Source organism: Mauremys reevesii, linkage group 4 (genome assembly GCF_016161935.1).
Source record: "Mauremys reevesii isolate NIE-2019 linkage group 4, ASM1616193v1, whole genome shotgun sequence".
NCBI lineage: Eukaryota > Metazoa > Chordata > Testudines > Geoemydidae > Mauremys > Mauremys reevesii.
The window spans coordinates 72,470,986-72,724,609 of record NC_052626.1 but is presented as its reverse complement, the minus strand read 5'-3'; the positions used below and the strand labels follow the sequence as shown (position 1 = coordinate 72,724,609).

General features: G+C 46.9%; 1 protein-coding gene across 3 annotated transcripts; it reads right to left on the bottom strand.

Moving 5' to 3' along the window:
• Positions 1–63,074: 63,074 nt before the first annotated feature.
• Positions 63,075–249,677, bottom strand: AMBRA1 (autophagy and beclin 1 regulator 1). 3 transcript variants are annotated; one of them, XM_039536587.1, is made up of 19 exons: positions 249,388–249,677; positions 228,314–228,565; positions 227,979–228,037; positions 226,819–227,002; positions 225,875–226,047; positions 224,881–224,947; positions 219,943–221,405; positions 195,385–195,471; positions 184,320–184,502; positions 167,666–167,749; positions 166,518–166,598; positions 165,745–165,845; positions 126,562–126,672; positions 116,349–116,537; positions 115,731–115,885; positions 101,733–101,872; positions 80,629–80,721; positions 78,486–78,679; positions 63,075–64,758 (listed from the first exon to the last, which is right to left on the bottom strand). In XM_039536587.1, exons 2-19 carry the CDS (start codon positions 228,446–228,448, stop codon positions 64,268–64,270), a joined length of 3,990 nt encoding a protein of 1,329 aa, XP_039392521.1. In that variant the 5' UTR covers positions 228,449–228,565; positions 249,388–249,677; the 3' UTR covers positions 63,075–64,267. The 3 variants fall into 3 exon arrangements, with proteins under 3 accessions (XP_039392521.1, XP_039392522.1, XP_039392523.1); XM_039536588.1 differs by lacking the exon at positions 167,666–167,749 and having other exon boundaries at positions 64,268–64,758; positions 166,518–166,601; XM_039536589.1 differs by lacking the exon at positions 167,666–167,749 and having other exon boundaries at positions 64,268–64,758; positions 249,388–249,676.
• Positions 249,678–253,624: the final 3,947 nt, after the last annotated feature.

Genomic DNA, 253,624 nt, shown 5'->3' with positions numbered 1-253,624 from the left:
AGCTGACCGGCCGGCACAGGGCGCCCAGAGAGCAGCGGCTCAGGGCCCAGGATCTGCCTAGCCCCGCTGGGGAGGGAGGCAGCCCGGACTCCGGCGGGAGCGGCTCTCCCGGATCCGGACAGAGACAGCCTTGCCTCACCCCCCGGCAGAGGGCTTGGGCTCCATTACGGAGACATCTGCCAAGGGCTAATGAGATTAGCTCCCTAACTAAAGATTAATTGAGTCTTGGCCGCCCGCTTCCTAAACCCCGTGCCCCCGGCTCCCCCTTGGGACAGTGAGCTCGGACTCCCGCTGCGCAGCTCACTGGACAGGAATGGGGACCCAGAGCGCAGGCCCGTGCTCAGGTAGACTCCGCTCCAGGGCACTTTCAGGGGCTAACCCCTCCCCCGGTGATCTCCCAGCGGCCGGGAACGGGCTAGGTGTGTGATCGCCTCCGCTCTGGGGTGGGTAGTGTCCGGTTTACATGGCCTAGTTAGATCCCCAGACTGCCGGGCCCACGGAGCCGGAGGGGGCTGCGGGGCGTGGGCAGGGTGGTTAGGGGAGCGGACTCTGATGGCAGGGCGATTCTCAGCGCCCTGGGACAGGAAGCCGCTCCAGGGGAAGCCTCTGTCCTGCCTGCTCTCCCCTGCCCCGCACCCGACGTTCAGCCCACAGCGCATTGACGGGGGACGGAGGTAACCTCGCCAGTGGCTGGCTTTCCATGAATGCAGTGACTCCTGGCAGACTCCGCAGTCTGCTCGGGGATCGCTCTCCCCGAGCCAGAGGCGCCGAGATGCACAAACTGGCGGCACACAATAAGAAGTCGATGAGTTGAACATCTCGTTTTATGTCACCGCTCCCCCAACGCCCATTCTGCTCTAATCGCTGGGAAGCGTTCTCGGCTGATTGGACTTGACTGCGCCTCCAGATCAAGGGGTTTAGGGAATGGAAACCCGCCTGTTACACAGTTTAGAGCCACCAACCTGCCTCTTCAGGCCAGGAGAGGGTTTTCTAATTTCTCTACCATCTCCCCTTCTCTAGCCAACCACCCCGGCTCTCTGCTAGAATATGCAGATGGAATATGCAGGTGGAGAAGAGAGGGGAAGATTCAGAACAACTCCCAGCACAGTTTAATTGAGCAACAAAGGTGGAGAGATCATCTCCCAAGCTGAAGTGTACCCCTGCGCTTGAGGATGCGATGGAATCCCACTGGAACAGAACCCCTGCACTGCGACCGGACCCTATAGAGAAAACAAGCCCCGCAAGGGAGCCCCGTAGAGAACATTTGCGCCCCAAGAGAATCCTGCATTAGAACATCTGCGCCGCAACAGAACCTGCACAGAACTCTTGCACCGCAAGACAACCTGCACAGCGCCCTTGCAATGCAAAATAAACTCACGTAGAACCCTTGCACTGCAATAGAACCCAAATCCTGTAAAAGAACCTCCCGTAGAAACCGACCACTGCAACAGAGCCCCACGCAAGACCCAAGCACTGCAACAGAACTGCAGGAGATCCCTGCGCTACACCAGAACCCCCGTGTTCCAACGGAACCCAGCACAGCAGCCTTGCCCTGCACCAAAACCCCACCACTGCAACAGAACCTCTCAAAATATCCCTGCCCTGCACCAGAACCCCACACTGCAACAGAACCTCTCAAAATATCCCTGCCCTGCACCAGAACCCCACCACTGCAACAGAACCTCTCAAAATATCCCTGCCCTGCACCAGAACCCCACCACTGCAACAGAACCTCTCAAAATATCCCTGCCCTGCACCAGAACCCCACCACTGCAACAGAACCTCTCAAAATATCCCTGCCCTGCACCAGAACCCCACCACTGCAACAGAACCTCTCAAAATATCCCTGCACTGCACCAGAACCCCACCACTGCAACAGAACCTCTCAAAATATCCCCGCCCTGCACCAGAACCCCTCTCCAAGAACGTTCTTTTTTAATCATGGCCTCCCTCGCTTTTCTCAGGTTATGCACTCCTGTGCTGATTCCTCAAATGCTCCGTCAGTGTAACAGATCAGGGAGGAGAGAGATCAGTGATGCCATAATAATCATAAAAAAGCACAGAAAAAAAGAAAAGAAATCACAAAAGAAGCAGCTGTTCACATTTCAGCAGCTGACACATTGATCTGAAACCCTGTTATTTCACCTGACGTTAATTTCAAATATTTATGGGAAATTTTTTCCTCCCCACGCCCCACTTTGCCTTCTATTTCAGAAAATATCGGTGGGGATTCCACCCCCCCAAAATATTTCTATTCTAAAGTCAAAAGTTTTCCTGGATGTTTCAAATAAGTTATTCAGAGGTCTCCAAGGTCACTACTGCATCTCCCCTCTAGTCTGGCTGAAAAGCTACCGCTCTCAGTTCAGCACCAAGGACAGAGGTACGCACTGGAGGTAGGTGGGGGCGCTGAGCTTGTATGGCTCAGGGACCGACACGTGGGATCACTGCGGACAGGCATTTCTAGAATTTTGAATGCCGGGGATCGGTAGGAAAGTTGCTAGCAGAAAAGCCTAGGGAAGCGGTTCTATGGGAAGAGGCCTCGCGATCACAGACAACCCTATGCTCCCCAGTTTAGCCACTGGGAGACGGTCCTTCTTGGAAATCCACTCCAATCCCTGAAGCCTGCAGCTCTTTAAAAAGAGCTTCATACAATCTAACTGATCGATGTAGTTCATTTACATCTAGCGCTAGTGTTCTGCATCCTCTGCTGCATGTGAGAAAGGAGACCATGGCTCTTTCTCCCATGTAGGATTAGGGATAGGCTACAGCGGACGCCTGGAAGTCCCCGATTCATATCCCGCCACTATAGGGTGGGCAGGGCTGGGTAGGTTTCTTGCCTCTGCTGGAGTCCATTTTCCTCGCTTCATACTGATGAACCAGCATTGCCACAAAGGATTTATCCAAATCCAGTGAGCAAGGTGTTTGCTTTTGAAATGGAGCAGGCTGCCCACGAGGGCAGGGATTTTTCAAAGACAAGACTCCCCTCAAAAAATGTTAAACAATAACTCCTTTCTTGCCCCCTCATACACTCGCTTTCAAACACTCGGTATAGTTTCCCAGGGACAAAGCATCAAAACACAGTTTCATAACATCTGATTTACCCCATAGTGCTGCCTTCTCTCCTGTAGCTATGAGAGCGGTTTTGTTAGGGAGGAAAAACAAATAAAAAGATTTCTCAATCCCTCCCTCTCCGCACATACCCTTCCCCGCTGGAGCACACACGCACACATACCCATCAACCCACACCCCTTTCTCCCTCCTCTTTGTCTCCACATACACGTACACACACTGTCTGCATACAGCCACCCTTTTCTGCACCCTTTGTCTCTCCCCCGCATCATGCACAACCCCCACTCCCACCACCTACCTTTGGGACAGAGGAGTTATCACAGGCTAAGGGAGACAATCTGTGGAAGCCCTTTGTTAAAATATTGGCAGTATTTCATAGTCTCAGGATTGCAGGAGAAACAGGGGCCCAGCCTGCAGTGCCCCCTCCTTGGAATCTCCTGCCCTGAGAATGGGGGAGATTTCTGAGTCACAGCAAAGATAATGTTGCATTGTAATTTAGACAATTTTCTTTGCTGACACAGTTCCAAGGCTGGAAGTTTCAGTGCATCACTCGGCACCCTGAAAAGGTCAAGCAGGCAAGTCACGTGCATAAATTCCCATTGTGCTGTTCCCCATCAGCACCAAGAGGATCCTCCTCCTCTGGCTACTGCAGGGGCCACAGAAAAGCTCACCACCAGCCAGTTCCTGGAACTTCTCAGTTAGTGCCAGTTGCAAGGCTGTTTGCAGGTACCTTCTCTCCTGCCTCATCTGGAATTATCAGAATGGAATTATTTCCTAGTGCCAGGGCCAGGTTCTCAGCTGGTGCAAACCAGCATAGCCCCATTGACTTCAGTGGAGTTATGCTGATCTATATGATAAAGATCTGGCCCACAGTTTTTAAGCTTGTGTCAGAAAGCTACCGCCTCCCCTCCCTCCCCCCCAATAACCCACACCCAGCTAAGGGGACATGCTGCATATTAGCCTGTTGTAGTGATTGGTGGGATGGCTAAAAGGAAGCCAAACAGTCAGGGTCTGTGTTGCCAGGCCTTGTCCAGCAGGATCTCAGACCACATCTACATTACAAACTTTGGTCAATGCAAGTTTTGTTGGCATAAAGCCACTGCAGTTAGTACATTGCTTGTGCGCATGTGCACTTGGCTCCTTGTGTGGGCATTGCACATGCTCACCAGGCATGCCTGGGTTGATGCACAATGCAGTGAAACATGGGCAACCTGCCACCATCCAGTGCACTAGCTTTTGAGAAGTTTTGGCAATTGCATGGTGGGGCTGAAGCGAGTTGTGCAGGGGTGACTGGTAGTAAGGGGTCAACTTGCTTGTGTGCAACTGTCTCCATCCCATAATGTCATCTATCCCACATAATTTTCACACCTTTTCTCAAAATTCCACAAACCCACACAGTCCACCTCACTGTCTGCCACCTCTGACAGAAGTATGGAGCCTGCACAGCTCTGCGCTGTTGTCAAAAACATTATAAGCACAGGATGCACAATCCTCCTGTATTTGCAGAACCAAATCAGTGGGGAACATGGCAATTTCTTGGTGGACTAATTGCTGTGGGTCATAGCAAGAACCAGTTCAAGCTTTTGGGGGGCACTGATGAAGGAGCTGCAGATGGTGGAGTGCCACTTTTGAGTCCAAGAAACGAGCACTGACTGAAGGAACTGCATTGTAATGCAGGCTTGGGATGATGAGCAGGGGCTGCAAAACTTTTGGATACACAAAGCCACATTCCTGGATCTGTGTGCCAAGCTCACCCCAGCCCTCTAGCACAGGGACACCAAAATGAGAGCTGCACTGACAGTGGAGAAATTAGTGGCAATCCACTGTGGAAAGCATTTTTGAGTTGGAAAATCCACTGCAAGGGCCATCATCATGAAACTGTGCAAAAATGTGAAAGTGAAAATGCTTCCTGGTACACAGGATTGTGACTTTCGGCAATATGCAGGATCTAGTGGATGTATTTGCAGAAATGGGGTTCCTGAATGGCACTGGGATGATAGACAACACACATACCTCTATTTTGGCACTAGACCACCTTGCCACAGAGTACATCAACAGAGTGGGCTACTTTTCTATGGTTTTGCAAGCACTGGTGGATCACCGGGGATGCTTCACCAACATCAGTGTGGATTGGTCAATGGAGGTGCCTGACAAGTGCATCTTTAAAAACACAGGACTGTTCAGAAAGCTACACGTAGGGGTTTTCTTTCCCAGCTGGCAGATTACCACTGGAAATGTTGAAATGCCAATGGTGATCCATGGGACCCAGGCTATCCCCTGTTCCCCCAGCTCAAGAAGCCGTACGCTGGCCAACTTTACAGCACCAAGGAAAGATTCAGCTACCCACTCAGCAGGTGCAGAATGATATTTGAATGTGCTTTTGGTCAATTGGAGGGATGCTGGCATTGTTGACTCACAAGATTGGATCTGAATGAGCAAAATATCCCAATGGTTATAGTTGCCTGTTGTGTCCTGCATAATATCTGTGAAGCAAATGGAGGAAAAATTCTGCTGGGACGGAGGGCAGAGGTGGAGTGGCTGTCTGCTCAGTTTGAACAGCCAGACACATGGGATATTAGAAGAGCTCAACATGGAGCTATACAGTTTAGGGAGGGGCTTGCCAAGAGCACTTTAACCATGAGTCACAGTAATGCATTGTGGTGCACTGTGCTCTACTTGCCCCTGATGTTTTGGGGTCTCTTTGGAATTGTGTGGTGTTTGGTGTACATCTATGATGATAGCACTGTCAATGCAACTCTTAATTTTGCAATGCTTGCTGTACATTTATGGTGATTTCACCGTTTGTTACTGCTCCTATGAGCTATGTTACATTGTACAGTACCAAGTAATGGGTTGCTTTCAAAACTGCTAGGCACTCTGAAGCATATGTTGTGAACTAATAAAGATTAATTATGTTCCAAATAATAGAATTTTATTTAGTAGCAAAACTGGTGAAAAGAAAAAAATCCTGGCAATTTTAAAGCAAATAAATTAAAAACTTAATAAATTAATATAAACTTTTGAAGGGGAAAGAACATTCATATCCATTTTAGCTACCCCTACACTAACCATGGCTTTCACGGGTCCATGCATGTGAAGCTGTAGTTGCCTTTAATGTCCCCAGGGTGGAGTGGTAGGGGGAGGTCAGCAACCCCTGATGCCACATGGAATATTGCATGGGGGGTAGGGAGGTGCTTCAATGGAGTCCCTCATGGACTGCAGAGGGAGGTGAGCCCAAGATTGTTGAACCTGTAGGTCCCCAAGAGTTAGCAGCATCTCTGTCTGCTGCCAGAGAAGCCCTATTATGTCCTGGTGCATCTCCCGCTCCTTTTTCTGCTGGGACTCTGGGGTTTTCTCTTCTCCACTCTTTCCTTCTCCAAGCTGTCTGCAACATTCACCTGCCAGGCCCTATGCTCATGGTCTAAGTCAGCACTGGCTTGCAGGATCTCATTAACCATGTTATCCGAGTCCTCTTCTTTCTCCTCCTTGTCTGGCCCAGGCATTCCACGGGTGTGGAGGTGGACCCCCTCAAGGCTGCAGTGGCAGCAGCTGCAGATAAAACACACAGAGGTACCATTATCATTCTACTCACAATGTAAAGCAAAACTTAAGATTCAGAACTCCCTTCCCTTGCTTTCTATAACTTTTAAACAAGATGTGTTCATTGACACTTCTGCTTGGGAGAGCTTGTGCACAACACCACTCACAGCACCAGCTCTGGTGAGTGAGGGCTGCCTGGGTGAGGGAAATGAGGAGAGAATTGCTTGGTTGCATGAAACTATGAGAGTAGGCCAATGGCACTGAGTACTGGCACCATTTTCTGCAGGCAGTGGTGATTGTATCTGATATCGCACTCCTGAGAGTAACAACAGCACAGATGCTGGTGGTGTCCCAAAGCCTCCTTATGCTGCGTGTCTGTGTGCTGCATGGTGCCTGCCAAAGTTATCACTGACTGGTGTGCAAAACTGTCCTACTGCAGAGGAAGAAATAAGGCTGCCATCCTTAGAAACCTCCAGGAGAGCATTGCAGAGTACCTCCATGACAGTTTCATCAAGATCTCTCAAGAGGATTCAAGAGACATCCCTGTGTACATAAACAAACTGCTCTGCATGGCCCCCCCTTGCCTAACTCTACCAGGGAATGAAAAGCAGAGAACAGCTCTACCTCTCTTTGTTGTAACATTATCTCTGCTAGTATAAGTAAATTAATGAAAAGTCAATCACTGAGTCCTGCTGAAGTTGGGGATGCCATCACTGTAATGGGAAATACATTTACACACGTACCAGAGGATGCTTCCCCTGCGTTGGGCTCATCCATGCTCGACTGCCAAGACTGATTGGCCTGCAGTGAAATCTCACAAAGGTCCTGGCTCGCAGCACAGCTGGACCTCCTGGTTGCATGTCTCCCATCCTCCTTCTCTTTCTCCTCCACCTTCACCTCATCCTCACTGTTCAAGCCAGGGGCCTGTGGCTCAGGTTCCTTGGAGGTATCAACAATGGTTTGTCGGGTGGTGGTCGGGTCTCTGCCAAGTATGGCATGCAGCTCTTTTTGAAAGCAGCAGATCTCAGGGTCAGCACCAGACTGAGTGTTGACCTCCCTCGCCTTCTGATACGTCTTCCCTACCACATGGCACTGCTGCTGCTACCTGCCTCCCCCATGCAATCTGTTCCTAGATGTCAACGTTTCTACAGCTGGTCTATAGCTGTGCCTGTACAGCCTCTTCTCCACAGAGGCCCTGGAGATCCAATATCTTCTCTCTACTCCAAGCCAAAGTGCAGCTGGAACGTGTAGCCAGCATGGGCACTTGGGCAGTTGCGCACAACGATGGGAGCTGCTAGGTGTGCTCGCCAAGTTGGACAATCAGGAAAGAGCACTTCAAAAATTCACAGGGCTTTAAGGGGGTGGGTAGTGGGCCTTGCAGTCTACATAACCCCTGAGCACTGGAGTTCACAACTGTGACCAGAGCCAGGGCCAGCTCCAGCGTTTTTGCCACCCCAAGCAGTGAAAAAAAAAAATAAGCCGTGATTGGCGGCACTTCGGTGGGAGCTCTATTGCCGCCACTTCATCCTTTGGCAGCAATTCGGCGGTGGGTCCTTCCCTCCAAGAGGGACTGAGGGCAGGGGCAGCTCCAGGGCCCAGCATGCCAAGCACGTGCTTGGGGCGGCAAGCCGCGGGGGGTGCTCTGCCGGTCGCCACGAGGGCAGCAGGCAGGCTACCTCCAGTGGCTTGCCTGCGGAGGGTCCGCTGGTCCCACGGCTTCGGTGGACCTCCAGCAGGCGTGCCGCCGAATCCGCGGGACCGGGAACCTCTCACAGGCAAGCCACCGATGCAGCCTGCCTGCCGTGCTTGGGGCAGCAAAATACCTAGAGCCGCCCCTGACTGAGGGACCTGCCGCTGAATTGCCGCCAAAGAGCTGGACGTGCTGCCCCTTTCCGTTGGCCTCCCCAAGCACCTGCTTGCTGCGCTGGTACCTGGAGCCAGCCCTGACCAGAGTGCTTAGTGTCAGGCATTGTGGGACAGCTGCTGGAGGACTGTTAGGGTTGACAGAGGTAATGCAGTGTCTATACATGTGCTGTGTCAACTTCATTACACTGACCATGGCTCAGTGCTGCTTGGAGATGTGGTGTTACTATGTTGGCATAACAGGGCACTTACATTGGGGGCGGGGGGAGAGAATTTTAAAGTGTAGACAAATGCACAGTTAGTTTGACTCAAATCAGATTATGTTAACCTAACTTTGTAGTGTAGACCAGGCCTCAGGCTCAGCAATGCATACATGGTTAGATTAACATGAGCAAATTACAAGAGCTAAACACCTCTGGGAAGAAAGATCTATCATGAGCTACCTAAGAGAAGAGAAGACATTCTGTCTCTGAAGATGGATTGTTTGTGGGATGAGGTGAGGACAAGAGATCCAGTCAAGGCAGGTCACTGGGGAAGCCAACCAAGTGGCAGACAGCATGCCCTTTTTACCTGCATAGGCCAGGTCTGGTTGTAGTATAGGCTGGGCTACTGTCCTTTTGGACTGGGGTTAATATAGGTTTGCATGGCAAAAGACAAAATCCACTGACTAACAGTTGCATTATCCTGACACTCCACCACCCCTTAACAGGTCACCAAAGTCTTCAGTCAATCAATTTCCTCCTCCACATCAACAGAAACTCCAGAGAAAACTTTAAGAAGTTTAGGAGGAAGGCAGCAGGCTGAGGAACTAGCTCAACATGTTCTGCTTCAAAGACAATTAGATTACACAGTAGTTGTCTTATTTGACCGGGCTCCTGTTTAAAGCCTGGGCTCCCCATGGATAGACATCAGACTGTAATGAACAGCAAGGAATCTTCTTCCAGGGCTGATCAATCACCAAGATCAAAAAGTTTAATCAGATTAGAAGGAAAAGCCTGTACTTTTAAACCTTTAACTCTCATCCTAGTTTTATTCAACCTCATTAGTCAAAAAAGCTCAGGTTTGCAAAAGTAAAAGTCTCCCCATGTGTAATCTTAGGAGAAATGGCTGTTGCTTCACTTACTTTGGAATGTTAATGTACTTGTTGCTGTTGCACCACCTGTTACTAAGTTACACTGGTCACATTCTTCTTCACTCAGAATAGAAACTGACATTTCTTTCTCTCATAAGCTATTTGGATGGATGAACTGGCCAACAAGAAGTGGTGATTAGCTACATCTCTCTCTCCCAAGCTCCTGGCAATCTGGATTGTTGCCACTCAGCCCCACCACTTGCAGATGTCCCCGAGATGCTAAGACATTCCTGAAACATTCATATTTTGCCACATCCTGGGGATGGAATCTTCCACTGACTTAAGTAGAACTGAATCCTAAATCCAAGAAAACTCCATGGAAATGTAATGGCTACACAGGCCCATTAAATGATGGACTTTGTAGACCCACCAGTGTTAAATGTGGAACAGTGACTTACCTGCATCTTTTCTGTAGTAATTTATTACTCTTTTCCAGTACAGAATAGACTCTTCTTACAATTATCAAGACCACACTCATCTTCTGAGTTTGTAGATCTACTGGGTGGGACCATTTTTTGTGTTGTAAATTGGAATGGGAGTATATAAGAAGTTTTATTTAGTCCATTTTTGTTGTCAGTTGCATAGGGCATTAAAGTCTAATCTTCTTAAGACAGGGTTCTTGGCACCTTATTACTTTGTAGTTCAGTGCTATATAAACAATATAACAAATACCAGTAATTATCTTTACAACTCCCAGACTCCACTTGTACTCAGCCTCTGGGGCCTTGTTCTGAACTTGCCAATTTTCTCCCTGTACTTGTGTGTATTAGAATATATCTAACAGTTTATCAACGACTGGTTTCACTGCAGACTTAATACCTCTCTGAAAAGAGGGTACTCTGCCTTGAAAACAAAGGCCTGTAACATGTCCAGCCACTGGCCATCCTGGGTGAGTTACACAACCATGCCTGACAGTTCATCCAGCTGCAGTTAAAGGAAGAACATTTAATGTCATAAGGAAGAAAGAGTAGAAAGTAGCCATGGAGCTGGCTGTGTTTCATGTAACTGTGTGTCTCTGTTCTGTTTCTTCATCGTCACATTTCTATCATCTATTTTCAGATGACTTTCCCATAAGCTTCACTATTACTCTGTCTGACCAGTAATTTCTTCTTCTCCATTATCTGTTGGCAAGAATCCACCAAGAGCCTCTTGCTCTAAATCTCCTCTGTTCCCAAATCATTTTATACTCCTGGAAATCTACAAATCCACTTTGCCCTTTGAACACTTAATCCAGTGGTGTATAGGCTCCTGAAGATCCTGAGGTTAAGTGGGCTAAAAGGCAGATGACCATTTTTTATGCTGTTTCTTCATTGCCACTTGCCATCCATAATCATCTCTCCAGAAGATGAATGGTCTTGTGGTTAAGGCATTGAACTGGGATTTATCAAGAGATTAATAGAGACCATTATGATCATTTAGTTGGACCTCCAGCATAACACAGGCCATTGAATTTCACCCAGTAATTCCTGCATAAATCCCACTGATTGTATTAGCAGGTAGCTTTTAGAAAGCCAGGCAGCCTGGGTTCAGTTCCCAGAGCTAGTGCACTTTCCCTGTGTGACCTTAAGCCTGTCTGTGCCTTAGTTCCTCATGTGTGAAATGAAGAGACACCTTCCTTTCTCATGCCCTGTCTTTCTGATTGCCAGGGACTGTCTCTCACTATGGGTCTGTAACCCACATAACACAGTGGCCGGTGGACCCCGATCATGGCTGGGGTCTCTAGATACTACCATAATACACACATAAACAAGGGTCACATAACCAGATACCAGCCCTCAGCTGATGGTGAATTACAAAGAGATTCTGGTGACAACGGTCCTCAGCCTGCTTCCCTTGGCATGGTAACTTCACGCAGGTGGCATGGCTGCCTCCTACTACCAGCCCTTTCAACCTGAAGAAACATCATCCATCGCTCTCCTGATTTAAACCCCCAAAGCCATAAATGAGCGCGTAATTCGTGGTGCCACCTGCCTGAGATAGCCTTGCCTCCCCGCTCCTGTCTGGGGAGCATCTTTCTCACCGCCTTTGCATGCAGCCCCATAGCCCCCCCCCACCATACCCCAGGCTCTTTGCCCCTCACCAAGCGCCCCAGCTCCTTTCTCCGCAGTGAAATCTCCTTGGCTCGCTCCCCCCCCCCCCACAGTGCGCTGGGCTGGGGGGCAGCGCGGCAGCGCCTATCTGGGAAGAGCCTGGTTCCGCCCCGAGGTGTCCGGCGCAGGAGGTGGCTGGGAGGAGGCATGAGGGGGCACGAGTGCAGCCCAGGGAAGGAGATAATGGGGGAAGCTGGAGGTCCAGCTCCCCTCCCCCCCCCACACCCGGCTGGAGCAAGATGCCGAGCTTTATTATTCAGACCTGGCCGGGCTGACGAGGCGGGTATTTCCATTGCAAACGGCTCGTAATAACCCGCCCCCCCCCCGTCAGCCCGGCGCGAAATGCTCGTCCCGCCAGCAGCCGCAAAATTGGGGGGTGGGGGAAGCCAGAGACTCCAGCCCGTCCCGGCGCCCCCCGAAGGGCAGGGCCGGCTCTAGGGGTTTTGCCGCCCCAAGCAGCCAAACAAACAAAAAAGAAAAGAAAGCCGCGAAGAGGATCTGGGGCAATTCAGCGGGAGGTCCTTCCCTCGGAGCAGGAGTGAGGGACCCTCCCCCGAATTGCCGCGGAATCCTTGAAAGTGCCGCGCTAAGCACCTGCTTGATAAACTGGTGCCTGGAGCCAGCCCTGATCGCCCAGCTGGGGCCCCTTCTCCGCACCCAGCCTGGCCCCGAGCAATGGGGGGAGGGGCTGTGATCCGCCACAGCTGTAACCAGAGCTGCGGGGGCCAGGGGAGCCCCAGGCCCCGGCACGCTGCCCTGCGATCACCAGCTGCGGGCTCCTCTCCCCGGGCGGAGCCCGTGATCCCATCAGCCGCCCCTTCCCGGCTGGCTCCGGGGTGACCGCCCGGACTCTGGGGTGTTGCTGAGGCTGCCCCAAACTGGTCTCCCCGCAGACCCATTCCCTTGGCACCGGGATCCGTCCCCCCCCCCCCCACGGGGACCGGGGCCCTCGCCCATTGTGGGAGCCGGGCCGCAGCCCTGCTTGTGGCTCTGGGTGGGCCGGGGGAGGGAACTGGCAAATCGCCTCCCAGGGCAACACCCGCCTCCCTCCGGATAAAGCCCGAGCGGAACATTGACACGGGGATTAGCCCGGGAGCGCGGCTGAGCAGCTGTTCACACTTCCGAGCAGGACACGGGCTGCTGCCTTCCCCAGCCAGGAGGCGCGGCCAGGTGTGAGCGCAAAGCCCCGGCTTCCCCCCCCTCACCCCGCATGGGCACCTGACATCTCTGGCTCTCCCCGTCCCCCGGTGCCGCCGCCCCCTCATTAGCGCTTAGGAAACGAGCCCTGGCCTGAGTGGGGACCCACTTACGTGGGTGTAAAGCAGGGAGTGGTGCCCGCGCCCGGGAGAGGAGAATCCGACCCCCCCGCGAACCCAGCCCAGGGAGGGAGGGCGGTGGGAGCAGGGCGGCTGCACGGCTAGAGGAGAGGGAAGGGTTAAAACGCTCGGCCTGGCCCCTGCAGCGCTGTCCGGGCACCCGAGGGTGGTGCTCCGGGCACAGCCACACGCCGGTGGTTTGATCACAGAGCGCAGAGACCCAACGATTCAGCTCAGCTGCCCGCCCCCCCCGCCTCCCGGGCTGCTCGGAAGGACAAGACAGTGGATGCGGGGGTTTAATGCGTTTGTAATACAGCGCCAGGGAAAGCTGCCAGCCGGAGCGCTCCGGGGAACTGACTCCTGCGTGTAGCCACGGAGCAGGTGCAACCCCAACACCAGGCGTGTACACCGGCCCCCCAAGGGTCCGCCCCAGCCTGGCCTGAGAGACCACGGGCTGGAGAGGGGAGAGAGTTCAGTCTCCGTGGCCCATTCAGTCCTTGACTTCTCTGCCGAGGAGTGTTGAGAGAGCTGTGGAAATGCATCCACTAGTACAATTCACACAAGCCCCTGAGCAGCCATAACAAGGGACCAAGGCTTGTCTGATGTTTATCGTAGGGCTACATGAATAGTGGGCAGAAGCCCCTCCCTGTTGTAAAACATTGTACAGGGAGCCCCAGAGTTGTGCACTCTAGGGGCCCAGCTGACAAACTTGGCTGTCTAAAGTCAGAGGCTTAATTATCCCATTTCAAGCTCTGAGCTGATTTAGGTGCCTGTACAGAGACTTAGGTGCTTAGTGCTAGGCGCCCACGTTTGGAAATTAGGCCTGGCTTGTAATGTTAGCGTTTGTCAATATTAGACAACTAGCAGCTATTCATCAGTCAGACAAAGGAACACTGAAACATTTTTAGAGCACCGACTGGGGAATTTTGTAGACAACAGCTCTCTAAGCAAAACAGCAGATGAACTGTTATGCTACATTTAAACTGCCCTTCTCCAATATTGTTTAGAGGAGTTACCATTTCTGGATTCAGCCAGAAAGAGAAAAATAGCTGAGTCTTTCTTGATCTGATTTAGAAGCTTTTAGAGAGACAGTCTGAATCCAATTCAGAATGGTGCAGCCATAGCTCTTCCCTGATCTGTTAGCAACTAGTATGATCGAATCAGCCTGTTCATTCCCTGAGCAGTGCCTCAGAAAAGGGCCAAAAGTGGCTTTTCACTGAGCCCCAGGATCGTGCAAGCATTTCCTCCTTGCCAAAGTAGACTGGTGGCCATGAATTCATGAAGAATAAGTGAGCTACAAAGAGGATTTATCCCTCCTGTTAGAATTAAATACAATATTCCACCCCCCATCCTGGTGCACTTCACTCTCTTCAAGTCAATACTCATCTGCTTTGGGGATTTTAAAAGACTGCTGCTGCTATTTTAAGGTTGCACTCAATTTTGTCACATTTACCATATAAGCACGACTTGGAATATTTCAATATAATTGTTTTGCTGCAGTCTCCATTTTTGCAACTCTTATTTTTTTCTGGTTAATGGAGGGGTTAAGTGTCTCTGAATCACTCCTTTTATACTTATTGTTCAACAAACCCCAACACCTCAAAATGTATGCTGGGGCTGCTTTATTGGTATGCCATTAATGTGTAGCTTCCCATACTGCAGCAGAGGAATCAGAACTCCCTAGTAATCTATGAAATATTGGGTCAATTACAGCCTCAATTAGGGACATTAATGCCCACCCACATTGGAGGAAACACCAGTTCTAACAGTGATCTCCAACTTTCCCAGTCAACTCTACCAGTCCAGCAGATTAAGACCTTGACTGCACCAGCCAGTGCCTGCCCTTAAGTTCCAAACCCCAGTCCAGCGATCATAAGACCTATTGAGGGTTAGGAGCATACACAGGTGAATGGTCACTGGACCCCAGTGGAGCCCTGCATGGAGGCTTATCACTAAAGCAGGGAGTGGAACATACAGCAACAGTCACAGAAACCAGAGAATCACTGTTCTAGAGCCTATGTGAACTGAGCTGGGGAGACAAAAATATTACTTAGGCTACAGTGACAACAAATTCTCATTCGCAACCCCAATCAGGCAACAACAGTCTTGGCACAGCTCCCGCTTTCAGCATCAGCCAAAGAGTCTGGACTCTGCTGATTTGAGGCAGTGTGAGCATAATTACAATGTACACAGTAATGTCAATAGAGGCAAAAGCAGGTCCTTATGGGAGAGTTACTCAGAAATCTAATCAAGTAATCAGCTGCACAGTGCTTGGGAACCAGGGCACTGTAGGGGAGTGAATGAAGAACAGAATTCACCTTGGGAAAAAAACTGCACATTTCCATAATGTTCCATGTCTGATGACAATGAAGAACAAGTGGTTACACAAGTTTCTAACTACAAACCAAACCTTGGGAATGTGCTTGGAATGTGACCTCCTCTCTTTAGTGATTTTCAGCCAAATCGTGTCCCACGTCTTGGGAAACTCTGGAAGGAAAGAGGAAGTAGAGGAAAATCTCACTTGTGCTAGGGAAAGGGCACACAGATCCTATACAGCTGTGCCATAGTTATTGTCTGGCCAGAAGTAACACGCAACTCAATGACAGGACTAAACTAAAGGGCCAGATCCTCAGCTGGTCTAAATTGGCCTAGTTCCATTGAAGTCAGTGAACTGAAGTCAATAGAGTGGCAGCAATGTGCACCAGCTGAGCATTTTCCCAAAATGTTGTTTGATAGTAAAAGCCACCAGTGGGGATCTGTGGGTGCGGAGACAAAAATAAGCTTCGAATGACCCAGAGCGGGGGTCCCAAACTTCACAGGCAATTGTCCCTCAGACTGAGAGCTCAGCTGCACCAGCCAAGACCTGCTAGCTCATAGTCAGTAGCACACACACTGTCCCATTTGTGCTGCTTCAAGCCCAAATCTTAATGTCAAGAGGCCCAAGTTCCTTTGGGGGCAGGATGCGGTTTAGAGAACAAGCAATTACATGAGGCAGGCAGTGGCAGTGTAACAGGGCCCAGCTCAGAGGCTTATCATTCAGGTAGAAAAGGGGAATCTAGAGTATCCGTCACTCAAGCCTTCAATACCAGTGCTATGCATGAACCAGCAGCTAGGCCCCATTTACCCAGAGAACCACGGAGCAAGCTGCTGTGTCCTGTGGGGGAAATGCACCCCAGGCAGGGGGCTAGCACAAACCATATGCACTACCTGAGTCCCACTCAAGCTCTGTTTTGAAGGCATAAATGGGACCTAAGTTGTGCATAGGCATTGCACTAGCCCTCTGCACAGGAGGTGAATTTCCAAGTCATGCCATTAGCTGTTACATTTGCTTGCAGCACCCTGGACAGAGCATTTACAAGCATCACCTGTAATTAGGAAGAATTAATAAATGAACCAGCAGTCATGTCTCTTTTCCACCTCTCTTGTTCATATTTAATTCACTAGGAAGTTTGGTGAAGCCTGGCTTGTAATAAGAATGCAGCCTAATAAATATTTGCCTTAATGCACTCACTGTTAAATGTTTCTATTAACAAGAAGAGGAAAGGCTCTCTGCTTGAGATAATCGCCATTGCTGCTTGGGGACAATGAATGGTGCATGTGTCACCCCAGGCAGCTCTCCTCAACCCTGGCTTTGGACAGGATTGCAGCCACCCACGCACATATTTACCTAAGTTAGATACCTCATTAATATTAATGCCATCCACAGACCTGTTCAAAGGGAATCAAACCAGGGGGAACGCTGCTGCTTAAAGCCCATGAAGCATTAACCTGGCCTTTTGTGCAAGTGTGCAAAAACCACAGCAGTTAAACATCAGTAGGCAATTGCTATATCAATATAGAATTTAATACAGCCAGAATACAGCTTGTAATTCCTTCCCTTGAGGAAATGCATGCTCTAGCATTTAGCCCCTTTGTGGGAGTGTTTGTATGAACTGATAACTGTAAACCAGCCATGTGATTCTCCCCCCTGCCCCATCTGTCCCCTTGCAAAGGGAATGGCTCCTCCTGAAGTCAGCTCCATAGCTTAGAGCAACAAAACGTAGCAAACCATCATTTTCTGATTCCAAGGCTGGGCTCTGCTAGCCTGCAGGAGAGACTCCCACTGCTCTAGCCACAGGATAGTAGGATGTTAGTGAGCAGGCCCTACACAGTCAGACATTGAGTCTACTTGCCAATGGCTGGGTGGCATAAGCTTGCCAATGGCTGGGTCACATAAGCTTCTCCAGGACAATTATTGCTAGAAATGTAAGGAGCTACTAGGATTTGGGCCTGGGTTCAGTGAACAGCTCAAGATTTTTTGGCCAGCTGAGGGCCTCTGCCAATTTACTATGAACCTGAAGGCTGCCTCTAAAAAATGGAGCCACCCTCATCTGCAGTATAAAGATGCAGCTCAAAGAGACTACAGGTCCCAGCATACAATGCAGCAAGGCATAGAGATCCTGATGGGGCACCGCACACTGCAACCTGTCCTCTCTGTGATCTGCATCTCTCTATAATGACGAGAGGAGCCTCACTGGCCAACATTAGCTTACCCGAGTACAAATTAGAGCCCCTAAATTATTTTTCTAGAAGTTGACACTTGCTACCTTGTCAATCACTTTCTCCCAGTTCCATTCACAGTGGACTGGGTTAGATTAAAGCATCTGCTCCTACTGCTGGTCTCAGAGGCTGGGTGTTGGAATCCAGATTTTAGGAAAGGGATGAAGACCACATCTGGTGGCCCCTGAAGGTACTCCTCTGCCCCTCCCCCAAGCCTCATTAGAATTGTTTTTTTTCTACACAAATGCATGCAATGTCTGTAACTGAGGCCAGGGTGACTGGGATAGAGGAAGAGGAGAACAGGGCTGGCTTCAGGCCCACAATGCTCAGCTCGTTCACACTCATCATTGTATGTGGTGGCATGTACCAGAGAAGAGAAGAGCTGAACTCTGTCTCTGGCTCCCTGTGAAGGCCCCTGCAGTCTGTAGCATTGGCCCTCTGGAGCGAGACTGGATCAAATGCATGCACTTGTCCTGGATCTGTTGCAGAGGTTGGGGAGGCTGCAGTGGAAACCCCCCTGAGCCAGTGAACCCCAGACACTGCGCTAGTCTGCCCTGCCCCCAGGAGGACAACATGCTTCCAAACTTCCAGTCACTCCAGTTTTGCATCTCCGGTTTGCTAACAAAGTGCACTAAGAGAAGGAGCTTCTCTCCTCTCCTTGGCAGATGCTGGAAGTGCTAGATCCAGGCAAAGCAGTTAGTTGGTGAAGGCGCTTTCCCTTTTCAGCCCAGCTCCTCAGGCTCATCTGCAACAGGATTAACACAGCAAAGATACATTGTTTCCTGTGATCTGCTGCTTCTCCTCTAAAGCGGCACCTGCTTGAACTAAAGGGAGATGAAGAAAGTGGAGATCCTGAGCATGCAGGTGTTATAATGAGGAATCTTCTCCCCTGCTCTCCGCTCCCCCGTGTAGCCTTACTACGCTTACCTGGTACTTGGGTTCATTATACTGACACTGTGCTCGTGGCTATTGTATTTCAGCCACTACCATAGCACTGGTTGGCTAGCCCAGGCTGCTGTAGCCAGCTAGATGAAGAGTGGTAGGACCAGGCCAAAGATCCTCCACCTGGCATGTGGGTGTGTGAGAACCAGAGAATCAGAAAGAAAAAGGCAGAAAAGATCCAGCTGGCCCCAGTCAACCCATCCTCCTCCCAGTCAGGACAGGTTTGTTCCTGTCTATTCATCTGGACTGTGACCAGTCGACTTTTACAAGACTCCAGTGGTGGGTCTCCCCTCAGGCCAAGGCTCCAGTCTCACAGAGCTGATTGTTTGGGAGGTTTTAGTAGCTACCCGGCCTAAATTTTCCTTTGCTCAGTTTCAGACCAGAGTTCGGGATTGGCACAAAGACTTCACTAAACCAAAAAGCTTCCTGGATTTATTTCCTCTTCGCTTCCATTTCCATCTCTCCTTTTCCTTCCCACCCTCCCTCTAGTTCTGGTACTTTTCTCCTCCTCTCCCCTCTTTCTGCCCATCTCTCTCTCACTTCCATTCCTATTCACATCTCTCTCTCTCCTCTTCCTGACTCTGCCTTTTCTCTTCCAACCTCTCCCTGGCCCCTTCCTCTCCCTTTCCAATTCTCCCCTTACTCTGCTGCAGTTTCCTTTTCCTCTCCCCCTTCCCAAGAGTTCCATTTTCCCTTTTCACTCTCTTCCAAGCACCATTGGCTCTCTCCACAGGACCACCCACCTCTCCCTTCCCCTCTGGACTCCTATCCCTGGCATGCTCTAGCCTGGCTCTTGCCTCTACATACACCTTGGGAGGCCCACTGAGGTGGGGTGCTGGAGTACAGGGGCTAGGGGGCAGCACACAAAGGGGTGACAGCAGCAGCAGTGAGGAGGAGCCAGCAGCCATGCTCAGCCGGTCAGACCCAAGCCTGTGCATGGGTCTGGGCTTCATGGATGAGGAGCAGTTTCCTGAGCACCCACATATGCTGCAAGAGACTCAGACCAGCTCTGCAGCCAGTGTAACCTGGACCCCTGAAGTGCCACAGGTGCCATTTGCTATTAGCTTACTTGCTCAATGCTTAGTCCTGACCTACTGTTATGCTCAGAGCACCCTGTGCTGCAACTGGCCCTCCCCATCCCCCCAACCCAGCAAGCTGCATGCAAGGACCACTGCTGTGCAAAGACAGAGCCGAGAATAAGCATTACTAAGGAGCTACTGCGAGAAGCAAGAGCCCATTTCTCAAGGAGGAGCCAGGGAGTGTGGAGACTCAGGCAGCAGAATGAGCGGGCTCTGTTCTCTGCCAGCCAGGCTAATAACCCTCTATTCAATTACCGGCTGGGTTTTTTTATCGGCTGTCTCATTAGCTTTATCAGCATAATTCCTGATCCTGCCTTGTCGGGGAGCATTATGATAATCTCCATACTGTATCCTTGGGGGCATAGTGGGGAAAGCGAGGGGCAGGCCTGGGAGCTGGGGAGAAGCAGCAGCACTGTCCCCCTCTCAGACCCAGCTCCAGTTCTGAGCTGGTGAGGGTGTCAGAGCTGCAGAACTTTTCTCTCTGGAGGAATAGATCAATGTGGATGAAAGAGGGAAGTGTGTGTATGTGGATTATTCTACAGGCCCTTTCACTATAAAGGATCCTAAGGCACTTTGCTGAAATGTGGCCACCTCTGCCATGCAGAGCAACAGCCAACATACAGTACAAAAGAAGCACCAGGGAAAGGGGAGATTTGGGTCTGTGGGTTTCAAACCTGAGGCTGAGACCATAAAGCCACCTCCCTTGTCTGCCCCATAGAGCCAATGGCAATCCCTGCCCTGCTCCTTGGGCTCTGGGAGCTTACTGATGGATACTGCGATGCATTTTCAGCAAGGCACTGCAAGAAAGCGAGCCGTATTGGGGAATGTTAGTGGGGACCAGGAAGTCATTGAGGAAGGTGCGCCCAGGAAAGGGTGTTCTCTGTCAGTTGGTGTTCTCCACAGCACCCCTGTATGACACACAACCCCTTTGTGCTCTTCTAAACAATCCCTTCCTCTGCTGGGTAAGAAACATAAAGGGGGCTTAGAAGACGTCACGTCAAAAGTATTAACTGTACAGTGCCCACGAGCTACAGCTGAGCAATGAAGAGTAGGAGAAGAAAGCCATTAGCAGTGGCAGCAGCACCCCATTTCAGAGTGGACTGGGGCAGAGACAGTCATTCTTTTCCTCTCCCCCCTGAATCACGCACCAGCCCCATACCTTGTAGCGGCGAGTTTTCAGCTGCACTAAAGCAGTTAATGCCTCGCCCTGTGCTTGCCAGGAGCCCACGTGGCATAATTTTAGTACACTGGGCTGTGTGTCAGCAGCACGTTTTCCTCATCCAGCCGTTAGAAAGCTTATGAGGCAAAGGCAGGATGGCTCAGTGCTCAGGGCACTAGCCTAGGCCTTGGGAGACTTGCATCTCCACAGACATCCTGGCTGACCATGGTCTAGTCACTTATTAATGTTGGTCCTGGGTTTCCCCTCTGTCAAATGGGGATAACAGCACTTCCCGCCAAGGGAGCGTGGTGAGGATAGAGGTTGTGAGGTGCTGTAATGGAGGCCTATAAGCACATTATGTAGATAAAGCAAACAGCAGCCTGTGCTGAGAAGAGCCCCATCATGGAGCCAGAGGAGAGGCATCCAAGTTGCTTTGCCCAGTGTCTGTGTGCTACATTACTGATAAATGCCAATACAGGTACCAAGCTGAAAACAAGACTAATCCTGGCAGGATGGCTAAATACTAAAAATCAGCCATCAAAGTCACCCGAGGGACCTCAGCAATTCTATGGGGCAGGGCCAGATTAGGGACGTTCAGCTATTTTAATAGGCACAGGGAGGCAATATTCCCCTCCAGGGCTCCCCAAAGTTCCAAGAACCCCTCTTCCTCTCATCTGTTTGTTGCAAGTTTAGTGTCCCTGGCTAGGAGAGATTTAATATCAGCTCTTGTTCTGGCCCCTTCAGCAGGTGGCTCTAGTGGGAATGAGAAAGCAGGAGTGGATGTGGGGAGAGCTCCCAGCTACTGCAGTTCTCTATCTCTCAGCAGGAGGCGCTGCAGGGAAGGACAGGGCCAGTGGCTGAAAGGCACTCCCAGATACTCTAGTCCTGGACTCTTTCAGCTAGGTGCACTGCAGAGGCAGGACTAGAGGGGCAACAGTGGGGAGTTCACAGTTACTCAAACACTGGTGTCTCCCTGAAGGAGGCTTTGTGGAATGGTGCAGGAGCACTGGCTCGGGCTCCCAGCTTCTCCAATCCCAGCTTCTTCCAGCAGGAGGTGCTATGGGGAACAGTGCAGGAGCATCAGCCCCAGGGGCTCTCCCAGGCCTGAGATCCCTCACAAGATTGCACGAGGAAAATTGTTTTTAAAATGAGTGAAGGCAAATCCTGAGGATCCAGTGAAGCTGATAATCGGAAGCCTTTGTGCTGGCGCCAATCCCCTACCTCCCCTTAATTCCCAATAATGGCATCATTTATTTAAATAGGCTCAAAGCACAAAGTGTAGTGAGGGGAGGCCAGCCTCGCCCAGCCAGCCATCCCTAACACTTGTTTTCTCATGTCAGCCTGAGAGCGGAGATCCATAGGGCTGATTCTTTCAAGCTACAAGTCTCTATCACCCCCCGCCCACACACACACATACACTTCCCCTACTTCACTCCTAATTGCAACAGCTGCAGCTGGGCAGCTCTGCTCTTCACCCCACACAGTGGGACACACCAGGCCAAGACATGGAATCTGTTTCATATCCCTGCCCTGCTTGTTCTGTTTATAAAACACTTGCTTGGCAGAATGCAAAGCACAGGCTGTTTTGTTCCCCAGTCTTTCAGTGGTGACTTTGCATGGAAAACCCTTTACCCTAACAAGCACTAGCCCACAGCTGTGCCTGGTGGCTGCCACCCATGTCACAGTGGGAGGGGAACAGTGCCTCTCGGATCAGTTTGCAACAATGTCAGTGGTACTCACTGTCAGTGGGTCTGCTCCTCAGCTGTACCACAAGAGGGATGCAGGCAAGGAGTCCAGCAAGGGCTTCTGGCAGCATTCCTCTCTCCACAGACAGGGCTTGCATCACCAGACAGGCAACTCACATCCATCAAGGCTAAATTCCGAGCCCTCCCTGCTCTCTGATACTCAGTCCCCCCTCAGCCAACAGAAGCGTGGAATGCAAAGCCCCAATGGGCCCAGCCAGTAGCCTCCCCCCTGCATCCAGGTGAATGCCTGCGCTCCGTCTCCCAGGATTCAGGAGGTGTGGAAGGGAACAGCATCTGCCTCTCTGTGATTGCAATCGCTTTCCAACCCCAAGCAGAGCTGGAGTCACCAGCAACCCTCAATTCCACAGTGCCCCTTGGCATGGCCGTCAGCTCCTAACAGTGCGTGAGGGGCTTGAGTCTGACTCCACCCAACTCCTGCACTATTGATTTTATTGATTCCCATGGAGTTTGTTATATTCTCCCATCCCGCTCTGGGCTCATGGACTCGAAACACAGCAACAAACCTTATGGATAAACCAGCAGCACTGGGTGAGCTCTTCTCTCCCCTGCAGCCTGTCTGGAGACAGAAACATCAATGGCCTGAGCCCCGCATCCCCCTTCCTAGCCCAGGAGAACAGACAGACCCTGCAGCAGGTCACCAGGCTCAGGTTCTGCCAGACCAAGGGGCAAGTGCAGGTTCCATGCCCATATTCCCCTCATGGTTAAACTCGGGGACTGTCAGCTCCCATGCCTTGGGTGTCACATCAGGTGCAGCTCTGAGGTAACTAGTCAGGGCTTTCTAGGCTGGAATCAAAGCTTTCAATTGCACCTGGAAATGATCTGTCTGCCAGTGCAGCTGCCAGAGCCCCAGGTAATGTAAGCCCTTGGGGGTTCGCCCCAGCCCCGTTCTGCACCAGCTGATGTACACATTGAGCAGATCCAAACTTGAGACCTGGGGAACTGTAGCAGAGGCCTCACATCCACAAAATAAGAACAGATGACAAAGGTGTATGCTTGGCCATTGCTGCTGCCTGTGGGTCCAGAGGTAGCTGGGGATCCACTCCAACACCCAGGCAGGGAGACAGTACGTCCTTGGTCAAATCTCCCCATCACTTCCCCCATCCAACAGCTCACCTCAATCTTGGCTGGGTTGCATCTGAGACAGCGCACCTCCATCCAGGAGCCCTGTTGGTGGCTGGGAACATGACTCCACTGCACCAGGTCAGACCGAGGGGCTTAAATACAATGGGAGAGAATGTGGGGAAAAGAAAGGAATTCAGGGGAATGGAGAGAATGAGGGGGAGGAGAAAAACTGATGGAAGAGAGGAAGAGGAGGAAGACAAACAGCAGTGGAAAGAGAGAAGAGAATGAGAACCAGGAGCTCTGACCTAGGGGCCTTGTCACACCCACTGAGATAGTGCCGGTACACTCTGGGGGCTCTGCCCCCCCACCAGGGACTGTTCAGCTACTGAGAGGCATCAGCGCCACCAATGTCCCTGTCAGAACCCCAGCTGCATTCACACAGCTAGCAGCAGCCACCAGCTGGGTATCCCCACCCAGTGGGCTGGCTTGGCCAGAGCAGAGAGGGAGAGGGAGACAAACACAGCAGAAAAATAAAAACCTTCTGATGGTTTTACTAAATAAAAAGAGCCTCTGATAGAACTTAACTTCCAGCCTTTCAGAGACTAGGAGCAGTGCTGGGATCTAGCCCAAGAACCTGGAGACAATGAGCAGAGAACAGAAGTGACAGGACTGGAGGGGAATGAATGAGAACCACCAGGGCCAGCTAGAGAAAGGCTCAGACCATGTGAGTGAGAGCTGAGGGCCCTGTTTGAAATGGCAAAGGAATTCAGGTGCTGCTCTGCAATCAGTAAGAGAAAAGAGAGAAGCAGCCAATATGACTAATGCAAAATCAAACACATGTAATTGCCTCACTCAAAACAGGGCACTTGAAGTAGCAGCATTATTAACCCCAGGGATCAATTAAGGGGATGCTTTGGCCAAGGGAAAGGGAACCCAAAACTAGTTTGAGACCCTGCATTTAGGTGACAATCCTGCAAATATTTATGCCCAAGAGTAATTTTACACACATCCCATTTTATACATGTCCCATTAACTCTATGGGAACCCCCACATGCCTAAAGTTACTCTCCTGTATCGATGTTTATGAGATCAAGGCCTTCAGTTTTAGCAGCCCCAGTAAATCACAGCCAGGTGAGTCGGGTTATCTACAGGTACCAAACCGATCACCTCCGTGCTAACATTACTACCACGGTGCCTGTCTGACAGCTGAGGGGCATGCAGCTCCTGGGCTGAATATGCTCCTGAGTCCTGACTATGAAGGGCAGGGCTTCTGCTACAAGCCCCCTGTTTTGCCATGCATGTTTAGGGAGCCACCTGAGTGTGATGGAGTCAGAGCAGCTTCCCTTACACCCTCTCTCTGTGCACAGAACCCCAGAGCTGCAGGTGTGCTGCTGTTGCTCAGTATTTATTCACAGTGGATGTGTCCATCGAAGGAAGTGGTTTTCTAAGGAGGGACAAATTATTATGAGACCCACGTCAAATCTGAGAGCTCACTGCAGCCCTATGGGAAGTCATACAGCCCAGCCCATGACTCCCCCAGCCAGAAGGAAGGAGTGGCTGAGTGTTCATGGCTCCCCAGATCATATGCACAGTGAGCATTCCTTAGCACCCTGACCCTCAGAGCTAGGCGAGATATTGTCACTCCCACTGTGGCCTTTCCCAGCCACAGGATTGTCTCTCACATGGCCATTCGCCCGATGCTTTGCCCAGGCACATCTCAAAGCCCCTCTCTTGCCCTACATCTCACTGTCAGGAGTGGTCTTTTGCTCAGAGGTGCTGGAGCTAAGGGTGCTGGGGGTGGGCAGTACATCCTGACTTGAAGATGTTTCCATCATATACAGGATTTACAGTTTGTTTGCTGGTTCTCAGCACCCCCACTATACAAATTCTTCCAGCCCCCCTGGTCCTGCCAGTGTACCTACATCTGCCCTTTCCCATGCCTGCTCCTCCCAGCTCTAATGCGCCATCCTCAGCAAGCCCTCTCCCTGCTGGGTGTTTACATCCTTCCATACACACAGGCATTTCTTACCTCTCCCCTTTGTTATGGCTTCCCAAGCTGTGCATATTTAGCTCTTTTAATCTCCCCTCAGAAATCAATCCCTCCAGTTGTTCGTTATTTGTGTTGCTTTTCTCTGAACTCCCTCCAGTTTGCATCTGGCAGGTGTTGGTTTCCCTGCCTTTGAAATGGGAGCTGCGGGCACTTTGATAAATGGATTGAAAGATTGTCTAGTTTCACTCTTGTTACTGCAAAGTGCTTCTGTCTCCTCTGCTGAAATGCTGCTCAGTAACTTTCTGCAGTGATACCCGTCAGTGAGCCACAGCCCAGATCCCCTGCAGCAGCCATAGCATGGGGGAGGCATGTTTCCTCTTCCCTCCCCAGCAGTAGGAGCGCAGCACCATTCCAGGGGGCTCTGCTCCCTGCCCCTTACAACACAGAGGCCTACAGGGTCTGGCTGGAAACTGCAGCCCCAAACAAATCAGCATTCTGGAAAAATAGCGCTAAAGAGGTGTGTGTGCGCCCCCAGGATGGTTTGTTACCAACTGGCAGGGAGGGAATGTGCAAAACATTCAGTCAGCACGCAGCCCATGGCAACCTCCATCCAGCCCCTTGGATGGGCAGAACAGCACAGGAATCATTAGAGTCTGAGATCAGGGCAGCGGAGCATGAAGCACCGAGCCTAGGAATCTGCCTGGCCATATGAAACTGTCCCAGATTCCTGGGAAGCAGCAGCCCCAGCCCAGTCTCACACACTGCACAAAGATGGCTGAGGGTGGAGTAACTAGTGGCTGGGTTTCAGAGTCTGTCCTTTTGGATGGGCCAGACGGTCCCTTAGCAGCTGGGCTCAACTCCTTAATGAGCGTGGAGTAAACAACAAACATTTGCAAACCTTCCTCCTCCTCACAGCTGTATCAGAGAGACCACTGTGTCTGAATGCATCAAACCCCACAGACAGCTGGGGGGAGGAGGGACTGGAGACAGCCCAACCCTCAAAAGCCAGAGCAATAGGAGAGCAAAGCACTGAGCCCCCAAGGCAGATTTACACAGTAACCAGTATAGGGGAGCCCCAAGAGGGAAGGGTTCACCCCACAGAGAGGAAGGGCCCGATCCTGCACAGTGCTCAGCTCCCCCGACCACTAAGCACTTCCCCAGGTAGGTTCAGCACCCCTAGCAGAGCAAAGGGGGGGCCTTTAGCTCCTGGCTAGGCTCTCTGGGGCAGAGGCTGTCACTCAGTATATGCCTGCACAGCACCTAGCACAACGGGGCTGGCCTGGTTGAGGCCTTAGGGCTACAGCAATGTAAATGTTAAATAACAACACTAAACCCGAGGCAGGGCTATTGCTCTGGTCCCTTTCATGACTCCATCCTCTAAGCTCCAATTCATCAGCATCTCCAGAGGTGCTGGGAAGAGAGATTTCAGGGTAAGTCTTGGTGGCTCCAATATCGCCCCTCCCCACATCCTGCCGTTGGCATAGAGACGGGATTATCATCATTATATACAGAGCGCTGACAACACACCTGGCCTTGTACAAACACAGCCAAAGGGCTGCCTGCCCCAAGGTGCTTGCACAGTGCCGGGGCTGCATCACAAGGTGATGCTGGTACGGTGAGGTGACCGCTCCACACTTCACTGCCTCAGGAGGCCGCAATGGCAGGTGGCTCTGGGCCTGGCCCAACAGGACACCCTGCCGGCAGCACAGTGCCTGTTGCAGGTTCAAGTCACAGCGCCAGGCACTGTCGTGTGTGGAGATTTCACCTGCGCAGCAGCAGCCTAATGCCCATGTAATTTAAGCAGGAAACTCCTCATTAGGGCTCCCTCTCATGCAGCCTTGCAGGGAGCAGAGCTCAGCTCAGCCGCTAAGGATGCTATTTGTCTGACAGCCAACTCTGTGCGCATTAGCAACTCCCCTGACAGCAGTGGCTTCTAAACCCCAGCGCACAGAGCTAGCAGGGCTGGCAGCAAATCTGGCTCTGGGAGCTTACTGGGGCACTTTGGCATTATGGTTCCCTGGGCAGCAAATGGAGGCCCCACAGAGGTCAAGGAAAATGGCAGAAGTAGGAAAACAACAAAGCCTCCTCACCCTTTATCTCCATTTTCTCCTTCCACCTGCCTCTCCCCTGCTCAGTAGCTGGGAGACAAGAAAGCCTGCTCATAGAAGGACCTCATGCTCACCAGAGCTGTTTGGGCAGGGCTGACCTCAGGTGTTACACAGGGGCCGTTGGAGTTAACACTTCCTTTGTGCTAAATGGTGTCTCTAGCAGTCCAGCATCCTTCTGGGCCAGACACTGCTCTAGCTATAGGAAAACTAGACAGCTGCCTTAGGTGGCAGATTCTGCCTAGGGCAGTTGGGCAAAACTTGAGAGAGTGGCACTGCAACCTGAAGCTTGGTTCCCCCATTTCTACTACAACCACTGAACCATCATAAGGCTCCCCACCTCCCCCACCAAAAGTACACCCCCCACCCAAAAACCTCTGTTGGGGGTTAAGAGCACACTGAAGTTTTGCCAAGAGCAGCAGATTGTCTTGAGCAGCCTCTGTTCTGGGCTCTAATACCAGGCTGGGAGGCTGAGATTTGAACCTGTGAGCTTTAAACTCAAATGCATGGTAGCTAGTTTAGTGATGTCTGTGTGTCCAGAAAAAGCCAAGGCGAGAACACGTTCACTACCGCAAACCAACTGTGCTCAGCAAAGAAAGAATGGAAGAGCTGCAGAAAAACAAACAGCTTCACAGTGCATGGTGCCCCTCGGGTTTCCACTCTGCCAAGGGCTAGCTGAGCTCAGACACAATGACAGCAGCAGGAGTATGGGACCCATCCCTAGGCAGCTGGTCCACATTAACCAGACTCACAGCTTAGCTGCCCCAGACAATGCCCACGGCTTCCTGCTGTGTGGTGCTGCACCGACCTGTCACAGAGACCAGGCCGGTTAGTGCACACACCCTGAATGGGACAGAATATGGGCAGCAGCAGCAATACACTGGGGCCCAGCAGAGATCCCCCTTGCTAAGGCTGGGAGAGGGGAGCTTAGAGTAACTGCCTCCCAGCCTGAAATGAGGGCTCTGAAGTGCCAGCACGGAGCCAGATGGCCCAGTGGGATCGTATCAGCTATTGCCATTCGGCTGTAACTTTCTAAGGGGGAACCCAAAGCCAGCTCACCTTTCCGCTGACCTTTCTCACATCCGCAGAGCTGGGTGAAATTTTTTGGACAAATAGTAATGAGCCAGAAAATGCAGTTTTGGTTGACCTGAGACTATTTGCAGGTTTGACACAAATTGGCCAAATAGTTTTGCCCAGAAAAAAAAATCAGGCTAGATTTACAAACCAGCTGCTGTCGGGGAGGTGATCACATTATAACTTTTAGCCCAGCGGTTAGCACTCTGGGATGTGGGGAACACAGGTCTGACTGCTCACTCTGGAGCAAGGACTCAAACCCAGGTCTCTCCCTTTCAATGTGTGTGCTGTAACCATGGTGCTAAATTAAGTGATACGGTGAGCAATCAGCCCTCTCCTCCCACCCACATTGTGTTTGTGAATCTAGTCCTTTAAAAATAGCCAGAGACAAAACAGTTCAGATCTAACTACACGTTTTCTTTGACCCAAAACAAATGTTTCCTATTCACCAAAAAAAAAAAAAATCTTCCAGATTCGGGTTGGACCCAGTTCTTTTCCAATTCTTCAGAACTTCCAGGGAGCTGAAAAATTAGTTATTTACCCAGCTCTGCCCACCACGTGCTCCATGGCTCCAGGTGTGCTTTCTGATCTGCTCAAGGGGGGACAGGGGATTTACAGGGGATTGGATGAAAAAATTTAAATCATCTGCTTCACCCCCATCCAAACGCTGCAAGGACCAGACAAGTTGTTTCCAAGCTCGTAGGATCCGTGTGGGCGTGGCTCAAGCAGGGCAGAGACTAGAGGACAAAGGAATGTGTGTGTGACAGGTCCAGAAGGGAGAGAAGAAACCGAAGCCTGTGGCAGCCCAGCCTCTGATTTGTTATCCTGAGGCACAAGTGCTGCTGGCTGAGAAGGAAGGATTACTGAGGTTTCTTGCTTTCTCTTATGTCCTGGGCAATGGGCACATCCCTCCGTCTGGCTGGAGGAGAGTGATCTGTCAGAGACTGATCTGATCCAGAGTGGCTTGTTCAGAACCCTCATGGAGTGTGTCCCCTGCTCTTCCCTTCCCAGCCTGTGCACCAGTGACACCAGCCTTTTGTTCTTCCTCTCCATGCTCACCCTGGTGAAAGCAGCTTTGTCACTATCCGGTGGATGCAGGCCCTGGTAAGCGGGAGGCTCACGCACAAAGCAGTGCCTTGCTTTGCTAGGAATTAGGCCTGAGAGCTGCCCCAGAACCTTTCCTCTGGGGGCTGCTGCTGGCTGACAGAGCCTGAAAGAGAACTGTCATGCACCAAAACATCTTGGTGAGCTCAGGGGAGCTGCCGGGCAGGCACCCAGCTAGTGGGAGGGTGAGGGGCTCTCGCAAAGACTTGGGCTGCCGCTCAGAGCAGCTCTTTCCCAAGCGATGGGAACATGTGGTGGCAAACGTTAGGAGTAAGACACCTTCCCTCTGCACTAAGACAGCCACAGGTCTGGGAGTAGGGGGTGCATCCCAGTGAGCATTCTTACAAATGGTTTACAAGCATTTCTCTGGCCTCCATTAGTGGCATGTCTGAGCCCCTCACTGTCACTCTTGAATCCATCCTCGCAGCACCTCAGGGGACAGGAAGTACCACCATCCCCATTTCACAGACAGGGAGCTCGGCCCAGAGAAATTGAGGCCAACATTTTCAACAGAGGCTTCAAGAGTTTGGTGCCTGACTTGAGCCCCCATTTTCAGAAGTGCTGAGTACCCTACCGTGAGCCCCTGGCTGGCTTCCATTGGGCACCCCAAATCAGGGGCCACTTCTGAAAATCTTGACCAAAGTGATTTGCCCAAGTCACAGCTGGAGTCTGTGACCGAGCTGGCTATTGAGCCCAGAGCTCCTGATTCCAAGCCCAGTGCCTTAACGTTCAGGCCAGCCTTCCTCCCTGACATGGCAGGACCACACGGAGCTGCCTAAATGTCAGTCTGTCAGCATCTGATCTCCCCTCAGTGCAAGACTTAAACCAAGCGCTGGCACTTCTGGCGCTTAGCGGTTGGTGTCTAGCTGCTGTATTGATGGGTACACCAGATGGGCTCAGGGCTAATTGAGACCAGGCCCTGCCATCTCACTTAGCTTAGCACACTCTGGAAACACGTCAGCACAGCAAGTGCTGGTGGTCCAGCCTTCATTAGGAGAGAACAATGCACATATATGCCAGAAAAATGGGCTCCTTGGTGCCAAGTCAACATGGCATTTCTTTCAGGCCATGGCAGAGGCAAGGGCAGCACAGCCTCTGACCCACTGCAGGATGCTCTCAGGTCTGCGTTAGGCATCACAACAGAGTCTGGCAAAGCCATTGTTTTAATCTATGCAAAACTGAAAGCCCATTCTGCTGCACCAGGCTTGGGCATGCCAGGATTTCCTGAGCCTGGAGCTCCTTCCCCAGCAGCAACTGCAGGGGCTCTTTGCCTTCACTCCCCTGAGAGAGCAGAACCCATAGGTGATGCAACACAGCAATCACCTTCCTCTGGAGCAAGAGCCACAGTAACTGTGGTGTTTAGGAAGCAGCTTCCCTCACCGATGACTGAACCCAGAGGAACTCACTTTGTCAAACTGTCTCTGGGGCAATTCCTGGAAAACTAGGATCTGAGCATGTCATCAGCTTTGCCAGGCCAGCAGGAGACAATATAGGGAATGTCATGGGAGCACCAGCTACGAGGTCGCACCCTGCTACCCCAGTCCCTGACCCTGCCAGCAGCAGGTGCCTTAGGGAAAGATGCATGCAGGATTACTGGCTGTTACCAGGAGTCTCTGCTGTTGCAATCTCAGCATCTCCAAGTGGAAAGCAGCCTGCACAGGGCAGGATGGCATTGTAACCTGGTTGGAGAAGCAGAACTGTGAGGTGTGGAGGGAATGCAGGTGGAACAGCTGTCTGCATTGGGGCTGTGTGTCTGAAAGGGCTTGGGAGACTTCTGTGCTCCAGCTGTTTCCTAAAGGATATGACTTGGTGCAAACCCAACTCCAGCGGCAGCAGCTGTTCCCCCAAAGGCTTGGGAAATAAGTCACCACGGCACCACCACAATGGGATCTGAACAGTGACAGCCTGCAGCAGGGGAATAGGCCTCCCTGCAGGAACCCCCTGCCTGCCTCAGCATTCCCGGTCAGGAGTCCCTCTGTTATTCATCTTCCTGATCAATAGAGATGGATGTGTGACAGGTACAGCTGAAATGTTCATTATCGAGCTGGGATTCTTCAAACAGCTCTGAACTGTGACACAAATTGTACTTTTATGAGGCCCATTAGACCATCTGGATGGACTTAAACAGCCTTAATTGAGATGGAGCAGGGGCTGCTTAAAGGAAAAAGAATCTCAGCAGCTTCAGCTCCTTTGCCATCCTAAACTAAACATTTGAATTGAGCGATCTGGGGATAGGGACTTGTGTCAGCAGCTGGGAAGGGCCTAGCAGTGGCAGGATGTGGTCAGCTGCCTCCCTCCCCCACTTATTGTGAGAACAGAGGGGCCTTCAGCAGGGGTGCCTGCCTACCCCCCCTGTACTCTGCCCTCCCTGCTTTCAGATTGCAAGTCCCCCTCCCCGCATCCTCTGGGCAACCAGGACTGCCCAGGTGCTGTCCTTCCCAGGGGACATCTTCAGCTGAAACAGGGGGAGCATGTTAAAGGGGAAGGAACCTTTGTGTGTAAGGGGCCTTCCCCCTGTGTTTCCTTTGGGCTCCCCAAGTAGCTGCACTCAGGCAGCACTTAGTGCTCTCTGCTGGCCCTGGGGAGCCCTGGGTTCAGTTCTCACGCGGCCCAGAACCAAGAGGCAAGGAACAGGGCGCACGAGGCTGGAAGTGCGGGAGAAGAGGCTTGTGGAGGTGAAGTGCTGGAGATGGCTAGAGCATGTGTGCCAGTTTCTAAGCTCACAGAGCACAGCCCCAAGACCCTTTCCCCAGGCTCAGGCCAGGCTAGAGTGTACCGGAACTGTAACCGGTGAGAGGCTCGGTTAGGGTCCCCATCATCCCTTCAGGAGCAGGTCTCCTCTGCAGACTGCCTATTGGACCACAAGCCAGCCCTAACCCAGGCCTATTCCAGGCTCGAGCCGCACAGAAAGCTGCTTCCCCTGCTAGGAGGTACTTGGTGTGAGGCTGACTCACTGCCCAAGCCTGGCACTGACAAACTCTTCTTCCTGCCCACACAAGGGGCCGCCCGCTTCTCCCCTCCACCCCCGGAAAGATAAAGCCAGGGGGAGGGAAGCTGCTCTGCTCCCTCTCTGGTAACCCAGCAGAATCTGCAGCCAGTGCTGTGGAACTGGCAGCTCTGAGCAAAGGGTGGCGTTCCTGGCACTCCACACCTGGAAGTGCTCCTCAGGGGCAGGAGTTCAGTGCTGCTGCACAGAGCCCAAGCCTCACACAACCATCATCCCCTCCCCTTGACAGCAGGAGGGTGGGGGAATCAGGAGGGTTGGATTTTTTTCTAATTCAGATGCCAGAGTGATGAATGACTGTGAAGTTAGGGAAGGGGCTCACGAGGTGAGCCAGCCAAGTTAAAGCCTTACTAGTTCAAGCCTTAATTCCCTCCTAGCACACCAGTGTGCCAACAGCCCAGGCACCTGCCGTCTGCACCCCCGTGCTGGGCTGGCAGAGGCAGCATTACAGTAGGCATTTCGCGAGCTGAAAAGAAAGCAAAGGAGCTGCGTGAAACAATTGAAATCTAAATAGATTCGAGTTCCACTCAGGCATTGTCGAGCCAGAACAAAAACCAAAGCAAAAAACCAGAAGGGAGGGGATGGCTGTGTAGGCAGTGACTGGATAATATGCTATCAGCTGCATTAAGAGGAATTTGTTAGAAGGGCTTTCCCTAGGGGAGAGCTAATTTATTCTCTAGTTTATTATACCTCAAACAAGAGTCTGCAATCCCTCCAGGAAGGAAAAATACAGAGGCTGCAAAAACCATTTGCAAAGGATCAGCAGGACGGGCCGAAGGTGGAGGACGGGCAAACAGCTCTCAGCCCTTGGGGGGACCTGCCCCAGTTTATGCAAACGAAGAGTTCGGCTTCCCCCACCAGCTGTGCCAGTGACCCACCTCTTAGCCCCAACCGCTCAAAACACCAATCTCTCCCTCATGGCACAGCGGACAGACGGAGGCGCTAAACAGAACAGCCTGTACGTCCTTCACCAACCAACGGTACATGCTGTGACCTTGGTACCAGGATTAGACATAAATAAGAGAGCACAAGGGCAGTATGGCAGAACACTGCCCAGCGTGTCAAGAAGGGAGAGACAACCTATGCTTTCACTATGCATACATCCACTACATGAGCTGCCCAGGAGGCAGTGTTGTCCATTCATTAGAGCCCCGAAGACCTGGGTTCTGTTCCTGCATCACCATGTGACTTTGAGCAAGTCCCATGAACTCTCTGGACCTCAGTTTTCCTATCTGGTTAAGCAACAATAACAGAAAATTATTGCACCTGTCATTCTGCTTCTCTGGGGGTGTTGTCTGTGCAGGATCCTCTCCCGTGGCTTGAGTCCTTTCATTTTGAAGGGGATTTGACCCTTCAGGGCAGCAGCAGTAGCTGGGTAGCAAGCCAAGTCTCCTATTGGCCATCACACTCCTTCCCTGCTGAGTATAAATGCTGTCTCAGAACGGTCCCCTTCCATCGGTTCCCTGTGCTGTGTGGGATGCAGGGCTCCCGGGAAGAAAAGACAATTCAAATTGATCAGCATAAGACAAATAATGTGCCTGAGAGAAAAACCAACAACAAAGTGCAAGAGAAAGAAAGGTGGGGCTGAAGGGTTAAAGCAGCCCAGGGGGGGCTGCACAGGAGATGGCCAATTAGGAAAGGGCTTGCAGAGACAGCCAATTGGGAGAAGGTTTAGAGAGAGAGCCAATCAGGGCCAGGCTGGGCCATATAAGAAGGGCTGCTGAACAGAGCAGTGGCAGTCACTCCCTGGAGTTTGAGAAGGGAGGACTGGCTACTCTGAAGGAGGGAGAAAAGACAGCCCCATGGCTAGAGCAGTGCTGGGCACATGAGTGAGCGCCCGGCTGACTGCTGCCAGACTGAGGCCCTGATACAAGGCTGGAAAAGGTGCTAGGGCTGCAGGGAAGTGGGGAGTGGCTAGACTATGGGCTGCAGTTTGCCACTGATGCAGGTGGCTAGACTCTGGACTACAGCTGCCCCTGAGGCAAGTGGCTGGACAGAGGACTGCTGGCCCCCTGGAAGGGGGGGAGAGAACCGAGTGGGGCACAGCTGGAGGGCTGTGTCCAGAAGAGGACACTATGGTTCTGAGAGTGACACGGGTCCTGACAACAGAAGTGATGGCACCAAAACGCCACTCAGTGAGGGCGCACCGGCAAACCAGAGCTAATTCCCAGGATGGCCACCAGGAGGTGCCGAAGTGGAGAGTAGTGCCCTGTCACAAAGAGGTAACCTCCAGAAGGAGGGGAGGTGGTGGAAGAGTGATAACTCCGCAAGATGAGCTCTTTGGAGAAGCACAAGAAGGCAAGGAATTTCCCCTTCTCTGCAGATTCCAAGAGTGCAGGGTTCTCACAGCCGGGGAGTTAGCCGCTCCAGAAGTGTCCCAAAGGAAAAAGGAGCACAAAGCTTCAAACAGGCAGCTGTGACAAGGCCAACGCCAACAGTGTGAATGGGAAGAGAGAGGAGGGAGAGAGCACTGAGGTGCTTCTCAAACTCAACCTCAGGGGCAACTCAAGGCAGGAGAATGAGCTCTCAACCACTCAAGGGACTCGAGAGATCTGGGTTAGATTCCTTGCTCTGCCACAGAGTTCCTGTGTGACCCTGGGCAAGTCACTTCATCTGCCCTCTGCCTCCCCTGCCATTTGCACATGGGGATAACAACACTTGCCTACTTCAGAGGTGCTGAGAATAAAGTCCATTAACAATTGCGAGGCGCTCAGATACTATGTTGCTGAGGGCCAGAAAAATACAGCGAGAGAGCAAGAGAACCCAAAGAAAAAGAATACTTAAAGAAAGAGGCCAACTGAAAAAGAGGCTCTTTCTGAAATAAAACAAACTTCTTTGGAGAGTTTCCCACATAGGGCTGCTAAACAGGTTCTAGAGCAGGGAGAATCTAGAAAGGGGATCCCTCTTGGAGGGTGAAGCTAAGCAGTAATGCAGGGCAAGCGTGCATAGCGGGGGCGTTGTAGCTGCTTTACAGATGTCTGTAGTGTCAGCATTGCCTCTGATTTGGCCTTTTCATTTTGGGCCACTCAGACCATAGCAAAAGGAGATGCAGTTATCCAAAAGCCTCAATCAATGCCAGACAACCAGCTGAACCCGATGAGAAGGCTGGGTAGAGAGATGGAAGAATCCTGGACTAGGTGTCACTGGCACAACTGTTGGTGAGGTGCCATCACCTGCAGGGAACTCCTTCACTGACCACAGTTTTGAGCAGAACACCTACACCCAGCAGGGATTGACATATGGTAGCCAAGAGAGAGAGTTCATGCTTCACCCTTCGACTACTTTCCAGACTCACTAAACTTTAAGAGTTCAGAGTTCTTCTTGTCTCATGCTAAGAAGCCAAGACTCAGGTGTGAGAATCCTGTATAGATGGTGTCTTCAGAGAATATTTACTCAACTTACAGGACAGCTGACATGTGAAATTAATATTTGCCAAGTGGTTTGAGATCCAGCAGTAGATAAAATTACAGTTAAGGAACATCAGCCATTGTGGTGACCAGTCTAGATGGGTACAGCTCCAACACCAGCTGACCAGACGGTTGCATTGATCTTCCATTACATGCTGCTCTCATGCCTGGTAAAATGGAAGGAACAACAATGTTCATGTGTCTGACCTGGCAGGGAAAGCCACCTGCTCTTGGAGTGTCAGCTTAATCACAGTGACATTCAGGGCATTCTCTCTCCCTACCCGTCCAAAGAGGATTAGGGTGGCACTCCAGATGTTGCCCCCTGGATCTTTTCCCTTCAGTTCCATGTTGACAAACTCACACCCTTTTTCTGATCCAGACTTGTTTTCTGCCTTTCTTCTAACTGGTTGGCATATATTCATAGATTTTAGGGCCAGAAAGCACCACTATAATCATCTTGTCTGATGTTTTGCATAACAAGCCATAGAATCTCACCAGCAACTCCTATCAAGCTCATACCTTCTATTTTGAGTTATGCATATCACTTAGAGAATCAGTCATGATTTAGAGACTTCAAGTGATGGAGAATCCATCATATCTGTAGCATAAATTGTTCCAATGGTTAATGAACCTCACTATTAAAACATTTCCCTTTGTTTCTAGTTTGGGTTTGTCTAGTTTCAGCTTCCAACCACTGTTTCTCATGATACCCGTGTCTGTAAAATTAACAAATGCTCTGCCATAAGAACACTTCTGCCCACGTGGACCATGATCAAGTCACTAGTCACACTCTGTCAGGCAGGATTTCCAGATCTTAAATCATTCTTGTGGCTCTTTTCTTAACCCTTACCAGTTTGTCAGCATCCTTGTTAAAGTGCAGACACCAGACCTGGACACAGTATTCAGCCATGGCCTCACTAATGCCACATACAGTGGCAAAACATCCCTACTTCTAATCAATATTCTCCTGTTTATGCATGCTAGGGTCACATCAGCGGCTTTTAGTCACATCATCACACTCGGGGCTCATGTTTACTTGGTATCCACCATGATTCCCAAGTCCTTTTCTGAGTCTAAAATACAGTTCCCCACCCTACTAATGTGACCTACACATTCATAGTTCTTAAATGTCTGACCTTGCATCTAGCTGTAGTAAAATAGTCTAATGCTGCATAGTGCTATTTATTTTTAATCAATGTCATGCGGTAAGTTTAAATATGTTATGCCAACACTGTTACCGTTCACCAAACCGTTCACAAAATGATATCATGTTGGTCTTTCCCAGCTTTTTTTGTAACAAATCCATCTTCAGGGCTCTCACTTGGTCATTATCCCAGGGTTCTTAGCCTGTCACTTTGGACAGAATGTGCATTTAGAACCAGTAGCTCCAAGCTCCTGAAAGACTGCTAGAATATTAGTTCAAGGGAGAACAGCTTGGGAATTGGGAGGGGGGATTTAAAAGGAATAACATCTTTGTCCTTTGATTCCTGAGCTGGAATTCATTACAAACATTGGCAGAGTCCAGTGGTGTCTTAGGAGAAGGTGTATGTGATCTTGAAATGAAATACACACAGGATATCCCTATTCCCAGTCCAAGAAAGGGTAGACTCTGTGCTCCACCAAGCATAGCTCTAGTTGAGCCTAGAAGAGATGTGTAACCTGGGATGGACCTGGAGACTGAGCCCAGGTCACATGCCAGGATAGAGTGTAACCCCAGTATATGGCTGGAGAGTGCAAAAGTGTGGCCCAAAAGCTGAATGAACTTGGAGGACACAGTCCCAATGGACATACATTGGTGTAGCACTGAGGGAAACCAAGGGCAATAAAATGAAGAAAAGCCCAGGACTGAATGAACACAAAGACTGAAATCTCTCTGCAGAAGAACACCTTGGGATGCCATGTTGGTGTCCCCTGGGCAAGCAGCATGGGAGATACAATGGGCTTAATGAACAACACTGAATTCTCATCTCCTACTGAGCATGGTGGTCTTCTCAGCTCAGGCTGCTGCCAGAGGCACACTGCAGCATGACCAGAGAACACAGCAACTCTGAGGCCTGGTCTACACTAGGACTTTAATTCGAATTTATCAGCGTTAATTCGAACTAACCGCTCAACCGTCCACACCAGGAAGCCATTTAATTCGAACTAGAGGGCTCTTTAGTTCGAATTTGGTACTCCACCCCGGCAGGTGGAGTAACGCTAAATTCGCACTTGCTAGCTCGAATTAGGCTTGGTGTGGATGCTAATCGAACTTAGCAGCTCCGGGAGCTATCCCACAGTGCACCACTCTGTTGACGCTCTGGACAGCAGTCCGAGCTTGGATTCTCTGGCCAGCCACACGAAATGACCGCGAAAATTTGAATTCATTTTCCTGTCTGGGCGGTTTGAATCTGACGTTCTGGTTGCACATCGGGGCGAGCTCCGCAGCACCTGCAACGATGCAGAGCTCTCCATCAGAGGAGTCCGGGCAATCCCAGAATAGAAAGAGGTCCCCAGCATGGACTGACCGGGAAGTCCAGGATCTGATCGCTGTGTGGGGTGAGGAGTCTGTGCTCTCGGAGCTGCGCTCCAACAAGCGGAACGTGAAGACCTTCGAGAAGGTCTCTAAAGCCATGAAAGACAAAGGATACAGCCGGGATGCGATGCAGTGCCACGTGAAAGTGAAGGACCTAAGACAAGGGTATCAAAAAGTCAGAGCGGCAAACGGACGCTCGGGCCCAGCCCCAGACATGCCGCTTCTACGAGGCACTGCATGCCATTCTAGGTGGGTCTGCCACCAGTGCCCCACCAGTGACGGTGGACTCCGAGGACGGAATAGTGTACCGGGACAGTTCCTCCTCCCTGTTCGCCGATGGGGAAGATGAGGAAGGGTCTTTTGAGGACGGCGCAGGCGACATCGAACCCACTCCCGCTTTCCCTGACAGCCAGGATCTCTTCATCACCCTCACAGAGATCCCCTACCAACCGTCCCGCCCGTTAACCCGGACTCGGAATCAGGGAAGGATCAGGCGGTAAGTGCTACAAACAAGGAAACATTTATTTTTTTAAGAAACAGGGATATATATAAAAAATAGAAATACTATATAAAATTTTTTAAATATGAAACTATACAAACAGCAGGTCTACAGATATAGGAATGGAGCAATAGTCCTCTGGGGATAGTTCAAAAAAGCTCTCAGAGAGCAGCTGGAAAAGCCTCAGCAAGAGGTTTCTTGGGAGAGGTGCTTTATTGGGTGCTCCGTTGAAGCACACTCTTCCGCGCCATGCCATCCTCAGGTACAGGGGGACCATCGCCTCTACGAGCATGGCAGCGTAGGGTCCTGGTCTGTGCAGGGCTTCTGTTAACATCCGCTCTCTCTGTGTGCGCCTGACACGCCTCAGGGTGATGTCGTTGTGGAAGTGCTGCATCTAATTAGTGGAATTAGTGTACTGTTACTATTGTGCATGGTAGACTTTTACTTTGCATAAGAATGACCCTCGCTTAACAGCCACGTGTTGCAGGCCTCAGAGGAAAAGCATACAGGGGTCTTTCCCGTTCACTGGCGGGAGATGCCGCATAACGCTCATCTTTTCTGCTTTGCACATTGCCTCCAGCAGGAGAGCACAGCTAAGCACTAACTGATAAGCACTCTGTACTGTAAGGCTTACCAGGACTTTGTGCAAGAGGGATGCAGCTGTCTCTCCTCGCTTGTGCGCTATCCAGTGCAATCGCGCCGCCAATGAGAGCGTATTCCGAAATCTCGGACTAGTTCCGAGATCTCCTGAGACTTGGTTCCCTGTTTGGTCTTCTTAACTGAAAATGACTAGACTGTGTTTACTGTTGGCAAACATGTATTTGTTCAAGGAAATCACCTACTTTTTCGCATCACACAGCTTCGGCTCCTTCCCGGACTGCCCCGCCATCCCCCTCGCAGAGGCTGGCTCAGATTAGACGCCGAAAGAAAAAGACAAGGGACGACATGTTCCAGGAACTGATGGCCAGCTCCAGAGCGGAGGCGGCAGAGCAGAGACAGTCGAGGGAGAGCCTGTGTCAGCAGCATCGCACACACCTGGACCGGGAGGATAGGTGGCGGCAGGAAGACCAGCAGGCGACTCAAACGCTGCTTGGTCTAATGAGGAGCAACCGGAGACGCTCCGGCGCCTTGTAGATGTTCTGCAAGACCGCAGTCAGGAGGAGAGAGCCCCCCTGCAGTGCATCTGCAACCGCCCTCCAACGCCAAGAAGTCCTGTCCCCCCCTCACCCAAAGTGACAAGACGGAGGGGCGGTAGGGGCCGTGAGAACTGTCCCTGCACCGCAGCACACCGATAATGTTCGAGACAACTGTCGCGCTGTAAATTTGTACAAGCTCTTTCCTTACAGCATCAACCAGTCCCAACTCCAAGTTCAAACCCCCCACTGTGTATTACATTATTAAAAGCGGTTTGGTGTTACTGACTGTTTCCGTCACGTTTCTGGTGTCAGAAGACTTTCTGTTGTTCTGTGGGGGGGGGGGATTGTAATGTCAGTGCATAGCCCACAGTGCCATGCTACAGACTTGGCTGCAGGGTCAACTGCAGGGCACACACAGACTGCAGTCACTAGGCACCAGGGACAGTCTGTGTGGTGTATGCTGCCCCGGGTCTTTCCTTGATGTGTATGCTTGTGCAGGGTCCTGGTGCCTGACATCCCCGAATGTAAAGGCAGGCTTCCCTTCACATGCACTTGGATCCTCACGATCCTCCCCGGTGCCCTGAGCCCCAAAAAGAGACCTCATCCAGGGGCAGCTACTCACCCTTCCCCCACACCCCTCACCCCTTCCAACGCCCAAACCCACAGCCGTCATGGTAACCCCTATCCAAAGACGGCACCCCTCGCCCCTTCCTGCAAACCCACCCATCAGTGCACACCTTAACCAGCACAGAATGCTTCCATGTTTCAACGAAGAAACAGAAATGCAAAGTCAACGAAAGATTTATTATTAATTACTAAAACATGTCCTTAGTTTTAAAACGTCCTTGGGAAGTGGGGGAAACTTGGTTTATGATCAGGCTCTCTTAAAATCAAGTGGACAGTCACAGGTTACCCTGCTCTGCGAGGAAACTCGCTTTCAAAGCCTCCCTGATGCGAGCAGCGGCACAGGAGGCAGCAAACAGGGCTGCCAACAGGGGAGTTAGCGTGGGAGTTGCCATTGGAGGAGCAGAGGCCCAGAGGGGCAGGCTGCTGAAGGGGCAGCTGAGCCAGGATTGGCTGAGCCCTGAGTAGGGGGAGGAGCCAGGCCAGGAGGGGCCTATAAAAGCGGCCGCCCAGCCAGGCAGCGGCACAGCTGCGAGCAGCGGCACAGGAGGCAGCAAACAGGGCTGCCAACAGGGGAGTTAGCGTGGGAGTTGCCATTGGAGGAGCAGGTGAGTGTCTTTGCGTCTGTTTGTGTAGTGTTTGTATCTCGCTGTAGAGGCCCAGAGGGGCAGGCTGCTGAAGGGGCAGCTGAGCCAGGATTGGCTGAGCCCTGAGTAGGGGGAGGAGCCAGGCCAGGAGGGGCCTATAAAAGCGGCCGCCCAGCCAGGCAGCGGCACAGGAGGCAGCAAACAGGGCTGCCAACAGGGGAGTTAGCGTGGGAGTTGGCAGGGGGAGGTGGAAGGGGAGGTCCCGCGCCCCCCAGGGAAGAACACCAAGCGGAGCCAAGACAGCAGCAGCCAGCAGCCATGAGCCAAGCTGTGGAGGACACACCAAGGATGAGAGCATGCAGCAGCTGCGGTATGTACCTGGTCCTAGCGGGGGACCCAGAACAGTACTATATATGCATGAAGTGTCGCCTAATAGAGCTGCTGGAGGAAAAGATCCAGGGCCTAGAGCTGCAGGTAGAAACCCTGATAGAGAATAGAAGGGGGTTTGAGAGGCTGATGGAGCAATGGCAAGCAGTAACTGAGGGGGAACGCCCAGGGGCACAGGGGGGAGCAGGGGCTGAGGCCAAGGAAGGGGGACCACCAGAGGAGGAAGATGGGCGGTGGAAGCATGTGACCGTGAGAAGCAGGCCAAGGAAAAGGAGAGCCAGTGAGGGGGAAATTGAGCTAAGGAACAGGTTTGAAGGCTTGGAGAATGAGGAAGGGGTACAGCAAGTGGTAACTGACAGTGAGAGGCCAAAGAAAAGAGGCGGCGGCCAGTCCCATAGATAAAGGGAGGAGTCGATGGAAGTAGCACCGAGTTTGGGCCCAGGAAGATACAGGATGGCTTAAGGGAACCACAAGGGACGATAGGAATGGAAGGAGCTTGCGACCAGGGGAACGGGGATAGGTTAGAGGACCGTGCTGTCCCCAGGCGAAGGCAGGTCTCGTGATTGGGGATTCCATACTGCGAAGGTTGGACAGGCCTGTGACCAGGGCGATCCGGAGAACAGAAGGGTGTGCTGTCTACCGGGTGCTAAAATACGGGATGTGGACCTGAGGTTGAAAAGGATCCTAAGAGGAGCGGGTAAGAACCCTTTGATCATCCTTCATGTGGGAACGAATGACACGGCTAGATTCTCGCTAGAGAGGATCAAAGGAGACTATGCCAGGTTGGGTAAGACGCTCAAGGAAATTGAGGCTCAGGTGATCTTCAGTGGGATTCTACCTGTCCCTAGGGAAGGGCGCCAAAGGGGTGAGAGGATCGTGATGGTTAATAGTTGGCTGAGGGAGTGGTGTTACAAGGAGGGCTTTGGGATGTATGGGCACTGGGAGGCTTTTGGGGACAGACAACTGTTCTCAAGGGATGGGCTACACCTAAGTAGGGAAGGAAGTAGACTTCTAGGAGGGAGGCTGGCTCATCTGATTAAAAGAGCTTTAAACTAGACACTGGGGGGAGACGGTCGGGAGAGGTCCTGGTGCTCTCCACGCCAAATTTTCACATTGGGAGTGAGGACAACAAGATAACAGATATAGCCAGAGGGGGGCAGTTACGTGTAAGGAAGAGTGGGGGGACAGATTCTAGATCTACAAGTCATATTGGAAGTACTGTGTCCCTACCGAGTTGGGTAAAAAGAGTGAGAGGAGCCCAACGGGACAAATGAGGATGTTTGTTCACCAATGCGAAGCTTAGGTAACAAAATGGAGGAACTGGAGCTCCTGGTCCGGGAATTGAAACCGGATATCGTAGGAATAACAGAAACATGGTGGAGCAGTAGCCATGACTGGAGTACAGGTATGGAAGGGTATGTGCTGTTTAGGAAAGACCGATGCAAAGGTAAAGGTGGGGAGTAGCACTGTATATCAATAATGAGGTAAAAAGTAATGAGATAACTAGCGCTGCAATGGACAATACAGAGTCTGTTTGGGCAATGGTCACATTGGGGAAGAAAACTACCAGAGCCTCATCCAGGATAGTGATTGGGGTGTGCTATAGACCGCCGGGATCTAGCTTAGAGATGGATAGGGAGCTCTTTAATGTTTTTAAGGAGGTAAACACTAATAGGAACTGCTTGATCATGGGGGACTTTAACTTCCCGGATATAGATTGGGAAACAAATGCTAGTAATAATAATAGGGCTCAGCTTTTCCTAGACGTGATAGCTAATGAATTCCTTCATCAAGTGGTTGCTGAACCGACGAGGGGGGATGCCATCTTAGATTTGATTTTGGTGAGTAACGAGGACCTTGTTGAGGACATTGTTGTAGGGGACAACCTTGGCTCAGTGATCATGAGCTAATTCGTTTCCAAATAAATGGGAGGATAATCAATAGTGCATCTGAGACTAGGGTGTATGATTTCAAAGGGCTAATTTTACTAAATTAAGGCGACTAGTTAGGGAAGTGGACTGGGCTAACATATTTAGGGATCTAAGGGCAGATGGCGCCTGGGGTTACTTCAAGTTGAAGTTGCAGGAGTTGTCAGAGGCATGTATCCGAGAAGGGAAAGCGGCTCGTAGGTAGCAGTTTTAGACCGAGCTGGATGAGCAAGCGTCTTAGAGGGTCATTAAGAAAAAGCAGAAAGCGTACCAGGAGTGGAAAATGGGAGGGATCAGCAAGGAAACCTACCTTATTGAGGTCAGAGGGTGCAGGAAGCTGTGAGAAAGGCAAGCGACAGTGGAGATGGATCTAGCGAAGGGGATTAAAACCAATAGCAAACGGTTTTTAGCCATATAAATAGGAAGAAAACCAAGAAAGAAGAAGTGGGACCGCTTAAAACTTTAAATGGAGTGGAGATTAGGGATAATCTTGGAATGGCACAATATCTGAACGAATACTTTTCCTCGGTCTTTAATGAGGCTAATGAATGGCTAAGGAATAGTGATAGAGGACCGATGGGAATGTAGATATGGGGGTAGACATTACGGTAGCTGAGGTAGAAGCCAAACTGGAACAGCTTAACGGAAGTAAATCGGGGGGCCCGGATAATCTTCATCCTAGAATATTAAGGAATTGGCGAGGATATTGCTAGCCCGTTAGCGATAATCTTTAATAAATCCTAAATTCGGAATTGTACCGACTGACTGGAGATTAGCTAATGTAGTTCCTATATTCAAGAAGGGGAAAAAAAGTGACCCGGGGAATTATAGGCCTGTTAGTCTCACATCTGTAGTATGCAAAGTCATGGAAAAAATCTTAAAAGAGAGAGTGGTTCGGAGCATGAGGCCGATGGCAACTGGGATAGATTACAGCATGGATTTACGAAGGTAGATCGTGCCAAACCAACTTGATCTCCTTCTTTGAGAGAGTAACAGATTTTTTAGACAAGGGAAATGCGGTGGATCTCATATATCTGGATTTCAGTAAGGCGTTTGATACGGTACCGCATGAAGAATTACTGGTTAAATTGGAAAAGATGGGGATCGGAGTGAAAATCCAGAGGTGGATAAGGAGCTGGTTAAAGGGGAGACTGCAGAGGGTAGTATTGAAGGGGGAACTGTCCGGTTGGAGGGGGGTTACCAGTGGAGTTCCTCAAGGCTCGGTTTTGGGTCCGATTTTATTCAATCTATTTATTGCTGACCTGGGAACCAAGAGCAGGAGTGGGCTGATAAAGTTTGCGGATGACACCAAGTTGGGGGGTATTGTCAATTCGGAAGAGGATCGGGATATTCTCCAGGGAGATTTAGATGACCTTGTAAACTGGAGTATTAGTAACAGGATGAAATTCAATAGTGAGAAGTGTAAGGTTATGCATTTAGGGATGTCTAACAAGAACTTTAGTTATAAGCTGGGGCGCACCAGTTGGAAGTAACGGAGGAGGAGAAGGACCTAGGAGTCCTGGTTGATCGCAAGATGACTATGAGTAGGCAATGTGATGTGGCCGTTAAAAAAGCTAATGCGGTCTTGGGTTGCATTAGGCGAGGTATTTCTAGTAGGGATAAGGAGGTGCTAGTCCCGTTATATAAGGCGCTGGTGAGACCTCATTTGGAGTATTGTGTGCAGTTTTGGTCTCCCATGTTTAAGAAGGATGAATTCAAACTAGAACAGGTACAAAGAAGGGCCACTAGAATGATCCGAGGAATGGAAGGCCTTTCGTATGAAAGGAGACTTGAGGAGCTCGGTTTGTTTTCCTTAACCAAAAGAAGGATGAGAGGAGATATGATTACACTCTTTAAATATATCAGAGGGATAAATACCAGGGAAGGAGAAGAATTATTTCAGCTCAGTGCTAATGTGGACACGAGGACGAACGGATATAAACTGTCAGTCAGGAAATTCAGGCTTGAAATTAGACGAAGGTTTCTAACCATCAGGGGAGTGCAATACTGGAACAGTCTACCGAGGGAAACAGTGGGGGCGAAGGACCTCCACGACTTTAAGATTAAGCTAGATAAGTTTATGGAGGGGATGGTATGATAGGATAACGGGCTTAGTCAATAGGTCAATTATGTGCCTGGTATGATGTAACCTTTTCCAGAGGGTTTGGCTGTAGAGTCTTGCCCGCATGCTCGGGGTTCAGCTGACCGCCATATTTGGGGTCGGGAAGGAATTTTCCTCCAGGGAAGATTGGCTATGGCCCTGGAGGTTTTTCGCCTTCCTCCGAAGCATGGGGCAGGGTTCACTTGCTAAGGAGTGGGTGGATCGGCTTATGTGGCCTGCATCTTGCAGGAGGTCAGACTAGATGATCATAATGGTCCCTTCTGATCTTGAATTCTATGATTCTATGATTCTATGATATCGCTTCCCGCTGGGATATTCTCTCAGCACGGGTGTCTGGCTGATCGTAAACAGCAGCCAGGCGATTTGCCTCAACCTCCCAAGCGGGCAAAAAGGTCTCGCCCTTGCTCTCACAGAGATTGTGGAGCACACAGCAAGCAGCAATAACTACGGGGATATTCTTTTCGCTGATGTCCGAGCGAGTCAGTAAGGTCCGCCATCTCCCCTTGAGACGTCCGAAAGCACACTCCACCACCATTCTGCACTTGCTCAGCCGGTAGTTGAAGAGTTCCTTTTCAGTGTCCAAGGCGCCTGTATAGGGCTTCATGAGCCAGGTCATTAGTGGGTAGGCCGGGTCCCCGAGGATCACTGTAGGCATCTGCACATCCCCAACCGTTATTTTGTGGTCCGGGAAGAAAGTGCCTGCCTGGAGGCGTCTAAACAGACCAGAGTTCCTGAACACACGCGCGTCATGAACCTTGCCCGCCCACCCGACGTTGATGTTGGTAAAATGTCCCCTATGGTCCACCACAGCTTGCAGCACCATTGAAAAGTAGCCCTTTCAGTTAATGTACTCGCTGGCCTGGTGGGCTGGTGCCAGGATAGGGATGTGAGTCCCATCTATAGCCCCACTGCAGTTTGGGAATCCCATCGCGGCGAAGCCATCTATGATGACCTGGACATTTCCGACAGTCACTATCTTTGAGAGCAGTTGCTCAACGATTGCGTGGGCTACTTGAATGACAGCAATCCCCACGGTAGATTTGCCCACGCCAAAGTGGTTCGCTACTGACCGGTAGCTGTCTGGCGTGGCAAGTTTCCAGAGGGCTATGGCCACTCGCTTCTGCACAGTCAGGGCTGTTCGCATCCTTGTGTCCTGGCGCTTCAGGGCAGGGAACAGCAAGTCACACAGTTCAAGGAAAGTGCCCTTACGCATCCTGAAGTTTCGCAGCCACTCTGTGTCATCCCAGACCTGCAGCACTATGCGGTCCCACCAGTCTGTGCTTGTTTCCCGGGCCCAGAATCGCCGTTCCACACCATGAACTTGACCCATTGCCACCATGATCTCCACTGCCCGGCGTACCCTGCTTTGTGAGAGGTCTGCGCCACTCTCCTCACCGTGCTGCCGGAGCCTCCTCGCCCGGTTTCTCAGCATCTGACTGTGGAAGAGGTGGACGATAACGTGCGAGGAGTTGACAACGGCCATAAGTGCAGCGATGATCGCAGCGGGCTCCATGCTCGCAGTGCTGTGGCGTCCGCGCTGTACCCGACCAGAGAAGGGCGCGAACAGATTTCCCGCCAGCGCTTTCAAGGAAGACAGGAGGCGGGATTGACGGTTCAATGGCGACACATTTTTCCCCAGCATGCATTGGGGAAATCCACGATTCCAATGGGCAGCGGGGAGTGCGGGAACTGTGGGATAGCTTCCCACAGTGCACCGCTTCCAAAGTCGAAGCTGGCCCCGTGAATGTGGACTCAGAAGTTCGAATTTGTGTATTTAGTATGGATACACAAATTCGACTTATTAAGGTCGAATCCACAAATTCGACTTAAGTAGATTCGAAATAGTCCTGTAGTGTAGACAAGCCCTGAGTGAGAGTGAACCAATGGAGGAAGGTTATTGCTGCTGCTGCTCTTATTGCAAATCCTGGTCTCAAGTTTGCATGTCAGTCCACTCCGCACAGGGCAGGTTCCTTCAGCCGGAGCACTGAGCTCACATTATAAACATAGAATCGTCCTTGTAATTCTGCTTGTCATGGTGGTTACACCACTTCCCAGTGCCTGAACGCTGCTACTTAGTGGCTGAGTTTGGCCACTCAGAAAAACAAAAAACCCCAACCAGCCTTGTTTCCTCCATGAATAATGGTTTTAATTAGCATTTGCTTTGATGCAGAGGATTAGCACGGGGCTGCTAGCAGAGTTTCCGTGGAAACTTTTGCGGTGGGCAGACAGATAAGTGCAGCCCTTTGTACTGCCATAGCATTTAAACACTTTAATGTCACCTCCCTCAGAGCTGCCAGTCACTCTTCATTAGGCCATTGGAGTCTCGTCTAATTACGTCTGTGATTGAACCATTAGATGCAGAGGCGGAGGTGGCTGCATGGAGGCCTTAACTGTTTCAACAAGATCAAGTTCATGAGCAAAATCATGGACTTCCTGACAGAAAAACACTCCAGTTCCCTCTCTAATCACCTGCACTCTCCAGCTACCAGCTACCACTGAACAAGAGCTGCCTCTCTCCTGCTGTGGAGGGAAAGTGTGTGTGGAAGAATGGCTATTCTAGCATTACTGACACTGCCATAGCACCCAGAGGCCCCGGTCAGGATCATTGTGTGGGGCCCTGCACAGCCACAAGGTAAGAGCATTCCTTGCTCTGAAGAGCGTAGCAAACAGCAGGGAAGGGGCTGATGGTGTCTAACAAGGTCATGCAGTTACACAGGTTAGCAACACAGCCAACTTGAGGGTTCCAACACAGCCAGTATTTTCCTGCTCCCAATAAGTAAAGTCAGCTGATCCGGTCAGTCCCTTAGCCACCGCTGGTGGGGTGATTTCATGAAAGGATTCAGATCACAGCACAAATGAGTCTTGAGAAGGCAGGTGGCGAGAGCTCTGGCTTTAGGGGGTTACTTCTGTGTCTTACCTACAGTTACGCTGCTTCACGAGGGTCGTTCCAATCCATACTCTTGCTCGTTTGAAGGAGCATTTTCCCACGCTTAACCTTTACCTCTTTGTTGGTTGAGCCACTTTGCTGATTTCAGCACCCAGGACAGGGGACACCTCCTTTTCAGCTGGGCCCCAACCTGGGACGAACTTAGAAAATCCATGAGCAATGGTGACTGCTCATCCTTCACAAAGGTGTCTATTGCAAAGTACCAAGCATCTTCTCTGCAAGGCTCTTATTAACTGGTAGAGTCCCTGCCCAGGGAATTATATTAGCAGAGATGAAAACTTTGCTAGGGTGAATGGAAGAGCAGAAAGATGGGTTTTAGAAGCCACATGTCAAAGTGCTTTGGAGCCTGTTAGGCTGCTCTGAATTGGCTGGTCAGCATTCTGTGTGCCGATAACAGGAACTCGCTTAGCCCCCAATTGGGTCTGAAGTCAGCCACAAAAATAAATAATCTCCAATTAAAATTTCCCTGTAATAGGGCCGCTTTGCCCTGTGCTCTGCTCTGAAGGAGAGATTAGAGCCAATTTGATCAGAGCCAATCCATGATCCTATCAGGGTATTGCAGTACTATTGAACTGGGAATTGAGAAAACTATTTTAATAGCTATGATCTTATCAGAAGTCTAGCATTAAACTCCAGGAGAGGCCATGACTCCTAGTGCTTTCTCTGCTGCAAGCCAATAATTGCAAGACACAGAATTCTTGAGGGTAAAAGTATTTTCACCTCTGCCCCCACATTTCTACACAAACCCCATCAATTGGAGCCAATAAAATTGTATTATTGATCAGTCACTGACTGTGTGTTGGTAGCATTACAAACATCCCAGGAGACTGATCCTGCCTCAGGGAGTCTGCATTCTAGTTCAGACACCGAGTGCCTGGTGTCGGTGGAGTGGGGGGAGGCTGAGCTGGAGGTGGGAGTTGGCCACTCACTTTCTGACCAACTGATATTTACAGGACTGTGTCCTAGAAAGTGGTGATTCTGAGAAGGATTTAGGGGGTCATAATGGACAAGCAACTCCATCTGAGCTCCCAGTGCAATGCTTTGACATGCCAATGTGCTTCTTGGCCGTATAAACAGGAGAGGAGCAAGTAAGAGTAGGGAGTAGTTTTACCTCTGGATACAGCATTGGTGAGCCCATTACTGGAATACTGTGTCCAGTTCTGGTGTCCACATTTAAAAAAAGCTGTTGAAAAGGTGGAGAGGGTGCAGGAAAGAGCCACCAAATTGACTGAGGCTGGAGAAGATGCCTTACAGGGAGATTTGAGGAACTCATTGTCTTTAGTTTAGTAAAAAGAAGACTGAGGTGACTAGATTAGTGTATAAGTACCTTCATGGGAGAAAATACCCAGTATTAATGGGCTCTTTCACTTAGGGGAGAAAGGTATTATAAGAACCAATGGCTAGGGGATGTGCTGGATTCTCCATCTCTTGATGTCATCTAATCAAGACTGGCTGCCTTCTGGAAACTATGCTTTAGCCCAGGAGTCAGCAACCTTTCAGAAGCGGTGTGCTGAGTCTTCATTTATTCACTCTAATTTAAGGTTTTGCCTGCTGGTAATACATTTTAATGTTTTTAGAAAGTCTCTTTCTATAAGTCTATAATATATAACTAAACTATTGTTGTGTGTAAAGTAAATAAGGCTTTAAAAATGTTTAGGAAGCTTCATTTAAGATTAAATTAAAATGCAGATCCCCCCAGACCGGTGGCCAGGACCTGGGCAGTGTGAGTGCCACTGAAAATCAGCTCGTGTGCTGCCTTTGGCACGCGTGCCATAGGTTGCCTACCCCTGCTTTAGCCAATCACAAGTTATTGGGCTCCATACAGGGGTAGGTGGGGGAAAGGTAACAGTCTGCGATGTGCAGGAGGTCAGACTCGATGGTTTAATGGTCCCTTCTGGCTTGAAACTCGCCGACTCTCAGAATTTATCCAACCTCTGCAGTTTCTACCACCTATGAAAGCTCATCCTCCTCTCGCCTCACCCAGCTAATTGTTAGTCCTCCATTGGCAGGGAGTCTGGGTTAGTCCATCTGACAGGAGGAGCTTGAGGAGCTGCCTCAGGAGAATGGCACAGGGACAGTCACAGCAGGCAGAGCCCCTCTTATCTCAGCTCTTCACTATGGCATTGCCCCAAGCTGGTCCGTTTATACCACTCAAATAGTAGTAAGGAGAAGTCAGCATTGCAGGGGAGGGAAAAATGGAGGTGCTCCCAGTGGGGGCACTGCAAGGCCCATCCACATTGTCAGCCTTCCCTCCCTTCATGAAGATTTTCTCCCCTCAGCCTCTGGCAAGGAGTGTCACCCCCTGATGGGCACCGTGGGCTGGGTACTATGCCTGGTTGTGTGCACTTGTGTGGAGTATTTTATTGGGTGGCACAGGACTGGCAGAGTTTCCTTGGGAACTTTTGCAGTGGGCAGAAAGGGTCAGACCCTATGATACAAACACAGGGAAGACTGGAGAGAGGGTCTGTGGCAGGGTGTATTAGGCCCAGAGGCCCCCTGCTGGAGGTCTTGTGGTCTGACCACACCCATTCCAGAAGGGAGCAGCAGAGGTGAATCCTTCAAGCTGCCCAGAGTGGCTACGTGAGAAGCAGCCAATTGGAATGTAGGGCCATATGGAAAGAGCTGCAGTCGGTATGACCCGATCAGTCTCTGGAGCTGCAGGAGTGAGGAGTGTTCCTGGCTGGCTGAAGGAGTGGCAGGACCACAGACACATCAGTTGCTGGCTGGGACTGGAGGAAGCAAGAGGGAGCTCCTGGCTGGCTGCTGGAACTGAGGAAAAGACGTCAGCCCTATGGTATGGGTCAAGCCATGGGGAAGTGACCTATGGAACTGTAGCAGCATAGTGACTAGCTAAAGGGGATGCAGCGGCCGTGGCTGCTATTCAAAGGGTCCCCGGGCTGGGACCCAGAGTAGTGGGCAGGACTGGGTCCCCCACCAGCCAGTAGGGAAGTGGCTTAAGCCCTGGGGAAGGGAGTTGAGAAGGTCCAGAGAAAGGGCTGCATATTGAACTGTGAAACACTCCCAGAAGGGCATCAGATGGTTTAGTGGCCCAGCTGGAGAGCTGGGGTGAGTGAAAGGCCCAGAGTGGATGAAGACAGTGTCTCCAGGGAGGAAGCCCTGCGGTTATAGCCCCATACCAGGGCCAGGACAATTTAAAGATTGAGCCCGGGAGAGCTACAGACATACCAATGGAGTGGTACTAGGATTGTATGTCCTGGAAGGGGTCTGTTTTGTTTCACATGCAGACTGTGTGAGAGACTCGGCCGGAGGGCTGAGTTGAAAACTCACCTGAGAAACCACTGACAGAGGTCACAGCAGACTGAGTGCAGGCACACGCACCTGGCCAGCGGGCGCTCATGAGAGGTGGGTGCCACCCCGTTACAGGGTCCCTTACCAATCAGCATTGATCCCCATTGCTCACGCTGCCCTTGATTTCTTTCACTGTCGATGGTGACTTAAAGGGATGAAACCCCCTCTCTAGAAAAGGATCCTGCTGCTAATTCCATAGAGCAGCCACCTTCATCTGCTCTTATGTTCTTGCTTATACTCCAGACAGAAGATTCACATGGCCAGGAGCGTTTCTGCCAGTGAAGGGAGGGCAGATCCAGCAGCAGCTACAGTTTTGTATGAGCGTGTAGTCAGCTTTTTGACCTTGTCCTGAGACCTTCAAGGCATAAGTTAAATGTACAAAGAAGAATAGGATGTATAGGATACTCTTAGAGGGCCATGCTCTGTGTTTGGGAGGTATGTAGGGGGAAGCATTAGACAGAGCCTGAGCTGTAATCTAAGAAAAGAAAAGACAGTTACCTTTTCCTTAACTGGTGTTCTTCGAGATGTGTTGCTCATGTCTATTCCACAATAGGTGTGTGTGCTCGTCACGTGCGCCGGGGCCGGAAGTTTTTCCCCTTAGCAGTACCCGTAGGGGGGCAGCACCCCCTGTGGCCCCTGGAGTGGTACCTGCCTGGAGCAGTATAAGGGGCGCTGTGCGCTCCCCCCACCCTCAGTTCCTTCTTGCCAGACAACTCCGACAGAGAGGAAGGAGGGCGGGATGTGGAATAGACACGAGCAACACATCTCGGAGAACACCAGTTACGGAAAAGGTAACTGTCTTTTCTTCTTCGAGTGATTGCTCATGTGTATTCCACAATAGGTGATTCCAAGCTATATCTGTTGGACGTGGGTAGGAGTTCACAAATTCTTGGGACGGAGCACAGTCCTACCAAACCTGGCGTCATCCCTGGTCTGGGAGATGATAGCATAGTGTGAGGTGAACGTGTGAACTGAAAACCATGTAGCAGCCCTACCAAGGTCCTGAACGGGGACGTGGGCCAACGCGGCAGCCGACAAGGCCTGCGCCCGAGTCGAGTGCGCAATTGATGGTGGAGGGATTCCCGCCAGGTCTTAACAGGTACGGATGCACGAGGTGATCCAGTTGGAGATTGGCCGACCTATCATGCGCTCAGCTGAGGCTGAATGGTTTAGTCCACTCCAGGTAGAAAGCCAGAGCCCGTCTCACATCCAGCCTGTGGAGGCAGCGCTCCTCACTGACACATGGGGCTTGGGGCAGAGGACCAACAGAAAAATGTCCTGACCCATGTGATAGGTAGAGACCACCTTTGGGAGGAATGAAGGGTGTGACCAGGAGCTGCCCTTGACCAACCAGTCATCCAGATAGGGGAAGATCTGGACCCCCCGGAATCTGAGGTAGGCCGCCACCACCGACATACATTTTGTGAATGCCCTGGGGGCAGTGGACAGGCCAAACGGGAGGACCATAAATTGGTAGTGTTCCTGCCCCACCGTGAAACGGAGGAATCATCTGTGTCCCTCAAATATATGAATGTGGAAGTACGCGTCCTGCAGATCGAGGGCAGCGTACCAGTTCCCGGGGTCCAAGGAGGGGATGATGGAGGCCAGGGAGACCATGCGGAATTTGAGCTTCACCATGTATTGGTTCAGGCCTCAAAGGTCCAAGATGGGCCTGAGCCTCTCTTTGGCCTTCGAGATAAGGAAATAGTGGGAGTAGTACCCCTTGCCCTTGAACTCCCCGGGTACAACTTCCATTGCTCCTAGGCCCAGGAGCCGCCCCACCTCCTGCTCGAGCCGAGCCTTGTGCGAGGGGTCCCCCAGGAGGGACTGAGGTGGGGGGTGGTTGGGTGGGGAGGAAGTAAACTGGGGGGTATAGCCCTGGGAGATGGTGTTGAGGACCCATTGGTCTGAGGTCAGCTGAGACCACTCCGGGAGGAAAGCACACAACCGATTGGAGAAGGGAAGCTTTATTGAGGGTGGATCCCTGATGAGAACTGGCAGGGCACCCCCGGGCGTCCCGTCAAAATCGCCTTTTCCCCATTTGCTTGCCCTTGGAGGATCCAGGCTGGGGGCCAGGGCGAGACTGCCTCTGTGGGCACCTCTTATAGTCCCGTGATTTCTTATAAGAGGTCTCATATTTTGGGTGGGTGGCCTGAGCAGGAGTCTGCTACGGCTTGAACTTAGGTTTAGCCAGAGCCGGAACAGAGAGACCCAGAGTCTGGAGAGTTGTGCAGGAGTCTTTCAGGCCATGCAACTTTGTATCCATTTGTTCCACAAATGGAGCTTTGCTGTCAAACGGGAGGTCCTGCAGGGAGGTCTGCACCTTGCTGACAACCCAGAGAGCAGGAGCCATGACGCCCTTCTCATGGACACTGCAGAGGCCATGGACCACGCAGCCGTTACTGCTGCATCCGAAGCTGCCTGCAGGGTTGCCCTGGCAGCCGCTGTACCCTCCTCCACCAGCGCTTTGAACTCCTTCCTGTCACGCTCCTGGAGGGAGTCCTCGAACTTGGGCAGGGAGCCCCACAGCTTGAACTCATACTGGCCCAGGAGAGCCTGGTGGTTCGCCATCCGTAACTGGAAGCTCGAGGATGAATACATTTTCCTTCCAAAAAGAGTCCAGCCTCCGCAAATCTTTATTTTTTAGGGTAGGGGCTGGTGGGCCCTGCTGTTCCCTGTGGTTGATTGACTCAACCACCAGGGTGTTAGGAGCAGGGTGAGTGTATAAGTATTCATGCCCCTTGGCGGGTACAAAATACTTGTGTTCCGCTCTCTTGGAGATGGGGGCCGATGAGGCTTGTGTTTGCCACAGGCCATCTGAAATTTTTGCTACCCGTTCATGGAGAGGCAAGGCCACCCTGCCCGGTGCCGAGGAGGACAGCACATTAAACAGGGAGTCCGAGGGCTCCTCCATCTCCTCTGTTTGGAGCTGGAGGCATGATGCCACCCTTTTAAAGAGTTCTTGGTGGGCCCTAAAGTCTTCCTGCGGGGCCGTAATTGCCTCATCCAGGGAGAGCGAGGAGGCCAGCGTGGTACTTTGGGTGTCCACCAGCACTGGAGGGTCCACCACCTGGTTGGTCTCCGGGCACGGTTCCGAGGATGTACGTCCCACTGACTCCTTCCTCGGAGGTCTGGAGAGAGAGGCCAATGGTCCTTCTGAGGCTCCGGCCACCAAGCAAGCCCCCACTGGGGGCTGTGTCGGAGGCCATGGTACCCACTGGTACCATTGGTTCGGCCATGGGGCCCGGTGCCACTGCACCTGCTCTGGCCCCAGTGGGGCTGGGTGTTTGGCCTGGCTGGCCTGGACCATCAATGGATGACTACAAAGGGAGGCTGGGCTGACATACGACCTGCCGCTGTCCCTGGACCGGGAGGAGCGGCGGCGCTGGGAGCGGTGCTGACCATGGGACCGCGAGCCCGACGTAGCGGACTGGTACCATCGGCAACAGCTGCTCTACAATCGGCTGTGGCGGGTGGACCTGCAACGGCGAGATGCCAGCTATTGACGCCTGGGGCTGCGGAGGCGGGGCTGTGGTGGGGTCCTGGAGCAGGACGCCGAACGGGAACGACATGGACATTCGTGCTGTGACCGGCTGCGATAACCCCTCTGAGACGAGGATCTTTGGCGACGTCTGCCTCGGTCCCATCGGTGTTCGCTCCTCGAGGCAGAGTGGTGTCGAGAGTCTCGGTCAGACGAAACCCAACCAGACAGCCTGGTGGGCGTCAAGGGTAAGCCACGTGGACTTTGCCCTGAATGGTCGCTGGGCAGTGAACTGCGTCGGGAATGTTCCCTTGACCGTGACCGAGCCGGGGGCGACTGTGGAGATCCCATGGGCGGCTTGCCCCTGGAGCACAGGGCCAACATCGGTGGTGCTCCTGGTTCCAGCATGGACATAACATCCTGGGCCGCCTGCAGGGCCTCCGGTGTGGAGGGCAGCCGGACATCCGGGGAGGCCTGCTCCAAATGGGCCGGGCTACTCTGCTCGACTTGAGTTGGAGGCCTAGCGGCTGGTGGGGATCAAGGACTGCCTGACATGGGTCTAGCCTCTGTTCTGGGTTTACTCTGGTGCCGCGGTGAAGAAGGCCTCTTTCTAGCCTTCTTGGTGTGCCCCGTGAATGGGGAGTGGTGCCGACTAGTCGATGGTGCCAGAGGGTTGCTGCGCACCGACATTGCAGTGCCTGGTGCCAACTCGGAGTGGCGTGCTGGAGCCGGAGTCAGCGCCAACTCCATCAGAATAGCCCGGAGCCTAATGTCCCTTTCTCTCTTGGTCAGAGGCTTAAACGACTCACAAATCTTGCAACGATTGCTGAGATGGGTTTCCCCAAAACAGCACAGACAGTCCACGTGCGGATCATTCAGTGGCACAGATCGCCTACAAGTGTTGCATGACTTAAAATCCGGGGCACAAGGCATGCCCCGGCCCGAGCGCTCCAGCTAAACTAAACTAACTAACTAACTACAGGTACCATACACTGAACGAACAAGCAGTTTTGGGGATGAGCTACAGGAAAGCTGGAGCAGAGCAGTTCCGAAGCACCTTCACTGGTGGCAAGAAAGAACTGAGGGTGAGGGGAGCATGCAGTGCTCCTTATACCCTGCCAAGGAGGTGCCACTCCAGGGGTCGCTGGGGCGCTCCCCTACGGGTACTGCTAGTGGAAAAACTTCTGGCACCAGTGCATGTGGCGAGCACGCACACCTATTGTGGAATACACGAGCAATCACGCGAAGAAGAGCCTCTAGCCCCAGATAATGTACAGTAGACGCGTAAGTATTTGTACAAGCACTTGTATGGTGTCAGCCACTACAGAACCTGGGCACCTTACATCTAATCTTAGACTCAGTTTATGAGCTCCAATGGCAAATATCAAGTATACAGGGACGCTGGTGTATCACCAAACCTGAGTGAGCCTAAGTCCAGCAGTAAGAACCCACCAAGCAAGCAGGGGTAGGCTGTTCAGTACTTGGAGCCCCAAACAGAAACCCCCACTGGCTGCGAGAAGTGGTGTGTGACTCAAGAGATTGTGCCTGTCAAGTGCCTCAGTTGGTGGGAGGGGCCCTTGCTGGGGGATGTGCCCATTGTGACAAAGCTCTGTCCTTGTCTCCGTGGGTCCTGCATTTCCTGACGGATTTCGCTAGCCTCAGAGGCTCACTGTGTCCCTCCCCTTAACCCTTCTCTCTCTAGAGACAAGGGTCACAGTCTACTGAGCCATTTTCATCATAAGCCAGCGAAGGAGGTGAGAAGCAATCCTCCCTTGCACAGTCTGTCTCCCAGTCTCAGTGATTAATCGGGGGGGAAAGGGGGGAAGCCGGGCCCGCCCTCTACTCCGGGCTCCAGCTCAGGGACCCTAATAGTATCAGTCATGGTAGCTGACCTTTTAGGAACAGGACACCTACAATTCCCTGGGCTACTTCCCCACAGCAGCCCCCACTTCCTCAAGCTGCGAGGGAGGAGGAGGAGCTGCCAGAGGGCAACTCTAGTCTCAGTCTCACTTTCCCCACCTCACCCTTCATTTAGTTTTATGGTCGGTACAGCTGCTGCTATCCAGCTTTCTCCCCTGTGGGTTTCTCCCCACACCTATCCTGCCTCCGAAGTACACTAGCAATGTGGAGAACAGAAACAAAGCAGCAACTACAGCATCTTTTCTCTTCCTAGCACTGCCCCGTCTCCCTTCCATCGCGTCTCCTTGTGCCAGAAACACACTGAGCAGCTTAGGTCAACCTGGCACCTATCAGAGCCTGGGGCTGGAGAGCCAGCTAGGGAAGGGGTAGAGGCAGAGGAACAACAATGGTGGTTGGTTTTCAGAATGAGGGGGTATGGGAGGGGCTTAGTGTTTCCTCGTGTCAGGGTGAAGGATACTGCACCATAGCAGGTTGGAGATGGGGGGCATCTGCCCAGTTCTCACCACCCCATTATCTGCTTTTCTAAGAACCTACAAGCCAGCTTCTTTCTGCTACTCCTGTCAGTGAGCAGAGGGTGGGGGAACCTTTGGGGACGAAGTGGGGAAAGCAAGAACCGTTCACGGGTGGCACCAGGTGGCTTCAGTATGAAATCTCCAGGTGTCCCCACACCCACTAACTGGGGACTGCTTGGAGGACGCCCTCCCTGCCAGAGGCCCAGCTGGGAGTAACTGGATACTGCTGTGAGAGGGCCCATGCTTCTGGGTTCTCAGTGGGTACAGATTGGGCACTGCTAGCTCCTGCCTGCTGTACACTAGCAACAAATCACTTGAAAGAAAAACAAACATTAGCAAAGGAGCTAACCAGGAACAGATGAGACGCGCCTCTGCTGGGGGCACTGTGGGGAAACAAATACATGTCTTTGGTGGGAAGTGCCAAGCATGTTTTAATGAGCCTCCCACCTGTTCCCCCAGCAGGAACGCCAGGCAACGACAGCAGGAGTGGGAGGAGAGAGGCCCAGCCCTCTTCGGGGGAAAGAGAGGAAGGGGCACTAGACATTAATTGGCTGTTTTTAACTCAGAGGGTGCTGGCTGGAAATCAAAGGCCATCTCCCCACACGGTCCGAGTCCCTTCTGCACACGGCAGAACAACATTTCCACGCCGTGCACTGAGATCCTGATTAGAGCCACGACAGCTCGCCACACGGCACATTTTAGTCAATTTGCCTTTCCCATGGAAGAACAGCTCGGCTGACAGAGTGGGGCTATGCAGGGAGAGCAGCTGATCCCAGGCAAGCTGCCTCTTCTGTCAGCTCGAGCTGAGGGCAGAGAAGCTAGCTCTGGGCCTTCACCCTGGCTCAGGGGCAGGGGAACAGCAGCTCCCTCCACACAGTCCCCTGGATGCTTCTGGCAGGAGCCCAGAGTAGCAGCTTGGCAGCCCCTCCCTTGCCAGGCTAAAATAACATGTGTGGATGAGGGCAGAACTGACCAGCAGCTGGAGCAGGCAAGTCACAAGCCACCTGTGGGTGTGAATCTGATGCACATGCCCTCAAAGCTCAGCTCATTCATTTGCCAGCACTTCCCTGGGGCTCAGCACTATGGAATCCCACCACCTGAGTCTCCCATTCGCTCCTTTTTGTCTCCCACCACGCAGCCGGAGTGAAGCAGAGCCCTGCAGAGGGTGGCCAGGCAATACTAGCCGCAGGTGGGGACCGCCCCACCATGGGGGAGACAAGCAAATGCACAGGACTTACAATGTGAGCTTAACTACCCTGCTATCCTGTGCTGACAGCCAGACACTGGACACTTCAGAGGAATAGAGAAACTCCCCCTCCCCACAAGCTCCCATTGCACTCAGCTGAGCACTGGGGGCAGCACCAGACACCCTCACCCCAGCAGCTTGTAGCCTTGCGGTGAGTGGAGGAAAAAATATATATAAAGACCAGGAGGAAAATAATAGAAAATGGAAATAAGAAGAGACCAGGCAACTGTCAGGTCAGAGTGTGGGTGAGATAATGGGGGGGACACTCATCTGCTCAACCAGCCCAGGGGCTCCAGCAAAAACCAGCTGGGAACCATGGCCTTAGCTGCTGATTGTCACTTAATTTAACTTCAGGGACTGGTCCCCAGTGGGACCATGAGCTTACTCCTCCCTCTCTCTAACACACCCATTGCTGTAGCATCCTCATAGGTTAGCACTGGTTGAGTCCTATCAGTGTGTCTGATTAATTTCAAGCTGATCTTCCAACAGCCAGCACCTAGCACTCCTCTCCAATGAACTGCACCTGCCATTGTTCTCCCAATGGCCTAACTTTGCTGGTGCCTTCCCTCCTCTTGACTAACCTAGATAATGTTGCATCTTCAGCAAATTTTGTTCTCTTGCTATTCCCCATCTTTTTCCAACTCATTAAGGCATTTATAGAACATGAGGCCTTGTACTGATCCTTGGGCCAGCCCACTATTAACCTCTTTCCCCGCTGAGAATTGGCCATTTATTCCTAACTCTGCTTCCTATCTCAAAAAGTTTTAATCTACAGGAGAACTTTACCTCTGACCCCTGAGGTGACTGTTTCCTTAACAGCCTCTTGTGAGGCTTTATCAAAAGCCTTTTGAAAGTTAAATAAATTCTATCCACCAGGCTCTCCTTTCTCCATGCTTCTGTTAGCTCCTTTAAAGGCGTCTGACGGGTTAGAGAGCCAAGAAAAGCCTCGGATTCTCACCTTATTTCTTGTTCCCAAGAAACAGACGCTCCCATTTCCCCATCCGTTGACATGCTGGGGTAGCAGGTACGAGGGGCTGCCTCACCCTCACTCCTGGAAGGGTGTTTGCTCCAGACTGGGGTGTTTTCTCCTTTCAGAGCAGGGTGTTTTTTTTGCGAGAGGTGCCCTTCTTAAAACTGCCAGAGAAGCAAGGCTGGTGCAGGGAACCAGCCCTAGCACTGGCTGCAGGCCCCCCACCAGAAAATGGCTCTGCCATGATGCTATTAAGAGACGGAAAAACCCTAATAGGTCTCATCTAATTCATCTTAATCCTACACGGAGGGTGATGTGGGTGTCCCCTGCAGCATACATTTCCCAGGCCTTCTGTAGCTCACTTGTAAGTAACTCAAGGAAAGGAGGCTCTCACTCTTTCCCCATAGGCTAAGATCTCACCAGTCATGCTTGCACTGATCTTGAGCAGTATAAGGGATGGAGTGGGAACAGCAGCCACAGCTGCCCTGAGATTCGCTGGGGTCCCCAGCCTTGAGAGCACAGGACTTGTTAACACAGCCTCTGTTCAAAGCTTAATGTGAGGAGAAAGCTGTTGGACCTCTCTTCTCTGACTGGCATCCTAGAGAGCTAGTACCCGCCCTAAGGGATTGGGGGTGTGGGCGAAACAGTACATCTGCAGGGACTGGGGAAGGGGTGGCTGTCAGTGCCAAGGGCCAGGGAGCTGGAGGGAGACAACCTGAGCAGGAGTGATTCTACTCACCTTTTCCCTCCTGAGTGCTGGGCTCCCCCTGGCAAACCAGATCATCCTCCCCTCGCTCTGCTCCATCAGGGACTCTGGGCCTATTCTAAGGGGTGGGCTGTTGAGTTGTGCAGATTCTCTGCCTGCAGCAGCTACAATAAACTGCTGCTGCCTCTGCAGGCTCAAGCCCACCAACTTCTTGCACCAAAGAGCACCTGCCAGGCTTTCAACAGCAGCCTGCCTTCTATTCCCAGCACAGCTTCTGAAGAAGAGTAAGTGAGGGCTCAGCAGGCTGTGGCCTGGAGAATTCCCCCACCACCTTCCCTCAAACCATTTGTAAATAAATCAACTGCAACTGTGATCTCAGCCTCTGCACAGAGCTGTATTTGCCAAGCAGACTTGAGAGAGAAGTGGAGAAGAGCCTTCTTCTCAGTCCTCGGCACCTCTAGGAAGGCTTCACTTGAGCCTTCTCCAAAAGAAGAAGATCTACTTCCATACAGGAGAGAGAGTGAGTTCAGACTGATCTGAGACATCAGGGCTTGCTCCTGTTCCCACCGTAGCTCATGGGAGCTCTACCCATCAACTTCAGCAGGAGCAGGACCTTAATGTGGGGGTTGAGGAAGTGTGCCCAGAATAGCTAAGATGCTTCATGTCCATTCACAGCTGCAGCACAGAGGCCTGGCTCTACTGCCGCTGGGTATATGAACAAATTGGGCCCTCATGAACCAGGCACCACTGCAAAAAGGGTATCCCAAGCGACCATTTCCCTGTCCCGATGAGGCTCTCCCCCAAGTCTGTCTGGCCATGGGCTGTAGGGAAAGAGGTAAGTACTCTGCAAGGCATTCATCTAGCAAGAACGTGCCTCGAGGCTCTTCTGGGAGGCAGACATGGAGAAGGGTGGGGAGAAGCCAGTCTGGTGCATTGGCACCTTTCTGCAGGTTCTGCTCCTTTTTATTTTCAAGAGGAGCAGTAATTGGACCCACAAGCACTGGGAATATCCAGTGCAGACTCTGGAATAGCAGGAACATAGCCCCTCTGGCTCAGGGTACAGCACATGCCCATTGAGCCTGCACAGACGCAGGGGCAGGATGTGTGAAGCCATCATCACCTCAGAAGGGAATCCCATTATCAGGCCCTGTCAGCTCAGAGATGCGACTTGCACAGGGCAGGTTTTAGAGCCTCATTAACACCCTGTGATGAGGCCTGGCAGTGGCTGATTTGATTTAAGGTTCATTTCCAGGCTGTGATTGAAGGGAAGATTTGCTTAATGTTCTTTAACAGACTCTTCTGACTGAGAGCTTGAGTGCTGCTTAATGATGGCCTTATTTATTGGGATGCTCTTGCAGTGTTGAGATGGGCCAGGCAGGTGCTGGGTGACAATAACTCAGACACAGTGGGGGAAGTGCACCTCACACCAGAGTGGTTATCATGCCTAGCCCCCATGGGCTTAAGAGCACAGTCTCCTCTCTGAACCAGGCCCATGGCCATCTCTCCTCTCCTCTCCTCCCCAGGAAGCAGGCAGGCAGATGTCTCCTGGCTCTCTTGGGGTAGGGGACTGGACAGGAAGGACATTTCCTGGCTCTCCTGGAGTAGACAGCTGTCCCCCTATTGTTTTAGCGGAATATAGTGGGATTCAACTACTTTCCCCTTGCCTTAGGAGGTGAAAGGGAGAGCGAGGGGAAAACCAGGGAGGAATGTACCCAGCTGTGCAATGTTGGAGCAAGGCACTTGGAAGCAGGACTCCTGAGCTCTATTCCCAGCTCTGCCAGCGACTCGTCACAGAGGTGATTCTACTCATTCCCCCTTGTGGGGGGTGAGGGAACGAGAGGTTGTTTATGAAGCACCTGGAGCTCCCTGGCTGCAGGCGCTATGGCAGGGCCAAGCACGCAGACACACACTCCCCCAGCACACAAGAGAAGACAGCAGGCCAGAGAAGGGTTTGTCATATTTTAATGACGTTGATCTTTGGTGTTTCCCTCGTTAGCACTCAGACTCTCCCCCTACCCTCCCGCCACAAGCTTGCTGGGATGGAGAGTTACAAACGAAAAGGAAAATCACATTTTAGACTAAAAACAAAATATTATCAGAGCCTTGATTTCTCCACTAGAAACTACATGTACAAGGTCAAGATTTCACATGCAACACCTTACGTCACAGACCCATACCTCATGCCCTGACCTGGAGCTGGAAAGTCACCCCCTCCCTTCCCCAAGGGAAATGCAGCCAGCCAATGGTGCCATGATACTGGCAGGTTTTGCCAAGATGGCTCATTCACATTAGTATTGGCACAGCTGGGGGTGTGAAAATATTGGAGTATCCTTGAGCTAACTGCATCCACCTCACTCCCACATCCTGCATTTGCCTCCATTCTCTCTCCCCATTGATAGCAGCTCGGTGCTAAGCTGACACTCAAAGAAAAGGTCCTCACTTCTGAGAGGCTCCTGGGTATATAAAGGATGGTGAAGCTTAAGCCTGGCTCTTTCTACTCCAGCTCTGCCCCGGGAAGATCGCACACTGGACAGCAATAATGTTCTCTCTCGTCTCCAAAATGCTCCACCCTTCCCAAGGGGCACTGGGGCCATGCCATGGAGTGGGACTCTGGCCTGGAAGACTCCTCCACTGCACTGGCAGAGCTGGGGCATCAAATCCAGGATATGCCCAATAGGATTGCCTGTCTCTGGAGGACACTGCAGGCCCCCTTCCCTGATATTCGTTCTTCTGCTCATCCTTGGGGCTGGTGGCAAGCAGGGGGAACACACTCATTTTAGGAATGGTAACATTTAGAGCACTGCAGAGTTAGGGCTAAGCCCAGGGATTCCCACTAAGCTGGGATATTTACACAAGGCTCAGAACAGCATTGTTAGGGATCATTAATGTTCTCATAGAAACTGTGCAGGAGCATGTGTGCCGGAAGCTAAGACCAAATAAAGCTTCTTCTCCCTGGGGTCCCTATAAATTTGGTGCCTTCCCTTCCATTTCTGCCCCCTCCGCACAGGTACAGAGGCCCCCTCAATTACCATCATCCTATCAGAGCCACAATACCCCCCTCTTCCAGCTCCTTATCAACTGTGAGGTACAGGTCTCTGCTTAGCAGTACAAGGGTAGCACCAAGACACAACTCATCTCTACCTGTTCCGTGACTCCCCACTGGTGCTGTTGTTACTATAGTAGTTGGTATTGTCAGGAAGATGGTTATTATTGGTTAGGTCACTGTATTCAATTGGTCCCTCAGTGTCCATAGAGGACTGGGACTGCTCTGGCAGATCCAGCCCATCGGCTCCTTGTCCTTCACTCCTGCCAGGAGCTGTCTGCGGGCTCTGGCCATGCTCTGCCAGCTGCATAGACTCTGAAAGGATCCGTCCCTCCAGCTCAGCTGCCAGCTCGCGCGAGGTGGACTGCTGCATCAAGGCACCATCAGCTCCCATGGATTCCACACCAGTCTGAGAGCTGCGGTGAATCCGGTGACTCACAATGATGTTGTTGCCAAAGCCGCCCATGGATGCCATAGTGGTGCTCTGCTCCCGCTGGACCACAGCGGTCATGCCACCCTCAGCCATCAGCCTCTGGATCCTGCTGAGGGCATCGTCTCCACTGGCCCCATATTCTGGACCTTCACCTGGAGGAGAGAACATAAAAAGTGGCCAGAGTGTACAAGAGACAAGAACTATGGAACAAAGAAAACCATGCTGGCCAGCCAGAACGGAGGAAGCAGAATGGTTAGATGCAGCATGGTGCACATGGACTAGGACAGGTCAGCGACAAGGCACGCGAGCTCCTCTGCAGATGTGCAGGGTTTGCTCCATATAGACCCTGGAGTTTTACTGTATTTTGTTTAACTTTTATTAAAGTGACAAACAAGAGAAATTCAACTTTGACACCACACATCCCTCAGCAGAACATCTGCCCAAGCCACAGGCCCCCAAAGCTGCCAGCCCATAGGACAGAGGACTGAACAATCCCTGCCAGCCAGCATCAGGGATGGGTAATGTTGCCCTGTCTAAAGGGTCCTGAGGGTGGGACACTTGAGGTAAAGCTCCTCAGACAGCCACGGATGAGTTTGTCCATGGTATCTACACACCACTAATGCCAGACTCTCCCACAGAAAACAGCCAACACCACACAACCAAAGTGACAAACCATCCTCATAACCCACACCCTGCAGATGCTACTCCTCTCCCCCGCCACACGAGGGAGGGGAGCAGTCCCCCCCAGAGCACTGTGAGTCAAACTCCCCTGTTGTGCTCCACCTAATCTAGAAAATATCCCAAAGTGGCAGGCCCTGTTGCCTGAGGGTCAGTGCACCAGCCCCAAGTTCACAGGCTGCAATAGGTCCCAAGGCAGCAGACAGGCCCCCTGGCAGACTCCACCCACTCTAAGGCCACGTAGACCAAAAGACAGATTGTGCAGCATGTCTGGTGGGCAAGAGGTGCTAAGCACAGCACAGCCTCCCCCGCGAGCGGCTGCATTCTGTACTAACTGCAGCACAGGAGCAGTTTCCAAATGAAAGAGAGAAGCAACAGACCGGTCCCAGACTAGGGTGGCAAAGATTAATAAGAGAGACCTGGAGACCCCTCTCTACCACACGTTCACACCCATCCTGGGCTCCCTCAGGCCCTAGAAAAGAGAAACAGCATCCCTGAGACACACAGCAGAGTCTGGGAGGAAGCTCTTATCAAGCCATGCAGGTGTGTAGTGAAAAGGTCACAGAGACAGAGTTTCTTCCCAGCTATGAGAAAGGTCAGTGAGTCCCCAGGGCCCTGAGGGGAAGAGCACAGCTCAGCATGCACTGCAGTAAACCAAACACTGTGCCATGTGGCGAGAGGGGCTAAGAACTCACTTCCAGTGCCCTTCCTCTCTTACCCCACCAAGAATCTCCCAGAGGGGGGTCCCCCCGCCCCCTCCAATCAGAGAGAGAGGCCAGGGTTGGAATGGATAGTGATCCATTGCTGTGTGCACAGAGCAACCACAAAGCAAGATCTGGGCCCGCACATCACCACAGTGGAGAAGACTCAAGAGTCTAAGTGGAGAGTCTAAGCATAGGCTCTATGGAGAAAAAAATACTACAAGAAATAAAGCCTGGCAAGAGGAGGAACAAGTCACCAGTGCAGACAGGTCTGGCCCCTGATCCACTTACTCCATTCGCCATAAACCTCATCCAGACTGTGCAGGGAAAGGTTCTGATTCACTGGAATGTGTTAGAATGATTCCACAGAGGGAAGCAGTAGCCTACCTGATTCTTATTAAAGAGATAAATTTCACTCCCAGCTCTGCACTTGTTAGAACAGAGGAGAAAGGAGCCAGCTTCTCTGGCACCAGAGGAAAGAACACAAATATGAGTAGGACTATAGGGAGTGTGTGTGTGGGGTGTTTAAAAACCAACAAAACACTGAACTAGAGGGCAAAGCTGACACTGCTCCTGGCAGTGGCCTGGATAACATGGCTATAATGAGGGAGCCGAGAGAGATTCAGCCTGGTCCACACACAATTTTTGTACCATTGTAACTATTTTGATTAGAGCTGTGGCGTTTCTTTTTTTAAACCCTGTTACACGCATACTGCTTGTCAAATTTTACTATCCATGGCACCAACAGTGGGCTGGGCACTTCACAGACCGAAACAATTACCGGATCCCTGCCCCATGGAGCTTACACTAACTAGGCGATACGCAGACCAAAGCAGTGGGGGATGGGATGCAGCGACAAGCAGGACCGGATGGGCAGGCTGAGCGCCTGGCTTGGTTTGGAGGTTTCACTTTGGAGGGATGGCTGCTGTAATTTACTGACATTACTCTGAGGAGGAAGGTCTGGTTTGTGGAGGAGAGGGTGGATGCCTGGAGGACACAGACAGGTGCCTGCACAGAGGTGCAGAGCTGATTGAGTGTGAGGATGACAATAAGGGAAGTCTGGGTGAGGAGGAATCAAGCGCAGAGAGGCAGACAGGCTGTGCAGGGCTATGAAGAGAAGGAGGAGGAGCCTGCGTATGATACATGGCCGATGGGAACTAGCTTTGGGACTAGCAGGGCCAGATGTGGTAAGAGCAGCGGCAGGGAAGAGGATCTTTGTGGCAGCATTCCAGGGAACATCTAGGAGGCCAGAGAGGAGGCAGCCACAAGAATCAGGGACCCACCAAGTGTTTTAGCCAGGGGGACAGAGATGAGGAAGTGATTTTGAAGATGCTGCGTAGGAAGAAGGGCAGGAATTAGAGACCGCATCAATGTGGGAGAGACGGAGGGGAGAACAATGCTGAGGCTTGAGCTTGCTGGGCAGAAAGTCACCAGAAAGAACCTAACAATGGAATCCCAGCCTCACAGGTCACAGATGTTGGTTATTTCAGCTACGCATTAACCTCTCTTCCTGCATTGCCTGGGGAATGACAGAAGTGAGACACACACACACACAGACAAGAATCATACAGGAGCATACTAGCCGCAGAATCGAAATACCAGGTTGTGGGCGAAGCTGAACCAGGTGGTTAGCAGCTCTGAATTCTTCCTTCCTGGAGGCAAGTCAAAGCCAGGAGAGCCCCAGGGCAGGTTGTGTGGGGGACTCACATCTCATTGCTGCAGCATGGCTGTTTGAATTTTGGGGGGCATGGATGGTGAAGTTCTGATATCCCATGGATTGGTCTGGATGGTAACAGCCACCATCTGCCGAGGGCAATGATTTTCAACCTTTTTTCATTTGCAGACCCCTAAAAGATTTTGAATAGAGGTACAGACCCCTTTGGAAATCTTAGACAGTCTGCAGATCCCCAGGGATCTGCAAACCACAGGATGAAAACCATTGTTCTATGGCAACGACAATCTTTTGCGGATCCCTTAGACATAGTCTGGGGACGCCCCCCAGGGGTCCGCAAACCACAGGTTGAAAACCACTGGTCTAGGGAATGCTCTCCAGGACCATGGGAAGCAGAGGTGCTTGAAAAGGGCAGAACATTCTGGGGCAGATTTTGGTTAAGAGAATTATATGCGTTTCCTTTTGAGGTGCTGTGGCCAAAGGCTTCTGGGAGCTAAACGACATCAGCCCAACTGAAAATGGGACTCTTAGCACCAGTCTGGCCCAGTGACCAAGATCCCAGAACAGTTACTATAAGGAGCCCGCAATAAACCAGCCCCTCTGCCACTAAAGAGGCAATGAAAACACAACAATGCCTCCTCAGAGGGTACATGGAGCACTAGTGTATATAAGGCTAAGATGCAGGCCCCCAGGAGGTCCTTCCTCCCATCCTGACAGGACCCTATACAGGGCAGCAGACATGGCCCGTCAGCTGCTGCAGGCTGGGAGGATATTCTACCTAATGACTGGTCACAGTGCATACTCTTGGGACCAGCAGCAACCAAAGCAGAGTGCAGCTCACAAGTCTAACCCCCACAGCAGTCATGCTGCTGTCTACAATTACTTTTCAAGGGCAGCCAGTGTAAAGTGCATTGCACTAATCTAGCCTAGATTGCATGGGTGCAGGTCACCACAGTACAGAGGGTATCTTCAAGAAAGATTAAATCCCAAGTGAAGAAAGTTTCTTCTAACCACCACCAAGACATGAGAGTCTATGTTCAGCTCTTGGTGGCCATTCCCACAGCATCTACCTAGCTGCCTGGGGCAAAGGGAGGACATTAATTGAGCAAGCAAGTTCCTCCAGACATTTCCCCCTTCTCTGGGCAACACCCCCACCTTTTAGAGATATAGCTACCGGTCAGCATCTCATCCTCTGCTAGACAGAGACTGAATGGCTTTGGTAAGAGTATCAGGAGCATATTGATCACAATTCAGACCACACCACTGCAAGTCCTTTGTTACAAAGCATCTGGCAATGCTGGAAATAGAAAGCATTAGAAATCCAGAGCTCACAGTATTGGCTAGGCCCATGCAAACCAGTTCCTAACTTTATAGGCTGTAAATACCTGGTATTCCCCCCAACCACCCCCAATGCATGCCCTGGGGCTACAAGTCAGCCAAGATTGTTAGCTGGCACAAGCGCCAACTTTCTGATTTCCCCAGGGATGCTCGACCCCCCGCCTCCACCCCAGGCCCTGCCCCCATTCCACCCCGTCCCCCAAGGCCCCACCTCGTCTCTTCCTGCCCCCACTCCTCCCTCTTCTGCTGATCAGTGGCGGGCAGGAGGCACTGGGCGGGAGCAGCAGATCAGTGGGGCCCACTGGTGAATGCTGAGCGCTTACTATTTTTTTTCCATGGGTGCTCTGGAGCTGGAGCACCCACGGAGTTGGCACCTATGTCAGCTGCTACTCCTGCTGCTGACACGCTCAGGCATTAACAGCATGTGCTGAATACGAGCACTCCCTGCAGCCAGCCTTCAGGCAGATCATGCCTACCTCCCCTCAATTCAGATCACTGTGCTTTACTAAGCTACGTTTGGAGTGGAATTCCAGGGTTTGAGGCAGTTGTCTGCTCAGAGAACAAGTGCAAATTCCACAACAGCAGGCCCTGCTGCTCAGCAATTTATCACGTCAGGAGCAGTCATATTAAGAAACCTGAAAGTGCAGAGAAATGAGTGCTAGAGCTTCTAAAAAAAGGCCAGTGGGGACTGGCCTTCAATATCATTGCTGCACCCACTGGCTTGGTCACTCCAGTCCCTTACCCACATACAGCTGAGCAGCGCAGCTTGCTCTTTCCTTGGGCCAGCTTGTTACTTTTCTTTCCCCCTCCTCTCAAATGTATAGCAATTGCCTCAGCTACTAGGCAGCAGAGACAGTGTCTCACAGAGTCTGTCCCATCAGTTGGATAAGATCAGGACAGGAGGGAGGGAAAGCTGGGCTGGTGACTGAGTGTCTCACTACATCTTCCAGCTCTTTCAGGCTCCACTGGGGTTTTGGCTGGTGCTCAGCATGAGCAGAGAGCTAGTATAAGAGGAACGAGCTAAGTGACAGTTCATTCCACTTTTGCATTAAGAGGCTGTTTGCTCTCTCCTCACCTTTAAAGCTCAACAAATGCATTGGGACCACCTGGACTCTGCAAAGGCCCTCACACACACTGCACAGAGGGCAGTCTGGAGGTCTGCCTCACCCAGCTGGCCCTACATTGCCTTTCTTAGGAGGGCCGAGTCAGCCTGCTCAGCAGAATGCAGATTTCTCATGGATACTAGTATGACACGCACAAGTAACATACTCCCTTTTGTTTCTGGATGGGGCATGACCCTGTGACTCCCCAAAGGTGAGTCTTTCTGAAACGGTCTCTGCTGCACTAGGTCTTGGGAACATTGTCCCCAGAGCACCACTTTCTTGAGTGCTGGTGAATTTTCCACAGCGCTAAGCAGCTCGTGAGAAAAGTCTCTGCATGATCCCAAGCCCTTCCTTGCGCAACATGGTGCTCTTTACTAACAGCTCTCCTCAGAATACCGGCACAACTGGCACCGCAGATGGCTTTAGGTAATGCTCACATTGCAGCAACATGGTCTAGGCCCGGAGACCATGGCAATTCTTTGTGGGCCAGGAAAGCAGCCAAGACCCCACCTCACACCAGAGGCAGAGAATTCAGATTAGCAGGCAGCCAGCTCTGCAAGTGAGGGTATTGAGTGGAATGTGAATGTGGACGTATCACACGGAGAAGGAACAGCTGCTCATCTTCCACCTGGGTTGTTCCGATGTCAGAATTCATCTTGCAGCAGAAACCGACCTTGAAACACCTGAACTGCTTTGCCATTCACCTGGGATAGGGATAAACCAGCTCCACTCTGTCAGGCACAGAACAGCATCACTGAGCCCAGCAAATGGCCCAAAGCCAACTGGTTGGAACTCCTTCAAGGAATGCAAACATTAAACGGAACCACCCATAGCATTTAAGTTATAAGGCACTTCCCAAGGGTCCAAAAGATTCCTATTCCTAAACAAATGCAAAGCCACAGGCAGAGCTTATGGCTACTTATCCCAAAGAGTAGGGGATTCCTCCAGTCTGTGCAGCTGGCATCAATATCATATTAGTGAGTATGGCAGAATCATCCTCCCCAGTGGTTGGAAATCAACTCAGATGTCCTCGGCCAGGCTGCTCTAGGAAGAGGAGAATTTTGTTTGGAGTAGCAAGACTGCAAACTGGGAATGTATAATGACTCCAGTAGAGCCAAGAGACAGCAGGCAGGAATTTTACAGCTAGCACAGGATGTAAAGCACTTTCCACAGGACATACAAAGGGTGTGACATTTATCTTCCCGGGTGCAGGGAGGCAACGTAACACATGCTTAGCAGGGACCCAATGAGCAGCAGGGCTTGGATTGGGCTGATTTGTGGCAGCATGGCATACTGGCACCTCCCTCCAGGTGTTATTTTGTGCTCCAAAATCTCAATTCCCCTTTTTAATAGAAAGTCAGTCTTTAGCTGTTACGGTTGTGAGCCTCAACAGCAGGAACTGAGCGTAAATGATGGAGAGAAATCTATTAAATGAGTCTGCCGAGAACATTGGAACAATAGCTCAGAGGTGTGAACTGCCCCTTAACTTGGATGCTCAAGGATAATTCCAATGTCAACATCGTTACCTATTTCATACCTCATGTCAGAAAGGAACAGGAGGGTCAGAGTTCTGCACAATTTATTGTGAGGGGCGTCTCATTTTGGTACCATACAGGATACCACCACTTATTTTCCCACAAGCCCAAGGATTTAAATTAATATTGGAAGGTTTTCAAAAAGCTCTACTTTTGGGAAGTTTCTGTGGCCACTGCTATACAGGAGGTCAGACCAGATGATCACAATGGTCCTGTCTTGTCTTAGAATTTATTAATTGACTCTAGCAGGGCCCATGGGCACATTCAAGCCCCAGTGAATGGTAACTAAGCTCAGGGAGCTCCGAGAGCAGGCACAGTCCTTTTGATCATTAGCACGAACTACTCAGCAGTGAATGGCCAAAATGAGACACAGAGGTGGAATTTATTTGGTGGGAAGATCTGAGTGTACTACCACCATTTCTCATCCACGGTTTGACCTCTGGAAGGAGGGGAAATTGACAGGGAACCACAAAGGATCCGATGGTATATGCCACTCAAACAATCTATCCTCTCTAGCTAGCCCTTTTCAGAGGATCTCTTAACGGAACAGTAACTGAATTCACAACACCACATCTGACTCTGGTACTACAGTGACATAGCCCCAGTGCTAGTCATGGCCTTAGATGTGTGCGCGCTCAGCGAGCACCGCTGAGGTCTTTACAAGGTGCTTCACTTACTCCAGGGTCCTGCTGGAATGTTTCCGGCATATGCGACGTCTCCTGGCTACCTGCAGCTTGAGAGGCTCAGCATATACTAGCCCAATGCAATTTCCTGGCTTTATTTTTAGAACCTCTTTCCACTTGTGAGAGCATCCAGTTCATTTAGTTAGAGAAACATCATCTCTAAGGGCCCAGGTCATATAGATATTTGTACTGGGCTGTAAAACAGGCTGGACTGGTTACAATCAAATCAGAGAGACCAGAAGCTGCACATGCATGAGGATAGTCATCCTGCCCTGGTCTCCCAGAAGAGGGACAAGGTGACCTACTAATAATAGATCTTCTCATTTTTAGGATACTATGTGCTCATACTGCACTTATCTGCTCAATGGGTAGTAAAGTGTCTGTATTACAACCCCCTAAACACAGGCAGATGCTGGGGGTTGGGATGATAAATGCCACTCACCAGTCTCCCACCAGGGGTTTATTTTGTTTGAAGTGAATGTAGTGATCAGAAGAGAGAGGGACAGATATATATTGTTAAGGGCAGGGATAGGGCAGGCAGATTGTTGCACAAGCTTCCCTCACCCAGCTCTGCCAACACTTCTCAAGCTCAACCCGTAGCACCTCTCCTTTAATATTCCAGTCCTGGGCTTCTCCTGATAAATAAATTGTGTTGATCCAGTGATCTGTACAAATGTCAATTAGGGACTACGATGGAATGCATCAAACTCGTGTCATTTCTGACATGGTCTGGATTAGAAATCACGTTTCCTAAAGGTTGGTGTGTTGGGAGGTCCTCCTTGTTTCTAAGGAGATTTAATTTGGCCCTCATGCAAGCAAGACCCTCCCCACTGCATCTTTGCAGGGAAACTGAGCCATGTAAATACCAACATTTAACAAAGACTCCGTGTTAGAGCCCAATCAGAATTACTCCTACATCTGTCAACTTAAAAGGAAGCAGGAGACAGGCACATTTTTCAGGAGTCAAAGCATCTTTCAAATATTTCTTAGTGCCTTTCTCACAGCCTTTCACCCAAACCTGGGTCTCTCTGGCTTATGCATGCTTCACAGGCGACAGTTCACAAGGCAGTGATTAACTAATGGAAAAGGCAACATGTGCACTAGAGGGATTTGCTTCTAATAAATTCACTCCCTGTGCATTCATTCTTCCAAAGCAAGCACAAAGACAGTCAGAAAGGCAAAGCCTCTGCAGAGCTTAGCAGGGAGAGAAGGAGACTGTATTTACACACAGAGAGCTTAATTAGATTTCTGATGCTACACTGCATATTTCTTTCCACAGAAAGTATACATCTGGGAGAGCACCATGACGTGGAATTCCTCACACCAGGAGAGGGGACAGCAGGTGGTCCAGAAAGCCACACCAAAGGAGCTGCAATATACACTTGCTTTTTTCTTTCTCATTATGAAGCTGGTCCCTAAACATTTCCCTTGGTGCTGCCCAGACTCGCATCTATTTCATCCATCCTGCTGAGTGCTTCCAATAATAATACTAAGCCCTTCTCTAGTGTTTTACATCCTCAGAGCGCTATACAGAAACAAAAATTAATCTTCACAACCCACTCTGGGATGTACTATAGGGAAGTTTATCCCCATTTTACGGATAGATTAAATAACATGCTCGAGGTCACATACTAAGGTAGTGGTAGCACTGGGATTCATGTTTAGGAGTTCCTGGTTCCTAGCCCTGTGAGCTTACCATTAGACAATGCTGTTCCCCTTTTAAAATGGCATCAAACTCAGTATGGTTGAAGATTCTGGCAGGTGCAGAAAACAAGAAAACCATCCAAAAGGCAGCAAGACATCTAAACAGCCCAGTGTAATGTGTAGCCCCACTGGTGCCAGGCATGGTGGGAGGGTTAAGGTGGACTGGCTGATGACAGCCTGACCCTGTTCTGGGCAGGGTTAGATGCCACAATGGGACAGAACTGGCGGCCACTCTACACCAGTGCTTCCAATATTTCCAGCACAAATGGAGCCATGACAGTGCTACAGCAACCACAGACTCTTCAGCACAGATGCAGCCCTAAAGCATAAGATGCTTCCGCTTAGAGAAAACACAGCATTACCTACGTCTGAATCTGCTGCCAAAGGCGGCTACAAACAACCTAGCAATGATCTCTGCTTACTGTGGACAAACAGACTGTTTGAAATCATGGACAGTACAAGTAAAATCAAGGAAGGAATGTTACCAACAAAACAGCTGATTTCACACAATCACTGAGCAGGCTCCAGAGGTTACCAGTGGCTCAGGCTATGTTAGAGCAAAGTGCTAACTGGTTCTTGGAAGGAGCAGGCCAGTGATGCTGTAATTGTGCTGGCTAATTGGCTGGGGTGCCAGTCACAGAGGAGCCAAAGGACCCCGTCTATCCAAACCCTGTGACTCTAACATCACCCCAGTGCCAGATGGAAAGGGGCTCACTGGTATCTGGTAATGGAGTTTCAGCAAGCCTGATCAGGTGAATGTATCCCAATTCACTAATGTCAGAACCTCTGTGTATCATGAAAGATGTCAATAGAAAGCGAGTATCATACTGATCATTAATATTATTGCGGGTATGTATCAAGGACAAATTTCAAAATTACAAACACAGTGTGTGCCAGGCAGGGCTAACATTACCCCACCCTAAACAAAGGTACTGCCATCTAAAAGGTACCTCCAAGATACATTTAGAGACAGTAACACTGCAATTTATATAGAAGGTAAATAGGATCATCAAGCCAACAAGGGGAGGAGATAATACTCAGCATCATGGCAGGGGGAGGAAATAGCAGGAACAGATCAATCTGCATTTTAGCAAACACCAGCAGGGGAAGAAACCAGCATGAAAATTCCTTATCACCTTCCTCACAGCTTGAATGAACTTTACTTTGGGTGGGGGGTAGGGGGGTAACCTTCAGAAGAATCCATTTCAAAGGTTTACTGGACTATAAAGAGTGGGGCAAAGAACCGCAAGTGATCTTTCACCTAAGACGACAGAGGCACTGAACACATCAGACTTTGTGGGAGATGCTGACCAGAGGAGTGGTCAGCCATCTTGCTGGAAGGCAGTGTGACAGAATCTTACCTTAAACAGAGGTTGTAGCTTGTTTTGTTAAGCCTTAGTCTCTAGAAAGCATTTTTCACTTTTGTTTGCTTGTAACCATTTCCAAATCCTATCACCTTTGTTAATGAACTTGTTTTACTTTTAAGTTTAAACCAGTGCTGTGTCTGACTTAAAGTCAATGTTAACTTCAGTTAATGTGACAAGCTGCTGGGTACTGTATCTTTAAAGGAACAAACAAATCTTAATACCTCTCAGGAGAGGTATTACATGTGGAGCACAGGATTTGGGGAAAATCTGGGACTGGGTCATCTTGCCATGTGTAACGAAGGTTGGTGGATGCCAAAAAGCGTGTCAGAGGTGTAACACGGAGGCTGTTGGAATCAGAGCACTGACCCAGGGCGGCTTAACACAGACATTCTGAGCATGCGTGTATGCTGGCCGGAAGCGCCCAGTCACGAGAGCTACAGCAGCAGACACTGAGAGGCCCTCAGGGTTACAGGGCAGGCAGTGACACTGGTTTGGATTGCACCCCAGAATGTGACAGTGCTAACTGATAGGGATGCCAGTCACAGAGGAGCCAAGGTGCCAGTCTATCCAAACCATCCTTCTTACTTCAGAGGAGGCTGGGCCACCAGTGTTTGGGAAAGGAATGGGCCTCCTTGCAACAGCCCTCTGCCACTGAATTCAGCTTTTGGGGACCGTTTGCTCTGACTGGTTTATAGTTAAGGAGCTCCTATGTTCTGAGCTGCTTTTGAGCCTTGGTAAGCATCTGCTGATGGGCAGAAGCAATGAATCAGTAAGATCCACTGCAGAATAATAATACTCTGCCCATCTCTAGTGCCTCCTTCCAGGCTACAAACAATGAATTTATTCCCTCAGAATCCCATTGGCAGGTAGGGCAGTTAGTTCATTTTGCAGGTGAAGTGATTTGCCCAAGGTAAGCCAGTGGCTGAGCCAGCAATAAAGCCCACGAAGCCATGCTACCAGCCCCCAAAAGACAGAGGGGACAGCAGGAAGCATTTTTCACGCTCTCCTCTCTTCTCAAAGTGTCAGATCTGTGGTATCCTGAGAGCTGGCATTGCAAGATGGGGCCGCCACATGAACAAGAGGAGATTTCACGGGCTCAGGCTTTCAGCACAGCCATTATTTCAAGTTTACTGATGAACTGTGCCTGCCCCAGGTGCTTGTGTACATGAAAGTATGTGAGAATTTCTAACTGGACTCTCATAACCAACCTGTCCACCTGACAGGGATCTGCAGATAGACAGCTTGAACAGCTGGTGAGAGGATGTGACTCCCAGAACCCTCTCTTCAATTGCCTCCTCTCCCATGCACAGAGACATATATATCTATGGTGAGCTCTCTCCTGCACTCACCACCTCAGCATTCTTTTCCAATGCTCCCCACTGAGCCAGCTTAGCATGTCTGACTTCTCCAGTATGTCCAGTCTCTAGCGCCCAAGACTCTAGTGAAGAGAATCTCTTCCCAGACTGGTTAGGGACTGGTCACAAACCAGCCCCTGTGTCTGGAGACTGAAAAGCTGTTTAAAAATTGAAACAAAATCAAGCCCTCAGCTGGAACAGTAGCAGGGGAGAGGAGGGCTGGAGAAATGCACTGGTTTCATGGAGAAACAAGGATAAGTGACACCCAAACCAGCCCCATAGCCCCAGTCACTACATTGAGGTGCTGAGGGTCCCGCAGCCTGCACATCCAACAATCTTTACTTTTCTGTGTAGCAGTAGTTTTCCCTCCACTTGCTTTTCTCAGGCACCACGCCAGGTACAGCGAAGGGAACAGGATTATCCTTCCCATGAGTTTGGCATCAGCCCAGCCCATGTAGCTTCCAGCATGGTTCACATGCCCTCAACTGTACTAAGCCGCCCAAGAGGTTAATTCTTATCCCACTGAGACAGGTCGCCTGGAAGCCACTCTCAGATCAGGAGGGCATTTCCCACTTAATTGATTTTGAACTGAAATGTCAGGACCAGGGTAGTGCAAATCTGTATCTCACACACTGACTGCTGGCTACAGTAGAAGGAGCAGTGGAGGGGCACAGGCCACAGAACAGGCAGTTAGCTCAGCTGCAGAATAAAGAGGTGTCACAATAAAATGCCCCTCCCCATGGGGTTCCCCAGCATTCTCACAGCTCGTTCCTATAGCCCAGACTTCATCATGAACATAAATGCACTCAGAATCACCTCCTCTGAAGCACACTGCCACTTTCCTTATAGGGGCTACACTCAAGTCAGAGTTCCCAAACTACAAGCTGGAAACAGGTAAGCTGGCCCTGACACTAGAGGTACTTGGAAGAGCTCTGAGGCATGTTCTTCAATATGGGGGAACTGCACTTTGGAAGCTTCCATCCCTGGCTTTGTCGCACACTCCAACACATCCTCCCCTTATCTGGGAAGTGGCAGAGATGTCCTTGAGCAGTTCAGCTGGGATCTCACTGAGGAGTTAATGCAACCACAGCCCCTGCACAACCCAAACCAAGGCAGATACACAAGCCCACTTTTGGAACTGTGATTATACAATGGCAGAAGAGGGTTTGCAGCTTCTGGCCCTGGCAACAGGATGACATCAGAAAGTATAATCAGCTTTTGAAGACTGGGGTAAGAGGGAGCCTAGCTAGACTCAGGCAGGGGAGGGAAGAGTGAAAAATCTTTGCACTGTCCAGTCTCTCATTCTGGGAAGGGAGCAGGGAGATGTCTGCAGAAGCAGCACCATGAGGAACTTATTTACCAGGAACAATGTTCTAGAGAAAGCTTCTTTCTGAACTTTGAAGCAGAGGCCATAGCTATTGCACAGAGCTGACAAGTGAGGGCCAGGAAGAGGGAAAATGCTGTGCTCAGCTAGGTAGAGTAACCCTCAATGGAAATGAGGGTTATAAGGGAATGAGAACCTTAAAACTGTCAAGCCTTGGGATCCTGGTTCCACCTCAGCAAGGCCTAACTGCAGAGGATAACTCAGAGGCTGGTGATGCCTATTTGCAGATAGATGCTGGAATATTGAAAATCACAGGCGGTTCATGGGTCACCAGAACGCTGTGTGTATGAACTCCCTTCCACGCAGCTGGCAAACACAAGGTAGCTCTGTCAAAGAGAGGATACTGCCCAAGCTCCTACCTTCTCCAGTTCCTGACGTGGCAGCACCTGGCTCCTGTACCTCCCGCTCTGTCTGAGTCTCTGCATTCTGCAGCAGAGGAGCCAGGGTCTGAGTACCCTGTGATGTCACCGAGGTGGTAGGGTTCCTGGGCTGCAGGCCTATGGCATTCATTAGGCCCATGTCTCTGTCCGTCCTCCATGTGGCTCTGCTTGTTCTGAATAGAGAGACAAACAAATAAACCAGGAGCAATGGCGGGGCCTAACAGCTCAGCCTCCCATGTCCCTAGGAACACAACAGCATCCAGCTCACTCTCCTCTCTCCATCCCAACCAGGCACCTGGTAGTCTAATCCAACTGCTTTGCAGGCAGTGAGGAATGGCACTTACATCATGCTATGAATGCCATCTCCCTCCTTGGTTTGCTGCTCACAGGACTTTCTGCTTGATGTTTAAATCACACTGGGGCCTTGTCATAGGGTCCTTTACCCAATGCTACCTCCCCATAGCTATTGCACAGAGCTGACAAGTGAGGGCCAGGAAGAGGGAAAATGCTGTTTGAGAGGCACGAACATACCAGCAATGCCACCAAGTCAGTATAGCAAACTTTAGGCCTTCGGAGTTACTAGATTGAGCAGGAACTGCAATAAGCAGCTCAGGAACATACATTTATGGAACGCTTCTCTGGCTCAGGAGATGGGTCTGGGTTCCAGGGCGATTTAGCAAAGCAGGGTTGCTGCTCCTGAGTGTATGATCTGCATCGCTTCCCTCGCATTATCCTCTTAGTTTGTCAGCATCACACACTAGCTCCCCTCTAGCATGTGTTTCAGCCTTCTCCTCTCTCCAGTAGGACTGGACATGAGGCTTATTATTTTATTTTCAGAAACAAGTAGTTGCTATGTAGAAGCTTCCCAGGTGGGAGTGTTTGCAGTGAAAAGGGACTTTTCCCTGCACTGGCCTCTGGCTGCCTGTCCTGCAAGTGCTGAAGGGGCTGCAAGAGATCACCTCATCACATGAATCATATTCTTCTGTTTAATGCTCTGTAATCTTTTGATGGTCTGAACCCACCCAGCTTCCCAGCCCTCCAACAGGAATCAGAGGTTTCTCAAAGCTGTCCTCCTGCCTCCACACCAGACGGAGAGGGAAAGGGGAAGTCCCCAGCACATCACACTCCTGCAAGACTAAGACACAAGGAGAGAGATCTGATGACTAAGGAGGGAAAAGAGCTCCACCTAGCTGGAGAGGACGACACCTTATGCATCCGATGAAGTGGGCTGTAGCCCACGAAAGCTTATGCTCAAATATATTTGTTAGTCTCTAAGGTGCCACAAGTACTCCTGTTCTTTTCACCCTACAGAAAAGGGACAGCATCTCTCTTCTCCCACCCTGCAGTCTGACTGGGAACTTAGGACTGCTTGGGGGAGAGACGGGGGAGCTTGGACAGAACCACACTCTAAGCTCCAATTTCCTTGGGATTCTGGAGTTCAGGTATCAGATGGATAGCCTGGGGAGGGAGTGCCCCTCACTGGGGCAGGAAGCTAGAGGGGACTCCATTCCCACGTTTAGGGTACTGTGTGCATCACTGGACAGAGGGGACTGGGATTCCCCATTGATCCTGGCTGTCTATGAAAAACCCTTTGGGATTTTGGGAGAATCTAGCTCTGCTTTTAGAATTTGTTATAAAGGAACAACTGTCCTGTGACCAAGAATTCAGGGATTAAAGTCATTAGCACTATCCTTCGATTCCTGGTCACTGGAGCTGTTTAATGGATTTGTCTTTGCCTGTAGCTGACCCATTATTCTCCGGGTACCTTCCCCAGTGCCATTTATTTTACGCAGCACTTTTCATACTCTGAGCCACACATGGCTCCCCAGCAGTTTGCCTAAGTGTGCTACTGATGGCAGGTGGGGCCAGAGGTGATAGATGTACTTCAGTATTGTGATCTGCCCCTCTGGGGACCAAATATTATTGCTAGTGGTGTGCCAGCTGGCATTGGCTGGGCACTGCCAAGAGAGAAGTTGTGTACCTAATGATGCCAGTAAGATGGGAGACTGGAGGAAAGTATGGGCATGCAGCACTGTCAGCTGTAGTAAACCCAACAGGAAGAACCAAGACAGGGAGCACTCTGATTAGCTGCCTCTAACTCTCCCCTTTCCCCGAGACTCACCCAGGCCGCTCGGTGCTCCTGTTGCTGGAATGCACAGTGAAAACAGTCTCATTCAGCTGGTCCCAGTAATACTCAACTCCAGAGTTTAAGGCCCTGAAATGCCAAAGGGGGAAAACATTAGAAGGGGAGATTGTTCCACGCAAGCCCCCTACTGGCTGCCGTGCACGACAATACTCAGCATTTGTCTAATCTGCCCATCCATCTTGGCTGAGCAGGCATAACCGCCTGCAATAAGGGTGTTTACTCCTGATGCACAGGTCTTCAGTGGGCTCCCAGGACAGGCTCAGATCCTGCCCAATTTCAATGAACATTTCTAGGGCTTATTGCTGCACAGTCTCCCAAACATGGAGTGCTGTCTTAGAGCATCTCTGTACTCTGAGCTGAAGGTGTAATTTCCAGCTCAGGTAGATGTTCACACACTAATTTTGATTGAGCAAGTTCACTAAAAATAGTAGCGTAGGCATGAGCTAGCTGTCTGTATAGGCCTGTCAGAGACCCTGATGGCTAGCCCTCCGCCTGGGCTGCCACGCCTACACTGCTACTTTTGGTGCACTAGCTCGACCTAAGCTAGCGCATATACATCTATCCGAGCTGGAAATTACACCTTCAGCTGCAGCATAGACGTATCCTGAGCCAGAGAGTAGTGAACTGCCCCCTTTATTTCCGTGGTGTGTTAGTTCTGAAAGACCACGCCGCAGGCATGCAGCTGCACGTGCATTTATCACAATTGCGTTCGTAAGTCAGGTAACTAACTATACATCCAAGTGGGCAAGTACACAAAAGGCAGAAAAAGCACTTGTCTAAAAGGCAGGTTGTCTGGCAGCATTTTACCCCACTGAGCATGCTAACAATTACTCAATACTAAACATCGAGGTACTATACAAGGGTCTTTCCTTCTACTCGTAAATCTCAGTGCAAACATCTCACTGGCACTGGCAGGTCTTCTGTGGAATAAGGATGGCTGTAGCTCAGGTTCTTAGACCACAAATGTAACTTGGCCCTACCCACAGAATAGGTTTGATACAGACCAGCCCTGGCCCAAGGGCACAGACTAGACAGGACCTAATAGGACTTTGTCATGTCTAACTTTTGTGCAGGGGCACAAGAAGATGCAGGGAGGGATGTGCATGTGCATCATCCACGCTGCTCCACTAGTCACTCAGGGTCTGGAGCAGAGTAAGTGGGTCCTTTAACTGGAGCTTTGGCATGCAGTGTACAACACTGGTGTCTTCCAGGGGTTTCAGCAGTCCAGTATGTCTAGGAAAGTCACAAAATGCTAGTATTGTTAGTCCAGTTAGCAGACTTAGGGAAGAGGCCTCAGGGGCTGCTCCTGTCCTGCAGATACTGAGTACAAAGTGAGAAAAATATTTCAAAAGATATGAATGCACACGTGTTCCAGTCACCCTAGAATACGTGCTGCAGAAGCAGGGAGCAGCTGAGCCTCCCACATCCCATGAAGGGAAGCACAGAGCCGGGAAATGCACAGTTCCCCAGAGCTCTGAGAGGCAGCCAAGCTCAGTCAGCAAGTTGCATGGGAGAGCGTGTGGAGCATGGTGAGCTGAGTAAGGGCCGAAGGGCTTCTTAAAGGGACAGGCAATGCAAATACAAAGATATAGTGACACATGAAGCAAAGGGCCAGGAGGTGCCAGGCTATTGTAAAACACATAGGAGATGATCACTGCACAGCAGGAGAATCCAGCTTGTTAACACTGGGAGTCTGAGGGAGAGGAAAGAAACAGGATTACATCTGCAGACCTGGGTTCACATCTAATATAGATCACATCTGAAACAGTCTCAATCTAGTCCAGAGCAGATGTTTGTCCAGGCCATGGGAAAGTCTAGTCAGGGAGAGGCCCAGGATAAATGATATATAACCAATTAGTTCTCAAGTGCAGTGACAGAGTAATTGTGATAGCAGTAGCTCAGTACTGGATTAGTGAGGGGGGCTGTGAGACAGGAGTGAGGCGCATCAGCAGGATGGCTGAAGGGGAGGATTCAGAATTATTGGCAGAGCTGTGCGTGTTGGAGGACCAGGACCAGCAAAACATAAATGGCTCTAGTTCAGGTGCAAATGCAAAAGCCAAAGAGAAGAAAACATGCACAGAGTCTGCAGAACATGATCTGTCATCACATTTTTCACTGAGCTAGTCCGACAGCATTATACCCATGTGAAAGCAGCTGCCAAGGAGACAACTATTTACAAACTCTTCAGAATTTATTGACAGATGGCCACCCATCACTAGAAACTCCCCAATCCTCCCCAATGCTCTGCCTGATACACTGAGACAGCAAAGCTTGACAACTAAGCCTACAAGGCAGCAGCATTCTCTGGCAATGAAAGCTGTTCAGATCTAGCAGTGAAATCCTCCCAAAAGCGCCTAGCTGCTTTGGCATTTGAGACTACTGGCCATCAGAGCTGCGCTGAGCCCAAACTCCCACCCTGTCCTCTGAAGCCCCCTCTGCCCCCAAGAGCACACAGTCCCCACAGCAGCCCATGCTGCTGCTACTCTTCATTAGGGATGCATGCCAACTGCTGCTATCATCTTCAAACAACTGGAGATATAAGATTTCAGTGTTGCCCCTGGTGCAGGTTCTGAGATGGTGAACACCCCACATGCTCCACTCCCCAGACCAGCTGTTCAGTGGCTCCCTGCCCCCTACATGCTCCCTTCTTGGGGAGGAGTCTAATCCAGCTCGCTGCTATCAGAGCAACAATATAGCCAGGTTGCCTGCCCTGCACATTTCAGAGAAAACAGGATTACAACTCTCTCCCCCACTGCCACCCCTGCCCTTTAGCCGGAGCTCTTGCTGCTGCTCCCCATTTGTTGGATGGGAAGGTCCATTCTAACTCCATGCTGTCAGCTTGCCCCTTTCCCTGGACAGGGAAATCAATAGCCATTTAATACATTACTTCATATTCAGGTCTTAAATGGTAGCATTAATCAACTAAGCTCCCGCTGCCATGCTCTTATTAACCACTCATTAGCTGCCAGAGGGCTGCGGCCTTTTGCTTTCATTCCCCTGGGAGAGGAGCCTGTTGGAAGCATCAGCTGCTTACCCCGACCACTGGCTCTGGGAATTCTGACAGACAGGACAAAGCAGAGTCTGTTTGATTTCATTATCTGTGGAAGTGGGATGCCCTTTTCCCTCTTCACTCAGGACCTGCTCTGACCTGGTTGCTAGGTTTTCATTCAGAGCACTCAACGGGAGGCCAGGAGACTGACAAGTGCCATCCACCCACTCTAAGCCAATGTGCCAAGCATCCTAACTGTCCTCCCTTTGCCCTCCCTGGGCTAGCTACTCCTCCTGACCCCAACTTTTTTAAAAGTGTCAGGGTGCTGGAGTCATCTGACACAATCTTTACTCCATCCTTCCCCATGCCCTTCCCTACCCTCTCTCTTTGCCTGTCGGAGACTGTACACATGCATCAGGGCAGGGACTGACTGCTCTCCCTCTAACATGCTATAAAAAGTGTGGTGCTAGATTATTGAAAAACAACAACAACAACAAAATAATCCTCCAGCCTTTGTGGACTCAATTTCAAGCCCAAGTGGTCTCCAGACCTCAGACAGGGAAAGGCACACTGGGATCTTTGGGGGAACTTGAGATATCCTGGTTCAGGTACAGGAAAATGGCACAATTGTGGGCACTACCATTCTCACACAAAAGGGCTGCCAGTCTTGCCTTTACCATTTTAGGCTCTGTCTCACTGCACAGGTAACCCAGGTGACTGGCACCCAGATTAGCCTAGCCCAGGTGTGAGCATCTCCAAAGTAAAGCCCTACCAGCGTTCATGTGTCCTCACTAGTTCTGCACGTCATGCATGTCTAGGGGTACATCCCATGATTTTTTGAGGAGAGGCTCTAGGATTCTTTCCCAGAAAATTATGAGAGAACAGGTCTGTCCTTTGAGGGGAATACAGGAAGGGCACTAGATGACTGTCAGCACTTGAGTGATTTAGCCACAAAACAGGTGGGTTCAAGCCAGAGTTGAAGCAAAGCCTGGGTTTTAACGCCCATCCCAAGCAAGTAAGCTAGCCTAGGACGAAAACATCTTTGGACCTGCACCAGAGGGTTTTCTGTGTGCATGGGTAGGGGGATGAGACGAGGGTGTGAGGAGCTAAAAACCAGGTTAACTGTGCAGTGTAGCCATACCCTAAGATGTAACCACAGAGATACTGCTATACTGAAGCCTCCTATTATTAAGTCTTTGTCTACATGAGAAACTTGCACTGGTTAAATAAGGTGTGATTTTTAAACCAGTTTAGTCGAACTAGTACAACCCCCCTGTGTGAACATTTTGTTCGGTTTAAACCAAGTTTATTTTGTTTTTGCTTATGACAATTTAAGAATTGGTTTAATATAAACCAGAATAAGCCAGACTTGAACCAACATCAGATTGTCCATAGGGGTTTGTACCAGTTTAACTAAATCAGTTAAAAAAAAAAAAAAAACAGTGCAACTTTCTTGTGTAGATGAGGCCTAAAACTTCATTTTTACATCTTGCATTACAGAATATTGTTAACTTGAAACATTCAGTCGGTCTTTCACAATGGGTTTCCCAGTTCCAGTGGATGTCATCAAAGTATGACTATTCAGTTGAGAGACGCAGAACTAGTACTGTACTGGAAGTAGGAATAGTGTTCAGGTAATGGGAACACTTAACTTTTGTCCTAACAAGCTCTAGGCATAGAAATGCTGGAAACAACATCTTCTGAGGCTTGAGGTGGCATCTTTCCTCGGCATAGCACCGGATGTCTCTTGGATGCAGCTGCAGTAAGGAGGGCATTCACTTGCCCAGGGCCTCAGAGTGAGAAATTGCAATTCTCCATGCTGCTGCTAAGTTCTTATTTTTCTTCCTTTCTATGGCTGTCAAACAAGCTCCTTAAGCCCTCCCTGGAAATCCCCATCAGCTTTGCTGAATGCAGGGCTGGTCACAGACAGGCTGTCCCAACAGGGTACCTGCTCAATGAGGGGTTTGTCCAGCTCCAACTACTGATGTGCTTGGAGAGTCTGAGGGGGCACAGAGCCCCATGCTGTGTTATACAGTTGTATTAGTGGGAGGGATAGCTCAGTGGTTTGAGCATTGGCCTGCTAAACCCAGGGTTGTGAGTTCAATCCTTGAGGAGGACACTTAGGGATCTGGGGCAAAAATTGGTCCTGCTAGTGAAGGCAGGGGGCTGGACTCAATGACCTTTCAAGGTCCCTTCCAGTTCTAGGAGATTGGTATATCTCCAATTATTACCTTTATTACCTGGGAGTAGGGCCTTCAAAAACCAAGCAGAAACAACCTACGTAGTCTTGCCCCTCAGTCTGGGAGCACTACCTACACTGCACGTGAGCCCTGTGGCAGAGAAGAAACTGGTGCTCCTGTCTCACAGGAATGCTTGATTGATTTTGCCATCCATAAGGGGAAAACTGAACACTCACCATTTGTAGTTTCCTAGGCCAGAAGGGACCACTGTGATCATCTAGTCTGAGCTGTATAGCAAAGGCCATGGAACTTCCCCAACACAGTATCCAGAGCAGAGCTTTTAAGAAAATATCCAATCTTGATTTTAAAATGTCCAGTGATGGAGAATCCACCACGACTCTCAGTAAATTGTTCCAGTGGTTAATTGCCCTCACTGTTAAAAACGTGCACCTTATTTCCAGTCTGAATTTATCTAGCTTCGACTTCCAGCCATTGGATCATGTTATACATTCCTCCGCTAGACTGAAGAGTCCATTATCAAATACTTGTTCCCCATGCAGGTACTTAGACTGTGATCAAGCCTCCCCTTAATGTTAAACTAAATAGATTGAGCTCATTGTCTCATTGGCTTAAAAAGAATTTACCAAGAGAGCTGCCCCAGGGCAAGTCCAACATCAATCCCATAGTGAGGTCATCAGGGATGAAAACTTCCAGCAGGCATATACCCATAGACGGAGCTCAGTAGGGAAGTGGGACTAGATGCAGTGAAGCCAATCAGTGTGGTGGCAGGAGCCGTTATGAAGAGGCCTTTATCTTGCAATGGGCTGAGCTAGCCTGGCAAGGGGGATCATGTTTCAAACAGCTCAGCTTATGGGACCTGGAAATAATGCTTATCAAGATAACGCTAATATATTTTTCACTTCAAACGATCCCAAACCCCTTAAAGTTAAAGTGAAATACAAGCAATGGTCAGGGATAACCTCACACCTTACTACAACCCAGAACAACCACAGTACAGTACTCCACGGAACAGAGCTGGGGCATTGTGTCCAGTTGATTCAGGGCCACCATTACCACTTCCTGCAGCCTCTAGGTCACAGGTGGGCAAACTACGGGACACAGGCCACATTCGGCCCACGGGACCGTCCTGCCCGGCCCTTGAGCTCCTGGCTCGGGAGGCTCGCCCCCAGCCCCTCCCCGGCTGTTCCCCCTCCCCTGCAGCCTCAGCTCACTGTGCCGCTGGCACAATGCTTTGGGTGGCGGGGCTGCGAGCTCTTGGCAGGTCGCGCAGCTGCAGAGCCATGGCCTGACCTGGTGCTCTGTGCTGCCCGGCTGCCAGCCACCGGTGCTCCAGGCAGCGCTGTAAAGGGGCAGGGAGCAAGGGGGGTTGGATAGAGGGCAGGGGAGTTCGGGGTGGTGGTGAGGGGGCGGGGGTGTGGATAGGGGTTGGGGAACAGGAGGGTTGAATGGGGGCAGGGGTTCTGGGGGGGCAGTCAGGAGTGGAGGTTCCGGAGGCTGTCAGGGGACAGAGAGCAGGGGGGTTGGATGGGGCAGGAGTCCCACAGGGGCCTTCAGAGGGCAAGAAACAGGGGGGGTCAGATAGGGGGCCAGGCCATGCACAGCTGTTTGGGGAGGTACAGCCTCCCTAACTAGCCCTCCATACAATTTCAGAAACCTGATGCAGCCCTCAGGCCAAAAAGTTTGACGCCCCTGCTCTAGGAGGTCTCCTCATCTGAATACCAACCTAGCCTGAAGCTACTTGGCTTGTGAGATCTGAAAAGACCCAATGTGAGGTGAACTAGCAGCAGACCCAACCCATACAGAACAGGGCTGGGTGAAACAGCTGGCTTTCACACTGCAAAAGCTCCTCTCTTGCTTCAAGAATATCAATTTTTAAGCCAGTTTCAGAAATCCACCATCAAGTCAATTTCATCGTCATTGTGGGTCATTCTGTAAATTTTAAGGTAATATATTAAACAGTTTGCATTTTCCATGACAAAAAATACCTTCTCCCCTCTTCCTATGAAAATGCCAGCAACTCTGCCGCCTTCCTGCTAGGGTGAGGGAATGAACAACCAAGTGAAAGTGCACCAGTCAATCAGGGTATTGTTGTTCTTGTTTGGAAAGGCTGAAACGCCAGGACCTGCCTCCCTGGTACCCCACACAAAGCTTCCCCCAGCTCCCAGCTGTATTCCACACAATCAGCTTTTATCTCCTGCCTACGGAGAGGATGAGTAAGGGACCTAATTTCAGTGTAGTAATCATAGTGCTTGTTCCCATGAATAGCTGGACAGTACAGATTTATGTACGTGAGAGGTTTGGATCTCTCAGCAGCTGCCCAGATAGGGAAATACTGGCATCTATAGTCCTGATTTCAATACAATTTAATTTCCTGTGCAGGAGATGGATCATGTGCAGAGAAAGAGAGAAATCCAAGGTCCTTCACCAAAGGCTCTTAAGCAAAGTAAGCAGTCATGGGGTAAGAGGTAAGGTCCTCTCGTGGATCAGTTAAAAGACAAGAAACAATAGGTAGGAATAAATGGTCAGTTTTCAGAATGGACAGAGGTAAATAGTGGTGTCCCCCAGGGATCTGTATTGGGACCTGGGAAAGGGGGTAAAAAGTGAGGTTGGGAAAGTTTGCAGCTGATACCAAATCATTCAAGATAGTTAAGTCCAAAGCAGACAGTGAAGAGCTACAAAGGGATCTCACAAAACTGGGTGACGGAGCAACAAAATGGCAGATGAAATTCCACATTGATAAATGCAAAATAATGCATAAGCCAAATTTTTTTTTTAGTAAAAAAGGGAAGCACCAGAGAAGGGGGTTGGCTTATGAACGGGTATAGAGAGGGAGAGGTGGGACACAGCCCCTCCCCCCAACAGAGGGAGCAAGGAGAGGCAGCAGAGCCAGAAGGGAAGAGGCGGAGCGAGTGAAGGACCCCCTGCTGCCGAAGTGCCGCCGAAGACCTGGACTGCCGCCGGGTATTCAAATCAGGCCCCGCAGTTCCTAAAGCCAGCCCTGGGGGGGGGGGGGTGTGTGTCCCGGGCTAGGGGGGGGGGGTCATGTGGGGGGTGGTCACAGGGGTTACTCCTCTGACTCCCAGCTACAACCCCCCCCCCCCAAAATTTCCCCACCAGTTGTTGTCCTGGCCCGTCAGGGTAAGCAGTTGGCGCGCCGGGACACTTTGTTTACTTAGGTTTTACCTCCATGCCTGCGGATGCTTGAGGTAAACAAACCATCTCGGCTCACCAGTGGCTTATCCTGATGGCCCGGGAGCCAAAGTTTGCTGACCCCTGAATTATAGGGTAGGCTTATGAACAGGTTATGAAAATTTTCCATTTCTATTTATTCGGGGTCGGGGGGGTTGGCTTATAAACGAACCGGCTTATGATCGAGTATATACGGTAATTCCCGCAGACCAACCCCCAAACCTCCCCTACACAAAAGTGAAGCTATTTAAGGTAGGGAGTTTATAAGCCCCACTAACAAGGTCTCTCCATTGAAGCTATCTGCAATATGGAGTTTGTAAGTTCCTTGAACTAGACCTATTTGGTTTGAGATCTCCTTAAATCAAGCTTCATAAGAAGAATAAAATGCTTAAACCACTCTAAGGACTTAGTGTGGCTTCAACTGGATCATGGACTTAAGACTAACACCGCTCAAGCTGCTTTAATCCCTTATGTTCTCTTAATAAGATGTTTATGTCCTGTCAAGTCTTAGAGTGGCTTAAACTACTTAAGATGCTTAAAATCTTTAGGGCAGTTCAAACTGCTTAAACCCTCTAAGAAATTAAACATCTTAAACTGCAATAAGGGCTTAGAGCCAAGTAAACTGTTTAATCTACTTTAAACACTTACAATGGTTTAGCAGCAGTTAATGTATAACCAGTTCAAAGTAGATCTTGTTTTGTAGATCTTATGGAGAATTAATCAAGACAAATGGGGAAAACGGCTTCAATTGGGAGGAAGTTGCTTCTAAAGTTCTGAACATTTAAGGCTAGAAAGCATAACAAAAGCTTTCAGATAGAGCATTCTAGTGAGCATGTATGAAGCTGCCAAATCTTAAACATTCACCAGTTACAGAATCAAAATCTTGGCTTGACTGAAGTCTCAGAGAGATCCATAAACCAAACCAAGTTTGATATATTTCTAGCCTCAGCAGCTTTGAAATTAGTTAAGTAAAAAAACTTCTAACTGGAATATACGGAGAATGGGGGGGTGGGGGGGGGAGTAACAGCATATATTTTTTTCCAGTTCCAATAATGGGGGGAAAAAATGCTCCACCAATTAGTTTCCATAAAAGTTAATATTTGGATTGAGATCAAACATGGAACATTTCAATCCATAAGAATATCTGAAAGTTATGAACAGTTGAAAGAGAGAGCAGGTAAAAGAGAAGCAGGAACTCAACCTTGGCTATTGTGGGATCTACCCAAGCTCACTACAATACTTTGACAAACCACTATCATCCCTCTGTCAAAAAAACAGCCGGTAAGGAACAGGGAAGATGGCTCCATAATGGACTGCACCAAAGTTCAGAAGATAAAAAAACTGTACTGCAAATGGCAGAGGAAGCAACCAAACAAGGACAGTCAGTTAAGGCTTGCAGGGAAAAGGTGAATGCTGCAACAAAGCACAATGAGTTAGTGCTGTCAAATGGGGAAAATAAGGGGTTTTCTAAAATTATCAGGGATGAAACTAATGATGAGTCAAGTGGCTGAGATCCTGAACTGTTTTTTGAAATTTGCATTCAAAAAAGAAAAATCAATGGAAGTTTAAACCAATAAGGAGCATGAAAATGTCTAAAAAGTGTTCTTGACAAAAGGCAGGTAAGAGAACATTTGGAAAAAATGGAGCCCATTTGAGAGAGGTTGTCATCCTTGGAGATTTCAACATCCACCGACAAGGCCACAGATACAAAAGCTCAAAAACTCATTTTCTCATTTGCCTCTGTAGGACTTTCACAGGTCATATCTGGTCAAACCCATACAGCTGGTCACACCCTGGACCTGATATTTGGCCTGTCTAGTTCGAGGACACTGCAACCCAAGCCATTGTTGGGGACAGACCATCACTTTATTAATGCCATGGCCAAAGTTCTTCCAGCTCTCAGGCAACAAGACAGACCCACAATCCCAATTCAACCATGCAGACTCATGGACTCCAACACATTCCAAACGTCTTCTAAAGGACAGCAGCGCCCCAACCAAATGACGACGAACCAAGGTCCCAGTGAATCGTTTTCACTAGACTCAGGCATTGATAGGCTGGCCCCCAAAGGGTCCTTCCCTCCCATCACTTCCATAGATCTCCTTGGTTTTCTAAACTCTGCACAGGATGAAGAGAGAGGGGTGGAAACCCAAACACTGATGCCAGTAAACAAAGGCTGATACAGACAGGATGAAACAATGAATTCCTCCAAGCCTATGATGAGGCCGTACTACAGGCCAAGAAAGCATTTCCATCAGTCATCACGGAAGCTGCCAAATCCCACCCCCAGGAGCAATCCAGCATGATAAACCACTTTTCAATCCTGAGTGTCTAGAACGGAGCACCAAGTACAGGGAAGAACTCTCATCCTACATCGCTGAACAGATCACAAACCTTTGGGAAGCTCTCTTAAAAACATGGATCCTTTCTGCCTATACCCACTGACTGCCAGCACGCCTCCATTCCCAGGAGTTCACTCATCAACAAGTTCTGAACACCCTAAAGAAGTCTTGTCCCAAGTCCTGTGAATCCCACCCATGTCCGTCCAGACTTGCAAAAGCATCACGTGCAACGGGCATCACTCCTCTGAGGCACTGGCTGTTTCAGTCAGAAGGAATCTTTCTTTCCTCCTTCAAATACATACCAGTTCAACATTGAAGAAACCCACCTTGGATACATCAGTTCTAGCCAACTACTGATCAGTGTCAAATCCCACACTTCTGAGCAAGCTCAGAGAAACTAGCTAAAGGCCAACTACACACTCATCTAACAAATTAATATTCTAAACCCAGAACACACTGGATTCAGGCCAGAATATGGATCTAAAACTATTTATTGGCACTGATGGATAATCTGCTCCTGGTCAGAGGGCAGACATCCATTCTCATTCACTTCTTTGACCTTGCCTTCTTTAACATAAATACATAGCAACATGTCTATTAAACAAAACAGAATCCTACCCAAACAAGAGATTCCACTGTATGTACCTCTCCCCCTAGGGACAGGATGACACAGATGTTAGTCATGTCACTTTAATGCAGTATTGGAAGACACTCAGATACTACAGTGATGAGTATGGTATAAGAACCTACATAGAACAGAATAAGGTGGTTGTACAATATGCACTCCAAGATGATAAGAAAATTACCAGATCAACTTCTGTGCAAATGATGACTATTTTTGACAAGTTACATAAAACTGGAGAGGTACCTGAAGACCACAGAAAACAAATGTAGCACTGATCTTCAAAGAGAGAAGGCCAATTTAATTTGGCAATTACTGTCTCTTCTCAGCCTAAAAAGAATAATAATTAATTGAATATCCAGAAGGGAACAGAAGAATGAGCAATAAGCAATATTTTGGGGGGTTAGAGAGAATTTCTTGCCAGATAAACCGTTGCTTTTCTTGACAGAATTACAAAATTGGTGAAAGAAAGGAAAGGTAAATGTGATATACTTGGATTTTAATGACTTATCGTGTGTGGTGTCTCACACAAATCTTACTCAACATATATTTCTACCAGCTTGGATACAAACATTGCCACCTGAACTGAAAACTGGCTGAAGAACTGCAAAAAGGTTACCGCAAAGGCCCAATGAGTTGATACACCAGATGGCATACATAAAGGTTTTAATATAAGGACAGAGCCAATAGCTATGAAATATTTTTAAATTACTTTTTTGATCTTTGACTTTTAACCTGGGTTAGGATTTTCTGATTCTCCCCACTTTTTTTTTTTGAAAGAAGAATTAATATTTTGATTTATGGGGTCTATTCTAAATTAATAAAAAGCTTACTTAATCTTTTACTTAAAATAATTATATTTTTATTCAACTGTTTGAATAGCACAATTAAATTACAATTGGAATTTGATTTAATAAATTAAATTGATAATATAGAATAAAATTAACAATTGACTAAATTATTAAATATTGTGGATGAACACAATTAAGGCCTAAATTATGGAGTTAACATAACACAATTAAGTTTTGTACATACTTAAGCCTGGAAAGTTAGGGAGGCATGGATGTAGTTTGGTTGCTAGCCTATGCAGCAATACACACTCCTTCGAAGTGCGTCCTTACTGAACGACTTTTGCAGTTAACTTGTTTTTATAATACTGAATGATTAACAATCATAACTTTCCTCTTGAGGCAGATTGTGTTACACAGCCCGGGGTGACCTGAGTGATTTCAGGTAGTATTTACTTTAGAGATACAATAAGCATGTGCTTTTTCACAAGTAAATTACAAAAGGAGAAACATTATTTAAAAAGAAGATGGTTATTCAGAGAAAAAGACTAATTCTCTGGCTCGTTGGTTTTGGGAACTTCAGAGCCAAGGAACTGCACTTCAGGAGACCAGGTGTGGTTGTTTTTGGTCTTAGTACCTGACACTGGCAGGTGGGTTTTCTCAGGCCCTTGGCTGACACAGCCTGCAGTTGTCTTGGTCTCCTCTTTCCTTAGGGAAGGAGGGGCAGCAGCCCTTTTTGGTATGGGTAGTGGCCCAGAGGATTACATTTGCCTCCCTGCTTACCTGGATTTTTATGGCTATGATTTCAGTTGGCTTCATCCAGTGGCCCCTCCCCTGAGGTCTTCAAGCAAATCAGGGGATTACAAATCTTGCACCCTAATACATGGCTGAATCTGGGTTGAGAGGTTGGCCAGCTGAACCATTTTGGTAGTTTGAAGAGTACTGACTTACTGACATTTCTGTCACCAACCGCAACTGATGTTCTGGAGATGTGGCATCAGCAGATGACTGCACAGATGTGATTCTGGGCCCTCTCCTATGGGGTACCAGTTACAGCAGTAGTTCTCAACTAAGGGTCCGGGGCCCCCTGGGGGGCCACGAGCAGGTTTCAGGGGGTCTGCCAAGCAGGGCCAGCATTAGACTCGCTTGGTCCCAGGGCAGAAAGCCAAAGTCCCACTGCATGGGCTGAAGCCCAAGAAATGTAGCTTTGTGGAGGCCCTGTGGCATGGTGCCTCAGGCAACTGCCCTGCTTGCTACCCCCTAATGCCAGCCCTGGCTTTTATATGCAGAAAAACAGTTGTTGCAACACAGGTGGGCCGTGGAGTTTTTATAGCATATTGGAGGGGGGAGGGGTGCTCAGAAAGAAAAAGCTTGAGAACCCCTGAGTTACAGGATACAAACAGTTTGTGGCCCTTTTGAGTTTTAGGCATGGGAAACACATTGAGCAGAATTTTTTTTAACCTATTAGCTGGAGGACTTTTTACATTACTTATACTTCCAATCATACTTCATCCTTATAGCACTTTTAAAAATATAAGGGGATTTTTACTGGTAAAGACTGGGGAACTAAGAGGTCTGTATAATCTAATGGGGTGAAGGCTATTCCTGAGCAAAGGGCTGTCTTAAGCTTTATTAATATTAACTTTACGTGACCTGAAGGAAAGCTAAAAGTTTGTCAAACAAGAGGTTGAACTTTATAAAACTATGGCCGCTTGGGTAGGCTGATTTATGTTATACAGACTAGACTGCTCAGACTTCCTCAATGAAACCCAGACACATGATCCGAACTCTCTAGCAGCAAACCACTAGTGTCACATTAGTCAGTACTTTAGCATGTCCTGCGGGACGGAAGGAAGGAACCCATTCATATGTGACACACAGAGATAAGTGTTAAATAAACTGATCCTCAAAACCGGCATGTGGAAGTGATACAGATGAGCTAAGCAGTGTTGTGAGGCCAGAGCTTTGTCCTTCTAAATGACATCTTTCAACTGACACCAGATCCAATCTCAGCTATCGGGAAGTATGATGTCAGAAGGGAGACACTGGTCCAAACCCAATCCCCTCATCAGCTGAGTTGGGCTCATGGGGCTCCAGTGAAGGGGCTGTTTAATTGCGGTGCAGGCATTCGGGCTTGGGCTGGAGCCAGGGCTCTGGGACTCTGCTAGGAGGGAGGGTCCCAGAACTCAGGCTCCAGCCTGACCCCAAACATCTACACTGCAATTACAGTCCCTGAGCCTGCGAGCCTGAGTCAGCTGACACGGGCCCGCTGTGGGTTTTTAATGGCAGTGTAGACATACCTTGAGATGCTGCTGTGTCCACAATGACTAGGTCTCAGAGCACCGCATAGAGCTCTCAGGAAACACGGGCTTCCATTGTCAATTTAGTCAAATTTCCACTCGCAAAATGTCTGGGACCACAGGAACTCCTAACCTAAAGGGGAAAGCCCCTGAGGGTATGTCTTCACTGCAGAGTTAACTTGAGCAGTGCCCCTAGCCCCACTCCCATCCACACACAAAACCCTCTCACCTGAGTTTGGTGGTGCTTTCAGTTTGGGCTAGCTGACATGGCTAGGGATATAGGTTTTCACTCAGCTGGTAACCTGCCCACATTACAGCGTGGACACAGGCTAAATCACTTAAGTGTGGATAGTTCTCCAATACTTTCCCACAATTCCCCTATGTGTCCAGAAGGACAGACAAATTCTCCCACAACTCACTGGGAAAGAATCAGAGCATCTCATCTTACTGCAGCATAAAGAACCTCAAGATATTTCCACAGGAGTCCTTGCAACACACATGGGGAGTACAGCATCACTGATGACACAGTAACTTGGGCACGACTTTGCAGTGTGGCTGCTCAGAGCTGTGTGCTCAGAACCAGGTGACAATCATAGAATCATAGAACTGGAAGGGACCTCAAGAGGTCATCTAGTCCAGTCCCCTGCACTCATGGCAAGACTAATTATCTAGACAATCCCTGACAGGTGTTTGTCTAACCTGCTCTTAAAAATCTCCAATGATGAAGATTCCACAACCTCCTAGGCAATTTATTCCAGTGCTTAACCACCTTGACAGTTTGGAAATTAGAAAAAACTTCCTACCTAAACCTCCCTTGCTGCAATTTAAGCCCATAGCTTCTTGTCCTATCCTCAGAGGTTAAGAAAAACCATTTTTCTTCCTCCTCCTTGTAACAACCTTTTACATATTTGAAAATGGTTATCATGTCAATGATGTCAATGTCATGTTAACTCAATCACTTGAGTTAAGTCTGCAATGAAGATATATCCTGAGTGCCTGGGACGAGATACCATCTAACATACTTCAATTACACAGGAAGGAGAACGCAGAGGCTCCTCTTTCCCTCTTCATTCACCCTGCAACCACTGAGGTTATTCTTAAAAGGCAAACTATGCATCAGGGCTTATGTTGCTGGGAGGTATCTCTGCTAATAACTGAACAGGCTGATAAATGGGATCAGCCAGCCCAGAGACATGACGGATGTAGACAGCGGGATAGATTGCCATCTCTCTACCAGCACTAATAACCGGATGAAGGCATGCTGCCCCCATCGCTAGATTAGATGATATGCAATTCTCAAGAAGAAACTGGACTGGCACAGGCAAACAGTCTCAGTGATAAAGCATGGAAGCCTTGTATAGTGAAGTCAATTTTCACAGAACAGTTTCACTACAAAGAGAATTGCAATAAGTGCACAGCACAGCACTGCATTAATCTGGGACACTCTACCTACTTCCCTATAAGAGGATTGCACTGGAAAGTCTGTGTCTCAGAACCAAGACATATCTTCAAGTGGTATTTTAATTTGTTACCAGAGGCTCCCTATCTGCAGAAGGAATGATTCCTCATCTCTGCCTGCACTGCACAGCTGGCCCTGGAAAAGGCCTTTGCAGCTCTTAGTTTTGGAATTACCCATAGCCATGTTCAAAGCATGTTGAGGTTTTGGAATCAGTGTTTCCAAAAGATCTGGGCAATAAGTCCCACCTGAACCTGTTCCTGGAGAGGGGAGATTGAGAATGGAAGACCACAGAGAATAGTGCTTAGCTCACCCTGCTGCACAGCCTTCTCCAGGAGAAGCCAAAGTGGGCACTGGGCAGTACAGCTGTCTGTGCCTGCCAGCGTTCACACACACACAGGCTCTGGAAGGCCGTGAATGTTTCATAAGATGGGAGTGCAGATCATTTCTGATGAATGGAAAAGATCTTGATTGGACATGATGGGGTAGAAAGATTATGAGGAGCTGATACGGTGAGTGTCAACAGGGGTTTGGGACAACTACAGAAATGCCAGTGCTCCCCCTAGGGAAAGTTCCTCCTGCTGCACAGTAACACTGCTGATGGGTCTGGTCTCTACATTGCAATTAGACAGCCTCACTTGTTTGAACAGTGATTCCTGTTCTTTTCTACACTGGGGGGCAGTCACCAGGAGTTTAGGTAGAATTGCAGCATTAGATCGATTTAACCCTGCACCCGTACACATGACAAAGCCATTTTTGTCAACTTAAAGGGCTCTTAAAATTGATTTCTGTACTCTTCCCCGACGAGGGGATTAGCGCTGAAATCGACATAGCCAGGTCGAATTTGGGGTAGCGTGGATGCAATTTGACGGTATTGGCCTCCAGGAGCTATCCCAGAGTGCTCCATTGTGACCGCTCTGGACAGCACTTTGAACTCAGATGCACTAGCCAGGTACACATGAAAAGCTCTGGGAACGTTTGAATTTCATTTCCTGTTTGGCCAGCACGGTGAACTCAGCAGCACAGGTGACCATGCAGTCCCCTCAGAATGTTTCTACGCTCCCCCTATCATCTCCGTCCCTGAGGTTATCGCAGATTAGAAGGTGAAAAAAAACGCACTCGCGATGACATGTTTTCCAAGCTCATGCAGTCCTCCCGCACTGATAGGGCACAGCGTAATGCATGGAGGCATTCAGTGGCAGAGGCCAGGAAAGAATGAGTGTGTTTGCTTAACGGCAAAAGTATCACGCCTCGCTAGTAATCCTGCCCGAGCCAGGTCACTGTGTCACATGCACTCTGCGCTGTGTCAGCCTTGGGCAGGGGCATGACCGCTTTGTGAGCAGGAAGGCCATATAGACATAGACATTGCATTAGCAGGGCCGGCTCCAGCGTTTTTGCCGCCCCAAGCGGCGGAGGAGGGGGGAAAAAAAAAATCACAATTCGCGGCACTTCGGCGGCAGGTCCTTCCCTCTGAGAGGGACCGAGGGACCCGCCGCCGAATTGCTGCTGAAGACCTGGCGTGCCACCTCCCTTCCATGGGCCGCCCCAAGCACCTGCTTGCTGTGCTGGTGCCTGGAGCCAGCCTTGTGCATTACGTAGCTTCTGTAGCTAGAGAAAACATTCCTGTGCATTCTGGAAAGTCTGTGGCAAAAAAAGAGAAGCCCCGTAGTGTAGTGGTTATCATATTCACCTAAAAACGCGAAACATCCCCGGTTTGAAAGCGGGCGGAAACAGGTCACTGTTCCTTTTTCTGATTCCCCTCCTGCATTTCTAGTCTCAGAACAGACTGTGCTGTGAAATTTTACTTTGAATTATATCAATTATGAGTTAAATAATATGGAAGCTCTCTAAGTTATAGTCCCAGGTTCCTTACCCTTTCAGCTGCGCTGATACATTAACATTTTTGTTAGGGGTGGGGGAAAATTTTCATGAAGCCTTTTATAGGGACTAATGCTATTTAGGACTCTGAAATAATCTTAACGTGGCTCACAGAGTAAAATCCTTCATTCTGGATTTGTCAATCCACAAGTTGAACTGCTCCTTACTACTGTCCAGGCTTCATTAGGCATGGGAGCAAGGGGCAGGCTGGGGTAGGTGCGACCGCACAGTGCTACCGGCTGGGAGAGCAGCCTGAGGCAGAAGCCTCCAGCTCACATGATATTCCAGGCAGGACTGAATCTCCATGAGACTAAATTTAAAGAAGAGAATGACCTGGAGTCACTCCCATTCGGTGCTCAAACAGGAGGATAGCCATGTCTGTCCAGGCACCCCGATCAACCTCACTGAGGTCTGCCAGCTGAGCGGGGCTGAGTGGGACCCTGGCTGGCAGGAGCCAGTCTGGGGCTCCATCCGCTGGCCCCGCTCAGCCTGCTGCCTGCCTGGGGTTCCGATCATCCAAACAGGCAGCGGGCTGAGCGAGTCTGGTGGATGGGACCCTGGAAAAAAAGGTACGAAACGATTGTCTGCTGTTGCTTTCACGGAAGGAGAGGAGGTGGGGGGGCTGACGACATGTACCCAAAACGACCCGCGACAAAGTTTTTGCCCCATCAGGCATTGGGAGCTTAATCCAGAATTCCAATGGGCGGCGGAGACTGCGGGAACTGTGGGATAGCTACCCACAGTGCACCGCTCTGTAAAGTCGAGGCTAGCCGCGGTACTGAGGATGCACAGCGCTGACTTAATGCGCTTAGTGTGGACATATGCAATAGATTGTATAAAATCAAATTCTAAAAAGTTGACTTCTATAAAATCGACCTAATTTCGTAGTGTAGACATACCCTTAGATAGTAGGTCTTTGCCCCAAATGAACTATCAGTCTCCCTTCATCTGTTAGTACAGAGAGGACCAATGGTGCTGTGATAAATGAACAGGGGAGGGGTAGCTCCCTTTTATGGACACTCAGCCAGCCAGTTAGCTATAAAATCCCTCTTAGTAGCTGTTCTCTCCTTGCTTTACCTGTAAAGGGTTAAGAGTCACTGCGATGCATAGGTAAAAGGAAGTGAGTGGGCACCTGGCCAAAAGGGCCAATGGGAAGGCTAGAATTTTTTTAAATTAAAACAAGACTCCTCTTTTGTCTATTTGTTGTTATTTTCCGGAGAGAGGGAACAGAGCAGCAATGCTGTAAGAAGCTTTGGGCCAGGTATGAAAAATCATCAGATCATACCTAGAAACTTACATATCTGGGGTTTCAAATGAGTAAGTAGATTAGGGAATATCTAGGAAGACGTGATACGATTTCTCTCTTTTTTATTTCTTTATGGCTTGTGGACTCCTCTGTGCTAACCCCAGGTGCTTTAGTTTTGCTTGTAACCTTTACACTGGACCTCAAGAAACTATTCTTGATGCTTAATCCTTGTATTTGCTCTTTTTAAATCTAGCAATAGCCTGAGTTTCCAGATGTATTTTCTTTCTGTTTTAATAAAATTTACTTTTTTTAAGAACAGGATTGGATTTTTGTGTCCTAAGTGGTTCGTGCATATGTTGTTTAATTAGCTGGTAGCAACAGCTGATTTCCTTTGTTTTCTTTCTCAGCTTTTCCCCGGATGTATGGAGTGAAAAATACAGTAAACAGTATATATATTAAAGCACATGAAAAGATGGGAGTTGCCTTACCAAGTGATTTTATTCTGGAATAATGACTCCACTTTGTGAGCACAGTACTTATTCCAGAATTTAAAATCACTCTCATTCCATAGTGGAGCCTCCATATGGGGAACTATTCTGGGGTAGTTTACTCCACAATAGCTAAACCAGTGAATCTCCCCATGTAGACAAGGCCTTAATGAAAGCTGAGATTGTGGAGAATCAGCAAGTAGTTTGAAAGAGGTGCTGGTATGCTGTACCACAGCATACTGGCTCAATTCAAGCTCTGGTTGAAGTTTCCCCCATGGCTCTCTGCTGAATGAGTAATTATCAAAATAGTCTATATTTGCCCTAATTCAATGAGTTTTATGCTGACCATATAACACTTTACAAGTACCACATGCTCAATCGCATGCAGAGCAGAAGGAAATTGCTTCCATGCTCTAGTATTCCAATTAACTCATCTGCTGCAGGATTTCAGCTGCACCTTCTACAGAAAGAAAGAGCAACTTCACTCCCCAGGAATCTCAGCAAGTGAAACATAACCCCAAACAAGGGCACAGTTCAGGGACCAAAGGCAGCTCAGCAACAGGAAATCACTAATGCAGAAATATATAAGAAGTGTCCTGCATTTCAAAAGAAGCTACAAAGAACCAGGGGCGGCTCTAGGAATTTGGCCGCCCCGAGCATGGCAGCATGCCACAGGAGGCGCGCTGCCGGTCCCGTGGCTCCAGGGGACCTCTTGCAGACGTGCCTGCGGAGGGTGCGCTAGGAGGGCGGCAGGCGGCTCCGGCGGACCTTCCGCAGTCATGCCTGCGGGAGGTCCGCTGGTCCCGCGGACCTCCCGCAGGCATGACTGCGGAAGGTCCGCCGGAGCCGCCTGCGGCCCTGCCGGCAAAATGCTGCCCCAAGTGCGCGCTTGGCGCGCTGGGGTCTGGAGCCGGCCCTGCAAAGAACACATGGACTAGCCAGTGGAGGAAGGGATCTCAGCCATAACATTTGGTCCCTAAGTCCCCTTGATGAACCTCTCATACAACAAGAGAAGTGTGTCAGCACTCCACGACCAGGAACTCCCTTGCCTGTCATTATCTCTTCCTATGTTGTATAATTTCTAAATTAGATCGTGTCTACTTGCAAATCTATAAAGTGACATGCACACTTATGGTGCTGTATAAATAGTAAACAAAACTGCCAGACTGGATCAGACCAGTGGCCTTTCATGCTAGAGCCACAACAATTCACTGAATCGTTCTAACAGCCCATACAAAATGTTCTGGTTAATATAATCTCACATTGAATATTCCAGGGAGATTCCAAGATGTCTGGGCATATATGAGAACTAGAGCATCTGGAAGGATTGTGAAGACTATAGCAGGCAGAAATAAGATATGTGAGATATTCCGTCCCCACTGTGCCTCACAGGTTTCATCATCAGGGCAGAAAGACTTACTTTCATTTTCAAAGACTGAAGTAAACTCTACAACTGCTCAAAAGAGTCAGACTCCTTGCCCCCTAACACAGCCCTATGTGAGGAGAAGCCACCCTGGCCTGATTCCCCATAAAAAGCAGAACGGTTAACGACTCTCTCAGGTTCTAAGCCATGCCACTTACTCTGGTCGGCAAATCACCAGGTCCCCCTTGTTAGTGCCATATGCCAATCCAAGGCCTGGCTCAGGTAGCCAGCGAGCAGAGTTTATGCTGACGTGTCTCCTCTGGTCAGCAGGCATCGGGTACAGGACGTTGAAAACTCTCTGAAAAAAGCCACAGAAAAGGATTATTTGAAAGGGCAATAAAAACGGGGTTGCCAAGGAGGCTCAAACACTTGAATCCCCTGTGGCAGCACAGCTGGGCAGGGATGTTAGTCACTTATTTGCAGGCTGTTCCAAGAAACAACTAACCTGTCAGTGAGAGTAAGCATCTGATAGAAACATACATCCACAAATGTTTAACAGAGCACTCAGCAGATAGCTGTGGAGCAGGACAGCTGCTCCATCATCAGATCTTCACTTGGATAGTGGGCTACACAGCTGCAGAGTCCCTTCACTGGCACTAATTAATAAGAAAGCTGGGAGCTGATGGCATATTCACATCAAGCTGGACAGCAGCACAACTGGGAATATTCTGGCCCTTTATTAGCCCCACTTCCCATCTTCATGCTCTTACCATCACACAACTAGGGGAACTGTGTCAGCCAGGAAATGTACAGGCTTCCACCAGCAATGGCCCAAACAGCTACATGCATGGCTTAGCTATTAAACAAACCTGAGCTCTGTCTACAAATGATATGGGATCTAATCCATGTTAATTGTTTCCTGAATTGCCTTTAGCAACTGCTTAACTTCCCCCTCCCAGGCTGCGGAGCGTTGAAAGAAATGCTCAGTCCAGAAGCAGCAAAGAGTCCTGTGGCACCTTATAGACTAACAGACGTTTTGCAGCATGAGCTTTCGTGGGTGAATACCCACTTCTTCGGATGCAAGCAGTGGGTATTCACCCACGAAAGCTCATGCTGCAAAACGTCTGTTAGTCTATAAGGTGCCACAGGACTCTTTGCTGCTTCTACAGAACCAGACTAACACGGCTACCCCTCTGATGCTCAGTCCAGAGTTTACCGAGGAGAGAGACAACCACAGAAGTGACATACACCCTCTGAATTCAGTTTGCCTCCCACCACAGTCCCCTTCACCAAATTAATTTTGTTCCCTTAGCAATGCCCTAAGCTATGGCTTGCTCCATACCAAGCACCAGCTGCCTCTGCCTGCCACTCTCACTTGAGCCCAATACTGCAGGGCTCAGACTTGTCTGATCTCCCTCAATTTTAAGTCGTAACAGCTCTGCAGAAGCCTGCAAACTCTCCATCTGTGCACTCAGTCTCCTATGGGCCAGGATTTTACATGCCAACCACACTCTACATAGTCAGGAAATTTGGTAAACCTAGGAGAGGTTGAGACTATAAAACCACGGTAGGAGAAATGGAAAAGAGCAGCAATGTGCTGGTTTGGCCATTGGGGTAAGTGGGGGAAGCTGCTTCAGAACACTGGACCATCCACGGCAGATTCCAGTAGGGGATTCTGAGCATCAGGGCTTCAGAGGGAGGACCAAGATGTACTTTCATTACGGAGGCTTAGGAGGGTTATGCAGGAAGCAAGTTAAAATGCTGACCTGGAGCAATCATAAGTGACATGCCAATTGTCTAGACTTTCCTCTCAAGAGGTCTGGGGTCTAATCTGCTCTGAGTCACAAGTGAAATGTGTGTTCTCATTAGAATCACCAGTCAATTTTAGCTCATCAAAACCTCTACATAAGTTTGGCCAAACTGGCCAATCTTTGTTCAGAAGAGGCCCAATAGCTGTTTGGTGGTGGGCCACAGGAGATGGGGAATACTGCCTGCAACAGTATGGGGGTGCTGCAGGTTAGTACTGTGGTGCATTGTCACAGCTGTGGGGTCCTAGGCCTGGAATAGCAGCAGCTCAGGATCCAGGGGCAGCATGATCTGTTGATTAAGTTACTGGATTGGGACTCAGGAGATGTGGGTTCTACTCCGGTGCTACTGCTGACCTGCTGTGAGATGCTGGCCAAGTCACTTTACTTCTCTGTGGCTCCATTTCCTCTCCCACCCATGTCTATTTAGACTAAGTTCTTCGAGGCAGGGACTATTTTAGTACGTGTTTATAGAATGCCTAGGTGCTGGGGGCCCTATCCTGGCAACTGTCAGACAAATAAATAGATCAGCAGAGTTATATGACACATTATTTCTAGGTACAGGCAACTTTCAGTCTCTCCTCATAAAGGGTGACATTTAGAATAGCAAATGAGTCCTTTAGGATTTCTCTGAAAGATAGAAGCCAGTCACTATCTTTGCCCTTGGTGTCGCTTGGTAGTCAGTGGTGTTCACAGAAGCTCAGTGTCAGAGTGGAAAGAACAGGTCCCATGTGTTTTGTTAAGTACTTTCCACAACCCCCCACTCTTCTAGTACGGCCACCCCGTTTTCTGCTCCTGCTTGACTTGCTAGCAAAAATCACATGCACACTAGTAGCACCCGTTGCCATGGAGACTGTGGTGCACTCTCCAAAATGGGGAGTGTGGATTTTGATGGATCAGGGAGGAGAAAGTGGCTTATAATAGCAAAGAGCATTACATTTGGAAAACGATAAACATTTGAAATGTCACAGAAAAGCCAAAAGGGGATTCTGTTGCACACCTATTTTTCCACAAGTCACAGAGTAAACAGTCTCCCTCTCTTCCTAGAGAGCTGCCTCCTCCTGAGGAATCACAGTTGGTGAAACTGGTTTTCTGAACTAGCCTCTGACCGTCATCAAAGGAATGGAACCCATTTGTTCAGCTGTGGCCCTGCACACTCAGTGATCGGGCGCTTGGAGGCCCGTGGCTAGTTAACTACAGTTTGAAGTCCAGGTCTCTCTCAGTAAGGGGCACCCAGTGGAATGTGATGGCAAGTGCCCAGCTCTGCCATGCTGTGAAACTGATAGCTAAAGGTGGAATCTCAAAGGTAAGAACAGTTGGAAATTCTCCCTAATGACACCTGCTTCATTCAACCCACTTCTCCATTCACTTCTAAATAGCCAGTAGTTCCAAAGAGTTCCCTTCTCCTGCTGCTTCCCACATCCTTCACTAATGGGACAATGCCATGCAGTTTTAAGAGGTGATGACATCTATGCGTGTGGTAATTAACAGATACAAGGAGAGAGAGAACAGCTGCACTGGCATAATCACCACTCACAGCAGTAACCAGGCCCCAGCTAATCAGTCTGATGCAGTCATACAGATGAGCTGCTGCAACCGTATCCATTAATAAGACCTTCCACCCACACACAAAGACAATACCAGAGCCCTTTCACATGTGCAGGTGGCCTAGCCCAGAGGACACTCAGAAAGCTACCAGGCACACCCTTCTCCCCTAAACAAGGACCAGATCCTGTTTCTTTCCGTCTCACTGCAACACTAACCATCTTCTGAAAAGTTAATGAAATACTTCAACCAGACAAGCATGCCAGCTAGAAAATTCACTAAGGAGGGCCAGACACCAACCTCTGGGAAAGGTGCTTTTCCAGCTCTCTACTTGTAGGTACAGCATTCGTAAGATTAGAGAAGCCACTTAATGTTCACTCTTCTCCACTTCAGCCAAAAGGTTATGGGACCAGCTGTACTTTCTCCACGTATTCCAGACTTGGAGGGGTGAGAACTTCATTTAACTCGGGCACCAGTTTCACCTATGCAATTGCAATGACATTTCCAGCAGGAATGGCACATTTTCAAGTTCTACCACCTACTGGCCAGCAGGGTGTCATTTATTACCACATTCAAGCACACTCTAGTGTAATTGGGTTACTGACTCAACATTCCATGACCAGGGATATTCCTAAGCCTGGACGCCTCATTATCTCAGTAAGTTACCCATTGTCCTCTCCATGTTTCTCTTGTTATTAAACCAGTGTCTGGGTATGAGATCCTGAAGAATTTTTATTCTAGTGCTGGGAAATTTCAGAGAATGGGAGTCTGGGAAGCTGCCGAGCAAATCCTTAAGAGCATGTCTTTGAGGCCTTGAACCCAACAGGTGATGCAAAAGTAACATATAATTTCCCTCTTCAGCTGGAACATGACCACCCAAGAAAAGGGGCATGCTACAGTCAGTCAGAAAATGCCTTTTCATCAAGTAAGAGATGTGCTTCCAGAAAACATTTTACTGTGGGCAGGTCACTGAATCTCAGGGATGTGTGAAAGACTCTAAACCCAAAGGACCAGAGGAAGAGGGGGTGTCACCAAATCCAGGACTGTCAAAAGGGAAAGTGATTTTCTCTAGACACATCCCAGCAGTGTCTAGCTAAGTTCTTATAGCATCATACATGAACGGTATCAAAGGAAAGCAATTTCTGCTAAAGAGAGGATAATACACACGACCCTTTCCATTTTACATCCCTGCATTTGAAGGGTGGGAAGAGACCCAGCTGAGTCATTTGTTACTGTGCTTTCACATGTCTCACAAAGATTATCTTTCAAGCAGCCACTTACAACTTGGGCGCAGGTTGGGGGAGGGTATCTATTTTGTTCTCCTTGAACATAGAAGCTGTGTGCATATAAAGATCATTCACAAAAAAACAGGCACACTCCCATCACCCCACAGCCACCTTCAAGGCTAATCAAGGAGCATTTTTGTAGAGTGATTTGTTCAGGACATAGGGATTTGAGGAGGGAGGGATATAAAGCTGGGGGGAAACGGGTAAACAGAGATCCAATACCCAGAAATGTTCTGCATATGTTACGCTGGAGAACATGAAGGCTGCCAAACTCCGCTGCTGCTCGCCCTCCATCTCAGCAGTGCTGGAGCATCAGCACTGTGGCACCTGTCATATCCAATGTTTGGGTATTAAGCGAAATATTTATTTATGGCAGGAAGCCAGGAAAGGCTTCATGATGATCAGCAGCCTCAAGGAATCTTTCCTGATGATTCCTTCCAAGCTATCAAGCTGCTGTACATGGGTGGGATTGAGAGCGCTTAGGGCACAGTGTGCACACAGAATTATGGTGCTAATTTGGTCTCACTCCAGGGGATGAGGACTTTTTATTTTTCTTCAAATAGCTACTTCTGCAAAGTGTTACTTATCCACCTAGTGCTGCTCCTCCACCTGCCCCATCCTAAGGTAACGGCTGCTACCTAACGACGTCGTTTAAATTCCACCTTCCCCCAGCATTTAAGAGGGCTGCCAATGAGAAGAGTTGGAAAGGAAACTCCCATGCCTGGGATATTGCTCACACCAAGAAGGCAGCAGGCTGCCCTCAAGCTTATGCTACAATTGCCAGCAGACACTGCTGCTGCAGCTGCCACTGCCCCAGTCCCAGCAGCATCACATCTCAGGCACCACGCCAATGACAAAAGCATGTGACCAACGGCTTCCCAGCTCTGAAGGAAGGGCTAGAAAGCAGAGGGAGATTCCTGTATCCTTGGCGGGGTGGGGGAAACATTCCTTTTCCTACAGTAGGCACCGAGGGAAGAAAAGCATGTTTTGAAGCTGGAGAAGAGCAGAAAGCAGCTATAGGCTGTGCTGAAGACACAGGCAGCCAGCGAAACTCAGCAGGAGCTCTTGCTTTTCTTCATTTTTAAATTTAATAGAGAGGCATTTCTGCTCTCGATGAGGCGCTTCTCCTTTGTGAGATGCTGATAAATCTCAGTCCATTACCTTTACTTAGCCCCAGCAGCAAATGAGGCTGCTAGATCACTCTTGATAAGAGGGACTGCATGAATAAAAATGCACAGCCGCTAACTTGTTTACATGGGGAAAAATTTTGTCATCTGTAATGCTCCAACCTCGTGGGTTGGGGGGGGAGAGAAGCAGCTGGAGTGGTACAGGAGGATTTCACAGGCACTAGACTACAGTTACACACTATTATTAGTAGTTTTAAATAGAACACAGGCTCCCATCCGAGGCTGAATGTTTGTAGAAAGAGAGCATGAAAAACAGAGGTGCGCAAAGTGCACTGGAGAGGGAGCTGGGTGAGGAGCAGGTTCAGACATCAGAAAAGAGCTGGAGTATAGGAAGCCATGGAAATGGATCAGAGCCTAAGAATGGTAAGTGCCTTGAGAGTATCAACCTGTGTTTAAGGAGGCATATTTCTAAGGGAGTCTACTGAGCAAACAGCATTAGAAAGAAGGAAGTCAATGGGGACCCGATGCTGAGCGACAGCTGATCTTTAAGTTCAAGACTGAAAGCACTCCACCCTACAGTGGCAGAGAGCCATTAAGCTTCACCTGTAGGTCCCTGAGGAGGAACTGTGCTCTTCTTCAAGCTTATGGGTTAACAAACTGTGCAAGTGTGAAGGGCTCTTGGGCTCACTCTGGAGGTCTGCCAATCATCGTACCCTCCTTTCTCCCTGGGCTTTTCCATGCCTCTTCATTTCAGTGATTGACACTCTGCACGCAGGCCTTGAGTATCTCCTTGTGTGGCCACAGCTTATACTGGCAAAACTGCACTTTTGTCAGTATAGGTTCCCCCAAGTGAAATAAACTGTACTGACAAAAGCACAGTTTTGCTGGCATAACTGTGCCTACTCTAGAGGCTTTTGCTGGAACAGCTATGTTGGTCAGAGATCATAGCTTAGTCAGGGGTGTGATGAGGTATGTCCACAGAAGTCTGTAGCACAGACCTGGCCTTAAGAGCAGAATGAAATAGACAGACAGACATGGCCCTATCCAATTGGAGCTCATTCCAAGGCCAAATTCACATACATCCTGCCCTGGCTAATAGATCAGAGCCTTTTTTGTTATTTATACAATGTCCACGTTTGCAGAGTGCTTTTCAGAAACAAATAGGGAGCGTGTCAATACCTGGCAATCAGAGAGAGGACAACTTGGGGCAAGATAAAGGAAAAGTAGTGTGATCTGGGCTCTGTATTTTGCAATTCCTCAGCTGTAGAATTTCCTCCTTGCTGCTCTGGAATTTTAGCTTGCATTTAAAAAAAATATCTTAGCTCTTTCATTGCAAACACTACAGTGAAAGTATGAACTGTGTATAACTGATGCAATATTTTCTTGCTCCGTTCATCTCAGAAGGGTGTTAACTTGGAAATCTAAAAGTGACCATTTCAATGTCAAGATTAACTACTACTTTAGCAGAATAACTCCCCACATATGCTTATCCTACATCCCAAACTGCTTCCCATTCTTCTTCAGATGCTGCAAGCCCCATGTGTCCCTCACTAGTTGCCAGGATATACAGCTTCAGCACCATCTTCTATGGATGCAGTTAATACAAAAATCTGTGGCATACTGACAGCTGAAAATTTACGTACACTGTAAAGCCAACAACGTATCAGTGGAACTATAGTCTTCCTGTGCTGATTGTCATTAATTTCCACATTTATTCAGACCACAACCTCCTATTTTTAAAGTGGCAATGAAGTTGTTAATTTCAGTATGCTGCGGGGCTGTGCCAGAACCTTCCAACAGTCTTGTAGCAGAGTTTAGGTTTAACTTGCCATGGAGCACAAAGGGCCTCAAGTGCATGTGAACACGATGACTGGGTTTAGGTCGAGTTATTGATGGTTCAATAATGCATATATTTTATATATAAACACTGTGATCAATGCGCCTTTTGCAAGCAAGGATTTCTGGCAAATCTTTCTAGGGGTTTCCAGTTTGGTAAGAATTTCCCTAAATTAAAGGCACAAATTAGAGGCTAGTTATGTCCCTGAATCTTTCACGACACATCTTGCCCCTTCTTTCATTGGTTCACCCCTGCTCAGATAGGTTAGTCTGTGCCCTTTCCTGCAATTCACTACTGTCAACTCAATAAACGTTTCTTCCCACTAGTCATAATGGGATAAATCAATCGGTTCTTGCCCATCTTTTTGGGTCTCTTGGAATTGATGCGTCTCACCCTAAATTTTGCCATGTGCAACAAGACAGTTTTTTTGAACTGTGTTCATTTTCCCCAGATGTGACAGGATCACATGTTTTCTAAGTTTATTTTTCACTCTACAGATACAACAAATTTATATGTTGCCTTCGTATTCCATTTAGTCTCCAACTCCCACAGAGCTGAAGACGATCCTAGTTTCTCCTTTCAGGATACACTGATTCAACTGGGACCTAAATCCCTGACTCCTAGTGTTGACAGACTATGATCAAGAATACCTGACCCATCTCCTGAAACGGATGAGCAGGACATGAGGCCGTGGGGGAAGGAGAAACTCTACACAAAGATTAAAAATCACTGCCACTTTCTTACTCATTGCTCTTGATCATGTAGCTTATTGTCATCCCTTAGACCAGTGCAGGTCTCATAGAACAGAATATCAGGGTTGGAAGGGACCTCAGGAGGTCATCTAGTCCAACCCCCTACTCAAAGCAGGACTAATCCCCAGGCAGATTTTTGCCCCAGATCCCTAAATGGCAGCCTCAAAGATTGAACTCACAACCCTGGATTTAGCAGGCCAATGCTCAAACCACTGAGCTATCCCTGCCCCTCATTAGAGCATACCCAACTCTTCCTTTCTTCAGGAGAGTTCTTGGTGTTGTAGCCTGGTATTCCATCTCAAGAAGCCTATTGTGATATAATTGCCTAGGAAGCTTCTTTTAATAATCAACTAGCAGATGGGTTGAAGAAAATTAACAAGGACTGAATCTTAGGAAGGCGTTAATCATCTCAGGCAAAAATGCCACCTCTCGCTCAGCAAAATAATGCTCTTTCAGCAAAGTGCCTCATTACTTTCCTTCATTTCCTGCTAGTTTCTCCCAAAGGCCATAAAAAGGGCAAAGAAACCCAATGCCTCAAAAACCAGAGGGTACTGTCCAGTACTAGATCTGAATCCAAGAATAGAGGAAGCAACAAATAGAACTAAGCAAACAGGCGCTGTCCTTTAGGGGAGAAGCAGATAAAAGGACAGAAGCAGCAGGCATGTTGAAAAATGGGCCGTCAGCATAAGAGAAGGCAGATAAATGTATGTCAGTGCAGATATGAATGCTGTGCAAACAAGACTGTGCCCTAAGCTACTGCTGATCTCTAGCAAATTACTCTGACATCTGCCAATGCTGCAACAATCTAGCAAAATTATGGCCATTTTTATGGCAAAAAATGGATGATCCTCTGCTAATTTTTAGCCTTAATTCAGCCAGTGAACCAAAAACAGTACCTTTGAGTTGCCTGTTAAATGTCATGCAGAGAGAATGAAAGCAAAATTTACAGTATCGTAAAGTGACAATGACAAAAGCAAAGGATTCACATACAGCTGCCACTCCATCCTGCTCTCAGCCTGTTGGGCACTCAGTGGAACAATAAATGAGATCAAGTGTCAATAATATGCTGATGAAACAGCTATCCGTGTCCTCATCTGGATCAGAAGATGCTGTCAGCCAGCTGCCTAAATGTCTGAAATGAATAAACAACTAGAGGAAACAGTTGTTTTAAACCTAACCTAAGATAGATAAGAGGAAACACTTTGAAAAATCTTTAAGAAATCATGACCAACCCCTCAATAAACAGTCAGACTGGTGCAAATCTTGAAGTCACACTCTGTTCAGCGTTATGCTTGGGTGAGCAGGTTCCAGAAATATATTTCTCCATCTCTGATTGACAAGATTACTGCACCGAACTCCTCAGGCACAAGGCCACAGTGATGCTTGGCTTTATTACTTCAAGGCTGGGATACCACAATGCTCCCTATGTGAGGCTGACAGAACCAACTGCAGATTGTGTCTACTATAGAGTGCAAGAGCTCATCCTGCCCTCACCCGAACACGCAGACTGGATCATATCACTCTGGTAGTCTGTGCTGGTTCCTTGTTCAGTATCAATCCAATTTAAGGTGCTGGTTCTCATCTTCAAGGTCCTTACCGGGTTAGTGGCTGACTATCTTAGATACCCTATTTCTCTCTTCAGCACACAATGGGCATAATAAAACTGACATTCCTACTTGGATGAGACACATTTAATTATTGTATTTGGTGTCTAATACCATAATTGGTGCACTAGAAACAGATCTTGCAGGAGTTTCCAGACCATTGAAATACCTGCTCTGAGTTTTCGACTTTACTGGCTTTTGTACAGTTGTGGGCCACAGTGGACAGAGCAAAATATTTACAGCACATGATCTTCCCATCAGAGAATGCACCTCTTACTCTTACAGTTTGCCAGCCATAGACAACACAGCTCTGACACACATTATACTTAACTTCACACCTCTGCTATTCAATTTCTGTGCCCGCGCTCTTTACCAGTGCACCTCTGTCAATTCACCTCAATCCTGACCGGCACAAGTCCACTCAATCTCTCCCAAATATTAAACCCAGGCTCACTGTAAACAGAAGCATGGACACTGCAATGTAATCTACACAGGCTGCATGTTAAAGCAATTCATGAATGTGGTACTTTTACATGGAATACATTACTCCTGGGTTCCACAAACGATGCTGGATGATAGTTGGCTTTTAGGTGCAATTTAAGATGTTGGCTTTCGTTTATGAATCCATAATGAGTTAGATCCTGATAACGTTAGTCTCCTCTCCTCCCATTTGATACTGTGGCTGTTGAGATCATCTGAGGCAACAAAACCAACTCCCCTAGCTTAATTGTGAGAGGGATGAAGGCTTGGAGCTTCTGTTGTAACCGGCAGGGGGCAGAACTGTAGAATTCTATTCCCGTTAGCTTGCAAAAACTGGAATCTGATTAATTTCAGGTCAAGTTGCAAGGCTTATTTGTTCTCCCAGGCTTTTCCAGTGTTGGGGTGGAGAGTATCTGCATAAGGTGACGGGAGAGCTTTCTGAGGGATTCAATAGAATTTGGAGTGCTGTTTCTCTTGGACTTTGGTCTCAGGAGTTATTAAAATAATGTAAAATTAGAACATGTGCCCAGGGCATTGGTTTAGAGAGTATGGCTGTGATTTTTAAACAGAATAAAAGTAAATGTTAAGCATTATTTCCTTTGTCACAAACTCTGTCAGCACACTGGCAATATGGATGATTACTGATTCTTTATCTGTAATGTACTTGTTTTAAATTACAAAGCAAAGAATAGAAGCTTTAATGGGTGCTTATTTTAAAAATACTTTTTCTATTACACACTTGCCAAGCTGCCAACAATCTTTTACCCAACCGAATATGAATACAGCAGCCACTAGTTAGCACCGAGTGTGCTATGACTATTATAAAACATCTTAATTGAGGCCATGGTTTTATTTTACATGCTCTCAGAAGCAGATACAGAGCAATATAATAGCCTTATTGCAAATCCCAAAGATAACTTGTAAAAATGAGTCAACAATTCATAAAACTAGATGATGAGATAAACATTTAAAAAAATAAATGGCAGTTTTATTGCACCTCCCATTTATTTTTTAGATCTTGGACTGATTACAAAGAAAGTGCATGGCAGAAGGCGATAAATGCAGCACTGCTCAACTGTAGTGCAGCATTTGTCATACTGCCACATGAAATCTTGCTTGCAAAATTCATTCAAATTGATCTGGACATAGACACTGTCATATTGACTGAAAACTGACTGAAAGACTAAAGGATTGTGATTAACAGGCAAGGTCAGGAAAGAGGCATTTAGTGGGGCCACAGAGAATGGGGTTAGGTCCTGCTATGTTTAACACCTTCATTAATGATCTGGGAAATGGAAAAAACAGATTATTAGTGAAATTAGCAGATTCTGTTAAAATGAAAGCAGTAGCAAACACTAGTGCAGAAAAAAGCCCACAAAAAAGGCCCTATGGGTTAAAAACACAGGCAGGAAATAACATGAAATTCAACCTGGATAAATAAACTAATCCAACTGGGGAAAATAATCCAAAACAGAGATATTCAGATGGAGGAAGAGAACTGGGGAGCAGTAATGCTGAGAGTGAACAGCAAATAGGATAGGACTTTGCAATGCAGTAGAGTGGGGAAAACAAAACAAAACAAACACATTATGTCAATTTTGGATTGCATCTATTAAGCCTAACATCCCAGAGAAAGGAGGAAATATTACCTTTATATGGTTCTTGTGAGACCATACCTAGCACATTACGTACACTCAAATACTAGAAAGACATTGACATGTGGAGAGAATTCAGAAGAGCAAGAAAAGTAAGTATGAGCTGGAGGATTAAGTTACAAGGAAAGATTAAGGGAATAACAATTTATTGCTTTGCTAAACAATGACTAAGAGCAGGAGAAAATAAGTGTCTACAAGTACTTGAAGGGTGTAAACACCAAGGAGGGAGAAGACATGTTTAAAACTAGTTCAAGGGGATACAAATTGGAGGAATGGAATTGAAATGGAAAACAGATTGACTATTAGGCAATATTTCTTAATAGTCAGAATTAGTTGGCTGAGGAACAGTCCCCACAGAAAGGGAGGGAAGCCCCATCTATTGGTATTTTATAGCCTATCTAGCGAATAGGCTTAAGGAACAATCCTGGCCTGGCTCTTTGTAGGAATGGTTGAGATGTGAAGAGGACTATTCCACCTTTAACTTTTATGATGTGGTACAAGAGGACCCTGCGAAGTGACACACCCATCTATGGCAGTGAAACTTGGGTAGGTCAGAGGGATCCTCAAACAGCTGAAGATGGAAAACATTTTAGTACCAGTGAGAAGTGCAGTCATCACACTACACACTGCTTCTGATCACATCCATTCTCAGGTCTCTACCCCAGCTAACCATTAGATGATCTATGCTGGGATGTCCCTCTCTCTGCAATTTGGAGACTGACCACAGAGTTATGAAGCAGAGCCAAGCAATTTATCCCAATAGAGAGGCGGAGTGTCTCCCCTGCATTCTTACAGAGGGATGTCTCAGAGCAACTCTCACACTCTGGGAAAGCACTGCCAAAATCAGAGATAACATTCAGAGGAAAATGCTATTTGTGGCTTTGTAGCATCGGTCACGGAACAGCATTATGGAAGCTATTCCACTGTGTAAAGCTACCACCATTCAAAATGAAAAGGTTCAAAACCTTGGCCAGTCAGGCATACACACTAATCCACATTGCTTTGCAGCCAAAGCTCACTACTTGGGACACCTACCTGGTAATTGTTGATTAAAAAAAAAAAAAAAAAAGACATACATTAACCATAGGCATATTTCAGAGATGTAAAGATGCAGTGTGGTGCTCCTGCGGTAATGGAAAATGCCATGACGCTTTCCTCAAGTATATAGGAATTAACTCCAGTATCCCGTCCAGATTTAAATTCTGATTATTATATCATTCTGCCTCCTTTGCATCCTTCTGCAGTTTCAACTAGGCATGGTTTTCATCCTCACTGCCTAACTTAAATGTTGTGTAGCACTGCTACTGAACAGCTGCCATGTTTTACAGCAGAAGTGGTTACATTTCAGTGGTGGTTGATGGGATTCACTGTGCACATTTTGTTAAGTTTGCCCATTGTTTTGGGAGGAGATAAACAGACTCTACAAATATCAGACTTACAGGGTTGATATCTTCCACAGAGCACAAGCACAAACCCTCACTCACCCCTAAAACATCAGCTCATCCACACCAGCTCAAGCACTTGTGTTAAGCTAGATAGCAAATATCCACTCAGAGTGCAGCAAGAGTGCATTTATTTGATATAAGCATTGCACTGATGTGGTAAGCATCATGGTCAGCCTTCAGACGGGATACTAAACTGAACTCTCGTCCTTTCCCAATCACTGGTGGCTGCTCTCCAGGTAGAAGTTAGGCACTTTTCAAACAGAGTTGACAAATAATCCCAATACCCCAGCAGAGAGACTCCTTCAACTCCTTAGTGAAACCAATTCTAACACCCCAGGCTGGGTGCAAGATATTTATAAGCATGCCATGGCTGCCACACATGCTGACCCCGTAGTAGTAATGTTCATATTTGGGATGCTCCAAGTATGGGGCATGCTACAGACACAAAACTGCTGCATGTTGATGTCAGGCTTCAAGCCATAGTAAACTTTCACAATTCTGTTCCATTTAGGTCCATTACTGTGGTATGCAAGTACCTAGTAGATTTTTAATCACTCAATGGGATGGGAACTTTTGACCTGTAGCCTCATAGGCCAGCAACCACAGCACTGAGCCACAGAGCCAGCTAAACAAGACACCAACACAGAAACAAAGCGCAGTAGGAGCAGACAAATACTCACCCTCATGGATGTTTCTCCACCATGTGGCTGCTGCAGCCTGAAGACCTGAGCCACCATGTGTTCTGTGGAAGGGTGCAGCAGGATGCGCCGGGAAGCCAGTCCCACCATCACGTACCTGCCCATTGGAGACAGACTCACGGAAATAGCATTGGGGCCTGGGGATAGAACATAACAGGTGACATTTCCCTTGAGGGATTGCAGAGCCACTGGCCCTTGTCCTTATTAATTGTCTACTCCCTCATCTGCCTTATAATCCACTATGTAATAAGCTCATGCTGCAGTGTCCTCTGAACTAGGAGAGCCCTACCAATGCCAGTTAGAACTCTGCAAGGAGATTTCTCACAGCAGTGCCCTCCCATTAGCAACTAGGATTCCACTACGTAGTGCAATGTCTTCACAGCAGTGCTCTCGTCATCAGCCAGGACTTCACCAACAGGAGCTACACCATAGCGGTGCCACATCATTGCCTGGTCAGATCATCAATTATGTGATCTTCCTTAGAGCAGTGACATGCTACTTCATTGTGATCTTCAGATCAGGCCATTTCAATGCCAAGAGTATGCTCCTGAAGTAACAGTCCTGAGACCTTTCCCATTCCATTCCCCAATGCATTCTTACCAAATCTTTTTGTGTATAGCATCTCGCCCAGGTTGTGAGGTGCCAGAGAATACACAGCCAGTATGCCTTCATCAGGAAAGCCCCGCTGACTGCTGGGAATGAAGGCTGCCAGGAGCTGTCCATCTGCAGAGATATCGCAGCTAGCATCATTGTAAATCTTGCAGTTCTGAACAAGCACATTCACAGAAGCTGCAAAGGAAAAGGAAAGAAAGGAACAGGGGTTAAAGAAGTAAAGTTGTAGTTGGGAAGAACTGAGGCTCAAGCCTAGCACCAGAGATAGGGATCTTCCATGCAAAAGGGTTACAGATTTTTGGTCTCCTTAAAAAGGTCCCACAGTATTTACAGCCCTACTGCAATACAATCTATTCCAAAACGGAGAACAGACATTTTGAGGAATCTGCAGCTTAAGCAGAGCGCCAAGGACGATTACATGCTATCAAACCACCTTCTTCATCCTTAGACCACACTTTGCTAAAGATGGCATAGTTTAGAACAGGAGTTTAGAACTGTGGACCTTTGAACACTTGAGGTCCACAGAGAGGTGGCTGCTCACAGAGTCTTTGTTTCCAGCTGCTGAAAAGGCATGTATTGTCTTTAACCACTCTCCTGATATTTTTCCCATGTTAGCAACTGCTGTAGTTGCCACAGTTATTTTTGTGTTTATGAATGGGAGACGAGTAGGGGACCCAGACAATGGATTCTGAAGACAGATGTCAATGAGAATCTGCCTGCTAATCTGTAGTGTATGCTGAAAATCTAAGAATCGTTATTTTAGGGTAATTAGAATACATATGGCAAACCAGGAGTCAAACGCACAGACATCTTGAAAGAGCTCAGAACTCAACAGAGTTCCCAGCCTAAAGCTATATTCCCCTTTACTTGCTCCAGTAAACAGGAGATAAAGGGTAAACACTCCTCACGCCAGATAAGAACGTCCACTTTTGCTGTGAGCATGCCAAATCCATCCTAGATATGGCTAGCTGGAAAGGGCAGTTTTCGCTGGCAGAGTATTCTCCTCTGGCCAGCCCAAACACCTCATCTCCAACCCATCATTCAACTTCTCCAAAGCAAAAAATAAAACAGAAAAAGTGCATTGTATGCTATTGTATTTGAGAAACAGTTTAAGATAGACGAGGCAGCATGGTCTAGTGGACAAGACACTGCACTGGGAGTCAGGAGCCCAGGGGTCTGCTCCTGACTTGATGTGTAAATTTGTGCTACTCACTTCCCCTCCACTGTGCCTGTATAGCCTCCCACCATAACCATTTGTCTGTCTTGTATATTTTGGTTGATGGCTCTAGGCACTAAAGTAACAACAGATTATTGTAATGCATACTCAAGGGGCAGAGAGAAGTTTACCCATGCAGCTCAAACATTAGCACTTCGGGATTTCTGAGGGCTTAACTGTGCAATATTCTCAATAAGGTCTGGGCCAGAATTGCATAGGCTCTTTTTACAAAGAAAATTAAGAACCACCTTCACTTTCCAGGACTTTGAAACTCAGTGGATTACAAAGCATTTGCAATATCAGTGTGTTTAAACTCCATGTTGTGGAACTGTTTTTATAAAAAGCAATGGAACATGCTGTTCCACACACCTTAGCTGAAGGCACCCATGGGTGCCGCCTCAACTTACAAAGCGCACGTGGCCTTCCCACAACCTCTTCAGACCTTACATAGTCTGCAGGAGGACTCAATATATTTGGCTACAACTACACATAGGTGCACCAAATGCTCTCTCAGCTGGGCAACCAATGAGTTTAGTAAAAAGAAATCTGCTGGGCATGCATGCTATGTAATTTTGAAAGGCCCAAACTCAAATCAAGCCCAATTTTCTCTGTTCCTAAGGTATTTTTTCTGAAGACTGGTCCCTGCCCAATTCCAAATTTCAACTCCTGCTATTTCATCTAAAAAACTGATCAAAAATAGTTACAAGAATTAAGAATAGACAAATTAATTTCACTTCCCACAAAAAATACTCTTCTTGTACTTAAAACAGGTGAACCATTTTGCTCAACCTTGGATGACACCAAGTATGGTGAGTTTAGCTTAACAAAGAGAAGGTTCAGGGGTGACAATCACAGTCTATATGTATAAACCTGGGGACAAATATTTGGCTCTTCAGTCTAGCAGAGGAAGGCATAACACGATCCAGTGGCTGGAAGCTGAAGCTAGACAAATTCAGACTGGAAATACGGTGTTAATTTTTAATGGTGAGAGTAATTAATCATTGGAACGGTGGATTCTCCAACACTGACAATTTTTAAATCAAGATTGGATTTTTATTTTTTTTTAAGCTCTGCTGTAGGAATTATTTTGGGGAAGTTCTATGGCCTGTGTTATATAGGAGGTCAACCTAGAATAGATGATCACAGCAGTCACTTTTGCCCTTGGAATCTAGGAATTTCACGCCATAAAAGTGAAAGTGTCAGAATATGATACTGAAAACAAGGGGTTCCAACAGAAACTGGTAAACAACCATAACTAACTATAGAGGTCTGCTTCTGTAAAAAATCTCCATAAATGTACAGAGCACTACAAAATATATACAGTTGTGCAAAAGAGGACAAAACACCAATTCCGGGGAGCTTACAGTCTAAAGATGCATGAGTGGATACAGTACAGAACAGAATGGCTAGAGATCATTCCATCTGGAATGCTTTGCACAATTCAGAAGTTTGCAGGAGGAAAAGAAATGGCAATTTACAAACTAGCCTGAGACAGTGCCAGTTTGAGGTGATATTAGAAAGTAAAGTATGAGCCTGGTGGTTGTATCAGTCCATAAGAGGAGAGCAGGGCAAGGGAGTAGACACAAAGCAGCAGCACACATTATATGGAGTATCTGATGAGACATCTGCAGAGCATTGTTCCTTTTTAAATTTGCTGCATATAGTGAAGCCCTCTTAGCAAGACAGATTGTTAGCTTCCTTGCCAGAAGTGAGCCATCTACCCAACTTGATGTGCGCCTAGAATATGAGAACATCACAGATGCCAGCTGCACTGTACATGGAGAGCATCCTGCATTTCAATCTTTTAAGATCTTATTCACACTGACTTTGTGAAGGTACTTCTCTTGCCCAGTTTACATATGGTCAGGGCAGAGGTAGCACTGCCATTCAGGGTTGAGAGATGCTAGGTTTTTTTTTTTTTCTTTTCCGATTTACATATACAAATTTTATTGCGAGACCTGTAATTTGTAAGTCTACAGGCAAATACACAATGACCTGAGGTTGCCAGGAAGTAAAAAGTCTTGACTCAAGAAGTGGGGATCTCAGCTACCATCAGCAGGTTTTTAGTACAAGTAGTTACTCTCAAAGAACAGGGATTTCAGGACTTTCCAAGTTATGGTGGGTGGAGCTCTCTATACACCTTACAAGATTCTAGGTAGTTACTCTTTGGGACCTACTCTATAGGAACAGCCAGTACAGATGATTTTAGAAAAAAGTTTGCTATTTCAGTAAAAATCATCGTGACAAGGCTGCCCTTTCATCTCCTGTTTTCTTTCACATTGTTAATGCAGCCACTGTGCTGACAGAACAGATCAAAAGAGACATCAGACAACAAATTAAGCTGTTGTGCCAACTTGGAGTGCATTACACCTACAGCACAATTATGCTCAGAACCAAGGAAGGCTTGGAATGCCAGCAAGAGAAGCGTTCTGTTTGCTATGGGTATCTCAGGAAATAGCAGTAGCCAGAATACTCTGCACATTCCCAGCTGCCCTCAGTGTTCATCTTCCTCATGGGCTGCTTCATGGGCTATATATTGTTTCTCAAAGACTTTATTTATTATAATTTCTCATGCCGCATGCTGGTGTGGGAGAGGGCTTACAAATCAATGGGTACTGATCGTCTCCCATCTTGAGACATGGCCAACGTTACATAGGAGAATAGATTTCTGGCTTGTGACTAAGTGAGGTGGAACAAGACCAGTTTGCCCAAAGTAGTTAGAAATCAAAATACTGAGCACTCAGCAGCATAAGACGACAGACTATATTTAAAAGGGTGATGAGCAAGAGATTTATGCTTAAAGTTTCACCTACTTTAATTTATATAATCTGGAGAGGAGTATTCAAAATTTGCTAATCAATTTACTGTACATCATTACCTTGTTGCTGAGAAAAAATAAGCAACACTCACTACAAGAAAACACAACAAATGGGCAGTGTTGGCTCTGCTTCTGCCACCAAACCAACTTCCCAGTCCACTGCTGACATGGTGACTATCATTAAGGATATGTTTTAGTCACGGAGGTCACTGACTGTGTGACGTTAACGGACCTCCATGACTTCTTCAGCTTCAGCCCCCACCACAGCGGCTGGAGCTGCCAGCAGCAGGGGCTAGAGTGGTCTCTTCCCTCTCCCCCACAGCCAGAGCTGTCCAGGGCCAGAGCTAACCATCACCCGCCCCCATGGGCACAGCTGACTGCAGCCAGGGATGGAGCTGTCCCCACCATCACGTTCAGAGCTGTCAGCAGCTGCAGCCAGAGCTGCACCACCACCCCAGCAACCGGAGCTGTCATCCCACTCCCCTCCCCGCCCCCCAGTAAACACGTCTGAAGCTGTCCTCCCCTACTCCAGAGGCCGCGACTGGGGCTTGGGCTGTCAATTCCCCCAGTCAGCCCCTCTTCCCCCTGGTTATTTATAGTAAAAGTCATAGACAGGTTGCGGGCTTCCATTAATTTTTGTTTATTATCCGTGACCTGTCCGTGACTTTTACTAAAAATAACCATGACAAAATCTTAACCTTAACAATCATGGCTCTGCCACAAGGAAAACAAAGAGTAAAGTTCATTTTGGGACACTTTAAAAACAAAGGTGGGGGGAGGGAGGGAAGAAATAAAAGCTTATTAGCAATGGAAAAAAAGACAAATCAGTAGGGAACGAGATGGGATTTTACAGTCTTTACTCTAGCTGTCTATAGGGTGCCCATCTCTGCAGTGTCCAAGGCTTCTCAAAAGAATGTGTCTGTCTCTCTCTCACATTATCTCCCACACTCACCCTAAGCTTTCAGTAAGACCTGCTGTTGAGATGAATTCTGAATCATATCAACTCAGAGCCTGGCTTGATTCTCTGACAGGGTGCGCCTGCCACACAGCTAAATTCACAAATAATGTAACTAATCAACAAGACCATTGCCACCCCCAGCTCAAAAGTGTCCACTTCAATGAAAGATACACCCTCATTTCAAACTCATCTTCCCCTCCTTTAATTGTGGCAGGAAGAGCTGCTTCGAGATGGCTGTTGGCCACATCATCTTCCTTTTGATGGGAAGTGGACCCTGCAGGCAATCCCAAATTTGGGATGTATCATTGTGTCAGCCTTAAATCCCAAACCACTTTTGCTTTCCAGGATTTACTTAGACACATCAACATGTTCTTGCAAATGGACAAGTTTCACTTCAAGCCATGGCTTCTCAGGTAGCGATGGGAACTGATCAGGAGTGAAGCTATAAAACAGGGCCACACTGAGTCACATTCTCAAGGATTCAATTTCTTAGCATAAGCCTGTCCAGAGACAACCTGTTTTCCCCTGGCATTCTCTGTGATGCATTAAGCTTCATGGCATCGTCCCATGAATTCCTGTCTTAAGTGTTAGGATAGCTGCCTATGCATTGGGAAACAGTTGGATGAAGAACGTTTTATTTAACTGCATTTTGCTAATGACATCCTCTTCCAGATTCACATCTCACGTGAAAGATGGCATCTCCAATAGCACAATACCCCCAGTACCACAACAGGGCACTGGGTTCAGTATTGACACAAAGGAAAGAGCACGGCTACAGAATGCCTTATCACTACCTCTGCAGCATCTGGATATTCCTTGAAGGTGTCCCATTCAACTACTAACAAAATCACAGTTCAATGTAATTAGGCTACAGGCCATCCCATGACAGGCAGGCCTGATGCACTAGAAATACAGAAACACAGCAGAAGAGGAGGTAAGCCTGTCTACATCAAGGCACACCAGTTCAACTAAACTGATTTAGGTAATGTCTACACTACCACTTCTGTCAGCAAAACTCATGTCGCTCGGGGTGTAAAAAACACACCTTAGAGTGACATAAGTTACACCAACATAAGCATCAGTGTGGAGAGCCTTGTGTCGGGGGGTAGGGGGAAGCTTCTCCCACTGATGTACTACCGCTGCTCACTGGGGATGGTTTAATTATGTCGATGCGAGAGCTCTCTCCCATTGGCACAGAGTGGCTAAATGGGAGATCTTACAGCAGCACAGCTGCATCAGTCCAGCTGTGCTGCTGTCAGTTCTCCAGTGTAGACATAGTCTTAGGGAAACCAGTGCAAGTCTGTATGTAGATACTCTTATATGGTTTAAAACTGTCTTTTGGGTTTAGCTTAATCCTGCAAAAACACCTCCAAAATTAATTTAAACTGAACCAAGCCACTCAAACCAAAATACAAGCATCTGCACACAAACTTTCATCAGTTTCACTAACACCAGTTGAAAAACACACCTCTAATGAATATGGTGCAGGCTTGCATATAGACAAAGGCAAAGTTAAAAAGACCAAAACCCTGTGTGGACATGCTTACTTCAATTTAATCCCTCCTCATATTGCTTTAGCATCTGTCAGGAAACTTACAGGCACAAGCTAACCCAGTATAGAGGGCTTCAAGAGATATAAAAGTATGTCCCACAGAGGTACGGCGTGCAAGCTGATTTTGGTTAAATTGGTGTAACTCGTGTGATTAATCAGGACCTTGGCAAAGAAGTGAAAGTGAGGGGAAAGGAATGGCTCAAGGTCACATCAATAGGGCCCTACCAAATTCAAGGCCATGAAAAATGCATTATGGACCATGAAATCTGGTCTCCCCACCATGAAATCTGGTCTTTTTGTGTGCTTTTACCCAATACTATACAGATTTCACAGGGGAGACTTTAGACCATCCCATGCTTTTCTGCAAATTGGGCTAGCCACATGTACCATCCTTGCCTGCCAACTGCCCTTCTCTCCAAACCTTCCCATTTCACGTTGAGGTGTTGATATCGTTCAGAACTGTTCATTTCCATGTTATCTGCGGTCTTCCTCTCTTTCTTCTTGCGTTTTCTGGCTTCCACTCAAGGGTGGTATTTGGTAAGTGTTCTTTTTCCATTCTCAGCACGTCCCAGCCACTGATGTCTTCTTTTGCAGATTTATGAGAGGACAGTATCCTTGTCCAGTAATTTTTCTGACTTCTTAATTAATCTTCGTATCTCCATATGTTATTCCCAATATCCTTCTCAGACATTTGTAATGAAATGCATCCAGATTTTGCGTATCTTTCTTGGTAAGTTGCCACGTCTCACTGCTATACCTTGTGATGGCGATAACAACTGCTTTGTACACGTTCAGTTTTGTCTTGAGGGAGATGTTTTTGAGTCTTCCAAATGCAGCGTTTGCCTTCCAGATTCTTCTTATTTCCTCGGAACTAGTACCACCTTGGCTGATGGTACTTCCAAGATATGTAAAATTGTCCACCTTCTCTTTCTCTTCTTCCATTTTGATTTCTGCCCCTGTAGTCCCCATTAACATGACTTTACATTTCTTTGCACAGGGGAGATCAGAGTTTCTCAAATTTGGGATCCTGACACAAAAGGGAGTTGCGGGGGGAGGGGTGTCACAAGGTTATTTGGGGGGGGGGGGTGTCACGGTACTGCCACCCTTCTGCGCTGCTTTCAGAGCTGGGTGGTTAGAGAGCAGTGGCTGTTGGCCAGGTGCCCAGCTTTGAAGGTAGCACCCCGCCAGCAGCAGCCCAGAAGTAAGTGTGGGAATACCATACCATGCCACCCTTACTTCTGTGCTGCTGCCTTCAGAGCTGGGTGGCCAGAGAGTGGCGGCTGTTGATTGAGGTCCCAGCTCTGCAGGCAGCAGTGCAGAAGTAAAAGTGGCAATATCATACCATGCCATCCATACTTCTGTGCTGCTGCTGGCAGCGGCTCTGTCTTCAGAGCTGGGCCCGGCCAGCAGCTGCCGCTCTCCAGCTGCCCAGCTAGCAGCAGCAGCACCACAGAAGAGTAACAGTACCACAACCCCCCTCCTGCTACAATAACCTTGTGACACCCCCCCCCCCCACACACACACACACCTTTTTGGTTCAGGATCCCTACAATTACAACACCGTGAAATTTCAGATTTAAATGGATGAAATCATGAAATTTACTATTTTAAAAATCCTAGAACCATTAAATTGACCAAAATGGACCATGAATTTGGTAGGGCCCTACACATCAGGGTTTAGTAACAGACAATCATAGCTCAGGAGTTACTGGTTCCCAGTGGTGTTCTCTTTCCTCTGTGCCTCAGTATAAGGTCTCAGGTTTCAAGTGCAGCTCTGGAGTAATTCTGGCCACTGAACCAACAAGAGCAGGGGTCCACGAACCACATGTTGCAAACCATTTCTGTAAGATGTTGCAAACCATTTTGTAAAGTGCCAGAGTTGGGTGCAGCAAGTGAGGAGTTGGAAGGAAATAGAGAACAAAATACCTAAACATTTTAAAATTAAAATAAATGAAGGCAAGCAGGCCTGGAGCCAGGCTCTGGCCAGGCACAGAGCGGGGAGTCAGATGGGCACAACACAGGCTTGCAGCAGGGACCGAGGCTGCAGACAGACAGAGGATGGGCCTGATGGCAACAGAAGACAGAAATATTCAAGTCCAATAATCTGCTAGTTATAAATGATCTCTGAATGGAAGTGTCCTAGCAGGAGAGAGGGAGGAGTTTGAAATATTGATGCCTCGAGGAGCAGATGGTTCTGCCTTTCTATGGGACTCCATAAATTATAAACAAACACCCTGCACAAAAATTTAACAGCAGCCTGCTCCAGGGCAACCAGATGAGCCCAGAAGAGCTATTAGCAGCTGAAACACTTTTCAAATCCATTAAAAGCATGTGGAGAAGCCCAGAGGATTTTAAACCAGCAGCAACGTTTCCTGCTCTCTGATTGCAGCTTTATCCTTGAGCCAGGGTCTCTGACTAGAGAGGGAATACTTCTTGTCATCAACAAGGCAGAGACCTACCCTTGGGCACAGGTCTGCTCCTCAGGTTAAAAAACCTGATTAGTACTACAAATTAATCCAATCATTGACATCTGGTATAGTGCTCACAACGCCTGAGAAGATGCTACCTGCTACTCCCCAAGAGATAAAATGCCCCTTAGACAAACAAGATTCCATTTAATTACCTTTTTCCATGCAAAATTAAGAAGCAACTTCTGGAAATGGGCCTCTCATTTCCAGCAAGGGTGTGATCCTTGAAACACCATCCTATGGATTTGGGAGGGGCAAGAGAGACAGAGAAAAGGAAGCAGGGCAACTCTCCCTCTAAGCACGGGACCACCAGCACTCTTATCCCTATATATACACGGTAGCTGCTTTTATTCCTGGGATAGGCTCCACATATTTACCTGTGAAAGAAGAGGGCTCCTTAAAACAGAATCCATGCCCCTCCAAGCAACATCGAGTCACTGAAGGCTGCATTCTGCTGCACAGAAATACACTACAACAGTGTTTTTCCAACGACCAGTCCGTGGACTGGTGCTGGCGCTGGCCCCGGCTCCTAAGATCTCCCTGACACAGTTTAGGAAGGCAGCAACTGGTCTCTGGTATCAAAAAGGTTGAGAAACACTGATCTACAACTCAGTTGTTTCATGGGTAAGGAGGGTGGCTTGGCGGGGGGAGGGAGGGAAAAAGAGAAAAGTCCAGTGATAATGTTTTCATCTTCCACCTCCAGCCAGACAGCTGGATGTGGCTCTCTCTGAGATCCCAAACACCATAAATCCCAAGGGTCATTGGAAGCTACAGTTACAGTTCCAATCATGTGTTAGTTTGGTACGCAAGAGGCCAAGTACTTACTCCAAACTCTAACCCAGCTGGGTGCTGCCAGCATACCACCCAGTCAGCCCTTCCACTCCATGCAGCTCTCCTGCACTCATGAGAATGTTCGCTGATTTGAGGAGATACCCACAGAAACTGATCCACGCAAAGAACCCTAGATGCAGTCAACAAGGTGTATGTCGGCAAAACAGAGCGGTAAGAGCACCCTACATGATTCCAACAAGCCTGTTAATTATTTAATTGCTCCAGTTGGAGTGACAATCACATCAGGAAATCCAGTGCGCTGGACTGGACCTTTGGGAATTCCGAGAATTTCTGGTGTTCATGGGGCTCAATGGGTGAGAGGACTTGCAAGGAGGCATTAGTTCCCTTCCCAGCTTACCATTGCTGATTTCAGGCAGGTCAAACTTGGTGAAGTCCCACCACTGGAGCCGGTAGGTGGTATTGGCAATGTTGCTGGCCACAGCTGACTGTCCATCTCCAATCACAGCCCCTGGAGGGAAGGAGGAAACAATCAGTAACTAGTATCAGAGGGGTAGCCGTGTTAGTCTGGAGCTGTAAAAGCAGCAAAGAATCCTGTGGCACCTTATAGACTAACAGATGTTTTGCAGCATGAGCTTTCGTGGGTGAATACCCACTTCTTCGGATGCAAGTCATCTTTGCTTTCCCTAACAGATGATCTGAAAATCACAGTATAGGAGATGAATCAACAAACGTTTTCAGTGCCCAATGCACAAAGGCCTCTGGTTTCCTAAACAAAAGTAACAAAGCAATATTTACAGAAATGGCAACAGGTCACAAATCTCTGAGCAGAGGAAATGGAGAAAAAGCCACAACATCCTTGCATCGCAGTCTGAGGAAGGAAGATGGTTAACAGCAAATATTTACCCAAACACAAAAGTGGTTTCATTTATTCCTACCTACTCTCATTTATTCATTTTAGATTTATCTTAATTTATTGACACCATCACAAGGTGCATGTCATTGACTTCCAAATTTCTATGCAATTTGGAAAGCAGGAAAATGTACGTTAAGAAACAAAAAGCTATGGCTTTAAAACAGCTCTCATCAGAATTAATTTGTTCCTGTATGAATAGCCGCCTTTGTGGGGCGTATTCCCCATTTCCATTCTTACCTCCCACCCCTGGAGGGACTCTTTGACGGTAATATCTATCCCTATTAATGGGACATATATTTATGAGAAATCAAAGAGCCAATATTTGAGCTGATCCTTGGGGGGGTCACTCCCGCAAAGGAAAGATCAGAGGACAGGACAGAAAGATATGTTCCACGCAGTCGCAGAATGGCAAACACATATGATCTCTTTGTATTAATCCATGACCTTGCATTCCCTTTGCCTTTCCTATTAATTTCATGTGCCATGTTTGTCTCAGGTAGGTGTAAGCTTTTCTGGGCAGAGAATCTCTCTCTTAAGCACAATATAAAGTTATGGTGCTATATAAATAGCACAGTGCTCATTATGCTAAAATGCAGGTGAACTTGATGACTAGGCTGGGCAGAATTCAATTTTTTAATATAATTTTCATGCATGATATCAATGTTTATTCATAAGCTTTTTTTTTTTAGATTTTTATTGGTTTTAATTTTCACAGTTGAATGAAATTGGGGGGAGGAAGATTAACATGACATGTCTACATATACAAAGTAAATGTCCTTAGGTCAAACTAATAAGTTTTCAAGCAGCATTTTTCTTACTTTGTCTATCTGTAAACTTAGATCATCATCAATGGAAATGTTTTTTCATCATTTATGTGACATGGACATTCATTGACATTACCAACAAAAATGTAATCCTGCCACATCTATTTCTGACTGACTTATGCTGTTGAGTCACACATGTACCCTTCCTGGCCCTTTAAAATGACAACTGTGTGTGCAGTGTTGTTGTAACCTGACAGAGGTGGTTCTTTGGTAAAGTCACGTTTTATTGGATATGGAACAGCCTCAGCCCTAAGAGAAACTTGGAAAACCACCTCCTATTTCTTAATCCACTCTGATCTCTGGCTGGCAAGGGGGAAAAGAGGCTCAACATAGCTGTCTGCTTAGTTCTCTTCCCTCTGTAGCTGTTCTGTTCTGGCTGGTCGTACCTACTGCCACACAGGCAGCCAGAAACTCAAATTCCCCCTTGCTGGAGCTAGGTGCCATTCCCAACTCCAGCAAGCCCTACCACAAAGCTCAGACAATGGACCAGAGCTGTAGGTTAAAAGAATGCCCTGGAAACTCGTATCTACAAGAGATGTGGCCAGAAAATAAAATTCTAAGCACACTGGTTTGGGAACAAAGGAATCACCCTGGCAGATCAAAATGGAGTAGCTCAGTGGGATTGCACTCAACTCCTGGGGAGGTGGAGGAGAAGAGAGACAGTATCCACACAGCAACAATGTATCTGAGGAGTTGGGAGTAATCAGAGATTTCATATTCCTGCATATACAATGCCACTACCTTCAAATGCAAGCTGGCCTAGTGCTGTGGACACACAGGCGTGCACACAAACAAAAGCCCAAGGTAAAAGAATTTGGTCATGGAAAGGAAGACAAGCCAAATGAGGGAGAGTGCAGACCCCAGACTTTAAGGGAATTTGTTTAGCTGGAGCATTCTTGGCACGAACAGTGAAAAAATTAGACTGTTAGTAGCCAAATTCTCCCAGAAAGTCTGCACAGGTTGCTGCTACAGCCATATTAGACGAGATGGAATTTCTTGGACAATTCAGGTTTTGATTTGTGCCAGACAGACCAACAGCCCTGGCAGAACGCTGCTAGGCACCAGTTGGCACAATGGCATGCAAGGTGATCAGGCCAAGCTTCTTATTAGATTCTTTCATTCTCCCTTCACTCCTACCTTATCAAATCCTAGCAGAAAGCTCAGGGCAGCAAAATAAAGATGGTCTGAAAACACACTGAGCAAGGCTTATGCTCTGTCTACAAATAAAAGAGAGGCAAGAACAAGGGCAAAGAGCAAATTCAAGAACAATCCTGACGAACAAAGAGGAAGACACTGAAAAAAAAGCTGCTGGTCCCCTTTATATAGATAAGCTGTCCTAGGCCCTGGTTTGTGGTTCCAGTGAAAGCTCTGAAAATATGCCCAGGAAGAGATTTCTGAGCAGTCAGAGCTTTATATTGTGTATTCAGCTATGACAGGCCTCCAGCGACTGACGGCCCTCCATTGTGCTCCCCTTGGCCTCTCTATCTGCCTCTTTCAGAAACACTCACAGACTGCTTGGAAAGCAGAATTGAGAACATTTTCTATCACTGTATAAATGCCCAGTGCTTTCCCTCTATATCCCCCCCACATGCACAGGGCACCTCTGAAAATGCTGACGGTAAATGACATTCAGTATGCTAATAAAACTATCCTGCACCCAAGAGTTAATACCCATCAGCCAGCTCATATCTGGGGAAGGGAAAGGGAGACAGATCGGCAAGTTTAAACTCCATACTCCTAGGTCTGCTGCTTTCAAGACTGCCTTGAGCAGGCAACTGCAGCTTCCTCTGGTGCGGCCCCTGAGCAAGTAGAGAAGAAAAGGAAACTGAAGTCGCTGTACAAAAGGCACAGTGATGGAACCAGCAGGGTGGGAGAAGTAACGGAAACGATCATGATTAGGTTACAGCAATTGCCCTATAAGACTCGGTCACAAAAGGGTTTCTCTTCTACAGAGATACTGTAGCTAGTAAAGGAAGCAGACATACCACACAGGACACCTACTCCTGTATCAGCCTAGCTGGAGTAAGACACAAGCCTTTCCTGGCTTCTGAGGAGGATCTTTACATGCCCTTTGACTCCCAAAGAGACACCTAACAAGCCCCCTAGTAATGCCACAAACAGCAGTCTGCCTTCCCAAATCCATGCACCACTTTGTATGAATGAGTCTTCTTAGTGTATGCACAACATGCCTCGGGATGACCAGGATTCACCACCGAAATCGGTCCAATTCAAATCGGTTTGATTAGCAGCTTCACTGGCCCAGGCACTGACAGGGAGCACAACATGAACGCTGATCAGTGCTCCCCTATGAGTGAATGAGTGTATGAAAGTGGGAGCGCAATTCTGTCCATAAAGCCCTGCCTATCAGCTGCACTCTCAACCCCAGGATAAAAAGAACCTTCCAGTGTTCTTAACCTTGTACACCTTGCTAGGCCTGGCATACTGTACAGATGCTATTTCCCCCTCAGTAAAAATGGCATATCTGTTTGTTGGCTTTATGACACAGCTGTATCTATTGCTACAAACACTGATCGACAGCAAGCCATTAGCAAATATTTCCTGAAATTTTCCTCAAGACCTTCTGGTTCTGCCCAGGGCCCTTTCCAAAAGATAATGGTGTCCATTACCCTTTTACTTTTTTGTCCTCAGGGTGCCAGACCCTCTCTCAAGGGGTAAAAAGCAGATCCTCCTCTGTTGTTCCAAGAAAGGGTGAAAGCAGCCCTCTGCCCCTTCACCCACATGGCAGCCCCCTACACAAACACACACAGAGCCTGGAAGAAGCTAATTCAATAGATGGGTGTTACGGCCACAGCTAGCCTAAACTAGAAAATGTCATCCATAGGCAGAGAGGAGTGGGCAAAGGCACCAAATCTAGAAAGGGTCTGCTGTGTATGGATGTCCATGGGCAAAAGGTTCTGCTCACTTCTCAAAGGATCCAAAGAGCTTCACCCCACATTAATGTCTACTCTGCAATTTACATGCTTTCATTAAGCAATTACCTGCATTTACAGTAATTATAATTAAAAAATTGAGAAGTGTAATTATTAAATTACATCTAGTTACATGTAATCAATGTCATTCAGTTGTCTCTCAAATCCAGCCAGAAATTTCACACATACATGCACCATCCTACAATAAAGACAATTAATAGAAAGTAAAACTTGGACTCTCATTAAAAAGGGGGGGGGGAATACACTTCCATGTGTGCCCCTCATTACCCAGGGCCCACACAGCACTGCTCCAACTATTTCAATTGGTCTCTCCAATGGAAGAGGAGTCAGAAAGGTGAACAATTTAGGAAGAAAGCTAAAATCCCCTCTCCCATTACTCAGCAGGGTTTCCGCACAACGAAAAGCATCTGGGACTTACTCTCACTGCTGGCTTTGCCAAACCAGGTACTAACCCAGGAGGGTGCTGCTGTCTCTTAAACCCTGGTGCAGCCTGGAGACAATGAAGGTACATCCACACAGGGCTAAAACATCTGGGGCTGGAAAGGTCACCTGACTCAGGCTTGCAGAGCGTGGGCTCCATGCTGAAAAACTGCCATGTAAATGTCTGGGTTTGGGCTCAGGCTGGAGCCCGAGCTCTGAGAGCCTGCCAGGGCGGAGGGTCTCAGAGCTCAGGCTCCAGACCAACCATCTACACAGTAATTTTTAGCCCCACAGCCCAAGTCAGCTGACCTGAGCCAGCTGCAGCCATGATGCAGGTATTTTTCCCCCCCTGTGTAGACGTACCCTAAGAACCCTTCGGCTTCTTCCATAGATTCCAAGGCCAGAAGGGGCTATTGTGATCATCTCATCTAACATCCCACATAACACAGGCCAGAGAATTTTCCCCAAATAATTTCTAAAGCATAGCTTTAAGAAAACAGCAAGTCTTGATTTAAAAATTGCCAGTTATGGAGAATCCACCATGATCCTTGGTAGATTGTTCCAGTGATTGATTACCCTCACTGTTAAAAAGTTACACCTTATTTCCAGTCTGAATTGGTCTACCGTCAATGTCCAGCCATTGGCTCATGTTATAACTTTCTCTGCTACATTAAAGAACTCATTATCAAATATTTGTTCCCCATGTAGGTACTTATATAGTAATCAAGTCACCTTACCCTCCTCTTTGGTAAGATAAATAGATTGAGCTCCTGGAGTCTATCCTATAAGGCAGGTTTTCTAATCCTTTAATCATTCTCATGGCTCTTCTCTGAACCTTCTAAAATTAATCAACATTCTTCTTGAATTGTGGACACCAGAACTGGACACAGTGTTCCAGCAGTGATCACACCAGAGCCAAATCAGAGGTACAATAACCTCTCTTCTCTTAGAGAGACAAGGTGGGTGAGGCAATATATTTTATCGGACCAACTTCTGTTGGTGAGAGAGAAAAGCTATTGATCTTACACAGAACTCTTCTTCAGGTCCAGGAAACTAACTCATAGTGTCACTGCTAAATACACGATGGAACTGTTTAGCATAAATTGTTAACACAAATTTCAAGGGATGATTCAAGGTGAACTCCTACTCATAACTCCCATTTATGCAGTCAAGGATTACATTAGCCCTTCTAGCTACAGCATCTCACTAGGAGCTCATGTTTAGCTGATCCACCATAAGCCCAAAAATCTTTTTCAGAGTAACTGCATCCCAGGGTAGAGTTCCCCATCCTGTAAGCATGGCCTACATTCTTTGTTCCTAGATGTATATTATTCCATTTAGTTGTATTAAAACACAGTTTGCTTGCATCCAGCTTACCAAGCAATCCAGATCGCTCTGTTTCAGTGACTTGTCCTTCCCCAATTTTTGTGTTATCTGAAAACTATCAGTGGTGATTTTATGTCTTCTTCTAGGTCACTGATAAAAATGTTAAACAGCATAGGCCCAAGAACTGATCCCTAGGGGACCCCCAACAAGAAACACACCCACTTGATGAAAATTCCCTGTTTACAAGTCTGAAGTCTGGACAGTAGCAGATCAACTCTTCCAGGAAACAGTTATCACCAGTCACTTGACAGATGGTTCTGATTTCTGGAGCTTCCTTTGTTTGGTGGAATCACAAGTGACTGGAGCAGGTACCCAAGAGTCTTGGGCTTGTCATCACCATGAGCAAAACGACCTTTTTCTACAAAGATGTAGATTTCACAATACTGAAATCTGAAGTGAAGGGCAATTGAAATGCAGTGAACGTGGGTTTGATAGACAGACGCAGGAAAGCTGCCAATCACTGGGTAATAAACACTAGGTGATGGCAGAAATGAAGATAAAGGCTTTCAGCATCCCCCCCTCCCCCAGTCTCTACCCGCCCCCACTCAGCACATGACAAGAAAGAGAGTTATAAAAGAAACAGCAGCCTTTTAACAAAGATATGGTTAAAAACTTTCCTTACATGCCACCTCCATGTGACAATTAACCACCCGTCAGCCTTATCCACTCAGAGGATCCGATTAATCTCAGACACGTGGAGGAATCAACTGCTCATTTGTGAATCAAGCCATGCAAGCCCAATATCTGAGTGCAGAGGGGGTCCCAGGAAAAAACAGCACAGAGCTTGTCTTTAGAGCACTCTATAATTGAATTCATTGAAGAGCAGGGTACTTGCTCTATTTCCAGACTCTCACTGGATGAGTTGGTAATATTCTCACCATCTTTATACAGGTCTTGCTGCTTATGTGTCAGAGATGGGGAGCAGCCATCTCCCTTGCTGTACATCAATGAAGCCAATAAGAATATCTAACGGAAGCAATAGTTCAAGTTCTTCCAGAGCTTGGCATAAGAGTAAATCCCTTATTCAGAACCACAGCTGGCCTATAAGATGCTAGAAACTTAGGGCCACATTTACAAAGGTACTTATATGCCTAAAGATGCAGATAAGTATCTAGTGGGATTTACAAAATCCCTACGTAGGTTAGGTGCCTGACTCCCATTGAAAAAGTGCTTAGACACTTTGTCAATCCCACTAGGCATTTATTTGCATCTTTAGGTGCCTAAACACCTGTGAAAATTTGGCCCTTGGCCCCTGTGTAAAATCTCATAAGTCTCTGTGTTGCTTGTGGACAATGAAACTCTCCTTTGGAGCTTCCCACCAGTCTCTGCATTTACAACTGGGGCTCAGCACACTACTGACACTGGGTTCTACACCTCACTAGCCTTGTGTTAGTTCTAGACACAGCGGAGACCAACAGCCAGGTGGTCTGCAACACTGGACACATTCACCAAAGCTGAGAAGGACAGTGGCGTCTCTCTAACAAGTCCAGACAAAGAAGCTTTCACTGAAAATGGATCGGCCCATTCTGCTGCACACAGTGATCCGGAAGTTCCCAAGGAGAGGCATACCTCTCACACAGACAACTCTGAAACAGTTTAATTAAATTCAGTTTAGACATTAACATGGTCACAGAAGCCAGGTGAGGCGAGTACACTGAGATCACAATCTGGCTTGTGCAGGAAGCCAGATATTTTACAGGACAGCCTAGTTCCTGGGATCACCTCTGGTCACAGTAAATGATCAGATGCACCCCAGGAGCTAACCAAAATCCCAGTGAGCCTCCTCTGTTCCAGGCCAGCATAGTTGACTATATACAACATTAGCCCAACGCAGAAAGATACAAGTGCAGACAGCTGTCATTCTTGACAAAGAGCCATCTAGGGTAATGTTTTCCAGCATACCAGCAAGTGTACAGCAGCAGGCACAATGCATCTCCTGCCAGAGTTCTTACCATTTCAGTAACAATTCCCATGCCCATTCACAAATGTAGGAAGTGGAAAATCTAGTTCCATATATGCTAAGCAGAGAAAGACTTTAGGCTTTGTGCAATGTTAATGAAGAAACACTGGCAGAGCTGAGTGGGCTCTGAAGGGTGGATCTTTTAAGCGACCTGTTTTTTGTCCCAAACCTGAGGTGCTGTGGTAAGGAGAGTTGCAACTCCCTAAACCACACTCATTCCTATTACAAAATCTCTTTTCAAAACCGGGGTTTGATTCACTAGCCAAGGGGTCAGTGGAGAGAAGAGTAAACCCCAACTACAGACTATGAACATTCTACCATCTTGAAAGGACTTCAGAGTTAAGTGCCTAGAGATCTTTACATGGCAGACATTGCAAATGTCACACAGAAAAGGGAATCTAGCTGCCATAAGCTTCAGAAGATTTAAAAGATCAACTGGTTTGCAAGAAACACAGGTAACAGTGAACAGCTGTCCAGCCCAAAGCCTCCATCTCTGATGTTGGCCTTAATGGATCCTTGACATCTTACTTTGAAGACAGAGAAGGGCTTATTTTTAATGTCAGGTCAGATAATTTGATAAAGAAACGCCTGCGGCACATGTCTCGCTTTGATGGTAGGATGGGTTTCCCTGAGGGATGCTTGAAGAGGTTAAGATCCCTTTCAAATGTTTCCCCCCTTGTCAGAACGGTTTGTGCTTCACCTCTGTGAAAAGACACATTCAAGCTGGTAATTGTTCTCCATAGGAGAGAAAATCCAGATTCCCAGAATCTCTGAGCACATCCTCACTGAAATGCCACTGCTCAGACAGGCCTGCAGAGTGGGGGACAGACTCAGTTAGGAAAGGGCACTGCAATTTCTAAAACAAACCACGACTGCCTCATGGGACACTGGCATTTAATGCAGAATCCCTCAGACCAGGACACCACAAGTCTTACATTGCAGGGTCAGAAATACCATGCCCCAGCATGTTCTGTGTACAAAACACCCCTCCCCCGCACGCCATAAATGTTTTCCTATAGAAAGTGTGGCCAGCCATTCTCATCCTAAACAGAATTAATACAGAGGACTAGACTGTTCAGTTTCCTCTGGTTCCAGCCCCAAAGTTTCTGAACCCATGTTATGGACAGAACACACAGCTGTAGTCTCTGATCTCCCAAGAACTCACTACACCCCCACCACCCGCCTCTTTCCATCAGTCCAAGATACACAGCACTGAACAAGAAACCTGATTCAAGAGCTGCTTCTTACCACTCCCATGGTCACTGCCAGCCATTGCCCTAGAGCAGTGATTGGAAACCTCTGGCATTCGGCTCGCCAGGGTAAGCACCCTGGCGGGCCGGGCCAGGCCAGTTTGTTTACCTGCTGCTTTGGCAGGTTCAGCGGACCGGGGCTCCCACTGGCCGCGGTTTGCCGTCCCAGGCCAATGGGGGTGGTGGGAAGCCGCAGCCAGCACATCCCTCGCCCGCGCCGCTTCCCGCCGCCCCCATTGGCCTGGGATGGTGAACCAGCGGGAGCTGTGGTCCGCTGAGCCTGCCGATGCGGCAGGTAAACAAGCTGACCCGGCCTGCCAGGGTGCTTACCTTGGTGAGCTGCGTGCCAGAGGTTGCCGGCCCCTGCCCTAGAGAACTTGCCATGAGAGAACAGAAAAATACTTGTGCTTTCAGTTGCATTTGTCCCCACTGAGACCGAGTCTCTTCCGTGCTATCAAGGAACTACAGAGTGAGCAATCCCATCAGAATTGTGGACTTACTTGGGAATCTTTTAATCAGGCTTCACTATGTAATAAATTGAGATAAAGAGATGACTATTTGCCAGCAATGAGTTGTTAGGGGGACAAAAGAGAGCATGATGGTGGCAGTCATGATTAATGATTAAATTGTATTTATTATTGATGTGTAATTATTTAGCTTGTGTGTATCCACCATCTTAGAAGACAATTAGTTTGAATGGTTTAGACACATTTATTGGGGGGTAACAAATATCAGTGACTGAAGAGAAGCATGTACTTTGCTTGCCCAGGAAGGGGGACTTTGGGGATTGACTGTGATGTTTTTGTTCCTCAGTTTCTGCCGGGTTAGTGGCGGTGATGAGGATGTGGCTGGTGCTTGTTTAAATGTTACTGGAAATGGCTATTAGGGGCTCCTTGTTTGCAGCTTCAAATCTATCAGCAACAGTCATTTGGGACACTTTTCTCTCAGGAGGAAGGAGGAGCAAGTTCCCCAGCAAGGAGGCGGCATTGCCTCCACTTGCACATAGCACTAATGGGGTCATTAAAGTAGTTACCCATGACTAAGTCATTGCCAGGCTACATTTAGGGTTTAGGATTTGGGGAACTTGTTGGGAAATAGAAGGCAGGGCTGGAATGTTCCTGACAGGTGGATGCTTCTCGGGATGCCTGTTCCATTTCTATAGATGCTACTACCTGGGCTCTTTTCTTGGGGTACGTCTTCACTGCAATTTAGGGTGTAACAGTAACACAGGCAGACATACCTATGCTAGCTTTAAACTAGCTGGTGCATTAATGGCAGCAGTAAAGACACGTACCCCAGTGTGGACTACCAACCCACATACACACCTAGGTCCCTGGCAGACTTGCAGTCAGGCAGCTAGCTGGTGGTACTGCATCTTCATTTTGTAACCTGTGATAGCTAGATTAAAGCTAGCGTGGGTATACCTACCCACACTGCAATTACATGTTAAATGGCAGCGTAGATGTACCCTGTGAGACCCATTTCTCTCACATTTCTGTGTGGCAGTGATTTGTGCTAGGAAATTGTTTCATGCTGCCATATAATTTAAGTGGTACAACATGTTCCATTTCATGAGGAAATTGTAGATTTCGGAATCACTCTGGTGAATGTTTTATGTTAAAAATTGTTTTATCTGCATCTCATTTCAACAATTGTTTTAAATTGTTTCCGTCTTTTATGAAGACTTGCTGCCTTTTTAAAGCTGTTTTTCTTTTCTGTGGTTTCTATATGCATCATTCAGCTTTTATTGTAAGAGAATGTCTAGATGGGACCTGACAGGCTTTGTCTCTTTCTAAATTCTATGATTCTGTGTGACAAGAAATCCACTACCTAGCAGTAAGGGGTTCAGATGCAAGAACCATGAGTGCCTGTCTGATCACAGGAGACAGGGCTCTCCTATATCTCCTGTCTCAAATGGGGGAGATGTATCTGACTGGTAGCTTTCCTCTGTCAATGTGAGGAAAAGTATAGATTTGGGGAAATACACACATTTCTAAGTCTGCAAGGCAGTACAGATCCACTGAAATGAACAATGAACACTATCAGAGACCACTCTCTCCCAGACATCAGATGTTGCAGCACGGAAGCTGAATGATTATAGCAGGGTGACATGAGGCCTGCCCTCACAGTGCAGGATGAGGTGGCACAGTGGACTGAACTTTCAAGAATGCTAAGAAACAGATTTTTTTTGCTTAACTTCATTTGAACCCAAACACAAGGGGAAGTTCATAACCCCTCTTTGCAGCTTTCCAGAAACAGGTGACTTTTAAAATCAAAATGCCAAACCCTCCTGCCACAGCTCTCTCCCTGTTTTGTGAAAGCCCTGTGAACTTGAACTAGTGGGCTCTCAATAACTAATCTGTGCTGTGTGTCAATCGGGCTCCTCCCAGTGCCAGTTCTGTCCTTTGCAGTGCCTCCACTTTATCCTACTGTTGAGTCTCTTGCATCGTTTCAAAACCCTTCATTAAATGCTGTTAGAAGTCTGCTTTTTAACCTCCACATCTGTGTTTATCCTTTGCACAAAACTAGAGTGAAATATGTGCCTGGCAGGCATTTCCTTTTGTAAAACTCCCTTTCTGACTTTTCAGAGCATGAAATGTGCCTACTAATCCTAACTGCTTCAGATGGTGAGCCTTGCAAAGGCAGGACAAAGAGGGCAGCCTTTCACCAGTTAGTGTAACCCTGCACAGTGCCTGCACACCCTCCTCTGATTCTAACCAATCACAGGCCTCCAGAGAGCTTCCCTGTCCTGCTTTGCTCTCACTGATGAGGAGGCAGAGCACAAACTTTCCCATGTTTATTCCTTAGTCAGCTGCATAAAGCTACATTGAAGAAGGAAAGTCACACTTCCTGGAGCTGCTTCCTTTTCTCCCTGTATGTAGTGCAACAGATTAGTTCATGCAGTCCAGATGATCTGTTCTTGTAGTTAAGGATCACCCGGCTGTGAGAATTCCTGTTGGCATGACCAAGACATTGGTTGGCCAAGGTCCTGGAGTATAAGTGCCTTGTGCAAAAACAAAGATCTGAGATTTCGATTTTCTAAGGTGCATCTGTATGACTCAAACACCACAGACACAAGGTGAGTGAAGTAATATATTTTATTGGATCAACTAGAAACACCTCAGAAACCCTTACCTTCCTCAGCAGGGAAAGGATCCTGCAGATTCTGCTGCTGCTGTTCCTGGGAACAGCGTCTGAACCCTCCTCCTCCAGTGTTACCTGTGGTTGGGGGCACGAAGTACTAGGTTCTTTACTAAACTGGCTTGGATATAAAGCGGATATCTGCAGAGCTGCAGGGCTCTAGGGACAATGAACGAGACCAGCAGGGCTCTGGCCAGCGATCAGGCCAGGAACTGCAGCAGCAAAAGCAGCAGCATGTCAGGATGCTGCTTGCAGGAGCCAACCTCCAGCCTGGGCAGCTCCTCGGGCATCGCTGTGCTGCCCAGCCCATGGGGGCGGGCACCAGACTCACAAGCAGCTGTCCCTGGTGACACTAGTGTGTGCAAACAGCTCACATGCTCCCGGCCAAGAGTCACACCCCGCTGTGTGGACACCACAGTTTTCTCCTACACTTGGAGCAGCCTCTCCAGAGTCCTGAAACCTTACCAAATAGTGGCTCTCAGTCCCCAGATCAGAAGGTCCTTCACTTCCTGAGGCTGGTGCTACCTTGCAGAGACAGGAAGTGTCAACCTAGCCATAGCACCTGGTAGGCCCCATCTAGTCCTCCTCCTACCCAGGAGGCCAATGGAGAAAAGAATGTAAGGATCAATACTACAAGGCTTTTTTTAGACTAGTTTTAGACCCATGTTCATTGTTTTGAAACAAAATCGTACCACCCTCTCTCTTGTCTGCCTGGAAAGAGCGTCAGACAAACTTACTTTCATACCAGAACACATATTCAAGACTAATTTATAACATACCCCCTTGAGAAACCAGGTCTATAATAAAAATGCTGTTTCAGCCTAGCAATAATAGCAGTGCTGCCATCGCAACACAAAGTACTGGGCTAAACATACACAATGGTCGATTATATTTCACAGTTCTAATACCCTGAACAGGACAGCTTTGCTCAGGAGATGTTTGCTGACACTAAATTTACACACATGTAAGGGAAGGTTAAGGCTAAGTCATGTGTCCTCAGGGGAAATGCAACTTCAGTAATAAGAATTCAAGTCCGGACAATGTAAATGCATCTCATACTGTAAACTAACAGTGTCCTGGGGGAAATGAAGAGCTGACAGATCGTGTTTATAGAATACATTTTAAGAGAGTACTGTGCTCATTAAGAGCACCTACCCAGCGCAATGGCTCACACGCAGTTGCTGTATCTGCAAGGAAAGCAGTCACTAAGCTTGTCTATGAAACACAAAGCTGGAAGGACAGCACACCGGAGGGAGCAATTTCTGAATTGTCCCCAAAGCTCTATAAAAAAAAGGGAAAGAAGCCAGTGCAGCAGTTGGGTAGTGAGCAGGGTCAAGTGAGCTGTTTCCTGAGTGGGATGAAGGGATATGGAGATTGTGAGAAGAGCAGAATGGAGTATACTCGGGAAAAAGCTCCTGATAATGCAATTAATGGCCAGGGGGTAAAACTAGGGACAATGATAGGAAAGGCAGGAGATAACAGAGGCCGGAAGAGAATCCAGTGAAGAGTGGTTTGTTCAAACTGGGTGAGAAGAGGAAGGTGAAAGGGACTCAGGTTAAATAAAATACCCGGGCTCAAGGTAGCAGGACAGATTAAGATCTTCAAAAGGAAGAGTGTAGCCAATTCCTCACTCAATTTGGTGAGGGTCAGGAAGAGGATGGAGGGAGATGGAGGACAGTTTGGAACAAGACAAGTGCTCTCTGCAATAACCAGAGAGCAGGCGCTTTGAGACTGCAGCAGGGAAGAAGGGAGTTTTAGTGCACAAAGGAGTCTTCCATATCTCAGTGAAGAGCAAACTCCAGAACCCTAATTAGTGTGATCTGGGTATCAGAGTGAGCAGCGCAGGACTTCAGGAGACTGATGTGGTTAAGAGACAATAGAAGGCTACAGCTGTAGGTCCCAAGACTAACAGTCAGGTGAAGAACACGGTAGCATTCAAGGGGTTAAATGTTTGGTGTCCAAGATCACAGGAGGATGCAGGAGTCCAGGAAAGAGTTAACTTCAATATTCTCTGCTCAGTGTATCTGCATGCAACAGGTGCCACAGCAAAACACAGCCCAGCCCAGTACGGTCCAATACACTAAAAGTACAAAAGCAACATCAATGAGAACAAGAGACACAGACACTTTTTTCTTTATTTCAAATTAGGTTAAAAAAAGTCAAAAACCCACAACTGACAAACCAGAGAAGTCAAACCTGAGCTTAGGATGCAGAAGAGCAGCTCAGCTAGTCAGCCTGCAGGCCCTGGGCTGAGAGAGGGTTCAACTTCTTTTTAGGGCAGATTTGACCTTAATCTAACAGAATTAGTTCATAATATTTCAAAGGATACCAAGTAAAGTGAAACAGCACCACCTGCCGCTACCCAGCAGCTGCACTCAGCCAAATCTTCAATCAGGAGTAGACGGCAATTCAGACAGGAGAAATGGGACGATCACAATTTGTTGACTCACAGCTGAATCCATTAAAGTATATGAGTGGGGTTTGGAGCTGGCTGAACTCCATAGTAGATAAGAGCCTCACAGGTAAATGGGAGACCACAGCAGCGCACCAGGATCCCATGCTGACAATAGCGAAGTCTAGAGTACCATGTCACAAGTACCAGTGCTAGTGTGGACCAATGGATAAGCAGCACTGGCTCAAGTGAGCCTCATATTCCGGGAGCTGTGTGTGAACTCTCATCCTCTTAGAATGATTCTCCTACTAGACCTCAGAGTTTGGGGGGCAGCAGAGCAAGTCCATATCTCACCACATGTGAGAAGTGTGAGACAGGCATCTCTGCCTATGCCCTGCTCAGGCAGCCAGCTGGAGGGGGTGTGCTGTTACCATACTTCCTGTGTTCAGAGAGACAATTAATGCACCCAAAGACTAGAAATCAGCGTGCGCATGCACAAGCGGGGCAGGGGGGACTGAAATATGACTCAACTGATGGTTGGAAAGACAATGGTCATTAGCTAGCTATGAAGCAGCACCACTGTCGTCATAACTAGAACTGAATATATCAACACAGCCTCCTTTACAGAGGATTCTTCTGCTATAGTTATGAGCTGTCCTACTGCTCCGGCTATTAGCTCCTGAATTATTCTCTACAGTACTCCCTGCTGGAAAAGGCTGGGATTGCAGTAGTTGATAGCTAACTGGCTGTGGGAGCTACCATTTTAGAAAACATATGCACACTGAGCATACTATGCAGCAGCACACTGATATTTCCAGAGGCAATTAGCCATTTAACTAGCAAAGTTTGCAGTCTAATATCCTGCTCTCACCTTCCACTGTCTATGGGTCATTGTAAATACACATGTGGAGAGACCTACTGTCTTGGGATTTTCAGTAACTGCAGAGGCTGTTTCATTTGTTCTGCTTTAGCCAAAAAAAAAAAAATTAAATGGGTCTGCATATTGGAAGGCCGAGGACCCACTGTCCAATTTCAGCTACAGATGAAAGCTCTATGCTCTTCTCTCCTTCATCAGCTAAGACAAAGATCAATCTGAAGTACTGTCACTGCCATCATATTATAGTACTGACAGCAATATAATAGCAATAGCTGAATCAGTGGCAGCTTTGTCCCTCTGTCCATCTGCTCTTATTTTGGAAAACATTGTCCCCACTTCATCCTCCAGTGATGATGGCCTTGACTGCCCATTTGTCTGCTTTACCCACAATCATCTTCTCAACTTCTCCCATATTGTCCTTGGTGCACGGAATGCCACACTTGAACCCACTCCCTCAAATATCTCCTTAACACAAATACCTGCCATAATGCCTTCAAGAAAAAAGGGGTTGAGAGGAAGTCTGGTGCAGCTGAAATGATACCACTATATGTAATTTTAGATGTAACAAAATGTATTTGAATCCCTTTCCTCCACCTAGCTCATCTTAGGGCTCATCTACACAGGGAATTCAAGGGGAAGTCAGTGCAAAATAGTTAGGGTGTGAATTTAAAGCATGATAGCTGTTCTGCATTAACCGTCTGTGTGGACGCTCTTATTCCTTGCTAAGCACGCCTTTGGTATGATTTAAATTAATCTTCTTTGGAAGTGGATTAACCTAAACTGCACAAAGGCACATTTAGTTACAAGTAAGTATGTCCTCATGGGGAATTAGGCTACGTCTACACGATAGTTTATGTCAGCATAACTTATGTCGCTCAAGGGGTGAATAAATCACCCCTTCAGCAATGTAAGTTACACCCCCAAAAGCAGGTGTGGACAGCTGTTATGTCAGTGGGAGAACTTCTCCTGCTGACATAACTTCTGCTCACCAGGGCGGGAGTATTTAAGCTGATGGGAGAGCTCTCTCCCGTTGGCTTAGAGTAGCTACATAGAGAGCTTAGAGGGGCACAGCTGCATAGGTACAGCTGCGCCACTGCAAACTCTCTAGTGTAGCCATATCCTAAGTGTATAATAGCTATTCAGCAACAGCTATTCTAGGCTTTTTTCCTAGCCCTAAGATTGTAAACTCCTTGAGAGAATGTGGTGTTCACACAGTGTCCAGCACAAAGGAATCCAGAATCTCACTAGGGCCTCTATGCCATGGCAATACAGATGATGCCTAGGGTCCTCATTTAGATGGAACATTAAGTTCCCCTCTTAGTGCTAGATACTCATTACCTGCAACAGTTTTAATACGGGAGCGTCCCTTTGCCTGTGTTTTGGAAGGAGGTCTGTAGCCTGATTTACTCCCCCCGGCTCTACCTTTTTCCAAACAACTCCAGCCTCTGAACATAAAAGGGTGATCTTACTAGTGACATGCTCCAGGACTTGTCTGCAGCATTGTAGCTGTGTTGGTCTCAGGATGTTAAAGATATAAGGTGGGTGAGGTAATACCTTTTATTAGACCAACTTCTGTTGGTGACAGAGACAAGCTTTCGAGCTTACACAGTGCTCTTCTACAAGTATGGGAAATATATTAAGTGTCAGAGATAAATGCAAGGTGGAACAGATTGTTTAGCACAGTGGCTCTCAACCTTTCCAGACTACTGTGCCCCTTTCAGGAGTGTGATTTGTCTTGTGTACCCCAAGTTTCACCTCACTTAAAAACTGCTTGCTTACAAAATCAGACATAAAAATACAAAAGTATCATAGCACACTATTACTGAAATATTGCTTACTTTCTTATTTTACCATATAATTATAAAATAATCAATTGCAATATAAATATTGTACTTACAATTCAGTGTATGGTATATAGAGCAGTATAAACAAGTCATCATATGAAATTTCAGTTTGTACTGACTTCGCTAGTGCTTTTTATGTAGCCTGTTGTAAAAGTAGGCAAATATGTAGATGAGTTGATGTAGCCCCTGGAAGACCTCTATATACCCCCAGGGGTACCTGTACCCCTGGTTGAGAACCACTGGTTTAGCATAAAGCAGTTAATACGTATTTCAAGGGACCATCAAGGGGAAGTGGCCTATTAAATACCTCTCAAGTTATAGCAACAAAGAATCCTGTGGCACCTTATAGACTAACAGACGTTTTGCAGCATGAGCTTTCGTGGGTGAATACCCACTTCTTCGGATGCAAGTGGTGGAAATTTCCAGGGGCAGGTTTATATATGCAAGCAAGAAGCAAGCTAGAGATAACGAGGTTAGTTCAATCAGGGAGGATGAGGCCCTGTTCTAGCAGTTGTAAGGTGGGAAAGGAAACAGAGAGAGAGAGAGTGTGTGAGTGAGAGAGAGTGTGAGTGTGTGAGTGTGAGAGAGAGAAGTGGGTTATAGATTGTTGAAATAAGCCATACATCTAGTGTTTCTATTCAGTCTATAATTTTTAATATCTAGCAAAGTTATTGAATTTAAGCTCCCAGGGAGTTTAATGGATGTGTGGTAGAAATCTATGAGGGAGTTTAAGTCGCCTGTCCAAAGGAAGAAAACATCTCTGGTATATCATTGGTTCCATGGAGCATATTTTCATCCTCTTGACAGACAACCTAAAACTCCCTCATATATTTCCACCACAACTTCAACAACCACTACTCATCCATTAAACACTCTAGAACTCTCCCACACTAGCATCAACTTCCTGGACACCACTATCAGCTTCAACAATAGAACCCTGCAGACAACTATATACAAGAAACTCACAGATCACCACAGCTTGTCTCTCTCAACAACAGTCCAATAAAATATATTACTTCACACACCTTGACACTCCATGACATTAATCTATTTATCTTAACAAAGAGAAGGTTAAATGGTGATTTAATCACAGTCTATAAATACCTACCTAGGTAAACACAATTTTGACAATGGGCTCTTTAATCTACAAGACTATAACAAGATTCTACGTCTGAAAGTTGAATCTAGATAAATTCAGACTGGAAATAAGGGGCAAATTTTTAACAGTGAGGTTAATTAACCATAACTGCCCCCAGAAACCTCACCCCTATCTAAGCCCCACTGGTCCTTGTTCCCTCCCCCCTCTAAGCCTCCCTCCTCCTTGTCCCCCACTGCCCCCTCCTGCCTGTGATGATAAAACCTCCTCTCTCCCTTGCTCCATGCTGCTCTCCCTGTGCTGCCCCTCCCCCCTGCTCCCTCTCCCCCTCCAACTCCCCTCCCCCTCCCCCTGACTGCCCCCTGCCCTCCTCCCTCCTCCAACCCCCCAAACTGCTACTACTGCCACTCAGACCAGCATCTCTGGCTCATGCAGCTCCAGACAGTTGTTGCCCATGCCCCCCCATCCCCCAGCAGCCCTCCCACCCCCAGCACCTGCCTTCCAGATTTGAACACCTCAAAATCACTCCTCAGTTCCAAATCAGTTGGTGTGCCAACTGAAGGTGTTGAGAACAGAGAGATCAGGGTGGCTCAATGCCCTGGAAAAGAGACAAAGGCGGAGGGAGGAGATGCTGTGATGCTTGGGACATCTCCATACAAAGCCAGTCAGGATCCAGGCAAGAGCCTACCCCCCCCTCTGGGTCTGACTGGAGCATTCAGCCTTCCACGTCATGCACTTTTTTCAAAGTGAGTCTGCCAGGTCGCTGCACCCCAACTCTGCAGTCAGATGCCACTCTCCTCTCCTCCTCTCCTCTCTCTCTCTCTTCAAGGACAGGAGACCTCTCTCTCTTGTCCCCCTTCACCTGGCATTGGCATCTTGAAACTGAGGCACCACACACACATTCAGAAAAAATTAGAACATTCCCCACTTCATCACAACAGATGCAACAAAAAATATAATACTGTATATTGAGTAGGCAAGTGCTGCTTCTGACTTTCCACTTTTAATTGACCCTTGTAATCTTGTGGCTAACCATTGCAGCAATTTACCAAGGACTGTGGTGGATTCTCCATCACTGGACATTTTTAAACCAAAATTGGATGTTCTTCTATAAAAGATATCCTCTAATTCAAACAGGAATCAATTCAGGGAAGTCCTCTGGCCTGTGTTATACTGCAGGCCAGACGAGATGATCACAATGGTCCCTTCTGGTTTTATAATCTATGAGTAAGAATGGTTCCCTTCCAGATTAGGGTACAGTAACAAACAGTTTCTGGGGTTAGTTGAATGGGAAAGATGCAGGCAAGTAGCGATCAATATTTACAGCACCCCTTAGCTTACATCCATCATCCTGAAGCTCAGAACCATACTTCCCTTGATGCTCAGTTTATTGTCTTGGTGGCTTAGAAGCAAGAGCTGATGCCTAATGACATCCCCATCCATTACATGCCTTTTCGCTCACCTAATTCCTCTAACATTTAGAGCAAACTCCAGGACTGCAGTCAGAAAGATGTGGTGTTCTATACAGCCAAATTTACACAAGAAAGGAAGTCTATAATCAACACTCAGAACCCTGATTACAGAACCCAATGTGGCCACTGTGTAGCAGCAGAGATTTGGTGCTGTCCTGCATTCTGATGCCCCAGGCTGGACGGGAAATCTCTGTCTGGGGCCGGCCCGGGCTGGACCCTCAGTCCTTTTGCAAATCTGGTTCAGAGATCCTTAAATTAAGGTTTGAATATACATTTTTACTATTCTCTCCTGGCAGCACATCTGTAGCACATTGCCACAAGCCCTAAAGCCCACTGTCAGAATTCACAGCTTCTTTGCATACTACCTTCCGGGGGTTCCACTCGGCCCCTCCTCCTATGAAATCTGAAGACTGTGGGTGATGTCTTATTTTTAAAAGACCCAGCAAGTTATGAGAAAGTACATTTATGGCTGACTAAGTGAGCTTTACCACCCACGGAAAGAGACACACGGCCCCAAGGGGCCCTCACCACCCACAGAGAGACGGAGTAACGTTTTGCAGCAGCGCTCTTCTAGCATACTGATATCTAAGAATACATCACTTTAACAATGCACAGAGAAAGAGCAAGCAATAAGCCAGAGCCCTTCACTCATGTGAACATTTTCATCTCTCCAAGGCTCATCTCTTACCAGTCTGAATCTCAGGCCAGCACCAAGTCAGGGCATGCTTCTGTGAAACTCCACATTTGTGCATACACAGCTCCCTGATCACCATTCCCTGGGGAATCAAGACAGCCAGAAGATTGCGACATGGTGTAGAACACCACTTGGGCCTCTCCTGTGTTAAGCTCACCTTTCAAGTTTGCTTCACTCTGTGACAATGTTCCCCAAATCTTTCATTATGGTATCCCTCTCCCTTTAACTGCCTTCTGCTTGAGTACAATGGCAGAATAGCTTAGCCACCCATTGCTTGCAACGTTCTTTCCAGTATGCTTCTGTGTAAGACACCCAATTTGCTCAAGACCCAGACTTCCTTTAATCTTTGTATCCTACAGAGTACATGCAGCTTCATTTCAGACTTGGGAACTCATCTTTTCTACTAGAGAAGAATGCTTACTATATAACCCTTGTCTAAGGCTATGTCTACACTGCCACTTATGTCACTCAGGGGTGTGAATATTCCACTCCCTGAGAGACAAATTATGCTGGCACAAGCACTCATGTGCACAGTGCTCTGTTGGTGGGAGAGCTTCTCCTGTTGACATATCCCCACGAGCAGCATAAGCTGGTTTTGGGGGGGGGGGGGTGTTTGGTCAACGGGAGAGCTCTCTCCTGTTAGCATAGAGTGTCTTCACCACATGTGTTGCAGTGGCGCAGCTGTATTGACTGAAGCGCTGTACATGTAGACATGGCCTAATTCATGGATTTTTAAGGTCAGACAGGACCACTATTATCACCGAGTCGGACATCCTGCAGAACAGGCCATAGAATCTCTCCTGCATCAACCTTGTAACTTGGGGTGGTGCGGAAGCAGATCTTTTAAAAAGACATCAAATCTTGATTTAAAGACTGCAAGTGATAAAGACTCAACTATGTCCCTAGGTAAGTTGTTCCAGTGGTAAGCTACCATAACATGCATGTACAGTGCCTAGCACAATGAGGCCCTGATCCAAAACAGAGGCCCCCTCTGGCCTTCCATAATACAACAGCCACCACTCAAAAACATACAACTTATTTTAAGGTTGAATTTGTCTAGTTTCAGCTTCCAGGTACTGGATCTTATGATTTTTGCCTGTTAGACAACCTTTTCGTCCCCAACCTTTTCGTCGGGCGGGCGCAAGACGAAGGACCGTGGCAGCGGTGGAGCACCTGCCGAAATGCCGCCAAATTTCTGCAGCATTTCGGCGGCGATGCCTCTCGATGACGTTACTTGTCGGCGACAGGTGGCGTCGCCGCCGAAATGCCGCAGAAATTCGGCAGCATTTCAGCGGATGCTCCACCGCCGGCCAGGACGCATTGGGGACTCCTGGACTAAAGAATGCTATCAGAAATTTTCTCCCCAGGTTGGTAAGACACCCTGACACCCCTATATTCACCACTGTCATGTAATTAGGATAAGTTATGTACAAAGTATGCCTTGTGAGGTATCATTCAAAAAGTCTTGATTTGCTAGACATTAATATCTCATTGGATTGTATGTGCAGTTATGAAGTTTGGCTATGTATGTGTTACTGAAACATGTTGTGAGGTTGAACACACCCACAGGCAGCCTTTCAGGTACAACAGTAAAAAGGCCAAACAATGTTAATGGCTTATTGAGGAAATGCACACAAGGGACTGGGAGTGGCTGGCTCACTACAAAGGCAGTTTTCCCTCTCTTGGTATTGACACCTCCTCATCAATTACTGGGAGTGGACTACATCCACCCTGACTGAATTTGCCTTATCAACACTGGCTCTCCACTTGCAAGGTAACTCCCTTTTCTTCATGTGCCAGTATATTTATGCCTGTATCTGTAATTTTCACTCCATGCATCTGAAGTGGGGTTTTTTACCCATGAAAGCTTATGCCCAAATAAATCTGTTGGTCTTTAAAGGTGCCACCAGACTCCTCGTTCTTTCTGTGGATACAGACTAACATGGCTACCCCTCTGATACAAGCAAAATGGAAATGTGTACAACAGAAAACTCTCAGAGATAGCACTACACAATGGGAACTGTTTGACCCAGGTCACAGCAAAAGAGCTTTCCAACAAGTGGGAAGAAGATATAAAAGGGGGAAAATGACATTCTGATGGAATCTCACTCTCCCTACAACACCACACCTGGAAACACCTGAGGAATAAAGACTGAACAGGGGGAAGTGACTGTCCCAGGCTAAGGGACTGCTAGTCTGTGTATCAAAACCCAAGCTGCAAAGCCAAGGCATCTTGTGCCTTAAGAATCTGCCAGCCTGTTTATCACTCAGGGTGAGAATTTTCTAATTCATATCCTACCTATCTAGAATGTTACGCTCAGTTTGTGGTTTTGTTTATTTACTAGGTAATCTGCTTTGATCTGTTTGCTATCACTTATAATTATCCTTTTGTAGTTAATAAACTTATTTTATGTTTTAATCGAAATCAGTGTGCGTTTGGCTAAGGTGTCTGGGGAAAACCTGAGCTTGGTTACCACAAGTGTGCATGGTCCTCTTTACATTCAGGGAGACACAGACCGAGTGTTAAACCCAAGGCAGGACAGCACTGCTCTGGGGTCCTAGGTTGTGAGGCTGGTGGTTAGAGAGCCCACATGTGACTGGCAGCTGGGTGTGTCCCTACCTGTGTGAACACTGGTGAAAGTGCAAGTTTGGAGGACTTTGCAACTTGTCACAGCAGCACAGTGTGAGAGGGAGTCCAGGCTGGTGGATCAGAGGGCTCAGTGGTATCTCAGTTCCAGGTGGCACTCGGAGGGAACCTGTCACAGTTGGTACTTACATATTGATCAAGTCACTTCTTAAGAAGCTCAAAGTATTTAGCTAATTAAAGAAAAAACGTAGTGTGTGACTTAACCAAGGTTTTAAGAACATAAGCACTGCCATACTGGATTGGATCAGACCAAATGATCTATCTAGTCCAGTATCCTGTCTCCAATAGTGGCTAGTGCCAGAGCTTCAGGGGGAGTGTATAGAACAGGGCATCTGGAGTGATACACCCCATCTTCCCCTCCCAACTTTCAGCAGTCAGAGGTTTACGGTTGTCCCAAGCATGGGGTTACATCCCTGACCATCTTGGCTAATAGCCACTGATGGATCTACACTCCATGAACTTATCTAGTTCTTTTTTGAACCTAGGTACACTTTTGGACATCACAACATGCCACGTGAATGAGTTACACAGTTTAACTGCGCATTGTGAGAAAAAGTACCTTCTCTTGTTTGTATTAAACCCGCTGCCTATTAATTTAACTGGGTGAGCCCTTTTTTTTGGTACTGTGTGAAAGAGTAACAGTTCTTTATTTACTTTTCCCACATCATTCATGATTTTATCGATCTCTATCCTATCTCTTCCATAGTCATCTCCTTTGTAAGCTGAACTGCCCTAATCTTTTTAGTCTCTCTTCGTATGGAAGCCATTCCATACCTTTGATCATCTTTGTTGCCCTTCTCTGAACATTTTCCAGCTCCATATCATCTTTTTTGAAGCGAGGGACTGAACATAGTATTCAATGCATGGCTCACCATGGATTTATAGAGTGGAATTATATTTTCTGTCTTGTTTTCTATCCCTTTCTTAATAGTTCCTAACATTGTTAGCTTTTTTGACCACTGCTGCACATTGAGCTGAAGTTCTCAGATAACTACCCAGGGTGACTCCAAGGTATTTCTTGAGTGGTAACAGCTCATTCAGACCCCATCATTGTATGTGTGTAGTTAAGATGATTTTTTCCCAATATGCATTATTTTGCACTTCTCAGTGGTGAATTTCATCTGCCATTTTGTTGACAAGTCATCCAGTTTTGTGAGATCCCTCTAACTCTTTGCAGTCAGCTTTTGACTCAACTATCTTGAATAATTTTGTATCATCCAGAACTTGAATCATTCTTGTAACTCTTTTATGATCTTTCCAGTTTTTTAACATTCTTCTGAAAGTGTTGACACCAAAACAAGACCCATTATTCCAGGAACAGTCTCACTAATGCCATATACAAAGGTAATGCCGCCTCCTTTCTCCTCAATATTCCCATTAATATTTTAAAGGATCATATTCAATCTTAGCCATTTCATCACGATGGGCACTCATTCAGTAGACGATCCACAATGACCTGTAAGTCTTTTTCAAAGTCACTGCTTTCCAGAATACACAGTCTCCTACATCCTGTGTGACCTACACTTCTTGTTCCTAGATGTATGACTTTGAATTTGATTGTAATAAAACATATTCTGCCTCACGTTCCAACATTAGGACCAGCAGGGGTGAGGAAATAGGACTTGGGGAGAGTTCCTTCCCATTGCAATCAATGGGCTGAGATGGCAACTAGTGTACTCCACAAGCCATATCACTGTCTCCAAATGGTAGCCTAGGTCACAGTAGTAGATTTCCACCCAATTCCCAGCCTCTGCCTTCCATGAAAGAGCTTGGCTCCAAGTCACCTACATTCTAAACAAAAAATGCCTCTAACTGGCTCAGCCTGAAACATGTGTTGCCTTTGGCCCAGTGAATAACTCCATTAAAGCAGCTCTCTCTGACGGCCCAAAATCTGCTGCTGACTTGACTTTGCTCAGGACTTTAAACTGAGTACTGCTCTGTTCCTATCTCCGCTGTGCTTTCACAAATGGGTATGGAGGCTAGAAGCCTGCTTTTCCCAGAGCTTAGAGGAGCAACACAGTGCAATTATGCCCTCACATCTCTTTCTGGGAATGTAATCATCACCCCAGCCTTCTTTCCACCAGGATGGCAGGAATGTAGTTAGCTCATCAGGGCTCTTTGCCTGGGAACACCACTCCTTTTCCAGAGCTCTCTTCGGTGGGGGAACAAGGAAGGGCAATGTATGCACACACTTAACAATAGCTCCTCCAAAGTGGTAGCAGAACTATGCTGGAGTGCTGTGGACATTTCCATAATTATTAAAATACAGCCAGAGTTAAGGAGACTGGCTTGGACTGCACTTGTGAGTGGTAACGAAGCTCAGGCAGATCCACCCATGAGTGCCATATCCCATCTCACTGCTGCTGCATTGTCAGATACTAAGAAAATCCTCAGACACTTACTGGTGTGTTCAGCCATCCAGCATGTTCTATAACAGAGCAGCCTGGAACCAGGTTAATTGTGGCCACCACACAGAGACATGAGAATGCCCTGCAATCAGATCCCTCACAGTGGTTCCACAAGAGTCCCAGCAGAACGCCTGAGGGGTTTCCATAAAGAATGGATTGTGCACACACCCATGCATCCTCAGTGCTCCAACATGACATGTTACCTTCAAACAAAAACTCCATTTCCCATTTAGCATTCAAATGGCAAGAATCTGCCCCCAAAACACCATGAGCTGCAATCTTAGCAGATCTTTCACCTCCCTGAGAAACAGTAGGTAGGTCGATGGAAGAATTCTTCTGTTGATCTAGCACAATCTACCCTAACAATTAGGTCAACTTAACTATGCCACTCAGGGGTGTCGATTTTTTTACATCCCAGAGCAACGTAGTTAAGCCAGCTTAATTTTTTAGAGTAGACCAGGCCCGAGTAACTGTAATCATTAAAGGACACAAGGCATATTCACAAGAGGCAATAGACAAGGTGTCCTGGTAAATTTCAATTATCACATTCAGCCTCCTTAAAATCACTCAGAAGTTGTATGTGAACAAGTTTTTTATTGATCTTGATCTTGAATGGAGAGTTAAGTTAAGTGCTTTCTACTCCATCTCAAACATATTAAGTGACATTTACAGCTTAACTTAGAATAAATCAGGCAGCATCGAAGAAATAAAAGAATGGAAGAAGGGAAACCAACAAACAACAGTCACAACTTGGGTTTTTGTTGAAACCAAGGGTGTGGCTTAAAGGGTACAGTCCCACTACCCTAGTATCTAATAATGAAGGAATTAAGTGCACAATGAGCTGGTGAGCGGGAAGGGAATATCACAGCACTGGCAAGAAGCCCTGTGCAACCCTGGAACGGCCATTCTGCTTACTGCCAAGGACCATGTGCTTTTAGAATGAGGAAACGTGTAAAGATTCCCTCTATAATTGCTGTTGCTTTTTTGTTTATAGCTCCCGCTCCTCCTTATACTATCTGTGCCTTGTTACTGTCATTTCCCTCTCCTATTCTCTGGGATTCCTGTCCTATATATCAAGTTCTCTGCACTCCACTCTTAGTACATAGATATGTGGGATTTGGTTTCCCTCTCAACAACAATTTCAGGCATAGTAAGTTGAGCTGAAGTGTAGGTGGACTGCAGACAAGTAATGGTACAAAGAGGGACCCAATTATGTTATGTTGCTGCACCTTTCACAATACCCTGAGAGGTATGGAGCAAATACTTGAGCATCTCCAGCTCAGAGGTGTGAACAGCCATATCCTGCTACATGAGGATGTGCGTCTATGACACTAACTCAAGTTTATTTCATGGACCTGAAGCTGCATGGGAGGTTGCTAGTATCTAAAGCAGCCTGGATCACTGCCCAGAGTCACCATTCCTCAGTCACAGGTTCTGATGGCTGCTCTTCTCTCTCTCACACACAACAGGCCTCTAAGCTTTTTGTTTCATTTAAGTTCATGTACATGTGTATTATTCACCTGCTTTACCCTCAGTCTCCCATTTATCTTTTTCTGTGGATTTAAACAGTTCAAAAAAATCTGATGACAAATCTGCTTCTAGCTGGAAGCGCTGCACCCAGAGAGCACTTTCATTCCTTCACTTCAGCAACAGAATGAACAAGAGACAGAATAGTCAGGACATCATAACCAAGCACTGGGCACTTCCCATTCCAGCCCTCCTACTGGCTATGCCAAGGAGACTCCTCCTGCCTCTTCAGACATCAGCCCTGCATGACCAGGGCTTACAATCCATCCTCCACCCAATAAAATACCCTGCCACATTCATGTTCCCCTGTTTGGTGTGTCTGACAGCCTATGACCAAAAACTGGTATCAAGTTCAGGGGTGAGTAACAGCAAAGTCTTTCACTCCAAAGCCTGCCATTTACATATGGGAGGTCTGGGTTAGCCTGGAATCTAAGCATCCCACAAGTTAAAGCAGGGGAAATCTATTTTTTGTTAAGGTCCAAATTTCTTGGTCAAGGTACAGTCAAAGTCCAGACTTCAGAGAAAATAATTAAAAAACAACAATAATGATATAATAAGTAAAAAAATAATACTTTTTTTTTGGAGTCTGTTCAAAAGAATCTAGTGGTCTGGATTTGGCCCACAGTCTGCCTATTGACTACCCCTGTGTTAGAGCAACACCACAACTCAGCTACATGGGCAGGGCTACACATACCACTATCACATGTACCATTTCCCAACTCTGCCCTCTGACATCTAGAGATGTCTAGCCTAAAAGGAGATTTCTGCTCAAGATTGTTTTTCTCCCCTGTAACTATGGCAGGCAGAACAGAAACCTTTGGGGGATCTCTATCCATGATTGATGTTTCAAGGGAAGATACCTGGAGCTCTTTCATCAAATGCTAACTGCACCATCTTCCTCATGGTCTTCACTACACTAAGCTACAGTGCAACAGCATGACACAGGTCACAGCAAGAGAAGAGGTTGCTGGGCAGCCAATTAACAAAAGAAGCATAAAAGAACAAGTTCACTGGTCTGAGTGGCAACTGTCACAGCACAGCAAAGATGACACTGCTGGGAAGAAGCAGGCATCTTAGGATCAGCTATGTGAGCATCCAGAGCTGCTACAAATTAGAGATGATTACCTGGGGGTTTCTAGTTCACTGGTGTAACATGATGGTTCTCACCTCTGGTGGTGAAGCTATTTTCCTTCTATAATGTTGTTAATGTGCTTAAGAATCTCATTTTATTACTCAATTATTCAGGATTATCTGGTTCTTATGGGAAGTATCAAGCCACTAGAAAATACAATATCTACAAAATGGAACTGAGCAAAGGTTCAGATGCTGAGGCCAAAAGTTAAATGGCAGCATGTGATTTCAACCCTCTACACCACAAGCTTCCACAACTACGAGACACTCCAGACTGGGATAGTGGCTGAAGAGAGGGAAACGCAAGGACTGAGGTGCACCAGCAGAGGTGTGTGGAAGTCCAAGGAGTGCAGAAGGCCAGAATGAAGGCGCATTAGTAGAATGTGTGAGGAAAGTTTGCACAAGTGACTACCTGAATAATATACACTATTTAATGAGAACTAGAAGTCCTCCCCACCCCTGTAAAAATACTGTTGAAAGCAGCTAAACCATGGGGTTTGGGGAGGTGGACATACTGGATAGACCCTTGCAGCTAATATTCTCTTTCTTTCGCTCAGCTATTTGTAAGGTGTAGTGGCCACTCACTTGGTTAAAGTTGCAGTGGGGGAACTGTGAACAACTCCTGGTTCTTCCATGTAGGTGACAAATATCTGTATTTCTGCCCTAATGCTCTGGAGAAAGGGAAGAGACTCTCTAAAAAGCCTGTGAGGACTGACAAGGTGAGTTTGAGCTTGCCATGAGGTTTAGCAACTGCTTACTCATGATAATGAAGATCGCATGGAGGGGAGAAGGCTGTTCTGATCTGGGAGAAGGATAGACTGAAAGGCTCAAGGACTTGCAAGGTATGCAGTGCTTCTAAAGAGTTCACATCTTTCTGCACAAAGAAGTACCCCAAGACCCATTTGCAGCTGCATTAAACACACTGCACAGCCAAGCCACACTCCCCTTATGGGTGGGTTACCCTGCAGATCTGCTCAGGGTTGAAAAGGAGGCTCTGGCTATGATACTAGCCAACCTTATGGTGGCTTCCCCAGCCCAAAGGGCAAAAACGAACTGGCAGCTAAAATTGGGAAGAGGCAACTGAAGCCAGGGACCCAAAATGACACTCAGAAGTCTCACATAAGTAGAGAAAAGGGTATCTACCTAGGAAACATTCCCAGACATGTGTCCACTTAAGGTCACATCACTGCCTGCGAGATGAGGGGAAAGGAGGGATCCACTTCTCCATCCAACTGGATATCCTTCCAGGGAGGGCAGATCATACTCTCCTAAACATCTGTCAGTCCAGGGCTAAAGAACATTCAATTAACATTAGCTTCAGATAACCCAGAGTTCTCTTTGATAGAGATGTTTCTCCCCTTTTCACAATCCAAATCCTAACCCAAGTTGCAGTGCTGGGCTGACACTACCGAGAGGAAGGTCTCAGCTGTATCATCGAGTCAGCAGGTGTGGGATGAGACCATGTCAGAGGAAGTGGGCCTATCTCTGCCAGTAGCAAGACAAGGCTCCTGGAGAAGAGTTGGGAAGTAGAAGTATCCCCCTGAGAATCTAGGAGAACAGACTCCCCAAAGCCATTCTTAATAAAAGGGGACCCAATCAGTCCCTGCTACCTGCCTATTGTAAAGTCAGGTGGTCGAGATGCTTCTAGGAGACTACACCTGAAGAGAGCCTTAGCGATGTTCAGAGCTTCAATCCCAATCCTATTCTGAGCAATTTTGTGTTACACAGGCAGACTGAAGGAGCACAGGACACAGCCTTCAAATCACTGGTTGATGCTGGTACCAACAGCAAAAGAATCCAGGGGTCCTGAAACCAGGATGCAGCAAGACTCCTCATGTTAGTGAAGCTGGAGTAGCTTCCTAGAATACTGTTTCCAGAGCAACCAAGCCAGCTTCTTATGCTCACTTTCATCACTAATTATCAAAGCAGCACCAGCCAGAGCACTACCACTAATTGTCCATTTATCAGGGGCTTATAAATAGCCAATTGGAGAGGCATTGGGATGAAATGTACCACTTACGCACACTCACCTGCCCAAATATGCCTGAGTACAGCATAAGGTAAGTGAACAAGTAATGGGAAAACTGTGAAGCACTTTGAGATCTGCTGAGTTATACCAGAGTTAGACATGCTGCCTTCTTATTTCTAACAGGTATGGTCCAGTATATATGATTTGGATACAGGAGACCTGTGTTCTAGTTCTATCACTAACATGCTGAAAGACCTTGGGCAAGTCCCTTCCCCTCTCCGAACCTCAGTTTCTCTATTGGTATCATGGAGATGACAACACTTACCCACCTTTGTAGGGTACTTTAAGATTTACAGATAAAAACCACTAAATAGTTACAGACAAAGGAGTGGAAGCTTGAAGGGTCCAACAATGGTAAGCTCCTGACTCATTTTATGGTCTTGGGCAAACAATCCAGAATTGCCTCTGGTGATCCAGGTTGTAAAATGGGATATGGTACAGTGGCTGGGGTATGGTAATTGAATAGATATTGAGCCTTTCACCTTGGCCACTGATTCCAATCAAGCACAGGCTGAAAAAGTGAACGTAAGTCATTACTGAGGTTAAGACTTTGTCGTGATTATTTTTAGCAAAAAGTCACAGCCAAGTCACGTGCTTTCACAGAAAGCATGTGCATGTGTGTGAGCTGACAGGGGGACGACTGAAGCCTGAGACGGGAGGAGATGAGAGCCCAAGTCACGCCGTGGGGAGCCGGTGCAGTGTTTGCCCAGCACCTGCCATGGCATCTGACAGCGCCAGGGCCGCCCATGGCAGCTGAGAGCTCCAGGGTGCCCTGCCGCCCGCAGCAGATGGCTTGGAGCTCTGGGTTGCCCCCCACTGCCTGCAGCAGCTCGGCCCCTCCGGCTTGGAGCTCTGGGTGCTTCCATCACAGCTGCGCGCTGCCCCAATGCAACCCTAGTGGCTCAGAACTCTGGGGCTGGCAGCTTAGAGTGCCAGGGGGGTCCCCAGCTGCCTGCAGGGCCAGTGGCTTGGAACTCTGGGGTCTCCCTGCTGCAGCTGACAGCTCCGGGGTCCCTGCTGCAGGGCTGGTGGCTGGGAGTTCAGGGACGAGAGGATGAGAGCCCCGGCTGGTTGGAAAATGAGAAAAGCTTGTACTACCACTGCTTGCTCTTGGGATAAGCAGAGCTGTTCAGTGTCTGGGTCGTAAATCTAGCACGCTTCCCCAGCAATAAATTCACTCAAATATTTAAAATGTTTGTATCTCACGACTCAACAGGAAGCCACACTGGGAGACCAAGCTCTCCACTAAAACCAGGGTTCAGAGTCCAGGGATACAGACTAACCCTGCCAGCAGGGTCTCACAAACCCTAACATAAGCTGTTTGTTTTCATCCAAAGGAAACTGTTAAATTCATTGAGCTGCACACATGACAGGGCAGATGCTCATTAAGATAAAATACAAGGTTTATGTGGGTTCTGTGCTTTCAGCCAGTGCACTCCCCACATGTAGGTCCTTTGTTGAGTAACAGGACTATCAATAAGCTGGTGTTACCTTTCAGGATTTTAAGAGTGTGGGAAGCTGAGAAAACACACGTGATCCTATGCTATTTGGCAAACATTGATTTCTTTTCTCCAGGAGTTTCCACGGAACTGAAACTGAAGTGTTTTTCTGTTCTGTTCCTCTGTCAATATCGCGCTGCCCAGCTCAAAGAACAGAATGCTCAGGTAATTGCCGTAGAGCCAGTACAGGGAGTTCACACAGGCAAACATGGGGCTTTAAGTGTTTGGTGACGGGTTAGATTTCCTAGGTATTTATTGATTTTTAAATGGATATTTGAAACTACAATTGCTTCCCACCAAATGCAAAGAATTCAGTTTCTCCCCCACCTTACTTGACAGTGCACTGTTCAAGTTCTGACTCAGAGTGAGGAAGGCTCTGTAAAGAAAGCTGCTGGTCAGAAATGTTCAGATGGGGGTGGGAGAGCAAGTAGGCAGTATAGCACTAACACTGCGAGCTCCAGGAAGGTGTGCTAAACATCCTTGACTGGGGCACGACAGACCATATTAGGTCATTGCACTAGTTCCCGGGCTGCTCTCTTTGATAGAGACAACGTTTTTCTTCATCCCATAAAGCAGCTCCTCACCTGAGGACCATGAACATTTTAGGATGAATGCCTGCGGGCTAGGGCAGAGGGAAGATTGCCCAGAGGATTAGAAATAGGATTGTGAGAAGACTAACATCCTTGTGCCACATACCACACTACAAATGGGTTGAGGGGAGTCTATGGAAATAGAAGCCAACTGTTCTCATTTCCAAGATATCTCCCTAGCTGGACTGCTCCCATGTGCCACAGGATTCACTTTACAGGCTTTTCCTCAGCGGCACAGTTCCCACCATGAGCTCAGAGTTCATGCTGATTCTCCTATGCATATTGGTTGGATAGGGAAGAACAAGAATCCAAAGGGCCCAGTGAGACCCCTCACCATCCTGCTAAGAGTTTTAAAAGAGCTGACCGAGGAGCTCTTTGGACCATTAATTAGGCTTTTCAATAAAACTTAGAACATTGGGAAGTTCCAGTGAAGAGGAAGAAAGCTAATGTTGTGCAAGTATTTAAAAAGGGTAAACAGGACAACCCAGATAATCAACCTGACATCTATGCTGAGCAAAATATTGATGGAGTCCTGCTCCAATAAACAATTAAAAGAGGATATAAATTAATGCTATCAAATGAATGTTTATAAAAGATAGATTGTCAAACTAATAACTTTTTAAAATAAAATTACAAGTTTAGTTGATAAAGGTAACAGTGTTTATGTAATAATATTCTTAGGGCAAGCTTACAGGGTGTAGTAATGTGCTCTACAGGAGTATGATTTTGAAAGTGCATGAATGTGTTGCTTATTAATTGGCCCAGGTAGACCCTGCTGGTGCACATTAAAAGCTCTCTAGTGTGCTTTAACAAAATGCTGCTTGAAACAGCACTAGGAAACATTTAGTCCGCACCATGGTCTACATGGGCCAATTAATGCACAACACAATAGTGCACTTTGGAAATCACCCCTTCCCCATAGTGTACATTACCCCACCCTCTAGACGTGCCATTAGGTTTCTGGAAGGCATCTGACTTGGTAAAGCACGACATTTTAAGAAACTAGAATAATACAAAACAACATGGCACACATTAAATTGATTATAAACTCACTGATAGCTCTCAAAACATAAGTTGGGAACTGGGAATCATCATCAAATGGATAAAGGGTCCTGTGGCATCTTATTGACTAACAGACGTATTGGAGCATGAGCTTTCGTGGGTGAATACCCACTTCGTCGGGCTACCCCTCGGATACTTGACATCAAATGGGTGCGTTTCTACTGGGATCAATTCTTGGTCCTACTCTATTTAACATTTTTTATCAGTGACCTGGAAAAAAGAAAAAATCATCACTGAAAGTCTGCAGATTACACAAAGATTAGGGGAATGGAAAGTAATGAAGAGGACAGGTCACTGATACAGAGAAATCTTCATCGCCCGATAAACTGGGCTCAAACTCATGTGCGTTTTAATGTGCCCAAATGTAAAGTCATATCTAGGAACAAAGAATGCAGGCCGTACTTACAGAATGGGGACTCAATCCTGGGAAACCATGACTCTGAAAAAGACTTAGGTGTGGTGGTGGATAATCAGCTGAACATGAATTCCTAGTTCAAAGCTGTGGCCAAAAAGGATAATGTGATCCTTGACTGCATAAACAGAGGTCTATATCAAGGAATGCTGTGTCCAGTTCTGGTGTCCACAGTTAAAAAAGGATGTTGATAACTTGGAGAGGGTTCAGAGAAGAGCCATGAGAATGACTGGAAAACATGCCTTACAGAAAAAGACTCAAAGAGCTCACTCTTCAGCTTAACCTTCTCTTTGTTAAAGCATGACTTAAATCACAGTCTGTAGGTATCTACATGAGGAACAGAAATGTGATAATACAGAGTTCCTCAATGGAGCAGATACAGGTATAACAAGATCCTATGGCTGGAAGCTGAAGCTAGACAAATTCAGACTAGAAATAAGGTGCAACTTTTTAACAGTGAAGGTAATTTACCATTTGAACAGTTTACCAAGTGTTATGGTGGATTCCCCATCACAGAAATGTTTAAATCATGACAGAGTATTTTTCTAAGAAATACACTCTAGTTCAAAGAGGAATGAATACAGATAAGTCCTATGGCCTATGTAATGCAGGAGGTCAGACTATATAACAATGGTCCCCTTCTGGCCTTATAATCTATGAGAATTTTTTTCCGGATTGCTGCAAAGCCAAGCTGGTTCAGCACGGATATTTCAAAGGTGTTCAGTGACCAATTGGCATGTCTCATTCAGAAGGCGTTTCCCTTCTGAAGTGGTTGGCAATAGAGAAAGCAAAAGAACTACACAGGCCTTTCCTGCCCAGAGGATCGGAGAGAAGTCTGTGGGAGATGGGCATTCCTGGAAGAGCCACAAGATTTCCATGCATGGGGTGTAAACATTTGAAGGATTTAGAGATTAATAAATTCATCTCCCACTTTCCTTTCATCTCTAAACTCATTCAATTTGCAGACAGGAGCTCATCTCCTCCAACTCCATCCAAGACCCTCTCCTATCTGGCCTCCTCCCATTGCACCCCACTGAAACCACTCCCATCGAAGTCTAACAACATCTTTCTAGCCAAATTTAAGAACTCGTACTCCACCCTTACCTTTATTGACCGTCAGCTGCCTTCAATACAGATGACTGTGTTCTTCTTGAAATCTTGTCCTCCCTTGACTTCCATGACTCTTCCCTCTCCTGGTTCTCCCTCCTACTTCTATAATTACTCCTTCAACATGTCCTCCATAGGTTCCTCCTCATTCCCTCTTCAACCTTCTGTGGGGGCTCCACAGGGGACCAATGACACAATCTTTCCTTTCTCCCGCTACACCTTATCTCTGAGTTATCTCATCCACAAACAAATTAAACTACCATTTCTATGCCGATGATTCACAGCTCTACCTCTCTACTGCAGACTAGTTTCTTTCTGTCCAAACTAAAACCTGACACTTTGTGGATATCTAGCCATCAGCTCAAGTGAAACTTGGCTAAAATTGTTCTTCCCCTCCAAGCCCACCCCACTACCTCCTTTCTCAACCACGATGGACACCACCATCATCCTGCCTGTTAACTCATGCCCGTAACATGGGTGTTACCTTCAACTTGGACCTCACTGTAGGTTCTCACACCCAGGCTGTGTCTAAATTTTGTTGATTCTTTTTGCATAAGACCTCTAAGATTCAGCCTTTTTGCCTAACCACAAAGCTAATTCTCCTGTACAAGCATCATCTCACATTTCAATTACTTCAACATTCTTTTCTTTGGCCAAATGCAGTCTTACCCCACTCATATCCATTCAGAATGCTGCTGCAAAGATCATTCTCTTACCCCATCACTTTGACCATGTCACCCCTCTTTCTGAATCTCTCCATTGGATCCTCCTTTTCTATCGCATCAAACACAAGCTGCTTGTCTTCACTTTCAAAGCCTGTCATAGTCAATCCCCACCTTAGTTATCTCTCACTCACTACTGAAATGTCAACTCCTGCCTCTGATCAGCCTCTGAAGCCCTCCTCCAACCACCCACTTTTCTTACATTTTTCAAACAAGCACATTTGTGTTTTCTCTCATGCTGCCCCTCACATGTGGGAGAAGCTCCCCATAAACATCCACAGAGCTACCACATTATCCACCTTAAAACTCTTCTCTGCTGTAACACCTACAAAAAAACTTAACAACGGTTAGGCAGCTAGTGCATTGAGACCATAGCCTAACCAATACCATGCTGACCAATACGGTCTCATTGTTTCCTTGATTTTCTGGTCTATCTGTCCATAGCCATCTGTGGCCTCTTGTCTTGCCTCTTAGATGGTAAAAACTAGTTGGACATGTCTACACATCAATTCAATGACTAAGGGTTGGTCTACACTGGGGGGAGAGGGGGGGCTCGAACTAAGATACGAAACTTCAGCTACGCTATTTGTGTAGCTGAAGTCGAAATATCTTAGTTCGACTTACCTGGCCGTTCTCACGGCGGCGAATCGACTGCCGCGGCGCCCCTGTTGACTGCACTTACTCCTCCTGCCGAGGTGGAGTACGGGCGTCGATTAGCGGATTGATTTATTGCGTTCAGATGAAACGCGATAATCCGATCCCCAATACATCGAACACTACTCGCCGATCTGGCGGGTAGTATAGACGTACCCTAAGGCTCACAGGGCTCAGGGTTGTAAAATTGCGGTGTAGCTATTTGTGCTCAGGCTGGAGTCCAATCTCTGGGACCCCGTAAGTTGGAACGGTCTTTTGTTCTAGTGTAGATATACCTTTTGGGGCAGATACAAGTCTTTCGTTCTTTGTACAGCACCTAGCACAATGGGGTTCTGGTCTTTGACTAGGCCTTCTAGATGTTACAATAATACAAACAACAAATAGGCAGGGTCTTGGGTATTAACTGGTCAGGAAAATGCACAGTATCTACCCCATACTGGAACAGTGTTTCAGAATATAGGTTTCAGGGTTTTCACAAAAAAGCATGCTCCAAGCCTTCCATACTTGATACAACTATAAACCAGCGCAGTGTGGCCTTCCCAAGTCAGCAGGCATCCTGAAACAATAGCTCTGAGCAGTGTGAACTGGTCTTTTATCTCAAATATTAAATTTCAGAGCTAATACTCCATTGTGTTAACACACAGCTATTTCATTGCTAATCATTTTAGCAAAAATAATGAGTGAATGTGCTTATTCCACAATTCAAAGCTCCCTCCAGTTCCAAAAGCCCCCTGCGCCTGCAGCAAAGTTTCGACCTCCACCACTTTCTATAATGCAGTTAATTGTTAACACTTAAATCTGTGGTATGTCAAAAACTGAAAATGAGGAGGGAGTAAAATAAACTGAATGCAATATTAAAACAAACACCCCAAGGAGCCGCTGCACTGATGGGATGTAGCATTTCAATAAAAATCATTCAATAAAAACTCCACTGTGGAAGTTACTTGGACTTGCAGCACAATTTCCAGTCTGATGCACTGGAATGCTGCAGAAACCAAGGGGCCCTGTCATAGAATTTAGGTCCATCTTGCCATGGAATAGACTGGGATGGACCTTGGTCATGGGGAGATTTAGTGGAGGAGCTGTAAACATCTTGCTTGCTTTGCTTAATGAAGTCTCTGTGATAGGGTGCTGTAGCTTTTACAGATGAATTGTGGGGCTTAAGTTTTCTGTACTGAGAGAGGCTTGGGCTCTTGCACTGGGTTACTGTCCACCAGAACAGCATGAAGGAAGAGGAAGCAGAATAATAAAAGGAGTCATTGAAAGCTAGGAGCAAACTGACTGCTTCCCTTAAAGCTAAATGCCAGGAAAAGACAGCTCCTCAGCTGCTGAGAAAAAGGTGCTGTGCGGGGAGGGCTGAAGGCAGATGAATCCAACAAAGCCCCACTAACAGAAGAGTTCTGCAGTGTTGCCTGGCAGCAAGTAATTATCTGCCAGTGAGCTGTTTCCAGAAGCCGACAGCCAAATTCCACACAAGCAACAGTCATGAGGAAAGTATGTGCATCAGTTAAATGCTACAAGCTGGCTCCCCTGCTCATCAGGTAGTGGGATGGAGGTGCTCCGCAGCCTGGGCTTTCGCTACTCTTGCAATTGTTGCGACAGGATAACTAGGAGGAAAGTGTTGTCTTGGCTGAGTGTCCAAGTGAGATCCAGAGATCCAGGAGACAGTTCTGGGTTTTACAGATGACAATGAGGTTTTAAAAGGCTACACTGGCACATTATACTATATAGCCAGGCAAAATACAGGGGCTCTCCCCACGCAGGTAGCCTCTGCCCGAACATGCCACAATGAGAGAGAAAGACTAGATGGGAGACCACATTCCTTCCAGGGGGGTTTTATGCCTTTCCCGCATGTGCCCCATCGCTAATAGTAGCGGCAGCCAATGGATCTCCATCTGGCAGGTACATAGATATCTGCCTTCCCCTTATCCAAAAAAAGCCTCTCCACTGCTGGTACTGATCACAGAGCAGCTCAGGCACCCCCAAGAAGCACCCTCAAGAATTATACCATCTATCATATAAAACTGTTTCATTCACAGGCTGCCAAAGCCCCACTCCTCTTCCCCTCCACCCCCGCCTGCCCTTTAAGGCTCCCGAATGCCTGTATGCTGTATGTGGTGGCAGCCGAGGTTAACACGCACTTATTAGGATCCTAATTGAATCCCGTGCTCCCTTGTGAGTGGCTTGCCAGCCGGAACATGAACAAGGCACCCTATAATTCAATTAGAAGGACCTGCAGCAAGCTGATCATTAGGCTGTCAGATTGCTTTTAAAAAAAAAAAAATTTAGATTGGGGAGGGAATTAAACATCAGAATTATTAAATTCCCCCCTGCCTTAGGGGAACCTCAGCACAGAACCTATGGAATCTGCAACTTTAGGTACTTGTATGAACCCCATCACTACAATATCTAGTTCCACATCCTCTGCTGGTTCAGGAGGTTTATATACCAATACCGGGATGGACACAGACTTCTTATAGGTTCTTTTCCCAGGCTGACCGGCTATGCGCAGACTCTGGAGAGAATCCCACCTAGTACAGGTCACTGTATTGCAGAAGAGGTATTTTTTTACCTGCCAAGACCCGGTTAACAGAGGAGTGGGTGGCCAACCCTGGCTGTCCGCGTTCATGGAAAATCCCAGCATAAGGTAAGTACTCTGGCAGCAAGAAACGCCTAAAGAAAGAGAGTGCACACTGTGAGAAACACCCCACACACTGAGAAAAAACCTCCAATGTGTTGCCAGGAAACTGAGGCTCTAGTCCCAGAATCCCATCTAATTTGGGTCCCAGAGCCAGTACTGGGCTCTGGGACCCTAGCGGGGGGAAAGAGAGGTCAAAGAGAGGAGCCCAGTCATCTGAGTGCTCCATCCAGTAGAAAAATGGCATGTCATGGCTCAGGAGTACAAACCCTCCCCCGCACCACCACATGCTCCATCCAGTCAAGATGGAATTGAAGACCTGCTGAGCTATACCGGAAATCGAATCCCCATCTCCTCTCTTCCCTACACCTTCATCTTTGACCCAGTATGCTTCACTGAGAATTCCCATCAGATTTTCTCCTCCCTTCCATTTTGGCTCCACACTACAGCCATCAATTTCCAGTTAAGAAAGCTCAGGACAGGGCTCTGGGGAATGTGGCTATGAAAGCTAATCACACTAATCTCACCCTCTCTTTTCCAAGAGGAGGGCCAGACATCCACAGGAGTCCCAGACACTGATAACCTAGTTCACATCAGATCCGTGCAAGCAAATGAATCTGAGCCTCTGACATGACAACAGAGAGCTCTGTTGTAAGTGGCAATGCCAAGCTTCTAGCCCATTCTCCACATGGGCGTACAGGTCTCACCTGGGGACGAAGCGCCCAAGCGACGGTGCAGACATACGGGCGTTCCGGGGAGCTCGGTGCCTTGATCTGTCTCCATTGTCCCTTCAGTAAAACAGAAAATATTGCACATTAAAATATTCACATAATAAGACAAGGCCCCAGGAAAGAAGCAACTGCAATCTTAATTTATCACATTGTGTAATGCCACAGAGCTCCAGAGGTACCATCAGCTCAAGCTACCTGCTTAAACATTCTGTATTCCCAAAACAACTTTCACCAACAATCTCAAAGTGATTCACACACACCAAGCCTCTTGTGTCCCATAGTTCATCTCCCAAGGTGCTAGTACAGGACTGTTCCCTGCAATCTATTCTTCATTCTTTTGTCATGGTCAGTTTTAAATGATTCCATATCCCACAGTGAGTTTTCCAGATGAGACAGATAAAACAAACAGTCCAACTAGGAATTCACCCCCCTCAAAACAACTCATTTCTATCCGCAGCACGAAAGGAGGGCTTCAGGTGTTCCTTGAGGAACAGACAAACGATCCCCCTTTTCCTCACAAGTCCTACACCACACAGCTTAATATACTGGACTAATATGGCAAGGAAGATAGTGAAGAGTCACAAAAGGACCTAGACTCTATCTCTGACCCCAAAGTCTGCTCTGAAATGAACTACTGGGATGGTTCTATTCCCAATTCTGAGGTTGACCTGTTGCATGACCGTGGATAAGTCTGTTCTCTGCCCTGGGTCCCAGATCCTTATCTGTAAATGGGGATAATACTTGGCTACCTCCCTGTGAGTTGTGAAGAGAAGCTAATGTGTGCAGAGCACTTTGAAGGCAAGAAGCTTCAAGAGCTACACATTCTCATTCCTAGTCTCTTTGAAATATTAAGTCTCTTTCTGATGCAACAAACCTGGTAGCAGCAAATTCCTAACCCACTCCAGCAAGCTGTGCGTGTAATTTCTTTTTAACAGTAAGCAAGGAAATGTGGGCTGAGAAGAAGGGTCCATTACGTGGCTGTTTCCCACTCATTTGAAGAGCCAGGAACAGAAGAGCAGAGGTTGCACTCCACAGCTCATTAGCATCTTAAACTTTATTTCATCAAAAACAAATCTAAAACAAAGCCCAGAAAAGGAAATCCATCCATTTCTCTCCCCATCTACCTGAACAGCCTGCAGTTGTAGTGCTTGGCCAGATAGCTGGATCTCAGCGCATAGTTTATGTGTGACCAGCAGGGCTCCTGTCGTCTGCAAAGGAAAACAAGTTGCTGTTCTTGTCTCCCATTGACTAAGAGGCCTCCTGGCCATTAAGAAGCAGATCAATAGCAGAAAGAATGTCATGGAGTTTCTCCAAAGATGATATATATCAGCACTTAACTTCATTCTCTTGCCAAAGAGAAAAAAAACAGCTATTCCCCCACCATCACCATCACCTGCACCACTCCCTAGTCTTGTCTCACTGTGCAGGGAAGGAGAGAGGAAGAAGCTGTTGAGGAACAGGGAGTAATATGCACAAAGACCACTGCATACAGCTAAAGCTAGTAAAAAGCCAAGACAAATCTGCTTTTTTAAACTCTTAAAGCCTCAACCCATGCTGGGAGCTTGGCAATGAGCGAAGAGAGGCAAAATTAGCCCAGAGAGAACCCTCAGACCAGCAACATGGAGGCATCCACTGGAGTTAGAAGCTGCATTTTTTTGCAGAGGAGAATCGCAGCGAGAGAGAAATCAGCAGGCAGCACCCTGCAAAACTCTGCATCTAAAAATATTTCTCTTGCAGGTTTCAAAGGAATGAGAAATTAATTCAGGCTGGCAGAAATAAAGGGAGAGAAAAAAAAGGATGCAAATGCCCATAACCACCTCTCCAAGCAGGTTCAGAGACCTAAAGCACCACAGTGACTAATAATTATTCATTTTGATTTTTAAAATGCATTCTGGATGCTGCTGGCACCCATGCAAATATCATAAAAATAATTCAGTGTCTTAAACACAAACTTCAAAATCCAACCAGATACCTCAGAGCTCTCCTACCATGCCACATCAACCAATTAATTCCTCTCTCCCTCCCCCCAGAAATATCTTGAGAGAAGAGATAGGTCTTGTAATGTGGCCTGAAAGTAAACAAACAAGAGTTCTAGTGAATTGGCAGGTAAAGCAAATCCTACAGTTTCAAACCAACTGCCCCAAGTATGCCCGGGCTCCAGGTAACAGGATTTGGGATAAGAAAAGCAGACTATATTCCCAAAGAATGCTGAAGATTCCCATTTATTGTAGTCCCTGAAGAAAAAGAACAAGATGATTAAAGGATGAGATGGACAGCCTAGGGGGGAGAGGAAAGAAGAGGAATATTACAATCAGACACCATCTAGTTAGATCTACTAATTTACAGAATCTTTACCTAATCTCATGCTCATCATCACATATTGAATGCCTCTGTGTTACCCAAGTGCCTTCATCTACTGCTGAAAAGCTGGAGCAGCTGGTGTTACCCTGATGCTAGCTGAAGATTATTCCTGCACCTTCTAAAAAGGAGATAAAAAAGCCTACAGATTGGTAAAGATGGATGGTGCTTTCTGTGTTATTTCTGTACCATATATGCTCCGCTTACAGAGAGCAGATGTTAACACGACTGCATGCCAATATGAAGTAGTGCTGCAAGGAATGAAACAAGTTTCCAATAAAGTTCTCCAAAGTACTAGTGGGACTTTATATTCTATACCAGTAACTTGAGTTCCATCTTAGCTTTGAATTTTCTGTCTTTGTGTCAGCTACTTATTAGACTCACCAGCTACCATGGCTGAGCAGCAGGAAGATTTACAGTGCTCAGTTTCATAGCAAAATGTACAACTTGAATAAGTGAATTCCCCCCCCCCTTCTATATAAAAAGCAGTTACTCCCCTGAAATCAACCCAATATTCTCCCTGCCAAAGAAGGGGAAAAAAGAGGGAACAAAAAAGTTGCTGCCTTCCCCAGTGTCAGGATCTGGGCTATAACAAGGCCATGCCAACAAACAATGAAAAATGTAGCTGAAGTCGACGTACTTAGATCTACTTACTGCAAGGTCCACACTACGCTATGTTGGCGGGAGATGCTCTCCCATTGACTCCCCTTGCACTTCTCGTTCAGGTGGAGTACAGGAGTTGACGGGAGAGCAATCTGCAGTCGATTTAGTAGGTCTTCACTAGACCTGCTAAATCGATCACTGATGCATCGTTCCCCCGGTAAGTGTAGACAAGCTCTGATATAAACAGATAAAAGCAGATCTGAAAAAACATGAACTACAAATTCATGCATGTAAAGAAGGAAATTAGTTAACTTACCAAACTAAGCCATTTTTTAAAAAGCATTAAGAACTGGGCAGTTACCAAGACACTGGAGAAAAGCAAAACCTAATCGAGATCTTCAGGAAAGGGAGGAAGAACGATCCTGGTAATTACTATCCTGCACATTTAATTTCACAGCTTAATAAAACAATGAAATAGAAAAAAAAATCTCTAAAGGTTTAGGCTGGGATTGACAAAAGCACTCTATGTTGGTCTAACTGCTCCCATTGACTGCAATGGGACTAGAGTTAGATCAACACTGAACACTTCTGAAAATCCCATGTAAGTTTATTAGGCGGTATAAGCAGTAAACAGAACAGGCTTATAAATATCAAATCATGCCAGACAAACCTAATTGCTTTTTAGAGAATTACTAAATTAGCAGATCAAGACAATGTGGTAGAGGTACTAACTAAAACCCTTCTTTAGAGCATTTTATACCATGTTTCACAAAATCTAATTTAAAGAGTTATATCAAATTCGTTTATAATGTAATCATATTTAAATTTAAATCACATGGGTAGGAAAGTACCTAGAGGTTGATAAAGAAAGAAGTGATAAATAATTGGTGAAGTAGGCACTGGGTTTGATTTTATCATCTTTGGTTACATTGTGAAGCCCATGGGAAATTTATGTATTATTTCTACAATTATATGTGCCTCAGTTTACCTGCTTGATATTATTTTGTATGACTGCATGGAGTTAAATCAACGGGTTTTGGTGGAGGAATCAAATCAAGCGCAGGATCAAAGGGACACTAAACTATTAAAGACTCCTGCCTAGAGAGGAAAGAGTATGAGTGAGCAGCTGAATCTGGAGGTGACACTCTGACAGTGAGACATGGAGTATGCTTCAGGGGCTGACTGTCCCAGTCCAGGAGAAGTATCTAGGCTGCGTGCAACTTACCCAAAACTTGCAAGGAAAGAATAAAGTTTCAGTAAGAGTCACACGTGTAAGCTTGCTTTGTTATTTTAATCCATTTCTCCACTACTGTGTTCCTATTGACTAATAAGTAGAACTTAGTTCAGCCTTTCAAAACACTGACCCCACATACATTTTCGGGTACAAAGCTCCTATGACACATGGCCAGAAAAGTTTAAGCATCCTGCAGGATAAACGATCCAAATTCAATCTTAAGGGACATATTAGTAGATAATGTTTGTGGTTTTGAGTGTTTACATATATATTGTTAGAGGTCAAACGGTTCCTGTCTATGCTGTAGTCTTAATTCAGAGATCAAAATGAGATCTTAACATGTAAATATATTAATATCACTGTATTGATCTCTCTTTGAAATGTATAGCAAATCACCTGCAAATGGTGGAAAACAGGCAACTGCCTTATGTTAATCTGTGTAGCTAATTACCGGTGATGCTTAGGAAATAGGTCTACTTCAGCGTCTCAATGATTGCCTATTGGTTGCCTAAGAACTCTGAGCTGTCAAGAGAAGGCCTGGAAGTATATAAAAAGCCCTTGGGTCCTGATCCTTTCTATCTCAAATCTGCTTGTGGCTTTATGCAGGGGAAGCTTAAGTCTTAAGACTGAGTTCTCAGTCCCACCTGGATCTCCCTGGATATGAACACTGGACTGAATCTATGGACTAATTCCAAGAACTCTTTGTAACTCCATAGCTCACCACCTCTACTATGAAACTAATCTCAGAACTGTATTCACGTCTGTATGTATACTGATCTTTTAACCAATACTCACTCTTCTTTTTTAATAAATTTTAGTTTAGTTAATAAGAATTGGCTGTAAGTGTGTATTTGGGTAAGATCTGAAATATTCATTAACTTGGGAGGTGATGTGTCCAATCCTTTGGGAGTGGTAGAACTTTCATATTTGACTTGGGTGTCTGGGTGGAAGCCCAAGGCTGGGTTGCTATAAGGGAACTGTGTTTTGGCTTCTGTGCAACCAGTAAGGTATTGTAGAAGCTGTTTTGTGGTGGCTTGGTAAATCTAAGTATTGGAATATCCATCAGCTTTGGGGATTGTCTGCCCCATTCTTTGCAGTTTGCCCTAACTGAATAAGCTCAGTGTGGTCTCCCCTGGGGCCCTGATCACAGCTCCTAAGACAGAAGATTCCTGCAGGCAGCCAAGCCAAACTGCCAAACTATGGGAAGAAACAGAGGTGCTGAAGCCTAGAGATCCAGTGAAAGAGTCAGGACCTACCCTGGAGTGAGTGAAAGTTCAAGGCCTATCACCAGGAAGGGTGTACTCACAAGAGACTACAGAAGGTGCAAGGCATAGCACACCCTGTAATCCATGACAAATATGAAGGAAAGAAACAAACAGCATGTTAAATGAAATGTGTGGATGATACTAAGGATGTGTTGTCCGTTACCCTACATACCCATGCTGGTAAGCAAAGGATGTGCGTTGCATGGGGTGCCACTGAAGACAAATTAACTGCCAATTTTGCCCTGAATAGGGAAAAGATGCAAACATCATTGAGGACAGAGAAACAAAGGGACCTAAGGCCTGATACTGCAGGGTTCTCAGCTCTTTCTGGAAGCGCCTTCAACTTTCACTGACTTGCACTTACATGGATCAAAGCCCCTTAGAGAAGAGAAAAATGAGCAGTAAATAAAAACAAAATGTGGAAAGATGGAAACCAACTACACATCTGGGAAAAAATAATCCCAAACATTCAATAAAAGGGAGATAACGAAGAAGCAGAATGCAGAGACATCAATAGGTACGAACACAGGCAGCAAATTAGACAAAAGTATGCAATACAACATGAAAGCAAAAAGTCTCCTCTTGGAGCAGTGATGGGAAGTCCCTCTTTGGGAGAGTCCACCTGAGATTACTGCACTCTGTTCCCAGTCCCTCAATTTTAGAGGCCTCATGAAATGAAATTAATAGGCAGCAGGTTTAAAACAAACAAAAGGAAGTATTTTTTCACACAGCGCAGAGTCAACCTGTGGAACTCCTTACCAGAGAATGTTGTGAAGGCTAAAGACTGTAATACGGGGTGGGCAAACTACAGCCCGTGGGCCAGATCCACGGGGAACCGCGGCCAATGGGAGCTTTGGGGGAGGTACCCGCAGGTGAGGGCAGTGTGCAGAGCCCTCTGCTCCCCTGCTCCTAGATGCCGCAGCGACATGGTGCCGGCCACTTCCGGGAGTGGCGCAGCGTGGGGCCAGAGCAGGCAGGGAGCCTGTCTTAGCCCCGCTGCACGCCGCTGCCACCCCGGAGCCGCTCCAGGTAAGCGGCGCCAGGCCAGAGCCCGCACCCTGCACACCTCCTGCACCCCAATCCCCTCCTGAACCTGAGCCCCCTGCTGCACTCACTCATACCTGCTATAACAGGATTAAAAAAAGAACTAGATAAGTTCATGGAGGATAGGTCCATCAATGGCTATTAGTCAGGATGGGCAGGGATGGTGTTCCTAGCCTCTATTTGCCAGAAACTGGGAATGGGTGACAGGGGGTGGATCACTTGGTGATTACCTGTTCTGTTCATTCCCTTTGGGGCACCTGGCACTGGCCACTGTTGAAAGACAGGATACTAGGCTAGATGGACCTTTGGTCTGACCCAGTATGGCCGTTCTTATGTTCATGCCCCAAAGCAGGAAGGCGGCAATTGCTCTTGACAAAGTTTTGGGCATAGGGACACCCTAACTGAAATATTACACTTAATTCTGGACATCTCATTACCAGAAAGAACAGATTATGATCTCTTTGGGCAGGAAGGGTGCACACGTGTGCATGCGTGCGTGCGCAAGCACAGCGCCTTGACAGTACAAGGACAGAAATAACTACTAACACCCACAGTAGGTAAAGGGCTTAAGGGATTTAGAAGTAAAGAATCACAATTATACATGCATAACTTAGTAAGAAATGAGTAAACAGGGATCAAACATTTACAAGTATTTGAAGGATGCAATAATCATGAAGGAAGGAGAAATATTTAAGGTGAAACATAGGAATGTAATTAGAAAGAATGGGATAAAATTAAGCAAAGTAAAAATTTAGGCTACACCAAAAATCTCTTTACTAAGAGGGAGATGTATTAGGACTGTGGAATAAACTCCCAAAGGTAGCAGATAAAGCACTAGAGACAGACTGCAGGGAACAATCCTGTCCTGGCTGACAAGATGGAAACTAGCAGAATAGGTCTTTTTCATCTCTAGTGCATGTAACAACTGAGATGGTAGCCAGGTAAAGTTAGTAAAGACATGGTACCTTCCCAGTATTTCACCTCTTTCTTCTGAATGCTAAATATGATCATCTTTCACTAGAAGCTGTTCCAGGGGAAACACCTGAGAAATCCTCATCAATTTATCAGCTAAAGCTTCCTTAAGCCAGCAGGATTGTAGATGGCTGGGTTTATTAACAGCTCTCCTGACCGCCAAAAAGAACACAGCCTTGATTACCTCTCAGAGGGCCATTCAGGGAGAAATAAAATGAGTTTTACAAGATAAAAAAAGCACACTTCAGACGATCAAGTATCTCTGACAAGCACCACATACAAGAGGATTCATCACCTGGTCAAAAGAGAAACACAGCAACGGTTCCCTGCTAAATGCTAAGGATTAATCACTTCAGAAAAAGACCAATTTGAAAGCACAGTGAAACAAATTCACAAGCCTACCATATACGTTCTGAACAGGAAACCAGCTGTGTCTATTCCAAACCCACCTGTCACATTGACACATGATTAGGGACCCACCACTGCCTTTTGAAATGAGACTAACCAAATCAGTGGCTGCATTAGTCACTAGTGCTTGGAAACTTCATGGGATAGACTGAAACTGGCTGTAAACAGCAAAATAATATAAAACCACCACAACCATGCAGGCAGTGGTGAGCTGGAGCAGGTTCCCACAGGTTCTCAAGAACTGGATGCTAAAATTAGACCTCCGTGGAGAACCGGTTGTTAAAGGGCCAGGAGGTGGGCAAAGAACTCTGGTCTGCGGACCGGACCATCCTGTTGCTCCCAGGATTCCCAGCTGGGGAGGCTGAGGCTCGCCTGGCCCTTCCCCCGCTTCCCCCCAGCTGCAGCGTGGCCAGCCGCAGGCATCAGCTGGGCAGCTCAGCTGAGCTCTAGAGACATCCTGCTGCCACTTTTTGAATGGCCCAGCAAGGTGTGTGTGGGGGGGGGAAGCGGGGCTGCTGCAAACTCCAGGGCTGGCCAGAGTGGAGGGGAGGGGGCAAGTGGGGCAATTGGCCCAGGCCCTGCAGGGGCCTCCAGCCCCACGAGGATGTCTCCCCCGGCCTCTCCCCTGCTCCCCCCCGCCCTTTTAAATCAGAACTTTTTATAGGGAACCGGTTGTTAAGATTTTGGCAGCTCATCACTGCATGCAGGTTGTGTCTGGAACATCACTAGGGCTCTATACAAACAGAGCACACCACCCAGGAACCAGCCTCCTTCCAGAGATACAACAACTGCATTAGCCAAGGTAAAGTTCCCAACATTTACTGTCCATTTGACTACTTCCCATCAGTAACTGTGACTGGGAGACCCCACACCAGGTCTATCCCTAACAGCAAGAACATTCAGAGTAATTGGCGCTACTCTGCAAGCAGTTTACAGCCCTGCAACATACACTGGCTGCTCACTGTGGACTTTCAATATCCATACTGGACTTAGGGGCTCAACAATTAACATAAAGTTACTTCTCTACATACTGAACCATTAACAGACTCCAGGATTCTCACCCAACAGGTGATGGGGGAAAAGAGTTGAAAGTGTGGGAGTTACAGGAAGCAATGACAGAATACAGACAAGTGGTTACTTCCTGGAGCTACTCTTAGGAAAGAACGTTGTTTTAGAAGTGCCCCATCTTGTTGAGAGTCAACAGAATTGCTCAGGAAGCTGGAGCCATCAACGCCGTAAGAGCACCGTTGCCAGGAAGCTCACACTACTGAAGTTTAAGTTGACACGGGTATGCAGAAACTCATCCAAGCAGCACCCTTGTGGAAGTCAGCATTCATGGTTAACAGGATGCTAGTCTGCAGAAGCTAACAATGTCCTGCTAATAGCAGTGCCACTGCAAGGAAGAAGTCTTGAACTATGACTACATCCAGGCACTGTCGTTGTGCATTAAGATTAAGAAGAGGAGTGCAAGAGTGTAAAAATAAATGTAAAGAGGCAGGGAAGACAGAGCTGCAGGCTATAATGAGTAGATCACAGGCCAAATTAAGACACTTCCCAAGCACTAGTAAGCAAAGTTCAAAGTGTAGACTCAGTATCTTTCCCATTCCTCCAGACCTTGCAGGGTTCTTTACCTGCACTGTTTTAAAGGAGATGAATATAATTAATATAAATTGTTGCATGTTTGGTAGTGATATCCCAGTGCTTAGTGCCCCAATCCAAAGATCTTTAGTAGAAAGAGACCGAATGAAAACAAAAACCACCACCAAGTCCTAGGTAATCCCTTTCTACTTAAAAAACTGCTTCTGAGAATGCTACTCTTCATCAAACCATGGGAAGCAAAGCAATGTGGTATAGGAGTAAGTGTAAATCATTACCCCACTATGCTTAAATGCAGAGCAAGAGAGATAAAGAGGATCTGGGAAGAAAACGGAATAAAAGTCAGGGACAGAAACATTTTAAGCTCCTGCTTTTAACAGCGCTATCTGGACTCCAGTGACAAGAAACCATCACTCAGAAGGGTATTCGTTGTAGTTATGCCAGTAAAAGTGATCATGGACAATTTGCAATTGTCACATCTACGTCTCCTGCAGAGAGAGAAGTAGTTAGGAGCCATTAGGAAAGGAATAGATAATAAGACAGAAAATATCTTAATGCCACTATATAAATCCCTGGTACACCCACACCTTGAATATTGCATGCAGTTCTGGTCACCACATCTCAAAAAAAGATACATTAGAATTGGAAAAGGTATCGAGAAGGGCAACAAAAATGATTAGGGGTATGGAACAGCTTCCACATAAGGAGAGATTAAAAGAAGACTGGGATGTTTCAGCCTGTAAAAGAGACAACTACAAGAGGATATGATAGAGGTCTATAAAATCGTGAATGGCGTGGAGAAAGTAAATAAGGAAGTGTTATTTATCTCTTCCCATAACACAAAAAACAGGGGTAACCCAATGAAATTAACAGGCAGCAGGTTTAAAACAAACAAAAGGAAGTACTTCTTAACACAAATGCACAGTCAACTTGTGGAACTTGTTGCCAGGGAATGTTGTGAAGGTCAAAACTATAATGGAGTTCAAAAAAAGAATTAGATAAGTTAAGGAAGCTAGGACCACAAGTGTCTATTAGCCAACATGGTCAGAGATGCAACCCACTGCGCTGGGTGTCCCTAGCAACTGTTTGCCAGAAATCGGGAGCGGACAACAGGGGCTGGATCATTTGATGATTACCTGTTCATTCCCTCTGAAGCACCTGGCATTTGCCACTGTCCAATGACAAGATATAGGGCTAGACAGACAATTGGTCTGACCTAGTATGGTTGTTCTTATGGACTTATGTAATAGCTATGCCTGAAGTATTTGTACATCAAGGTCCTAGAAGTCGCTGCTCATCAGCATTTCTGGATCAGGCACGTCACCCAGAAGTTTCATGTACACATCTGCTAGTTTCTTTTTTCATTTTATTTAGATGGTGGTCATAAGTTCAACTATCCAGGATGACACTTCTTGTTCTTGCATTAAAAGGTCCTACAGATCAGAGTCCCTTCTGGCCTACACTTCTCAGAACTGGTCACCTTATGTATCTTCTTCAGAAAGAGGGGATCTCCTGATCTTCCTGGCTGAATGTTTAGCCAGCCATACATCCTTCCCCTTTGTGTATGTGCAAATAAGAAGACAAATCCAACCTCACAAGTTTACTTACAAGCTGGTCTGGAATGGAGAAGTCACTGAGACAAGGAAGGATGAAGGCTCCCAAACCAAACAAACACTTTTGCCTGAAGACAAGACAGTAATAACCTGCTATGCTGTTCACCAAAGTAACTACCCCATACCTCTACGAGTGCATGTAAACTCATGTTCTCAAAGGCCCTGGAAATCTGAGAATTACCGAACAGCTCCACGTAGGAAAGGAGAGAGTGGCACTGAACGTAAACCAGTTCTCTGCTTTATAAAATCAAGGTCAAAGCATGCAGCTCTCAGATCCTAAAGCCTCCTGTTTCTTTATGAAAAGATGACTACTGTTGGAGGAACTCTGAGATGACTCCTTTGGACCCCAGTGTGAGAGGTCAGTGAGGCTGTCAAGAATGGTGGAGAGAAGGCAGGTAGGAGGCTGGAGGCCTTTGTTGAATGGAAAGGCCATGGGTTATCCTACACTGCCTAGAGTGTTTACTTTAAACCTGGTGCAAGATAACTTGCTAAGAGACTCATAGGTCTGGGAACCAAATATTCCACAGCTGGCCTCATTACAGAAGAGAACCAAGTAATCCCTGGTGCTCTGAAGCACATGAACATTCTGAAGAAGGCTCATCCACTCTGCAAGTCAATAGGTGGCTGTCACGAACCCATGGTCTTACCGACTGGGGCTGCCAAAGACTGGCTCCTGCAGTGCAAACACACTGATCACAGATCTCTGTCTAGGCATTTCTACTGCACTTGCATTGAACTGAAAAACCTAAATACCATGATGGGACCTAACGTCAAAGAGCCCAGTCCCTCTCCTTGTCCACAGGAGATACTGCCGAGGACTACTCATTTGCGTCACAGTCACAGACCAGAAGGGATCTTTCCCAGTACTGATGGGAATTGTTCGGCTTTACAGTCCAATTTACAGGATTTAGGAGGGAAGAAACAGAGCTAACAGTGAGCAATGCTGGTACAACAGTGACCTCTTCCTATGGGACGAATGATACCAGAGTCAGAGCAGAGAATGGGAGAGATAGCATGCATATAGACGAGGAGAAAGTACAAACATTAAACAAATGTAATTGCTGAGCTCTTCCCAATCTATATTCTAACAGGCAGCCGATTTTTGAAGGCAGACAGAGGGAGTCAGCCACAGTCACACCTTTAGCCTTGGCTTGAAACCCTTTATGAAACCGTGGTGAAGCATTTCCGTGAAGGTTTTCAGACAGAGCAACATACTGTCCTAAATATTTGCCTTTCTGACAAACACAGTAAATCTGCATTCTCTCCCATGCTTGCTGCAGACAGAGACAGGGAGATAGATGGCAGAAATTCAGGACATGGAAATATTTCTGCATATGAATATGGCAATCAATCTGCATTGTATGCAAAGATTTTAACCTGCTCGTGTCCAAGGAACCCAAGAGCATTGCCCACTGCACCGATGACTCCCGTGTCAGAACTGCTCCAAGCCAAAGGAAATCGCCAAGAGACACCTGTTCTCTCTTGTGCAAGTCAATTTAAGGGATTTTAAGCCTGCAGGATTTACTTAAATCAATAACAAGGACATCTTCCCTCATTAAATGTACCAAAGCATGCTCCTCATTCCAAGAATGCTGGAGGATTGCAAACAAGGCTGGGACATTAGGGAGCCCAAGATGGATGAGGGCTTGTCTACAAGGAAAACTTTTACCAGTTATACCGCTATAATTGTATCAGTGTAGTTCGATAGTTATACCAATAAGGCCCTACATAGACACTCCTATTTCTGAATCAGAGTTTCAGCATGGGGAGGTATACCAAGATAACTATAGCAGTTTAAATTCACATCTTAGTTTATACTGGCATAACTTTCCTGTGCAGACAAGCCCTGAGCTTACAGTTGTCAGTTGTACTTAGTACGGAAAAGTATGCTGAAGCTGAGAGGCTAAACATGTGTTAGTGGATGGGTATTAGTGAGTGGGAAGTGAACAGAATCTGTTTTAGGAGAAAATCCCAACAGGGTTGCATAGGAGAGAGCGGGGTTTGGGGTAGGGAGGAGAAGGTGGGTACAGGTGGCAATTCTACAGGGCCACAAGAGTGTAAACTCAACATTGCTGGGGAACAAGTTTCTTGTGGGCCAGCAAATCCAAAAGCGCACAATAATATACCCTTAAAACCCTGGAAAAAAGAGTGAAGGGGCTGAGCAAGGCTTGGGCCTCCAGAGCCCTGTGCAACTATGGAAAGGGTGAGGGATGAAGTAACTATCACTGCCTGCTCATAGATCCAGTAGAGCACACGAGTAGTAACTATCACATATGCCTCCTTCCCCAGGATCCCTAAACAAAGACTAAAGAAGGGGAGAGAAATTTACAATCTGATTCATCCAGAATAGAAAGACAAGAAACCAAGGCAGCTTGCTAGCACTTCAGGGAACGCTCTCTTGGATTCCAGAAGCAAAAGCAAGCCACTGAAAGCTGAAAAGCATGGTGGTGATGGAAGGGAAGGATAGCGATGAAAGTACTGACCTAACCCCATCTTTCTCACCCATCACAGAGGACGGGAGAGATGTGGTGTAAGGTCTGAGGCCTTTTTTCTGCAGCCACATTAGGACAGCAGTAGCCATGTGCTAAAAAGCAAGGAGAGGGTGGGGGAGGGAATCACATCCTCACATTCCATCTAAATAATATTAAAACAATAAAATATTGGGCTGTTAAGAAGATGCTCCTGTCCTAATAGTACTCACCATCACCAGATAAGATGTTTAAAAAGATCTGTTTCTTTAAGAAAACTTTGATAGCATTCTGTTGGGCAAGGAATCACTTATTAACAGCTGTGACTGTGAAATCTATATGTCTTTACTGTTTTGCCTTCATGGTTCCTACTTTATTGTTTATTGATATGATTTCTGTCTGGTTTTTGTTTGTCACATAACTAATTTCACAAGATTTAAATCAATTAAAGTGGTGGTGTATGATTGGTTAAAGAATTGTTTCAAAATATGCTAGGATTGGTCAAAGAATTCTTTTGCAGTACTTTAGTTTAAAATGATTGGTTACGGTATAGCTAAGCAGGACTCAAGTTTAACTATATAAACTGGGGTCCAAAAGGATGTTCCTTGGAACCTAATTCCAGGACACAACCCAGGATCAGAGCTGCCAGACTCAACCCCCTGCCAACCATATCAGGCAGAAACTGGAGGAGCTCCGGACAACCTGATCCTGACTGGCCACCAGGAAAAGTTCATCTGCCTTATTGGCAGTGGTGAGCACTGTAAGCTTACTGTGTGCATTCTAATTTGGTAACTTAACAAATAGAGGGTAAGAATATTACTGCGTAAGGCACTTTCACTAGTAAAAGGCCCCGCAAACCCTCCAAAGAATACGTCCTGAATCCTAGGAACTGAGTATGGATGGGGGTGCCTAAATTAACCAGATTATGCCTTGAGCCCACGGAAGGATAAAGGTGGGGTACCCTAGAGAGTGTGGGTAACGGTGGAAGCTAAACCAGCTCAATAAGAGCAGAAAAGGGAAAGATGAATCAGGAAAGGAAAGAGTATCAGGAAAGGTAAAGCAAAGAAGGGACAGTTGGAAAGATGGAAGGAAAACAAAAAAGGCTTCACTGCGAGAGGTCAGCGGACAAAACTGAAAGATGAGTCAGAAGACAAATTCCAACGCAAAGGTCCCCACGCTAGGTCCCTGTTATCAGTCAGAGAGACAATGAAGCAGAGGAAAGAGAGGCAGAGAATGTCCTTAAGATGCAGAGGGGCAGAATTCAATATGGAATTTTCATTCCCAAAAAGCTCAGTTAGCACAGAGGGAAGAAAGACTCCTCAGCATGAAATGAAAGGCGGCCTCAGGAACTGCGTGAATATTATCTGCAGGGGAACACATTTCTCTACAGGTATTGGCTTTGCTGTGTGAATGGAGAACGTACCATCCATTTTCACCAGCAGAACCACCTTCCCCAGAAGATGAATGGGAGGCAATAATGGAAATACTAAGGGCTGTGTTTGCTGGGCTCTCCCCTCACACAATGGCCCCTGAAGCTGTCACACTGATGCTCCTCCAGCCTGCAGAGTTGCTTAGGGAAAGCTATTAGGCAGCTGACACTTCTGCATATCTCCCCTCATTTACATCTTACACAAACAAAGGCCACAATGAAAAGAGAAGATGCATGCACTACCCCTGCGCTTTCGAGTATTTAATTGCTGGAGCATGAAATGACAGCTCCACTGAATAACATTTCAGAAAAATACTCCCACCCCCTTAAATCCCTTTCCTGGTGAGGATTATCTGCTGCTACTTTGGGAGGGGCCAAATTCAATTCTGTCCTTCATAAAAGGGGCTTCACCTTGAATCAAATGTCATGGAGTATGCTGCTACCCCAGCAGGTGGTGCTGTAGGAAGTGAGGGCAAGAGCTCTGACAGTGGGAGAGGTTAATACTTCTGATGCCAGAAGGTGACACTGTTGAGGACAGTCTAGAAGCCCAGGCCATTGGAGTGCTCACAGCTCCCACAGTCCCAATACCCCTGAGCAGATTGTTTTGTGTGGGGATCCTGTGCTTGGAGAAGGCAAGTATGATAAGGATCAAAATAAAAGTGGATACTTGCAACAGCTGGGAAAATTCTACTTTGAAATAGAACAAATAATGAATGAATGGAAAGGTCACAATCAACAGGGCAGGGAATGCAAGATGGACCTTTCTTATCTCAATGCCTCTGACACAGGGCCGGTGTAAGGATATTTTGCACCCTAGACAAAACTTCCACCTTGCGCCCCCCCTCCGATGTCCAACCCCCACTTTCCTACGGCCAAGTTCCCCCAAGGGGCCCAGATGTTCACAAAGTGCAGGGGGCACCTGAAAGGGGGGGCTGCAAAGAGGGGGTCATATGGGGGCTCTTCCAGGGGGTGAAGGTGGCAGAGAGGGGGATGCACAGGATTGTTGCAGGGGGTGGAGGTGGCAGGGGTGTAGTGGCAGGGAAGAGATTGCACAGAGGCAAAAAGGGCTCGTTGCAGGGGGTGCAGTGGCAGGGAGGGAGTGGCAGGAGAAGTGAGCAGGAGGAGGTTGTTGCAAGGGGCTGGCAGGCACGAGGGTGTCTGTGCCCAGGGTTGTTGCAGGGGGGTGGAGGTGGCAGGGAGGGGTTTGCACAAGGGAGGACTGGGCAGGAGGGAGATGGCAGGCGGTGTGCGGGGAGGTCCCGAGGTTGATGCAGGGGTGAAGGTCACCATGGCTGGCTCGGGGGGCTGCCGGAGGTTGACCAGAGGCAAAAGTGGCAGGACAGGGTGGGTTGTTGGGGCGGGGGGTGCACAGAAGAGAAGGTAACTGGTCGGTGGGTGTTGGAGGGGGTGGCGCTGGCTGGGGGAGGGGTGCCTGGGTTGCTCCCACATACACCATTCCCCAGGCCAGGGACTGGACCTGCCCACCCCCCGTCGCTCCGCGGGCCTGTGCGGCTCCCCACGGCCTGGCTAGGTACCTTGCAGGCGGAGTAGAACCCAGCTTCTCCGCCCAAAGAACAGAGCGCAGCTGCGCCTTCTTCCCTGCCAAGCCGGGCTCCCCACCGCCCCTGGGGCTCTCAGCGGTGGCACAGGCAGCCAGCCCCCCTGCACCCAAGCCTGCTGTCACCGCCGCCACTGAGAGCCCCGGGGGTGGCAGGGAGCCCAGCTCAGCCTGCGGCACAGCAAAGTAGGTGCAGCTGCTAGCGCTAGACCCTTCCCTTCCCCACTCCGCTGCCGGCTGCTCCCCTGGGGAGAGGGACTGGCCGTGCCACGGGTGGCCCCTCTGGAGCTGGGGAGCAGCAGCAGCCTTGTGCTCCGCTGTTTAAAAAAATTGGGGGGCACTGCTTTTTGGTGCCCCCAACCACTTGGCGCCCTAGGAGGCCACCTGGTCCGCCTAGCGGTTGCACCGGCCCAGCTCTGACAGTAACTGGTGCCCAAGCTCTTTGAGCAACCCACTACAGTTAGTCAGATGCCTGTGTAAAGAACCTCACTCTTCCATATAGTGGAAAGAACTTGCTGCAAGTCCGTTTGGTCAGGGCCACACCACAGTACAGTCCAACAGCACAGCTCCAAGCAGAGGCTTGCATGGAACCCAGCATAGGGGATTAAGAATAGAGGAAGGCCTCGTCTAAGAGGAAAACTACCCTGCAGAAATAGTGTAAGAGAGAACCAGTTATCCTAGAGGTTTGCTGTCCTCAGCTCTGACTGGAGGAATCTCTCTGCTACACATTGGTCCATTTATAATCTGTACTGAAGTCAGGGTTCAACCTTATAACCCCTGTGAGAAGGGAGCCTCCCAAAGCTGTCTCCATAGCTACAGTAAATGGAGAATGGAAGCACATGCTGACTATGCTCTCCCTCTACTCAGCTCAATGAAGCACCACTGTCTCCTGAAAGATCTTCCTTGCTCCTACTCTGCTACAGCTTTGAGTTCACGTCCCTCCTTGGTTTCTGCTCTTGACATGAAGGACATGACAGGATACTGCTTAACCAGAACTCCAGCAGCAAGTCAGCTGGAGGCATTGAAGTGAAATAGGCAGCTCAATTTGTCTCTCATTTGTTTGTTATAAAAGTGCAGAGGACTGATTAGTGACAGATGCTGCTCTAATTTCTGATCAAATGGCCTAAACAAGCCTGAGACAAGTTTGCTTACTGAGCAGTAGGAACTTATAAAGCAGCCATTGGGTAAACAGTGTGATGTAGTGGGAAGAGGCAGGGTGCACAAACTTACTCAAAGTCTTCAAACTCCAGATCATTTCCCTCTACGGACGGGCCTTGGTTCTCTGAGGTGGAAGCAGACGACGAGGAAGAGCGGAGACGATTCTGTTGGTAACGCATGGAGCGCTGACGAATACTGTCCCTCCGGGAAAGATACTGGATCATTCTCTGGGCATAATATGCTGCAGGAGATAACCTGAAAAAGGAAGAGAGAAAGAAACATGTTATAATCTGTAACTTGAGGACCCAAAGGAGCAGAGAATGAGTGCGCAATCCTACTTTTCCTGTTGAAATCTGGTGATCATGATGCAAAGGACATTGCACCCCATATACAATGGCTGGGAAATAGGTGGTACAGAGACAAGCAAAAAATAGGAAAAGAGCAATGGAGAAGAGCGCAAGGAAACTTCCCCTTTAAAGATAAGCTTTCCACCTCATTCTCCTGCTGGGGAACAGACACAACAGTATCTACAGACAGCACCACTGATGGTTAACAAGACACTTGTTTTTTCAGATTCCTTGGAACATGCTCTTTCATTTATCACCACCTCAGCCAACTAATTCCAGCAGAGGGCTCTGAACCACCACCAAGAACCAAGGCCATTCACAATAAGGACCCTGCTAATCAGTTCTGAAAGTTGCTGCTGCCTTTCCCCTCAGATGAGACATTAAGCAGAGGTCTGGGCCTGCTGCTAGTCACCACAATACAAGGTACAGGAGGAACTTAATTTTTCATGAAGAGCTACAAACGAATACTTGGTTGAAGGCCCTTTAGAATTTAGTCCCAAGGGACATAATTCTAATGATCCAGTCAATAATCAAACAGATTTTATCAACCTAGGCTGTGCAAAGGCTATAAATGGACACGGATAGGAGTTGCTAGACTCCTGGGATATATGTTCTTGTTATTGTAAAGCACTTTGGGATATCAAAGAATCAGAGCAGGCTGCGCAGCAGGGACAGAGGGGCGGTGAAGAAATTTGGCAGCATGTGACCTCCAGAAGAAGAAAGAGGAGCATCCATGTACCAGCATGGAGATACAGGTGAGAAACCATTTTTATGTTCTCTCCACAGGTACTAATGCAGAGAGTGGACTAGATCATACATCTGAGGGAAGGGAGCAGAATTGGAAGGCATGAGATGCACTGTTTTAGGGATGGGGGTTCCACAAACACCGCTCCCAAGAGAAGGAGGTGGGTGGTGGTCGGGGACTCCCTCCTCAGGGGGACTGAGTCATCTATCTGCTGCCCAGACCAGGAAAATCGAGAGGTCTGCTGCTTGCCAGGAGCTAGGATTCACGATGTGACAGAGAGACTGCAGAGACTCATCAAGCCCTTGGATCGCTACCCCTTCCTGCTTCTCCACGTGGGCACCAATGATTCTGCCAAGAATGACCTTGAGTGAATCACTGCAGACTACGTGGCTCTGGGAAGAAGAATAAAGGAGTTTGAGGTGCAAGTGGTGTTCTTGTTCATCCTCCCTGTGCAAGGAAAAGGTCTGGGTAGAGACCGTTGAATAGTGGAAGTCAAAGAATGGCTACGCAGGTGGTGTTGGAGAGAAGGCTTTGGATTTTTTGACCATGGGATGGTGTTCCAAGAAGGAGGAGTGCTAGGCACCTAACAAAGAGAGGGAAGAGCATCTTCGAAAGCAGGCTGGCTAACCTAGTGAGGAGGCTTTAAACTAGGTTCACAGGGGGAAGGAGACCAAAGCCCTGAGATAAGTGGGGAAATGGGATACTGGGAAGAAGCACAAGCAGGAGAGACCTCCTGTCTCATCCTGAGAAAGCTTACAAGAAGTGGAAGATTGGACAAATGACCAGGGAGGAGTATAAAAATATTGCTCAGGCATGCAGAAGTGAAATCAAGAAGGCCAAATCACACTTGGAGTTGCAGCTAGCAAGAGATGTTAAGAGCAACAAGAAGGGTCTCTTCAGGTATATTAGCAACAAGAAGAAAGTCAAGGAAAGTGTGGGCCCCTTACTGAATGAGGGAGGCTTTCTCAATGGTTTTTTGCCTCTGTCTTCACGAACAAGGTCAGCTCCCAGACTACTGCACTGGGCAGCACAGCCTGGGGAGGAGGTGACCAGCCCTCTGTGGAGAAAGAAGTGGTTTGGGACTATTTAGAAAAGCTGGGTGAGCACAAATCCATGGGGCCGGATGCACTGCATCCGAGGGTGCTAAAGGAGTTGGCGGATGTGATTGCAGAGCCATTGGCCATTATCTTTGAAAACTCATGGCAATCGGGGGAGGTCCCAGATGACTGGAAAAAGGCTAATGTAGTGCTCATCTTTAAAAAAGGAAAGGAAGAGGATCCGGGGAACTACAGGCCAGTCAGCCTCACCTCAGTGCCTGGAAAAATCATGGAGCAGGTCCTCAAGGAATCAATTTTGAAGCACTTAGAGGAGAGGAAAGCGATCAGGAACAGTGAGCATGGATTCACAAAGGGCAAGTCATGCCTGATTAACCTAATTGCCTTCTATGAGGCGATAACTGGGTCTGTGGATGAGGGGAAAGCAGTGGATGTGTTATTCCTTGACTTTAGCAAAGCTTTTGATATCGTCTCCCACAGTATTCTTGCCGGCAAGTTAAAGAAGTATGGGCTGGATGAATCAACTATAAGGTGGATAGAAAGCTGGCAAGATTGTCGGGCTCAACGGGTAGTGATCAATGGCTCCATGTCTAGTTGGCAGCCGGTATCAAGCGGAGTGCCCTGGGGACGGTTTTGCTCAATGTCTTCATTAATGATCTGGAGGATGGCATGGACTGCGCTCTCAGCAAGTTTGCAGATGACACTAAACTGGGAGGAGTGGTAGATACGCTGGAGGGTAGGGATAGGATACAGAGGGATCTAGACAAATTAGATGATTGGGCCAAAAGAAACCTGATGAGGTTCAACAAGGACAAGTGCAGAGTCTTGCACTTAGGACAGAAGAATCCCATGCACTGCTACAGACTAGGGACCAAATGGCTAGGCAGTAGTTCTGCAGAAAAGGACCTAGGGGTTATTACTGTTTGATTACAGATACTGAATGACATATTGGCCAGTAAAAGTTGTGTTTTATTGGCCTCCTGAGATTGTCTAATCAAGCATATGTAGAGAGAAAAGCAGGCTGGTATCCAGTAGGGAGTGTTGCAGAGTACAGATCACTAGAAGCGACCCTACTTGTCTCACTGGTCTTCCCAGTGAAAAGAGAATTTCATTGCTAGGCTCAGCTAAATGCGATTTCTTCTGGCCAGCTATTAATATGGTCTTGACTACCAGGATGTAGATAGTCACTTCCCTGTCTGCCTGTAACAGGTGCTGTTTATGTGCAGAAGCATTTATGCATGCTCAGGATTTATGGTATGGCAGTGGGAGGACTGCTAGGCACAGGTGAATAGATATTGGTTTCTCATTATTTCTTTCATACTAGAATCCTAGAATATCAGGGTTGGAAGGGACCTCAGTAGGTCATCTAGTCCAACCCCCCTGCTCAAAGCAGGACCAATTCCCAACTAAATCACCCCAGCCAGGGCTTTGTCAAGCCTGACCTTAAAAACCTTTAAGGAAGGAGATTCCACGACTTCCCTAGGTAACTCGTTCCAGTGCTTCATCACCCTCCTAGTGAAAAAGTTTTTCCTAATATCCAACCTAAACCTCCCCCACTGCAACCTGAGACCATTACTCCTTGTTATGTCATCTGGTACTACTGAGAACAGTCTAGATCCATCCTCTTTGGAACCCCCTTTCAGGTAGTTGAAAGCAGCTATCAAATCCCCCCTCATTCTTCTCTTCTGCAGACTAAACAATCCCAGTTCCCTCAGCTTCTCCTCATAAGTCATGTGTTCCAGCCCCCTAATCATTTTTGTTGCCCTCCGCTGGACTCTTTCCACATCTTCCTTGTAGTGTGGGGCCTAAAACTGGACACAATACTCCAGATGAGGCCTCACCAATGTCAAATAGAGGGGAATGGTCACATCCCTCGATCTGCTGGCAATGCACCTACTTATACAGCCCAAAATGCAGTTAGCCTTCTTGGCACCAAGGGCACACTGTTGACTCATATCCAGCTTCTCATTCACTATAATCCAGATTTCTTCCTGCAGCGCTTGATCCAGAAGAGGAGGTGAATTTAGTAAGTCACTCGGGTAAGCAGGAGGGTCACTTCAGAGCCCACAACAGATGAATAGTGCCATTCACCAAAAAACATGACATTCACAGAAATGCCAAATGGAGTCAAAGCTCAACAGCTCTGTCTCACTTTGCAAACAGAGGAGATGAGGTTCCACTTAGTGAGGGCAATCTCATCAGGTAACCACGGCATTTACCAACTCAGATGGATGCCTGCACGTTAAGAAGCTTTGTGCATTGTAATGATGCTCATTTTGTAATATGGTAATGCCATTAACTAGAGAGCTCTGATGACTATATTCCTGTATAATGTCTCTTTAAACAAAAGCTCACTGTTGTAGTGATTATTGTTTTGTTTCTGATAGTTACATGGCAAGGATTTGTATGCTGTTAATACTTCCTAAATAGGTTTTTTGGTTTTTTTTGGGAGGGGTGGGGGTGGGGAGCAACAGATGTACATGTGATTTTTCTAGTACAAAGATTTACTAGGGGTACAAACCTTTAACACCTCAAATACTTAAATAACCATCTCCCTAGCATACTGTTTATGAAAATGCCTGTTTATTATTAGAACTGAACTCTTGACTATTTGAGATTAGATTCTCACTCTTTGCCTGGTCTGCACTGGCTGCCCTGAACAAACTGTGCTCAGATTTCTACCTAGTGCAATTCAAAAGTGTCTCCTATGTCCTTAAAGTTCACTTTGCACTTCCTGCCTCTCTCATCCCACTGAATCATGGAGAGAAAAATCCTCATGCACTCATTGGATTGCCTTTTCGAGTGCAGTGAATGTGACAGGCAGAGAAAGAGAGGGGTCCCTTTGGGTTTTTGTCCCTCCTTTTTATAGTTTCAGTCCCCCATCTTGAAAAACATTTCCATCCAAGAACCAGGAGCCAAAGAGAGTCTATGTGGAAGGATAGTCCCTGCTGTTTTTTTTTCACCCGTTTGAACTTCCTTTGTCTTCCCTTCATGCCTGATGGCGGTGTTTACTGCTTAAAAGCAAACTAAGCAGAGCGCACATTCCTTTGTTTAGGACAGACCTGTTTGCCAACTTCTGTTTGGGCAGGGATGTCGGGTTTGGAACATGTTTAACACCATCATACAGGGAAATCTTATAACTTCACATATAACATTGCCACACATTTTACCAGGACAACATTGACCAGCAAATTATGAGTTTTCAAATGATATCTTACAAGGCATATTTTGTACAAAGATTATTACAATAGCGTATAGGATGTGAATAAAGAAGTGTATTCTGTCAGAGCCCCTTAGCAACACACAAACTTTGTAGTAGTCCACAAGACAGTAGGCTACTTTTGACACCACAGGATCCAAATTAATTCAGTACATAAGGTGCATATGGATCACACAGATGCTTGCAGTGAATGGACTTAAATTACCAACGCAAGTGGTATAGACTGAGAGACTGCATTGCTGGATGTGAGACAACAATTGTTCAAGCTGCTGACTGTGAACCCTGAGGCCAATTTCAGCAATGCAGAATCCAGCACCAAGCAGCGTAGTCTAACAAAGACTACAGCATGGCGCTGACTGATGAGGAACCTAGAAGAGGAGGATCTGAATGGCAGCATTCAAACACTTGCTTTAGTAGGCACTAAAGCAAAAGTTCAAACATACTGCACCCTAAATAGAGAGGTGGGCATGCAAGGATGGATTACTAGGTAATACAAAGTGCTCAGTTACAACCCACAGAACTCTAACCAGTCTGGCCATGTAGATAAATGGGCAATCAAGATCTTAGGGAAGATCACTTCTTTTCAGAATGAGGAATCTCCAAGCCTAAAGCATTCCTCCCTCCCCTTGTTTCCTGGGAAAACTCTCCACCTGGCTGAAGGAGCTCTGGTCTCTGTTCCTGAAAATACCTGAAGGATCACTACAAGTAACACTAGGCACTCCTTCTGACCAAGGGAGAATTACACATGCATTTTCATGTCCCCAGCCCCAAGTTGTCCAGAAGCAGAGTAACTTCCCCTTCCCTGTTGCTGACAGCAGAGCTGTTTAAAGCTGATGGACTTGCTTTCATTAGTACACAAGACTCAGCAGTCAACATGTATATTTTAATTAAGTAACTGATTTCTTGTTTCTACTCTGTTGTCAAGCCTGTAAGTACCATTAGATCAGCCAAGCAGGTCCAAAAACCTCTGCTATCTGTTATCAAGGTTCTGTAGTATGGCTTCCAGCATTTGGATACCCACAGACACTTCATGGCTGTTCCCAAAGTCAGCCTCATGGCAAGACGGCAGCATGGGATACCAGTCTACCATAGGAAAGTAGGAACACACCTCGCCAGCAGCAGCTGTTCCATATAATGAAATATCTCCCCTTCAGGGGTTAACCCTCTTGTTCTATGCCTATTCCCTGCTTGAGGGAACAGAGCGAAAGGCGAATGAAAGACAAGGAAACCAGGAGGCCTCTTCAGTTTTGGCAATAAAGAATAACTTCAAGTGAGCAACCACAGACTACTCATTCTAGTGATCTCACATATTGCCAGTTATCTTGCAGATTGTGCTATAGATACATGCCCACCCATTTGAACTGAGGCAAAGCTAGGTACAAGGCACTAACTGCTGCTCCTGTGTCTTCCATGCTTCCTGAGCAGAGGAGGACATATTGCATGCAAGCAACTCAACTCACCAGGGTCAACATTCAGATCTGCTGAATAGACAACGCCACAGTCCTACCCATAGTAACTGCTCCAGCAACTTTGATTTTCTTGGGGTCTTTTCTACTACATACAGTCTGACATGTAGCTGTTTGCAGAGACAGAGTCCAGATAAAACTGTCTAGCTGGGATATTAATATGAACATCCTTATTTCAAGCTGTACTAGCATAACTGCCATCAAAGAGCACCTGTCCTAGGGCAGCAGTTCCCTTGCTGCTTTCCTTTCCTTTCCTTTTCTATTGTCTTAGTAAATCTGGAAGTCCAGGGAAAGGACTTAACAGCCAAGCTGACCTTGAAGAAGTCCAAGCAATGAGAACATCTAAACAAAAGGACAGGCCCTTTCAACTCCATCATAAGATTCCTGGGAATTTTGAAACATAGCTTCAAAGTGATCCAAATTTTCCTTGCCTCATTCAATATCCTGCACTATTCATTCAAACCAAGCATCGCTCCTCATACAACAAGTGGTTGGTGCAACCTAAAAATCTAGATCAAACAGAATCACCTTGAACTGAAATTCTTTAAAGTGTAGCTGAAGTTTTTAAAGCTTCTCTAGAGACAAGACACGGCTTGGTTGTTTCTTAAAAAAAAAAAAAAAAAAAAGTTATTTAATTTCATCTCTGTTTCAAGTAATTTTTCCACTGTGTTTTGTAGGAGGCATCTGGTAGGCGCAGACCTATTGTTGCATCATCAGAAGATTCTGCAGCACACTCAACTGCAATCAATGGAAATAACAGCTTCCCCTACATTTCTAGGAAGGTCTAGGGGAAATTGGAAAGATCCCATTGTCTCAAAGGATGCCCTTTGGTCCAGCATAATCAATAAACCTGAGGGAAGCTATGCAAACTCAAACTTTCAGCTCCAGTTGATGGATCCATGCACCTAACCCTCTGCAGGAGAGAAGGACCTGCTATTAAACACTGATTAATCTCACAACACTGGCCTTTTCCTCCAGTAGATCCTTATAACCCCAATTCTCACACTTAAAACGTTCACCACTATTTACAGCCCTCAAAGTTACATGTGGTGAGAGCAAGAATTAGTTTTAAAAACTGTTTCCAAGATGAAAACTGCACTTGATTTTGTTCCCCAGTCAGGGCCGGCTCCAGGCACCAAGCTTATCAAGCAGGTGCTTGGGGCAGCAACTCCGGAACGGGTATTCGGCAGCAATTCAACGGAGGGTCCCTCACTCCCGCTCGGAGCGAAGGACCTCCCGCTGAATTGCCGCAGATCATGATCGCGACTTTTTTTTTTTTTTTTTTGGCTGCTTGGGGTGGCAAAACCCCTGGAGCTGGCCCTGTCCCCAGTGTAACGGATACCTGGAGCAGCTGTACTTTCTGTCACATGTTACAGAAATTCAACATGGAAGAGATTAATTAGGCTTTGCCTACACTGGACTTTCGTTCTCCTGCCGACAAAAAACTTCAACCCCCAATGAGCAGCAGCAGCTTAGTCGGCAGGAGAACGCCTGCCGACTAAGTTCAAAGTTGTGAAACACACACACAAACAAAAGTTTTACCGACGACAAGCACCTGTGTGAACAGTGCTTTGTCAGCAGGAGAATTCTCCTGCCGACTAAGCTGCTGCTGCTCATTGGGGGGTTGAAGTTTTTTGTCGGCGGGAGACACTGCGCTCCTTTTAGCAACCTGGCTGTAGCGGCACAGCTGTGTCACTAAAAGCTGCATAGTTTAAACATAGCCTAAGACTCATCTCCCAGAGAGCCAGAGCCACTCTGGATTTAGGTGTTCCAGTCAATGGGGTGTTTTCCACATTACAACTAATATCACTCACTGTTAGAAAATTCCCACATATCCAGATTAAATGTTAGGAATACATGGGGCAGCAGAAAACTTAATTTTAATCTTTCCTTGTAAATAAATCCCTCCAGCCCCCTTTTAGCCACTTTCATTAGTCTTCTAACACACATTTGATACATTTGTCAGCTTCTTTCTGGTTTTCAATCACCCAAGAGTGATGGCAGCATTCTCTGTGGGTCATTCAGAGCCTCAGAGAAACACTAGCCCCCAGCCCACTCTCCAGAATGAAAGCTCACAGTACATGAAGGTTTTGTGGCAGTGGACTCCATCACATTTTTGACACCATGTTGAATTGTAGGCTTATAATCATTTATTGCCTTTTTTACCCTTGAGTCTTTCCACAGCATTTCCCTCCCATTGAATGCTGGTATTTCAAAGTAGCTTCCCAGAGATGGATTACTATGCTTATATTTTGGGGGGATAAGATGTGTATTTTAAGTCCTTACCCATATTACTAACCTTGTCTACCCAGGGAGATTTATTGCTGTAATTGTACAGGTATTATACCAGTACAAGTCCTTGCGTGGACACTGTCTTTTTTCAATTTAGCTTATGTTACTCTCATTACTGCCAAACCTCCCAAGTTAGCATCATGTAACAACATGCAGATTTAATCTCTTTCAGATCATTAAAATGGTCACATTAAACCCAGCTCCTGCAGCAAGTCACTGTACACTTAACCTCAGTACATTCTAGGGTGACCAGATAGTAACTGTGAAAAAACGGGACGGGAGTGGGGGGTAATAGGTGCCTATATAAGAAAAAAATCCCCCCAAACGGGACTGTCCCTATAAAAACGGGACATCTGGTCACCCTAGTACATTCCCACTGACTGTTTTCCTTTGCATAGGGTCCCTTTAACCCAACTTCAGTTCACATGACAGCATCAGAGGTTTCCTGAGTAGCTATACCAGATGATATAGCTGCCGAATTCTCAGTCATTAGCTTTGCTAATTCCTTCCAAAACTGATCACATTTGTCATGATTTAGTCTTTATAAACCTCCAATTCCACCTATTGCTCATGGTTCCATTACCTTCTTCTGACAGATTCTCTCTGTGGGTCACACTACCCCAGCTGTTGCTTTCTTGATATGCTAAGAAGTATGGGCAGAAATTACTCCTTTATGGCTTTGATAATTCTGCCACATTTGATTTTTTTTTTAATTCTCCAAAACATTCTCACCTATCAATGTCTCCGTGGGCTAAACAGAACTGCATGTGTTTTTCTCTCTGTAATGTCAGTGTTTCAGGACTTTTCAGAAATAATTTTCAGTGCTTTGCTTTTTGTTAGCCAACACACTTAATGCCCTAGGTCATGCCATTCAGACTCACAGGTGTGGATAGGTTAAATTTTTCCAAGTATTCTCTCACCTGCTTCCATCAACAGTTACATTTACAAGGGTCTCAGAATAGGCCTTTTCTCCTCCCCTCCCCCCCTTCTCGTGAAGAGACAGATTTATCAGACTTATCATTGATTTCATCACTCATTTATTGATGAGCCTGCTTCCTCTGTAGTATTTCCCCCCAATATATTTGTAAGATCCCTTAAGACTTTTACCCTCTTCAGCAGCGTTAACTCGTCCTTCCTTTATTATTTACCTCCAAGACTTGACTACATATTGTCCTTTATTTCCACGTTTTGTTAGGTTTCTTCACACTCAGATCTTTGAACCATGTCCTCAAAGTCACTCCAGTCTCCTTGTCTGTATTTTTGTTTTTAGAGCCATTGTAGTCTATGGCATCTAGGGATTCTCTAGCCTTCTCCTACATTCATGCATTACAATATTTCCATCACCTTTATTTAATTTCTTAATTTCCCAAATATTGGCTTTCCTAAAATCCAGTATCATCCTCCCCTGCACTCTCTACATCCCCTCACCTTACTATGTTGCATCCAAATAGGTTGCTATCATTGGCTCCAACCTACTCTATTATTTTTACATCCTCACTTGGTCCCTTCCTATTATCAAGCAGCAGATCCAGGGTGGCTTCTCTTCTGGTTTGAATTATCTGCTTTCTGGATCATAAGGCTACCCTCCAGGTTCCTTAAGAACATCAGATCTGTGTTCAGTTGTATGGAGTGTTTCCCTCCACTCAGGAGGAAGAGAGAAGGAAGAGGAAGAGTTCCCTTCCCCAAATGGGGCTAAATCCAACCTCGACCAAGACCCTCATACAGTAACAGACTCTGTGTACCTCATTACCTCTCTTTTGTCTCTCTGTTATTGCCCAAGGCCTTTTGATTTAAATGAAAGGTAGTGTGCAAGGCGCTCGTCAAAACATCACCAAAGGGCATAGGACTCTCCAAACCCAACACTATGGTCATCTCCATAGTGATGCGCCAGAAAGGGTGAGATGGATCAGATATCAGTACTATTCCCAAGGGGCTCAGTATATGTTGCTGCCACAGCAGTAATGCCTCTGGCAGTGAAACAGGTTTGAATCTGGATTGTACTTAGTCCTTACCTGGCTGGATCTGGGTAGATTGGGTGCTCCCGGGACCCTGCTCCATCATAGCGTGATAGCGAAATGAGGGAAGATTCCAGCAGCCTCCTAGAAATAAAAACAAAAATGTTAATGTCAGTAAGTGACCAGCTGAAAGGCCATACAGCAGCAGCCCCATGTCTCCTGCTTCCTTACATCTCCTGAGATTATTTGTGTTACTGATTCATTGCTATAGACATCCATGGGACTACAGAAACAGGGCCAGTGATAGCTGGCATACATTTTTGCCATATAAAGATTCAAAGCATATAAGAGTCCCATTATATAGACAGAAGAACTCCCAAATTGACTCACTCCTGCATGGATGTCTCAAGAGAGAGCTGCAGATGGCTGTTTTTCCCTTGGGGCAAGCAGTCCAAAGTAGCCAGGCCTGTAATCACTGATGCTGCTTTAGCAGTCTGTCAGGAATTTCTGCCACCCTACGCTAAGGGGCTCATACAGGGCTGGAAGATGCTCTTGACATGGACAAACTGTTTGTTTACTGCCCCTCACGGATTCCCTTCATCGGCAGTCAGGCCACGGGACACCAGAAAGCCCAAACTAGTATGTGTTTATGGGTATTTTGGTGTTCTTAACAAAAACACACACCCCGCAAAACACCTTGCTTACACAGAGCTCCCTAAAACCAGCAGCCTCATCAACCATGATGGAAAAGCTGAGACAATGACCCTCCCAAATGCAGCAATGCCTGGTCATAGCATGGATGTGTCAGACCAGGGAATAGCTTATTGGCTGGAAACTGTCCATTAACCATCCTGGACTAGCTAGTATTAGAGAGTACCAGTGGCTCTATGTTCTGTCAACCACAGAAAAGACCGAGAAAAAATGCTGCAGTGTAAACTTCACTGAATTTGCACAGCAAGGCAGATTTCCTGTTGCCTTGCTGTCTGCCTAGGCTTGATAGTGATTAAGCTAAACACTTAGGCTCTTCAAGATAATAGTGTTCTCAAACCAAACCTCTATTATGGTTTGAAAATTGACGTCTCTGCTTTAAATTATCAGAGGAATCCAAGAGAATTAGAGGTTTCACAGACTGACAACGAATGCTGAGTTACCTACGCACTGAGTTACTTTTATATTGGGTTACTTTTCCAGAGAGTCAAGCTCTGTTGTTTCTCCTGAAGAGCACATAACTCAGTTACCAAAGAAGCCACAATTCCTGCCACTGCTGCATGACGTCGTCACCCCTGAGCACTGCAGCATTCCCCCTGCCTCCACCCAAAAACCCCATTGCCCCTGGCTCTCTCCCCAACCCGGAAAGGAATGTCACATGCACTCCACTGAGCATTCTCAGAGACTCTGTGGTAGTTTCTTGGAGATTATCTGCATGAATTAATTCAAAGAACAGTCATCTAGTACCAGCATGTGCCTCCACAGGGAAAGCCTTCTGAATTTAGGGATAGCAAAACCAGCCTGGTCATCACCATGTCTCGTACCCACCTGCCTTCCCTACATGCACTCTAAGGCCCCATCCAAATGCCATGTATAAAAGTTCAGTTGCCATGAGCAGCGATTTATTTTAAGCTTCAGTGCTGGTTTTTGGTTACCTTATCACTCTTGATCCTCTGAGACGACAAAGTTACAAGTGTGCTCTGGACATCAGACATCAATGTTAATAAAAAGTTAGGAACAAAACAAAAACCCAGCAAAATGTGATCATGTGGGATCCAGAGGGGCAATTTCTACTTCTGTTCCAGAGGATGGCAGAGATGACTTGCACCTAAAACCACTAATGTCAAAGCGATTTGTTTTATTAGTTAAAATAAATTTGTTCCAAGCTAAAGCCCTGAGGGCCAACTTGCAGCTCAGTGTTCACTTTCATAGCCAGATAAATGGGGGACTGTTAAATCATCATCAATAATGCCTCCATGGTCTACCACACTAATATTGTTACCTACAATCCCCAAGGAGACTGTGGTGCCTGCTTTTAAAGTGATACACTTGCATAGTCTTTAGACTTCAAACTCTAGTTCTTAAATCCATATAATGGGCTAATGGATCACTCACCCCCTCCCCCATTAGAATATGCCCAACACTGGGAACCTGAAAGCAGAAATCAATGATCCTTGGTCAGAAACAGCTGCTTCTAGGAAGACTTAGTCTAGGAGGCAAAGACTGGGTTTAATTTTCATTATTAACAGAGGGGCTAAAGCAGTTTGAAGTACTGTCAGTGCTAACAGCATTACTAGTAATTCTGTTATAGGTAGAAAAAGATGATCCCTGAAGGAACAGCAGCTGCAACAAGTGCTAGCTACTAAATAAACAGCCTGTGATGTTTTCACAAAAAATTCGGGTTGCACCTCCTCTTGAAACCCTTCACTTAGCATTGCTTGATTCAAGTGTCCCTTCTGGAGCAATGAGCTCCCTTCCCCCCACCCCACTGCTGCCCAGATCCATAGCAGGCTAACACTAGGCTCTGTTGAAGCAATTCCTCCACAATCTCTGTCTAGACAACATGAAATTGTCACAAATGACATCTAAAGTACAATTAGCAAAGAAACTGCAATTTCCACTCTCCTCCCCCGCTCACAGGGAGAATCACACATTAACATCCTCCAGATTGTCAATCAATGCCTCGGTGATGAAGATTAACTCTGCGCACACTAGGAGACGCTTCAAGCCCAGCTTGCTAAAATAGGCTTTTTTTTTTTTAAACACTACAAAGAGATATAAATTGCCTTCTGTTCAGCAGCACTTTCTGTTGTGATCTCAGCGGACTGCCTGCCTGCCAGACATCAGCACCTGAGGAAAAGGTTTTGGAACTGCCATTTTACCCCGCACAATATTACTCAGGGACTGCAAACAGAAGCAGTAGTCGAGAAGAGGAAAAAGGGAACTGGAAGTCCAAGTTATGGAACAACACAATTTAAAACAGAATAAAAAAGGGAGAGAGGGACAAGGCAGAAAGAAGCTTTTCCTCAAGCTGCTCTCCACCTGGGAGCACACTGATCAAAAGAGGAATGGACAGCTACAGACAGTAGCAAAGAAAGTGGAGAGGAAAAGGAAAATGGGAGCTGCTGGGCAGCCAAGCATCCCAAGAATGTTTCCATGCCTCAAACCCTCTGAGCAGTTTTGATTTTCATCAACCACCAGAGCACTGGTGAGTTTCTCTAGCATGGAGCAGCTGAATGCCAGAAGCCATAGCTTTAAAAAACCCAGCACAATCCCTTCATGTTACTGTAGGAGTTAGCAGATTAATTTCTCCCTACTATCCTCATACTCTCCCCGCTGGCAGCAAGACTTAATCACCCAGGCCACGTGGGACCGAACGACTGATTCATCCATAAAGGATCTCAGGAGGTATTCAAATGCAGCAAGTTTAGCTTCTTGGGATCAGTTTCCAAGGATACATGATTCCTAAAACTTTCTAGCCCAATGGAGTCTCAAACCCAGCAGCACAGCATGCACATCAATAAATAACTAAGCTATCCAACTGTACAAAGCTAACGGCTTCCCTCCCCTCTCAAAAAGGGAGGTACTGATCAAAAGGGGAACTCTTTAAAAAGCAACTCAAGCACTGTGTGCATGTGACAAGTATTCACTCCAAAGCATGCTACTGCTCAGGCAGCCTCCATCCCCACCCTCCAGAAGCTGCTAAGTGCTGCCAGGCAAAAACAGCAATAATGCTGAAGCACTCTCTTATAAGGATGGCTACAGTCTCCCTAGCCCTGCACAATCACACCCTCAGTCCACCTCCAAATTGAATGAGGGTGGAATTCATAGTCAAGATGCTTCAGCTTCAAAGGGACGACCACTCTGCCAACTTCTTTACTATTCTTCTGGGCATTCAGTCTTGCATCTTCCCACAAGGACAGTAGGGCCCAAGAAACCTATGTGGAGGTGGAATTGAAGCAGGACCATGAATCATATCCTCCCATTCCTCTCAGCACACAACTATCTGTCAGACCTCTTGGATTCTGGCCCCTGTGGATGCAGAGTCACACACACACACACACACCTCTATATACAAATCCTATGGAGAACTAAACAGTATTCAATGTTCTTCCAAATATAAAAGGGGAGGCTTAACCCAGAAAGGTAACAAAGAAGAGTTGAATCCCCACAAGTGAGGCATCGAGAGCTGTCCAACATCACCCCCTGCTCATCCTCAAATGCTGCGCCCAGGTATTTAAAGGGGGTTTCATAATTAATTCCTATGGACCTGGAGACCAGCGTTGTGGCATGAATGGCTATGTCAGACCGAAACCCTATCCAGTCCATATGATCTCCTCAAGGGCATTTGTTTTTCCAAAAACCTTCACATTTTAGTCTCTTCACTTCACAGAGCAGATTTCAGGGTCTCAGCTTACTTGTGTACAGCCACGCAAGCAAACAGGGATCTTGAACCACCACCCTTTGTAGCTAACCAGATTTTACAGCTCTTGGGAAGATATGAAATTTCATAACTCTCTTGGATCAGAAACAACCTATTCAAGCTCAAAGAAAGAAGAGCTAGTAAACAACTCTACCAGTTCCTTGAAAAGGACCTAATTTAGGAGATTATCGTTAGTGGAATCCTTGTCAGTCCTGCTTCAGTACTCAGGAATCTGAAAGATAAAAAGCTCCAGAGTCTGAAATGTTAAGTACTGTGGTTCTCGATCTTTTTGGGCTCAGGACCCATTTGTAAACCTTGATGGCCCATCGCAACCCAGGAAATAGCTTTAGTACAAAAAACATCTGGCTTACTCAATATTTCTTACCCAGGATAAACAATATACACTTTAAGTACTAAAAAAAAAGTACAGAGTGGGTACCACAGTGACAGCTCCATGGGGCTGGCTGGGCTCATCTCCCTGCTGGGATCATTGTGACCTCAAGGATCCTTAAATTGCAGCAAGGGAGGTTTAGGTTGGACAATAGGAAAAAACTTCCTGGCAGGGTAGTTAAGCAGTGGAATAAATTGCCTAGGGAGGTTGTGGAATCTCCATCACTGGATATTTTGAAGAGCAGGTTAGAGAAACACAGGTCAGGAATGGTCTAGATAATACTTAGTCCTGCCATGAGTGCAGGGAACTGGACTAGGTGACCTCTCGAAGTTCCTTCAAGTCCTATAATTCTATGATGTTATCTCAGTGCCGGTCAGGTTTGGCCAATTCGTTTGAGTAGCACTGCAACCTGGCACAGGGGGTGCAGCACCCCTCAATCAAATTTGGCCTGGCTGGTCCTCCATCTTCATGACAGAGGAGTGATTGGCCCAAACCTCAGCAGTGCTGCAACCCCATGTACCATGTTGCAACACCCGGAGCGGAAAGCTGAGCCGAGCCCAGTCAGACACACAGGATCAGAGCTGCTACCATGGAGTGAGTGAGGGGCAGCCAGGGCCTCCCCCGGTGGCTTTCCACTCCACCCCACGGGCAGGACCCAACCCCACCACCACCACCACCAGGGCCTCCCACATGACCCTTTGATAAATCCTGGCAACCCAATTTTGGGTCATGACCCACAGGTTGAGAAACACTGTTCTAGTTTATTTCAGTTTTTGCATGGTTTAAGATAGTTCAAGTTTCTGACTGGCTTCTGGACTGGATTATCACTTAACAGCACTGCTCAGGCTTAAGTAAACAGGGTCAGAAGAGTAGGAAGAGACATCCAGTGCAGAACAGCATGCTTGATTTTACTAGTCCTATGAACTATAAACAGCTTATGAATTTGGTTGTAAGAAAGTACTGCATCATGGAATGCCTCAATGTATAGTGAGTCAACCATGCAGTGAGAGGTGCTGTGTCACATACCTGCCAGACCAGAGCCAATGGTTAGTCATTAAATCTTAACGATCCTCTATTCAAGTGGAAACACCTTGGGACAATGGGATGGCTGAAGCAAGGAGAGCCAGTTCTCTCCAACTGGGGAAGAGGAAAATCCTCTGTAACAGAGCAAAGAAACTAAAAGGTGTTGATGCTTTTTTTTTTTTTTTTTTTCTCAGATAAAGCTAACAGTGATTTATTTGAACACAATGTAGACTTCAATACTATATCAACAGCTACAGTGCAAACTGCTTTGTATCTCAGATTCTAGAGTAGTTTTTCATTTCTTGTCATCTGACCAAGTGATTTCATAGTCTTGGTATACCTGTAAAAACAACAGAGCGCTGGGTTGCTCAGACACAGAAAGCTCTGGGCAGGAGAGAGGAAGACACTGACATGGTTTTATAGCAGGTTTCAGAGTAGCAGCCGTGTTAGTCTGTATCCGCAATATGGCATCTTGTTTAAATATGGAACAAAATAAGGAAGTCAGAAGTTAGCTGACCTCGAGACAGACACTATGATTCTTAACAGAAGCCACATGAAGGGAGACCCTAGACTCCACAGAGGACTTGGTCCTAAGCCCAGAGAATGCTCCAGAGTCATGAGGAAACTGAGGCAGGGAAATACATACTGGTGTGTTTATTTTGTCTAGATCTGTGTACCTGTCATGCTAAGTAAAAGGTAATAGTGTTTAGAATCCTGGGAAAAGTCTGTATCTGTTTACTTCACTCTCACATACCCCTGAAAAGTTAAACTGTGACCCCAGAACACCCACACAGCTGAGTTCTGGAAGAGGGTGTGCTTAAGCTACTGGGAAATCAGCATTGGTCATAGGAGGCCACGGGCAGCTGAACCATGTGATCCCATTTCTCTGAAGGTGTAACACACAGAATGCAGGTACTCAGGAAATGTGCCAAAGAGGCCACAGGAGGAGTGGTGTAGCCTACTCAGCTCAAGAGAGGTTTAAAGCACGTGTCCCAACACATGTAGCCTGGAGAGTGTCCAGCAGAGGGAGTTTTGCTAGGACTGTGTGTGTGACACAACAGTTCTCAGAGTTAACATTTTTCCTTCAGCACCTTAGCCCTTAGACTTTTTCTGGTCTTCAGTGACTAACAAGAATTGGTGGTTCCTTTTCCCCAACCCTGTCTGGCCATTCTGTATTCCATCTGTCAGGCTGTGTACACAGTGCATCTTTCTGCAGTGAAGGTTTCTCTCTTTAAACGGGGTAGGTGGAAGCAGAAGTATAGTGAGTCCAGTACACAATCAAGTGAGTTTTCCAAATTCAGGCTCCAACCTCTCCAGAAACATCATTCTGGGGAGGGCCTCACACTCAGTAGCATTGGAGTGGCATGTTATGGTAGCATTTGGTGTTGGGGGAGGAAGGGAGTTGAGGAGGGAGGCACATCTACCGAATTACCCTGGGCCATTCCACACATACTAGCAGAATCCAGCCCTCAGGCAGAGGAATGGATTCGTTAAGAAAGAAGAGACTGAAGAATGCATTTGCACTAGTACAAAAATGTAGTCATATGGGGAATGGTGCTGCCAAATAAGAGACCTATAAGAATCAAGCTTTAAGAACTTTCTACTCAAGAGGAGATGAAAGAACACTAAACCTTCTGCCAGGATGGTGGAAAGTCCCAGATACAGAAAAAAGCGGAAAAGAGCACACTGACAAGAAGAATGAGGTATGGACTATAACAAACAAATGTATATTTATTTAAGTTTGCAGGGAGATAGATCCTTGGATTTGAATTCTCCCTAGGAAAAGGTTGGGGGGAAGGAGGACTCAAAAATCCCTTCCCCTGTATCAGAGAAATGGGGCTAATGCTCCAGAATTCACCAGGTTTTGTTAAGTGAACTGAGGTGTCGATTGTTCAGCTTCATCCCTACAGCAGTTCTGCTCTCTGGCTCAGACATTAACCTCTATTTAACTGTCTGATGCCACAAAAGCCAAGCAGCATCTCTGGTGGAGCTCCTCATCTCCCCTTGGTGAGTGTTGTGGGCACCAGGAAGAGTGATTAATTTCTCAAGTGACCCAAGGTTACACTCAATCTGCTACCGTCCCAGACAAAGGCCGTAAATCAGAACAGGAGATGAGGGAACATTATGCAGAGGTCCCTCATCATACAGCACCCAGAGAGTGATTAATGGACTGGTTTGCAAGTGAGGAGAAGCATGCATCTGTGATGAACATGCTAAGGGCTGAGAACAGAGCTGAGAGCATACTGTTTAGTTTGGCAACGACTTTGCAAAGATGGAGACTACAAAAGTGAGAGACCTTCCACTTTGCTTTTCAGGTGCTGGAGTTCTTTTGGGATTGGAGGGAGGGAAGAGAGAAAAACATAAGTAACATTGAGTCAGGCTGATTATTACATTTGCTATTTACTCCATGTTTGTAGTTCTGTACTCAGAGAGATGGAAAAGCACCAAGGCCCGATTAAAGGCACAAGCACGATACGCCTGTGCCTGGAGTGACCTGGTTATATCAGAAATTCAGTTTTTCACTTTTTAAAATAAAACTTTCTAGCCCTCATGGTTTAAAGAAAAGCTTGAAGATGTGCCAGAATGTAACCAAGACAGTGATGTCTACTCGAGCATGCCGACACTGCCTGAAACAGCAGCCCTCAGAGCAGTGAATAGCTCCATACATCTAACTGGGGGTGTTAGCCTCAAGAACCACTGCTCTGAGAGGTCCCACCACCACTCATAGAGGACTCTGTTTTGTAGTAGAAAAGTTCTGCAGCTTCTGTCCGCCTGCCCAAGCAGATATACCTCAGATTGTGGGGCAAACACTGGAGGCTTCCTACCTCTCTGGAGGGGGATGGAGGAAGAACTGCCTTTCCTGAGGGGCAGGGGAGCCCTGCTGTTCCTAAGTGGGCCCAGAGCTGTGGGAGAGCCGCTCAGGGACCACATCAATGTGTGCCCAGAGCCCCAGCCTTGTCTGAACTCAGCCCCACCAGGCACATTTTATACATAAAAAACAGGCCTATGGACCTTTTGAGGGCATCTAGGCCATGTACCCCAGCTTTCCCCTGGGAGAGGATTTGAATTCAATACAATTCAAAACAAAAAAATTAGTCACTTTCTCGGCAGATGATAAACCCTGCTTGCTCCCTGAACTTCAGTTCCAGCAGGTGCTTTCTCAAGAAAAACAGGGGGATCAATTACACCAGCGCAAATGCAGCCATTTCGAGCAATCAGTTAAATATGTATGTGGAGGGGGGGGGGGGGGAAATCTTTATAACGCATGTTAGTTACTCAACAGACCAGAATGGTTCAACTGGAGAAAGCCAGAGTCATCACTACTTTGGTTAAATTCATATTTATTGAGGTCTCTCTCCATTTGCTCAGGCCCCAAGCCCGGCTTGGCTCAAGGCCCTGGGGAATCAGTGCTTGGCTGTAACTTCTCGAGTGAGGAATTCTGTATCAAAGTGACTAATTGAATCAGGGCAGCTTTGTCCCCAAGCATGCTTGCTGCATGTGTTTATACAGAAACAGAGTGAGAGTGTGTGTGAGTGCATGCGTGTAGACAGTACATGCTTAATGATGAAGGGACTGGAACAATCATAAATAACCATAATGTATATAAATGCTACCATCTTCTGCTGTCTCCTTAAAACCTTCAACATCCCCCTCTCTTTGAAAGGGCTACAGTGGGGAGACAGGGTGGATCAGTAAACTGACATGTGACAGCAGGTCTGAGGACCTGCCCATAAGTTTTAACTAACTGGTGCATCTAGGTAACTGAAGAAAACTGGAAAAACCAGGGCAGCTGCCCTGCATCAAGGGAGGTACATCTGGATCCACAAGCTAACCCAAATGCAGGGGCCTGATAAGAGGATCCTGGGGACAGCATTAAAAAGCAGTTATCTGGACAGCAAGAGAGGAAGCCAGTCTAGAGGAGTCAGGGTATTGCTTTCAAGAGATGCAAGGTATTTGCCTTTCCTTTTCCCTCTTTATAATTAATCGGGGAATGGATTATCTAGTTTAGTTTATGAAAAATGTAAATCTGGTTACATTAAGCAAGTCATGTGTTTGAGTCAACTGTCCTTCCAATTTTGAGGGGAGAAGCAAAAAGGCCCAGGGGGAGATTAGAGCTAGGGGGCAGGTTACAGGCCACTTTCCCCAAATTCACATGTCTAAGTACAGAATTTGGGGAAGGTTTCACTTGCTTATCAACCCTGTGCAATCTTGTCTTTTGAATAGGAAGGGAAATGTTGGAGATTTAAGATAGTAAGGTAGTGGGGCTGATGTGTATTACATTAACAGAATTTTGTCCAGGTCAGAGAGGTAACTCCAAAGAGGGCCAGTCGGACCTTTTCAAATTCAATGCACATATGAAGCACAGGCAAATCTGCTCTCCTTCCAAGGAGGCGGCAATTTGGAGCAGTTTAGAATACATTAATTTGGCCTCAGGTGGGGGAGGAGATTCGTGCTAATCACAAGAGGTTGGAAAGTCCAGGGTTCTCATTATATCAAAGGGGCAGTTTTGACAGTCTGAGCTTATTCTTCCACTCACTGCAAGAGCTGATGGAGGACTATTGTCAGCATGGAGCTCTATTGAGGAAGCCTGCCCTAGCAGAAGAAAGGGGAGAAGGGGGAAGAGCCCGTATGAGTGGGCCTGAGCTTTCTCAGAAACCTGGGGGGGGGGGGAGGAGTGTACATAGGGATAAGCCCAGCTTTTAGACACACCAAGAGCAGCTCTGCAGCAGGAACAGCAAGTAACCCCTATTAGTCACTATGGGAGGGAGGGAGGATCCGTTTTTCCCACCAACCGTCTCTAATAAAGAATCAGAGTAAAGAGCAGCAGCATTAGTTTATTCCTAAAATAGGAAGCTACAGTGGGTGCAAAGAGGCTTGCGTAAGAAACAGTTTCACTCAGAATAGTGAGTCAAAACTGAAACAATTGGGAGAGGCGCAGACCTGATCTTTTCCCATCAGCAATGATGCTACAACACAGTTGGGGGTGGACTGGCCTATGGAACATGCTGGTATTTGGTAGTCACAGAATAGCTAACTTTGGCACCTGACATCTCATGAGCAGGAACTCCTGATTGCTCCAAACTAGGGCAATGCAGGGCTTCAACAGTTCTAGGGGCTTGAGAAATAGGTTAGTTCTAAGCATGAGGAAATCTGGTAATGGAGGAGGGTTGTAGGTTGGAAACAGTTAATAGAACAGAGTTAAAACAAAGGTGTGACTAAATGAGAGCATACTACAAGAGTGAAACGGGCACACAGCTGGAAAGGGTAATGAAATGTGCGACTGCAGATTAGGTTAGGATTTCAAAATATTGTGCTTTCTCTCCTCCTCTTTCTTCTCTATTTAGACTGTAAGCTCTTAGAAGCAGGGATCTGTTTTATTTTTGTATTGTTTACTATAGCTCTCTGTGAATACGCTTACGTATGAGCATCCTTAGTAAATTACGTTTCTAGTACTTATGCAAACAAAAGCTTCCAAACTGGATCCAACACAGCTCAGAGTGGTATGAATGGTCCATTCCTATAAGTAGTATGTTGACTCTGAAGTCTAATGACCACTTAAACATCAGCATTCTAGAGTGACAGTAACTTCTCCACAGTTAAGGTTACAATGAAGGTGCCACTATGAACCCAATTCTGGCCTTACTTTTCTCAAATCCACAACAACACTGGCTTCAGAAGTGTAAATTAGACCAAGGCCAAGGCAGAACTTCTCCACCAAATCTGATGAAAATACAAATTTGTAACTAACATTTGGGGCTCAGAACTCTAGGCCCCTTTCAGTATAACATCTATGCAACAGGCTGTGGCAACAATTGGGAGTGCAAGAGCCAAGCGTTCACCATACAGGCATCCAGGGACTGGCCATTTCAAGAGGCTGCTTACTATAAGGAAGGAGGTTAGCTACTGTTATTTATTATTTCTATAACCATCTTCCAAGGAAACAGAAAGGCTGCAGAGGGGAGTTAAAAAAAAAAAAGAGTAAAATAGCCAACTAATAAACTTGGCCAGAGAATTGCAGCAGCTCAGGGAAGAGGTGGGGTATAGAGGAAATTAAAAACAGAGAACTGAAGGGAGGAGAGAGATTAAGGCTTTGTCTACACTGCACTTTCATTGGTAAAACTTTTGTTGCCGGGGGGGGGGGGGTGAAAAAACACCCCCCCTCCCAAACAACAAATGTTTTATGAAAAGCGCTGGTGTGGACAGTGCTTTGTCGGTGGGCGCGCTCTCCTGTCGACAAAGCTACTATCTCTCGTTGGGGGTGGATTTATTTTGTCAGCGGGAGAACTCTTCCGCTGACAAACAGCAGCTACACTGTGCTCCTTTTAGTGGCACGGCTGTGTAGTGTAGACATAGCCTTAGCTGAAAGACAAGCTGAAGAGGGGAAAAGAAGTGAGAAATTAAAAGTGATCCCACATCAAGGGGAGGACAGGAAGAATCTGAGAGGAAGCGAAAGTGAATCCACCGCATCCCCCCTCCAACTTTCTTTGGGGGTTCCCTGGGGCTCTCTCCTTGGTCCCCTTCTCTTCTCCCTCTACGCCTTATCTCTGAGTAATCTCATCCACGCTGAGAACTCACAGACCTAACTCTCTACTGCCAACCTGTCCAAGCTAAAATCTTGCCCTGTCTCTCTCATATCTCCTTGTCCCACATCTAACTCAAGCTTAGCATAGCTAAAACAGAGCTCTTGATCTTCACCCCTAACCTCTCTGCCTCATCTCCATTCTCAATCACTGTCAATACCACCACCACGCTGCCTGTAACCTGGGCATCAACTTTGATTTAGACCTCTGTCTAGGTCCTCACATCCATGCTACATCTAAATCTTAGTGATTCTTTCTGCATAACATCTGTAAGTTACGGTCATCCCTATCCGTCCACACAGCTAAAACTGATCCAGGCTCTCACTGTCTCGATTATTGCAACATCCTTCTCTCTGCTCTTGACAGATGCAATCTTGCCCCACTTATATCCGCTCAGAATGCTGCTTCAAAGATAGTTTTCTTAGCTTATCACTTTAACCAGGTCATCCCTCCCTTTGAATCTCACCACTGGTTTCGCCTCCTCTGTCACATCAGAGAAACTATCTTCACCGTCAAGGGAGCCCTTCACAGCCTATCTCCACCCTACCTCATTCGCTACTGAAATGTCAGGTCCCGCCTCCACTCAACCCATGTGCCACCCTCTGTGATGTTACTGACACAAACTGGGACCCTACAGATCATTGTTGCAACCAAGGTCCTGTAGTGGCACTAAATCTTGTATAAAAGGGGTCAAATAAGGTGTCTAAGACAAGGTTATGGTTTGCTGGTTATGATTATGCTATCTGTATGCATGTATCATTTTTGTATTTAAAGTTATAAGTATTGGCTCTATACTGTCTGTATTTCAAACTTGTGCTATGCTTCTGGGTGACACCCCAGACAATTTGGCATCAGCACTGCCTAGCCTGCTTGATAGCCCATTAAGGACACATCAGCTATACAACTGACCCACTGAGAGAAGGTAGATGGACATTGTGACTCAGCAAGGCATGCATGGACATGCCTATGGACAGAACTCTAAGGTTTGTCCATGCCATGTGCTGGGTCTTGTCTTTGGAACAAAGAAAGCAGAGTCCATATGGCAAGAGACTATAAAAGGCTGCTGCATCTCCTCCATCTTGTATTCAAGACTGCTTCTGACCTCAGGAGGAACTTTGCTAGAAACTGAAGCTCTGAACAAAGAACTGAATGACCCATCCCAGCTGTGGATGTACTCCAGAGACTTGATTTGAACCTGCAGTTTATTCCATCGCTGCTACAAGCCTGAACGAAGAACTTTGCCATCACTGCATGTAATTAATTCCATTTAACCAGTTTTAGCCCTCACCTATATTTCTTTCTTTTTATGAAAGAACCTTTAGATTTTAGATTCTAAAGAATTGGCCACAGCGTGATTTGTGGTTAAGATCTGATTTGTATATTGACCTGGGTCTGAGGCTTGGTCCTTTGGGATCGGGAGAACCTTTTCTCTTTTACTGGGGTATTGGTTTTCATAACTATTTGTCCCCATAACAAGTGGCACTGGTGGTGATACTGGGAAACTGGAGTGTCTAAGGAAATTGCTTGTATGGCTTATGGTTAGCCAGTGGGGTGAGACCGAAGTCTTCTCTGTTTGGCTGGTTTGGTGTGCCTTAGAGGTAGAGAACCACCAGCCTGGGGCTGTGACTGCCCTGCTCTAAGCAATTTGTCCCAAATTGGTACTCTCAGTTGTCTCTCACCAGAGGCAGCTTCATTACACCCTCCCCCCGCTCAATCATTCCAACAAGAACCTTCCTGGTTTCTCCTATGCCACTCCTCACATTTGAGAGAAATTTCCCCTAAACATCCACAAAGCTACCTCAGCCTTCTTCAAATCCCTCCTTAAAACTCTTTGTGTGATACTTACAAAAAAACTTCACAACTGTTAGGCCTCTAGTGTGCTGAGACCACGCACCACTGACTATCATGCTGACTAGACTCTCTTATTGTTTCCTTGTACTCCCTTGTGTTTATCTTTTGTTTGACTACTCCACATACAGCAGCCAGCAACGCACTCTGCTTTACCCCTCCCTCTCCAGTCTCAAGGCAAAGGGCCACCTCTCCCCATATTACAGCTTTGCACAACTGTTAAGTTTTACCATTTTTGAAACATTCTGTAGGGGGCTCTGCTGGCGACAGAACAGAAGACTGTAGTGCTTATGGTTTGTCTAATCGTTCCAGAAACAGATAATCCAAAATGTGAGAAAGTTTGATCTTGTGGGTAAGGCACTGGAATGGAACTCTGAAGATCTGGATCCACTTTCCTGTTTGATCTTGGGCAAGTCACTTAGTATCTGTGCCTCAGTTCCCCACCTATAAAATGAGGATAGGATATTATTACTTCCTTTCTTCCGCCCTTTGTCTTTCTTGCCTATTCAGTTTGTAGGCTCTCACTAGGTGTTTGTACAGCACATGGCATTTAGCACAATGGCACCCTGACATCAGTTGAGACTTGTGTACATAGATATACAGAGGTGTTGACTGCAAGCCCCAGCTTGATCTGAGTGGTCTGGTCATTGGCATCAAAGCATTACATGACAGGACTCAGACTCTACTAGCTTTGCCTCCATATCAAGGTGGCAAAGAGTGAATGTATTCTGCTCCATTCTATGAATAATAGTTACCCTTGGTTGGGTAAAAGCAAGATTGCTCCTTCTCTATCAATCTGGCTTAAACACCAGATTGCTCCTAGCCTGAGACAATCATTGCCTTATCTGCAGTTTTGGCTTGAGAAGTGATGAGGAAGAATTGCTTGCTTGTTTTTAACATAAGTGTACCCCGAGGCTAGAGACACAAGAGGCATGCCTACAGATCTATGTAATTGTTCAAGATAGGCTTGGCAAGGAGAACATTTACAACTCTGTTTAAAAGGTGACCAGCCAGCCCCTATCACAAGCTGCCAGGCATTCCTCAGACAGAAGAGGAAAAATATCACTTAACATGGATTATAGAGTAGTCTCCTAGGGAAGGAGTGAAAGCTATTTAAAGTGAGCAAAGCCCTAGAGAATACAGCCTATACGGACACGCCTGCCCTACCCTCAGGGCCAGAGGTGTGGAGGGCACGACAAATTAGATGGCATTGGATGGGTTGTTTTTTTTTGTAGTTCTAACTCACTTTATTCTATGAGCACACTTTCATCAGAGAAGCAAAGCACTTGCTTCTTCCTTCTACTCTAGGGTGACCAGACAGCAAGCCTGAAAAATCAGGATGGGGGTGCGGGGGGGTAGGGGGGTAACAGACACCTGTATAAAACAAAGCCCTGAGTATTGAGACTGTCCCTATAAAATTGGGACATCTGGTCACCCTATTATACTCCCAACAGAGCCTTCACATACAAGCCAACACCACCCGCTTCCTTCCCACTCCCTATCCATAACACAAACATTTTTCCCATATATACACCCCATAGATTTTTTTTCTCTACTGTAATGGGAAACAATTGTAGACCCATAGTAACTCTGAGATCAGAAGCTGTAATTTAAGACTCAGGGAAAAGGAGTCTCAAACCACATTTTCTTCAGGCATTCCAAGAGACATTTGGGTACTGTAATGAACTGCAGGAAAGCAGTGAGCAGCAGCAACATTACCCCCTTGTGGCAGGAAGGCAATATGGAAACCAAGTAACATCCAGGAAATCTAAAGGGAAACTAGAAGGATGGGATTAAGGCATAAAAGACATTTGCAGACAGGAATCTGAATGTTGCTGAGCAGAGCGCAGAACACATGGGAATTGGAGACATGGGCAGAAGGGTCAATATTGTCAAGCCAGCACAAGACTCTCTAATTTGTTCCCACACCATCTCATCTCCCAATCCTGCTCCTGAGCTCTGCACAGCACTGCCACAAGCAGCAGACAGAGCTTAGATGGGTTTGGCTTCATCTCCCATCAAGAACATGAAAAGCATTCACAGCTGTCCCACAGAAAGGGAAAGACACACATTGGCAAAACACTTGTGGGAAGTTCAGGCAGTTAATGCACTGAACATCATGCTCATATTTACAAGCAGCACTGGTGCCACAATCCAGACCACAGCCACTTGGTGCCTAAAGCCTCATACAAGCACTGGCCAAATGGAGAGGACAAAATCTTACCCAAAACCCAGGTGGATTGGTTTAAATCAGTGTTTTAAACCACCAATTTTAATCATGACATAAATCAGCAAGCAGGAAACCTTGATTTAAATAAATCATTTTTAATCTTATTTTGCATATGTACTTTAGTTTCCTAAAGAAAATTCATTCTAATTGGTTGGTATTATTTGGTATTTCTTTTTGTTAACCAGTAGGCTATGCTATATTTATACACACTTATAAGTAATTATACAGCTTAATATACGCTTATTCATATACTTAAATTTTACATATTTTATGTTAGAAAATGGTGAATGACGTATTTCTAATTTACTACATTGTCTTTTTTATTTGTGATCAGTGTCAAGCTGCAATTGGAAATCTGAATTCAATCAAAAATGCACAAAGCTGCATTCTTAAATTGTTTATTAGTTAAACAAAACTACCTTAAATGTGCTGGATATACAAGAAAAATATTTATCAAAACATGTTTTGCATTTAAAATTAACTGTTTAAACATCTCCATTACCTGGGCTCTCTATATTAACTGAACCGAGCTGACAGCTGAAGCTCCACCACGTAGGGCTGAAGCTCTTTGCCTATTCTCTGGATTATCTGGATTTTTGATTATGCAATCTGGTCCCGGTCCCAATTAGATCAGATAAATGGGGTTCCACTGCATTATCTGTAGTTAGTGAAATGAACTGACTGTTTTTGGTCATCATGTTCTTCAAAATTTAGAACTAGTAGATCTTATATTCTCACACCCTGCATTTATTAAGACTGGAAGAGGAAAACAACCTTCCCTGTGTCTTAAACTGGCAATTAATTGGTTTCTCAACTTTGAATGAGCTAGTCATTGAACTGAACTAGTTGAAGAAAATACTCTGCACCTGCAGCAGCTGCTCTTGGGTCAAATGCTGGTTTAGCACTTCAACAAACTGGTTCCAGGTTTTTAGCCAGTGACTTCCACTAATTCAGTGGTTTGACTTTCTTTAAAACTTCAGCATATATGAACTGCTTGAATATTTTTAAATTTAATTTAAGTGATTTTGATTAAAATGTAAATGTAGGCCTTAACAAAGTGACAATTTCAAATAGGTTTATTTTTTAAAAGATGAATTTTCAAAAAATCCAATTTAATTTATTTTATCCAGCCTGTCTAGATCTCCCCGCCCCCCTTTCCAGAGCCCACCTACAGTTGCAGTTATCTTTAGACACACAATGTCCACAGATAAAAGCAAGTCTCTCCCTCCCACCTCAATCTGGTCAACTCTGCAGTCTAAACAGGTGGATTATTTTACACAAGAGCTCTGAGATGTCACATATTGCTGGCTTCTCTAACACACAAACCCAGATACAAGCCTCAGGAATAGCTGGAAGGAGGCTGAGTAGATCCCACCCAGGTCACAAACCATCCCAGTGTGTGGCTGAACCTTTATCTGGGTCAGTGAGACTGCTAGGGGTTTAGAGAGATTTGACAACTCATTTTTCCTCATAGCATCTCTTATTTTCTCTTTCTATAATCTCCAGTCTATGCCCCTTACATCTCCGTACTCGCCAAACCAAACAGCTGAGTGAGGGCAAACATGCTCCCTCTTCTAACACAGGGAAATGAATTAATTATCCCAAGGTCTGAGGGGGCATGAATACCAAGAGTGGAAAAAAAAAAACTTGGGCTGAAAAACCAAGTTACTTAATGGTAGGATCTAGACAATGAAAAAAAGTTTCCTCTTGGGCCTGGTCTACACTATAGAATTAGGTTGATAAGGCAGCTTATGTCAACCTAAGTCTATCAGTGTCCACACTATAGCCTTGCTGCCACCGAAGTAAGTGCCCTACTACACTGACATAACTCCACCTCCACCAGAGGCGTAGTGCTTACATTGGTGTAGGGCGATGCAGTGTCCATATAGACACTGGGTTACTTACATCAGTGGCTGGCCGTCATTCTTGTCAATTTCATAGCTCCAGCCTGGCTCACAGCTCAGGCTGTCATCCTGGGGCAGGTGAGGGTCTCCCCACTACAAGCCAAGTTGGGCTTCCCCCGGGCTCCCAGCTCCCCAATGGGTTGCCCCCGGGCTCCCTGCCTGCACCAAGGCTGCCCACTGGACTCCTGGAGGAGGCAAGGGTAGCCGAGAGTCCGAGGTGGCAGTCGGGCTCTCAGCAGGGTGCTGCGCATGGAGTTTAGAACCCTGGTTCTCAGCCCCCCCATACTGCCCCTCTTAAGTCAGTGGAAGTGCGTCTGGCGAGGATAAACACCCTTGCCAGAAGGAGGGTAGTGTGGACATGCACCACCACAGTAATTACTACAGTAGCTATAAGCTGACCTAACATAGGTCGACTTAAGTTTGTAGTGAAGACATGCCCATGGAAGGGATAAAGCACCAACACAGGAATCAAGGAGTCATTTCAAACTGGACAGGCTGGCTCAGGTCATTGGTAATGGGATAAAGTGCCTCTTTCATCTATAGATTGCTAGTCCAAATCCAGCCAAGATAGGGAAACCGCTGTCAGACTCATGATGGTTGGTCATGTGAGGAGTAGCCAAGGACTGAGCGAGCCATGGACACTGAGGGGTTTTTTTGTTTGTTTTTTTACTCTTCTTAGGAGGGGCCTCACTGGGTCAGGTTTGAAGCAGAATGGCAGGGGACAGCACATGGCAGAAGCTTTTCCTAGAACAACTGCAGCAGGGCAAGCAGATTCTGGCCTCGGAGGTCATCAAGCCAGCACCTTACACCAGCACTAAATTCACCTGAAAATCTTTAAACAAAACTAAAGTATACAAAACTCTGAAGACAAGACCAAAAGGGGCATTTCAGTACAGCCAACGGTTTATCAGATTCAAAGAAGGATTAAACAATTATATAAACAGCTAGATCATCACTCAAACAAAGAAATAAGGGGGAAAATATAAACCCTTCTAATTCAGGGAATAAAAGCCAACCACTAACTGATGAGGAGGGCACTACCAAATTCACAGTCCATTTTGGTCAATTTCATGGTCAGAGGATTTTAAAAATTTTAAATAGCTGAAATGATGAAATTTACATCTGAAATTTCATGGGTCCTGACTCAAAGAGCTGGGGGGGGGGCACATTGCAATGTTATTGTAGGGGGGGTTGCAGTACTGCTACTGTGACTTCTGCACTTCTGCTGGCGGTGGTGCTGCCTTCAGAGCTGGGCAGTTGGAGAGCAGTGGCTGCTGGCTGGGAGCCCAGCTCTGAAGGCAGAGCCACTGCCAGCAGCATCACAGAAGTATGGATAGCATGGTATGGTATTGCCACCCGTACTTCTGTGCTGCTTCCTGCAGAGCTGGGCCTTCAGTCAGCAGCCGCCACTCTGGCTGCCCAGGTCTAAAGGCAGCAGTGCAGAAGTAAGGATGGCATGGTATGGTATTGCCACCATTATTTCTGCATTGCTGCTGACGGGGCGCTGCCTTCAGTGCTGGGTGCCCGGCCAACAGTTGCCACTCTCCAGCTGCCCATCTCTGAAAGCAGTGCAGAGGTAAGGGTGGTAATATCACAATCCCCCTAAAATAACCTCCCTTTTGGGTCAGGACCCCCAATTTCAGAAACGGTAGTCTCCCCTGTGAAATTTGTATAGTATAGGGTAAAAGTACACAAAAGACCAGATTTCATGGGGGGAAGACCAGATTTCACAGTCCGTGACGCATTTTTCATGGCCTTGAATTTGGTAGGGCCCTATTGATGGGGGTTAGGAAGAAACTTCCATAATAGTCCACTCCAGGGATTTCATGCACTGTTCTCTGAAAAATTTGGTACTGGCAACTCTCAAGGACAGGCTATTGGGCTAGATGAACCATCTCCCTCATCCACTATTGCAGTTCCTAGGTAACAATCTTCCACTGGCCCGTCTGATAGGGATGGCTTGAACAGAATTTAATCTGACTTTTCAGTCACTAGAACTATAGAAAAAAACAGGCTAATCTGGAGGGTTATCAGGAAGTTAAAAGAGCACAAATTCATCTGTGGCTCAATTATTTCCCCCTTCATTCAGATTTTGCCAACAGCCTCCTTTATCACTTGATGCAGTAACAAAGTTCACAGGTCAGCACTCAGATACTTCTAAGACTCCCACCACCTTGATATCCAAGACAGGTAGAGAAAATACCTGGTGGAAGTACATATATCATCTATCAAATGCACTGACCTGGAGAATACTTGAGAAACTGAAGCCCAAATTTTACCCACTACTGTTTAGGACAGTCAATGACTCTCTCGCTCTCTAATCCCCTCTCCAGAATTCTTTTTTCCTCCCAAATTCTTTTACCATTGAGCTCATCACACAGCAGCTAAAAGTGCAGACCCGAGCCCTGACAGAAGGCCCCATCAATTCACTTGGAAAGTGAAAGCTGAATGCAGCAGTCAGGCTGCCTGTCCTGTCATCATACCAAGCCAAGCGAGAGAGCCAATGCACTCTGCTAAATGGAGTTCTCAGCGATGTGTCCCTGTTAACAAATGATGCCAGAGCTGTCGGTCAGGGAAAATCTCATTAGATGCTTATTAATGTCCTCATTATTAGCCCAAATTAATTAGTCCAGCACCAACAGAAAAAGCAGAATGCTTCACTCGCCACCTGGCATAAGGGCAGCAACAGAACCCAGAAAGGGCCAATCTTCATTAATTACTCATTAACTTCTTTGACCCTCTGCAGCAATGACTTCCCTAGCAAGTTACTTCTGTACCAGACAAGCCAGGTCAAGGAAATTGATTCCACCCACAGATGGTGAAACAAACACACAACATCTTCTGGTCCTGCTTTATCCTAGGTTTCCAGACAAACTGCATATAGAACTCTACTGCCCAACAGTGACAGCTGCTGGGGAAACAGGGAAGTGAACAAGATTATGAGAAACCAACTAGCTAGCACAGGGATTTCTTCTAGCCCTAATTTGCACCTTGATACTTTGTGATCTCCAGCCACAAACCCAACTACATTTATTTTGTGAGAACAAGGTGATTTCTATGTATATGCTGTTCTCTTGCTGTTGCAGTCCTCATCCTCCCAGCTCCATTTCAATCCCCACCCCCCCAGCTCACTATATTACGTAGTTTAGATTACCCAAGCCTCTGTGCAGGAATCTGTCATGGCCTTTGAGGTGCCCTGCACCCCTTTGGAATTGCACCAATTAATGAAAGGGGGCTTAGAATTCAGTTATGAAGAACCTGCATTAGTGCTCCCTGTTCTTGGGCTCTGAAGCTCACCAGACCTGGGAGCAGGGAAGTAGGGAGGTTGGGTGGGGGTCCATCCTATGCCAGGGAAGGGCAAATTAGTGGGTGAGCATTAGCTGGCTTTCCATTGTTCTGAACAGAAATATATTTGTAAATTTTGGAATGGTAAAGGGGGTGGGGTGTTTGTAGGATGCCCACCCCACTCTTGTTACCAAAAAAAAAAGGTAACCCCAGATTTTATGACACTTCCCTGACTTAAGAACAGCCAAATGGGCTTGTTCCAGCCTAACTGCATAAAGCATTTAATGCTGATTTATACTCACAGTTCAGCCAGTCCAGCACTCTGGTCCCATTGTTTTATGGTTCACATTCACTTCCTGTTAGGTGTGAATGAACCCACAAAAACAGTCCTGAAGGAGAAAGAGTCTCATGGCAGATGCAGGAGACAGGGACTTACAAGTACCAGGGGCGGCTCTAGAGCCCAGCGGGGCAAGCACCCGCCTGGGGCGGCCCTTTCCCAGGGGGGCGGCAGGCTGGGCCGGTTGAGCTGCCGCAGTCATGCCTGCGGGAGGTCCACCGGAGCCCCGGGAGGACCGGACCTGCCGCAGGCACGACTGCGGACGGGTCGCTGGTCCCGCGGCTCAGCTGGACCTCCCGCAGGCATGACTGCGGCAGCTCAACCGGACCAGCGACCCGTCCGCAGCCGCGGGAAGTCTAGCTGAGCCGCGCGATCAGCGGACCCTCCGCAGTCAAGCCCGCGGCAGGTCCGCTGCTCCCGCGGCTCGGGGGCGCCTCCCGGGCATGATTGCTTGGGGCGGCCAAATTTGTAGAGCCGCCCCTGACAAGTACCTAGTATGGCTTCTTAGCAGTGTCTTCGAACAGGAGCTCTGCCAGGGCTCCTTGCCATAGGAATCCAAAGCAAGCCCAAGTACTAGACTGCTTGCTCCAAATTCATTTACCTTGGCAAGAAGCATCTGTTTGCACAGGTGAATGATTGACTGGGTGACTGACTGTGCACAGCTGCTACAGCCACAGTGCAGCAGTAACAACCATCTGTGACATCTAAAATGGCCCAAATTGAAGCACAGGAATCAGAGATGAAAAAAAAGACTTATGAGGTCACAACTAATCCACCCCCTGGGAACCAGAGCAGGATTGCTCTCTGTGGTGTACGCTCCAGTGCAGTTTTAAGTGACACATTAGGTGGCTCAAAACCCCTCCCCTTGGAAGACTATATAACAGCCTATTATGTCTCCTTGCCAGAGTGTTCTGAGAGCCCTTTTTTTTTTTTTTTTTAATTTCACATAGTTACTTCTACAGAGACATACCACTGAATTGGCCCAGAGAACAGATACTAAGATAGTTAGTTGTACAGTGGAGATATTATGAGAGGGGAATTATATTGCCAAGAAAGGAGATGAGTAAAACACACTTGAGTGTTGGTTTCTAAGTTATAATGTTGTAACAAAAACTAATAAATCCCCCATTTTTTCTCCTTTTTCCTATAATATAATATGAGACCAGAGGGTATTTACTTAAAATCATTGCCCAGTAAATTTAAGACCAAGAAAGGAAGTAATCATCACCATGATGCAGTCATCTTGTGGGAGTCACTCATACAGACAGTCAAAAACTGGAGCAGGGATTTAGAAAGAGCAGAATAATTTCATCACCATTACCACCTGCTATACAAATAAATAATAATAGAGATAATCACAGCTCCTGCTTCTGAGAATAAGCTGATTACCTGCAGAAAGAAGGAAAAGAAGAGGATTTTCTTCCATCAAACACCCCTACGAACAATACTGCTCAGCTAGTTACATGTATCAAAAGTAGGAGATTTCACCTTCCTCTAAAGGCATCAGGCAATAGCCATTGTCAGAGAAAGGATTAGACAAACTTCCTCTGACGTGGTACAAGCCATTGACAGACAGGATGCCAAACTAGACGGACCATCAGTCTGACCCACTCTGTAATATATCAGAGTGGCTGGACAACAATATGAGCCAGCCCAGACAGCGTTTGAAGTGCAGATTCAATTGAGCTGCTCTGCTCCACTTGCCACATCTGACGTCTATTAAAAAAACTCACTTTCTAGTACTGCACATACTAAATTTGGGGGTGATTAAGATGACCCTCTTATCCAGAGCAGAGATATACTCTCAGGCTGAGCTCTGAATGCCAGATGCAGCATAATGGGCTCTTTGTAAAGGCTCAGGCTCTGAAAATGGTTTTCAGTCACCTACCTGCTCAATGCCACAAGAAGTGTTTCTCATGGTACGAATATGAACTGCATTGGTTTAATAAAGGCCATGTATTCAAAACCAGACTGGAAGTGCAGTCCTTCCCCTTTAAGATAAGATAGGCCACTGCACAGCCCACCCTGATGTAGCTCCAAGATGAAGTTCCTTCACCTTCCCACCCGTGGTTGCAGTCTCTGGGCCACTCTTCACAGGACACATTATTCTGAGGAAATAAACCATCAATGCTGTTGCTCATGATTGCTCTGTGCCAATTCTCAGGGTGGGCATTGCCTATGCTGCAGTCACCATAGTATATCGGTTGAATGCTGTAAAGTGGACATTGCAGTACACTCCATGCCCAGACATTCCAATAGTGTCTCAGTCAGATCACTCCCGAGAGCACAATTTGCTCCATAGAATTACTATTCAACATCCTCTCTCTCCATGCTCCACCCTTCCCTTTAATGGGCACGGTCTCTTCCCTCATCCCTCCCCACAGACACACGTTCAGAAGTTACCTCTGATACAGCAGTAATGCCTACTGAAGATTGATCTATCCCCCCCCCCCCGCCACACACACACACCCCTTTGAGATCAGAGGGCCAAAGAAATGACCAAGTCATGAAAGGGTCTACTCTGGAAGCACCTGGCAGTTCAGACTAGATGGGAAGGGTTTAACACCAGACTGAAGAGGAAGGCAATGGAAAAAATGTGTCTTACCTCCTGAGCGAATCCTCCTCTGAACTTTCCTCAGGCATTTCCTGGCTTAAGGCCTCCTGTGATACATTCCCAGGTCTGCTCGAAGCCGACTGGCTGTAAACTCTCTCCCAGTGCCCTGTCTCCTGGTTAAAGACCACTCCCACGGTCCTTTCCTCCTGCGAGTTGGAAGAGCTTCCCAGCTGCAACCTGCTAGAGGTAGGAGCTCTGCCCTCGGTTCTCTCTGCAGGCTGCGCCTGGCTGCTGCTTGGTGGCACGCCATCAAATGTGCTTTGGACCTGCCCCGATGGATAGCTGGGCGTGCTTCTTTCCCAGCGTAGTGTGTCATTGTTAAAGGTCAGCAGATTGTGACAGGCGCGACAGCGGTTCAGGTGGCCCCGAGACAAATTGGAATTGTTTTCACTGCTATGTGGCGTCTGCTGGTGGGAGGGACCTGGCCTATCAGGCTCTATGTTGTTGTTGAGCATTTCTTGAGCCTGTTGCGACTGGCTGGGCTCCCCACCAATCCCTTGATCTAGCTCTTGAAGTCGGTCGTACTCCAAGAAGAACCGTCTCAAGTCGCATTGGAGCTCATTGCGGATGCTGGCTGGATTGCTTGGGCCAGCGCTACCGCTGCTGTCTGCTTCAGCTCCTGGTGCCAGGAAGCCCCTCCCTTCTGTAGCAGATGTATATACAGAGGACTGGGAACCTCCCTCCTGCTGTCTGAGCACTGACAGCAAACTCACTGAAGAGGCACTGGTTCTAGGTGGAGGCATGGCTTCCAACTCCGAGCGAGAGCCCATGTTCAGCACTGTTCTAGTCCAGTCGGACCCTCCTAAGCCAGATGCCATCTCTCTCGCAGACTGGTACCTGGAGGGATGGCCTGACAAGGGCCCACTGAGGGATCTGCGAGTGGGTCCCAGGCTAAGGTTGCGTAGGGTGTTGCCAGCAGTGCTGCTCTGAACAGTGCTGAAAGCAGAAGGCCTGTTAAGCAGACCTTGCTCCTGCTGCGCTGTGGATGCCTGCTCTGGGGGTTGGTATGGCTCTGTCTGAACAGAGGAAAAGGAAGTGCCAGTGGCCCCAGAGGAAGTGGAGGGGGCATTTTCCTGGTGCGGGAAGAGAGAAGAAGGAAGTCTTGCACTAGAGCATCGACTGCAAAGGCACAACATCCCCAGGTGCTGACAGCACTCTGTTGTGGGGTAACTGACACGCTCACGGAGCCTGGTGTAGGCCGCTGCTCTGGTGTTCTCGCTGGCCGGAGGCAGTGGTGGAGGTGGTGGGGGTGGTGGAGGTGGTGGGGATGGGGTGGCGGAATCTTGCACAGTGTTTTGCTCTCCCACCTGGATGCCAGAGGAGCGTGAGGACAGCATGTGCAGGAAGTTGTGGAGGAGGGGCGTACGCCTCACAGGCTGAGACTGGAGAATAGAGCGCTGGCGATAATGTGGCATATCCGTGCTATCCACAGGGATCTCCACCTCCTCGTCACTCTGCAAGGGAAATCACCAGAGCTCAGTCACCTCACAGCAGAACCCTATACTAGTGTTAAAGGGGACAGGTGCTAAAAGCCCATAGATAGGCAAAAAAAAGACTATATGTTGGGGGCAGGAGGAAGACATGGAAAATTACAATAGGATCATAAGAGCAACAAGAGGGAAATCAGTAGGGGGAAATCTACTCAACATCTTAGATGTCTATACGCAGATGCAAGCAGTATGGGGAATAAACAGGAAGAACTGTAAGTATTAGTAAATAAGCTAAATTAAGACTTAATTGGGTAAACTGGGGACAGTTAATGGGGTAAATTTCATGATTGGAATATCGAATAGAGACACATAGCCTGTTCAAGAAGAACCAGCGGGGGGGAAAGGAGGAAGTGTTGCAGTATACATCATGAATATATACACTTGTTCTGAGGTCCAGAAAGAGGTGAGAGCAGATCATTTGAAAGTCTCTGATGAAGCAGGGGGAGGAAGGAAGGGGAAAATAAAGAGTAACATAATGGTAAGGGTCTACTGCAGACCACCAAATCAAGAGGAGGTGGAGGATAAGGTATTTCTAGAATAACAGAAATATTCAAAATACAAGACCTGGTAGTAATGGGGGACTTTAACATCACAGAGAGCTGTTTGAAAACGAATATGGAAAAACACAGTATTTCCAGTAAGTTCTTGGAATGTACCAGGGACAACTTCTTGTTTCAGAAAGTGGAGGAAGTAACCAGGAGAACAGCCAATTTAGACTGGTTTCTGACCAGGAGGAACGGGTTGTGAATCTGAAGGTGGAAGGCAACTTGGGGTCAAAGATTTCATGATTCTAAGGAAAGGAAGAAGTAACAGCAGACGAATAAGGACAATTAACTTAAAAAAAAAACAGACTTTAAAAAACTCGGAGCTGGGAAGAAAATGGAAGGGATAAAAGAATTCAGGAGAGCTGGCAGTTTCTCAAGGAGACAATATTAAAGGCACAACTGCAAACTATCCTGACGTGAAAAAGATAGGAAGAACAAAACCAGTCCAATATGTTGCTATCAGGAGCTCTTTAATGACTTGAAAATCAAAAAGGAATCTTAGCAATTCATCCATGTTTCTACTTTTTGTAAGGAGAAAAGATAATACAACAAGCATATAGGGACAAAAATTAGAAAGGCTAAGGCACAAAATGAGTTACACTTAACAGGGACATAAAAGGCAATATGAAGCTCTTTAAATAAATTAGGCCCAAGAGAAAGATGAAGGAAAGTGTAGGTCCAGTATTTAGTGGAGAAGGAGAGCTAATAACTGATAACATCAAGAAGTCAGAGGTGTTTAATACCTACTCTGCTTCAGTCTGCACTAAAAAAGTTAATGGTGACCAAATTAGCACAATTAATATTAACAACAAGGGGGAAAGAACTCAAACCAAAATAAGGAAACATATTAAAGAATGTTTAGGCAAGTTAGAATGTATTCAAGGCAGCAGGGTCTGATGAAATTCATTCTACAGTACTTGCTCAAGCAATGTCAGAACTATTAGCAATTATCTTCAAGAACTCATGGAGGACAGGTGATGTCCCAGAGGACTGGAGAAAGGTTCTATCATTAAAAAGGGAATCCTTAAAATCATTAAAAAGGGAAACAAAAAGGACCTGGGGAATTATAGACCAGTTAGCCTAATTCCAATTGCTGGACAGATACAGGAACAATTTATTAAACCACCAATTTAGAGGATAAAAGTGTTATTATAAGGAAGAGTCAGCATGGATTTCTCAAGAAAAATCATGCCAAACCAAAATTTCCTTCTTTGACAGGGTTCCATAGTGGACAGGGAGAAGCAGTAGATGTGATATCTTGATTTTAATAATGCTTTTGACACAGTCCCACATGACAAACTAGGGAACATGGTGTAGATTAAATTACTATGAGGTGGGAGCACAACTGGTTGAAAGACTGTACTCAAAGAGTAGTCATCAGTAGTTTGCTGTCACATTGGGAGGCAAGTCCAGTACTATTCAATATTTTCATTAATGACATGGATAACACAGTGGAGAGTACACTTATAAAATTTGGAGATGACACCAAACTGGGATGGATTGCAATGACAGGATTAAAATTCAAAATGACCTTTAAAAATTGGAGAATTGGTCTGAAATCAAGATGATGAAATTCAATAACGGTAAGTGCAAATAGTTCATTTAGGGAGGAAAAAAAATGCACATCTACAAAATGGGGAATAATTGGGTAGCTGATAAGGATTTGGGGATTATAGTGGACCAAAAACTGAGTAAGAGTCAACAACGTGATGCATTTGGGGGAAAAAAAAAAAAGCTCTATAATGCTGGGATGCATTAACAGGAATGCTGTATGTAAGAAGTGTCAGGTAATTGTCCCGCTTCAGTTGGCACTGGTTAGGCCTCAGCTGCAGTAGTGTGTCCAATTCTGGGTGCCACACTTTAGAAAAGATATGGACAAATTGGAGAGAACCCAAAGGACAGCAAACAAAAATGATAAAGGATTTAGAAATCTTGACCTATGAGGAAAGGTTTAGGCACGTTTAGACTTGAGGAAAGTAGACTGAGGGGAGGCCTGACTCCAGTCTTCAAATATGTTAAGGGCTGTTATAACAAGGATGGTGATCAACTTTCTCCATGTCCACTGAAGGTAGAACAAGTAGTAATGGGCTTAATCTGCAGCAAAGGAGATTTCGGTTAGATATTAGGAAAAACCCATAAGGGTAGTTACATTCTGGAATAAGCTCCCCATCCTTGTAGATTTTTAAGAACAGGCTGGATAGACACCTGCCAGGGGTGGTCTAAGTTTACTTGGTCCTGCCCCCGTGTAGGGGGCTGGACTTAACGACCTCTGGAGGTCCCTTCCAGACCTACATATCTATGATTGTTCACTTACGTGTATAAAAAGGGAAGCCAGTTACAGCTCATAGACAGATAAGGACACAAACTTCTTCCAAAAGGAAAGCAGAGACACTATCCTTGGGTTGCATGAAGCTATCTAGCACCTAATCCATAAGGAAGTTTTGTATGGACCCTGACAAACCCCATACCTTGCAGTTCCACAATAAATCAGCCACACCAAAAAAGGAAGTCAGCACCTGGCAGATTCAGCCACTGTGGGGCTCTGGCTGACAGTTCTACAGCCTAATCAAGGGCAGTGCAGTTGCAGCAAAATTCTTCAGCAGGATTTCATGAAAAGTGCCAAGGAGGCCTTTGCAAATGTAGCAGGGATGGCTCGAGCCCCTCATCCTGCAGCAGGATCAGGATGGAAGTCACTGTCTATACTTTTAGTCTCCCAGCCCCGGTTTGTTAATGTCACTTGTGCATGTTATGGGCGTAACAGAACAGTGTCCATGTGACCGATTTAGATGAGACACACAACTTTGAACTCAAGAAGGCGTCTAATTTTAAACAAAGCATCAGATTGCCTAGCAACAGGCTCTGGTTAGCACAGAGCACCTTGATATTATTCTTACCTGTTGGTTGGAAGGGTTGACAATTGCTGTGAGCAAGTAGTGTCCCAAGGGATCGAATCGTACCAGCCTGAAACAAGAACAGAGTCGGAGGCTTAGTTGTCAGTTGGCATTTCACACTGACAGAGAAAATCAGATGTTCCAGGGATAACAGACTTCACACGTAGGTTTATCGAGTAGGAAGTTTTACATTTCTATAGCAGCACCTCTCATTCTGAAGTATCCCAAAGTCCTTCAAAAATGTCACGTATTAAGACTTATTCATTCACCCCTAAACTATAGCTACCTCCAAGGTGAAGACTGCAGCTGTTCAACAGCATGCAGCAATCCTACACAACAGTTTAGGAGAGGGAGTTCTTGTATCCAACTGCAACTGCTAGGGAAATTTATGGCAACATAAAATAAGTACCCTAGAATTTGGCCAGGAAAGCGAGGTGTTAACGTCTCTTGTGGAAGTGCCTGGGGATCTTTAATGACGATGGATTTTTGTCAGGATCATATATTTTAAGTCATTCAAAAGAACAAACCAGCAGCAGCATATCACCATTTAGCATCATGCTGGAGTATTGATGCAGTACTGACTCCAAGGGTAGGAAGTCATCTGCCACAGCATCTGGCTCTCCCATCCTAGGAACAATCATACTTAACCCTGTGTTGCTAAAGAAATCTGAAGATCAGTCTTACAAATGCCAACCCTGTGGCAGAGCTGGGAAGAATCCCATAGCATGCAACAGCCTAACTTATATTTGTTCATATTTCTGATCTAATCTTGTTCCTTTAGTTTTACTGTCCACAGTCACTGATCCATGTACTGAGCAGGAGCACTGAGAACAAGGCAAGACAATGCTCCAAGTAGCTGAAACCAAGGTCAGGGTGGAGGGGCAGTTACCTTCTGAGTGTCCTATGCCCCAGAGAGACTGTTACATATTCCCCCACATCAGGCCATTTTTCATGCTGGAAGTACAAGTGTTCTGCTCCCCTAGGAATGAGCACTCACCGGACTCGCTCCATCTCACTGGCTGTTTTCACCACTGCAAAGGGTTCTCGGCGACTCCAGTCCCAGAAATGGATCTCATTGGCTGTTGCAATCAGCAGGAGCTGAGCCGTAGGATGGAAAGCCAGAGATGCAATGGCATTGTTGCTGTCTGTGAACCAGCTCTCGCTTCCACCCTGGAGTGGGAAAGGGGGAAATCATCAGCTACTTAACAATTTTAGGCAACTAGTTTTCTCTGTCTATGTCACAGACCCAAACCAGCCCCAAAACTCCACATATAGCATGGAACTGCTGTACTTCTGCTGCAACAAAAGTCATCATCTACTCTCACTTTACACCGTCATCTGACTCTACAGCCAGAACACAAAACACCTGGCAACAGTGACCACAGACATGCCATAGGTAGTTGTGTCTCAGACAGCCTGTAGAACACCACGTTCCAGAGCACTCTGCTAGACAGAACAGATCATTTGTCTGTGCATCAACCACTGGGCAAGTCATCAGTAGAGAAAACAAAAGTAATGGCATAGCACTTTTCCTAGGGCAGAGTGCAAGTTATTCCCCACGAGACCAGCTACAGAAAAGCAATTTTTTAATACGAACTAAGATGGAGTGAGCCCCAGAGCCCTGTGAAGCTCTGAAATATGGCCCACACCATTCATCAGTACAGATGTGTGGCCTGGAGAGGAGACAACAGCCAACATGCCATGTGGCCTGGGCGTTTAAATCAACTAAAGAGTTTGTTGGAACTTTATGGTCTCCAGGAGTTTCACCTCCATATGAGACAGGAGGGCGACTGCAATCTGCTCTGTTGTACACATTTGGTACAGTTCTCAGAAAGCGGCATCAGAGCAGTTCTCAGCTGGGCAAAGTTTGGATGCCTCAAGCGCAGACAAAATTGCTGCACTACAAATACTAAACACTTATGTGCTTCAGGAAAGACTTACATGTAAATCCCAGATTCTAACCTCCCCATCTAGGCACCCTGAAGCAATGAGTCCCGGGATAGTAGGGTGAAAGGTCACACACCACGGTGTGCGCCGATGTCCAACCAAAGAATGGACACACTTGCCCGTTTTCACCTCTGTGATGTAGATATTGTGATTCACGTGGGTGGAAGCCATGAGGGTCCTGGGAAAAGAAAAGGGTAGAATTAATGCTGGGGAGGGTGGAGATGAGACAAGACAACAACATGTTGCGCTAACTCAACCAGCTCCATCAGAGTATTATTATTATTTATTATTTGTATTAAGAATATGCAGATGCAGCCCAGACTCAGGTACATCCACATTTTAGAAATCTGGCCCCCTCGATTCTCTGTCGCTGAGAGAACCCTACGAATATATAAGGACTAAAGCTCAGAGATACAGCACACAACCAAATCCTTCCTCCCTCTCACCAGCTGGCCCAGATTAAATGACACTGAGCTTTCTTCCCTTGTTTCCCAATTCATCCCTCTCACTGCCGTGCCCTCACCTCCCTCCATCATCCCTATTTCCAGGATGGGGGGGAGGGATAGCTCAGTGGTTTGAGCATTGGCCTGCTAAACCCAGGGTTGTGAGTTCAATCCTTGGGGGCCACTTAGGGATCTGGGGCAAAAATCAGTACTTGATCCTGCTAGTGAAGGCAGGGGGCTGCACTCAATGACCTTTCAAGGTCCATTCCAGTTCTAGGAGATAGGTATATCTCCAATTATTATTATAAGACATTAATCCTGCATCATTCTGTCCTGATTTTAGACTGTCAATTCCTTCAGGCAGGCACTCCGAGATTTGGCTCAGTGCACTGGTACTTCATTGGCACTGTATAAATAGTTTTCTATGACACCATTTGCTCCCCAGACCTTCCTCCTAACTCCCAAGAACAGCTGGGCAGAGCCTCTTCCCTGAACACTATGCAACTCTAATAGGCATTCAGAAATTAAGTGCTAACTGTGTATCATAGGCTGATCGCTGCATAGATGACCTATGTTCATCATCTCTGCAGCACAGAGACCTGAAGTCTCATGTCTGCTGCCAGCTCCTGATCTCCCAAGGGGCACGAGCCTCCACAACCTTTGCTGGCATAACAATATGTTTAAACAAATAACAAAATAGAAGTCAGTTACCTATCTGGGCTGAACGCCAGCAAGAACGTGGAACGTGGGCTGTCTGGTAGCTCAACTTTCTGAAAAAGCCAATGGAGAAGGAAACATGAGTGTCATATGATCACAGTCTCAACTCTTATCCAAACACAGACAACATAGGGGACTCCAAAGGAACAAAGAACTCACTCCCCTCCCCACCACCCAGGAACCTGAACGGGTCAGATACAGCATATCCAGGGGCCATGTCTGACACAAAGTGGAACATATCACAAAAAACACAAATATTAATCTCAAATCCCCACCTCTAAACGTGCTGGGACAAACCCACCCACCAGGTGTGTCCTTCTGCTCCTTACCTTGCCCTCCCATTTCATCCATCGGGTTTTATCCTCCACCAGCTCCTGCAGAAGCCGCTGAGCGCCCAAGGCTTGGGTGCCACGTTCTCTGCCCCACAGGATCCGCACAGCATTCTTCTCTGGTACAACCTTCATGGCTCTCAGTAGCCACTGTTACACTAGGGACTGGGATGAGACACCAGCGGGCTCCAGATAACAGCCAAGAACCTACAGACAGGCCATCCACATCTGAAGAGGTTGACTCATGGAACTCTAGAAAGAGAGGAGAACTATATCAATGGCAGCTTTGGCTTGAGTGGAAAGAGGAAGGCTTCAAGACCTCATCCACCAGTTACACTACCCTCAATCACCACCCCACTTTCCTTTCTTCCATTGTCAAGGCCCTGGGTATTTCATGATTCTGCAGCCAGAGATTTTAATAATCCACTCCTTGGAGTTATACCTCAGAATCTAAACGTTCACCTTTGCTAAAGGTGACCTGCAAAGGAAAGAAAATTGGACTTAAGCCCATTTTTGCTTCACTGCAAATGGGATATAGAATGAAGGCCTGAAAGAGGTTCTCAAAAAATGCTTTTTCTGTCTTCAAAAAAAAAAAAACCTAACTAAATATTCAGGTCCTGACTATGCTGGATGAGTTGATGGCTAGAAAATTAGTATAAATGACAACACTGTATGCAGCAAGTGTGTGAAAGTTCAGCTGTTAAGAGGGGAAGGGATTTTTTTGTCAGACTGTTTAATACTCTTGTTATTTGCTCATACAGATTCAACTCTGACCTGTTAAAATTTGGAATACAAGAAGTCTTTGTTAAATATTCAGTGACTTTAGTTAGTTATTAGAACTCACGAACTTTCTTTTTGCCCTCCTGCAGGTACTCCAACAAAAATAGGGAAAATAAGGATTGATGTTCCCAATATCTTTTTGTTTAAAATGAAGTAGAAAAAAAAAAAAACCTTTGAAAACAGCCTTTTGGGCCTTCTTTGTGCATAAAAAAGCAGCAATAAAGGACACAAGCTATTTAAATAAGCCTTTGCAAATCTCTTGTGTAATAAACATTAGTTTCTACCCATTCCGGTTTCAAAAATGTATTCTCTGGGTGACTCAAGTGCAAACTGACAGTGTTCAATTCCAGCTGTAAAGAGAGCCCAAAACAGTAGTTCAAAGAGCTCTGAACTTCCGGGTTAATCACAATAGTTAGGTTGAGTTCAGTCTTATCACATGAATGCACTTCTCACAAATCCCAACTGCCCTCCCCACCAGTATGTGCCAAAAGCCATTTGAGGAGCCAACTAAGCACACACCTCATCATCACATGATTTTTAGTTCAATGTTCTAAAACATCTCTAACAGGAACACCATCTGTGACACTGGGCATGTCACTTCGCCTCTCTGCAGTCTCCCCCTCCCATTTCCCAACCACTATTTGTAAGAACAGGATAACAATTTACATAAGGCCATGTCTACACTATAAACTTTGGTTGATGCAAGTTGTCAGAGTACAGCCACTCAAGTTTATATATTGTTGGAGCACATACATACTTGGCTGCTTGCATCAGCACTGCACGTACTCAACAGAAGTGCTTGTGTCAATTCAAAGCACAATGTGCCAAAGGTAGATGTCCCAGTGTCTCATGGGCCACTGTCCAGCACAATATCTTTTGGGAAATTTTCACAGTATGTTGAGAGTTAAGTTCCTACCATACAACTTTCTCCTTACCATAATGTCATCCATATCCCAAAATTTTCACACTTTATTAAAAAAATCCCACAAATCCATATGACACTTCAGTGTCTGCCATCTCTGGCAGAAGCATGGAGCCAGCAAAGCTCTGCACTAATCTCATGAACACTGCAAACACAGGGTGTATGATTATGCTGTATTTTCAGACACACAGAAAGGACCATAAGAACACAAGACATGTTTTCAGTTTGCAGAAGACAGCAAACAACTCCAGGTTGTTGGTGGCATTCACAGAGCAGCCATAGAAAGTGGAGAGCCAGTTCTGAGCCCAAGAGCTGAGCACCCACTGGTGAGACTGCATCGTAATGCAGCTTTGGGACAAGCAGTGGCCACAGAACTTTCTGATATGAAAGGCCACATTCCTGGATCTGTGACCCAAGCTTGCCCCATCCCTTCAGGGCAAGGTCACCAGAATGAGAGCTGCATTGACAGTGGAGAAGCGAGTGGCAATCACACTCTGGAAGCTTGCAACATCAGATTACTACTGATCAGTGAGAAATCATTTTGGAGTTGGGAAATCCACAGTAGGGGCCATTGTTATGAAAATGTGTAGGGCCATCAATCATCTCCTACTACGCAGGCCTATCATTCTTGTCAATGTGCAGGATCTACTGGATGAATTTGCAGCAGTGTGGTTCCTGAATGGCATTGGGATGACAGACAACACGCATATCCCCATTTGGCATCAGCCCACTTTGCCACAGAGTACATGAATAGAAAAGGCTAGTTTTCCATGGTTATACAAACATTGGTGAATTTCAGGGGATGCTTCACCAATCTCACCATGGGCTGGTCAGAGAAGGTGCATGACGCTCACATCTTTAAGGACATAGGACTGTTCAGAAAGCTGGAAGCAGGCACATTCTTTCCCAACTGACAGATCACCACTGGTGATGTTGAAATGCCAGTAGTGATTCTGGGGGACCCACCCTAGCCCTTGTTCCACTGACCACCTCAATAGCACCAAGGAAAGATTCACCTACTGGTTCAGGTGCAGAAGGATTGTTGACTATACTTTTGGCAGACTGAAGGGACACTAGAGGTGTTTACTCACTAGAATGGATCTCAGGGAGCAAAATATCCCAAAGGTTATAGTATGCAGGACAAAGCAGACACCTATCTGTAAGGCAAAGGGGGAAAAAGCTGCCACCAAGATAGAAGTGGCTGGTGGAGTGGCTGTCTGACGACTTTGCGCAGCCAGACACACGGGATATTACAAAAGCCCAATGTGGAGCAATGCAGCCGACAGTAGCATCCTATGCTGGAGTAGGCTCTAGGCTGAGAACTTTGGGTGCTCTAAGAATGGTGTAGTGTTTGCTGTACATTTAAAAATATGATGAGGTGTTTCCTGAACCTATGAATTATGTGGCACTGTACACTTTCAATCACTATGCATTCTGCAATGTGTTGGGAACTACTGAAGATAATTTTATTCTCCAAAAATATAACTAAGTGGGAAAAACAGTGGAAAAAAAACAATGTGTAAAAAAATACACAGGCAACGTAATGCACTTTAACAAGTTATCAGAGTGGAACTTTAAAATTGGGAAGGCAGCAAACATTTCTGTCTATTTCAGTGCATAGATGTAATCCATTGGTGTTACATATATAGCAGCCATGGTTCTCATAGGTCAGCATATGTGAAGCTATGGTTTTCCTGGCTGTAGAGTGGTAGGGGAGGATGTGGCCTGTGGGGGTGTAGGGAACAGCAATCATAGAGTTCTCCAAAGACAGCAAATGATGGGGAGTCTGGGATTTTTGGCTCAAGCTCTGCAGCATTTGGGTTTGCTGCCTGTGAAGGCTTCTTATGTCCTTGTGCACTTCCCTCTCCTTGTCCTGATGGAACTTTCTCCTGTCCTCTTTCTTTCTCCATGCTGCTGGTCATCCTCCAAGCCCTTGGTTCCTGGTCCAATGCAGCACTGGCTTGCAGGATCTCTCAGAACACGTCCTCTTCCTTCTCCACCTCATCAGGGTCAGGCATTAGGCAGGTGTGGAGGGGGCACCCCTCAAAACCTTCGGGCCAGAAGCTGCTGATATAAACAAACATGTGCCATTGGATTTACAGTCACAATAAAAAACCAAAGATCTGTTTCAAAACTCCCTTCCCCTATTTCCAGAAACATTTTTAATAAGAAATGTTTATTTATTGACACTTCAGCTTTGGAGCGTCTTGGCACAGCCCTGCTCTTCGGCCTCAGCCAGGGTGAGTATGACCTGACAGAGGTGGGGATGGGGAGATAGGATTTTCTGTAACATGAAGAGCAATAAAAATGTTCCCTGGATATGAGTATAGGGTAATGGCACTGAATATTAGCATTATTTTCAACAGGCAGTGGTGGTTTTTAGCAGTTCTCTCACTCCTGAGGGTTACAAAGACACAGAGAACATAGGTGCTACTGGTATGCCACTAGCCTCTGCACTCAGCAGTGGTACCAGCCAAAGTCATTGGGGAGTGGCATGGGAAAGTGTCCTACCATGGAGGAAGAAATAAGGCTGCCATCCCTTGAAACCTTGGGGAGAAGATTACAAAGTATCTCCAGGAAATGTTCATTGAGATCTTTCAGTAGCGTAAGAGGGACATCCCAATGTGCATAAACAAAGTGCTTTGCGTGCTCCCACACACCTAACCCAACAGGGGCAATGAAAAGTAGATGCCAACTCTACCTCCGTTTGCTGTTCCTCTACCTCTTCTTGTACGAGTAAAACAGTGAAAAGTCTAAACCTGGGTCTTTTTAACTAGGGGAGGGGCCAGGAACCATCTTTAAATTTAAACATTGTAAGGAAAAAAAAATACATGCACACACTTACCCGAGTTCCCTTCCCCTTCATCAGGCTTATCAGTGCTCGCCTGGCTACACTGTGGAAGAGTCCGAAACAGGTCACGGCTCAGGCATGGATGAAGCCCCCCTGCTGGGTCTCTTCTCACCACCCATCGCCGTTTACAGCAGGGGTCTCTGCTCTGGGCTTCTTCAAGGTATCCATGGTGGTCTGCAGGGTGCTGGTGAGATCCCTGCCAAGTATGCCATGTAGCCCAGCAGGTCAGTGGCTTAGCACCAGATCGATTTTTGGCTTCCCTGGCTTTGTGATATGCCTGCCACAGTTCCTTCACTTTTCTGCAGCACTGCTGCTGATCTCTGTCATAGCCCTTTGCCTGCAACCCCTGTGAAATCCGTTGAGAGACGTCCGTCTTTCTACAGCTGGTCCATAACTGTGCCTGCACAGTCTCTTCTCTTCACAGACCCAAAAGACCGAATACCTCCTGCCCAGTCCAGGCAGAAGAGCCTCTAGACTGAGCAGCGTTCTTCATTGCAAGGTCCATGAGCCAGTGGCGGTTCCCATCCACCCTAAGTCCGGCTCACTAAGTTCCCTCTAAGCTGCGCAGCATGCTATAAATAGCCATGCAGCAGCTCTAAAGGGCCACGCAGCAAGGACCTGGAGAGATAGCGGGTGGGCAGGAACTGGGGAGGAGCAAGTTGGGGCTTGCAGGGCTGCTGTGGGCTGGGGCGGCTCTAGGTATTTTGCTGCCCCAAGCACGGTAGGCAGGCTACCTTTGGCGGCTTGCCTGCGGGAGGTCCCCGGTCCCGCGGATTCGGCGGCACGCCTGCGGGAGGTCCGCTGAAGCCACGGGACCAGCAGACCCTCTGCAGGCATGCCACCAAAGGCAGCCTGCCTGCCGCCCTCGCGGCGACCGACAGAGCGCCCCCCCCCGTGGTTTGCCGCCCCAGGCACACACTTAGCATGCTGGTGCCTGGAGCCGCTCCTGGCTGTGGGCCTCTTCCCCGGCCCCGGAGCTCCCTGCTGCCGGCAGGGGGGAGAGAGGGGCCCCTTCCCCTGGAGCTCCATGCTGCCTGGAGGCAGGGGGGAGAAGACTGGGGGGAGAAGACTGGGGGGAGTCCTTTGGCCCCAGCCCCGGGGCAGCCTGCCTGCACCCCAAACTCCTCATCACTGCCCCCCCCCGCATATCAACCCTCTGCCCCAGCCCTGAGCCCCCTCCTGCACCCTGAACCCCTCATCCTCATCCCCAGCCCCTCTCACACCCCTCACCCCCAGCCAGAGGAGTCAAAAGAAAACAGAGGAACAAATTGACCAATGAACATTTGGACTGCCTTACATTTGGATTGCGATGACAGGTTACAAATACTGCATGAACAAAGTCAAGGAGGAAGAGGCACACTTTCGCTCACTCAGTTTTTAAAGTAAGTTTTGCATTATTCTGCTCTTAAAAAGTTTACTCATATAGGTGCCTTTTTAATTCCATATATTTCCCTGGTTATTTTCCTGGACGGGGGAGGGCTAGCTCAGTGGTTTGAGCATTGGCCTGCTAAACCCAGGGTTGCGAGCTCAATCCTTGAGGGGGCCACTTAGGGATTTGGGGCAAAAATCAGTACTTGGTCCTGCTAATGAAGGCAGGGGGCTGGACTCAATGAGCTTTCAAGGTCCCGTCCAGCTCTAGGAGATAGGTATATCTCCAATTATTTATTTATAAAAGGAGTATTGTTTTATTGTACAAGGAGACATTGTTTTAGTTATACGAATGGTTCTGTAACATTACATCATTAAGGAGTAGGAAGCAATGTGTTAATTTAGGAGTTGATGTGGCTCTCACATTGAAGGTTTTTTTGCCAAAGTGGCCCCCACTTCAAAACCAGTGAAAAGCCCTGCTCTAGAGCATGGAGCCACCATGGTCAGTTGGGCAGCTGCATACAAAGGAGTGCTCCTAGGTGTGCTCACCAAGGTGGGCGGTTAGGAAAGGCATTTTAAAAAACATGCAGGGGGCTTTCAAGGGAATGTGTGGGGCTTCTAGTCTGTGAGACCCCTGTGCAGTGTCATTTACAATTATGACCAAAGCAGTCACTGTTGCAGGAAATGGGACATCGTGAGACATCTGCTGGAGGACTTTTCAGGTTGATACAGTTTGTGCACTGCCTACACTTGCACTGCCTGGACCTCAGTAGGTTGGCCACTGCTCCACGCCACTGGGGGAAGCGGATTTACTGCAGCACCGTAACAGGGCGCTTACTGCGAAAATGGACACCTGCTCAAATAAGTCAGTGCAAGGAGACTTATGTCAGACTAACTTTGTAGTGCAGACCAGGCCTAGGTAATAAGAAATTCCCAGAGTTACTGCTTGCGAAATGTATTAAAATGTTAAGTGTTACCTAAGGGATATGCACTGTAACTAGAAGTTTTTGTGGTCACTTGAAATCATCAGATATTGTGATCACCTAGTAACCCATTTAGACAGTTTGAGCTGTTTGGTTCCCACAGATCTGCGCTGGTTGTCCAAAACCTTCCATGTACAAGTGACTCCCTAGACTGTGTCCAAATAAGAAACACTCCACATGATATGGCTATCTTTTGATCACTGCAGGTACAGTACAGTTGTGTCATCTCTACTTAGAAAGCAAACTCCAGGAGGGCAAGGCCCTTGTGCCCTCTGACTTTTACAGCACTGAAAATATTGTCAATACTCAATGAAGGAGAAAACAAAGATTACTACAAAAAGGGCAGGAAATAATTGACAACCCTTCACTCAAAAATCTATTCTGAAGTCAGCTGAAGACAGACTCTTAAGAATAGGACCTCCTATTAAGGAAAAGCTTCACTGTAAAGCAAAACAGAACTACAAAAGCCACATCCCTCAGGAAGACCCTCTGAAGCCAACTGTGCTGGTGAAGAAGCCCCAAGAAGGGAAAGGGGAGAAGACAAATTGTCAAAAGTGGGGTACCATCCAGAGCTTCAGGACTTGCTAAGCCAGGCTGTGCTGTTTTCAAAACCTTAGCTTCTCTTCTGTGGAATTCCAGGCCATCAGATAAAAGTGACCAGGAAGACAAGAGGTTACAAAACGTTAAGATTTCTGAGAGACAAGGTGGGTGAGGTAATATCTTTTATTGGACCAACTTCTGTTGGTGAAAGCAGAGCAGATTTGAAGCTTATACAGAGCTCTTTTCCAAGACCTAACCTGAAGAACTCCATGTAAGCTCCAAAGATATTACCTCATCCACTGTCTCTCTCTAATATCCTGGAAGCGACACGGCTACAACAACACAGCATAAAGATGTTTGTTACTTTACAGTAACAAGTTTGCTCGCTACATTAACGTTTCCAATTATGCTTACTGAACCATGGGTATTTGCTATGTGGAAATGCTAAGTCCTCTTAAGATGACAATATGAAAATGCACCTAAGTCATTCCGCCTAAATCTTTAGTGTGTATGTACAACACAAAGTCATTATTAGACAGCTTGATGCCAACTGCTCAGGGGGAGGTGAAAAAATTCATTTTCATCTCAATTATCTGGTCTCATATCCTGCTGCTCTAGGAAAAAAAAGCCTTAAATCTGAGAACCTGAAGGTTGAACACAGGGAAAAGGGTTATACTGAATGCAAAAAAGGCATTCCCTGAACCATCCCCAACTGAAACTCAGTATGAATTGATCTCTACAATATGTAAGACATTCAGATCTGCTCACACCAGATCAAGCTGTGTTGGAGAAGGTACTCCAAGAGAGCAGCATTGCTCCACCTATTGTGCTCTGGCCCCAAATTCATAGCTTTTTGGACTAACGTTCTTGTTTATAGAGAACAAAATACTTTGGATCATGACCCCTGTGGAGCTTGCTACCTATTTTTTCATACCCCTAATAGGATCTCTTGCGCCCCATTGTTTGAAGGGATGTAGTCAGCACCTACGTGGTAAGCTGCTGAGCTGCCCAGCTTTCTAAAATGTACTGTAGGGCTGACACACTGTACCTGTTAGTGCATATCTGGACACACACAAACAGGCCCCTCCCCGGCTATAAAGAAGTCTTGAGTGAAGGTTGGATTATAGGGGCTCTCCCTTCTGGGGCTAACCCAATTAGAGCTCACTAAGGATAGAGGTACATTGTTTTCCTGGCTTAATGACACCCTGAATGTTGTGATGAAAGTGGCTTTAGTGGGGAGATGTGCTCTGCAAGCATTTCAGATTGCATTTGTTTCCCTGTGTGTAGGTTCTATTTTGCTGTATCCAGTTTAGTTGTGGGCACCAGCTATATTTACTGGCTTCACTTTAAAAAGCAAGAAACCTTTCACCTTTCTTAATAATGGAGTCTCTTCCTACTTTTCTTACATTGAGCCAAATCCTTCTATCCTTGTCAAAATTCCTTATCAGCTTCAAAAGGGTTTTGTCTGAGGAAGAAAAGCAGCATATGGCACCGTTTGTGGTTAAATATCATTGCCAGGTATGATACAGAACACAATTGATATTTACTGTATTATATCAGCTATGTGACCCTAAAACAGGATTAGCAGAAGTTCCACAGGCTTGAAATGGTCTACATTCTGGTCTCAGCATAGATAGAAGTTGCAGATCAATGGATCAGGCCTTTCCAGCCCACTGTCTCAATAGCACTGGATTTGTTATACCCAACATTAAATATCACACCTGAAAGTTAAAAATTAGAATGAGAAGCAAGGGTTTCTTAACAATCATGTTCTAGGGGAAACACCCACAAGTTTTGCCTGACAACTGCAAGATTAATTATTAGTATAGAGTCACTAAAGATCTGGAAAATTGCCCACTGTACTAGGGAAACTCTACAAGTGGAAAGCCAAATGGTTTTCTACAACTAGTGGCTTTGTTTTCTTTAACAATTTTTCCTTCAGAGCATTTCAGGACACTACAGATTTGTAAACAGCCTAACACACAGTGTGGAAAGAGAATTACCCAGCCCAGACCCAATTCTCCCTGAATCCTGCTCCATGCCAGCTATCCTCAAAAGAGTCTTGAGAATTCCCAGTTTCTGAATGAGCTACACGAGTCCAGCTGTAATTGTTCAGAAGAATCCATAAAGGAGGCTTTTAGCAATCCCGGAATGAATGCAAAACAGGAGACTGGGATCATTACAGTACACCAAGAGAATGTAGGTGGAAGACCATCATGACAAATGGCCAGCAGGAAGCACACAGAACTGATCTGACAGGAACCCATCTGACAGAGAGGCAGTCCAAACAGAAATCTGCCCATAGCAGGAAGGACAGTCAAGAATACATCATTTTGGAACATTCAGCAGATGTTCTGTAACTGACAGTGAGTAATTGGAGAACACTGGCATGTTGCAGAGACTGTGGGTCTCCCCATCTTTCCTTTCCCATTACCCTGATTGCTGTTGTTTCTTGACGAGTTTACATTACACCATTCTCAGGGACCACAGCTGGTTTTGATGCAGGGGAGAATTTCAGATGGTGTCAGCACAAGTGAATTATCCACTAAAGACACTGGAAAGGAATTTCTTATGGCCTTACAGGCTCTTAAAATAAGAATCTCATCTTTCCAGCACTTCATAGGATTGGTTGGTCATGTGCCAAATCAACCACTGAAAGCCTTCTCTGATGAGTGCATCTGAAAGGGGTAGGACCATCTCTACCAGTAAAAAGGCTGAAAGCAGCAAATGTTGTGCACCCACTGCACACAACCCCTTATGACAGGGTCAGGCCAGATGGCTACAGGAGAATGATCCTATTGGGATCCTAAAGGACCTCCCCCGAGCCTAAGGGGAGGATCCACTGGGCCTGGAAACCAAATGATTCCGGGGGGAAATTAATGAAACAACAGGAACAGGAGCACGGTCAAAGGGTCAAACAAAGGGAACCTGACTGGGACACCAAGCAGAGAACCCCGGACAGCACCCACTGCTCCTCAAAGGCGTCAAGTGAGCCAGTGGACGCCGCCCAGAGGAACTCTGCCAGGACTACAGGAGAGTGATCCTTTTGAGTACCGGGACATGGGCGAGCGCTAGTTCGCCCACTGCTGAAAGCCCCTCCTCCAGCCTAGGGAGGGGTTACTAAACCCAGAACCCAACCGAGTTCAGGGGACAACAAAGGCAACAACAGGAACAGGCGTGGGGATCAAAGGGCCAAAACTAAGGAACCGGAAGGGGACACTGAGCAGAGAACCCCGGACAGCGCCCACTGCTCCCCGAAAACATTGAGAGAGCTGGCGGATGTTGCCCAGAGGAACTCTGCCTGGACTACAGGAGAGTGATAGAAGGCAGATATATTAGCTTCAGATTAAGCAGGTTCCTTTTCCCTGGGTAAGGTAAAAGGGGAGGTTATTAGGACACCTGGAGCTAATTAAGAAGCTGCTAGAATCCATTAAGACAGGCAGGCTAATCAGGGCACCTGGTTTAAAATGAACCTCACTTCACTCAGTGAGGGACATGCAAGGAGCTGAGAGTGAGAGGACTGAGGAGTACAAATGCTATCTGATGTCAGGAGGAAGGTCCTGTGGTGAGGATAAAGAAGGTATTGGGAGGAGGCCATGGGGAAGTAGCCCAGGGAGTTGTAGCTGTCAGAGATGTTACATGAAACACTGTAGACAGCTGTGATCCACGGGGCCCTGGGCTGGAACCCGGAGTAGAGGGCAGACCCGGGTTCCCCCCACAACTCCCTATTGGATACAGGAGGAACTGACCTGGACTGTGGGTCCCACCAGAGGGGAAGGTCCCTGGCCTGTCCCCCGACCCACTAGGTGTATCAGCAGAGACTGTGGGTATTGTTCTCCTTCCTTTTCCCCATGCTGGCCAGTGATGAGGTTAGCTGAGTGAATGGCAGGTTTGAGCCACTAGCAAAAGTGGCCAAAATGAGGGCTGCTGTGAATCTCTGAGGTGAGCAAATCCGCCAATAAGCACAGGACCCACCAAGGCAGAGGAGGAACTTTGTCACACCCCTTAAAAAAAAAAAAATTCAAGTCTTTCAACCTCCCTGCTGCCCAAAGAAGTCCTAAGTGACTGACAAAGGCAACATCAAGTGAAATATAAAAGCTGTCTCTGTCTATGTATTCTGGAGGACAAAAGGAAGCCATGAAGAGAACTTGCAAACAAACCTTGCTGGGAAAGCGACACTGCCTCAAAAGGAGAACACTGCACTGTTGGCTGCTGAACTTGAGTCTGGACACAGAATATAAGATTTTTAGGATTCTGTGTGTTTGCTTTAACAATTAAGTTGTCCCTCATGGCACTCCCCCAATCAGAGGGGAGTGTATTCACGACCCCAAATGAAGTTGGAGAACACTGCAGGAGGAGTTAAGTGATGTGCTGCTGCCCTGCAGGAACATCAATAAAGAAAAACCTACAAATCAGACACCAACACTTGGCAAACTGTTCCAGGCTCATGGCACAGCCCTAACCCTCCCAACAGTGGGATACAGAGGTGGATTCTCCAAGAACAATGGATCACTGAGGATAATGCCTCCTGGCCAGTCAGGCACAAAGAGCATTTTGTGCCTGCCAATCAATCAACTTCCCCTCCATTTTACCTGGGATTGATCCTGAGAGAGATTTTCATCAAAATCCCTATTTCTTTTAGTAGCTGAGAAGAGAGCACTGTACACACTTACAACAGAGCTTGGTGTCATCTTACTGGTGGCACTGCAGTCCACACAGTCCCCCAGAACATTACAACTGGAGAGAGGATAAGACTGAGCTCTCTGGGAGGAGGGCAGATGCCCATCACAACCCTCCGAAACCTATGCAAGGAAAAAAAAAAAAAAAGCAAAACCAGCTTAACATAACTCTGTCTATTCCTGCTAGGTCCTGCACAAAGGAACAATAGCCCCAAGAGATCATCCATTAAACACAACCAGCATCTTTTCTATGCCATCTACCAAACTAAAGCCAGACTGAAAGGAGTCTAGGATCTCATAGGTGAAGAGATGCTGCCAGCGGTAACATTCCACAGTCTTAGATTACCTTATTACCTTAGTAGGGGCAGTTGTTGGCAAGGTCATTAGCTTCTGGAGCAGATTTACTGAACATTGACAGGACCAACATCTATTTTAAAGATGTTGGGGGGAAGACGAGAAGAGAAGAATAGACAGAGCAATAGACTGGGATTCAGAAGACCTGGTTTCCATTTCAGGCTCAGCCACTGGCCCATTCGGTGATGAAAGTCATTTCCCTCTATTTTTGCATTTGCAAAATGGGGATGATACTGCTCTCAGATGTAAGACAGGAAAAGCACTATAAGAGCTAAGTATTACCTCATTCTCAAAGGGACCCTAACTCTCTCTCCAAATTTCACTAATCAAATAGTGAATTGAATCAATGACCAGGAGGTGGCGTGAAATTCCAACACTTTCAGAACCTCTACTTTCCAGACAGGCAAGGTTGATTTTCCCTTCCTGTACTGGCTCGATATCCATGATTAGGGCCCTACCAAATTCACAGCCCTGGAAAAAAAAAACAACAACACATGATCGGCCATGAAATCAGACCTCCCTTGTGAAATCTAGCTATTGGAGGGTAGTGGGAGAGGCAGGGCTGGGGGTACCCCCAGCTGGGGGCTCCTGGCTGCTAGTCTGGGCTAGGCAGGTGGCAGGCCTGCACAGCTGTTCTCAGTGGGAGATCAGACCCACCTCCAGGTACCTCCCTCAACTGCAGGAAGCTTCACAGGTGCTGCCTTCAGAGCCCAGTCCCAAAGACTGTGCAGAAGTGAGGGTGGCAATCCTGAAACCCCCTACAACAGCTTTGTGACACACACACACACACCCCACAACCTCCTTTTGGGTTGGGACCCCCATGGTAACAACACCAGGAGATTTCAGATGTAAACATCTGAAAACATGAAATTGACTAATTTAAAAACCCTCTGGATGTGAAATTGATCAAAATGGACTGTGAATTTGGAAGGCCTCTAGGTATGATCACTCCTTGCAGCATGAAGTACTGGAATCTGAACTATGTAAACACAGTTTAGAATGATAACATGGCCCTCTATCCAGAACAGTTCTACTAGTCTAACTTTTACCAAGGTTATAGCAGAAGAAAAGGGCCTCTCAGCATCTTTCACTGCAGTGGCATAGGACCATATGAACTTCTGAGGCTGCAGTCCATGAGCTTAACATCTAGTCTTCTGTTTAGTGACTAACTCTCTGCTTTTCAACTTCGTTTCTTGCAGGTCATCCATGAACCATATCGTGATAATCACATAGTTCTTGTTCTTCCTGCTTTTATTCAAACTTTAAAGAGAGACTTCTTTCTGGGGTTGTAACATGGCACTTAAAAACAGCTGCAAGGAAGTTTAATGAATATGCAGTGGAGACACAAAGTATGTTATGATGCAAATCTTAAGTAAGGATTTCAGAGCATTTTACCCAGAGTTAAGATCAACACCTTCCCCTCCTGTGGCACAGGTGTTATAAAATGGGAGGTATAAGGAGATGAAATTACTTATTAAGCACAACACCAGAACAGTGGCAGAGCCAGAACTAGAACTGCAGAATACCAATATTCAGTCTCCTGCTCTAACCACAAGCCTACACTGTTCCCTTGTATTTGATTATACCATTTGAGATAGACTAATACCTGAAACTATATAAGTATTATACTACACTAGGGTGGGAAAAGAAAAAAATCCCTCCCCAAATTTGAAAGTGTTCTACCATTTATTTTAAACATTCATGTAATGGTCTCTTGTTGGTGATCTGTCTTGTGGCATAGGATGCATTCACGGAATCCTACTTTTGACCCTCACTGTCATGACTTTACTCATGAAAAAAATCTACACTATAGTTACACTGGAAGTAGTAGTTCCCTGTGATCATTTCAGCCATTGTCTTAGAGCTCCGAGATCCCAAAGTCTGTCAGCTCTCAAGCTACACCATAAGATAGTTAGACTGATCCCCATGATGCAAGATGGATTTCAGCAACTTGACAGAGGCTTGAATCTCTACAGCAGGGGTCGGCAACCTTTCAGAAGTGGTGTGCCAAGGCTTCATTTATTCACTCTAATTTAAGGTTTTGCATGCCAGTAATACATTTTAACGTTTCAGAAGGTCTCTTTCTATAAGTCTAATATATAACTAAACTATTGTTGTATGTAAAGTAAATAAGGTTTTTAAAAATATTTAAGAAGCTTCATTTAAAATTAAATTAAAATGCAGAGCCCCCCCGGACTGGTGGCCAGGACCTGGCCAGTGTGAGTGCCCTTGAGAATCAGCTCACGTGCTGCCTTTGGCATGTGTGCCATAGGTTGCCTATCCCTGCTCTACAGTTTTTGTACATAGAAAGCTCCCACTGAAGTTAATGGAAAGTGAACTTGTGTGGCGATTACAGAACTGGGTCCAGGGTTAGGGATGAGGCAGCACTTTCATTCCAAGACTGTTTTTAGGCTTTAACTGTCTCAAACTATTACCCTGTGGGCTGAAGTTACTCACCCCAGAAAGACTTAGCATGTTTGCTAGGTTTTTATTCTGCTGGTACTGAAATATTGAAAAAGAATAATCCAGTCATTTAGACTTCTACATCCTTAAATTTTAAAAAGTTTAAATTTAAAGATCTTCACACTTGCCACAGACCAACCTTGCTGTGAAACAGAAAACCTTTCGTCTGTTTGAAAATACCTGGTTTAGACATAATGGAATAGTAAGAATTGCATGCTGTGATCTTCTACTGGGATTTTAAATGCATCAAAGTGCACAGCTCAAACGGAATATGTATCTTCAACCTGGCATATTTCAATCTCTCATCAAAAAAGAAAAAAACAATTTTCTTTCAATGAGATTTCTTATTTTGAATTGTTTCATTTGTATAAAAGGGAAATCCAGTACCAAAACTGTGCAAGTCTAATTGTGCAGCAACACAAACAACCACTTTGCACAGACATTAAGCAGCACCCTCATCAATACACAATATTGTGTAAGTACAACAAGGAGTTAGTTGCCATGAGAACCTTAACTGGAATTTCCTGACTTCTGTGTTTAAATTCCCAGTCATAATGATGAATTAGTAGTTTTTGCATGAAATATAGAAAAGCTAGATAACATAAAAAGAGCAACTGACACCAAAATTGCAATAGACAACGGGGATTAAAATGTGGCACTGAAGACAGAAGACTCATGGAGATAGTCAAAAAGACTTCTCATGATAAAGTAAGTTAAGGAAGAGAACTCTTCAGTTGATAAAAGGAGGAGAAAAATTAAGCTGGCAAAAGATTTAGGTTAGTTATTGACAAGATCACATGGAAGAGGAAGTGCCAAGGGAAAGCTGAGGAGGTACCAACGCTGCAAAGACTGGCAAACAGGCTAGAAGAGACATCTGTGGGGAAAATGTAAGAGGGTATTCCCTTCAAATTTAGGTGGTCAGACTGGACAACCTGACTGGTCTTTTCTAGCTCTATTATCTACTTAGCACATGTATAGCAATTTTAATTTCCAAACAAACTTCACAACCTCTTCACAATTGAGGAATGAGGAAATGCACAAAAAGGGGAAGTGACTTGTTAAAAGCCACAATCTGAGTCAATAGCACAGCTGATATCAGAACACTAGAGTTCCTAGTTCCCAATTCAATATTCTCGGACTATGCCTCCTTCTCAAAGGTATGGGATGGAGAGGAATGGGGAACAGTGAGGTAAAGTGTACATTAACACTTAAAAAAAAATTGGCTCTTTTGGGATGGAGAGGTAATGAATCTTACAATCTAAGCCCCAGATAAGGCAAACACATACAGGAACATACTAAATCCCATACGGGATCAGACCTAAGGTCCATCTAGTCCAGTAATCCATCTCTAACAGTGGCCAGAACCAGATGTGGCCCACAGATTTCAGTGGAACTACTCAAAGCAGCATGTATGTAAGCATTTACAGAATTGGGGTCTAATCCTGTAAACAGATTTGCTGCTAACTCAATGGGCAGAATTAGATCTTTTACAGATTCAGGTTGAGCCTGAGGGTATGTTACCACAAAACCAGTACTTGGAAAAACCAACTGGAAGCAAGCACCTCACCTAAACCCAGAGAGCTCCTTGTGATTCCCTAATTCACAAAAGCAAGCAGGCAGATAAGATGGTGATTCAGAGTAGATATGACCTGGCCAAAAGCTGAAATTGGAGCATTTCTGAATTAAGACCTTCTAAACAAGAGAGGGGAAATGAAAAGTTTGGGTTTGATACAGGGAGGCACATCAAATTCTACCTGGACAGACTGTCACCAATATAGCAGGAAAAAGGAGGGGCAGGAAAATGTATGTGATTTTTTAAATGACTCTGTGGTTAACAAGAAAAGTCAGTTTCAATGCTTATTCCTGATTCCCTTCTAATTTATCCAATAATCCTCTGATTGGCCTCGAATTTCACATGCTCAGCCTCAATCCAAAAGAAAATTTTGTTGGAAAGGTTCAAGGGAATCAGAGAAGTAGTTTCAGAGATAGAAGCCTTGTGGGAATTATAAATTGCACAAGATGCAGGATAAATGTTACATGCTTGTGTCTAACAACTTTTGTAAGACTAAGAGGGTGCTGCCAGGGTTATCACCTGCCAACACGGCCAAGAAGGCCTGATAAGAGTGATAACTCAGCTGTACTACTGGATGAGCACTCAAAACCGCATATGAAGGTTCTTCATGGAAGTTGAAAGATGAGTTCTGCTAGCACATGGGTTCAGACAACTTCCCTCTACACCCAATCCCAGCATCCAATACCTCTTGGAAGCTTCAGAGAACAGATCATAAAAATTAGAGCCAACAAAGACTTTAATTTATACTCCACTTTCTTGGGTGCCAAGGCAGGATGTTCTTGTCTATTCCCTGAACCTATATCCACTCCTGTTTTAAATGTCCCAAGCAATGAAGCTTCCATCAGGAGACAATTCCAAAGTTTAATAGATCTCACCATTAGGAAATGTGTAAAGGAGAAGGCAGGAATATAGGAAACAATTTCATTATGTTACTTCCTAATGGCTCACCCTATACTATTCCTCCCCAACATCCTTATTTTGAACTAATTAATATATAGTGTGAGTAAGTCTCCTCGAACTGGGAATCACCCACCGTCCCAGCCTGAAGTGTTGATATATTCTTAGATCGGTGGACAGCGATCGATCCAGTAGGTGGTCGATTTATTGCCTCTAATCTAGATGCGATAAATCGATCCCCAAGTGCTCCCCCATCGACTCCTGTATTCCACCGCCACTAGAGGTGCAGGCGGAGTCGACAGGGGAGCGGCAGCAGTCGACTCACCACAGTGAAGATACCGCGGTGAGTAGATCTAAGTAGGTCGACTTCAGCTATGTTATTAGCGTAACTTAGATCGATCCCCCCCCCAGTACAGACCAAGCCTTTGACTATGTTACACCCACACTCTTCATTTGCCGTTTAGCTTGTAAGCGTTTCAAGACAGGAACAGTACATTTTCTTGTGTTTGAAAAGTGCCTAACACACTGTGAGCATGGCAAAACAAATTAGGAGAAATTAAGAGAAGAGCAACAAAATTGATAAGGGCTCTGAAGGAATGATTTATGAGAACAATTCAAGAACTAAATACACATTCCCAGACAAAAATTGTAAGGTGCAGTTAAGGTTTAGAGAATGTATTCAGTAATTTAAGGGACACTGTCAAGTTGAAAAGACCAAAGGTTAGGGTGGTGACCATGTATCACAGTATCAGACTCATGTATTAAACCATTTATTTAAAAAACACACACACACACACACACACACAATGTTCTGCCAGAGGGAACCAGGAAATCATAGAATCATAGGACTAGAAGGACCTTGAGAGGTCATCTACTCCAGCCCCCTGTACTCATGGCAGGACTAAGTATTATCTAGACCATCCCTGACAGGTGTTTGTCTAACCTGCTCTTAAAAATCTCCAATGATGGAAATTCCACAACCGCCCTTGGCAATTTGTTCCAGTGCTTAACTGAGAGTTAGGAAGTTTTTCCAACCTAAAAACTTTCCTTGCTGCAATTTAAGCCCAGAGAATAATTTTTCTCCCTCCTCCTTGTAACCTTTTACATACTTGAAAATGTATGTCCCCTCTCAGTCTTCTCCAGACTAAACAAATCCATTTTTTTTTCAATCTTCCCTCATAGATCATTTTTGTTGCTCTTTTCCAGACTTCCTCCAATTTGTCCACATCTTTCCTGAAATGTGGCACCCAGAACTGAACACAATACTCCGGTTGAGGCCTAATCAGCACAGAGTAGAGCAGAAGAATTACTTCTCATGTCTTACTTACAACACTCTTGCTAATACATCCCAGAATTATGTTTGCTTTTTTTTTTTTGGCAACTGTGTTGGTAAACACTGTTGACTCATATTTAGCTTGTGATCCACTATGACCCCCGATCCCTTTCCGCAGTACTCCTTCCTCAGCAGTCATTTCCCATTTTGTATGTGTGCAACTGATTGTTTCTTCCTAAGTGGAGTACACTTACAAGCTAAATGTAAAGCACTTTCTCCAAATTTCAGATGGAACAGAGATGAAAGGAAGACATTGGTAGCCTCAGTTTCTATACAGTAGCATCTCAACATGCAAGATATCTACAGTCCCTTACTGAGGACATCAAACTCCTTGGAATGAGTTTTTGATTCAAAGTTTCTTACAGAGTAAGTATGGAAGGAGCAAAATAAAAAATAAAAAAAAGTCAGGAGACATGAAAAACTTAGTTACAAGGAGGATCATCAACTGGAGGGATTTTTGTTTGTTTGTTTTAAGTTAAAAGCAAGTTTCAGGCCCTATATCTGCCCGAGTCCATTTGGTCAGTTTTTGCAGATTTAAAAAAATAAATATATAAAAAAAACCCACCTACACACACAATGCTTGTTTCTCTACCTCCATCTTACTGAGACACACTCCAACAAGGGAAACTGACTGCATGGGGAAATAGTGCCGTCAAACGAACAAAAACTGAAAAAAGTTGTTTTTTCCTCTAGTGTCTCAGTTCTTACCTATAAAATCTTAACTATAAATCATAACAAGATTAGACAAAAAGTCAGAGACATGACTTTTAAGATAACATCCCTTTAAAATCTACACCCTAAAATTAAGTAATTTACTTGCACCTCCTCTTCTCTGTGGGTGACCTCCCTACCCTTTTGGATATTTGTTCTTCCCTCTCCACAGGGCAAGCCTGTGCCTGATTTCAACAGATACTTTAATTCATTCTGCTGTTGGAGGAGCCTCCCTTTGCAGGATGGTACTACAAAGGAATTTCAAAGTTATGTGGGAAGACATATGAATTTAAACCACCAATTATTTTAACTGTTTTCCACAATGACCCCCAACTTCTTGCTCTATTGAATGAACAATTGAGACTCTGCCAGCATGGACAGCTGTTCAAATGTAGAACCTACCTCTAAGAGTAGGAACTCAAAGCCAATGAAGAGTTGAAATACCCAATCCTCTCTCATAGCTGCTTTGTAACAGCACATGACTGTGAAGGACAAGGTACTTTACTTCCACATCACCAGGCTAATGTGTAATGAGTACCCTGTTCAGAACAAATTACTCTCATTCCTCAGAGCAGACGTACAGTATGCATCATTACAAGGAGAGAAACGGAACTTATTCTATCCCAAAACTATTGTGATAAAATAACCTGTCCTACGCTCATGTTTTACAACACTGCTGACCACTACAGGAATCATTTTGTAAGGCAAGTTGTTCAAGGACAATCAGCAATTTACATTTAATTAAACTTGGTTGTCCTAATTTTGGTAGCCCAGTAAGTTTTGTTTATTGTTTTTAAATATTAAGTCCTGTTGCATGTACACCATGTGTCAAAAAAACAGCAACAAAAAAAAACAATAGCCACTCTGATATCCCATGAAAGTCCTGAGTGGAGGAATTGACTGGTATACTCAACCCAAAGATAAAAACTGTCCTCCTGCTTCTGTTTCCAACCAAGTGGCTTAGAATAACAGTTATACCACAGCCAGAAAAGTGAAAACAGAATTAACCCCATCCGTCCTGCCCTGTTGTGTAAGGAGGAGTGTGATGACCAAATGGAGCTGTAGACAGAAAATGGAGCAGATGAGCATGACAGGCAACTCCTTCATTTCTGCTGCTGCTAGTTAGGGGGGTTTCCAAGGGCCCTGAGGCACGGCCAGTGACCAGTCTCCGGTTTAACGTGGCAGTGGACATGCAGACAGGCAGTGTCTGACAAGCGGGAAGCCATTCAGTTTCACTCACGGTGACTCGGATTTTCTGTGCCTGGGGCTGCCGGACGGTGGCATTTTCCGGGCCTGTGCCCAGGGCGGGCAAGCGGAGGGCGCCAGGCAGCCCAGTGCTGCACCTGTCCTAGGGAGACTCCGCGCCGCGGGACACCCAGAAACCAAGTTACATCCTCGCCGGAGCCCAGCTCGGGGACACCCTCCCCCGTACCGCCCCCTGCCCCGCTTCACCCCAGCACCTGGAGCCGCGGGACCCTCTGGGGGCCTCCCAGCCCCGACACCGCCGCTTCCACCCCCCGTCCGGTGCCAGCCGGTGGCTGCGGGCGGCCAGGCCGGCCTCGGGAGGGGCACGGGCCGTGCTCAGCCAGGCCGGGCCGAGCGCCTAGGCCCGGAGCCTACCTGCTGCAGGAAGGGCCTGGGCCTGGCTCGCCGCGTAGCCCGAGCGGGTGGGGCGAGGTCGCGGCGGAGCTGGGGGTCCCGGGCGCGGCGGGGCCTGGCCTCGGGGAAGTGGCCCGAGCTGCTCGATCTCCTCCGGCTCCTACTGCCGCCGCTGCCGCTCCGAGGACCTCGGCCAGGGCGGGTAGATGAGCGCCAAGTAACCGAACCAGGCCCTAGCAACCGAGCCAAGAGCTGAACCAGGCCCTAGCAGCCAAATCTAGAGCCGTGCCAGGCTTTACTAGCCGAGCGACGAGCGATTCTCCTGCGTTTTAAACGGGAAAACCCAAGGGAGCACGGCTTGGGACAGGCTAGAGCAATGGAGCTCGGAGATGAGGATGGGCGGAGGGCGAGGCCCACGTCGCGGGGGGTGGTAGCTATTGGCGTGTGCTGCAAACTTAAGCCCGGGTCAGGGCACAGATGCCAGGTTGTGCCAGAGGCTGTGCCTGTCCTGAGCTCTGCAGGAAGCACTCGCATAAAGTTACCCGTGCATAGGCCATTGCAGAACTGGGACCCTGGCTTGTAAACTCCCTGGGACAGTGACTGTCTCCTTTATCTGTCTGTATAGTGCCTTGTACAATAGCAACCTGATCCCTGTCTAGGATTCCTACAAAATACTGTAATAAATCACACTACTATTTGTTTTATTATTTCTGGCAATGTGGTTCCTACGTGGTGGATCGTTGTCTTGTGTGTCCATTGCACACTACATACATGTGTTTATTTACAATGCGTTTTTGCTGAATGGTCTACATAAAGTATAATAATTAAAGCAATAACACAGATTAATAAGACCTACTCAACCTCCTATTATCTGCCTCCCCTCACAACCAATATTCAGCTCCATCTAGCCTCCCTCTAAATCACCCAGCAATTCAGATCCAGCCAATCACTTTATTACCACACCCCAGATTCAGATCTATCCAATTTTCCTATCACCCCTTCTGACTATTCAGATTTACCAAACTTCCCCATTCCCAGTGATTCTTTTCAAACATCTTAATAATTCTCCACCACACAGCAATTCAGATCCATGAAATTTCACAGTAAACATCCACACCCCCAAAGACACAGATCATATGCATCAAACCTCTCTATAACCTCCAATCATTTTTGCTGCTGCTGCTGCTTGGGGCAACTTATCCAGCCATACAGTCTATAAAAAGTGCTATTGCTTGTACCTCTTAGAAATTTTCTTTCTGAATGACCTTCCAGGACAGGATTCTGGTTTTGGAATTTCTCACTTTCACTCTTTATCACTAAGGACATGCATCCGATGAAGTGGGTATTCACCCACGAAAGCTCATGCTCCAAAATGTCTGTTAGTCTATAAGGTGCCACAAGACTCTTTGCTGCTTTTACAGATCCAGACTAACACGGCTACCCCTCTAATACTAAGGATATGGATCTATAAACAGGAATTTGGTTTCTTAAGAGAGTTTTGTTTTCTGATGCCTTCTCCCCCAGCTGCAGCCACCTACCTGATTTTTACCCAGATAATCTGGTTTTTGGCTTCTGTGTCCAGGTGCCCTCAGCTGCAGCTACAGTCTCTAGAGTGGGTGACACTGTAGTGGGTGTTATATCATCCAGGTAGAATGTCACAAACTAGCTCATTGCAACTTCAGAAGCATCTGAGAATCAGGGTAAGATAAACTGTCCAAGGAGACATGAGTATCCCAGAACATTCCTGTATCTGAATGATGCTCCCTCAAGGTGGTGTTATGATAAAAATGGGATGGCACCCTCTTCTCTCAGCACTGAGAGGAACATAACTCCAAGATGACATCCTTCAGGAACCTAGAGCTCTATGGATCTACTGGCAACTGATCTACCTTACATTCATAGATGTTAAGGCCAGGACAGACCATTATGATCATCTATTTTGAGGAGATAGTAACAACCTCACCCAGTAATTCCAGCGTCAGGTACATGACTTTTGTTTGCCCTATAGCATATCTTTTAGAAAGATACCTAGTCTAGATTTAAAGACTTCAAGTGAAAGAGAATCTAACACATCTGTTGGTAAATTGTTCTAATGGTTAATTACTTTCAATTCAAAACGTGTACCTCGTTTTTAGTCTGACTTGATTTAGCTTCAGCTTTGTCATTGGCTCTCATTAGGCCTTTGTCTGTTAGATTACAGAAATCTGCTCATACCTTCTCTTGGATAAACTAAATAAATAGAACTTCCTAAATCTCTCACTATCAGGCACATTTTCCAGACTTCCCTGTTTTACCCTGGTGGCCTAAAGATTGATCTGGAAAGGAAAAAAAGTGATGAAAGAAATAGGCTAACAGAAAGAAACAGAAAGATTAAAGTGCAGATAAAGACAGTATAATAGAAGAGTTAAATAAAAATAGGTATTAATTCATCTAAGAAGAGAAGCAAAAGAACTTTATTATTAATTATATATTATTTATTAAGCACTGACAATGTGTTTGGTGCTCTATAAAACACAAATGTCAGCTCTGAAGAGGAGTCAGTCTATAGGACAAAAACAGAGAAGTCAACATGCATTGGGGAACCCAGAGCAGAGGAGGCAATAATAGGGATTTTTTTTAATCTTAACTCATCTGTGGAGGAAGTGTGTCTGAAGAGGGACTTGAACACAGGAAGGAAAGTAGTTTGTCAAACTAGGCTGAGGAAGACTTTCCAAGCATATGGATCAGTTTGGAAAAGACTCAAAGACTAGAATAAGAGTAGAAGATGAAGCGGGCATCAAGACTAGCATCACTAGTAGAGTGGAGGAGAGGAGATGCAATCAGAGATTCTTTAAAGAAATATTTTAAAGAGAAAAATCAAAGCCAGTTAATAGTATGTTAAGGTAGAGAGATCCAGCATCTTGGAACTAGAAGGCAGCTCACCAAGACATGTCTCCCAATAGAAAACAATGGTCTAATGGGTAAATATAAAAACTTTTCATTTTCCCTAGCCACAATAGGCATTGGCATTGACTTCTATAGCCTCTAACTCAGATATATCAAAGTGGATTGTAGCTGCAGGCAACAAACCCTAGTGCAGAATACATTCCATCCCCCACAATTTCACTATCGTCTCAGCAGGTGCTGCTGTAAAGACCTGTATCACAGGCATGTCATAAGAGTTGGAGAATATGTTTGAGGACTGTCATCTCCTTATTAAATAACAATTTGTCACACCTGAACATGTCTGAGACTCATCTGGCTGTGACATCTCCCATTCCTAATCAGTTCTTACCTTTATTTGGATTATATTGGCATATATTAGTATAATTAATAAGATAGTATGGTGATGGGAAACAGACATCAACCATCATAACACCATCTTCCTCCTATTGTTACTGTATTACAATTATTTTTAAGCTTCTAAGAATATTTTACAAACAATTACAAGAAAACAGTTACTTTGGTTCTCTTGTTAGGAAAGTTCAGGCATCTGCATAGTAGAAAGAGGAGAGTTCTCTACACAAACTGATCAACTGGAGTTCTGAAGCCAGACTTTATGAGGAAAAAAAACAAAATATGTGAGCCAGATAATTATATGCATTATATAATTGTAAACCTTTAACAGTTCTAATAAAGGGCTTTGGTGAGTCTTGTTTTATCCCTGCTAAAGCACACTATTTATCATGCATGTGATACTAAATATTGACAGTCAGTGCAAAGTGGCAGGCATATTCTGGCAATGTCTAATTCCAGGCCACAACCAGCACCAAACAGTCAATTCCCTCTACTTTCCCATCTTCAAAGCTGCAGGTCACAATCTAATCTCATTTCCCCTACAAACTAAGAATTCTGAGATCTGACGTGACAGATGTCTGTGCTACCATTGTAAGTGTCAAAATCTTTGCAGGAGTCACCAAATTCCATTAGAACATTCCATAAATGAAACTGAAGTAATGACCCTGCTAAAAGACAGAACCTCTCCCAGCAATGAGTTTCCCAAGACTGTGGTCACACTGGTGTTCAACAAACCTCTTGGAAAAGAATTTACACTTGCATTAATCTGATGGAAAGAAAGAACCCTGTTGGGACACTTGAAACTTCAACAGCTTTTTAAAAAATATCATGTGCCCATGAAAGTCCTATAAATTGAAGTCCTCTGTTTATCTACAAGACTCCATGGATAATGAAGAGTAATCTTCCCATCCCATACCTCAATCCTGATTTACACAGATGACCTCTTGCGGTGAAAGGAAATGCAATGTATGTGTCCCAGTCA

What these genes read in the sequence shown, in the direction of transcription:
- AMBRA1 (XM_039536587.1), bottom strand. Translation starts at nt 228,448, where the DNA reads ATGAAGGTTGTACCAGAGAAGAATGCTGTGCGGATCCTGTGGGGCAGA. An exon ending in ATCTACCCAGATCCAGCCAG is followed by an intron (nt 184,503 to 195,384) that starts GTAAGGACTAAG and finishes TTCCTTTTTCAG; the next exon opens with GTTATCTCCTGCAGCATATT. An exon ending in CCTGCCTGAAATCAGCAATG is followed by an intron (nt 116,538 to 126,561) that starts GTAAGCTGGGAA and finishes TTTCCTTTGCAG; the next exon opens with CTTCTGTGAATGTGCTTGTT.